The sequence below is a fragment of the Hippocampus bargibanti genome, linkage group LG07 (assembly GCF_051943395.1).
Source record: "Hippocampus bargibanti isolate YZ-2025 linkage group LG07, ASM5194339v1, whole genome shotgun sequence".
NCBI classification, from domain to species: domain Eukaryota; kingdom Metazoa; phylum Chordata; class Actinopteri; order Syngnathiformes; family Syngnathidae; genus Hippocampus; species Hippocampus bargibanti.
In genome coordinates this window covers 23,593,423-23,881,780 of record NC_142740.1, presented here as the reverse complement: position 1 = coordinate 23,881,780, position 288,358 = coordinate 23,593,423, and the positions used below count along the sequence as shown (strand labels likewise).

General features: G+C 40.8%; 12 protein-coding genes, 2 long non-coding RNA genes and 1 pseudogene across 34 annotated transcripts in view; 10 read left to right on the top strand and 5 right to left on the bottom strand.

Moving 5' to 3' along the window:
- The window catches only part of ddx49 (DEAD-box helicase 49), an 8,164-nt gene extending 2,431 nt beyond the window's left edge, over positions 1-5,733 (bottom strand). The window contains exons 1-9 of the mRNA XM_089000459.1: positions 5,491-5,733; positions 4,628-4,751; positions 3,290-3,375; positions 3,095-3,216; positions 2,821-3,008; positions 2,609-2,749; positions 1,027-1,102; positions 864-940; positions 1-42 (exon numbers count right to left, since the gene is read on the bottom strand). The exon at positions 1-42 is cut by the window's left edge and continues 56 nt beyond it. Of these exons, the coding sequence (XP_088856585.1) occupies positions 1-42; positions 864-940; positions 1,027-1,102; positions 2,609-2,749; positions 2,821-3,008; positions 3,095-3,216; positions 3,290-3,375; positions 4,628-4,751; positions 5,491-5,605 (971 nt within the window). The 5' untranslated portion in view covers positions 5,606-5,733. The remainder of the gene's footprint in view (positions 43-863; positions 941-1,026; positions 1,103-2,608; positions 2,750-2,820; positions 3,009-3,094; positions 3,217-3,289; positions 3,376-4,627; positions 4,752-5,490) is intronic.
- Positions 5,734-6,145: 412 nt separating this feature from the next.
- Positions 6,146-30,159, bottom strand: il12rb1 (interleukin 12 receptor subunit beta 1). The gene is made up of 19 exons (XM_088999986.1): positions 30,073-30,159; positions 26,071-26,125; positions 25,407-25,604; positions 16,180-16,217; positions 15,064-16,112; positions 14,850-14,967; positions 12,774-12,925; positions 12,319-12,455; positions 12,206-12,245; positions 11,693-11,815; positions 11,483-11,559; positions 10,501-10,732; positions 9,756-9,884; positions 9,200-9,298; positions 8,107-8,253; positions 7,448-7,603; positions 7,283-7,358; positions 7,064-7,139; positions 6,146-6,567 (listed from the first exon to the last, which is right to left on the bottom strand). Exons 5-19 carry the CDS (start codon positions 15,134-15,136, stop codon positions 6,310-6,312), a joined length of 1,893 nt encoding a protein of 630 aa, XP_088856112.1. The 5' UTR covers positions 15,137-16,112; positions 16,180-16,217; positions 25,407-25,604; positions 26,071-26,125; positions 30,073-30,159; the 3' UTR covers positions 6,146-6,309.
- On the top strand, positions 28,255-69,575 carry LOC148895855 (microtubule-associated serine/threonine-protein kinase 3-like). Of its 3 annotated transcripts, XM_088999982.1 has the most exons (28): positions 28,255-28,625; positions 33,243-33,332; positions 40,193-40,281; positions 45,467-45,539; positions 46,941-46,961; positions 47,373-47,451; positions 48,466-48,623; positions 53,934-54,009; positions 55,274-55,483; positions 56,687-56,788; positions 57,112-57,244; positions 58,142-58,203; positions 58,499-58,590; positions 58,896-59,104; positions 59,515-59,653; positions 60,527-60,659; positions 60,738-60,903; positions 61,298-61,399; positions 61,504-61,626; positions 61,731-61,843; positions 61,984-62,150; positions 62,441-62,562; positions 62,653-62,853; positions 62,937-63,163; positions 63,270-63,392; positions 63,539-63,675; positions 65,173-65,357; positions 65,645-69,575. In XM_088999982.1, exons 1-28 carry the CDS (start codon positions 28,579-28,581, stop codon positions 66,706-66,708), a joined length of 4,443 nt encoding a protein of 1,480 aa, XP_088856108.1. In that variant the 5' UTR covers positions 28,255-28,578; the 3' UTR covers positions 66,709-69,575. The 3 variants fall into 3 exon arrangements, with proteins under 3 accessions (XP_088856108.1, XP_088856110.1, XP_088856111.1); XM_088999984.1 differs by lacking the exon at positions 46,941-46,961 and having other exon boundaries at positions 28,256-28,625; XM_088999985.1 differs by lacking the exons at positions 28,255-28,625; positions 33,243-33,332 and adding an exon at positions 35,840-36,225.
- Positions 69,576-73,090: 3,515 nt separating this feature from the next.
- ndufa7 (NADH:ubiquinone oxidoreductase subunit A7) lies at positions 73,091-74,781 on the top strand. Its single transcript, XM_089000911.1, has 4 exons — positions 73,091-73,200; positions 73,574-73,623; positions 73,933-74,070; positions 74,568-74,781. Exons 1-4 carry the CDS (start codon positions 73,150-73,152, stop codon positions 74,653-74,655), a joined length of 327 nt encoding a protein of 108 aa, XP_088857037.1. The 5' UTR covers positions 73,091-73,149; the 3' UTR covers positions 74,656-74,781.
- A 988-nt stretch (positions 74,782-75,769) lies between these two features.
- LOC148895853 (low-density lipoprotein receptor-related protein 8) lies at positions 75,770-95,000 on the top strand. Of its 3 annotated transcripts, none has more exons than XM_089001405.1 (13): positions 75,770-76,048; positions 77,012-77,146; positions 78,776-79,150; positions 80,936-81,055; positions 81,679-81,804; positions 85,824-85,995; positions 87,285-87,500; positions 89,637-89,755; positions 90,291-90,430; positions 90,567-90,708; positions 90,801-90,992; positions 91,593-91,738; positions 94,604-95,000. In XM_089001405.1, the coding sequence occupies exons 1-13, from the start codon at positions 75,988-75,990 to the stop codon at positions 94,634-94,636; spliced, it is 1,977 nt and encodes a 658-aa protein (XP_088857531.1). In that variant the 5' UTR covers positions 75,770-75,987; the 3' UTR covers positions 94,637-95,000. The 3 variants fall into 3 exon arrangements, with proteins under 3 accessions (XP_088857531.1, XP_088857532.1, XP_088857533.1); XM_089001406.1 differs by having other exon boundaries at positions 75,771-76,048; positions 77,021-77,146; XM_089001407.1 differs by lacking the exon at positions 77,012-77,146 and having other exon boundaries at positions 75,771-76,048.
- A 20,376-nt stretch (positions 95,001-115,376) lies between these two features.
- On the top strand, positions 115,377-117,527 carry LOC148895852 (N-acetyllactosaminide beta-1,3-N-acetylglucosaminyltransferase 3 pseudogene; annotated as a pseudogene). Its single transcript, XR_016115607.1, has 2 exons — positions 115,377-116,524; positions 116,892-117,527. The product of XR_016115607.1 is annotated as an N-acetyllactosaminide beta-1,3-N-acetylglucosaminyltransferase 3 pseudogene (transcript).
- A 3,174-nt stretch (positions 117,528-120,701) lies between these two features.
- jak3 (Janus kinase 3 (a protein tyrosine kinase, leukocyte)) lies at positions 120,702-139,561 on the bottom strand. Of its 5 annotated transcripts, none has more exons than XM_089001137.1 (25): positions 139,490-139,561; positions 139,219-139,323; positions 138,526-138,789; positions 138,315-138,432; positions 137,293-137,410; positions 135,928-136,073; positions 135,472-135,775; positions 134,991-135,107; positions 134,731-134,888; positions 134,541-134,652; positions 134,276-134,456; positions 134,040-134,164; positions 133,695-133,826; positions 133,499-133,586; positions 133,095-133,219; positions 132,888-133,026; positions 132,526-132,677; positions 130,091-130,241; positions 129,840-129,967; positions 128,712-128,901; positions 128,151-128,275; positions 125,681-125,853; positions 123,492-123,609; positions 123,304-123,417; positions 120,702-122,586 (listed from the first exon to the last, which is right to left on the bottom strand). In XM_089001137.1, exons 3-25 carry the CDS (start codon positions 138,722-138,724, stop codon positions 122,413-122,415), a joined length of 3,387 nt encoding a protein of 1,128 aa, XP_088857263.1. In that variant the 5' UTR covers positions 138,725-138,789; positions 139,219-139,323; positions 139,490-139,561; the 3' UTR covers positions 120,702-122,412. The 5 variants fall into 5 exon arrangements, with proteins under 5 accessions (XP_088857263.1, XP_088857261.1, XP_088857260.1 ...); XM_089001135.1 differs by having other exon boundaries at positions 138,526-138,760; XM_089001139.1 differs by having other exon boundaries at positions 120,703-122,586; positions 138,526-138,683; positions 139,490-139,560.
- A 3,567-nt stretch (positions 139,562-143,128) lies between these two features.
- slc5a5 (solute carrier family 5 member 5) lies at positions 143,129-165,512 on the top strand. Of its 2 annotated transcripts, XM_089000287.1 has the most exons (16): positions 143,129-143,598; positions 144,084-144,227; positions 155,622-155,687; positions 156,242-156,293; positions 156,537-156,604; positions 156,733-156,887; positions 158,287-158,427; positions 158,859-158,988; positions 159,247-159,335; positions 160,788-160,900; positions 161,069-161,139; positions 162,330-162,416; positions 163,756-163,940; positions 164,063-164,160; positions 164,407-164,492; positions 164,629-165,512. In XM_089000287.1, the coding sequence occupies exons 1-16, from the start codon at positions 143,233-143,235 to the stop codon at positions 164,740-164,742; spliced, it is 1,965 nt and encodes a 654-aa protein (XP_088856413.1). In that variant the 5' UTR covers positions 143,129-143,232; the 3' UTR covers positions 164,743-165,512. The 2 variants fall into 2 exon arrangements, with proteins under 2 accessions (XP_088856413.1, XP_088856414.1); XM_089000288.1 differs by lacking the exon at positions 144,084-144,227 and having other exon boundaries at positions 143,164-143,598; positions 164,629-165,281.
- A 1,306-nt stretch (positions 165,513-166,818) lies between these two features.
- On the bottom strand, positions 166,819-183,715 carry LOC148895848 (uncharacterized). Of its 2 annotated transcripts, none has more exons than XR_016115500.1 (3): positions 183,164-183,715; positions 181,278-181,360; positions 166,819-166,957 (listed from the first exon to the last, which is right to left on the bottom strand). It is a non-coding gene; the product is annotated as an uncharacterized LOC148895848 (long non-coding RNA). The 2 variants fall into 2 exon arrangements; XR_016115499.1 differs by lacking the exon at positions 166,819-166,957 and adding an exon at positions 176,490-176,628.
- ift38 (intraflagellar transport 38) lies at positions 175,183-182,615 on the top strand. Of its 2 annotated transcripts, XM_089000289.1 has the most exons (14): positions 175,183-175,297; positions 175,698-175,739; positions 175,963-176,074; positions 176,382-176,466; positions 176,571-176,750; positions 178,375-178,470; positions 178,556-178,639; positions 178,716-178,849; positions 180,453-180,594; positions 181,325-181,397; positions 181,503-181,640; positions 181,819-181,868; positions 182,010-182,054; positions 182,348-182,615. In XM_089000289.1, the coding sequence occupies exons 2-14, from the start codon at positions 175,718-175,720 to the stop codon at positions 182,513-182,515; spliced, it is 1,329 nt and encodes a 442-aa protein (XP_088856415.1). In that variant the 5' UTR covers positions 175,183-175,297; positions 175,698-175,717; the 3' UTR covers positions 182,516-182,615. The 2 variants fall into 2 exon arrangements, with proteins under 2 accessions (XP_088856415.1, XP_088856417.1); XM_089000291.1 differs by lacking the exon at positions 182,010-182,054.
- A 349-nt stretch (positions 183,716-184,064) lies between the features above and the next one.
- On the top strand, positions 184,065-188,039 carry ccdc124 (coiled-coil domain containing 124). 2 transcript variants are annotated; one of them, XM_089000938.1, is made up of 5 exons: positions 184,065-184,180; positions 184,571-184,748; positions 184,868-185,057; positions 185,176-185,281; positions 187,244-188,039. In XM_089000938.1, the coding sequence occupies exons 2-5, from the start codon at positions 184,590-184,592 to the stop codon at positions 187,446-187,448; spliced, it is 660 nt and encodes a 219-aa protein (XP_088857064.1). In that variant the 5' UTR covers positions 184,065-184,180; positions 184,571-184,589; the 3' UTR covers positions 187,449-188,039. The 2 variants fall into 2 exon arrangements, with proteins under 2 accessions (XP_088857064.1, XP_088857065.1); XM_089000939.1 differs by having other exon boundaries at positions 184,068-184,180; positions 184,550-184,748.
- Positions 188,040-189,155: 1,116 nt separating this feature from the next.
- kcnn1b (potassium intermediate/small conductance calcium-activated channel, subfamily N, member 1b) lies at positions 189,156-197,395 on the top strand. 4 transcript variants are annotated; one of them, XM_089000501.1, is made up of 10 exons: positions 189,156-189,379; positions 189,932-191,041; positions 191,490-191,909; positions 192,011-192,106; positions 192,568-192,986; positions 193,078-193,219; positions 194,759-194,869; positions 194,938-195,083; positions 195,486-195,555; positions 196,475-197,395. In XM_089000501.1, exons 2-10 carry the CDS (start codon positions 189,953-189,955, stop codon positions 196,733-196,735), a joined length of 2,754 nt encoding a protein of 917 aa, XP_088856627.1. In that variant the 5' UTR covers positions 189,156-189,379; positions 189,932-189,952; the 3' UTR covers positions 196,736-197,395. The 4 variants fall into 4 exon arrangements, with proteins under 4 accessions (XP_088856627.1, XP_088856626.1, XP_088856628.1 ...); XM_089000500.1 differs by having other exon boundaries at positions 189,156-189,392; positions 189,946-191,041; XM_089000502.1 differs by having other exon boundaries at positions 189,159-189,392; positions 189,946-191,041; positions 194,956-195,083.
- Positions 197,396-198,101: 706 nt separating this feature from the next.
- Positions 198,102-208,661, top strand: uhrf1 (ubiquitin-like with PHD and ring finger domains 1). The gene is made up of 17 exons (XM_089000131.1): positions 198,102-198,240; positions 199,505-199,667; positions 199,776-200,042; positions 200,995-201,149; positions 202,002-202,217; positions 202,477-202,592; positions 202,718-202,904; positions 202,979-203,102; positions 205,098-205,205; positions 205,356-205,460; positions 205,588-205,694; positions 205,794-205,956; positions 206,032-206,169; positions 206,437-206,536; positions 207,211-207,359; positions 207,545-207,643; positions 207,781-208,661. Exons 2-17 carry the CDS (start codon positions 199,515-199,517, stop codon positions 207,925-207,927), a joined length of 2,334 nt encoding a protein of 777 aa, XP_088856257.1. The 5' UTR covers positions 198,102-198,240; positions 199,505-199,514; the 3' UTR covers positions 207,928-208,661.
- Positions 208,662-209,014: 353 nt separating this feature from the next.
- Positions 209,015-241,929, top strand: kdm4b (lysine (K)-specific demethylase 4B). Of its 5 annotated transcripts, none has more exons than XM_089000127.1 (23): positions 209,059-209,159; positions 209,265-209,316; positions 215,637-216,047; positions 217,778-217,953; positions 221,271-221,385; positions 222,469-222,662; positions 223,804-223,853; positions 225,336-225,439; positions 225,668-225,805; positions 226,652-226,848; positions 226,942-227,183; positions 227,277-227,437; positions 227,546-227,681; positions 229,873-230,036; positions 230,785-230,989; positions 232,041-232,117; positions 232,213-232,268; positions 232,656-232,764; positions 233,411-233,599; positions 235,046-235,282; positions 235,482-235,601; positions 236,796-236,888; positions 239,466-241,929. In XM_089000127.1, the coding sequence occupies exons 3-23, from the start codon at positions 215,667-215,669 to the stop codon at positions 240,021-240,023; spliced, it is 3,702 nt and encodes a 1,233-aa protein (XP_088856253.1). In that variant the 5' UTR covers positions 209,059-209,159; positions 209,265-209,316; positions 215,637-215,666; the 3' UTR covers positions 240,024-241,929. The 5 variants fall into 5 exon arrangements, with proteins under 5 accessions (XP_088856252.1, XP_088856253.1, XP_088856254.1 ...); XM_089000128.1 differs by having other exon boundaries at positions 209,060-209,159; positions 209,268-209,316; XM_089000129.1 differs by lacking the exon at positions 209,265-209,316 and adding an exon at positions 212,470-212,616 and having other exon boundaries at positions 209,078-209,159.
- A 31,001-nt stretch (positions 241,930-272,930) lies between these two features.
- The window catches only part of LOC148895843 (uncharacterized), a 218,200-nt gene continuing 202,772 nt past the window's right edge, over positions 272,931-288,358 (bottom strand). The window contains exon 4 of the long non-coding RNA XR_016115627.1: positions 272,931-273,836. This is a non-coding gene — a long non-coding RNA (uncharacterized LOC148895843). The remainder of the gene's footprint in view (positions 273,837-288,358) is intronic.

Here is a 288,358-nt window from a genome sequence, read left to right as displayed (position 1 = left end):
TTGTGATTGATTACAACCTGCACCGTTGGAATATCCAAACCCCTGTTGGAAAGGGAAAGGTGAGTCAGTACCGTATTTTCCGGACTATAAACAGTGTCTGAAATAACGTCTACCCGGACGCCCGGGTCGTGCAACTTTTCCCAAATTATAATAAAACTCAATATTCTGTGGTTCTTGGAATTCAAGTGACAATGACAAAAACCCTGGCACTGGAGTGGACACATTTTTGCCCATCTGGCAGTGAATGAAAAAATGAGAAGGGTTGAATTAAAAAAGGCATAGAAAAATATTTCTGCAGCTGACAAGCTGCAATTACAGTAAAGTCTCGTTATATCGATATTCAAGGGAGTCCGAAAAAATATCGATATAACCGGGACTATCGATATATCCGACCCTGTTTGCATGTAATTTTCTCTGTGCGTGCATAGAAATAGTATCGATATAACCGGGACTATCGATATATCCGATATCGATATAACGAGACTTTACTGTATTGACATACAGTAAAGTCTCGTTATATCGATATTCAAGGGAGTCCGAAAAAATATCGATATAACCGGGACTATCGATATATCCGACCCTGTTTGCATGTAATTTTCTCTGTGCGTGCATAGAAACAGTATCGATATAACCGGGACTATCGATATATCCGATATCGATATAACGAAACTTTACTGTATATGAAAATTAAACTTGCTACCTGCCCCTTAGACATACAAACAGTTAATTGGTTTTTGGCACTGTGCTTTAGGACACTCTCTAATCTCATCTCTCAATTTGAACTAAGATATTGCAAAAAAATAAAATAAAATCAGGAACTTTACAAACTGGAATCATCAAGAGACGTTAAGGCAGTTTCCTACCTGGCAGCTATGTCTGTGGCAATCAAGATTTTATAGACGCTGGCCTTGAACATGGAAAGATTGGCAAATCGTTGCTTCTGGAAGAGCAAAGTGGACCATTCACTCCACAAATCACACACTGCAATTTTTAACACTCTAGATTGGGTTGTTCCAATTGGCTTACCTGCTTCATCATCGAGTGGAGGGAGATTGTGGGGAAGTCAAATTGCCGAAGCATCATGGTGAGGATTTGACAGCTCCTGCGGCAAATTAAAAAAAAGTGGACCAACCACAGAGGAAAATCATCCAACCAAAAGTATTATAAGGACAAAAATAAAACGTACTTCAAGGTCAAAAAAATCATCAAATAACAACTCAAAACTTTCAATGAAAAGGTTAACTTCAGCCGTCATCTGTACTTCTTTGAAGGTGTCGGACGTTTCGCTCCTCATCCGAAGAACTTTGTCAGGGAACTAAAGTTGTGCTGGTATCTCTATGGTAACTTAAAATCTACTCATTCCTAATTTTCCTCGTGTTTAGCAATAGCTGTGATTGTTTTTCTGAAAGCAATTTCTGAAATTTGCCATTTTGTCTCTCTTTGGTTTAGTTAATTCACACACTTCCTGATAGATTTTGACTAAGAGCCTACTGACGTAACTCAAAACTTAACCGGACAGGTTCATTCAAGGTGATTTAAATACAGTGATACCTCAGCTTACGAACGCTTTAGCTCACAAACATTTCGCCTCACAAACATTAAATTCGCAAGCATATAGTCTTGGCTAACGAACTAGTTTTCGGTGGACGAAGCAAACCACACAGCGCCACGGTGGCTAGCGGACTAGTGTTCCACACCCCCTTCCTTTGAGTGCAGACGTGGTTTGTTATCGAGTGGAGTACTTTTTCTATTATGGGACCGAAAAAGACCCCACCACAGGCTCGTGTTAAGCCGAAGAGGAAATTACGCTCGAGCAGAAGAAGATCATCGAAAAACACGAACGAGGTCTGCGTTTGTGTGACTTAGCTTCCCAGTACCAGTATGCTAAGTGGATTATTGCTACGTTTGGCTAAGGGTGATTCTGTGTTGTCTAAGGTTAAGCAATGGTCTCAGGTAATAGAAGAAGAATAGAAGAAGGTTGAAAAACTTCTGTTGATTTGGACGGGTTAAAAGGGTTAACGAAAAGCAGCTAGTAGGGGACAGTGTGAGGGGACAGGGTATTATTGCCGAGAAAGCACGGCAACTTCACTCGGATATCATCAAGACGCAGCTACATCAACGACCATCACAAAAGTAAATAAAATGACTTTATTATAGGGTAGTTTATTTCTTTAATTACAATAAAATTGCACATTTATTGTACAAAATACGGTATATTTTGTGTAGTTTTAAGGCTTATTTAGTGGGAACGGATTATTCTCATTTTTAATGGATTCTTATGGGAAATAAATGTTCGGCAGACAAACATTTCACCTTACACACACTTTTTGGGAACCAATTAAGTTCATGAGCTGAGGTATCACTGTATTAATGGGCATTCAAATATTACTGTAGTCTAGAATGTAAAGGTGATTTGTGCTTGTGATTTCAATCTGAAACTTAAATGGGAACAATATTTACTTTGTATTTGATTAAAAAAATTGTAAAAAGAAAATTCACTCATTGGATTTTTGAAAGCATCTAGAATATGCATTTTGGAAGCTTGAGACGCACAGGCCCATAAAATGTTCTTCTGTCTTGGCGAAGTAAATCAGGTTGGGCGTCTTACTTGCACGTGTGGGTGAAGACAATGATGGACCAGTCATCATGCGTATCGGTGAAGGTCTGGATCAGGTGGACTAGGTAGGCATCCTTCACCTTCTCTGGAGTAAGGATGTACCTCTGGTCCAACTCTTCCACTGTACGAGTCCTGTGAAGAATGGCAACTTGTAGATTAGCGGACAACGACGGGTGCGGCGACGTGATCTCCCGGACGCTCACTCGGATGTGCTCTCCCAAAAGAAGGGCTTGTTCATGGCGAGCTTCTTCAAGTCCTGCAGCGTGTCGGTGAGTGTGGCGCTGAACAGAAGAGTCTGCCGTTTGGTTGGCAGCACCCCGAGGATCACCTCCAGGTCTTTGGTGAAATCTGTGCAGCCCTGCTCCAGCAGACGATCTGCCTCATCCAAGATCTGACGGACAAAATGTCACAAAGTGGGACAAACACATCATTGTGAAGCACCCATCAAGAACTGAACTCTCTTTCCGGTGAACTCACCAGGAACTGGATCTTCCTCATGCTAAAGGTATTGGAGCTCCGGATGTGATCCGCGAGCCTGCCTGGTGTGGCGACGACCACGTGAGGCTGGTTGGAAAGCTCCAGGGCCTGACTGACTATTTCTGTTGGTGAACCAAGTGCGCCATGAATTCCATGTTTGGAACTTGTATTGCTGCTTGTGCACGGCGCACGTACCCATTCCACCTACGATGATGCAATCGCGCAGACCCAGCGGCTTCCCGAGGACTCGAAATTGTTCTGCAATCTGGTATGCCAGTTCCCTGCATCATCACATAATGACAATCATGAGATGAGCATACTAATCAGCACAATTATATGGTGTCAGATGGCTTGTGCATGGTGACAACATGCTAACTGTGGTGAATCTCGTGCTGAACATTGTCATATTTCATTTTAAGAAACTTCTTCTTTTCCTTTCGGCGTTTCCCTTCAGGGGTCACCACAGCGAATCAGTGTCCTCCATCTTCAGAGGTTTGATTCGCATGTTTATTTTAGCCAAGCTTTTACGTCGGATGCCCTTCCTGACACAACCCTCTGTATTTATCCGGGCTTGGGACCGGCACAATAAGACATTGGCTTGTGTCCCCTTGTGGCTACAGAACAAGCAAAGCAGTTAATTCATTGCACTCCAATAAACTTATTTACATCAAGGTTTTAGATTCGTATATTTGTCTGAAACTAAAATGAAGGCAAAAGAACTGTGAAGTAAGATAAAAGGCATTTCATCGATTTTGAGACTTGCAGTCTTTTAACTCATTCACTGCTCGACGTGCAAAAATGTGTCCACTCGAGTGCCAGGGTTTTTGTCATTGTCACTCGAATTCCAGGACTCAGAATATTGAGTTTTTGGACTACATGTACATCAACATTCAATACAGTGTAAGAAACCTTACTCTCTTCTTTCATTAGAAAAAAAATCCTAAATGATACGAGTCTGTAGTTATATGAACTTGAAATGAGGGCGGGTCTCCAAAATACAATGCAATACATACATATTGGTTTATATGGCGCTTTAAAAATAGCTAAAGCTGGAACAAAGCGCTAACATGGAAAAAGGGTAAATGATGCCCCTTGTGGGAACGAAAAAACATTGCCGGCGCTTCATCGGCACCCAAACAAGAAAAAAACACCCAAACAAATTTGGGAATGGCAGTGAATGAGTTCACAGATCACTATGACAACCTCCCAAAAAATTCTACCAAAGAAGTTTGCTGAAATATAAGTCAATAATTCATGGAGTGTATCACAATAACAATGAAAAAAAAACACAAGAACTGCACATTGAATTTATCTCCACACTAAAAAGGGTGAATAAATAAGTGGGTGATACATAATTCCTTGGAATGCACCTAAAGCTCACCCACATAAAAAATCCTGTGACTGTAAAGTGTCCTTGACAGTTTCGAAAGGCACTTAGAAATTAAATGTATCATTATTATTATTATTATTATTATTATTATTATTATGATTATTATTAAAGTGCAGCATCAAGTGTGATACAGCAGCACCAACCTGGTGGGCGTCAGCACAAGGCAAAAAATGCCATAGGGGTCAGCCGACAGTTTCTGGAGCACTGGAAGCACAAATGCTGCCGTCTTCCCGCTTCCAGTTTTGGCACAGCCCATACAGTCACGACCTAGGTAGCAGAAGGACAAAATACGTTTCCTCTGTTTACTGCCATGACAACATTCCATAATATCTTGTCAGGCATGACAACAAAAGACCCATAGTTATTGTCATTTGATGATACTTATGTTCTAAGGCCCATGAAAAGTTACTCTTATTAAACTAGTGTGTTAAAAAGCTCATTCCCATCACCATGTTCCTACTTGGATAACTGAAGGCATAAAGTGCGGGGTCCAACAGAGTCATTTCCCCCCCCAAATTCAAGGCCTCCAACTTTGGATTTCATTTGACACCATTATGCAATGTTAGAATAAACATCAGGCAAATTAAAGAGGTGTTACTGGGGAGGTTCTGGGGATTTGTGTGAATTGACACGGAATGAGTAAAGGTTTAACACTTAAGAGCGACTTTTTTGAACCTTCATTGCTGTTTGAAATATATTTAATGACACCAGTTGAGGGATTTTTCTCATGTTAAGGATACAATGCTTAATTATTTTGTCTGAATAACAGTAAATAAATACAGTGTGATCACATTTCCTGTCTTTCTTCTGAACCCATTGTACTATACTGTACTGTTGTTGATGTTTCATAAAGTACTGTATATAGAAAGATATCGTTGCATTTCATAAGCCTTTCACTGAGTGACGTTTCAAAAATATAGTTTATCTTAAGAGTCTAAACATGTAAAATGTTCCCGAAATAAAGGTAGACGTGTATTTGCGAGCCTTTATATACTTGTTGACTTACCTTCCAGAATAGGTGGCATGCAGTTTTCTTGCACCGGTGTCGGTTTGTTGATGCCCAACTGCTTACACTGTTTAATTAGCCAGTCAGAGAGGCCGAGCGACGAAAAGTCACTCATTTTGAAACGATCTTGCGTAAAAATTCGCGTGAGTAACAAATACGAAAGGAAGATAAATTTTGATTGAGAAATGACAGCCTCTCGTGCTTTAAGCACGTTCACAATATGGATGACATTCTTCTTCGTCGTATTAGAAAAACAGACGGTAAAGTGAGAATGGACACCGGTTCCCCTTGTGTCCAAATGAGGTCTTACCGGGTGTGTCGGAAAATGGTACTACAGGAAAAACGATTACATGTACCGGTACGTATGTTTTTATATTACATTAGAGATGCCATGGTATGCAGTATTTTATATTTATTTATTTATTTATTTATTTATTTATTTATTTATTTATTTATTTATTTATTTATTCCTATGGTGTGACACATACATTGAAGGCAAATAACAAAATGATTGCAAAGGTCTGGAGAATAAACATCATCTCAGCGTACTGGGTTTGATCGAACCCTAGGGGTACTTCTGGCGCAGAGGTTCCACCCCTCAGTCTAGTCTGCAGTTCGTGGGCACATTCATTGAAAGTATTTTGAGTTCATGCACTGCATTGGTTTTGTTATTTGAAAAAAAAGTGATGTTAATGCACAATTAATTTCGTGGACCCTTAAAAAAAATTATATATTATTTTTTTATTAAAGAAGGGTTCGGTTAAATGAGTTCGGTGAATGGGTTCGGTGAACTGGTGGAGTTCGATACCGCCAACAACATTAAGAACCACTGTCATCGACCAATCTGTTTCTGTAGAGCAGCAAGGCAAGCATATGTTCTTCCTGATTTGGTATTTCCTCCTCTTTGTAACCCCTTAGTGCTGGCTGAATAGAAGAAGGGCTCAGAGCATCGTCCCTGCTCTTCTCAGACATTCTTGGACTCTGAATATCAATGTTTAACGGCAGGATGGTCTCCAATGCATCCTTTGGGTGTAATTGCTGCAGGATCACCACCTCCTCCTTCTCCACCAGTATTTCCTGTTATTGGTCATGATATTAAAGGATTATACGCTGAGTGCATCAAGTTTAGCGTAAAATGTTCCCCCTTCATAAGAGTTTGTTCTTTGTCCCATGACTAATGTTCTAGGAGATGGTGTTCAGTGTTCAGCTTGCTCAGTCAACATCATAATTGACAGTTGTCTCACATCATCTTTCAGCAATGGAAGGGGCTTTTTTCTATCTTATCTGCTTCCCTGAAATATGTCAAAATGAAAAAAAAATTGTACAGATGACGGCTGAAGAAACCTTCTCATCGTCAACATAAAAACAATTTCTAACTGGCTTCTCCCTTCTCACTTCTGAAATTAGTCTTTCTAAAATGTCACACACAGTCATGTGCACACATGGGGTTTTCAAATTCCCATTCTGTTTTATACATACCATCACTGCAGAGATGATTCAGTTTGTTCAGTTTATAAAATAAATCTATATGAAATAATGCACATAGAATAAAGATAAACAGAAAGATACTTACCAGATTCACTGCTTGCTGAGATGCAAACTCCAAAATAGGAGGCTGTGGTAGTGGAGGAAGTAGCTTCTTTTTCATTCTGAACATAAGGAACCAACATTATGTTCACGGTTTAATGCTCAATATTTTTTCAAGATCCCACGAAATGTTCAAAATTGAATATAATCTATTCACCTACGAAAAGTTTTAAAATGTGTTCTGTGTAAAGCATGGCTCACCCACCTTTTCCAGATACACAAGCACATCAGTAAAAGAAAGGTAAAGAGGAATGCCATACCCAAGCCAAATGTCAACCAATCTATTGGCGAGGGGGAAAAAAAAAATCGAGATTAGAAAACCAACTCCTTTGAGTTGCATATCACCTTATGTCAATACATGGTCCGATACCTGTTTTCCAGTTAATTGGCTGTGTATTGAGGGTTACTGTGGCCTTTGGACCTTCTCCAGCGCCTGTCACACCAGCTACAGTGATGTTGTATTTTGTTAATGGTTTCAGATTTTCTAGACGGTATATGGTCACCGAAGTTGGAACACGGTGACATTCTGAAATTAAAGGAGGTTAGAAAGAGTCGTAAATATAGATGTATGTATGTGTATGTGTATGTGTATGTGTAGGTGTAGGTGTAGGTGTAGGTGTAGGTGTTTGTGTATGTGTATGTGTATGTGTATGTGTATGTGTATGTGTATGTGTATGTGTATGTGCATGTGCATGTGCATGTGCATGTGCGTATGTGTGTATGTGCGTATGTGCGTATGTGCGTATGTGTGTATGTGTGTACGTGTACGTGTACGTGTACGTGTACGTGTATGTGTATGTGTATGTGTATGTGTACGTGTACGTATACGTATACATGTACGTATATGTATATGTATATGTATATGTATATGTATATGTATACGTATATGTATACGTATATGTATATGTATATGTATATGTATATGTATATGTATATGTATATGTATATGTATATGTATATGTATATGTATATGTATATGTATATGCATGTACTGCCATATTTGTGGGGTCATGTCAGTCCAGTACTTACGTTTTTGCTTGCTTAATTGCACACTGCACACATTGTAGTGAGTGAGCACACCTCGCCTGTCCTTTGTGGGAATGGCATTCCAAGACAGTGTGACAGAACTGTGTGTTACATTGAAGCCAAAGAAGTCTTGGGGATATATTTTTGGAACTGAAGGGATGAAGACAGGTTGAGTTTAAAAACAACCCGGAATATTATTGTGAGGATGACAAAAAAGCAATCACAGATGCACCCCAATTTACGAACATTCGAGTTACGTCGTTACGGTACATGCGAACATTGTTGCGGGTACAGCATGTCGAAAAATGTTTTTTTCCTGGCCGATCTTGCTTACAATTCCCTGCGTACTGTGCTTTAAGCATACGCACGCACACAGACACATGATAGATTTCAAGGGCTGGATGTTTACTTGACGGACAACAAGGCCGACCAATCAGCGCCCGGAAGTGTTACCAACGAGATTGGCTACGTATCGTTCATGGAAATTAAAGTAATGAAAGGACCCAGATGAATACAAATACAATATTCTCAAGCATTGGGTTTGCCATAATTGCAGCAATAAAGCTCAAATCAACTGTAAGAGCTATTTGGTCGGACACTGTGGACAAAGGCTCAAACACAGGAAGATTGTCTTTTTCTGCCGGTAGGGGACGCAGCAATTCATGACCAACGCCCAAATTCTGCAGCCCTCTGCCACGCTATTTATTGAGGGTATATGCAAATTTAAGTGATACATCAGTAAACATAGTCTCCTTGATTTGAATACCAAACCCCTGGATGTCCCAAGAACCAACAACTATAAACAACAGAAATTAGACATTTTAATTAGTTGTCTTTTCCTGAACCGATAGATTTGTAACCTGGCTAATGACCTCTTGATGTGAAGGAGTTTTCCAAGTCCTAAATTCCGCCCAAGGCCAGATCGCCTACATGAGGATTATAGTTTAACAGGCTGTGTCTGTTCACCTCAGATTGATCCGATATTTTCTGTGCTTTCATTGTATATTCTAGTCACACATGTTCACTAAGTATATAACAACACGAAACTTTTAAATATGATCACTTCTATTCTGTCTATTCTCTTATCATCACCTACCATTTTCTTTTTTATAATAGAGGCACATTTGAACTGTCTTTGGCCTCTCGTTAATGCACAGGTGCTCAAAGTAAATGTAACCCACATAGTCTTTGATATCTGTGGAACAGAAATAAAAACAGTCAAACAGATGTATTCGACATATTTACCAGGTTATGTAAGTAAGATAATGACACACAGTGGATTGAGTTGACAAAAAGTACACAACAATTTACTTCTTATCTGGTTCAGTTTTTCACCAGTGCTGTTCATGCGATATGTCAGTCATGAACTATAGGATTGTCCTACCAACAGTATCATATATAGGAACGACGTATAGTAAAGTCTCGTTATATCGATATTGGTTATATCGATAGTACCACTTATTACGATACTATTTCTATGACCGCAAGGAGAAAATTACATGCGCGCAGGGTCGGATATATCGATAGTCCCGGTTATATCGATATTTTTCGGACTCCCAAGAATATCGATATAACGAGACTTTATTGTATATCTTGTTTTTAATTCTCAGACCTGAGTGAAACACAATGTTATATCTGTTACCACAGCTTACTTTTTCCTGAGAGGCTGATGTCTCTTTTAGTCTTCATTGCCACTAGCCTCAAGTCTCCATCTTGAAGCCTGTACCATTCCAGGCAGTTGGTCTCATTCAGATTTTCATCCAGTAATGTTTTATTACAGGCTGCAAAATATGGAAAACAACATTTAGACTCTTTTCTGCATACTGTATAGACAAAAGTATTGGGACACATCTATAAATTAATTCAGCAATTATTTAGAGTTGGACTAAGGCCCCTTCTTATTCCCATCAGTGTCCCAGTGCATGATAGAAAAAGTCACAGAACCTTGACCTCAACCTTGATCCAAAGACCTCTGGGATGAACTACAACAGATATGGTGACCTATCGATGAAAAGGTTTCTTCAGCCGTCATCTGTACTTCTTTGAAGGTGTCGGACGTTTCGCTTCTTATCTAAGAAACTTCATCAGCAAACTTTGCTGACGTCAGTTTGCTGACAAAGTTTCTTGGATTGTAAGCGAAACGTCCGACACCTTCAAAGAAGTACAGATGACGGCTGAAGAAACCTTTTCATCCATGGACCACTCCTGTACGACTGAGAGCTTACACAGACATATGGTGACCTATGACATTTTCCACATTGTAAATGTTCTGGATGAATTACAAAATTGTGTTGACTTTCACTCCCTGTAGGTTTCTGCTACATGCCCTAACATGTTAGTTCATACGATATACAGTATATGCAGCACTCAATTCCAAGACAACTTTGTCAATAGTACCTCTTAAATTTCGAACGGGTTCTGCTGGTACATGTATGATGGCTGTGGGTGAGGAGCCTGCTTTGTTTGTGGCAATCACGGAGAAGTTGACCGGAGAGTAGGAAACATAGTCTGTATACTCAGTCCTGTTGGTGGGATGGGTTGTCTTGTTCTTACACGAGCAATCTCCGGAAGATTGTGTGTCCCTCAGGATGTATGTTACTTGGGGGACTGCCGCTGCATGATGAACTGGCTAAGAAAAAGAGTGAGGCTCTGTTGTACTGACTCTGGAAGATTCAACGTTGTAATATTACGACATCACCTTGAGCACATTTTAAATAGTAAATGCACATGTTGTTGATGTTTTAATCAAAACTACATTCACATAATGTAAGTCCCATGTAAATTTGGTTTTGAGAAAAGAAATAGAAATGGGTCCCAATGGGTCCCATCCCCTTACAATGACGTTGATTGCAAGAAGTGTTAGTAAGTTCATTAATAGGTCATCTGGCCATAAAAGTCATGCTCTCTGCACTTCTCAAGAGGTACTCATCTCCTTGATTTAAACAACCAGATTGTTCTAGATTCAAGTGAGTAAAATTTGTTTCACCGGAATGTCCAGATCATGTACACGTGAAGGACATTTTGGGAAACATTCATTAAATTTGAATAAGAGCTTTTTGTGTTTTTGTTGCATGGCTGCAACGTTGGGAGACTGTTGGTAGACAAAAAAGCTTTCGGTCTTAATACGCGAAGGATTTAAGGTATCTCGAAATCTCAAGTGTTGTCTTTCTTCGCATGGTTGAATGGCTCCAGCAGACAGATTGTGTTTTGGTAATTCAAAATCTTGAATGTTTAAATTAATGATTTAATGACAACAAGTATAATATTTTGGAAATCTGTATTTCAAAGCTTTTTTTCTGGGCAACATTGGCCAGATACGACTCCAGCCCATATCCACAGGACTTCGTCCATTTTTGTGTTCATCAAAAGTTTGGCTTACCTTCCACGTCAGCATAACCTTTCTTGCACCTTCTATGTGCCTCAATGTCACATTAACCTCCAGCTTATCTTCAAGAGCTGCAGTGGAAAACCAAATGACGATGAGCGGCCTGTGCCTCTTTGAAATTGACCAAATAATGCTTTAATGTCTAATTTAGTGAACCACACTGAGCAGATCTATTGACAGAATGAAGAGATACGGTTGTGTCACCTGCAGGAACAATCACAAGTGGAGACCATTCGCTCCACAGCGGGTTCCGCGTCACTTTGGTCCGATGTCTGAGCTTAACCTGGTAGGATGTATGCTTCTGCAGGCTCTCAATAGCTAACTGGTCTTCTTAGGGAATGCCATAAAGCCATGGAGAAATCAACTTAAGTCACAGTTAATCATCATTTCATGTCAGTTCTCATTTATGTGACAAACTACCAAAAATCAATGGCCGAGGAGGGACTAAAGAAGAAGCTATTATACTCATCTTCAAGTTGAAGGTCAGGTTCAAGTCAACTTTATTATCAAATGTGCTCTATGTATAACATAGTAGATGTAGAACATAGAGCACAGATGAAATGTATTTCGTCTCAATCACAGTAATACCATCCCAAAGTTGTGATGACAAACGTTGACTTGTGTTTTTGCAAACTGACCAATACTAGTAGTTTTATACAAGAAAGGAAAAAGAAATAACAGTTGATTAAACTATCCAAAATATAGAAGAATACCCACATGCCATCTTATTGTGCCTGAACTCTGTGGTGTTGATTCTCTGTACAGGAAAAAAATAAAATTAAATGACCATTACAATTAGAAAACCTGTACATTTTGTCAAAAACATCAACCTTTTCCCATGGCTTAGTTTCATTGGTTCGAAACCAGATCTCAGCAAAAGCTGGGTATTTTTCTGCAGCTTTCCAGGTCACGTTGAGCTGATTTTGAAACCAGGCCACTGAAATATCTTGAGGTGCTTCAAATTTAACTGTTGATGAGAAGCAAAATTCAGTTAGTTGCTAAGAGAATTGCAATCAAAGCAATTGCTTCACTGCTCCATTTTAAAGCACATGGATGAGTATTTATTTATTTATTTATTTATTTATTTATTTATTTATTTATTTATTTATGTGTTTGTTTGTTTGTTTGTTTTCAAATACAATGTTTGTGTGCTGCTTTCTTTTCAGTCCAGTGACATTTTTTAAAACACACTAGAGTGAATGGAACCCCTGGGGTGCCATGTAGTGTTGTATCACCTGTTTTATCTCATTGGATTTCATACCAACCTGGAATATACTGTTCTCACCAGTTTCATTGAGTAGAACAAGGTTTTTGGTTGACTCGCATACAGAGTCTCCTTTGTATGCATCCACCCAAATGTCAACAGGTCGATATTTGATGAGATCCTCGTCATTGATCTGAAGGTGGGTATCTTGAATGCTCTCAATTGTTATGTCACTATTAATTCAAGTACACACACAAGACAACCAGTCATGTTCTTGGGATACGATGACATGCCCACACAACAACAATAACAAAAATGCTACTGAGTTGACAAGTTCACCGAGGCAACTTGTCTAAGAGAAGCTGACATGAATCTGTGTGTCCAACTAAATAGCTTCACACAGTACATGAATCCATTTGAAAGTAGCTTTTGGTTATGCCCATTCTGAGACCAGAGGAACTCAGGAATTGGCTATTACATAAAAAGTAACATGTCTATCATATCATCATTTCTAGGAGGATTCTTGGCTACAACCAGCATAGGTGCTTGATTCTGCATTGAATATAAATTAACACCTTAATCTAGCCCAAGCAATTTTAGACTTAAAGGACAACCGACATCTCCGGACAAGTTCTATGCATAATTTGTAAAATGGCTTCAAATGACTTCTACTGAGCATATTTTAATAAGATTCCACCGCATATAGCTATATTTTACGTTTTAAGACTGGCGCTGAATATTCAGGAAGTCTTGTTTTTGAGTTGGTGACGAGTCCATACGTGATGTCACTAAAGGAACGCCCTTGACCGAAAAAAGACACATTGTAGCAGTCCTTCCATCACGTCAATGTATTTTGCTGTGCTTGTTTGGTCTGAAAACCGTGTTGCACCCAAAAGCCGCCAGAAGAGGGCATCCAAGTTCCATATAAGGAATTTATCAGCCTGTGGAAATGGAGGTGGCCACAGGAGGTCGTCATTTTGTGCCTCTTTTTTTGGGTGAGACATTTCCCACCAATGTTGCCTCAAAATGGCATGAAATAAATTCTTTAATAGATTGCAAACATGTATGCTTTCCTTTTCAGAACTATTTGAATCATATTCATAATTGGATGTGTAACAAGAAAGCATATTCTCCGAATCTCAGGCCATTGTTTTGATTCTCCAGCAATGCAAGACGTCTGGTTGTCCTTTAAGCGGCAATGATAGTTGAGTTTCTTACCTTGTTTTGCTAGCCAAGATTGAAATTGCAAGTGAGCTTTCGATAAGTGGAAGTGGAAAAAAGTAATAAATTTTTAAATTCACTGCCATTCGCAAATTCATTCGGCAATTGAGAATACGACGTAGAGCGCCATTACTGAATGTGTTCGAGTTTTGGTTTTTCATGCTTGGGTGCCTATAAAGCGTTGGCCATGGCATCCGGCAATGTTTTTTCTTTTCCACAAGGGGCAACATTTTTTTCCCATGCATTGTTCCAGCTTCAGCTGTTGTTAAAGCGTTATATGAATCAATATGTTTGTATTGCATTATATTTGGGACAGCTGCTCACAATTCAAGCGAATATAACTCCAGACCCATATCATTTAGGAATTAACTATTTTTGTTCTGATGAAAGAAGGCAGTCTAAGGTTTCTAACGCTGCATTGAATGTTTATGTATTCTTAAGACTCAATATTTTGTGGGTACTGGAATTCAAGTGACAATGACAAAAACCCTGGCACTGGAGTGGACACATTTTTTGCACGTCTGGCAGTGAATGTGTTAACTGGAAAAAAATAGTGAAACACACAAATAAAAAACATGGCCTCATTTTGAATTCAACACATGGAAAACACATGACAGTATTTCTCAAGTTTATTCAAGTCACAATTTCTTTCCTACTTAACGGCACCCTCTAGTAGTAATATCACATCACACTTTCAGCCGTTTGATTCAGACGTAGCACTACTGAAGGCCTATGAATGACATACATGGCCCGCCACTGGTATTATACAGGATGCAGATCCAAACGACACCGAAAAGAATCATAAGCTCTTACTGTTCCTCTAAATATTTCCAAAAATATAAATTGAGTAATTGATAGCATATTATTTTTAAATATTTTTCATTTAAGTCAGATTCTCATCCTAATATCAGCATTTACTCATAAATAAGTTCTTACCCAAAGTGGAGGACAAATGTCACATCTCTATGTGTCGTTCTCATGCTCCATTCACAGTCGTAAACTGTTGATTCGTTGTTTCTTCTGAAGCACAGAGGACTTGAAGGAGCCTCGCATTCTGACCGTTTTTTGGTTAAGCATGTCAAAAACGATTTCAGGATCAGTCAGAACGTTTCCAGAAGAATAAATGAATAGTGCATTCATGTCCATTTACCTTTGCTGGAACCGATAGTGAACATATACAACGCGGCAATGTATCGGAGGAGTGAAGTCCAATACGTTTCCATTAATTCTACTTAGTTTAAGGGAGCTATTCTCTCTCGTATATGTGTGTTTTCATGAGAGAGGTGTTCCATCAACCCACATAACCCAGATCTATTTCTCAGAAATGTCACAGGTTTCAGTTCTGTGAGTTTCAGCGAGGTGCCGACGAAACCCACACGTGTCAGCAGACCAATACCTTTCTCATAAAGGCGCGTTTTTTGTTTTGTTTTGTTTTTTTTGCTATGCTGGCACCTTCCATATGTACTGTACTGTATTTGTGACACACACTGCTGCTAAGAAAGTCAATACTTCTTTTTCTTGTCTGTTTTCCAGTATTTTGAACAACTCCCTTTGCTCACCATAAAAGCTTTCCCCAACAACCAGAAAAAATTGCTTTGTGTAACTGTCAATGAAGGTTGGTAAATCAGAACTTATTGTGAAGGTGTCCAGGTAGATTTCTGACCCTGGTAACAAATGACGGCTGAAATGTGATTGGCTAAATGCTTAAATCCACAAACACACATCTGGGAGCAGCACAACAGGGGAAAAGTAATGAAAGGAAGCTGAAAAACAATTTCGATTTCTTTAATAAGAACTCATGAACAAAATATAATTAACTGTGATTTAGATATTTTTTGGCCAGCAGAGAAGGCTTTGCAGGCCTTGACGGTGCGCCACGGATAGATTGTGAATTTAAAGAAGGTCAGTTTGCAAACGATCATAGCTTTCTCTAAAGAGAACACAATATTTTGTTATATAAAGATTTTTTAACTGAGCAAAAGATTTATCCATTCACATTTTAAGTGTCCTCTTAAGCAGCTATTGTATTTATACATTTTCCCAACTTTTGTTTACAATCATAGACCTGTTTAGACATGGACAGACATATTCTCTATCATTTGGCTTTTTGTCCCACAGAGTAGCCTCTCTTTTAGGGAAGTCCAGGACACTGTAGGCAAAATCAGCTTCTGGTGTGATATTTGTCGCCACAATTGCGACCTAAGAAAACAAAAGTAAAACTTGATCATTTTCTTTAAATGATTCCGACGACAGACTGTCTTCTCACCTGTGTTGAAGGTGAGGGGGTTTTGTGCGCTTTATTGGCTGAAAAAGAATAAAAGTTGCGCAAATCATTACATTTTCATCACAGAAGTAATTATCGGTCATAAATTCACAGACAAGACTTGTACAAGTTTATCTTCATAAATGAGTGTTAAGGTGAAAAAAATCAATTAGGTTTGTAATGTAGAAATTTTCTTCGACAGATTCATGAAACAGGAAACTACTTTCCGATGGCCAATGCCTGCCTAATTCCTTGATTGAATTTGGTTTGTTTCTTACAGCCAAAATCCATCACATATTAAAAAAAAATAAAAGAAAGAAAGAAAGGATCATCAGAACACAGACAGAAATGCAACTTCGTTATATTGTTGCCACAAACTCCTGACGGTGCTTCCAATTAAGTTGTTTTGATAATTGCTTCTTTTACTCCCCTTTCAAACCATATATGTTATTTCGCTAAGATTCGCTGTCCGATTAAAACTTCGTTTGTCTTTCCTGGTTCGCGCATTGTCTGGAGTTCACTTGATAAAAATATCAGCAAGTACAATAGATGGTGGACAAACATCTACTTTATTCTAATGAGGCAGAGAAAGCACTTCTCGTCTAGGTGGGACGAAGACATGAGCACACGAGCACAAAAAGGCAAGAGTAAGCAAGAAAGCAAAAAGAGAACGAACTCCCGCTCCTACAAGTTTTTAAACTACAGAGTGGCGATCTGTTGTCCAATCAGTTGCGAACAAGTCGACCTTTCCCGTCCAATCGGTTACGAGCAATTCAGTGTTGGGCGGGTCTTAGATTGAAGTTGGAGCCGCTGCTTTTTTCCTTCCACGGCTATTGTACTAATAAGACTGATAGTTTTATTTAACTAAATTAGACTGAAATTAAACGTGCACAATTCATAATATATACTAAGCTAAACATGAAAAAACATATGTTTACTTAATATAAACATGAAATAACGTAATATGTTTACTAATGTGCATAAACACTCTATCATTCCCTCCTGTTGTACATTTAAACATCAGTTCATACATTTCCAAAAGATTTCATGCATGCACGTCATACTAATTGCACAGGGAACCATTCTAATCTCATCTATCCAACGTCTAATATTATTTAACTTACCATGGAGAAGGCGAAAAACCTCTATCACAATTTTGCTGCTGTGATATATAACCTCTCCATTTTTGAGGGTTTTTAATGAGGAAAACTCCTTCTCGGCTCTCCGTTTTCTTTTTTTGCTTTTGTTCTTTGGAGCAACCACTCTCTGGCCATGGTGTACTATCCCTAGCTACAACACTGGGTCCCCTTCACGCATTTGTTGATACAAAACCTTTGCGTAATTCACCTGAGAATTAGTTATCATATTCATTAGCATTGTTCTTAAGCATGGAATAATACAACCAATGACTAAGAAAATAAGTACAATCACAATTGCGAATGGGATAAACAGTCTGAGCAAAGTCTTATACCAAGAGCCCCCAAAGAGCCCGTCAAAGATCCACGGTTGATCAGGCCGGTGATCCTTGGCCATGGCATCTCTGAGATCCCTGACAACAGACAGAGCATCAGTCATGTTTATGGAATTCGCTTCTTCGGGTATGTACGTACAACAAGTATCACCCACCATAGCACAGACGCCCCCTTGTGGCGCGGTCAAAAGGTCCAAAACCATTCTATTTTGCAGCACCATTTGTCTAATTGCTGCAATTTCAGTGTTTTGCATTTCATCTACTTCCAAACTGGCGTTTACAAACACTTGAAACCTGTAGTCAATTGTTTCAATTCGTAGCATGTTTTTAGCTACTCCAATTTGTGGAAAAAGAGCTAACATTACCTTACTCCCCGTGCTATGGTGTTTGAATTGTTCTGGAACATCAGTTCCCCAGATCGAATCGTGGGGCTTAAACGACACTCTTCTTTTCACATGATGGTGTGCTGGACGACTGGTAATGATGAAAGTATTGTCAGTCACAGTAACAGGTGCGCACATACCGTAGGCTTTCGGAGGAATAAAAGAATATACTTTCCAACCACATAACCACCAAAGATGTGAAGATACAGGTAAAATGGTGACATTGGTGTTTAACGGTAGCACGTATAAACATCTACTCTCATCTATAAAACCTAGGTTTTGACCTGTACCGTACATTGCAACGCATACTGGTAATCGCAATCCGCTCTCGGTCATAACCTGATTTTCAGTTTCCAAAATGGTATCCAAACTTGGAACAATCTCTCCTCTCGAAGCATTGCGAAGAACTGGAAAATGTTGATCAGGTTTATGCGAAGATATTAACATATACGCAGCTCGAGCCATTTTATCTCCAAATACCTTTGAATGCACTCTTTGTTGCGTTACAGAATGTGGCATAAAAGAACAAACAAAGCAATTACTTTTCCTATTTTGTTTAGCAATTAATGTAGCATAACGATACCACGTGTTTGATAACAACGGATTCCAGTCATGTTTTTCTCCTGCAAATGGTTGATATAATGCGTCCATGACATCTGAATTTTGGGCTTTTTTGTCAGGTGTTTCCATCCAGGCTGTCGGTTTGATGTGTGGTTTGCGCTGGAAAGGCGATGTCACGACTGGTGTTGTCAAAGATGACAACATGCATATAGTTACAGGAAAACCAGTGTGATGTTCACGAAAATCAGGACAGAGTCTCAAGTCCATGCATCCCGCAACCTTGTGGGTTACGATAACGAGTTGGATATCTGTCATTGTGCCAGTTCCAGTTCCTAACCAGTCCCCTTGAGTTATCTTTCTGACAATTCGTTTTGCTTCTTGGGCACAGCTATTTTGAACCCATTTTGTTTTGGGCTCAGAATGGACCACAACTGAGTCCCAACCAGTGGTCCAAGTCTTCCCTGACTTGATACGAGCGTACCAAGGACCATGAGGGTAATCACTTCCCGTTTGTCGTGCTTCGTTCCTGAGGATGTTAAGAGGAAATGAGATGATTCCTGCATCTTGTAGTGGCAAGCAGGCTACAGGATGTGCCATGCTAGGGCACTTTTCTGTCATCGTTGGTTGCAATGGTGGAGTCTGGCAGGCTGATGGAATGGGAGGCTTTACGTGCGTCATCTGGATTGCCTCCACTAATTCATACAGCAAGATGATGTGGACCAAACCCATGGCTATTGAGTGGTTTGGCTCCGTCTCTCTTCCACCTGCTCCGGATCTGGTTGGTGAACGATTTTGCAGTGGCTTTGATGCACCCAGGTGGACCTCTCGGCGATTTTGATGGCAGTTGGCGTGGTTATCAGCACGGTGAATGGCCCCTCCGACTTTGGTGCAGACCTTGATCAGCGCCTTCGGGGAGCCCAGCAGCCTCTCTGTTCCTGCAAAGGGAACACAGGACTGCGGCAGTACATGTGCTGTGGACCTCTTTGTTGTTGTACAACATTTCACACAACCATTTTGCCAACAAAGCGCCTGGATCTGATTCATTCTTTTAGAATAAAATGCAACTGGTCTCAGCTTTTGTCCATGCTTTTGTAACAGGACTGAAGTCATGTATTTGTCTTTGCAGTCAACTGTTTGAACAAAAGGTTTGTCATAGTCAGGTAAAGCTAAGACGCTAGTGTTTGCTATCAAATTTTTTAATTCTGTAAATGCTTTACTGCCCTCTTCGGTCCACTGAATAGAGTCTTTCAGTGCCATTTCGTCTTGGTATATAAGTGTCAATAATGGTTGGGTAACTTGTGCATAATGCGGAATCCAAGTTCTGCAATAATTGCACAGTCCCAAAAACGTCATCATCTGTTTTTTCGTCTTCGGTCGAGGAACCTGCAAAATTGTCTGTTTTCTCTTAGTTGTCAACTCTCTTCCCTTTCTTGACAAAAGATGTCCTAAGAAAACTACTTCTTGTTGACAGAACTGCAATTTATCCAAAGAAGCTTTGTTACCTGTATTCGCTAAATATTGGAACAAAGCTATTGATACAGTCTTGTTCTCATCTTCAGTCGGTGAAGCAATTAAGATGTCGTCAACATACAAAAGAATCTGAGAAGATTCAGGATGTTTAAAATCAGCAATACACGAAGACATTTCCTGTGAAAAAATTGTAGGACTATCTGTAAACCCTTGTGGTAATCTTGTATATGTATATTTTTTCCCATTAAATGTAAATCCGAACCAATGACGTGAATTTTTGTGTAACGGAATGGAGAAAAAGGCATTGCTCAAATCAATCACTGTAAACCATTTTTTGTCAGGTTTTAAACTGTTCAATAATGTGTGCGGGTCTGGCACACACGGAGCACGTGATTGTATGGATTTATTTACCTGTCGTAAATCATGCACCATTCTCCAAACTCCAGATTCCACTTTTTTAACAGGAAATATCGGTGTATTACATTCACAAGTTGGGTCTTCAATCAAAATACCAGCTTTCACCATATCCCGTATTACAGGGGTGATGCCAATAATAGCGTCCTGTTTTAATGGATATTGTTTAAGTCTTGGTCGATAAGTCGTTTTAGGCAATACTTCAACTGGTTTCGCTGTTTTAAGTAAGCCCACATCAGTTTTTCCCGATGACCAAAGGGTGGCAGGGACGTCTGGAAAGTCCTCCGCCCCTAAAGTGGCCATCAGTCATAATTCTAGTGAATCGACCTTTACTGGGTCCCCCATAGCGTCAACTACGAAGGACTCCAGAAAATTCACTTTTTTGGGTTTATACCCTTCTTCTGTTGGTATTAAAGCTATTTGCAATTTTTGTAACAGGTCTCTCCCCAACAAATTTATAGGACACTCTCCACTCAAGACCATAGTGACCTTGTATGGACTTAGTCCCTCATCTAAAATTTTTATTGGTTTAGAAATCGGTAACAATGTCACTTTCCCATCTGCAGATACCACAGAAATTTGTTGTCGACTCGGAGTGACACCTGGAATGGTGTCTCTTAACACTGATCTGCATGCACCACTATCGCAAAGAAATTTGACATCCTTTTTCCCGATTTTTAGCCAATAATAAGGTTTTTCGTTTTCCGGTAAGGTTAAGGCAAACACATTAGTCAAATCCAAGATTTCAACTGGTTTTATTGATTCCCATTCCTCACTGTTGTGACTGTTGTCATCAGTGTTGAAATGGGGTTCCTCGCGTCAATCTGAATGTTTTGTTTTATGTCCTTCACCATATCGCGTATTATATGGTGGAGGTCTGTAAGATTTCCCATGTTTCCTTTTCGGTATAGGTTTCTTTTTGCAGTGGCGAGCCATATGCCCTACACTGCCACAACTGTAGCATCGATCATTGTGCGGCATCCGTCTCTTCATCCGATCCTGGTATAACACGTTCTCCATTATGTTACCCATGGTAGATGCCATCACATGTTCCATCGGCGAATCTGCACCATTTCCCCACTTTTTTCTCACCACTTCTTGGGCGTGTATTGCCCATTCCATGAGATCAACCAACCTTCCAGTCCGGTGTTGGACATAATGTTTGCGAATGAAATCTCCAATTTCCGGCGTCAAATTCTGCAAAAATGTTTGCTTGAATTGGTTGACATATATAGAATTCTCATCAGCAGATTCAGGAATACAGCAGTGGTTTCGAAAAACATTTTCCAAGCGTCCCCGAAAAATGTTAATATCTTCCCCACGTAACTGTCTACAATTCTGAATCAAGCCAAAGTTTGGTGTTTTCTTCCATAATGTTCGGATGTTTTCACAAACCAATCTTCGTTGGGTTGACGCTTCCTCGTACGTCATATTTGTTCCCATCGATGTTTTCCCAGTAAAGTCACCTTTCACCCGATTCCAATGGTGTCCCAAGCATCTCCTGAAAACCTTAAGTGTTTCTTGTCCATTCAACTGATAAGAAGCACATAATTCCTCAAAATTCTCAGTCCAACTTTCTGCATTTTCAACAACATCACCTAGTCCTTTACACGCTTCTGCAACATCACTGTCGCCCCATGGCCGATAAACCAAGATAGTTTGATCATGTATGCTTGAAGAATTAGGATTTGCTACCTGAATGAGTGGCAAAACGTCACAGTCGCTTCCATTATTCATTTCAATTCCATTCAACTCTTCAAACGGATACAATTGTCCAGAACAATTTGCTTTGCTCCTCGTACGCGAAGAGACACAATCAGCGGCAATCTGATTTTTAATATCAGGTTGCAATCCTCGTATTCCTCCAGTAGGGGTCATAAGCGCTCCATTCTGCTGGTCTGCCCAACAGACATTTGGAGTCATCACCTGGGGGGCCCACGCAGGGGGGCCCACCCGCCCCACAGGGGTTGAACAAATGGCGTCCTCCCCCTTCTTCAGCTCCGCGGAGGAGGAGGGGGGTCGTGGCGCCTCGACGGGGCAGCCCCCCGCCTCTCCCCCTCGCCTCCCTGGGGATTGAAACAATGGCTGCTTCCCATTTTCCACCAACTTTACATTGGGACGTGCAACAGACGAAGCCACAGTTTCATCGTCAGAGCTCACTTTGGAAGACATTGCAACTATCGCTTTCTCCTCTTTTTTCATCCGTTTGGCTTCCATCTCTCTCTCTCTGATTTTTGCTTGCGCAATCCAAGCTTCGCAGGCAATTATCTCGGCACGTATCTTTCCAAGAGATTTTTTCATCGCGGACGCTTCTTGAAGTTTCAATCGAAACAAAACTTCCTTCAGAGGCTGGAGTTGTAAAGAACCAGAGAACGTACTACAGTCCATCCATTTCTTGCAATAAAGTTCGCTACCTGGGAACTTTTTGGACATAAACTCTACGTCCCTATGAATTGGGGTCTTTTTAGAAAAAATAGCACCCATTTTCACGATTGCAACAACAAATTCCTTTTTTTAACTATCACAAGAAAGGAAGCACACCTCGCGATGTTGATTCAAACCCAAGAACAAAGGGCGTGATTCGCGCCAGTCCTCAGCCAGGATGCGCGTTCACGCACACACACAAGGAATGCTCTTACGCACACACGCACACCAACACACACACCAACGGCTCAAATGACTTCGCCCCCACCCTTTTTTCTCTCCGAGACAAAGAACTTTCTCTCTGAGCCACGATGCTAGCATAGACAAACCAAGTTAAAAATGTATTTTTGATCTTATTTCTTTCCTCTCGACTCAGTACAATGGCAGCTGCCCTAAAACACTTCCGCTCTACAGACTAAAAGCGGTCCACCACACAAACTGAATCCCAGCTATCACCACCTTGTGAACAATATTATTTCGCTGGAAAACTTCCGATTCACATTTCGGCGTGTGGATATTGCGTGCACCTTAATATGCACTCCTCCACCGGCACACGTATTCTCATTTGGCCACCTTGCCTAACGAAAATCGCTTCACACCGGTCCGTACGTGAGTCAAGTGGAAAAGAGACTCTCTGGCCAGGAGGTCTCACAATGCATTCAAACAATGGCTGCTAGCTAGCGCGCTACTTACTTAGTGAACTTTTGAATGCTGCCGTGTAGTCCTTCAGCCAGAACGCGAGGAGCCCAACTGCCACCAGAAAGTTGTGATTCCTTCTGTCTCTCGCGTGGAGGATTTTCCGCGAACAGGCTTTAGTGAAGAACGAAAAAAAAAACTTCGTTTCTTCCGTAGGTTGTCCCAATCAAAGCGCAGATTTGACGCGCATCTCAATGCGGGCCTCCCGTCGAAAAAATCATAAACGGGTCAATCGCCAAGAGCTTCTTTAGCTCCCGTCTCGCTTTGACTGGTCACCCAGGTTGTGGTCCTCGAGCAAAGACTGGTCGACGTAGCACGGGTTTTTCGGCACCAATTAATGTCCGATTAAAACTTCGTTTGTCTTTCCTGGTTCGCGCATTGTCTGGAGTTCACTTGATAAAAATATCAGCAAGTACAATAGATGGTGGACAAACATCTACTTTATTCTAATGAGGCAGAGAAAGCACTTCTCGTCTAGGTGGGACGAAGACATGAGCACACGAGCACAAAAAGGCAAGAGTAAGCAAGAAAGCAAAAAGAGAACGAACTCCCGCTCCTACAAGTTTTTAAACTACAGAGTGGCGATCTGTTGTCCAATCAGTTGCGAACAAGTCGACCTTTCCCGTCCAATCGGTTACGAGCAATTCAGTGTTGGGCGGGTCTTAGATTGAAGTTGGAGCCGCTGCTTTTTTCCTTCCACGGCTATTGTACTAATAAGACTGATAGTTTTATTTAACTAAATTAGACTGAAATTAAACGTGCACAATTCATAATATATACTAAGCTAAACATGAAAAAACATATGTTTACTTAATATAAACATGAAATAACGTAATATGTTTACTAATGTGCATAAACACTCTATCATTCGCGATTCTCATAAAACAACTAAATCCTTCATTAAACCGGTCTGGTGGGGTGAGGTTCAATTTGGATCGTTCATACAATAGCCTGTTTGGCAACACAGATTAGGCAACATTCATAATGCTGATGAGGTGATACTGGAGGGAGTGGGGCAAACAGGCCAGTCGTTAGTCTGGAATGTAGGAACAATCAGTCAGTGGGGCCACAGGGAGTGGTCCTCTGCTCCCCCCGACCTGAGAGTAGGGACCTATCATAGCTGTTTCCGGTGCCGCCATGTCTGGACATTAGGGATATATAAATAGGGTAGATACGACCAGTAAGACTTTAGTTCGCTGACGAAGCTTCTTGGATAGGAGGCGAAACGTCCGACACCTTCAAATTTGTACAGATGACGGCTGAAGAAACCTTCTCATCGATGGACCACTCCTGTACGACTGAGAGCTTACACAGACGTATACGAACTGTTGTAATTTATCTACTGTTCAAATGATTCGAATCTACTGTAAATATATCATCATCATCATCATATTCAAGCTGAAAGTCTGCAATTAAAGCAAATATGGTTTGTTTCAATTCAAACCAATTGTGGTGGAAATTGTGCCAATGTTCCAATATTTGTGGTCCTGACAGTAAAACAACCAAATGATGTTGCAGACAGTATAGTTCTCCGATTGACTGACAGATCCAAGTAGATGATTCATAATAATGTCTGACATTAAGGAACAAGTCCTGAAATTGCCAAGCGTCGTGTCATACCGCAAACATGGACTTGCCGTGCCAGATGATGAGAGGAACAGGAAAGCCCTTGTTTCCATGGTAACTAAAACCGACTCTTATAAAGAGCTCTTCTGACAAAGCAATTACCTCGGGGGAATGGGAAACCCCTCACCACCACTCACTAAGCAACACTGGGTTGGATATTTTTATATATTACACATAGGACTTACTTATTACTTCTAAAACTCCTTTTGTCAGCAGTGTTTCAGAAGATTTCCCCAAACCAAGAGAGCTTGAGGCAACCAACATTCATCTCATCAGTAATGAGAGATTTCAGAATAATACGAGTAGCGTGCTGGGGACACCGTCTCCCCCTCTCTCTGCGTTATCATTATTGGAGCAAGGGAATCCTTTTTTCCTGATGAATCCTTGAACACAGCATGACAACAAGCAGCGAATGTAAAAATGCACCACAGTCCAGGATGTGACTACAATGTCACAAACACAGCAAATGATATTTTGTCAATGTTATTTTATGAGTAGGTATGTTATTTGCGTAAACCTGCCAAAAACATGCATATTTTCGACAGTTTAAAGCAATTCCTATAAGGTCTTCAGTTAAAAGGATGAAGTATACACTACACTTAACATATACTAGCTACACTTTGGTATGTGTTAGGGTAGTAAAGCAAGAATAAAAGAAATGGGCTCCTTGAATTAAATGATACAAAGACATTGAGTACCAAACCAACAAAGCGAGAATGAAGTAACATGAGTGACTGTGAGTGTCAGAGAGTGTGAAATATGTTTTCACTCCGGCACATGACCTAACAACCAGGCAAACCATCACCAGCTCCCTAGCAACCACCAAGACACTGCAGTCATCTCTGTCACCTCGGTTGCCGTTGGAGACATTCTCATCCCACCGTCATCAGGATCGAGTTCTGCACTGTAAATATATCACACTTGAAACAAACACCGGCAGTTGACATTTATGCATCAGCACAAGAACAAACACTCATCTCTAAGCAATTGTGGCATGTGAATGTTATCTAACTCATTCACTGCCAGACGATGTGCAAAATGTGTCCACTCCGGTGCCAGGGTTTTTGTCATTGTCACTCAAATTCCAGGACCCACAAAATATTGAGTTTTAGGACTACATAAACATTCAATTCGGTGTAAGAAACCTTAGACTCTCTTCTTTCATCAGAAAAAAGAGTTAATTCCTAAATTATATGGGTCTGGAGTTATATGAGCTTGAAATGAGGGTGGCTGTCCAAAATACAATGCAATGCATACATATTGGTTTATATTGTTCCAGCTTCACTGTTGTTAAACCACTAACATGGAAAAAAGGGAACTTCTGCCCCCTTAGAGAAGGGAAGAAACATTGCTAGAGGTCTGGCCAGCGCTTTATTGGCACCCCAGCAAGAAAAACCAAAATTCAAACAAATTCAGGAATGGCGCTCTACGTCATATTTTTAATTCCTGAATAAATTAGGGAATGGCAGTGAATGAGTTAATTGCATGAAAAAGACTCATTTTGTGTGAGGAAAAGCAACAGTGGGGGCACATCGTAAAGTGGCACTTTCGATCCGGAAGACAGCGCGGATTTTCTTGCTTTCTAATTTTAATTCAAATTTACATCAGAACAACAAATCATGTGTATGAACCTGTCTCAGTCAACAATACAGTAGTGTTGTTTCGGGAATATTTCTTTTGTGTGGGTCCAGACAATCAAAAGCTGTGTCTCCAAAGCAGATATTTGACATGGTTCCAGAATTGACCTCTGAGAGGCAGTATGTTGGTTGCCAAGGGGCATGCAGACTATTGGTGAATACAAAGAAGAACAAATATTGGCAGTAAGAAAAGAAAAATAATAAACTATGGTACAGGTGTACAATTCAAGGCTCAGGGACCACATCTGGCGTGCCACATAATGTTATGTAGCCTGCTGCAGCACATGGGCATGCCAGCATTTTATGTTCCCAGTCTCCCATTTAAAATAATTGCAATAGTTGAACAAAGAGTTTTTACTGGCCTGCGATTGAAAAAAACAAGTATTCATCAATTTGTTGGGTATGTACAAAATGACATAAGACTGAACTGTATAACTGCACAAAAAAGGTCATAAAAAGAATTGTAAATAGTACAAAGTATAAAAATACAGTATATAAGAAAATATATGATATATGTAGCTGTATTTACGATACATAAGGCAGTGGTGGACCGTCAAGTTTGAGAAACCTGCTCTGATCACAAGCCACTCGCGAGCATACTTGCCAGAGCTAGCACACTGTATCGGTAGCGAGCTGCGTAAGCAAATATATTGTGTTGATTTAATAGCAGTTTTGTCAATGCACAATGGTCGAAGGATGAGAATAAATTGATTTGGTTGGAGATTTATTGTTAAAGCCATTTTTAAGACGGACTTTTCAAGAAAAAATGGACATCGTTAAGAAATTTCCTGGCCAATTGTACACTCTAGTGTAGTAAGACATGTAGTAAATCACACCACACTTTTTTTCAGTCTGATTTTATTCAGACATAGCACTACTGAAGGCCTAGTGATGAAATCAATGGTCTGCCACTGACATAAGTAGCTGTGCTATTTACAATGTATGAGTCCGGGTTTTCCCTCTTTTAAAAGAATATTTATTTATGTACTTATATATATATATATTTACCTCTTTATTTATTTATTTATTTGTTTGTTTGTTCATTTATGGATTTATTACTATCAAGTGTGTTTATTAAGAAGTATTTATTAAGAAGACGTATTAATGTGATTTGAGTACGGACTTGGTCGAACAGCAAAATTTCAGTTTAAAATGGCGATGTATTGAGCACGCTTCATGGTTGACGGCGGCTGCGTTGTATTGTAAAAACGTTTTGCATTGTGACATCTCTTTGAATGTCGCTCAGGTCATTCACAGCAAGTGTGGAAGACCACTGAACGTTTGCGGAAACCACGGCCAGCTGCGAATTACATCATTGCGTCCAAGGGCTTCGTTCTCACTTGTGACTGACACCCACCGCCCAAATTGATTTTGTCTCCGCCAATAGACTGCGAAGCTTCCTCCTTCCCTCTGCTGCCCTCCCACCAGTCACATGGAGGTGAACGCTGACCCGTCTTTCTCGCTTCTTCATACCAATCACTCTCAGTTGCTTCCTGAACACGCGCGCACACACGCGCGAGCGGGAGGAATCTCGTTTGAGATTGAACTGCATTTTCGATGGAAACTGTCTGACAAGCGACACTTTTTTCGTCTAAATTACCACCATTAGATTGGCGGATAATGTAGCGATGAATGTTTGGAAACTGAGACCGACAGAGAGCGCGAGTTGTGCCGCACTGCCCTGAGAGAGGAACCGCCTCTTGTGGAGTGTCCGGCTAATATGAAGTCCAGAAGGGATAAACTCAAGATTCCTTCTTTGACTCTGGAGTAAGTAACATTTTCATATCTTTTCCCCACCGCCTTGCAGAAGTTTTTGACACCCACAATAATGTCGTGTTCTTGGCAGATGTTTTCTTTTAACTGTTTGGGGAAGTCAGGCGAAGTAGAACTACGACAACTATCTTAATTAATGAAAGTGATCACATACACAGAAAAATGCACAATATTGTACACTATAGTTGAGGGACAATGCATTAAATCAAGTGAAAGTGGCAAAATGAAACCCGAAAACTGAAGATTAGCAATCACAAATGACGTCATCACACGGAATGCAAACAAAGACTTCCAATGAATGACCACCATTTTAAAGATGTCATGTTTAAAATGCACGAGGATGTTGATTTTTATTTTTAAATTCTTACTCAAACTATTTTAACCTAAATTTCCACAAAGTGTCAAATCTATCAGTGTACCCGTCTGTCGATACAGGCATAAAACTGTTGTGATTGTTGTCTCCACAACAGTGTTATTTGCCCACTCTTTCAGCACATTACAGCTACAGTATTTTGTGGGATGTGAGTGGGGGTTGGGAAGTGGGGTTCCTGCTGCCTACTAGATGCTGATCTATAAGATGTAGGAGCGTAGGAATCAATCTGCCTCCAAATCTCCAGTGGATGATCTCAGCTAAGCATGCACCATTTGTTTTCGTTGTCATTTGAAGGGAGCTTATCTGTGCACGAACAGATATGGGAAAGGTATACAATACATACACTCATCAAATGACGAGGGAGTTGCTGGATGATCACAGATGCCAAATACAATATACTGTACTGTACTACTGTACTGTACTGTACTTGTGTTTCATGTTTTATATGTAACATTGAATGTGAATTGGATTAGACTCGATGTAGTGTATGTTTTATAGCACCTCACAAAGTCAAACCTTTCTTGAGAAATGGCTGGGATAAAACTTGCATGCAATACAATGAGCTTGACATCATGGGTTAAGCTTCCTCAAAGTGATGAAAAAACTGCTATGCTTGTGAATAATATTCCCTACTACTCACTACTTTAAATAATTATGTGAATTTGTGCCATTCTGACAGAACGTCACTTGTGAGTCAGCGAATGATTTTCTCCTCACTTTACACAAGCACAAAAGTGCTGACAAAATAAAAATGACATGATCGTCAGTGAGGAACTTTGAAGGCTTTGCTTTTGGGATCTTCAAGAAAATTGTGCATACATGAATCTGTGTAATTATACAGAGCCTATAGAATGTCAAGTGTGTTTGCAAGTGCCGACATCCCCCCTCCAACCGTGCATTGCTATGACAACATGTTCATTAGTGTTTTGGTGGCTGGTTTAGCGCAGAGAAGCCATTGCAGCTCTGAAACAATAACGGCAGTGCAAAACCCACAAGGCACTGCTTACATCTGAGTAGGCAATACGTTAAAGTAAAACATCGCAGGGTCAGTGTCAGAGTGATGCATACCTTTGGGTGGCTGAGCTGGCACATTTCAAGGCGAGAATGATGCATTCCTGATCGGCAATGTTGCACGCTAAACATGTTGAAAGTACGGTGTGGTGCCAGTTAAATGTCATAAAGTAGATTTTACACAACCAAAGGTTGCATCAGAAGGTTGATTTCGTTTTTGGCCAATAACAGTTAGTGCTGGGTGTGTTGCCATACTGAACACTGGTGATACCCGTGATGTAAATTAAAAAAAAGACAAAGAATAAACGTGGCCTGTAACCTGCACAAAGAATAAAACAAAAGGTAAACAGAGCTAGATTTATTTTTGTTAAATGGGCATGTTGGGTAACAGAGTTAACTGTTAACTGATGAGGTACACATCTTGGTGAGATTCTCGATGTGGTGGAACAGATGTGCGTTTGGCTATATGCCCACTGTACAGTATATGTCTCAACTTGTATGGATCAGCAGACTAATTGACTGAAAATCAAATTCACTGATGAAATGTTGTGTCCAGGAAGGAAACTACAATAGTTTAATTCCTCATATGGATTTTCCTGTATGTCTATTTGGGTACCGGCATGTTTAAACGATGTGAACAGGATTACTTTTACTTTTGTTTGAGACAAAGATTACAACGCCACACATATTTAATTACATCTGTAATTTAAAAACCTTCTGTAGGAAACATTTATCACCATTTGGCTTCTGAGAGAGGAAAAGAGGCTTGTGTGGCTGGTGTAGAGGACGGCTCTAATGTGACTCATCGGCTTTCGGTTTAGTCTGTCTGCAGGAGGCGCTGATGGTGAAGGTGATGTTTTTAACTCATTCACTGCCAGACATGTGCAAAAATGTGTCCACTCCAGTGCCAGGGTTTTTGTCATTGTCACTTGAATTCCAGGACTACATAAACATTCAATACAGCGTTAGAAACCTAAGACTCTTCTTTCATCAGAAAAAAAATAGTTCATTTCTAAATTATATGGGTCTGGAGTTATATGAGCTTGAAATGAGGGCAGCTGTCCAAAATACAATGCAATACATATATATACTTTAACAACAGCTGAAGCTGGAATAAAGTGGTAACATGGACAAAAAAGGGAAATGCTGGGCCTTGTGGAATAGAATGAACCTTTCCAGAGCATGAAAAAACAAAATCTGAAAAATTCGGGAATGGCGCTCTATGTCATATTTCCAATTGCCGAATACATTTGTGAATGGCAGTGAATGAGTTCAATTGGAGAAAAAAACCAGGTGATGTGTACTGCTGTGACATCCAAAGAGTTTCCTTTTTAATCAGACAGTGTTTTTCTATTTTTATTCTTTTGGTGAAGAAAAAAAACATCTACCGTCGCTGACAATTTTGGTTGTCACTTCTGCCTTCATCTGAACTGAAAAACAGCTGATCAGCTCGGAAAATCTCCAAAAGAAGGTTCTGTGATCCGGTTAACATTGCAAATAAGCCCAAACGTCGCCTTTGAAGCAATGTGTCCCTGTTGATGGTGCCATCTCCAGGGGTGCGTTGCTTCAGCAGCAGCAAGGGGTTGTAGCATAGTTTAACTAATTGCAAAAGGTTATTGCAAACACAACACAAACATCAAAGAGACAGGGATTACACATCAGAGCTGACTGCATTTATGGCACTTGTTCCCAGTGCTCGTTAAACTCAAATGAAGATGTTAAATTTCGCTCACATTCGTTCCGAACAGCCCTTCGCTGCTACAGGGCGGACTTGGCAGATTCATTAGTCCACTGTGACATGTTGGGTAATTTAATTGGTCAAATGTGATGAGACTATGGGTGATGTTGGCATGGAGCTTGTCAGTAAAAATGAATAACCTGGGTCACAATAAAAGCAGCAAGAGTCAAAGAGTGGGGGAAAAAGTAATGGCTTGTAGTAGGGAAAATATGATAATATATGCCAGTGGTGACCAAACCTTGGCCCGGGGGACCATTTGTGGCCGCTGTGCATTTTCTTCAGTTTTAATTGTGGAGCTATACGCAGTGCAGGGTCCTTGTTCAAGTGGGATACGGGGCTGCAGACCACCCGGACATGGCTACAAGTATCTATGACCAAGACCAAATTAAGTCTCAAGTCCTTTTATTCAAAGTCTAAATCAGTGGTTCTTAATCTTGTTGGGGGCACTGAACCCCACCATTTTTAAATGCTCAATCACCAAACCCTTCTTTCAATAACTGTGACCAATAACTGCAGACTAGACTGAGGGCTGGACCTCTGTGGGGGAGGATCCACCGAACCCTGAGGGTTTGATCCAACCCAGTTTAAGAACCACTGGTCTGAATGAAGTTTCAAATCCCTGACCACGAGTCCAAGTTAAGTCTAAGTCCTTGACCTTGAGTCCAAGTTAAGGCCTTTAACAAACGTCTCCACTACAACAGCCTGTTGCTACAACCTGTTGCCATGCTGGTAATGATTTTTAATGTGTTGTCGTCGTATTTGTCTACCCCACGTTATTAACATTGAATGTTGCTTGGAGGCATGGGAAATTTGAGGGACCCGTTGTCAAAGAAATTAAATTGTTATTAGTCCAACAATGCGTTACGTAGGTGACTGATCGATCACTTTCATTGAACAAGGGCCAATTTCAGCAAGAAATTGATATGGACTTTAACCGTGTTCTATGGTTATGGATTCTTCGAATATTCATTCTTTCAGGCATCTGGGAACATTTCCAAGTGAAATCAATTTATAATACATCTCATTGTCATTGCATGGTTCATTCTTTTTGGAAGGGATATACTGTAGAACATCAATATTTTAATTGGATTTAGTCCTGGGTTCTCAGTGTGCCATTTGAAGACTGACATTTTTTTCAATGTCACAAAGTGGATCGAATGTTTATGTCTACTTTTTCACCAATTTTTACAAATGAACCCATTAGTGCTGACTACATTTTTAATTAAAAATAAATTAACACTCCACATATTTACAAGAATATTGAGAAAATCGCTTAGAGTCATTCCAATGTTTGTCTTTAAGTGAGCTCATCAGAAGCGTCATCAAATTCTGTGATGGACAACATATACTGCACAGGAACGACTAGTATCACACTACTTACGCATAATGTGAAGTGGCTTCCTTCTACCATTGTATGAAGTTTTGCTGTTCACCGAATTTGATTTGAAAGCAAATACACTAATCTACGCAACCAATTCTTGCCTTTCAGTTTATCACCCACATACCAGAGCCCCACACTCCTAAGTCCATGCAGCCCCTGCAGCCCTTGCAGCCCCTTGCAAACTCTTCATCCTTGGAGGTAAGATGACCAGGTCACTTATGGCCGTTTGTGAGAATGAACTTGGATTCATGACAGGCTGCTTGTACGTGAAGTAGCTTTGTCGAAATGGGTCTTCGCTTCCAGTGATTTGGCAAAAAGTTATTTCTTTCTTGACCTCCACCACAAGAAGCAGCTTGTCAACGTACAAGTTGTTTTTGTTCACCCTCAACCAATTGAGAATCTTTTATCATGAACTCAGAAACACCTAGAATTAATTCCTTCCCATTAGAGTGAATCTTTAATTCTGCCTAATGATTTACAGTATTTGCGAATTACAGTAGCATTTTTATCAGAAAGCAGGAGCACACGAGTAGTAGTGCAGGAATGCGAAATTCAATTTGAAAAAGCATGTTTTATTTCAATACAATGGTACATGTGTAGAACACCTGCAGTTGTTGTGAAAGCGCTGTGCAAATAAAGATGTATTCTATTTGGTATATGTTGTCATAAATAGGCAGACAATAAATGTTATCTTTACACTTCCAAAATTCTAACATTATTTTTTTTTAATAAAACAGCAAAACCCTTCACTAAATCGCAATGGTGGTTTGAGGTTCAATTTGGATGGTGCTTACAACAGACTTCTTCGATCATTACAACATAGGCCTAGTCATGCGAATGAGGTGATACCAGAGCGAATGGGGCAATCAGCGCCAGTCATATAACATAATCAGACCAAACCAAAGAAGTAATCAGATTAGCTTCAGGGAGTTGTTCACTGCTCCCCCCAACCTTAGAGCAGGGACCCATCAAAGCATAGGTCTGGCACCGCCACCTCTGTCCATTAGGGATATATATATAGGGCCTAAGATACCAGCATAATTTATAGTTCGCTGACGAAGCTCTTCGGATGAGGAGTGAAACGTCCGACACCTTCAAAGAAGTACAAATGGCGGCTGAAGAAACCTTTTCATCAATAACATGAATTTTGTGCACTTCATATTTGGTATCCCGAGAGGGGACTAATAAATACATATGCAAGTGAAAAACATTGTTTTTGACAATCAGGTAAAATGATATGATGGATTTATAATACATGCACAGTAGATGACTACATCACTATGTACACTTGTACAGTATTATGAAGACAAATCTTCTTGACCCTCTTCCCTCCACTGTGCAGGAAATAAGGATGCTGGACTGTTGTTCGTTTATTTAGCCTAATTTTTAGCAGCATTCTGTTAGTTAGTACAGGGTTAGGCATCATTACCGTGCTGATGCCACTGTCTGCATGTGCGCCATAAAATAAGAGTGCAACTTTTAAATTAAAAGCACAGCATTTTTAAGGTTTAAACAGTTACTATGGTCGGCCGGATCCAACCCCTGTGCCATACTTTGCGTAGCCCTACTTGAGTGTCATGTTAGTTTGCTGTGATTGCAAGCTCGAAAAACTAAAAGAGCGTAACTAAATGAAATGGGTTTTTTTCATCTGAAGAAAGCTGTTTATACGTACAGTATCACACCTAATAATGTGCTTGTCTTTAGATTTTAAGCGGCCCATGTTTTACCAGTTAAGATCCACCAGTTATTAGTTGTCTAAGTCTGTGGGTTGCTTGGCAACGACAATAGGTGCTCTGGAGGAAGGCAACACTGCAAACAACAGACGTTTGCATTCAGCATGTTTCTGGATGGCTATCACACTCCACTATTTTCTTGTGGGGCATTTCAGAATCAGAATCATCTTTATTGCCAAGTATGTAGAACACACAAGGAATTTGTTTCCGGTAGAACACGCTGCACTAGTATCGTTGTCAAAAAAACTGCTAAGTGGCACTATAAATATGAATGTAGGAAATCCCTTTGTAAGATACATTTTCTATCACATTTCATAAACCAATAGCATAGTGTTTTCATGTTTTACACATCTGTTCACTTAATTGAGAGGTACCGGTTTTGATTCCTGTGTCAGTCCCTCCTGCATAGAATTTTCATCACGTTGTACAAAACATTTGAAGGCAGATTAGCTTACTGTCGCTGTAATAGATAAACTCCATATTAATTCATGCTTGAGTCTTGGATTACCTTTATATTGTCAAAAGGGTAACCTGCAAGAACAAAACATGTACCTGTATAATTGTTAATATAGATTTTTGTATTTATTTTTTCTTTGTTAAAAATATGGGGAGAAGATCTTGAAAAAAACAATTGTATCTTAAACCACAGCTGCAATTTGGTGGGGGTCACAATGAGATTATTTTTTCAAAATTACACATTTTGTACGGTGGTGGGAGTGCGGGGTTTTCTATCACCCAAGATATCCTTACCTGCCATATTAAATACATTTTAGATTGCCATTCCTTTGAAACATGGTCTTGAACTATCAACGGTGCATTCACACTTGTAAACTACGTGCCGTGTCGTTACCTGCAACAACATACTCAACATTTAACGTCAAACTCATTTATTTTGGTGTCGAAACAAAGTAGGTTTGGTGGGAAACAAAGTAACCGAGCAGCACTTGAACGCAGCATTAGACTTGAGGTTTCTCACCCAGACAATACACACTATCAGCAGCGTGTTAGCGACTCGCTGCTCGGTCGTCTGCGTTGTCCAGCAAATACACCGTCATGGGCTTGATGTTTCGGGCACAATACAGCAGTTCGACAGCGAACCAGAACATGTAAGGAGCGTCGAAACCGCTTTGAATCGTACGGCACGCGGCAGACGTAATCGGCGTTGAAGACAAAAGGAGTTTGCGAAAGAGAAAGACGATGGTGGAGAGACCAGAAGAGGACAAGCAGTCCAGTGCAATGAAATTCGCAACAAACTTTTAAGGTTATGAAAGAGAATCGTTTAGCATGTCGGACCCAAGTCAACCGAGTCAGAACAAGTCCCATTTTGTTCCCGAAGCCTTGCTGAAGCGCTCAAAAAGGTTAGTTCAAATGAATTGGAAATTTACTGTCCTCGTTAAACTCAACACATAATACTTATTCACTTTTGGGTCGTTGGATATGATTTGGATTGTTTTTGAGTGTCGTGATGATTTGTGGTCCACACAGGAAACATGCAAATTGTTTGATTTTGTTATCACTCCCCTGCTTCGTTACGAAATAATTGTTAAGCTAAATGCTACAACGAGAGTCCCGCATTTTGGGAAGGAGAGTAGGAGCTTTTTGTCTGGGATGAAGCTGTTGAACAGGAGTACGTGTACTGTATCGTCATTTGACCATATACTGTAGTATCAGTATTACACTGTAATATCCCTTTTGTTTAATGAGGTTTCACTGCTTCTTAGAGCAGCCCAACAACACATCCCTCTAATTCAGGCCAACTACTGTACTAGGATGGATGCCCCGTGGATGTTGTAAAAGAACTAATAATCCGTCGGTCTGTCTATCCATAGCCGTGCTTGTCGGACTTGAGTTTTTGTTTTGTTTGGCTTTAAAAACACAAAACCTCCAGGCAACGATAAAAGGTTTATCGAATGTAGCTTAGTCGTTGTGTGTGCTTTAAATTGTATTACTCTCTTGCCCTTGAAAACAAAAACAAACCTTGAGAGTTGTGAAAGGCACTTATAAATGAAATGTATTATTATTATTATTATTATTATTATTATTATTATTATTATTATTATTATTATTATTATTATATATTAAGGGCATCCGACGTAAAAGCTTGACCAAAACAAACATGCGGATCAATCCTCTAAAGATGGAGGACACTGATTTGCTGTGGCGACCCCTTGAAGGGAAAAGCCGAAAGGAAAAGAAGATTATTATTATTATTGTTATTATTATTATTATTATTATTAGAAAGACACTATAATGTGGAGCATATTTTATAATACATCTGTGTAAGCTCTCAGTCGTACAGGAGTTGTCCATCGATGAGAAGGTTTCTTCAGCCGTCATCTGTACTTTTTGAAGGTGTCGGACGTTTCGCCTCCAATCCAAGAGGATAGCCTCTTGGATAGGAGGCGAAACTATCCAAGAGGATAACCTCTTGGGTAGGAGGCGAAACGTCCGACACCTTCAAAAAGTACAGATGACGGCTGAAGAAACCTTCTCATCATATTTTATAATGACCATAGTTGGCATTGCCATTACTACAAATAAATGTATTGTAAAAGCGGACTGGGAGCCCGGTAGTACCTTTATTGACTGTTCCAGGGCCAAGTTACCAATCTGTTAAAAGTAAAGTGTCTTGATGTATAAATGCAATAAAGAAATTATTCCTGTAAGCATGGTGTAGAAAGAAATGTTCACTCAAGTTTGACATAGCAACACATTGTTTAGTTCTCTTATTTTATGTATATAGGAATGCATTTCATTTAAAGTATTTTTGTTCGGACAAGTGAAACATCTGCTCGTGGTAGTGCTTATGGTCCCAAATTTGGCCCCTTCTTTTTAGGCTTGAGGGATTATATCCTCCCCACCCTGTATGCTCGCACAATTGCACACGCACACACACACACACACACACACACACACACACACACACACACACACACACACACACACACACACACACACACACACACACACACACACACACACACACACACACACACACACACACACACACACACACACACACACACACACACACTCAAAATCAGTCTTGGACATCTGCAACTCAAACTGGGCCTGCTGCTTTCGTTGCACCCACTCCCATCAGACAGTCTGTTGACAGGAGGTTCCGTCTTTCTTTTTGGCTCTCATTAGTTCTCCCACCTACTCTCTGAAGGCCAAAGTAGTTTGTCATGAATTTGCCTGCAGATTAGAGTTGGATTTGTATAAATGTTCCTCCAAGCAGATGTTCTTAGGGCGGAAATAATCTCCCGGGTAGTTTTAAAGGACAACCGACGTTTCCGGACAAGTTGTGTCCATAATTTGTAAAATGGCTTCAAATGACTTCTACTGAGCATATTTTACAAAGATTCCACAGCATATAGCTATATTTTACGTTTTAAGACTCGTGCTGAATATTCCGGAAGTCTTGTTTTTCATTTGGTGACGAGTCCGTACGTGACGTCACTGAAGGAACGCCCCTGACTGAAAAAAAGGACACATTGTAGCAGTCCTTCCATCACATCAATGCTTGTTTGGTCTGAAAACCTCGTGTTGCGCCAGAAGAGGGCGTCCAAGCTCCATGTAAGGAATTTGTCAGCCTGTGGAAACGCAATATACTGTCATGTCTCAGAACTATTTGAATCATATTCATAACTGGATGTGTAACAAGAAAGCATATTCTCCGAATCTGAAGCCATTGTTTTGATTCTCCAGCAATGCAAGACATCTTGCCGTGACATCACGAACTGCGGGCGGGACTTTCTGAAAATGCCCAATTCGCAGCTCAATTTTTTTTGCAGATTTTGGACACTTTAAGTCATTTTTATTGGTGTTTTGCATTTGAATAAAAACATCATACTGCGATGCGTGTTTTGGGTATTTTAGATGCTATAAAACATATTTCTGATGTCAGTTAGGAAACAAAAAAGTGACGTCGGTTGTCCTTTAAATCTCCATGGATTGCACAAAAAAATCCCGTAAATTATTGGAAACTGGACAAAGTTGAAGTGTAACACATTCTTGTGGTATAAACTCAAAAGTGGTACTTCATTATATGGTTCCATTGTGTTCCTTTTAACTGAAAAAGCCATCAATTATTATATGATGGAACAACAAAATGTTTTCCTAGTCATGGTTTACACACACATTTGATGATAAAAATAACACCATTCTACCATCAACATCATCCACTGTTTTGCATTTGGTTAAAATGTTTTTTGATGTCATTACGATTTACCCGGTGTATTGCCAAAGGCCAGAGTTTAGTGGATTGCAGCTACATCCGAGGTCAGATCTCAATAATCCATGTAGTGTCATTACGCTCATTCAGTGTTATACCACAGTTGTATATGCACACAAATACACAGGTTTACACAAGTATTGCATAAGAACCATTTACAGCAGATAACCAAGGTCAAGATGATTACAAAAAGCTTTTGGAAATGCTAAGTTGTTTTTACATGGAGTGTTTTAACAGTCACGTAAATGCTTGGATCGGCATTTAAATGTGTGTTCTGCTAGCGTATTGGCAGATATTATCCAAGGTGTCCACAAAAACACTCCCAGATATTAAACACATGTTATAATGTTTTTGAAATAATCTTTTACTCTTAGAAGCTACAGATGCATGATTTCATCCCGTTTCCTATGGGTTCCTGGTTGCCCTGCAAACAATTGATGCAATAGTCTGTCGTCTCACTACATTTTATCCAGAACAAACTGCTTCATTGGGAGAAAAAATATCATTTCATGTAGGACTACAGGAAATGGGGTACATAATCACTGCTCTCGAAAGAAAGATGTAGTTGTTTGGTCTCATGACACTGCAGGCCACTAGCAGAACACCTGACTCAATTTATCTAGCACGGCCCGTCAATCTGTTTGGCGGGTTCCCATAAAGGGTCTCCTGACAGTGAATTCACTGTCTCGGTCGTGGAAGCAACTAATTGAAGCATATCGTGAGGTGACTTTGAGTACCAACAGGTTAATCCGAGAAGAATGTGCCATTGGGCCATATAATGCGTTATAGTATTAGGGGCTGTAGGACCGAAAGCAAAGTAACACATGCTTGTTATGGAATCTGTGGTTTCCATCCGTCCGTCTGTCCATCCAAAAAACCTATACGTCCAGTGCATCCATATATCCATCCATCTTGCTGTCATTAATTAAAACATAGTAGAGGGGATTTATAGGTAGAGTCCACAGAGATTAAAATGAGACAAACCACAGAGTAGGTTTCTGTTGTAAACCATATTTGTGTCAGCATTGATTGTTGTGAATTAAGAGAAATATCTTGTTAATTTCTGTCATTTTATATTTGTCCACCAGCTGCCGCAGCAACAATAGAAAGAGTCTCTGTGTTGGAACACCATCACCCACTTTGTCCCGACCTCTCTCTCCTCTCTCAGTCCATACAGGTAAGATCCATGCTCTGACTTGCAACAGCAGCCCAAACACAGACATGCTGATGTGTGCGATTTAAACTGTTATTGTAAAAAATAGCATTAGTTAATTCATGCACAAATAGAGGTGTGCTACTTTTTACATCACAAATCTTTCGGTTGGCTTCTTACAACAAGAAGTAATCAGATTAGCTTCAGGGAGCAGTCTACTGCTCCCCCAACCTTAGATCAGGGACCTATCCGAGCAGAGGTCTGGCAGCGCCACCTCTGTCCATTAGTGATAGATACAGGGCCAGAGTTACCAGCACAACTTTACTTCGCTGACGAAGCTCTTCGGATCATGGGCGAAACGTCCTACACCTTCAAAGAAGTGCAGATGACGGCTGAAAAAACCTTCTCAGCGACTTTCGTTTGGCTGTTTTTTCTCCTCACCAGCTCCCCCCAAAAGTTGTAAAGTCGTATTTTTTTTTCAGCAGTTAGCTTTATGCGACCAATCCTTTGGATTTATATAAAAAAAATCTTGTTTTTATATGAATTGATCATAAACAGCAATTTTACCTTTCTCTGTACAAAACTGACAACTCAACATTACAGCGTTTGCTCACCAAGAAGTCCTGTTCCATTGACCACAGTTCAGTTCAGGTCGGTATATTCTTAGCAGGGTTACAGATTTCATCGGGTGGAAGGTGCAAGGCCATTAAGAGTGTGACATCATTATGAGACCGCTTTTGTTACTGCAGTGTACTTATTTCAATCACAGAGCAGTTACATGTGGTTGTTGCACCAGGTGCTTTATTGTCGAACCAGTTCGAGGCCATTTTTTGTCACATGATCTCAGAAGGACTGATCTCTGAGAGAGCATTTTGATGCACATGCTAGAAATGAACGGCGGCTTCAGTTTCACACTGCTAAGATCTTGTTTGCTCTCTTCGGGGTGGGGTGCCATGTTGCCATGGATCCTCATCATGACTCCCCAATAACTTACAGATCACATATCCTCCAAAGAATAAATGCCTGGGAAGCAAATTACGAGCCATGGCTCAAACCCTCATCAGAATTTCCATTTCAACTTTGAATTATAACTTTTAGGTGTCGAGTGATTCCACCAAATCTGTACCCTTTTTTGCAATTATTAAACGACACAAATCATTCACACTGCATCAGCCCATTAATGAATTTATTTAATTGTTCAAATTGCACAGCGCCGCATACCTTGTCTGTGGTAATTTACTCATTAAAAACAGAGCCAGTAGAGAAACAAAATGTTTTCCCTTCTTTTCTTTTTTTCTTTTTCTTTCAAGTGTTCTCCTGTTGAGCATTTAAGACTTGGCGTATCTGCTGCGCAATTTACCCGAGAAAGTATGGCTGGCTGTTTTTAGGCCACACAAGAATATGTCCTCTGGCAGATTTCCGAAACTGGCACTTCACACTTCACTGTAATACTTTGTTTTGTTTACTTTTGTACTTGACAATTCAAATTTCAAATCCCACGTTAACAAGATTGCCTCTTGTATGAACTTGTTTGGTTTTCTCACACTGCCGATTAACACAATTACATTCTGGTACGGCTTAAAACAAAGCAAGAACCTTTTAGCTACATAAAGTCAGATATACAACATTTAGAAAGGGTCACAAATGCAGTATCCCTTTGTATGCAGCATATAAAATCCTTCTGAAGTCACTTTTCTGTGTAAATAACATTGAACTCATTCACTGCCAGATGATGTGCAAAAATGCATCCCCTCGAGTGCCAGGGTTTTCGTCATTTTCACTCAAATTGCAGGACCCACAGAATATTGAGTTTTAGGAATACATAAACATTCAATGCAGCGTAAAAAACTTTGGACTATCTTCTTTCATCAGAAAAAAGAGTTAATTCCTAAGTTATATGGGTCTTGAGTTAGCTGAACTAAAAATGGGGGCAGCTGTCCAAAATACAATTCAATACATACATATTGATTTATATCGCGCTTTAACAACAGCTGAAGCTGTAACAAAGCGCTAACATGGAAGAAAGGGAAATGTTGCCCCCTTGTGGAAGGGGAAAACATGGCCAGAGGTCTGACCAGTACTTTATCAGCACTCCTGACAAGAAAAAACAAAAACTGAATTTTTCAATTCTCGAATATATTTGTGAATGGCAGCGAATGAGTTAAAAGGGATCTGTGCACACTTGTTAGTCTTAAGCTCAACCTTCGGATTCATATTGCATGGTGAAATATGAGTTAAGCTGCAAAATCCACCTATTTCTAGCCATCTCAGAAGGCGGCCATTTTTCTGCTTTCTGAAAGCTAATATGACATCACAGTACCTCAGAGCTCAGGGAAGAACCAATCATGGCTCACCTTTTTTTCTGAAACCGGGCCTCGAGCAACAGTGATGTCATAGTGCTCAAGGACATCTGCATAATTGCACACTTGTTCTACTACAAATAAGGCGAATGCTCACTTCAAAATGGTTCACTGATTTTCTGCACCAACTGTACAACTGTTATCATATTTTATTCTACCACTGAGCACTTTCACTCTTCTTGATACTTTGCACATTGTCTTACAATTGTTCCTGAGAGCCACCACTTACATTTAGTAATGCCCTTCCGTACTTATTTGTCATGTCTTTGTTTATGATGATACTGGTGCAGCTTGTTCTACCAGAGACAAATTCATTGTGCGTTCTCCACACTTGGCCAATGAAGATGATTCTGATTCTAATTTTCATGTTGCCCTGACATGGTTAAAATCTGGCGAGTTTTTCTGCTTAACTCATAATCCACATATCCAATTCGGACTAGAGGGCGGCTGCACGAAACACATTCTTGTAAAAAAAAAAAAAAAAAAAAAAAAAAAAAACGGTGGTGTCTTTTCTTAAAGGTAGATCCAAAGCCAGCTCATTCATTTTCTGCCTTTTGCACAAGGTAGTGAGGCTGTGACGAAAGTGGGATGGTGTGTGTGTGTTTGTGTGTGTTGGAATGCCGAAAGGCATGCCATACAAAGCCCTACTCTTGTACTATTATTTTGAAGACGGCTTTGCCAATCATTTGAAATTTGTTTGGATTCGGAGAATTGGATTGAAACCCACTTTTTTTTCTCTCAACGCATATACAGTGATACCTTGGCTTACGAACTTAATTGGTTCCCAGACAGAGTGTGTAAGGCGAAAAGTGGTTATCCCAAAAATTAATTTCCCATAGGAAACCATTCAAATAAGAATAATTAGTTCCCAGCTCCCCATAGAACATGATTTTCTGCTAAATTGGCTCATGCTGAGCCAATTCAATGTTCATAGCAGCTGTTGTGATGAACTACATATGATATGTGGTATATGTAGATTATCCAAATTAATTTCTCACTTTACAGGAATTTCAAATATTTTATTAAATATGACTGCAGTTCAAAATACATTTCTTACTTCTGATTAAAATTAATTTCCTGCCAAAATACATCAGTTATTCATTTTCCAAGTGTCTTACAGAATGTTTTCATTGTAAAAAATGTACCCAACCTGTACATTGAGTGCTCTATCCTGGATGCAAGATTCAGTCACAGTATGTTCAGTGAAAGTGTTATTCATATGCGGATCAAACCTCGAAAGATGGAGGACACTGATTTGCTGTGGCGACCCCTTGAAAGGAAAAGCCGAAAGGAAAAGAAGAATATATGTACATTTTTATTGTTCATTTATTGATGTCCATTGAAATTTATATATTAAGGGTTGTGTTTAAATGGCACTTCCTCTAAATTTAATGTCATTATCACAAGTGTATTATTATTTTATTATTTTAATTGTGAGGATTTGTGAAGATTTTTTTTTAAGACTGTATTTCGTCTGTGTAAGCTCTCAGTCGTACAGGAGTGGTCCATCGATGAGAAGGTTTCTTCAGCCGTCATCTGTACAAAAGTGAACTTTTGTACAGATGACGGCTGAAGAAACCTTCTTAAGACTGTATTGCACACATTCTATTAATTGTCTGCACTACCTACCCTCGAATCATAGAGGTGCTGCCATATCATCAACACTTGTTACCATCTTTTGCTTGTTTAGTCCTTCTTTATCCATCCAACCTGCTTATCCTCGTGGCATGTTGGGGTCTATCCTCAGGCAGTAGGCAGGATATACCCTGTACGTGTTGCTAGCCATTTGCAGGGCACGCAGACAAACAAGCATTCGCACTCACAATCGTTCCTCCAGACAATTTGGAGTGCACACACAACCTGCAATGCATGTTTTTGGAATGTGGGAGGAAACCGGAGTGCTCGAAGAAAACCCACTCAGCAAGGCTGTCTAATCAAGCCTTTCACCTCTGCTCTGTGAGGGCGACGTTCTCACCAGTTCCCGCCGTGCCGCCTGTCCCTTATTGATTCCTCTCTTAGTTTTCACATAACCAGTGACAACATAATAGTAGCTGGCCTTATAACCCTGGGTAATACTAGCAGATAACATTAGCTGTTGTATTTGCTCATGGAGCTCTGCCGCCACAAAGGAGTTTGGGACATGCTGGAGTGATCCTTTACAAAACAATTGAGGCCTGGCGAAATGCCATGCACAAGGGCCATTTTTTGTGGGCCATGCAGGAAATGTTTTTGTAGATACGTTTTGGGTCAAATTCAAGATTGTCTGACATTAGGGTAAATTCAAAATAAGAACTTTGACCATAGTGATTTGAAAGTGCTAATTATCACATTGCATGTGTTTCCCATCATGGCACAAGAGACTAGGTGATGATAATTTGGAGTGGTTGGTTCCTGAGTCAACAATTTTGTTGACATTCCACTTAATGCTCCGAAGCAGTTGCACTCTGGAAAGTGTTGGTAGACAAGGCTTCTCGTGCCAGCAGTGTGCGGATGTGAAATCTCCCTAGGATTATCCCATGAGAGTGTGCAATCAGTCTCTAATCGCCTCCATCTCTCGGATTCAAAATGATGCTCAACCCTTTTAGTCTGGTCTGTCCGACTCCAGTTTGCAAATGAACAGTTATTCATGAATATATACTGGAATGTTTGGCAAATGGATATCAAGATGATGTATCTTATGTTATTGCTGAAGTGATTCAGGGCCTGTGTATAAACCTGAAGTCAGCTAGTAAATACTGCTGTGTGGTTATTTGCAGTGTCATTCAGTTTCCTTTAAGTACTGTTATTTCCCCTTGTGAGTTAAAGATGTGAATACAACTAATAGTATGTTGAAATCTTTCCTCATTTAGCCGCAAGCAGCCCACTGGACAGCCCACGAAATGTGTCGACCAGTGCCTGCGTCAATTTTCCGTTTGCCCGAAGGTATGTCTGCATTGCTTATATTATGATGTAAATGTCTGTCAAATATTTGTCAGCAAGTAGCCATGAACTGTTAAAAATAAAAATGTTTCCCCCCCACCTAATTGTGTCCATGGTCAATAAGTTGCATGATTTTAACAGCAGCAAATGACATTACTTGACAACCCAAAACTGATCAACTACAGGGCTGCAATGTGTTTTGTGTCTTGTGATTTTACTGTTTGCTATGTTATTTTCAAAAAGATCACCGCGTAAATTGCCTCTTTGAACTCCATAGGCTGCGCTTACAAGCCCTGGAGAGTTTTCGTTTTACAGTTTGAACTCCAGTGGACCAATTAGGATGATTGATTAAGAGTCGATAATTAAAAAGGTAATAAGTGTTATCACACTTCGTGGATCTCCCTGTGAGACTTGGGATCTGCAAAGCGATGGTTGGCCACGTAGCTTGGAGCACGCAATACCTTTCTGTCTGCCAGATCTTCCAGGCGAGGATGAATGTGTTGCCATTTGTTAGATGGTACCCTGAAACCCACTCACAAAGCATTCAATCCAGTTCCTATGGCAACGTGCTTCCCTTCCGAGCACGTGCCGCCTACAAGTGAAGCTAAAAATGGGGTGGCACCTTGAAGACATTTAACAATAACCTAATACAGACACAGAAGGTGCTCAGATTTTTCATTTTGAAACTAGATGAGATGAACAAAGAAAACATTCAAAATGAAGTGCTCGCGTCTATCCAACTGTAATGACACGTCAAAATCTGGCACTTGTACGTGGGAGGAATGGGGCAACAGTTTCAGCCTCAATAATTTAAGGCTATTTCATCTGGCCTCATCTGGCTTGTCTCAATGTGGAGGAGAGGAGCCTCGACACTAAGCCCCTCTCGGATGACAGAGCTTCTCACCATATCTCGCAGGGAGAGCTCGGATACACTATGGTGAAAACTGATTTTTGTTGCAGGTTTCCGCGATCTCCTTCTTTCGTTCACGATTCATAGCCTGTGACCAGAGATGAGGTTTGGACATAGATCAACCGGTTTGATTAAGAGCTTTGCCCTTTGTCTCCGTTCCTTTTTTACCACAACAGATCGTTCGATACCCCATATCCGCAAAGCACGTCCCCATAGATCTCCCCAAGGGACATTGTCAAACGCCTTCTCCAAGTCAAACTTGCAGTGTCATATTCTCTGGATTTAGTGTTTTGCAATGACAATTCGTTCCTGTTATGTAAAATGCTTCCTGAGAAGAATTTTTTGTACGTGGGCTAATGCAAAGTGGCATGGATGGCAACATTGTCAAGATGAATTTGCTCAGATGAATGCCAGAGGTCACAGGATTATTTGCACTAGTCTACACTCAACTTATTGCTTTTTTCCTTCTCTTTTCTCCTCTGCTTTCGTCTCAGTCACTTGGCTCGTGCAGACAGGTACCTTGTTTTTCTAGTGGGATAGCAACTTTCTGTGTACCAAGTAATGTAAATAGATATACATTACATTTTTCCTGGGATGACATTGTAAACATATCGTTACGTGAATTCATCTCTTGACTTTCAATTGAAACCTAGCATTTGCATCTATGCTGCGATCATTATGTTCTTCAGGTGTACCCAATAAAGTACATTTGTTAAAGTACATTTGTTGAAGTACATTTGTTGAGTTCATTGCTTGATTTTTTGTAGGTATAATACAAAAGAAAAGTGGAGCAGTATAACAAACAACCCATTGCATACACTTTGGGACAGGAAATGATAAAAATGTGCTCCCGTCGTAACAGAGCCCGGTGAGTTTTGCAGTGTTTCATCTGAAATGCTTAACAATACTTAATGTGATGTTTATAGAGCTGAGGGCCGTAGATGGTCTCTGGCATCCCTCCCCTCATCAGGCTATGGAACTAACCCACCGAGCTCAACTGTTTCAGTAAGTACCATAGTTCCTCCATGGGAAAAAATGGCACCATCCTTCTCAGTTAATTGCCAACACCTCATTCAAGCCCAATGGCACATTTATTTATGCTGCTAGGAACAACAAATGCCAAGACTGAGTTGACAAACAGTTCATTGTTTTCAAGCATCTTCTGCTTGAATGAGTCATTAGGCTAGTTTGTTGAATCAGAATCAGACAAAAAGAGGTGCAACACAGTATTAGAGGAAATAGGCACAGTTTGGACAGTTGAGAGATTTGACTTATTTTTTCGATAATTGGAGTGATTTTCCACTGATGATTGCTGTTAATTTTTTTTTTAAATAAAAAAAGTGAGACGCAATTTCAAACTAATTTAGACACGACGACTTCTTTTATTGCCACAATTTGAATGACCACAAAAATGATAAGGCCCAAATGATTGGCCCATCATACCTTTATCGGTATGGACCGACAATGTCACAGTCTGTGCATCTGCTAAGACGTACTTCTATTATAAGGAAATTTATTGTCAGACTTGGGCAGAGACTTTAAGGTCATTGTGGACAATAGAGTTGATCAATGTGCCTCAGCTTCTCTTTGTAGCATGGCATTAGAAAGACACTACATAGACACCGCTCTCCTAGGCTTGTCTAGGGTACGTCACCGTATTCTGTGCAGTGTCCAATGAGTTTTACACAAAGATTAATTAAACTGTCCCTGGGGCCTTTGTTTCCATAAGGTGTCTTTTCCTATGCCGTAGTTTGTGTCTTCGACACCATTGGATTATACAATGTTTGGGTGCTTTCCCCGTTTTATTGTTTTGAACTTGATGATGTGTTTGACTTGTCTGAACACATGCTTGTGATTTTCAGCACCTTTGGCATGTTTTAAAATCTAAGAAAGAGAGAGAGAGAATATTTTTTTTTTTAACTACATAGCGTCTTTTACAAAACATTTACAGTTTTCTTTTCATTTCAGAGTCAATATCAGATTCATTTCATGACCACTCGCTCTTTGTTTTTTCTGCAGTCCTCTTCATCCTCCCAGGAGCGTCTTCATCAGCTTCCCTACCAGCCAACCCAAGATGAGCTGCACTTCCTTTTCAAACACTTCCGCAGCACGGACAGCATAACTGACGAGGATGGCAGGTCAACGACCGTCATGCGACCTCGCTCTCGGAGTCTGAGGTAGCTCATTCACGCTATTGTTTCTGTATTTAACATATTCACAAGGGCATTGTATTATTGCACACTAGAATGGTAAAAGGTACAGTGGCATGACTGCGTACTAGTGTATGCTTTTATGAAGGCAACAAGAGCAAAACTGAGTTCAGTTGTACTCTATTGAAGCATTTCACAATTTACTTTTTAAAAATCAATCCTCATCCACAATTCCAAGAAAGTCCTTATTTTTGTATTCGAAAAACAAAGAGCTGGGCACGTTCTTTGTCAAACACACCTGGTAACCCTTGCGTCACTGTCAGTCTCATTGCTGCTTGCTACTTCTCTTTGATTCCGGCTGGAAACCTTTCTTTTGGCTTAGAAATCACCAACACTCGCCATATCTGTCCATTAACATGGAAACAAAGAACAACAGAAAAAAAAGACTTCTCATGGGCAAGTTCTTTGTCAAACACACCTGGTAACCCTCGCATCACTGTCAGTCTCGTTGCCGTGCGGTTCCTCAGAAACAATGCCGGCTTTTGCGAAACTCTTAACAACGTAGCAAACAGTGACATTAGCCCAAGCATCCACAATCAATTCACAAATTGTGGCGTAACTGCCTGGCGCTACCTGTCTATCTTAGTAAAGCCGTGTTCGCCATCACTCCCATGCTGCTTCTCTTTGATTCCGGCTGGAAACCTTTCTTTTGGCTTAGAAATCACCAACACTCGCCATTTCTGTCTATTAACATGGAAACAAAGAACAACAGAAATAAAAGGACTTCTCATCTTGTACCTATCATCATTGTTCTGGATCCCTTCTTCTCAACAGTGTTGTTCACCCCAATATCGAAAGTGAGCTCCATTTCGTACATGTTGCTTATGTGGTTGGGCTGAATGTGTCTATTGTTGAATTTCAAAATGCAAAGTATGCTTGTCCCTCATCACTTGCCATAGCCCATGTTTCTCCACTAGGAATGTGTGGTAATGGAAACCAAGGGAGGCCAGCTAGCGGCAGAATAACTCAAAGCAACTGTATTTATAGAGCACTTTCAAAAAGCCAAAGCTGCATACAAAGTGCTGTACATGGAGGAACTGTCATATAAAACCAATAAATCAGTCACACAGACAGTAGAAAGAGCGAGAGAGTAAAACTAAGACTAAAGTCAAATGCTAAATGAGTCAAATGCCGAAGAGTTTTCAATTGGCTGGATGTTGGTTTGCCCCAGTCGTTTTTACCCGGATGGTTAGTTGCCGCCTTTTTATAAAACAGAACTTCTGGGCGCCATCGATTAGGTGATCTTGAATTCTCTCACATGGTCCTCCATATAACTGATAGCTTGCAGTTAAAACCCTGCTTCGCAAGTGTATGTCTTCATAGGTGCCATTTTGGGGATCAATGTATGTATGGGCACTGTTTACTCCTACTTGAGGTGTGCCTTTGGCGTCCATTATAGCCCATTTGTCCCACTTTAACGTCTGTGTGCTGTCCTCGCTTAGATTCACCTTTCCTCTACACAAGCAACATGTCGGCACAACATTCACCAATTTTTGAACTCGGTGCATTTTTGAACTTGCATTAGGCGCCCCGTCCACTTTAGAGAAGTTTTTTGCATGTTGCATGGTCGTAGAATTATGTTACATTAGAATTGGGCTTTGTGAATGAACTGCAAAAACTCTTGTTAACATCCAAGCTTGCCTTCACACAGAAATGTCCTGTAACATGGTTTTCACACAGATTAAATGTAATTCCAAATCAATTGTTGCATTCAAAGCTGGGGCATTATTAGTATTTTTATTTTTTATTTTTTATTTTTTGAAAAGAATGCCCTGAGAATGATAAGATGATTCTTGACCGAGGGAAAATCAGTATTTACTTGCTGGTTCTCATTAATTATGCATACAGCCAGTCAGATGGAGATCCATCAGTTGTGTGTTTTTGGTAACTTGTGTGTTGGCGCCGCTTTGCACTTTGCATGTTTGTATGCCTGAGTGCTTTGTGTTCTGACACCATGGCGTACAATGCGTGGGCGTACTGGCTTACTGAGTGCCGCAGGGATCCCGCTGCTGAACTGCAGTCGATGGCGGGTGTGGTTTAGGATTGGGATGAGGGATTCAGCGCCACTGTGCACAGTTGCAGCTTTCATGTCAACAAAAAAGGCTTTGTGAGCACGTGCACATGTGATAGGTTTACTTTGCATCTTTTCTGCTGAAATCTTTGACCAGCCTCATTTTTCTGTAAAATTCACTGTGATGTGGCTGTGAATAGATAACTAAGAGCTGCGAGTGATTCACCGTTTGGTTCAAATAAAAATTCATCTTAAATATAAAGACTTAGACAAAAGATGTGTCAAAACCGGACTGTGAAATTGAACAGCTGGAAACAGTTGCCATTTTGTGCAGCCGAATACCAAATGCTGCTTTTCGTCAGTTAATGAATCACTACATCACTGACCTAAAGTCATGTGTCAAAATATAGGATTAGATTAGAATGTTTAGTTTGATAGAATTGGAGAGACTCGAGGCCAGACTAAAGGGAGTTTGGAACTAATGTGCTATTACGTAATCCTTACAGTGATGAAGTCGGTATGAGGTCAGGACGTTGCATCATCAATCTTGTTTTAATTTGCAACTGAGGTGTAAGAACACACACCGGTGGGCATGTTACATGTTAAAAAACATTGTATTACTTCAAGTAATATTTTTTCATTTTAACTCATTTACTGCCAGACGTGCAAAAATACTGTATGTCCACTCGAGTCCCAGGGTGTCATTGTCACTTGAATTCCAGGTCCCACAGAATATTGAGCTGTAGGACTACATCAACATTCAATACAGCGTTACAAAACCTTAGACACTCTTCTTTCATAAGAAAGAGTTAATTCTTAAATGATATGGTTCTGGAGTTATATGAGCTTGAAATGAGTGCGGCTGTCCAAAATACTTACAATACAATACATACGTACATAGTGGTTTATATAGCGCTTTAACAACAGCTGAAGCTGGAATAAAGTGCTGTCATGGAAAAAAGGGAAATGCTGCCCCTTGTGGAAAAGAAAAAAAAAACATTTCCAGGCACCCAAGCATGAAAAAACAAAACCTGAACAAATTTGGTAATTGTGCTTTACGTCATATTTTCAATTCCCGAATAAATTTGTGAATGAGTTAAGGTTCAAGTGATATCAGTTTGTATTTAACAATATAATTTTCAAATTCTCTGTAAAAATCTTGGTATACTGAAATGTGTAAGCATTGAGGCCAGAAGTATTGTTTTTGATTTTTCTGTGTTGGTTGGGTGGACCAGAACTGAATCTCAGCCTTATTGAGTGCTATATGAAGTTAAAATGTACGTTTCCTCTCTTGTCATGGCTATTTAAAGGACAACCGACGCCTCCGGACAAGTTGTGTCCATAATTTGTAAAATCACTTCAAATGACTTCTACTGAGCGTATTTTACGATACCACCGCATTAACATTCAGGAAGTCGTTTTTGAGTTGGTGGCGATACTTACCGTGACGTCACAGTAGGTATCGTCACTGACCGAGAAAGCGACACACAATGCATTTTGGGTACTTTGTTTGGTCTGAAAACTTCGTGTTGATGGCGAAATTAGAAGGAAAAAACATAAATAACGCGATGGTGAATCGTTGTGTGTTGCACCAAGACTGTTATTTGATATGAGCTGACACAAATTCCCAGCAGACAAATCAACCCATTTCCAACAGAGCTTGGGCGCCATGTTGTGCATTTTCTGTGACGCTACATTACATTCCAGACACCTCAAACTGACACAGAAGGACTTCTTTAATCGAACATTTAGAACTATTTTAATCATATTCATAACTGGATGAGTAACAAGAAAGCTTCTCCGAATCTGAAGCCATTGTTTTGATTCTCGAGCAAGGCAAGACGTCTTGGTGTGACGTCACGACCAAGGAGGCGGGACCTTCTGAAACTGAAACTTTCTGAGGTCATTTTGAAGTAGTTTTGGGACACTTTAACTCGTTTTTATTGGTGTTTTGCATTTGACTAAAAATATCAGACTGCGTGTTTTGGGTATTTTCGATGCTATAAAACGTTTTTCTGATGTCAGTTAGGAAACAAAAAAATGGTGTTGATTGTCCTTTAAGGGCATGATTAAAGTACTTCTGACCTTGTTTTTAGCTGACAATGCTGTTGTGAAAGGTAGCTCCCGAATTCATACATTGTATTTAAAACTATATTTTCCCGTCTTTTCCGGATTATAAATTGCACCCTTACCCCAATTTGGGCTGGGTTGGGGTGCGCTTTATACTTTGGAGTGACTTATGTGTTAATTATACTCTGGATCGACTTGTGTCTGAAACGATTAACACATGATATTATAAGTTCACATTATTTTCACATTTAACCGCAAGGGCGTGCTCTTGACACGTTTTGCTACTTTCCAAATGGTTGTGACTTACAATAACAACTGACATGACTCTGGCTGGCTGATGTAAGCGACATCGAAGAGGAAGGACCGCATCTTCTCACTCCGGAATTCCCATAGTTTTGTAAAAGTGACAGTGGATGAAGAGATCATTGGATTTAGTGATTTGGGGTGACATTGATAGTTTGGTAAACTTGTAAGCATGTTCTTTATGCTGTACTTCTCTGAACAACACTTAATGTGCTATCTGAACGTACCAGGCACATTCTTGATTCATTGTTTCTGTGTCATGTTAACATTAGGATTATTAAGCCTATTATTCTCTCTCTGTATTTGCCTTTCAAGATGGCATGTCTGTTCTTGATGTTGGATTTTATCAAATAAATTTCCCTCATAAATGCGACTTAGACTCCAGTGTAACGTACATATATATTTTTTTTTCTTTGTCATATTTTATGGCTGGTGTAACTTATACTTAGGAGCGACTAATCGACCGAAAAAGATGGTACTACAAAGTCTATTTTTTCTTACAATTAACTTACCAACTCAAAGATGGCAGGGGTTATATACGATTTGTTTGCTGTGATACCCGACTGGTCTCTTAGCTCGCACCCGTTAACTTGGTTTTGAAACTATGAGGGCTGAGAGCAAAATATTGTGAACTGGATGTGCTAGTTTTGCCTCTTGTTTGCAAAGTATAGTGACTGATAAATCAATCAACATTCAATCATGGGATGTCCCAAGATCCTAAACTTCATGTTTTAATGGAATGATTTGGATAATGTATCTCTTTACAAACCTCTTTCGTCGACTTTGTTCTTGTCGACATCATCCCCTTTCCCAACCAAGTGTTAAAGTTCAAAACAACTTTATATTTGATTGACGTTAAAATGTAATAACCACGTGTTTGGTTCATGTTGCAGCCCTGGGCGATCAAGCGTCTCCTTTGACAATGAGATAGTCATGATGAACCATGTTTACAGAGAACGCTTCCCAAAGGTGAGCTCGAAAAACCTGTTTACATTTGATCAGAAACGATATGCACATATTTCGAGAAAGTTATGCAGTTAACCAACTAACAAATGTCTGCATTAGAAAGATGAACACTGCTCAGTTATAACCTTCCCAAGGAGTTTTTATTTGCATTCAAATGCCACAAGGCACTTAAAATGGAGAGCATTATAAAACACCAATGCCGTGCATGTATCACTACACAATCATGAACCCACATTAACATAAATAACTATTCAGTCAATCAGTTATTCAACACAAACAAACCCAACATGAGGGTATTACAGCCTAAATGACAAGACAGCACAAACTGACAAAAATTCCAATTTCAGCAAACAATTATGCACACAATTACTTTATACAATATGAGGCCATTGAACATCCATTTTGCATTCAGTAAAAATAATAAACGGTGTGAATGCAGACAAATTTTAACAGCACATTGGGAGGGAAGCAAAAGCATACATTGAGTTTTACACTCAACCTTGCACAAGGTGCAGTTAAAGACTGCCAGTAAAACAAGTGCAAAAATGTGTCCACTCCGGTGCCATTTTCACTCAAATTGCAGGACCCACAGAATATTGAGTTTTAGGACTGCTAAACCTTCAATGCAGTGTAAGAAACGTTCGATTCACTTCTTTCGTCAGAAAAAAAATAATTAATTCCTAAGTCATATGGGTCTGGAGTTATCTGAGCTTGAAAAGGGGGCGGCTGTACAAAAGGCAAATGCGGCCCCTTGTGGGAGGGAAAAACATTGCCAGAGGTTTCATCAGCGCTTTAGCGTCACCCCTCACAAGAAAAACCAAAACCCGAACAAACTTGGGAATGGCACTCCACGTCATGCTTTTCAATACCAGCATAAATTTGGGAATGGCAGTGAATGAGTTAATTGAATAATGGAATTCAATCGAATAACAACTCGCGATTTTTAGGTGAGATTTTCAGCGAATAACAGTTACAAAAATGTGATGTTTGACTTCATGAATGCCAAACCACAAATTGGGGGAGCGGTCACTGTCTTGCTAGTCAGTATTATGTTATCAAAAACCAGAGTTCTGTTGGAGTATATGGCAACCTTAAGTCAGAATCAGAATACCTTTATTCGTCCCACAATGGTATATGTATATGTATATGTATATGTATATGTATATGTATATGTATATGTATATGTATATGTATATGTGGTACAAGTATATGTTGATTTCAAACTGTAGTAAATGAGTATACTATATGTCAATTTTCTTCCTTGTAGGCCACAGCCCAGATGGAGGAGAGATTGTTGGAAATTGTTACCCACTGTTCTCCAGACAGCTCCCTTCCATTGGCTGATGGGGTGTTGGGTTTCATCCAGCACCAGTTGGTCGAGTTGGTCCGTGACTGTTTGGAGAAGTCCCAGAAAGGATTGGTTACATCTCGCTACTTTGCTGAGCTTCAAGAGAAGTTGGAAAAGCTGCTTCATGAGGTGAGGAAGCAGTGAGTGGCATTTGAGCAAGGGCGCACATTGAAAATGACATATTTACCTTTACAAAAATATGGACAATACAGTATATTTGACGCATAACTCTGTGGGGGGGGGGCAAATTCCAAATAGATTTTTATGCAGATGAAAGCTAAAATCGGTACTATGATTCCAAAATTGCATTCACTTTCGTCCTAGCCAGTCAAGTTTTCCCCGCCAAAAAAAATAATAATTAAAAACTACTGTTATAATAATATGTTCTGTTCAAGTAATTATTTTCATTCAGATTTCACCCCTTGGGTTTAATAATTGAGCCAGGTTGTAAGATTTCAACAAACGGAATCTATACAAATACTGCAACTGTAAAATTGAACAAAACAAAGTATTTTTTTTATTTCATTTATTCACAAACTCTGTCTGGTTGAGGACAGACATCTGTTTCAATACAGGCATTATTAACATTGGAAATGAATTCAAACTTTATAATTTTTCGAGTTATATTCATTCATTTATTTGTGTGGTTGTGATATTATGGTGGGAAAAAATATGAATTATGTTTGTTTGTTTGTTTGTTTATTTATTTATTTTTTTATTTTTTATTCTTGTGCCGGTCTTGTGCCGGTCCCAAGCCCGGATAAATACAGAGGGTTGTGTCAGGAAGGGCATCCGACGTAAAAGCTTGGCCAAAACAAACATGCGGATCAAACCTCTAAAGATGGAGGGCACTGATTTGCTGTGGCGACCCCGTCAAGGGAAAAGCCCAAAGGAAAAGAAGAAGAATGGTGTAGTGTTTCACTCGCCCGGCTTCCGGGCAGCATGAGATCCCACTCAGTGAGTGTGAGTTAGCCTGTTAACTTCACGTTCTCTGTGATTGACAGGCTACCAGTCCGGGATATAGTCTGTCTTTCACTTAAAGTCCGATAGAATATCTTTAGCTCCCTAAAGAGTGTTGAAAATGGCTGGACAGATGAATAAATTACCATACCGTAGTAAGGATAGAAGCTGTATGATGATGATGTATTGCATTACAGCTGCCATGATCAATTCACATCAATTGTCGTTTTAAGTAAAATTATAGAAATGATTCAGATAATCCGTGACTGAGTTATTTTTGAAAAATCATATCGGATTTAGATGCAGTGCTTTTCAGTTTGTTTAGTCTGATATAAATAAACTTGACATTTTTCTGTCCCTGCTATTTTCCAGGCCTACGAGCGCTCAGAAAGTGAGGAGGTGACTGTCATCATCCAGCTGGTGAGGAAAATCCTGATCATCATCTCTCGGCCAGCTCGCCTCCTCGAGTGTTTGGTAAGCAGACTGTAAATATTTTTTCATCATTGAAAATAATGCGACTTTGACTGAAACAGTGTGAAGTCAATTCAAACTAAAACTAGTCCCAAAATTAATTATCCTTTGGAACATGCATAGTTATTTTAGTAGAAATAGAAGCTCATCATTCAATATGTGAAATGTTCTAACTTTTTAACCACTAACAACGATTTGTCCATGATATTGTGTACATGTTTTTCAGAAATACTATTTATGCATTTAAAAAACATCCCATATACAGAGAGCACAAACACTACACACATTTATGCTATGAATTAATGACTTATTTATTCTTTGTGCAGGAGTTTGATCCGGAAGAGTTCTACCATTTACTTGAGGCAGCAGAAGGTCACGCCAAAGTCGGTCAGGGGATCAAATCGGACATCCCGCGATACATCATCAGCCAGTTGGGTTTAACACGAAACCCTTTAGAGGGTAAAGAATTTTTCCTTCGCAAATAGTTTAACCCCATTCGTGAGCTGAAAAATGTTTCCCTGGTTTCTTAAATTTATGCTTTGGATCTAAACTTGCTTCACTTTTAATGAAGTTGTGATACAGTAATTTACAAATCATTGTCATCTGTTTATGTTTAAATTGATACATAAAAAACAATATTATTAACAAATAGAATCGCTCGTGTGAGGAACTTTCACATGTCTGAAAGCACCATTCATGCTCAACGCTGCATTCAGCTTTTTGGAGAAACAGGCTGGCATCTAAGCAACATCTTTCTCGTGCACGTCTGTTTAGTTCAGCAAGAAAATGCCGAATAACATTCTGCTCATGTTACAACTGCGTGGCTTCAAAGAAAAAGATAGCAGCTATAAGACTGGCCTCCTCCAATGAAGAATTACTTCTCCAAAGCATCAACAATTCATCTCTTCAGTTTCCAAACATTTGTATGTTATTAAAAGAAAAGGTGATGTTAGACGGTGGTAAACATGACCCTTTCCCACCTGGAATGTGTTGCAGCAGGTTTTGCTCAAAACAATCTTAATCAGTTTTAACCTTAAAGCCTTAAACCTTTAACCTTAAAGACCTCTTCTCTTTGTTGTGTATTCAATGAAATGTAGGTTGGACTTCGATTTGCAAATTATGTATTTGATTTTTACTTGTGGTTATTGTCTCCAGTGGCAATTTTTAATATGTGAATAGTTCTTCGAAAATGTGCCGTGTTACTATGGCAATAAGAAAATCATGGATGTCATTAGATCATTGGTACAACATTGGACAGAAGGACAGAAGTATGGAACATGCATGGAAGGGACATAATATTTCAATGTTTTATTTATTTATATATTTATTTATCTATTTGTTGTTGTTTTTTTATAGACATGGTGCAGCTTCAACAGTGTGACTGCGGTCCCCCGGTGTCAATTGAGCCAAATGGAGAGGTGACATATCATTCCAAGTCTTTCTATAATATATCATGTATTAACATCTATCTGTCAATAATTATTGCTCTGGATTGAAAATTAAGTAATAATATTAAGCAAATCCATTTTCTGGTAAGACGATAACACAAGTTTAAATTATATAGCCTAAATGTTAACATGTTTCCTTCGTAGGTCAAATTTTCATTCCAGTTTGTTTGATGCTGGGGAGTGTATTCCGAAGTTCTTCATCTGTGTGCTTCAACTTACTTCACTTCCTCTTTATTTATTTATTATTTTTTTGCTTTCACTGTAGAGTAAAACGACACAGGCCGTGACCCCAACACGACGGAAACCTCTTGAGAGCGATTTTGAGACCATTAAACTCATCAGTAATGGGGCTTATGGGTAAGCGAAATTTCCCATTGTTTCCTGCTTCCTTTTTATTCTCGGAAAGATCAGTTCCATCTACCGATTCCTTTTTTGGCTCAAAATACTTGGCATTGCCATCATCAAGTGGCATTGGAATGCATCTTTGCATTTATTATATAAATGTCGAGTGTTTCCCAGTTTTTATTGAGCCAAATCTTGAAACAAAAGTATAACTTACACTAAATAAAAAAATAACAAATGCACTAAGTTGGTGTGAAAGAAAACACATGCTCTCAGCATTGTGAAGAAAAGCCTAATGTGGAATATGTGATGTTTTATAGGGCAGTTTATCTGGTCCGCCACAAGGACACTCGTCAACGGTTTGCCATGAAAAAGATCAATCGTCAAAACCTCGTCTTGAGGAACCAGATTCAGCAAGCGTTTGTGGAGAGAGACATCTTGACTTTTGCAGAGAATCCCTTTGTTGTGTCCATGTTTTGTTCTTTCGAGACGAGACGCCACCTCTGCATGGTCATGGAGTATGTGGAGGGTAAGAGGAAAGGAGACAAAATGGGCCTTTGATTCGTAATGTTCAGTGTCATCTTCCAACAGTTCACATCAAGTATTGAAGATTGAAATCTTGTTTTGAAAAGATCCGATTTTGTTTGATTTTATGTGGTCCTATTTCATTTTTTCAGGACACGGTGATTTGTTCCGAGTATTCCCTTTTTTTTCATGAGGTGGAAATGCAAATTAAGTTACCTAAGCAAATTAATACTGATATAGCTTACCTGTCAAAAAGGACCATATAAATTAAGATGTATTGTATATAACTTGTGGGCCATGCATCTATTGATGAAAGTTTAAACCTTTTGAATTGAATTTTGGAAATTGTTTTCCATGATGTTTTTTAAAGGGTCTCTAATTTAGTTTTGATTAGTATTTTCAATTTTGTTGCAGGTGGGGATTGCGCCAACTTGCTAAAGAACATGGGTCCTCTACCTGTAGAAATGACAAGAATGTACTTTGCCGAAACCGTCCTGGCCCTGGAATACCTTCACAATTATGGGATAGTGCACAGAGACCTCAAACCTGACAAGTGAGATCCAAATTCACATTAGCAACACCATGAACATTTTCCCGTAAAATCCCTTAGCTTTTTTTCCAACCTTGACATCAAAAATGAATTTCCTCATAACACATTGAATGCACATTAAAGTGCCTTGCACGCTGGGTCCGAGAGGACATTAATTTCATCTGTGTTATATGTCATGCATATTAGCATATTTGACAATAAAGCTGACTTTGATTTACCTTTTTGTATGAAAAAAGACATTGAAACATCACCCATTGAAAACGAACCTGAGTAATTTTGCCACAAAACAATGATTCGTGCTACTCTGGTCTGTAACGGGGTTGAACAGTGTCATCCCCATGGCAACCAGATCACCTACTTTAGCAGTCAATAATATTGTTGGACCCACTCAGACGTCTCGTCTGTAAAAGTACTCTCTATGGTTCTATGATTTATGTTGGTGTCTGATGATTTGTTTTTTTTGGAATGTTGGCGGATGCTATTTTCTTTCTTTCTTTCTTGCTTTCTTTTTTCATACTTTGTTAAATTTTTACTTTCTTTCTTTGCTCATTTGCTCATGTATTTATTTCTTTATTTAGACTACACTATTTGCTGCTACTGCCACTTTAGCTATAACATGATTACCGGTAGACATTACTAACATTCAACAATTATTGGATCCGTAGCAAATTATTCATGTTTGATGGAACATTAATATGCACCATGGCTGTGGCGTCTGGAGAGTGAGTATTCTGTATTCCAAAAAAGCATTTGAAACTATTGATTGCAGTGTTATTTAGGAGTTTAGAAACCCATAAAAGTGTGTGCAACGACCCCATTAAATACCCTTCTTTGGACCAATTAATTAAACCCGTTGTTTGTATTCTCCCCGAACAGTTTGCTGATCACATCCATGGGTCACATTAAGTTAACAGACTTTGGCCTGTCAAAAATCGGTCTGATGAACATGACCACAAACCTCTACGAGGGTCACATGGAGAAAGATACAAGGGAATTTGTTGATAAACAGGTGAGGCTCTGTCATATTTCAGACACCTTCCAAAAAAATAACACATTCTAAACCTTTGTTGTTGATTTTCTTGTGCAGGTGTGTGGTACTCCAGAGTATATTGCCCCAGAGGTGATCCTCAGGCAAGGGTACGGGAAACCAGTCGACTGGTGGGCGATGGGAATTATCCTTTATGAGTTCCTGGTCGGTTGTGTTCCATTCTTTGGCGATACTCCAGAGGAACTTTTTGGCCAAGTTGTCAGTGGTGAGATCATATTTACCTTCTCCTTTCTTCCGTCACATGCAGCTGTTTTTACAACGGTGATTCCCAACCACTAATGTGCCAAGATCATTCAACTTCACTTTAATTGGTCTCAAAAATGTTTCCATTTCCAATAATTTATCTTCATCAAGCTAGGCAAGCAATTTGAAAGGCGTCTCAGGAAAGTTCCCAGGTTGTAGCGAACCCTACATGTATTGGTAAATTTTCATGTGTATGAGTACAAAAAAATATTTATACGGCCATATTTAGTTGAACACAGTACAGGACATGCATAAAGAAGCACAGTAAATGTTTGTAGTACGGTACAAAACACAATAAAGTAAACAGTCCACTATCAACATACAGTTTACTGTATACTCTGTCCTCAAATTTGCAGATGATATCATTTGGCCTGAAGGAGACGATGCTCTACCAATGGACGCTCAGGACATGATTACCCATCTCTTGAGACAAAGCCCGCTAGAAAGACTGGGAACCGGTACGATTTAGTTTACTGTTCGTCGTTATGTAAAACAACTCCGCCTGAATGTTTTTTCCCCTTCTCAAAACCACTGAAATGTTTATATCACTCCATGGTTGTAGGTGGGGCCTCAGAGGTCAAACAGCACGGCTTCTTCGTGGGTTTGGACTGGAATGGACTATTACGACAAAAAGCAGAATTTATCCCTCAGCTTGATTCTGAAGATGATACAAGCTACTTTGACAGTACACTACATTTGAGATTATATTAAACCATTTTTGAAATGCAAAAAAAAATTCAAATTGAGTGCCAGACGTGATTATAAGGATGTTGTTGCATCTGTTTTCAGCACGATCTGAGCGCTATCATCATATGGCATCCGATGAAGATGAGGAAACCAATGATGAAGAGTCTTCAATGGAAATCAGGCAGTTTTCCTCATGGTCGCATCGATTCAGCAAGGTAATGATGCCAAAGCAGGTGCATTGGAGAGATGGAAAAAGTCCACATGATTACAAAATGTTATTTTGGTTTACTGCTTTGGCAGTCAAGCTTGAGATATATTGATGTGTGTGAGTGTGTGTCTTGACTGTTTTTTTCAGGTGTACAGCAGCTCAGAACATTTGGCTACACCATCCAATTTGAGCTTCTCATCTGATCGCAGTCACAGCGAGGACAAAGAGGACCGTGTCGATGTTGGAGGGCTTAGTCCCTCGATAGGTCCAGCCGACGGCGTTCTAGAGCCCAGACTCCCGGGACGCATGGCCAGGTACTCACACCATCTTCAGATTCAAGTTCACTCTGTTCACTTTCCATCAGTCACTATTGATGATAATGATTTTGCAGTGTTTCCATGGGTGCCTTTTGACATACACGAAACGAGATGAATTTGTTGTATTTTAGACTCAGCCAATCACACCAAATTGTCCAAATTTTGAACTATTGGAATAAATGGATCCCTATTCATGACATTTTAGCAAAATCTAGCCGAAACACAACAGGCCTGGGTTCAACTGTCTTTGTTTTTCGCTAACCTACCTGGTCGTTTGGGTTTTGTAGCCTCTGCTCCTGGGCATCGCCTAGGTCCTCTCACTCTGATAGGAGCACCAGTCCCCTTGTGATGAGTAGCACGCACAGCCTAGAGATGACACCCCGCTTTGCTGTCTCAACCGATGATGAGGGTAATTACAAACAGATACTGTATCTTGAGTACAGGTTGAGTTTTGTCTTTTTCAATCGTTTGTCCGCATAACTTGTTCTCTTCCTCGCAGCTGAAGTCGTTGTTTCCAAACTTCGAAGGATCAGGATCCGCAGCAACAGTACAGGGGCCAAACACTCATCCCCCAAAGAGCCAACGGGCCCACGGCGATTTGGTAACCAACTTGAGACACCAGACAGACAGCGTCTTCCGTGTGGAGGCAAAGTTCCCAAGTCTGCCTCTGTTTCAGCTCTGTCGCTCATCATAACAACAGGTAAAAGCAAAAAGCATCTTAGTCCAGTTGGTGGAGAAAGGACCCTGATTTAACAAGAGTCTGTGATGTTATTTTTATGACAGACGACTCTCCCAGCGGCCTCCAGCCCAGTCCCATCTCCCCAAGGTCACTGTCCTCAAACCCTTCCTCTCGTGACTCCTCCCCCAGCCGAGACCTGTCCCTCAGTCCCGGTAGCATAAAACCGCCAATCATCATTCACACCTCGGGCAAGAAGTATGGCTTCACAATGCAGGCCATCCGCGTCTACATGGGTGACAGCGATGTCTACACGGTCCATCACATGGTGTCGGTGGGTGGTCTCTCATCACGCAAAACCTATCAGCGACCCTTTAGGGGGGCTTGAGATTCCAACCTTTCATCCGTTTTGTCACCCATTCGCCGTACTTGTGTAACAGAGTGTGGATGAGGGCAGTCCCGCCTACCAGGCAGGGTTACGTACTGGAGATCTCGTCACTCACGTAAATGGAGAGTCCGTCCAAGGACTGGTTCACACCGAGATGATTGAACTACTGTTAAAGGTATAAATCCAATTGTATAACTGTATTGTACTGATGTTTAATTCAAACACTTTTGTACAGTTCAAGTTATTGCAAATAGGGGGCGGAGTATTTTTATGATCTATTTAGGCTCATACATTAAATCTGTCATGCAATGATATTTACAGAGTGGCAGTAAGGTGGCAGTCCAGACCATCGCGCTTGAGAACACGTCCATCAAAGTTGGTCCAGCCCGAAAAACCAAATATAAAGGAAAGATGGCACGTCGCAGCAAGAGGAGCAAGAGGAGAGATAACTATGATCGGTGAGATACCTATTCGGGTTCAGTATGGTTGCATATCTGTACTCTTCACTATTTTTTGATACCTTTATTCTACTAGTTATGTTAGATGCCCATTAATGTGAAAAAATACACACCCGTACTTGGATACTTATTTAATTTATACATATACGCCACATATGACATACTTCTGTTAAAATAGCTATAGAAACATACAGTAAAGTCTCGTTATATCGATATTCAAGGGAGTCTGAAAAAATATCGATATAACCGGGACTATCGATATATCCGACCCTGTTTGCATGTAATTTTCTCCGTGCGTGCATAGAAATAGTATCGATATAACCGGGACTATCGATATATCCGATATCGATATAACGAGACTTTACTGTATTTAGTTAAACAGCAGTTGAAAACTGTTCGTATTCCTTCAGAGGTTTTAACTTTTGGCGTCGGCCATCTTGCCTTATCGATATCTCGCCACAAACACCTTGCATTTGTTTCGGTGCATTCCAAAGTCGTGGTCAACGATATCGGGCTTTTCCATGATCTGACGGAACTGCCGAAAGAGATAATCAAATATTAATTTACCTGTGGTGCAATGCATTCTTTACATCAAACATGACGGAGGGTTGCAATATGGACTGTTAGAACATGAGTAAAATTGTAAAAAACATTGAAAACAGGATGCAAAAAAGCATATTATCGTTTTCCAAGAAACAAATGAATAAGTCTGCAGAGGGTAGTGACAATTTGTTGCAGCAAATTGCTGTTAAATATTAAAAAAAGTTATTATCCCGTGAGTGTCCTTGAGAGTTTTGAAAGGTGCCTAGAAATTAAATGTATTATTATTATTATTATTATTATTATTATCATTAGATAGTGGGAATGATTTCTGTTGGAGCACATTGGAAATCTTCAAAGCAAAGAAATTTGTTTAAGTAGACACGAGTAGGAAACATTGTGATAAATCTGTTCCCTTTGTATTCTCTGTAATACCGTACAATATCAAAATAGCACAGGATTGGTTGTGTAGTAACTAAAGAAAATAGAAAATGTTTATTTTATGATATATTTATGATATATATATATTAGAAACAATACATTTGACTCAAATAATGGTTTGTCATCTGCAATTTAGAAATATCATGCTCCAATGAATGTATTTAGGTTTATTTCAATCAGTTTTGTATACTGCATAGTACTATACTTGTATTCTGCAATCTAGTTAAATCTGCCCCATCAATTTTAGAATTTGGCCCCATTTTCAGACCCAAGGGGGCCAACTCGCCCCCTTTTTTAATTTCCCAGATGCACAAACCAGTTTCACAATACACACGGACACATAGAGGCTTGTGGAATTGTCGGGGAAAGTGTTTGCCTTTCTCTTCATTTCATGGAGACGTCTGCTAAAATATATTCAAATATAAAACTGAAAATTGAAAACGCCAACTTGAAGACATTAAACGGCTTAATGTGGTGAACTCTTCTTCCTCTGCTGGATTACTTGTGGTCATGCAGGAGACGCAGCATCTTAAAGAAGTTATCGAAGCAGAGCACTGTGATGCACAGCAGTCGCAGCTTCTCGTCAGGTCTCCACCACTCCGTTTCTTCTAGTGAGAGTCTGCCAGGTTCGCCGACTCACAGCCTTTCTCCAGGCCCCTCCACGCCCTGCCGAAGCCCTGCACCTGACAATCAGGCCTTTGGTATGTCCCGTGCTCATATTCAAGAGATTAAAAATATACTTCAGAAAACAAAGAATGGCATAAGTCATCATGTATGTTTGGGGATATGCCCAAGGAATGAAGGAGAAAATGCAGGAATGGATATTAAGGTCAGATTTGGTGGCTGTATTATCTTTTGTTCTGTTTTATAATCTCAAAAACACCTGTGTGACTAAAAATGGTTGCTGTTTTCAAGCAATTGAAACTGGTTTGTGGATTGGAACAATATTGGGAAGGTTTTTAACTTCAGTTTCTGTCTAACTTTCCAGATAACTCTCCTCAGAGCACTTCTCCATGTTCCAGTTCTCCTAGCTCCCCTGCCACACACATCCGTCCAAGTTCTCTCCACGGTTTGGGCTCCAAGCTCAGCACACAGCGTTACAACAAGGTGGGCCGACGGAAGTCAACCAGCAACATCCCCCCTTCCCCCCTTGCCTGTTCCTCCTCTTCCGCACAGCCGCTTTCTCCGCAGCGCTCTCCTTCACCGTTGCCAAGTTTCGGCAAAACACTTCACCCCTTCCATGGCAAAACCCTGTCGCCGCCCACCATCGTAAGACACGTCGTACGGCCCCGCAGTGCAGAACCACCTCGATCTCCCCTCCTCAAGAGGGTCCAGTCAGCTGAGAAACTATCTGGAATGTATCACACCGATAAAAAGTCTTACACCGCACGCAGGCACACCTTGGAAGTGCCCTTTTACAGTGAAGGGGAGATACTTGTTGACTCAGAAGCGGACGGGAGCTTCTCCGGCTCTCACCAGGGGGTCGACCACTCCAGACTTTGCAGCTACTTGGGCGGCCAGAGGATTTGGGACTCTGGGCCCGAGCGATCAGAGCAACTGGTTGTCATGCGAAAGCTCAACCTCTCGGAGCGCCGCGACTCCTTCAAAAAGCAGGAAGCGGTGCAGGAGGTGAGCTTCGATGAACCCGAGGAGAAGACGAGCGCCACGGCCACCCCCGGGGTTCAACTAACGCAAGCCCAGAAACGGCTGCAACACAGGACCACTTGGCTGGCTAAGACTGGATCGCAAAACAGCCAGGAGGTGGAGCTGCAGGTGCCGACGGTAAAGAGGTTCACCCTCGTACCCCAAATCGCCGTGCAGGGCTCGACAGAAAGCGAGGAGCAGGATGAATGGGAGCCTTGTTCAGACGGGGAGGAGGCCCAGCAGGAGCTCACCGTCACTTCGTCTCAGCCACAGCAGCTGGTGGACCTCCTTCGTGATAAAAGCTGCAGCCAAGAAGACGACACATCCAGTTCCATTCAAGTCGGACAATCGGCCGCAAAATCTGAGTGCAGACATGAGGCGCCACAAAAATTGGGTGTGAACAAGTGACAGATCACCTTGCATTGAGGGTGATGAAAACAGTGGCAGATTTTACTTGAATTTTTTCACTGTACATATTTGCTTTGTGGACCTGCTGGTCGTATTTATTACAGTTGTATGGCACTGTGCGTTAAGTGCAAGGGAGGGAAGGTCTTAATGGTTGAACAGCCAAGGTTCAACTTTTTTTTAATCCATGACATGTGTTTTATTGCCTCTGACTGGATGTCATTCACTTTTATTTTTTATAAATGTCTATATTTTTTAAATAAATTCCTGTGGTACCATGTAAGTTGATAATGCTGGGAATTGTTATTGGACCAAAACGTTGTTTTTAGACAGTGATGATGTTCATGTTACCCCGCTCCCCCTCCCCCTTCACATTGTTTGACCTTCAGCTTCCGTTTGTAACACAAGGCGAAACACCCAGGACCTTTGACCTTGTGTCCACACTGTGACTAACATGGTGGATATGTTTTTTTTTTTGCATGGATCCTTGCATCATATACCCATCCATCTTGCTGCTTGCTTTGGATTCCTTTAGCACAACATAACAACATAACTTGCCCTCATTGGTCTGCACAATCAAGTAAAAAAAGGACTGGAAAACCGATTACAATCTTCCACTTGTTAAAAACACATATTAGTGGAGTGGTAATGAATGTAACGTTGGTTAGTCATCTGAATATTGCAGCTTTGTGTTGGAGTTAAAATACTGACCGTGTTCTCTGCTGCTTGCAATTCATGCTCAGAACATTGTTTTGTGTGTGTGTGTGTGTGTGTGTGCGTGCGTGTGCACGTAAAACTCATCTGGAGCTCAGTCATATCTTTTGAATTGGATCATGTGCGCCAGTTTACTATCCAAAACTGTTTTTTCCTGTTGTTTGACTGTGTTTAATACAAAGCAGTGTGTCAAAAACACAACCTTCAACAGCCAAATTGAAATCCATGTCTTCTTTGCAACCGCCGTGAGTGATGTTTTTTTTTGTATGTTAGCATACAACATGGTATTGTTTTTCCACTTCTGTTCAACAAATAATGCTAAATGTTTTGATTTGTATCTTTATTCACAAATGTGAGATATCTTGCTTTCATGCCTTTATTAACCGTGTTCAAGTTTACAGCATGATTGGGGAGTGCATGAAATTATTCAGACATTCATTTTGTACTTTTGGCTGAATGTGCGAGAAAATCAGAAATCTGAAACCAGGGCTTGTTAAAAACATGTTTTTGTACATGTATTTTGTGTATAAATGTCTATTTTCATAAGGTTGTGAACATGTTAAAAGGACGAGACGCACAAGGACAATGATGACAAGTTCACAAAGTTTGCCGTCAGGAATGTGGCCTGTAATTCAACATAGTTTTCACAATCTGTTCCTATTATTAACCCCCAACCCCTTCCCCACCGCTCAAGTACAGTACTGTACTTCAGTTTGAATATATGGGATTGTTTACAACTAAATTCAATTGTACTGTACAGATCTTTAGTCTTGGCTTCAAGATGGAACTACCCTTTTTCATACCTTAAATGAATCTTACAAAAGTCGTTGTTTTTCATTTGTTTCTCGCATTCTTTTTGAATACACAAAGCTAAATGCAAAACGTCATATATCTAAATGACTTAGAGTGTGTTACAGAAGAGGATTAATGTCATCTGTAACAATGGATTTTTCATCTCATTTCTCCACTGTGTGTATTAGCGTGCGTGCGTGTTTTAAAGTTGCCGTATTTATGAGCAGTGCGTGGATATTGACGACAACAATACAATTCGGTGATCAAGACTTCCAATCAACAGGAAAAGTAATAGACTGCACATGACACCTGTATTTTGCAAAAACACCAGAGCGAATGGTGATGGTTGAGGTCAGGTTACACTAAATTAGCTAATTCACTGCCATTCACGAATTTATTTGGGAATTGAAAATATGACGCAAAGTGCCATTCCCGAATTTTGGGCGTTTTGCTTTTTTATGTATAGCTGCCGATAAAGCGCTGGCCATGGCCTCTGGCCATGTTTTTCTTTTCCACAAGGGGGCAGCATTGCCTTTCTTTGCATGTTAACGCTTTGTTCCAGCTTCAACTGTTGTTCAAGCGTTGTATAAACCAATATGTATGCATTGCATTTTATTTTGGACAGCCACCCCGTCTTTTCAAGCTCATAACACCAGACCCATATAATTTAGAAATTAACTTTTTTTCTGCTGATAGAAGAGAGTCGAAGGTTTCGAACGCTGTATTGAATGTTTATGTAATCCTAAAATTAAATATTCTGTGGTTCCTGGAATTCAAGTGACAATGATAAAAACCCTGGCACTTTTTGCACGTCTGGTAGTAAATTAGTTAAAACTGATTCAAGCAGCCCTCTTTGAACCTGCTTTATGATCATACCTCTGTGATTCGCAAGGTCTTTTTGATATGAAAAAAAAAAAAGGATTGATATTAATTTAGCAGTCCGGCATGAAAAATGACTTCTAAAATCTTTGTTCTCCAATTGTGCCTTCTGATAAAGCGGAAGTCAATTCATAAACCCTATTCTCAATGTAGTATTTTGATTAATTATTGGGTTTTTAGATTATGAATTAAACTGGACAACCACCTACCTTTATACACCTGAAAAATCTGACAACACTTAACGTCCCTCCATTACCCCAACCGAAGTGAGGTCATGAAAGCAAGCGGACAAGGAGCACGTGATGATTTCCTCGAGGAAAGCGGCACACTTGTAAATGTGCACGTTTTTTTCCTGTGGGCGTTTCTGTTCAACGCATGCTGCATGAAACAAGCACACATGTAATACTACTTGATTGCATGGTATATTGGCGGTGTCGCCCAGTACTGTATTATTGTGGAAAAAAATAAATTTGTATTTCTCTTCGACCAAATCGTGTGTTGGGCCTGTTGTTTGAAATCCAAAACTACTGTGGACTCTGCACAGCTTGTTGCTCGTGTTTGGGTCACGTCAACAACAACAATAATAATAATAATAATCTGATCATCCGTACCGCTTATTCCTCATTAGGATCGCGGGGGTTGCTGGAGCCTATCTCAGCTGTCTTCGGGCACGAGGCAGGGGACACCCTGAATTGGTTGCCAGCCAATCGCAGGGCACACAAAGACGTACAACAGTCACTCTCACACTCACACCTATGGACAATTTGGAGTGGTCAATTTGCCTGCCATGAATGTTTTTGGAGTGTGGGAGGAAACCGGAGGACCCGGAGAAAACCCACGCAGGTCCGGGGAGAACATGCAAACTCCACACAGGGAGGCCGGACCGAACCAGCGACCTCTGCACTGTGAAGCCGGTGTGCTAACCACTCGACTACCGGGCCGCAATAATAATAATAATAATAATAATAATTATTATTATTATTATTATTATTATTATTATTAATAATAATAATAATAATAATGTGGCTGCCGCTACTCACCCACAGAAAAACTTTATCCTGTGACTATACAGTGACCTTGAGAATTTTGAAAAGCACTTAGAAATCAGTGACGTGCGGTCAGGTTCATGGCTGGTGAGGCACTGACGTCATCATAGTCAGATTTACAAACATATGAACTCTACAGAGTAGTTTATTTAAAGAGTTTGATGGTTCTCTTTATTTGTAAGTAGGTTCGTTGTCAGATCTTCCAGGCAGATGATGCGCAGAGCTTGATCGTGGCGTAGAGTCGAGCAAGTCGTGCTGTGAAACTCCGTGCGATGCTGAGCAGGTCTCTGCGAGCGGTGCGTCTGTCTGGGTCTGAGTCCGAGATGAGTCTGATATGATTCTGCCCCGTGGTTCGCCCAATCTCTCTGTCCCGCGACAGCTCCTTTTATACAATTTTCAAGTGTGTGCTATGCGTCAGGGTGAGACGCACATCAAGGAGATCAAGGAATTGAAAGACATGGAAGGGTTGAAAAGCGCACTTCAAAATCATACACATGTGTGACGCAACAGGGCTCCCCTCCTGGATCCGAAGTCGGTGAAAGCGATGAAGGAAAAAGAAATAAAAACAAAAGTCATTCTGCGACATGGTGAGGCCAGGCAAGATGACGGTCACCGGGCATGGCAGGCGTCGGTGGGGTGGTTTCCGAGGAGGTTTCGTGGTGCCTGAAGTCGTTGTACGGGAGCACGGCAAGAGTGCTCTACGACTGCCAGTTTGAGTCGATCGATGGAAACTTTCCTCGCGGCCGTCGAGTCGATGCCGGAAGGTCTTCTCACCGTGAGTTGTTCGGCTGGGATCGGTCAAGTCGGAGAATCGATGAGGGATTGTGAGGACGAAGGTGCGTGGGGTTGGCCATGCTGCCGGGCACGGACAGGCCGGTCATCGGCGACGGTGGCGATGATCGCGCTGACGTGGCGCTCTGCAGGACGCTGAGGAAGAACGCTGACGTCGGCGGCCGAGTCGGCCATGAAGCGTCTTCCCGAAGTCCGATCGTGGACATAAGCGATGTCCGACGATGTCCGATCGTGGACATATATGATGTCCGATCGTGGACATAAGCGATGCAGCTAGTTGCAGAGTCGCCAGGCGAATTGGACGATGTTGGCCATCAGGGTGCGGCAGGTTTCACGGTGGGGTCGGGGCGCCCACGGGTGGTGGCGGCCCATCGGGAGCTCGGTTCGAGGGGTCTTGCTGTGAAGATGCCGGGTTCAAGGGCGGCTGGGAAATGTGTTTTTTTTCCATTTGGAGAGTTGATACACACGTGTGACGCAACATATTCACCATTTGATTGGCAACAGTTAACGTATTTTGTTTAAAATTTCATGTCAGCATTTTTTATATATACAAACTGTAGCATAGAAAAAAATAATTTAAAAAAAACGTTTTTATCGTGTTACCTTTAGTCCATGCGCCGCTCCTTCTGAAGAAAGGCATGGATAACTTCTTTGTAGAAGCCTTCCTTATCTTTCTTCAGTTTTAAAAGTCTCTCTGTCTCAACGGAGATCACTGCCAGTGAAGAAAGTCGTCCTTGATCAATCCTGTTCCGACTGTATGTTTTCAGTGCTGAGAATGACAATCTCGTCTACTTCTCCAGCAACAAATGGGGCTGCACCGATCTCCTTTTTAATGTCATTTCTAATGACATCACCAACTGCTTCAATTAAATTGTTCTGTGTTCTGTTTCACAGGCTAGAAACTACAGTGGATGTCCCAAAATGACTCGCGAGCCTGTCATCTTTCTCAGCGAAAGCATGTAATAGTTCAACATAGTTGCCACGATGAGCAGAGCCTTTACTTTCATCATTTCGACGAAATGCCAGCTGTTGTTTGGCAAGGAAGCAGGTGGCATTGATGAGATCTTTTAAAATCTCCCGGTTCTCCTTTACCTTAGCATTGTGGATGCTGATGTTGAGTCTTCGCTCATTTTTGATGAGGCTCCGTTGTAAATTTTTTAGGTCGCAATATCCCATTGGAGTCCAGACATTGTCACAAGTTGAGAACAGAAGGCAGGAAAAGCAGAAAAGGCGCTTTCTTGCTGGACATCCACACAGCCAGCCTTTTCGTGTGTACCAGTCCGTCTGAAAAGAGCGATTATTGTGTCCCGTTGTCTGAAGCAAACCTTTTAGCTCCGGTGTTGGTCTTCCTTTAATTATTACCTCCTGCTTCGATTGAAAGTCCAGTTTAGAAAATTCTTTCAATTTAGATATGTAATCCTCCATTCTGAAAGTGAGGCCAAGCAACACGAAAAAATGACTGCAGGGTTGCACTTTACTTGCTAACTGTTTACTGTAGCTTTCTGTCTCTAATTCTATTATTCTGCAGACGTGGAGTAAGAAGTATCTCTGGAATCACAAGCGCCCCCTGCCTGTCATGAGGCGGGAGAACTGTGTGCCTCACCTACGCACAGCGTTTTGATAAAAATAAAACAAAATAAACACTGGAGTACAATGTTTAAAATGTACAATGACTCTACATTATATACACCAGCTAAACTGTAGAAATTTAGTTCATATATTAACGTGTTTGAACGCTTTAATAGCGATATGCAGAAGGACACCAATGCGGTCTCACTGCAGAGCAAGCCAGCACAGTAAGCATAGTGATTGCGCAATCCATAGTGAGCATCAGCCGGCTGGTGCCTCACTGCTCGTCTCTACTTAGTATTTGAACGGTAAATGTGAAAATTCAGCGATTTAGAAAAAAATCCTAAAACGGTGAAGTTAAATGGACAAGAACTTTAAAGTACAAATCACTAAATACATATAACTGTTTAATTTATTTTTTCATTTGATATTTCCATGACAGCTTTCCATGATGACAGGTGAGGCACTGCCTCCCCTGCCTCCACTGACTGCACGTCACTGGTTTCAACAATTAATATTGTCAGCCCGGATCATTTTCCTTTTCCGACCGAGAAGAAGCAGTGTTCTACCCATGCCGCAGGGGGGCAGTAGTGAGCTGAAAAAATATAGTTACTGAAAGAGAATAAGCTGTGTGTCCTTCATAACAGCAAATATGGCGACTGCTACAAAAATAATTCAAAAGCTTCGAAATTTTCTATCAGGGGTAAGTGACTGAAACACTGTCTTATGATGAATCCAAGACAGGATCTCCCAGAACATCAGATCTTTAAAATGCATCGATCGATGTGTGATACTGGACAGGGTTAATTTTTCTGCAAATGAAGGCAGCAATCGTGAAAGCAAAATTATGACGTGACAACAAAACCAATGTTTTAGACGGTATTAATGTAATGCTTGAATTTATGGATGTTGTCAAAGCGGACATGAAGGTAGCTGGTGTGAGAGAAGAGGATGGACAAAACCGGGTTTAGATGGAGGACATTGATTCGCTGTGGCGACCCCCGAAGGGAAAAGCCGAAAGGAAAAGAAGAAATAAGAAGATGGTGTTAATGTAATGCTGTTTTGTATATTTACAGCGTGACCTTCAAGGTAAACTCCAGCTGCGGTATGAAGAGATAGCAAAGAGGTTAGTTAGTTTTGTAAATCTGTGGAAATTACTAGGTGATGTTGCATGACAACAAACACAATTGTTTTCAGTCTCATGTGACATTTCAAGTTTATGAATTTACGTAATGAACTAATGTTCACTGCGATATAGAATTATTCTACGTCGTCATGGGGCTGCAGCTGTGCTTACTAGTTTACATGTGTTTTATGTTTATGTCCAAGAAGGGCTTTTCATACAAATATTAACTGAAAATGACTTTCTTACTGTGTTGGTTGTAGGTAAGGACATTATTGTCTGTATTATATTGACTTTTTTTCCCTCCTGGAGAACGCAGCCTCCACCCAATTTGGCCCAAGGGCCAAGTCACAAGTTTGCAGACAACTACTATTTCACCAGAGATGGACGCAGAGAATCTATGCCTCCCACTGTTGTTATGTCCTCACAGAAGGCACTCACTGCCGGCAGGTAAACAAAAGTTTACTTTCTAAATGAAAAAATATAAATTGAAATAATTACTCCCAGGGTCAAACGGTTATCACAATGTAAAAATGACATGTAGACAGGAAGTAGTCTCGACTTTTTCCAACGACTAATTCACCTGTTTAATAATATTATTATATAATATATATATATATTTTTGTCCTCAACAGAGTCTGTAGCACTTTCATACATTTCAGTATAATCCGCTTCTGCTTGCTGTCATATCTAGGCATATATTGTTGAATTTAGGACACAAAGATTTGAAAATGAAATGACATGTTCAAATTACCGGTATATGTAGTCGCTATAAACAACGCACATTATTTCGCTAAGTTTTTGTGACGTAAAAAAACGAGACAAAAAACTTTTCTAAACCTTTTCCACCATTAACATGGCTTTTTGGAGAAACTGTACAACTCATGTCAGTGTCTACGGATGGGTTACATTATTTCCAGGTCAAGTAATTTCTTATTGTCTTCCAGCCAAGTTGTTGCATCAGCTAAGACTCCTGTGACTCCCGGTGCAGTGTACAAGCAACCAGAGCTCTCCACAGACCAGCCGTATCTCTGATTTTGAAAATAAAATAAACTTTGACATATTAGTAACTTATCAACCCACAGAACTTGTTCCTGCAGAGATACACTCATTCTTGTGGTTGTATATTGCAAATGTCATAAAACTGATTCTGTATCTTTATTTGTCCCTGTTGGTCATTCATTGTTTTTCTTGCATTTGCAGTTGCCATCCATTATTTCCAATGCACATTTCCGCATACACAAAACACAGGTCATACTGTTATAGGATGACATGTAAGCTGTACCTATACTTTTTCAGCGTCCCCAGCAGGTAGAGTTGGTTTTTCCTGAATATGACGCCATACACTTAAATGTATACAGGATATACAGTATACAGTATTTGAATAAATAGGAGAATGCTAATGCAATCGATCACATATTGTATTGTAATGACCTGAACAAAATTCAGTACATCCATGACACTCAGAGTGAATTATACACAAGGTGAAGAACACAATTTCTGAAAACAGAAAAACCGACTTGGGTTCAGGATATTACCTTATACACAAGAAGCCATAAAGACGAAAAGTAGAAATTGAACATACAGATTTTAAGTCAATTGATTGACTCCGTAATTTGAGAGTATATTGTGTCCGATTGAAAGTTGGGAAGAAACTTATGGCATGTAAACGATTTAACTAAATATAAACAGATGATGCAAGGATGTAGAAATAATTAAAAAAAAAAATACAATTTATTTCGTTCCATTTTGCATATACAAAGAACCAACTCTAGTTTTCACGGTTTACAGTTAAGAGCATTGTAAAGTAAAAAAAATCCCACTGAAGACAAAATTATGATGCAAAATAATTTAACGTTATACAGTGTAGCAGCGGCGTGATATGTATTTTAGATGTAAAAAGTAGGAGTAACTGATCGCGTTATGTGACGGCAGTGCATTATACTCCATGTATCAACACAAAAAGCTGATTCTTGAACGATGTGTTAGTAGCAATTGAGGAAAGAACACACATGAATGACTGTGTACACGTCTTTATTCCAACTGCTAACAAGTGGTTCTGACTAAAACATGGAAATTGCAGTAAAACATTCTTAACTTACACGCCCCCTGGTGTATACCTTCTGGGCCAGATGCATGTTCCTGTGGCCGCCACAGGTTCTCTCTTGATCCATCCACTTTTTATCAGCAATACAGGAAACACGAATAACATTTTGTATTGAGTTAAAGATTGTAACAGAAAAGTTCCATTTTCGTCTGCATGGATGTCTTCAGACAAGTTTATTAAAGAAATTTCCCATAAGAGGTAGAGATTTGCCACCGTCTACGTCATCTTTCAGCGCCATAGACTGTCGGGAATAATCGAGCATGGGACACCTTGTAGGTTTATTTTTCTTGATATTTTGTATCAGCCAGCACCGCACATTAGGTAAGTTCGTTGACTGTTTAGGCACCTCGCGCATTTCCTTGTTCGTGCAATGCGCATTTTTATTTATGTTTTTGCTCATGAAGAATTGAAACTCGGGACATTCCTCACCAAGGTTTGAATGAATATGTCATTTTAACCACCGCAATATGCAAATATATTGTGGACTTAATAGTTTTCTCTGTTTCTGTTATCTACCAAACACATTACCACGCCGCTGCTCACCCGCACAAAAAATCCTGTGACTGTAAAGTGTCCTTGAGAGTTTTGAAAGGCGCTTAGAAATTAAATATATTATTATTATTTCATTTAATGTAGAATAATGACATGGAAACAAGACGCAGACGTCATTTTAGAGTTCACCACTGAAACCACTGGTCATAGATAGATGGAACTATGACTTTGTTAATTTTAGTTAATGTAAGATCGGAGCATTGTGGTAGTCGTAAATGCTTTCTGAAATGACGTTGTTCTGTTCGTGATTAAATGAATGGGAAGAGCAAATGGAAAGAGATGCACATTTCACATTCATAGAGTTGCTTGTTCTGTCGCCACAAGGGGACACGAGCCAGTATCTTATTGTGCCGGTCCCAAGCCCCCCGGATAAATACAGAGGGTTGTGTCAGGAAGAGCATCCGACGTAAAGCTTGGCCGAAACAAACATGCGAATCAAACCTGTAAAAATGGAGGTCACTGATTCACTGTGGCGACCCCTGAAGGGAAATGAAGACTGGCCATGCTGTGTAATTTTCTAAAAATTACAATTCTTTAAAACATATAAATGATCATCACAACTAATTTCTTAAAATTGTATTTTACCCATATGCCAAATGAGCTAATATGAAAAATCTATTTTATAAACCTCATTGCTGTTTGAATATTCTTATCCCGCCACGGCAGTATTCATCGTTGCACTCGATACACGATATACAAACGGACAGGTAATACAAAGTGTGTTTGTTTGAGGTACTGCAGGTCACTTTCCTGCTGCTTGCCATGACCAACTGGAGTTCAGTTGCAATGATGGATTGTGCATTCCAAGCGAGAAGCGTTGTGACCGACACAACGACTGCAACGACGGATCAGATGAACAGCATTGTAGTGAGGATGATACTTCCACATTCACATTTTAGAATTGATATAATATATAATATGTATCTTTATTGAGCACCATGCTAGACTAATCATGTGTGAAACAAAGTCATCATCTTACTTGACATCGGGCGAGATGTAAACAAATCCTATTTTCATACCTGTCAACCTGCGAGACACTGTGACCTTACGTCTCCATTTTTCCTTACTGAGAAAAAAACATATGCGTGTGTAATATTTCATTGTGCAATTTATTCACAAAATTTGACATGTAAACATTCGTACTTTGAACAAGTTACAACATATTTCTAGCAATAATCAAGTATATTCTTTGTTGTAGAGCACAGGTGTCAAAGTCAAGGCCCGCGGGCCAAATCCGGCCCGCCACATCATTTTTTTCGGCCCGCGAAAGTAAATCAAACTTGTTAAATTCCATGATGATTGCTAAAATCTGAGCCAAAATTTCATATTTTTGGATGTCAACCACAATAAAAGTCATTATTCTTGACTTCAGATTTGAAAACGAGTTATTCATTAATTTGCTGTGTGCTCTATATGTAATATTTGAAGGGATTTAAACATTCTAATGGCAAATTCATAACGGCCCTCGAGAGGAAACCATAACTACAATGTGGCCCGCGGCAAAAAATGACTTTGACACCCCTGTTGTAGAGCATTGTGGCTTTTTTTTGCTGTGGACAATTTGAATTTGTCCACAGCAAAAAAAAAAAAAATGAATTTGTGTTCTTGCGATGTATAATGTTTATTAAAAGTATGAATGATATTATGGTGGGAAAAACACGGTAAAATGTTTAATTTGACTGATTTCAAAATAACATTCCACATGACTGGAACTTATCTTCTCTGAACTTTTGTTCCACACGTACTTGTTTTCTCGGTGGTCGACTTCGCTTTTTACGAGTAGCGATATTTGTTATGATTAAAATTACTGCTAATATTTAATAACGAAAACGGAATCGAAAATATCTCACAATTATATTTAACAATTTTTACTTTTCCCATACAAATGTTTTTGTACTATGCCGTACACATCTAAAAATGTGAAAAATCACATCATTAGGGGCAGGTGTGAGCTGGACCCTATTCCAGCTGACTTTAGCGGAGAGATTGAGTACGGGACATCCTGACCTGGTTGCCAGCCAATCTCAGGATATAGACAAACAACCATCACATGTAACTGGAACTATAACAGAAATATTGTAAAATAATCTGTTTGCTTACAAAACTTTTCATTATTTTCCATTTGAAATTTAGAGTTATTAAATTTTAATGAGCAAAGTGACAAGATTTTGGAACATGACCCATCAGGATGGTCTGAAGGGCCATCTTGTCTGGTTTGAAAGGCTGCTTTGACCTTAGCAAAACACACCAAGACATTTAAAAATCAGTCAATGGGGTCTGCAGAATTTGATTTTTAAAATGTTCTTTTTCTTTCTATATTTTTTCATGTTGGGAAAATGTGCCTTTTTGGGAGGATGTTTATGTGATTACTCATTCAGAAAGCGTGGTCCAAAAGCACCTTAAAATTAGAGTAAAATGATATGTTGTCATTTCTCCGCATTTGATTAAAAGATGTAAGCTTTTAGGTTAATAGCTGTTGACTGAGATTTCTTCCAGGTCAGCTAGGGTGTAAGAAGGACGAGTTCTCCTGCCTCAGCAGCAGACGATGCCTACCCTCACGCTTGTCGTGTAACGGCGTGGATGACTGTGGCGATGGCAGCGACGAGCTCTCCTGCCCGAGCTGCAACGGCAACCTCTTCTCCTGTGGTCCATCCGACCGCTGTCTTCACAAACAGCGGTTGTGCGACGGACATATGGACTGCAAAGACGGACGAGATGAGGAGTTATGTAGTTTGAGGCCAGCCGGCCGAATGAGCGCTTCCTCTTGCGAGGTGTCCGAGTTTCATTGTGGTGACGGCCAGTGCGTCCCTCACCCTTGGAGGTGTGACAACAAAGCTGACTGTTCAGATGCCAGCGACGAGGACAACTGTGGTAAGGGAAGACATGTAACTAGCTCTTTTCTTTTAGCCATACAACAATTACTTTAGTACAATATGAGGTACTTTTAGTCAACTCCATCAGCTCCATCAGTAAAATACTGTAGTTTTCCATCTTAAAGAAATTCATTTCCCCTCAGGGAACTGTCAATTCTGCACAGTAATTGTCTTTTTCGATGTAATAGCACAACCAAGTGTCCATAATCTCATCTCAAATCTCTTGTATTTAACACACACAAAAAAACTTGTATAGACATTCAGTGACGTGTGGTGAGGTTCATGGCTGGTGAGGCACTGACGTCATCACAGTCAGATTTACAAACATATGAACTCCACAGAATAGCTTATTAACCATTTGATTGGCAACAGTTAACATGTTTTGCTTAAAATGTCATGTCCGCATTGTTTATATAAACTGTAGCAGAAAAAAAGAATAAAAAAACTGTTATTATTGTGTTACCTTTACTTATAAATGAAGTCCATGCACCGCTCCTTCTGAAGAAAGGCATCTATCTATACCTTCTTTGTAGAAGCCTTTCTCATATTTCTTCAGTTTGAAGTCTCTCTATTTCTTTCAATTTAGATATATAATCCTCCATTCTGTATATAAATAAAGCCAAGCCACACGAAAAAAAATACTGGATGGTTGCACTTAACTTGCTAACTGTTTACTGTTAGCTTGCTCTCATTCTATTATTCTGCAGCCGAGGAGGCGCAAGAAGAATCTCTGTAATCACCAGCGCCCCCTGTCATGAGGCAGGAGAACTGTGTGCCTCACCTGTGCACACAGTTTTGGTAAAAATAAAATAAACACTGTAGTACAGTGTTTAATGTAAAGTGACTCTACATTATATACACCAGCTAAACTGTAGAAATTTAGTTCATATACTAAAAGTGTTTGAACACTTTAATAGCGATATGCAGAGGGACAGCAATGTAGTGTCACTGCAGAGCAAGCCAGCACAGTTCGCATAGTCATTGAGCAATCCATGGTGAGGCTCAGCCGGCTGCTGCCTCACCGCTCGTCTATACTTAGTATTTGAACGGTAAATGTGAAAATTCAGTGATTTAGAAAAAAACAAACAAATGTGAAGTTAATTTCTAAAGTACTTTAAAATACAAGTCACTAAATAAATATAACTGTTTAATTTATTTTTTCATTTGATATTTTCATGACACGAACACTGATAGCTATCTAGGTAGCTATAAAAACATCAGTGTCATCAGCAGAGGGCAGCACTGTCATGCTGTTAGGTCCATTTGTGAGTGACACTTTTGATGAAGGAATTGAACTAAATATCACACGGAGTGCTCTTTCCAATATTTTTATCAATATGTGCTTCATAACTCGGTACACAAAACGGCGTGAAAAGGGCATTTAGTCATAATGTTATTCTTTTAATCACTGGAAGGACCAGCAGTATTGAACACTACCGATAATTTTCCTGTCCATGTTTATTTTCAAGCTCTGTCTTACTCTCTCTTTTTCAGTTTTGTGAAGTAACACTCAATGTAACACATCAATTACTCGTTGTGGCAATGGGTTGACTTCATCACAGTCACAAATTTTACTGATAACCTTGCATTGTTGCCTACTCTTACTAATAGTGTCAAATTTCATGGGCACCTTTTATCACGACAGACACAATTTGAACCGCCCTGTTTGCGCAAGGTGTAAAGTGTCGTTTTATTTGTTTGTTTTTCTTGCCTTATATTTCCTGTCAATACAGTAAATGCTGTAAAATGCAAAGTGTTGATGATGTAACATTTGTTCTTGCAGAGCAGAATGAGTGTCTGGTTAATAATGGAGGCTGTTCCCATCATTGCGTGGACACAGGAATGGGCTTCCACTGTGAATGTCCTGACCACATGAGACTTGTCGGGAATAGTCACTGTGAAGGTATCTTTTTCACTTGTCACTTCCTAGAGGCGCAATTGCCGATGTTCTAATATGTTTGGCAATGCAGCGTGTGATGCCGCATTCCAGAATACTGGGAAGTTAGAAAAGTCCAATCTGGACTGGCAAAGAGCAGACATCAATGGGCCCCAATCAAAATTAACCACAATGTGTTAATTCCATTTCAATTTGTAAAAAAAATACTGGAATAAGATTTCATTGTTTTTCATACATAAATAGTTTTATCCCTCCCACCTGTTACTCATAATCAAAATAAAATGCCTGTTTTCACACTTGCTTTCAGTTCAAATAAAATGCAGACTGTAAATTTGATATGAACTAAGCGTGTTAAGCATTGTGTACTTAAACACTAAAAAGTTTCCCAAATCATATGTATACATTCTTATATGTTGAGAGAAAGTCTGTTAATGCACACCTATAATGTGAAACATCATGGATTGTTTTTCACATAAATTAGCAGAGCTATCACTATGATTCAAAATTGTTACTTTAACACACAGAGCTGCAATACAGAGAACATCTCCAAAGTAGTTTTTGTAAAGTAGTGGGAGTTGAAAGTCCACCTTACGTCTATTCTTAAACAATGTTTCCATTTTGTCGCACAGCGGTGGACACGTGCTTGGAGAACGACCTTTGTGATCAAATGTGCGTTCACACTAATGGCACAGTCTCTTGTGGCTGCTTCGACGGATATCAATTGAGCCCTATGACCGGCGACTGCAAGGCGAAAGGTGAGCAGCGCGTATTGCTAGCACCATTCCGCTGTCGAGTCCTTAGGCATGTTATATCATGTTGACAGCATGCTCAACACATTTTTGGAAACATTATTTTACCATTCCACACTGAATACATGACAAGTTGCTACAATGCAAATTACCTCACAATTTACATTTGGAGTTTCAAATCTGGGTTAGCCCGTTTACTACACGCTTGAATGTGTTTTTGCATCCTGAGACTGATTCACCTAACCCCGAGTGTTCGGTAGAAGCCATGTTAAAAACCACCCATTTAGAGCATTTAATAAGCCTGCCACGCATTTTATTGGAATGCGGGAGGCGCAGGGAAAACAAGCAAACTCCATACAATAAAACTGGAGCTGGAATCAAACCCAACACCTCTGCACTGTAAGACTGACCACTGGACCACACGTTCTCCACCCATATTCCCAAAACATGCATCTTGGGTTCATCCAAGACTTGTTATATGTGGTGACGGTGATTGGTGACGGTTTCAGAATGCAGTCCGCCTCTTACCTAAAATCAACAGGGAAAGACTTCAAATCACCCACGACTTTGGTCAGGGAATCGGTTGAAAAAGGAGGGAGCTGTGTCTTGATGAAGTTAAGTCATCCATAAATTTGTTATGCATCCATATACAGTGATACCTCATCTTACAAACATAATTGGCCTTACACACACAGAAAGTGTATGTAAGGCAAAACGTTTGTCTGCCAAACATTTATTTCCCATAACCATTAAAAATGAGAATAATTCATTCCCAGGTCCCCATAAAACATTATTTACTACTAAATAAGCCTTAAAACTACACAAAATATACCTTTTTTACGTATGATAAATGCGCTGTTATATTGTACCGTTATTAAAGTAATAACTCTCTTGCTGGGGTCGGCAACCCGCGACGCTAGAGCCGCATGCGGCTCTTTAGCCCGCCCTAGTGGCTCCCTGGAGCTTTTTCCAAAATTTTTGAAAATGGAAAAAGATGGGGGAGGGAAATATATTTTTTGTTTTAATATGGTTTCTGTAGGAGGACAAACATGACACAAACGTTCTTAACGTTTTCCAATTCTGTAAAAATGTGTAGAATAAATATTACATTTCAACATTTCTGTCAACGAAGATTTGCGTCGTAGCCTGCGACAGACGTTTCTATCAGCAGGGCGGGATGCCAGGCAGGTGGCCGTTGTAAACAAACCGGCGGCTGTGTGATGGGCCATGGATCCCAAAGGGAAAAAGAGAAAAATAACTGAGGAGGACAGAGGATTCAACAGTTCTTGGACCGAATCATTTGCATTCATTGCCAATGCGGAAGGATTGCCTGAATGTTTGTTCTGTAGCGAGAAGTTGTCAAATAACAAAAAGAGGAATGTGAAAGACATTTCCAGGGAAGGCATGCTACATTAGCAGCCGAGTGCTAGCTAGCGTTTGAACAATAATTTCCTCAGTCCGGCTGAAGGCAGGCTGCTGACACTCCAGTTTGCTTCCACGAGCAGATTTTCTCAAATATGAATTACATCAAATCAAAATATCGCACCCGCCTGCGTCAAGATTAAAGTTACATTTTACATGCTCGATGTTGAGAAGCTGACCAGTGATGTCCGAAAACAAGTCACATTAAACGGGTAAGAACACAATCCTGTCATAGGCACATATTTAGTAACAAAGAGGCTGTTTTTATAAAGTGATTTCTGATTTTCGTCAGTATATATTTGGAATGACACTCAGGGATATTGTATTTTGTCGCTCAATTCCCAGGATAGCTGCGTTGGTTGCGTGTCAAAAGAGAAGAGGATGCTGCTGCGTTTTACCCTTGCACTGACTTGCTTGGCATTTGCACAGAAATCAAACTTAAACTGTATTCATTTGATTTCATATACTTTACCTTTTCAAAAGGCTGCTGTTTTATTTTTATAAATGCAGGCTGCGTTTTATTGCACTCTGTTTGTTGGCCAGATAAGGGGCACGTTATGCACGTTCGATTTTGTTGTCAAAATAAAAATGACATCAAAAATCGGATTTCTTTATTGCATTTCTTTAATTTCATCAAAGCAATGAAACATAATTCATTAATATTGTAATGAAGTTAAACTCGAGGTGGCATCGTACAACAGAGTAGTCACGTGGTGCGTCGTTCTCTACACTACAGGATGCGCTGCAGGGAAAAACATTTAATCATGAAGGCTCATTATGTATTTGTAGCCAACTTAGTCATTTTGGTAGTAGGCTAATATAGCTAATATAGATACATACATCATGTGTTGCCTTCATTATAAGGCTTATATAAGGTTTGTAGTTTTTTGAGGCTCCAGACATATTTGTTTTTTGTTTTTTTGGTCCAATATGGTTCTTTCAACATTTTGGGTTGTCGACCCCTGCTCTGGTATATGATAAAGTCGTTTTATTTACCTTTGTGATGGTAGTTGTCAATGAATGACGGACATCTAGGTTGCCTCTTGATGATATCCGAGTGAAGTTGCCGTGCTTTCTCGGCGATAATACCCTCACTCACAATGTCCCCCACTAAGACTGGCTAAGACTTCTGAGCGCTAAAAACAGAAGTCTTTAGGAAGGCTACGTACACTGACCAATACTTACTTTTCGATTCTAACCACCCTTTACAACATAAACTAGGAATTATTAGAACCCTTCAGCATAGGGCTAAACTAATACCAACAAGCGTTGAAGGTAGAGAAAAGGAGTCAAAACGTATCAGGAGAGCACTCACAAACTGTGGGTACCCTCAGTGGTCATTTAACAAATGTCAGAAAGAAAGAATAGGGAATGAAACCAAAAATTCTGAAGATACAAAAAGGAGAGGAGTAGCAGTACCTTACATTGCAGGAGTTTCTGAAAAATTACAGAGTCCTTTGGCAACACAAAATTCCTACTTATTTCAAACCGATAAACACTTTAATGCTAAAATGTATGCATCCAAAAGATAGGCTGCCAAATGAAAAACAAAGTAATGTAGTTTGTTCAATACATTGTAAGAATGAAAATTGTAAAGAACAGTACATTGGGGTGACTAAACAAATTCTCTAAAAAAGACTTCATCAACATCGCACAGATAATACTAGTGGGCCTCAATCGGCAGTACATATGCACCTAAAAGCTAGCAACCACTCATTTAACGGCAATGAGGTTTAAATCTTAGCGAAAGAACATAGATGGTTTGAAAGGGGAGTAAAAAAAGCGATTTTCATAAAACAACTAAATCCTTCATTAAACCGGTCTGGTGGGGTGAGGTTCAATTTGGATCGTTCATACAATAGCCTGCTTAGGCAACATAGGATTAGTAATACTGATGAGGTGATACCGGTGGAAGTGGGGCAATCAGGCCAGTCGTTAGTCAGGACAATAGGAACAATCAGTGGAGCTGCAGGGAGTAGTCCTCTGCTCCCCCCAACCTGAGAGCAGGGACCTATCATAGGAGAGTCCGGCACCGCCATGTCTGGGCAGTAGGGATATATATATATATATATATATATATATATATATATATATATATATATATATAGGGCCTAAACTACCAGTAAGACTAGTTTGCTGACGAAGTTTCTTGGATAAGAAGCGAAACGTCCAACACCTTCAAAGAAGTACAGATGACGACTGAAGAAACCTTTTCATCGATCACAAAGGTAAATAAAACTACTTTATTATACTGTAACGTTTATTTCTTTACTTATAATACCATGGCACATTTATTATACATAAAATAAGGTATATTTTGTGTAGCTTTAAGGCTTAGAAAATTAGAAAGTAGAAAATTATGTTTTATGGGGACCTTGGAATGGATTATTCTCATTTAAATGGTTTCTTATGGGAAATTAATTTTTGGGATACACACTTTTTGCCTTACACACTCTGTCTGGGAACCAATTAAGTTTGTAAGCCAAGGTATCACTGTACTAATATTCCTTAGTAATATTGAGGCTATTTTTATATTTGGAGAGTTTTTTTATTTTTTTTAATAATAATATCAAGTGTCCATAATGTATTTTATGTCGGTACAGGGGTTGATGCCCAGCTGCTTGTGTCCACATCTGAAGGAGTTATTGAGGTGGGCCTTGGTGGTGCGGCATCCAGGACGTTAGCAGTACATGTTCCCGAACCGGGGCCCGTAGCAGCCTTGGAAATTAAAAACATACTGTACATGGCTCAGCAAGGACACGGGACAATTTACAGGTAAGATAAAGGAGAGTCCGCCTGTACAACGGTCCTAAATATTAACGGATGGTTGTAGCTGAAGTCGGAGCCAATTGTTATCACATCTGGGAGTTCTCTTAATTTGTTTTCGAGTGTCGATCCTGAGTCGCCATAGATGAAACAAAATCTACAAGGACAGCCGTACTTGGAATTTTTATACAACACTTTGTTCTATGTGGTTAATTTGTGCAAGGTGGCTGATTGCAGTTTTCTGAAGTTTTATCCTCCTCACACTCTAAACATCTTTACAGGTATGCACATTTATATACAACAACAAAAAAACAAAAACAAATTTATCGTATTTTCCGGTGTATAATACGCAGAATGGTGCATTTTCTAACTTTTTCCATATATAAGGCGCCACGGGACTGTAAAGTGCACCTTCAATGAATGAAAAAAAAGTTTTCCAAATATAAGGCACACCTCATTATAAGGTGCTACTTCGTCTACAGAGGGAAATGGAGTCGTTGGCTGCTGACAGTAGTTGATGAGACCTGTTGTGCCTCAATATGACTTCACATATAAGGCGCAAAGAGGAATAAGGCACAGGGTCATCTTTTGAAGAAAATCAAGGCTTTTGGGTGCGCCTTATACACCGGAAAATAAGGTTAAAAAGTCTGATGCATTTGAAAAATCAATGACATCAAAATCACAATAATCCACTTGTAGTATTTTCTATGTACAGTTCATTGGTGGTTGCTTTAAGGTGCTGAATGCCAGATCAAAGCCAATTGGTTGCCGACCATGTCATTGATAGTTTGTCACTGCTCAAATAAAAATCATGGGAGGAATGCTGTGCCAACAATCTAAATTTGCCAGCTAGCACGGCAAATTTACGTTGAGCATACATAGTAAAACACAAGAAAGAGCATGGATATGATCGGAGTAGCCGTCGTTCACTGTGGCGCTTCAACTGTGCAAGTCTTGACCTTCACAGAAAACGTGATCGAAAGTGTGATTTCATTTGATTGTTTAATTTAGCTACCATACAAATGTAACTCGCAGCTATAATCCAAATTAACCCATACCTCCATAAATAATGATAAATCTATAAATTTATAAGATGTCCATTGTAGTAGCTGCTGTCCCTGAAAGAGGTATTTATTTATCTATCTATTTATTTGTTTGTTTGTTTATGTATATTTTACGGTAATGTTATTTATTTAAGGATTAGGGGGAAACTATTCAAAGGTACCCGACCCCAATTTGGAAAAATGACTGAGACGTCTTCCTAGAAAGGATTATATTATATTTGATTTGAATTTTAGGGGTCACCTAAGTGGAGAAGCCCAGGATGCTACATTGGCACTGAATGTTCCCAGTGCTGTCTCAGGCCTGGCCCTGGATTGGATCCATCGTCTTCTGTTCTGGACCTCTTTGGAGAGTGATTCCATCCATGTCAGTTGGCTTGATGGCTCTCAGCAACGCCAACTCATCAAAGGACTGTACAAGCCTTGTGCGCTTACGGCGGACCCTCTGCAGGGGTAAGAAAATTAGTTGTTAAAATTTTTGGATTTTATGGGTTAATAAAAAAAAAACTAATTAGTTTTTTATTTTTTCCCTCCGTCTGTTAACTCATTCACTGCCATTCACGAATGTATTCGGGATTTAAAATATGGCGTAGAGCACCATTCCCGAATTTCTTTCTTTTTTTTTTTATGGGTGCCGATAAAGCGCTGGCCATGGCCTCTGGCAATGTTTTTTCCCTTCCACAAGGGGGCAACACTTCCCATTTTTCCATGTTTGTGCGTTGTTCCAGCTTCAGATGTTGTTAAAGCGTTATATAAAATAATATGTAAGTACAGGTAACATCCGATTTACGACCAAGTTCCGTTCCGACCAAATGGTCGAAGTCAAAATGGTCACAAGTCGAAATCCATTCAAAATGTTGAATAGAGACTCGGAGGTTGACTCGCAAACTCCCCCCTCTGGTGCCATCACACGGTCAATTGCTGTGCGAGAGTGAGATGCTGGCTGGCCAAAATTGTTGTACACGTTGCCGGCCTGCTTGCGCGTTGCGGTGGCAATTAAATTTTTTAATATGGGGTCTGAAGGTCGTGGTCGTTAGTACGGGTGGTCATAAGTCAAGCCGGTCGTAAGTCGGATGTTACCTATATTGCATTGTATTTTTGACATCTGCCCTCATTTCGAGCTCATATAACTCCAGACCTATATAATTTAGGAAGTAACTCTTTTTTTCTGATGAAAGAAGCGAGTCTAAGGTTTCCAATGCTGCATTGAATGTTTATGTAGTCCTAAAACTCAATCTTCTGTGGGTCCTGGAATTCGAGTGACAATGATAAAAACCCTTGCACTGCAGCGGACATATTTTTGCACATCTGTCAGTGAATGAGTTAATACTATGTACAGTGGATTTAAATGTACGCAGCCCTGCTGAAATGTCAATAATTTGTGATAATAAAACATTGACGACTAGAAATCATCGTCAAACCTTTTTCACGATTTATGTGACGTTTCACCGTTTATAATTAGGGGTGTGGCTGTGTTCAGAATCGAGTCATCACATTTAATTCCATTCACATACCAGCCACAATTTTGAGTGCGTCTGATTCACTCCAAATAAACTTCAGAGCATCTCGTGAGTTTTTCCCCTGACATTTTCTGTTTTGTTGCTTTTGTGTGCAAGCTTCAACAGCATCAGAAGGATCTCACTCTTCCAAGGTGTCCGTTAGAAGAAGCGTGCAAAATAATTTCAAGAATTGAATTTACATGGAAGCGCAGTGATGACAGTTATCAAGTGTAAAACTATGGCATAGCGGTGGCTTTCTGAAGAAATGGCGTCCCTCCAAAATTGATGAAAATATGAGAAGAAAACTCCTCTGGGATGCTGTTAGTTGGCCGACACATAGATTTCTGGCATGTGTTGTTGGTTTTCCTGTGACAACAATCTCTATCTTAACCGTGAAGGAAGCCTTATCTTGAAAGACTCATGTTCCTTTCTTGAAAAGATTTCTGTTGCTCTGCACAGTTTATATGTTAATGGGGTTGGGGGTTGAAATCATTTACACAGTAGTTTTTTTTAACACATTTTGTTCAAATCTTCCTCTCTGTAAACAATCCTGATCATGTCTGTGTTGGCTCTCAGTCGTACATCGCGGTCCATCGCGGAAAAGGTTTCTTCAGCCGTCATCTGTACTTTTTTGAAGGTGTCGGACCTTTCGCTTCTCATCCGAAGATCATCCATAAATAATGATAGATTTTCTCATTTCAGGAAATCCGATTGGCTAAGAAAGTGAAATCAAAGCCAGGGATAGAACAATAGAAGTAATCAGATTGGCTTCAGAGAATGCTCCACTGCTCCCCCAACCCTTAGAGCAGGGACGAATCAGAGCAGGGCTTTGGCACAGGAACCTATCAGAGCAGAGGTCTGGCACGGCCACCATTAGGGATATAGGGCCAGGGTTACCAGCACAGCTTTAGTTCACTGACGAAGCTCTTCGAATTAAGAGCGAAACGTGGGACACCTTCAAAAAAGTACAGATGACGGCTGAAGAAACGTTCCTCAATCCTGATCATGCTGTTTGCATTTTGACATCATGAGAAATAATCCCCTTTTGTCCCCTTCATCATAATTAATGCTAACCACTCGTGTTTTTCAGACTGCTCTTCTGGAGCCAATGTGGAAGCCCACCCAAAATTCTCAGGGTGAACTTGGATGGTGAGGACAGAATGACTTTGGTGACCTCTCTCCTATACCACCCGGTTGCTCTTACTCTAGGTAAGTTGATAAACATATAGAAGCTACTGTCATCAAGTGAGGGCCAATTGGGCAACGCAATATTGGGTCATTATTCCTTTAGCCCCTTTCTGGGAAAACTGGCTTTGTATCCCCTTATAATAGATATACATTATATTAGGATGTTAACAATTCTCAGTTTTAGCTTGCAACTATCAGAGTGGCAGTAATTGAATTATACAGTAAAGTCTCGTTATATCGATATTCTCGGGAGTCCGAAAAAATATCGATATAACCGGGACTATCGATATATCCGACCCTGCGCGCATGTAATTTTCTCCTTGCGTTCATAGAAATAGTATCGTAATAAGCGGTACTATCGATATACCCGATATCGATATAACGAGACTTTACTGTATTATGAATTCTAATGGGTAGGACTAATTTTGTAGTTTGTGCACTGCATCGTAAAAGAAGCAATTTTGGAAATGTGTAACACTTCATGAAAGGTCCTGTATTTCACTTGCGTGTCCTTGAAGTTCCTCAATTGTTTCCACATGATTTGGTCCTCCCCTAGATATGCCTCGCCAGTTGCTGTACTGGCTTGATAGCGGCATGAGAAGCATTTCCCGAGTGAAACTAGATGGGAGTCACCGCAAAACAGTGGTTGAGTCCAATGGCTATCTGGATCAGCCTTTTGGTCTGGCGGTGTTTGAGGTAAATAAATAATGCTGGAATCATCCATGGAAAGGTAGAAAACAGACAAAAAAGAAAAGATTAGTTGTTTGGATGTAACACAGGCTATCCCGGTGCACTCATGTTTATTGGTCATATCTTATGGCCTCTTCTTTAGGGTTTTGTGTACTGGAGTGACCAAGACACGCACTCCGTCTGCAGAGCCAACAAGCACACCGGCAGTGACTTCCAACGACTTCTGACAAACGTCACCTCCCCATCCGGCATTTCCATCATTCATCCTGCTCTTCAACCTCACAGTATGAGTGATGACTAAAAGCTGTCCTGATGCTGAACGACCTACAGCTGGCACGACTTTCAAAAACAAACCATGTGTTCCACTTGTCCGTAGGCAGAGCTGCATGCGGCAGCCCCAGGAGGGTGTGTGCCCACGGATGCGTTGTTGATCTCTTTTCAGGGCTTCCAAGCTTCCATTGTGTCCGAGTGGACCGCAATGGATCACAAGGCATTCCTGCTATTTCCCGCACCGTTCCAGCCTCACGTTTGTCTGATCCTGTATTCGCTGGAATCCTCTCGCTCATTGGTAAACAAGGCGTATTTATCTTTGGCTTAAATTGTACTCTAGGTAGGACAAAACTTGAAGATTCAGAAGAACAGGAAGGATGCTGACGCGCGTTAGTGTTTCATGTTGACGACAGACCGCAGCAAAGATGACCCGCCCGCCCCCAGAAACACCTCGCGCATCATTTGACAGAAAGCCAGTGGATCTAAGTGACAAACATTAGCGTAGCTTGAAATATTCGCTAATGCAACATGAGGGGTTTCCTGGCTGGTCCACCAATACTGTGCTCCACTACAGCAGTACATTTCTCCTAACAAGTTGGTGTACTATTTTAAAAAGTTATTTTAAGGCAACATATTTTTTACACATTTTCAGCCGTTTACTGCTTCACGATGAGCTTCCCAACATCACTCTAATAATTGGAGATCGATTTAAAGCGAGGCCCAATGCTGTCGCTGTTCGATTGATCTGCTCAGAGTTTGACAGTGTGACAACACTGTTGCTTTGAGAGCCAAGCTGAGTCCGAAACATTCACCAGGCAAATGTAATGGAGCATTCATGTAGCTGTCGCACAACTGATTACATAGCTCTCTGACTAATGTGTGTGCATGTGTTTATCAGTCTTCCTCGGTGTGTTGCTGGTGGGCACGATTCTGTGGTGGTGGAGAGGGGAGTTTCGGCCCGCCAGGAATCCGACAATGCAAAGCTTCTCCCTGGAAGAGTCCCAGGACCTGCTCATCCAGGATCCTCGCGCATGTTTCAGCAAGGCAAGACTCATGCAGACGCAGTTGGGATAGAAACGCATTTCACATAAGCTCACGAGACATTTGAAAGTATGACACAAAAGTGTTGATTGACACCATGTCACGACAGGGGTACTTTGACCTACGAGTTTAATTTGATTTGTAAGCAAGCTCATGACTCAATTTACTCTGGAGACCAGCGCTCCCCTTTCAAATGAATTGAAATGCTGCCGATTTGTTACGGAGCCCTTAAAAAAAGTATGTATAGATGATGTATCTATGTATTTGAAGCTCACACATGATCAAAAGTTTTGCACGCAACACAAAGCTAAAAGTTGATAAAGCACTCGCGCGTAACTCAAACAATGTGCAACCTAAGGTGATCATAAGTCAAAGTAACATTGTATTTTGGTGTGACCAACTAGTTTGATAGCAGCAAAAACGCTACATTACATTGTTATTGCTGGCTGTAGCTTTGACCTTATGATCCGATGCACCCTTTATATGACTCAATATTCAGATTTCTTGGATGTAGTATTTTGTTCTGTAAACCCCTTGAAGGGAAAAGCCCGAAGGAAATGAAGAAAGCCCTTTGTTACAGCTGCAGTTGTTGTGAAAGTGATATGGCACGAATGGCTGCCGCTGCTCACCCTCACAAAAAAAAAATCCCATGACTCTAAAGTGTCCTTGAGTTTTGAAAGGCGCTTAGAAATTAAATGTATTGTTATTATTCTCTTTGCCATTGGGGGGATGCAGAAGCAACTGCATCCACTGGTGCATTATAATGCGGTGCGCCATATACTATATGCAAACTGTTTTACAATAGGCCATTAACTGACGCTGCACATTATACTGCAGAAAATACGATAGTACCTCTCATGACAGGTCAAAACTGAGTATTGTTGTATTTGTGAAGGCCCGATTTTCCAAGAATCTGTTGTAAATATAACCATAGAATAGCCAGAAGTATTCATTGCCATTCAGCAATCCTTGATGCAGCACTGTGTTCCAAATAGCCAGGACAGAAATTAGGAGAAAGGCTTTTGTGTACTCTACACACTCAACAATAGTTAAAAAAAAAGCTCAACGGACGTCTCAAAAGTGTTTTTAAATTGAAGTGTGACATTGATAGACGTGAAAATGGCTTCCATAGCTTGTCAATGTTTTGGCATGGTTGTTTGAGCAAGTTATACTTACTCTGACTTAAACGGTCCGGTGGGATACTTTGTAACTTTATCTTTGTAACTTTGTATTTTTGCTCCTGCCTGCCATGGCTAAGTCTGCCCCATTGTACTGTATAAAATGCAGTGACGTGCGGTGAGGTTCATGGCTGGTGAGGCACTGGCGTCATCGATGACGTCACCGCTCGTCTCTACTTGGACGGTAAATGTGAAAATTCAGCGATTTTGAAAAAAATCCTAAAACGGTGAAGTTAAATGGACAAGAACTTTAAAGTACAAATCACTAAATACATCTAACTGTTTAATTTATTTTTTTCATTTGATATTTCCATGACAGCTTTCCATGATCACAGGTGAGGAACTGCCTTACCTGCCTCCACTGACTGCACGTCACTGATAAAATGCATATCAATCATGCGGGCCGCACTAACATTAATCATTCATATCAAGGCGGGACGCAAAATATTCTTTCAAAAATATTTTGAGACCCCTGCCTTAGAGGGAACTGATAATGACTAAACAAAACATGGGTGAATGAAAAGTCATCAGCCCACGTTTGGGCTGAACAGAAGGGGTGTTTTGGTGGTTCTAAGTTGACTCTCGACATAATTTGAAAGAGACAGATACGGTTGATAACTTCACTACTGTCCAGCCTTCCAACATATTTTGGTAACCTATCCGTTAGCTTTTTCTTACCTCTGTATAACATTAAATTCTTAATCGGGAAAAAAATACAGACGCTCACTACCTTTACGAGCGAGATACGTTCCGAGCGGTCGTTCGTAAGGTGAATTTGTTCGTAAGTTGCTTCAATGCTATATTTTGTATGGAATGTATGTTTAAGTCAAACACTGAACGGGAAAGTATTAAACAGCCACTATAACAGTCGTAAAATAAATTTACACCTACTGTAGTACGACGAAACATATCCTTGGTTCTTCAGTAAGCCATTACTGAAGCTGCTGGCACGTAATTACTGAATTAGCAGCCATTACTTTTTTATTATGCATCGCCATTGGCCCCCCTCCAGGAAGCCTCAACTGGGAAGAGGGATTTTCTCCCCGCCCACACACTCTATGCAGCCAATCGTAAGCAAGCTCGGAGCCTCCTCAGGGCATCAACTGGGAAGAGGGATTTCCTCCCCGCCCACACACTCTACGCAGCCAATCGTAAGCAAGCTCGGTGGATCGGGGTCTGAACTTGCTGGCAACACTTCAGTATAGCCGATTGATTGGTCAGCCTTGGTGTCCGTCGTGTAAACATCCAGCCCTTGAAACCTCTATTTTCTCTGTGTGTGTGCTTGAAGCACTGTACGCAGCCAATCGCAACCGAGCTCGGCCGGTAAAGGCCGTGCGATACAAAATCTAATTTACAGAATCTCAGTCTGAACATTTTTCGACATAATGTACCTTCAAAAATGTTTGTATGTACCGTACCGTCGTAACTCGAATGTTTGTAAGTTGGAAAGCATCTGTAGTTGACCCTGAAATCAAGTTACCTTTTTTAGAATTAGGATTTGCGGTGGGGAAATGCAAACAAAGTCAATGTCAACCATCAGCCAGAAATAAATCTAAATTCACATTTCCACTATATTCTCTGTTGTAAAATAAGTCGGGTGCTTTCTTTAACAAATGCAGCCTGTTTCTCCCGCTTAAAAGGTTTAAAGTGTTTCACTATGCTAACTAAGCCTTGCACTCACTTTCGCCAGGAAACTCTTAAGCTGAACTTGGACTGTGAATGAAGACGCTGGCGATGACGCAGATGGCCGGACGCCTTCACTCCACATTGTTACAATTGTTACAACCCCCTGGCGAGCTACTGGGACTAGCAACCAATCACTCAAATGCAGCCCAGTACTTGTTGCGATTCCCAAAAGAGCTACCTCTCAGTTTCGGTCTTTTTTTGATGAGCCAAAAGGTTAATAATAGCTCATGGCCTTTTTTTTATTTTCACCTCCCGTGACTTGAAATGGTGAGGGTGGTCAACTTTTTCCACTCCTTGCGCAAGTGCTATGCGCAGTGTCCTCATACTTAGAATAGTAGTAGTAATGACCTCAAGACCTCGTCTTCTTTCAGACCTTCATAATAATAATAATAACAATAATACATTTAATCTACAAGCGCCTTTCTGAACACCCAAGGACACTTTACAATAAAAACAACAATACATAAAACAATAAGACCATAAATAAAATGATAAATAATAAAATAGCAGATTAAACTAGACCATGAAAGCAAGTTTAAACAGGTGGGTTTTGAGGTGGGATTTGAAAGTAGGAAGGGAGTCAATATTACGGATGTTGGGTGGAAGTGAGTTCCAGAGTTTGGGAGCAGAGAGGCTGAAAGCTCAGCACCCCATATCATGGTGAGACGGGCTGAGGGCATATAGAGGTGGAGGGAGGATGACCAGCAGTGTTTTAGCTGTCGCTCTGACAAAAACAGCTTGAGTTGGTTTGATAGTTGAAAATGTTAATTTCTGACACTACGAATTCTAGTTCTCACAATATTTGTTTCAATTGTTGCTTTATTTTTGACTATGTAGTGGCAGTTGCAAAACTCGAGCTTGAACTTTGTTGAAAAACTGGAGATGTTTTTATTTTCTTTAATTATTTTTAATAAGTTGTGCAAAATGAGTGCCTTCACTCCAAAATATAGACAATGTCTTTAAACGTTACATTTTCCCCCCCATATTTCCCTTGGCAAAATAGAATAGGACACCTATGTCGAGAAGTTCTAATATGCATCTTCTGACTCCTGAGTTGTCAAAGTCAGCTTTATTGTCAAATATGCTAATATGTATGACATACAGCACAGATGAAATTACTGTCCTCTCGGACCCGGCATGCAAGGCACTTATAATGACTTTAACAAACATAATAAACATGAAAACGCCAATTTGCCGGGAGAGGGGAGCCGCTGCATGTTCATGCGCAACCATCTTGGGGAAAAAAAATACAATAAATAAAATAACAAATATGACAACACAAAGACAAAGAGTCATTCATTCTTCAGGACTTGCTGTACCCTCTTTGTGATGACATGAAGCAGTTGTGATTGTATTTTTCAGTTTATTTGCTCTTAGTGTTGCTTTGTTTCTCGGTATGACCTTTCTTGTTTGAAAGTTGTGTGTTCATTTGTTTTAATTGCATAGAACACAAAAATATCGGTCTGTGCAATAAAAGAAAAAAGTTGATTGGATCAACAACAGCATGGTACTAACTGCTGTGAAAAAAATAAACTGGAGGCTTTTATTTAATATGTCCTGTTGCACTTTTGTATGTACTGTATTTGCCGCATAAATGAAAGAAAGAAATCAATTGAAGGGTATTTTCTTTCGGTATTCCTGTCTCTTCACTCCTTTGTATAAATAGCGCCCGAGCATCACACGACTTCCTGTACCTCATGAAACGAGGCCTCCTGATTCAGATCACAATCTATAATTGCAATACAGTGAGACCTCAACTTACGAACTTAATTGGTTCCCAGACAGAGTGTGTAAGGCGAAAAGTGTGTAACTCAAAAAAATAAATCCCATAGGAAACCATTAAAATGGGAATAATCCGTTCCCGGGTTTCCATAAAATATAATTTTCAACTGAATAAGCCTTAAAATTACACACAACATACCTTATTCTATGTATAATAAATGTGCTATTGTATTGTAATGAAAGAAATACACTGCATTGTATCATAAAGTCACTTGTCATTGGAGGTCGAAGGTCAAAGGGAATTGCTGTTTGGAAAGAGAGGCGCATTACATGACGACTGTAATTAAAGAAATAAACTGTGCTGTAAAATAAAGTTGTATTTACCTTTTTGATGGTCGTTGATGGCTTATGGAAGGAGAGTCACCTTCCATAAGGACTGTTGGTAACTTAACCTCTGGTGCTGTTCGGTCGTGTGCTTCCGCCGAAGATCACTCCGCCAGCCGTGGTGGGTGTGTATTATGAAAATAGTGCTTATTATAAGGTTTAATTTTCATAAATTTGACGTTTGTAAGACAAAAAGTTTGTAAGTTGAGGTCTCACTGTATTTGCAAAATTTTTGTTTTTGCTGCTGTGAAATGTGAATTTATCCACTGTAAGACAAATAAAGGCTCATCTAATTTAAGATACCCACACGTTAGTTGTGTCTACATTTCTGTTGTTTGTTTATCTGGGCCCTTTCCCTCTTGGTGTGTCACAGGGTTCCGTTTTGGGATCACTCCGAATGCTATATTCCTCATGTTAAATTATTATTTAACATGCCGTCCACTTTGGAATTGTCTGCTAGTCAGGCAGCATCACCACCCGAGACAGGAAAAGACTGGAGCGCCTTGTCAAGAGGGCCAGTTCTGTCCTGGGCTGCTCGCTGGACACTCTGGAGGAGGTGGGCAACAGACGGACTCTAGCTAAACTAAAAGCTATGGTGGACAGCCCCTCCCACCACCTCCTGCCCACCCTGACAGCACTGGGTCGCTCCTTCAGCCAGAGACTATTACACCCGCGCTGCAAGAAGGAGAGGTACCACCGCTCGTTCCTACCGACTGCTGTCAGGCTTTGCAATTCTCAATGATCACATGTGAAAAAAACACTGGACACTTGTAGATATGGGTTGATGCAATATATCAATATGCCTTTCTTGATACTTGCACTATGTACAGTCTTTATGAAACAGTTTTGCACATTTACAGTATACTGTTGACATTTGTATTTTGCTATGCTTAGAATATCTTGTTTCTATCCTTTCACACACCCCCACCACATCCGCTTTCAAATTGCTGCTGTGGACTGCAAATTTCCCCATTGTCGGACGAATAAAGGTTTTCTGATTCTGATGACAACTCTGTGCTAAAATTAATATTGCAAACTTAAAGTGCACATCTTAACATTAAAATATTGTTTTTATTAACACTAAGAAGCAGCCTTTTTTTCCTCATCAGTTCCAAAATTCTGTCCATGTTACAAGTAATCAAGCTTTTATCAGTACCGTTTAGTAAAAAGTTACACAGACTGTATAATAAATGATTATTGGAAATAGACTGTTTATATCATAAACTCTAAAGTGAGCCCGTGAGCTCTTATTTTTGTGAACATTTTATGTCTTCATTGGACAACACTGAAGAAAAAAAGGTAGAGTCGGTGTGAAATACTGTAGTTCCTTGTAGATTTTATTGTATAATATTTTGGTTCTGCACAAAAACGGGAACGTCTGATGTGGAAGAGGAAACACAGGCCCCTAACTGACTGAGTTTATGTCAGAGATATGACAGACAGACACCGTGGATAGAGACTCAGAACCAGAAAGATTGTCCCCACTGCCGGCAGGAGACGCAGTCATCAGATGACATATGTGACAGGTTGTAAATTATCGTATTTCCTATTTTGGTTACATTCGCGTAGTTCTATTGGTTTACAAATGATATATATCGAAAATGTTTATTTAAACATGGAACGCCTGCTTCGGTTCATGTTTCGTGTCGGACCGATTTAGATCGTTGGACCGGAAATTGTTGTGCGCGTACGTTTGCATTAGATCGGGGCATTCGAAGTAAACCACTGTTGAGTCAAGACGTATCACATTGCTTGTCTTGTGGTTTTTTCCTGGATCCCACAACACCGTATCTCCCTTACTATAGTGGAGAGCGCAACATTTTGGAGGCACCGCTGGGATATTTGCGTTCGAGTGTTGTCTACTCGCCGTGGGTAGAAGCTCGCGCCGAATATCCCCAATCAACCCAGTCGGAGTGGCGTCGCCGTTTACTGGTTTGTTTCTACATGTGCTCTAGTTGCATCTCTGTGCGTACAGCCACCACTAGAGGGCACTGGAAGACTTTGAAGTGAATCCGGCCAGCTGAACTGCGTCTACCCTCTCGAAAATGGCGTTGGAGGAATTACAGTTGGACATCAAAGGCAAGTTATTTGGACTGAATTTTCGACAGTTGTCAGAGTTATGTGCTGAAATCCAAATATCTGGACTGGAAAGAGAGCAACTTACAGGAAAGACTCGAGGCCAACTAATTAATATTGTGTCAACCTACATTGAAAGAGCTGAATTAGAGCTAGAAGATGGAGGAATGTCAGATTTGCTACGTGTAAAGGACTTGATTGAAAGTATAAAAGATTTTGAACCAGGAATAGCCAAACCAAGTGAAAAAGGTCGGGATGCAGTGCGAAAGAGAAGCATAGTGCCCCCAGACACTGCCCCCTGGCGCAAAGATTTCAAAATATCTGGACAAATAGGTGAACTCGGACAAAAAGATAAACTCACATTTCCTAATTTGGTCAGACAGATAGAAAGTGGGCTCAGTAAAGGCTACCAGGGGGATGAGATCATCGATGCAGTGGTTCGTGCCATAACACCAGGTCTGCAGTTGAGAAGCTACCTCGAAGGGAAAGAAAATCTTACCCTAACTTCTTTACGAAGGATTCTCCGATCTCACTATCAAGAGAGAGGAGCCACTGAGTTGTACAAGCAGCTCTCATCGGAAGTGCAGACTAATAAAGAGTCCCCACAGAAATTTCTACTGCGTGCAATGGATCTTCGTCAAAGGATTCTTTTTGCATCTCAAGAAGCTGAATCAGAGGTGAAGTATGATCCCACGTTGGTCCAGAGTTTATTCCTGCACACAGTTCTGACGGGGTTACAGAGTGACAATGTAAAGAGTGACATGCAACCTTTCCTCCTGCTAACCACCACATCAGATGAAGTACTGTTAGAAAAATTAAACATGGCATGTGCAAATGAAAAAGAGCGACAGGAAAAAAAGAAAAATGCTGCTGCACGGGTGACAACGCTGAACACTGTCCAGGTAGATGACACACCAGTCCCGATTGGGAAGAAGACAGTCTTAAAGCAGAATACTGTTACTGTGCCGAATGAACTCCTTTCAGAGATCAAAGAGATGAGGTCAGAGATGATGCTGTTAAAAGAGCTGCGTGCAGAAGTGTCCCAGATCAAAGAGACTATTCAGAAACCAACAGCCACTTCTCAGCCCACCAGCGGAGGACCTGAACGCCTGCCTGACCACTACCCTGAACAGGTCGCCTTCACTCCACCTTCACAATATCAGGTAGATCCACCAGCCAGGCACTACTACACCCAGCACTCCCCATCAGCTCTTCAGCAGTACCACCCAGCACCAGGGCCCAGGCCGATGAGGGGGGCAGCACAGTTCCAGCAGCGGTTCGCCCCTCCGCAGTACTACATGCCCCGTCGCCCTCAGCCCAGGTGTTATTCTTGTATTCAGACAGGTGAAGAATATTGTCAGCACTGTTTTAAATGTGGAAGTAGTGAACATTTCAGAGCAGGCTGCAAAGCACAGAACTCAGCTAGGAACCATGCTTTAAACTAGAAAGGGTTACTCCAGTGGGACATGGTGTGACCACAGAGACAGATAGGTCCCAGTGTTACAGTGGTGCTATGAAAATGGAATGTAAGCCCCACACACGTGGCCCCGTTCAGAAGAGACATAAGCAGTCATTTGTCGAGCGTACAGATAAGAAACAGTGTGGCAAATTACCTTCGGTCAGGGAGTTAGTGGGAAAGAAATGTCTTATTCGGTGCTTTTTGGGTAACAAAAGGGTTGAAGCACTCTGGGACTCGGGGTCCCAGGTGTGTGCTGTAGATGAGTTATGGAAACAAACAAACTTACCTGACGTGTCATTGAAAAATGTGAATGAACTTATTGACCCTGATAACACTCTCAATATTGTGGCAGCTTTATTGCGCTTAAGGTGGGGAAAAGCTAGTCTAACCGATTTCAAGAGCTTTTCTGTATCCCCTGTTTGTGACTCATTAGAGAGGCTATCTAACACAAGACGCTCAATGACATTAAACCCTATGATAGGACACTGTTGCTGGTCACCTTTTAGTACTAATACTGGTACAAGTAGCCCTGGATCATTAGCACCAAGTTTAAATGGTATCTCAAGCCATCCTACATAAGGCATATCTGTTCCATTAGCTGCCACAATATTTCTCACCTTTTTACTTACTTTATGGACGTTCACCACGTTTGCCAGTTGATATGTTGTTTAGTTTGAATCCAGACTCGAACCAGGGTGAAACCAACCAGAAGGACTATGTGAAGAAGTGGAAACAGGGCATGGAGGAAGCGTATGCGATCACGCAAGAAAATAACAACAAAGCTGCTGCCAGGAGTAAGAGACTATATGACAGTAAACTAAAGTATTCTACCCTGTTGCCCGGTGATCGTGTTCTGGTTCGAAACTTAACCCCACGTGGAGGTTCAGGCAAACTGAGAAACCACTGGGAGGATGTTGTTCATACAGTGGTTCGTCAAGTCAGCCAAGACATTCCAGTTTATGAGCTGAAACCTGAGAGGGGGAAGGGCAGATCTAGGATACTCCACCGCAATCTCTTGCTGCCATGTGATCATTTGCCATTAGAGACTTCACTACAGTCCCAGTCCAAGGAAAAGTCCACTCGGCAACGACCGAACAAGATGCCGGAAATGGATCCGGAAGAGGATGATGAGGAGGATGAGTATTATCCAGTGTTGCATCGCCAGAGCACCCGACCAGACTCACCAGAACCGCGGGACGTGAGCTTTGTGGAGACAACCCACCATGATGACAATCAACTGGGGAATGAACTGCCGGGGACGGAGCCGGGAGCTGCGGAAGTTGACCAATCTCAGGAGGGCAACATTGGTCCGGAAAATGATCCACCTGTGACAGTGTGTCCCCCTTTTCCCCAGCCACCCCCCAGTAATCCTGATATTGGGGGAAATCAACGGCCACGACGAGAACACAGGAGACCCAAGGTATTCACGTATGATCGCCTTGGTTCGCCATCTTGCTACAATGTAGGGACAGTACCATATCATGGTGAACAGACAATGCCTTGGATGTATGGCGCACACCCCTATTATGCCACGAAATACTACAGAAATGGTTAATCGACACTTCGGTTTAATAGAACAGTGAGATGGAAACAAGAAGACCCCGATGAGCCCTGTATAAGTAAAACGGAATGTATGAAAAGAGTTCCAGTCTGTGAATTGTTGATTGTTATAATGTAAACAGAATGTATGAAAAGAGTTCCAGTCTGTAAACTGTTCATTATTATAGTTCATATTTGGATGCAGTTCATAATACCGTGCGTCATTGTTTTGGGCACGTCGTCCAGCGTATTTATGTATTTACTAGTACATATGTTGGGGACAACATCTATTTTGAGGGGGAGTATGTGACAGGTTGTAAATTATCGTATTTCCTATTTTGGTTACATTCGCGTAGTTCTATTGGTTTACAAATGATATATATCGAAAATGTTTATTTAAACATGGAACGCCTGCTTCGGTTCATGTTTCGTGTCGGACCGATTTAGATCGTTGGACCGGAAATTGTTGTGCGCGTACGTTTGCATTAGATCGGGGCATTCGAAGTAAACCACTGTTGAGTCAAGACGTATCACATTGCTTGTCTTGTGGTTTTTTCCTGGATCCCACAACACCGTATCTCCCTTACTATAGTGGAGAGCGCAACACATACGTATGAATTCTGCGCCCCTCTGCCAAGCTATTTATTGAGAGTATATGTAAATTACAGTGATATATTAGTAAACATAGTTTTCTTGATTATAATGCCACGCCTCTGGGCGTTCTGAGCACCAACAGCTGCAAGCAGTAAAACATAAGACATTTTAATTGGTTGTCTTTTCCAAAAACTGATAAGTTTGTAATCTGGCGCTTGTGCAGGATATTGGATATGCCTTTATTAGTCTCACAGTGGAGAAATTTACATTTCACAGCAGCAAAGTGATGAAAGGAATGAAAGTAGAAAAACAAAATACATGAGCTGCTGGAAAGGCAGCCACTCTCGCGGCGCCGTCTTGAAGTCAAAAGAACAAAAAAAACTTAAATAACAAATAATATGACAACATAGAGACAATATGACAAAACAAAAACACAGAGAGACATTCATTCTTCAGGACTTGCTGTACCCTCTTTGTGATGACATGAAGAAGTTCTAGATGAAAGAGGAGAGGATCAAAGCGTTTAAGCCGTAAATAACTTTGGTGAAAAAGGAGTATCTAAAGCCCTAAATTCTGTGCAAGAATCAGAATCAGAATCAGAATACCTTTATTCGCAAGCAAGGCCGGACCTTCTAGAATCTAGATGGAGACAACAGTTCACCTTGCCGTGTCTGTTTCACTCAGATTTACTGTGGCCATCTGCGCTTTGACTGTAGGCCCATTGTTTAGTTGGTCAGCAAAGCACGGCACTTTTAAACATGCTAAATTATTATTCTCCATCATTTTATTATCCCTTAAAAATCCTGCAATCAACTTCGTTGGATAATCCTCGCCACACCCACTTTGTATAGTTCTTAAGGAAACTTGGAGACTCACCAAGAAGATTAAGTGGTTCGAACATTTACTCCAAGTGACTGTTCTTACCAACACTTTCTGTCCTCAGCAAAGTGACTGCTCTGGAGGATCCTCACCAGTTAACAAGAAACCCCCTTTGACTGGAATACCAAAGCAACCAACCGGGCCCACGTGGATTTGTTTTGGACAATTCAGCAAGTTTGCATGTGCCCGGACACTCACTTTCCTGTCAAGTGTCCTGTGGTGCTTTTGTCCCTTTTTTGTCTCGAGTGTCGTCAAGCTGACTTCCTGATTTTAACTGCAGGTGTGATGTCTGTAGACCAGGGGTCAGGAACGTTTTTGACGAAAAGAGCCGTGTTTGTATTATTTTCTTAAATCTGTTCTGGTTTCAGTATTTAAGCAAAAAAATGTAATACACCTGTATATAGTTTACAGTATCTTAAAGATAATAAAAACAAACACAATCGATGAAAAGGTTTCTTCAGCCGTCATCTGTACTTCTTTGAAGGTGTCGGACGTTTCACTTCTTACACGTCTGACACCTTCAAAGAAGTACAGATGACGGCTGAAGAAACGACTGAGACCTTACACAGACAAACACATTAATAAAACAAATTGGTCTGGCCCTCGACAATGTTCTTTTTTTGTAATTTAGGCCCTCTGTGAATTTGAGTTTGACATTCCTGCCATAGCACAACCAACTGCCTGTCAAAAGGTGCAGGAGACAAGAAGGCAGTGAAACCGTGGAGCTCTCTGGAGAACCTGGACTCTCCCGGGTGTCCGGCTGGGGAAGAGAAACGCAACCAGCATCAAAACATCAAGGTTTATGTTGGCCGCAAAGTTTTACACGTCCCCAAAAAGAGCGCCATGCAATATCGTCACACTCGGGTCAGCTCCCTCGTCGCCAGCACAGACAGAGCCCGAGTCATCACCACCCGAGTGGGACTATACGTGGGGATTACTCTGTGACAAACAGCGAATTATATATATATATATATATATATATATATATATATATATATATATATATATATATATATATATATATATATATATGTAACGGAGTTGTGCGCTTAGATTATTAAATTATGAAGGAAGTGACGCAACGGCGCACAGTGTGGCACTTTGTCCCGCCCATAGTTTGCAGAACAATCTCGAGGAGATTCAGGTTAATCACAAGACGAAACCCATGCGACTTCACCCATCCCTTCTGCCATACTGTGTTGCAGAAATAAAAGAAATAAAAAGACACATCCACGCGTCTCGTCTTCATTAATACGGCAGCATCGTGGAGATGAAGACAGTCACTGTTGTGACGCTCGTCACATTGGTGCCGTGACCCGGATCACAAGTGACTCTCCACTTCGGACCGGGACCGCGATGCTGCACAATGAAGACGCTGTGCAGTCCCATCACTCGGTGGACGGTGTGTCGACCCCCGTTTTGGAAATACATGTAGTGTGTTAATTGTCTGACCTGCTGTTTTGCAATTAGTGTGTTTTTTTTCATGTACGTGTTTTCGTGTGTTAAGTCTAAGAATGAGCTCCTTACATTTAACCAGTAGCACACCTTTGAATGAGTGTGTTGCTAGAAGTAGAGGCTTCCCAACCGTGTAACAGTTGTGTAGTGTAATCCAGAGTGGTGTAGGTTGTACAGAGGGGAATGGGCAGGTTCAAGCTGAGGCCACTTATGTTAGTGGGGACAGAGTTCCTTCCCAGACCCAGTGCAGTGCATCTACGACGAGCGCACAGACAACTGATACACCAGCAACAGATACCTTTCTCCAGTCTGTCACAGTTATGTAGTGCTATGCAGGGTGATGTAGTTTGTACAGAGGGGAATGGGCAGGTGCGAGCTGAGGCCACTTATGTTAGTGGGGACAGAGTCCCTTCCCAGACCCAGTACAGTGCATCTCCGACGAGCACACAGACCCTGACACACCGGCGACAGATCCCTTACTCCAGTCACCTGACGTAGTTGGTCAGATGAGTGACATAATTAGACAGCATTTTTGTACATCCTTGCCCGATAACCTTGTCTATTGTGCCTGTTGGTCTTTCTGTTGTCTTCCGTGTGTATGTTGCCTCACTTCTGCATAATTTAAAGGGGGTGTATGTAACGGAGTTGTGCGCTTAGATTATTAAATTATGAAGGAAGTGACGCAACGGCGCACAGTGTGGCACTATGTCCCGCCCATAGTTTGCAGAACAATCTCGAGGAGATTCAGGTTAATCACAAGACGAAACCCATGCGACTTCACCCATCCCTTCTGCCATACTGTGTTGCAGAAATAAAAGAAATAAAAAGACACATCCACGCGTCTCGTCTTCATTAATACGGCAGAATCGTGGAGATGAAGACAGTCACTGTTGTGACGCCCGTCACACATATATTCACCTTTTTACTTACTTTATGGACGTTCACCACGTTTGCCAGTTGATATGTTGTTTAGTTTGAATCCAGACTCGAACCAGGGTGAAACCAACCAGAAGGACTATGTGAAGAAGTGGAAACAGGGCATGGAGGAAGCGTATGCGATCACGCAAGAAAATAACAACAAAGCTGCTGCCAGGAGTAAGAGACTATATGACAGTAAACTAAAGTATTCTACCCTGTTGCCCGGTGATCGTGTTCTGGTTCGAAACTTAACCCCACGTGGAGGTTCAGGCAAACTGAGAAACCACTGGGAGGATGTTGTTCATACAGTGGTTCGTCAAGTCAGCCAAGACATTCCAGTTTATGAGCTGAAACCTGAGAGGGGGAAGGGCAGATCTAGGATACTCCACCGCAATCTCTTGCTGCCATGTGATCATTTGCCATTAGAGACTTCACTACAGTCCCAGTCCAAGGAAAAGTCCACTCGGCAACGACCGAACAAGATGCCGGAAATGGATCCGGAAGAGGATGATGAGGAGGATGAGTATTATCCAGTGTTGCATCGCCAGAGCACCCGACCAGACTCACCAGAACCGCGGGACGTGAGCTTTGTGGAGACAACCCACCATGATGACAATCAACTGGGGAATGAACTGCCGGGGACGGAGCCGGGAGCTGCGGAAGTTGACCAATCTCAGGAGGGCAACATTGGTCCGGAAAATGATCCACCTGTGACAGTGTGTCCCCCTTTTCCCCAGCCACCCCCCAGTAATCCTGATATTGGGGGAAATCAACGGCCACGACGAGAACACAGGAGACCCAAGGTATTCACGTATGATCGCCTTGGTTCGCCATCTTGCTACAATGTAGGGACAGTACCATATCATGGTGAACAGACAATGCCTTGGATGTATGGCGCACACCCCTATTATGCCACGAAATACTACAGAAATGGTTAATCGACACTTCGGTTTAATAGAACAGTGAGATGGAAACAAGAAGACCCCGATGAGCCCTGTATAAGTAAAACGGAATGTATGAAAAGAGTTCCAGTCTGTGAATTGTTGATTGTTATAATGTAAACAGAATGTATGAAAAGAGTTCCAGTCTGTAAACTGTTCATTATTATAGTTCATATTTGGATGCAGTTCATAATACCGTGCGTCATTGTTTTGGGCACGTCGTCCAGCGTATTTATGTATTTACTAGTACATATGTTGGGGACAACATCTATTTTGAGGGGGAGTATGTGACAGGTTGTAAATTATCGTATTTCCTATTTTGGTTACATTCGCGTAGTTCTATTGGTTTACAAATGATATATATCGAAAATGTTTATTTAAACATGGAACGCCTGCTTCGGTTCATGTTTCGTGTCGGACCGATTTAGATCGTTGGACCGGAAATTGTTGTGCGCGTACGTTTGCATTAGATCGGGGCATTCGAAGTAAACCACTGTTGAGTCAAGACGTATCACATTGCTTGTCTTGTGGTTTTTTCCTGGATCCCACAACACCGTATCTCCCTTACTATAGTGGAGAGCGCAACACATACGTATGAATTCTGCGCCCCTCTGCCAAGCTATTTATTGAGAGTATATGTAAATTACAGTGATATATTAGTAAACATAGTTTTCTTGATTATAATGCCACGCCTCTGGGCGTTCTGAGCACCAACAGCTGCAAGCAGTAAAACATAAGACATTTTAATTGGTTGTCTTTTCCAAAAACTGATAAGTTTGTAATCTGGCGCTTGTGCAGGATATTGGATATGCCTTTATTAGTCTCACAGTGGAGAAATTTACATTTCACAGCAGCAAAGTGATGAAAGGAATGAAAGTAGAAAAACAAAATACATGAGCTGCTGGAAAGGCAGCCACTCTCGCGGCGCCGTCTTGAAGTCAAAAGAACAAAAAAAACTTAAATAACAAATAATATGACAACATAGAGACAATATGACAAAACAAAAACACAGAGAGACATTCATTCTTCAGGACTTGCTGTACCCTCTTTGTGATGACATGAAGAAGTTCTAGATGAAAGAGGAGAGGATCAAAGCGTTTAAGCCGTAAATAACTTTGGTGAAAAAGGAGTATCTAAAGCCCTAAATTCTGTGCAAGAATCAGAATCAGAATCAGAATACCTTTATTCGCAAGCAAGGCCGGACCTTCTAGAATCTAGATGGAGACAACAGTTCACCTTGCCGTGTCTGTTTCACTCAGATTTACTGTGGCCATCTGCGCTTTGACTGTAGGCCCATTGTTTAGTTGGTCAGCAAAGCACGGCACTTTTAAACATGCTAAATTATTATTCTCCATCATTTTATTATCCCTTAAAAATCCTGCAATCAACTTCGTTGGATAATCCTCGCCACACCCACTTTGTATAGTTCTTAAGGAAACTTGGAGACTCACCAAGAAGATTAAGTGGTTCGAACATTTACTCCAAGTGACTGTTCTTACCAACACTTTCTGTCCTCAGCAAAGTGACTGCTCTGGAGGATCCTCACCAGTTAACAAGAAACCCCCTTTGACTGGAATACCAAAGCAACCAACCGGGCCCACGTGGATTTGTTTTGGACAATTCAGCAAGTTTGCATGTGCCCGGACACTCACTTTCCTGTCAAGTGTCCTGTGGTGCTTTTGTCCCTTTTTTGTCTCGAGTGTCGTCAAGCTGACTTCCTGATTTTAACTGCAGGTGTGATGTCTGTAGACCAGGGGTCAGGAACGTTTTTGACGAAAAGAGCCGTGTTTGTATTATTTTCTTAAATCTGTTCTGGTTTCAGTATTTAAGCAAAAAAATGTAATACACCTGTATATAGTTTACAGTATCTTAAAGATAATAAAAACAAACACAATCGATGAAAAGGTTTCTTCAGCCCGTCACATTGGTGCCGTGACCCGGATCACAAGTGACTCTCCACTTCGGACCGGGACCGCGATGCTGCACAATGAAGACGCTGTGCAGTCCCATCACTCGGTGGACGGTGTGTCGACCCCCGTTTTGGAAATACATGTAGTGTGTTAATTGTCTGACCTGCTGTTTTGCAATTAGTGTGTTTTTTTTCATGTACGTGTTTTCGTGTGTTAAGTCTAAGAATGAGCTCCTTACATTTAACCAGTAGCACACCTTTGAATGAGTGTGTTGCTAGAAGTAGAGGCTTCCCAACCGTGTAACAGTTGTGTAGTGTAATCCAGAGTGGTGTAGGTTGTACAGAGGGGAATGGGCAGGTTCAAGCTGAGGCCACTTATGTTAGTGGGGACAGAGTTCCTTCCCAGACCCAGTGCAGTGCATCTACGACGAGCGCACAGACAACTGATACACCAGCAACAGATACCTTTCTCCAGTCTGTCACAGTTATGTAGTGCTATGCAGGGTGATGTAGTTTGTACAGAGGGGAATGGGCAGGTGCGAGCTGAGGCCACTTATGTTAGTGGGGACAGAGTCCCTTCCCAGACCCAGTACAGTGCATCTCCGACGAGCACACAGACCCTGACACACCGGCGACAGATCCCTTACTCCAGTCACCTGACGTAGTTGGTCAGATGAGTGACATAATTAGACAGCATTTTTGTACATCCTTGCCCGATAACCTTGTCTATTGTGCCTGTTGGTCTTTCTGTTGTCTTCCGTGTGTATGTTGCCTCACTTCTGCATAATTTAAAGGGGGTGTATGTAACGGAGTTGTGCGCTTAGATTATTAAATTATGAAGGAAGTGACGCAACGGCGCACAGTGTGGCACTATGTCCCGCCCATAGTTTGCAGAACAATCTCGAGGAGATTCAGGTTAATCACAAGACGAAACCCATGCGACTTCACCCATCCCTTCTGCCATACTGTGTTGCAGAAATAAAAGAAATAAAAAGACACATCCACGCGTCTCGTCTTCATTAATACGGCAGAATCGTGGAGATGAAGACAGTCACTGTTGTGACGCCCGTCACACATATATATATATATATATATAAAGAGAGAGAGAGAGAGATCTCATCTCATTTTCCGTACCGCTTATTCCTCATTATATAGGGTCGCAGGGGTTGCTGGAGCCTATCTCAGCTGTTTTTGGGCACGAGGCGGGGGACACCGGTGCGCACCGCAACTTTGTTGTCTTTCAAGCCCTTGATCTTCTTGATATGCGTCTCAGCCTGACGCATACCACACGCTTGAAAATTATATAAAAGTAGCCATCGCGGGACAGAGAGAATCAGAAACATCTCGGACTCAGACCCGGACAGACACAGTTCGCAGAGACCTGCTCAGCATCGCACGGAGTTCACCGCACGACTTTCTCGACTCCACGCCACGATCAAGCTCTGCGTGACACCTTTCTTGGGAGATCTGACAACGAAGGCCAGAAGAATAAACAGGCTGTTCGCAACACAACCTGCGAAAGTGTACGCTCAGTGGCAGGGTTCTAACAGCAGAGCAGACCCTCCAAGGCTGGAAACTGAAAGATACTGGAAAGGCATATGGGAGAAGGAGGTCGCACATAACAGCAGTGCACAATGGCTGGTGACTCTGAAAGAGGAGCACAGCAACCTCCCTGAGCAGAACCCAGTTACCATCACAGCGGCAGATATACAGGGAAGAGTCTCAGGTATGAAAAACTGGACGGCACCAGGCCCGGATATGGTCCACACCTACTGGCTAAAGAAACTCACAGCTCTCCACGAGCGCCTAGCAGCACAAATGAACCAGCTGCTGATGGATGGGACTCACCCAGGATGGCTAACCGAAGGGCGAACAATCCTGATCATGAAGGATTCCTCAAAGGGTGCAGTTCCTTCCAACTATCGGCCAATAACCTGTCTCTCCACAACATGGAAGCTCATGTCAGGCATCATTGCGGCTAAGATAAGTGGACACATGGATCAATACATGAGCAAAGCACAGAAAGGCATTAGTAGAGATACTAGAGGTGCCAAACATCAGCTGCTGGTTGACAGAACAGTCGCTCAAGACTGCAGGTCCCGACATACCAACCTGTGCACAGCCTGGATTGATTACAAGAAAGCATATGACTCGATGCCACACACATGGATCAATGAATGCTTGGAGTTGTATAAGGTCAACAGGACCCTGAGAGCCTTCGTTGCAAACTCGATGAGGATGTGGAAAACCACACTTGAAGCCAATGGCAAGCCACTAACGCAAGTGTCCATCAAATGTGGCATATACCAAGGTGATGCACTTGTTGTGCGCGTACGTTTGCATTAGATCGGGGCATTCGAAGTAAACCACTGTTGAGTCAAGACGTATCACATTGCTTGTCTTGTGGTTTTTTCCTGGATCCCACAACACCGTATCTCCCTTACTATAGTGGAGAGCGCAACACATACGTATGAATTCTGCGCCCCTCTGCCAAGCTATTTATTGAGAGTATATGTAAATTACAGTGATATATTAGTAAACATAGTTTTCTTGATTATAATGCCACGCCTCTGGGCGTTCTGAGCACCAACAGCTGCAAGCAGTAAAACATAAGACATTTTAATTGGTTGTCTTTTCCAAAAACTGATAAGTTTGTAATCTGGCGCTTGTGCAGGATATTGGATATGCCTTTATTAGTCTCACAGTGGAGAAATTTACATTTCACAGCAGCAAAGTGATGAAAGGAATGAAAGTAGAAAAACAAAATACATGAGCTGCTGGAAAGGCAGCCACTCTCGCGGCGCCGTCTTGAAGTCAAAAGAACAAAAAAAACTTAAATAACAAATAATATGACAACATAGAGACAATATGACAAAACAAAAACACAGAGAGACATTCATTCTTCAGGACTTGCTGTACCCTCTTTGTGATGACATGAAGAAGTTCTAGATGAAAGAGGAGAGGATCAAAGCGTTTAAGCCGTAAATAACTTTGGTGAAAAAGGAGTATCTAAAGCCCTAAATTCTGTGCAAGAATCAGAATCAGAATCAGAATACCTTTATTCGCAAGCAAGGCCGGACCTTCTAGAATCTAGATGGAGACAACAGTTCACCTTGCCGTGTCTGTTTCACTCAGATTTACTGTGGCCATCTGCGCTTTGACTGTAGGCCCATTGTTTAGTTGGTCAGCAAAGCACGGCACTTTTAAACATGCTAAATTATTATTCTCCATCATTTTATTATCCCTTAAAAATCCTGCAATCAACTTCGTTGGATAATCCTCGCCACACCCACTTTGTATAGTTCTTAAGGAAACTTGGAGACTCACCAAGAAGATTAAGTGGTTCGAACATTTACTCCAAGTGACTGTTCTTACCAACACTTTCTGTCCTCAGCAAAGTGACTGCTCTGGAGGATCCTCACCAGTTAACAAGAAACCCCCTTTGACTGGAATACCAAAGCAACCAACCGGGCCCACACCTACTTACAAATAAAGAGAAACATCAAACTCTTTATGCGACCCCGCCCACCCGTTTACTGCGTGACAGTTTTACTCGGCTGTGCTTCAATACGCGCACTCGCTCAAACAAAAGCCGAAGGTCTCTGACAAAGTAAGTCTGCTCATTCATCTCTTTCAACTTTATTACAATGAGTATAGACCCTCGTTATAATTATATGAATAGGAAAAGGTAATGAGCCCACTTCCGTTTTTTTTAACAAAATCTGTGAGTCAATTGACGGAGACCCAGAGAGGTTTGAATAAAAGGCCAATACCCAAGAGGTACATGCAGATAACCATACCTGAAGCACTCGAAACTGCCAAACAAAGGCTCCAGGCCTTGGCCAGTCGCCTAAAGAGGTACACGAAAGAGAATGAGGCCAGAAGAATAAACAGGCTGTTCGCAACACAACCTGCGAAAGTGTACGCTCAGTGGCAGGGTTCTAACAGCAGAGCAGACCCTCCAAGGCTGGAAACTGAAAGATACTGGAAAGGCATATGGGAGAAGGAGGTCGCACATAACAGCAGTGCACAATGGCTGGTGACTCTGAAAGAGGAGCACAGCAACCTCCCTGAGCAGAACCCAGTTACCATCACAGCGGCAGATATACAGGGAAGAGTCTCAGGTATGAAAAACTGGACGGCACCAGGCCCGGATATGGTCCACACCTACTGGCTAAAGAAACTCACAGCTCTCCACGAGCGCCTAGCAGCACAAATGAACCAGCTGCTGATGGATGGGACTCACCCAGGATGGCTAACCGAAGGGCGAACAATCCTGATCATGAAGGATTCCTCAAAGGGTGCAGTTCCTTCCAACTATCGGCCAATAACCTGTCTCTCCACAACATGGAAGCTCATGTCAGGCATCATTGCGGCTAAGATAAGTGGACACATGGATCAATACATGAGCAAAGCACAGAAAGGCATTAGTAGAGATACTAGAGGTGCCAAACATCAGCTGCTGGTTGACAGAACAGTCGCTCAAGACTGCAGGTCCCGACATACCAACCTGTGCACAGCCTGGATTGATTACAAGAAAGCATATGACTCGATGCCACACACATGGATCAATGAATGCTTGGAGTTGTATAAGGTCAACAGGACCCTGAGAGCCTTCGTTGCAAACTCGATGAGGATGTGGAAAACCACACTTGAAGCCAATGGCAAGCCACTAACGCAAGTGTCCATCAAATGTGGCATATACCAAGGTGATGCACTCTCCCCACTGCTGTTCTGCATAGGACTGAACCCCCTCAGCCAGATAATCGCCAAGACAGGCTATGGATACCGCCTCAGAAATGGAGCTACGATCAGTCACCTCCTCTACATGGATGACATCAAGCTGTATGCTAAGAGCGAAAGGGACATAGACTCCCTGATCCACACAACCAGGATCTACAGCAGTGATATCGGAATGTCATTCGGGCTGGAGAAATGTAGTCGGATGGTGACTAAGAGGGGCAAGGTAGTTCACACTGAAGGGGTCTCACTCCCTGAAGGAACAATAGCAGACATTGAAAACAGCTACAAGTACCTCGGTATACCACAGGCCAATGGCAACCTCGAATTAGCAACAAGGAAAGCGGCTACGACCAAATACCTCCAGCGGGTGAGGCAAGTCCTCAGAAGCCAGCTCAATGGCAAGAACAAGACCCGGGCAATAAACAGCTATGCCCTGCCAGTGATCAGATACCCTGCAGGAATAATAAGGTGGCCAAAGGAAGAGATTCAGACCACGGATATTAAGACCCGAAAACTCCTCACCATGCACGGAGGGTTCCATCCCAAGTCCAGCACCCTGAGACTGTACACAAGCCGTAAGGAAGGAGGCCGGGGACTAGTGAGTGTGAGAGCCACTGTCCTGGATGAAACATCCAAGCTCCATGAATACATCAAAGAGAAGGCTCCAACGGATGATGTACTCAGAGAATGTCTCAGTCAATGGGGAACAGAGGATGAGGTGCTGGAAGAGGGACAATCATGGGAGGAAAAGCCCCTACACGGGATGTACCACCGAACCATAGCAGAAGTGGCTGATCTCAAGAAGTCCCATCAGTGGCTAGAGAGGGCTGGCCTAAAGGACAGCACAGAGGCACTCATCCTGGCTGCCCAAGAGCAGGCCCTGAACACCAGAGCCATAGAGGCAGGGATATACCACACCAGACAAGACCCAAGGTGTAGGTTGTGCAAAGAGGCACCTGAGACAATCCAACACGTAACTGCAGGGTGTAAGATGCTGGCAGGGAAAGCCTACATGGAGCGCCATAACCAGGTGGCTGGCATAGTCTACCGAAACATCTGTGCGGAGTATGGACTGGAAACCCCAAGGTCAAAATGGGAAACACCTCCCAAGGTGGTGGAGAATGACCGAGCAAAAATCCTGTGGGACTTCCAGATACAGACTGACAAGATGGTAATGGCCAACCAACCAGATATCGTGGTCATAGATAAAGGGGAAAGGAAAGCCGTTGTCGTGGATGTAGCGGTCCCGAGTGATGGGAACATCAGAAAGAAGGAACATGAGAAAATCGAGAAATACCAAGGGCTCAGAGAGGAGCTGGAGAGAGCCTGGAAGGTAAAGGTGACAGTCGTGCCTGTGGTGGTCGGAGCACTCGGGGCAGTGACCCCCAAACTCGACGAGTGGTTGCAACAGATCCCGGGAACAGTGCTGGGAACAGCACGGATACTGCGCAGAACCCTCAAGCTTCCTGGCCTCTGGTAGAGGACCCGAGCTGAAATGGGGACAGACACCACCCATGGTGGGTGAGACGAGGATTTATATATATATATATATATATATATATATATATATATATATATAAAAGCCTTATTTTCTTCAAAAGATTACCCTCCGCTTTATACGCAGGTGCGCCTTATATGTGAAGTAATATTGTGCCGCAACAGGTCTGGCAACTACTGTCAGCAGCCACTGACTCCAGTTTCCCCACGTAGAAGTGGTGCGTAACCATAGCCTCTATTGTAGCACCTTATAATGTGGCGTGCCTTATATTTGGAAAACTTTCATTTATTCATGTATTATACGTATTTGAAAACTTTTTTCATTCATTGAAGTTGCGTCTCATAGTCTTATAGTTGCGTCATATATAAGGCACACCGGCCTTATATATGGACAATTTTTAAAATACACCATTCATTGGGGGTGTGCCTTATACACCAGAAAATACTGCGTATATGGACAGTGGTACAAAAATAAAAGCTAGTGGGACGACAGAGACTGATTTGACTGCATGACTGCAATCTTTACGGGTAAACATTGTTTCATGAATTCCTCGTGTCAAAACTATCATGTACTAAATTGCACATTTGCAAAAAGTATGATGTTTAAAAATAAATCATGTCTTGTTCTTGTATTTTTTTTTCTTTCAGCAGAGTTCCGAGGATGTGCCACTTGAAATGTAAGGCACGTTTGCTACTTGGAGTCATCTGTGTGGTGATCATACTTCTCCTCATGCATTTTATTGCTCAAAAGAAAGCAGGCATGACAACGGATCTCATTCAAGTTATGGAGCCAAATAACCAGACCAATATCTTCGTTTGGTCAAGCCCAGTTTGTCATCAAAACATGTCTGTAGCCAACATGGCAGGCTTTGCCGCTCTTCCTGCTCATATTCAAGATTTTCTGTACCATCGCCACTGTCGCCGCTTCCCTCTGCTCCTGGACCTGCCTGATAAATGTGGCGGAGTTGATCAATCGGGTGACGTTTTCCTCCTATTGGTCATTAAAACCTCTCCTGGGAATTACGAGCGCCGAGAGGTGCTGCGCAAGACCTGGACGAAGGAGCGATTGCACAATGGGGTTTGGATCCGAAGGCTCTTCCTCTTAGGTACAACAAGTCAAGGCTCTGAGAAGGTAAGGCTGAACAAGCTCCTGCAAGCAGAGCAACGCAAGTACAAGGACATTATCCAGTGGGACTTTACTGACTCCTTCTACAACCTCACCTTGAAGCAAGTGCTTTTCCTGGAATGGATGCAAAGAAACTGTCCGAACGCTCGCTTTTTATTCAATGGTGACGATGACGTGTTTGCCAACACGGACAATATGGTGGTGTTCCTTCAGAACCTTAAAGACAACGATGGGCGCAAACACCTCTTCACCGGGCATCTGATGAAGAACACCAAGCCCATTCGGTCACCGGAGAGCAAATATTACATCCCAGTTCAGGTGCAGGAGTCAAACTCTTATCCGCCCTACTGTTCGGGTGCGGGCATCTTGCTGTCTGGCTACACAGCTTTAGTCATACACAAAATGTCCCCTTCCATCACCGTTCTTCCCGTCGATGACGTTTACTTGGGGATGTGTTTGGCGAAGGCTCGTCTTGCGCCGAGCTTGCACATTGGGGTGAAGATAGCAGGACTGAACATCCCCGCCAGCAATGTCGACAAATACGACCCTTGCTACTACAAAGATATACTGCTGGTTCACCAATTCCTCCGAGCTCAGACGTACCTCATGTGGCAAAGAATACACGACCCTGCTCTCAAATGTGGTTCTTCTGGGTAGAGATGAAAGTCAACTGCGATTCTCAGGTGAAAGCAAATTGCTCTTTGACTGACACTTTTCTCCAGCCATACTAACCTACCTGTACACACTTCACCTCTTTTCCACACTCCGCTGCTCTGGAAAGTTGACCCCAAGTACTTAAAATCCTGTACCTTCTTTATCTGTTCTCTGTGTAACTTCACTCTTGTACGTGGGTCCCTCTAATTCATTCTAATTCATTCATTCTAATACATGTACTCCGTCTTACTTCCACTGACTTTCATTCCTCTCCTTTCCCAGGCTAACCTCGAAACACAATTTTGAATCATTACTCAATTAAAAACTTAACATAAAAAAAGTCCCACAGTTGAAACAAAACAGACTTTAGAATTTATCTTCTTCTTTTCCTTTCAGCTTTCCCCTTGAGGTGTTGCCACAGCGAATCAATGTCCTCCATGTTCAGAAGTTTGGTTTGTATGTTTGTTTCGGCCAAGCTTTTTGGTCGGATCCCTTCCTGACACAACCCTCTGTATTTATCTGGGCTTGGGACCGGCACAATAAGACACCTTTAGGCTGGAAGCCCGTTGGTCTTTTTAATACAACCCGCTGAAGGTTGGTGGTACACAACTGAGGTTCGATGTGAATGATTGCATTTATTTCAGTTGGACTTGTAATGACAGACATTTTAACGGCTGGTGGCGCAGTTACTGAAATTTGGAGAGCACGAGGAACGAGGGAAAAGAAGAGAGAAAAAGAAATTGAGGAAGAAATCTTTTCGACCATTTGCGAACCTCTGTCAAAACGAACTTCCTGAACCCGGTTAAAAAATGCTGGCATTACCCTTTCTACTATTACATTACAGTAACGATTGATTTCTAATAACAGAACTTGTGGAAGCCACATGGATATGACAGATTAAGTGTGTCCGTGCCCCTATTTTCTATCAATGGATTCAAAACACTGAGATGCAAGTGATTCTACTTTTTTTTCTACTTTCATTTCTTTCATAACTTTGCTGCTGTGAAATGTAAATTTCTCCACTGCGAGACTAATAAAGGCAAATCCAATCCAATCCAATCCAATTCTTGATTGCAGTGAGTTTTACTGGAATTGCGAAAGCTTTTAATTTCATTCATTACATTTACGTCATGTAGACTATAGAGCAGGGATCGGGAACCTTTTTGACTAAGAGAGCCATAAAAGTAAAATATTTAGAAATGATTTTCAGTGAGAGCCACACGCACGCGCGCGCGCGCGCGCGCACATACAAACGGTCGCGTGCGCGCACACATACACGCGTGCGCACGCGCGGCCACTTTTCAACTAAATATCAGAATGTATTATTTAAAATAACTTTGTGATAGTACTCACCGTTAACATGAATGGTTTTCCATTCCTCGTGATTGGTAAAATTCCAGGCAAACGATCGGAATGAAACTCAATTTGCCGGTCCAGAGGCGAAGTTACTGCTAGCTAGCCTGCACACGGCTCATAAGCTTCCACACTTGCTATCTGAAATCTACTTCTCGCAGAAGTATGTTGATGCTAACGTTAACATGGGGCTTGTTAAAATGTCACTGAAATTCGACTGTTTCATCGATGGTATTGTTTCATTGCAAATTAGAATCAGAACATTTTCTCTCCTCTAATGCTCCGGTGCATTCACGCTGAAGTGCATTAGTTGGGCGTGAAGTGCACTAGTTGGGCGTTTACCTGTTTCAACATGACGGCCACTATCATCCAATCAAAATGGCGCTTTCGGCCATTCTAGGTCAGTGTCATCCAATCAAAATTGCGCTTTCCGCCAACTGCAGCCCCAACGGGAAATGAACGTCGAAAAAAAACGACAATATGTATTTAGTTTTATCGGCGAGCCATATGCAATCATCAAAAGAGGCATATATGGCTCGCGCGCCATAGGTTCCCGACCCCTGCTACAGAGCATGGCATCCAAACCAAGAGGAACAAAAAGTGATATGCATCTGATTAAATGAAGCACGTTACAAAGTACAAAACATCCAGGAGACACAAAATCGGAGACTTTGTCAAACAAGGAAGCGTTTCTTTGTCACGGTTTGCGAGGTGGTGATGGCGGGTTCGGATCCCAAAAAGCAGGCAGGAGGCAGCAGGAGGTTGTTTGACAAATTGTATTAAAATAAAGTCAGCAGGAACAAAATGTAAAACATCAAAATGATCTGAATGGAAAAAATACAAAGTAGCAAAAGAAGACCAAAAGTAAAAGCCCGCCAAGGTTAAACAAACACGTACACGATGCATGCCGCAACCAAGCAGCAAACAAACAATGAATCGGCACCGGATGATCGTGCCAGGTGTCCTTTTAAGTGTCATTGATTTTAACGACCAGCACCTGCGAGGCTGCCGGCAGGGCTGACGTCGCTACCCGCTGGTCGCCAATCTGATCGGGACGACCAGCACCTGTGCAGGTGCAGGCGGGGCCGACAGCGTCCCCCATTGGTCGCCAACCAGATCATGACAGTACCCCCCCCCCCCCCTTCAAGGGGCCGCTTCCAGAAGTCCCAACAGTCTCCCAAAAGGTCCACTCGCCAGGGAACGGTCGGTGGAGAGGGCAACCGCCGCCTCTCCAACACACGACGGGCGGCGGCCTGATGGGAACGGGACTCGGCCTGGGGTGGACGAAGACGCGGCACGGATCGTCGTGGGCGTGAGTGCGATCCCTCTCGCACGGTCACGCGACGGCGCATGGCTCTGCGTGGACGTCGAACTGCCAGGCGCAGAATGGCACCCCGTACGGCCGTATGGGACCAGGTCTCGGCCGGACGCCGACGTGGGCGTGAACTGCCCGGCTCCGGGGGAACGAGACCAGTCCAGAGCCGCTCCGGGATCCAGCGGTGAGTGGGGTCTCGGACTGACGTTGACGCGGACGTTGCACGGCTCGTCGTCGATGAGACTCAATTCGTCATGCACGACGCCAGCGTGGCTGGACGTGGGCGTGCAATGCCAGTCACCCAGTTTCACCCTGGACGACCACCTGGAAGGAGGTCTCGGCCGGGCGTTTACGTGGACGTTGCGGCTCGTCGAGTGACGCGATTCAAACGCGACGAGGCTTGAGCTAACGTGGACGTAGCATAGCCAGGCACAGGGTGGAAATGAGACGGGTCCGATGTACCTGCGGGATCCGATAGTTGGCCGATTCATTCTGTCACGTTTTGCGAGGTGGTGATGGCGGGTTCGGATCCCAAAAAGCAGGCAGGAGAGAGCAGGTTGTTGTTTGATAAATTGTATTAAAATAAAGTCAGCAGGAACAAAATGTAAAACATCAAAAAGATCTGAATGGAAAAAATACAAAGTAGCAAAAGAAAACCAAGTGTAAAAGTCCGCCAAGGTTAAACAAACACGTACACAATGCATGCTGCAACCAAGCAGCAAACAAACAATGAATCGGCACCGGATGAACGTGCCAGGTGTCCTTTTAAGTGTTATTGATTATAACGACCAGCACCTGCGAGGCTGCCGGCAGGGCTGACGTCGCTACCCGCTGGTCGCCAATCTGATCGGGACGACCAGCACCTGTGCAGGTGCAGGCGGGGCCAACAGCGCCCCCCGTTGGTCGCCAACCAGATCATGACAGTACCCCCCCCTTCAAGGGGCTGCTTCCAGAAGTCCCAACAGTCTCCCATCAGGCCGCCGCCCGTCGTATGCTGGAGAGGCAGCGGTTGCCCTCTCCATCGACCGTTCCCTGGCGAGTGGACCTTTTGGCGGACTTTTACACTTGGTTTTCTTTTGCTACTTTGTATTTTTTTCCATTCAGATCATTTTGATGTTTTACATTTTGTTCCTGCTGACTTTATTTTAATACAATTTGTCAAACAACCCCCTGCTCCCTCCTGCCTGCTTTTTGGGATCCGAACCCGCCATCACCACCTCGCAAAACGTGACATTCTTGTTCAGTTCAATTATGGCCATTTCCATGTGGATTGCTTATGGCTCGACAAAGTATTATGCACATTTCCTGGAAGGGTTTGACTGTCGCCTTGAAAACTTTTAGCAAACTAATAAGAGAGGAGGCAAGCTCCATAGTGCTAACAATGAGCATTAAAAACTCCAAAGCGTCTGGTGGGTAGGGTCAAAAGTTCATTGCAAGAAATCAGCTGAGCAATGTGTGGTGATCGAAGGGATGTAAAGTTAAGGACAGTGAATGAGTGGAAAGAAAAGCCACCACGTCTCTTACTTTGTCTCAGTTTGTAGCAAATAGTGCGAATTTTCTTCTATTTTTGTATATTTTATATCTTTTATACACCTGTACTTACGCTGCAGTTTTTGGGCAATATAGCACTTTGTTGCTTGTGTTGTCTCAAATGGAAGTTGTTAACATACTTGGACGTCCATACAGCACATAAACTGTACCTTAGTTGTTTCACTGTTCTCAATGTTGACATTCATAAAAAAATGTATTTTAATGATTTGATTCTGTTGATGTTTGCTATGGACTTGTCAACATAGGCTATTTTTTTCACTTTTTATTTCAAATCCAAAAGATCACCATCATTTTGTCAGAAGTGATCAAAAAGAAAAAAAAGCACAAGATCCAACAAACTCCTCAGATGGATCTTCATTGCTGTTCATTTCGTGCAGCTTTGTGACATGTATTTCTGGTACGGGTTTCAGTGCCTTTCTTCACTGCTTCTCATAGTAAAAAAATAATAAGTTGGGCTCTAGTTTGCTTTACATTTTATACCTGCATCAAATCTTATTTGCTGTTCTTTGTTTCTAGCTGAAACTGTGAAATTAAGCATTCAACAACTTCTCTACATTTCCATACAGTTAAACTGCAACGATTTTGTAAAAATGTGTGCAACAAAAAGCAAAGAAAACCAAATCTCAATTTCCTTGTTTCACATGACAAGTAGAGGACTATGACACTATGAAAACAAGTTTCCTAAAATAACAACGTTTTAATATTTTGACTGATCAGATAATAAAAACATGGGTTGATATTACAATGGGGTGTGGTCCAAAAATCAGAAGCTGCAGTTCTGCTGTGTTCTATGATGTTTGGATGAGAGCACGTATAAACTGACAATACATCATTTGGTTTTGCAATGTTATATTTAAATGAACATTTGGGATCTATGTATATTTTGAAAATATGTACTGTACTGGTACCGATGTGTTATTTAAAATTTATTTTAAATGATGTAAAATGTTGGTTTTAATATTGTCTCAGTGTTTTAAGGTTGTGTGAGCTACTGTGACTGAAGAAGGTGTGGTTCGTAAAGTTCTCCATTGCTATTTACAATGGAAACAGAACCCTTTGGGTAGATTTTTCCCTTTTTTCTGTTTGCTCTGATAAGGACTCTGCAGGCAGAAGTCACAATTGCACTTCTTTCGCCATTGCTTTTGTTCTGCAGAGTTGGATGTACTGTATACGTATATCTATTGAAGTCTGCTGATTAATAAATAGATGTTGTAGTCATGGCTTTGTTCTGTGTGTTTTTTTTTCTTTCCGCACTGGCTGTATTGGAGGGCGTGGCTCTTCAGGGGTGCACATGCGTCTGATTTCCAATCAAGCATTGGCCAATTTAAAGCATTCAAATTGCCATTATTATTTAATGAAGCCGTGTCAATGGCTCAAGAAAAATGCTGTTTTTGGAATGTCGAGAACATAGAATGAAATTTACTTTTTGCCAGCTTTATGTCAATAAAATAACAAGGATCAACATTTGTATGATTTCCCAAACGTAATGGCCCTCTTTGGGAAACTAACTATAAAATGGATTGTGACAAAAAAATGTATTTGATACTCCAAAGTTTAGAGCCTCCAATTGGCTGGTTAGGGGGTACCCCGTGTACTGCCCAAAGACAGCTGGCATAGGCTCTACCATGCCCCGTGACCCTTGTCAGGATAAGGAGATTAGAACATTCTTTAGTTCCTGCTGCAAACCACATCTGCAGATTATTTTAACGTGAGTTCCAGCGGCTGCAAACATGTTGTGATGCTATTTTTGGGTCTCCCAGGCAGCCTCTCCGCCTCTTCTTGCATGATGATTTCAATTTGATCCTCAAGGCTGGAGAAACACGGTCTCCCCTCAAAGTGGTAAAGCCAACACTGCCTCATCATATTGTACACCTGGTGTGAAAGTGACACAGTTTTCAGTGACGCTGTATGCGGATACGTTACTTAGAAATCATCAAATGATTATCGAGTAAACAGTTTGGTCAATTGCATGGAATTGATTTGTGCATTAATGAATATTGAAAATGACGTTCATCAGAGAAAATTAGCTCTATTATTGTAGAGCGGCATTTCATTGGCCAGAAATAAGTTTCCTTTGGTCACTTCCAAAATAGTGCATAAAAATCCAAAGAGAAAACTGCACCCACGCACGCAGTTAAATCAGACTTCGAAGTTGACTTTGGCAAAGCACAAAAATAGGGCATATTTAGTGAATGCTCTGATCTCGGTTAGCACATCATTGTGATTTTTATGATGAAATATGATTCATGATGATTAATTAAGGTTTGAAGAAGTACATATTTCTGCGGAGTAGTTTTGCAAATCAGTGATTTCATTTCAGGGGCAACTTTCTAATTTTGCGCAGTTTATTAATTCATTTATTTTGGAGTTGTAATTTTTTTTCATCTAAATCCTTCTCAAAGAGCAAAATTATAACTCCTCCAAAATAAATGTACCTGCATATATAAAACAAAACGTGGGTGGAAAATCAAGGTACAAATTGTGTAGTTGATTATTAGAATTTTTTTCCTGGCTAAAAATAAGGTGTTGTGACAGAATGAGGATAATGATTTTTTTTACATAACGATTTAAATTTGTAGCAGCAGTTACCATGGGAGGGCAGTTTGGAGGGGGAGGCAACCTCCAGTTGTCCTTCAGGATATTGAGCAGATGCATTGAAATGGATAATCCGTGGGCATTGTCTCCTATTTCCTGCATACATAGCTGATACATGCACAAATCAATAAATCATACATGGTTCGATATTAATTAGGCCAGCAATGACGATTGTGTCCTACCTTTTTGGGGCTGGAATTTATATCGCAGTAAGAAAAGAGCTCATGAAGAACAATTCCAAAACTCCACACATCTGACTTTTGAGAGAATCTTAACTCATTGATGGATTCTGGCGCATACCTGCATTGAACACAGATACAGAACACTGGTTCAAGTAAATAAGTAAATAAATAAATAAATAAATAAATAAATAAATAAAAAAATACGAAAAATGTAACTACGTCACAAAACTTTTGAGCTCAGAAAAAAAGGCATTTTTGAAGACAGGGTGAAGAATATGTTAGGGACATTTTGTAAGTACAACTTTCCTTAAAAGTATTGTAAGATTGAGGCAAATGATTTTATTTTATTGTATACGGACATCAAATTGTAAATACTAGGGATGAGATGATCATTTGAAGTATCTGGTTCTTAGACACAATGATTTGTAACTCTGAGCAAAAGTATGGAAACAGATTTGTCATACTGTAGGACCTATATGGCTCTTTTGATTATTGCATATGGCTCGCCGATAAAACAAAATACATATTGTCGTTTTTTTCGCCGTTCATTTCCCGTCGGGGCTGCAGTTGGCCGAAAGCGCAATTTTGAATGGATGGCACTGACCTAGAATGGCCGAAAGCGCCATTTTGATTGGATGATAGTGGCCGTCTTTTTGAAAGAGGTAAACGCCCCTTTAAATGAGCCCAACTAGTGCACTTCGGCGTGAATGCACCGGAGCATTAGAGGAGAGAAAATGTTCTGATTCTAATTTGCAACGAAACAATACCATCGATGAAACAGTCGAATGTCAGTGACATTTTAACAAGCCCCATGTTAACGTTAGCATCAACAAACTTCTGCGAGAAGTAGATTGCAGATAGCAAGTGTGGAAGTTTATGAGCCGTGTGAAGGCTAGCTAGCAGTAACTTCGCCTGTGGACTGGCAAATTGAATTTCATTCTGATCGTTTTCCTGGATTTTTATCAAACACGAGGAACGGAAAACCATCCATGTTAACGGTGAGTACTATCACAAAGTTATTTTAAATAATACATTCTGATATTTTGTTGAAAAGTGTCCGCGCGAGCGTTTGTATGTGCTCTCGCTGAAGAACATTTCTAAATATTTTACTTTTATGGCTCTCTTAGTCAAAAAGGTTCCCGACCCCTGCTGTAGGTGAACGTAAATAACTCTTGATCTTTATTTTGAAAGTGATTTGCAAATGTACGTAAATAAGACTTGGTGAAGGGGTGCACGTGCATGTGAAACAAGTCATACGAAAAATTTCACCAAGCATTCACCCAAACTTGTATTTTTGAAGGTAAGTGGCTGGGCATGGTTTGATCTGCAATACTGCACGCCATACAAGGAGCGGGGCAATTTCCTAGCCTGATGAATCGTTAGGAAGTTCAGAGCTGTCTGCACCAGTTGGGCCTCTCCAGCCATGTCCAATTATTGTTTGTATTCATTCCATCCCTTGATACGTGGCATACCTGACCCTTATACAAAGTCTACGCATACAGTGGAAAGTGGGATAAAACCCAACTTCAGCAAAGAGGAGATTTATTTTCTCGTTTTGACGGTCGAAAGACGTAAGGTACGGATTTACGGAACTGCAAGCAGACTGCAACAGATTATGTTAAATGAGACAATGTTGCAACTACTGTGAATGAATGCTCCAAATTAGTTTTGTTTGACGTGGCTCACATTTTATTTTTAGTCTCTTCACAGGTGAAAATTCACATCTGGAACTGAACATAGACATTAGGCGCCAAATTATTGTTTGTATCACCAATATGATTGATAATTTGTATGTACATGGGTGACAAAGCATGTCTGACTCATATTTTCCAATGCTTTTGCTCACATGAAAAAAAGATGGATTTGAACAAAAGGTGCTTTCTTCTAAGGGTAAAAATGTCGCTGTGAGTAAATTGCAGTAAACTCTATGTCAGAATCAGAATCAGAATCAGAATCATCTTTATTGCCAAGTATGTAGAACACACAAGGAATTTGTTTCTGGTAGAACACGCTGCACTAGCATCGTCGTCAAAAAAAACTGCTAAGTGGCACTATACAGTTCCATTTTGGCTACTGTTAAGCTCTTATCTCATATTCAGTTTTGAATGTGAAACGCAAAAATTTTCCGTATTCAGCAATGAATAAGGAACATATCCTCACTTCATATTTCCCAAAATGAAGAGACCTACCAGAAAATGGGGCTCTCTCCTGGCTGTTTGACTCTGTAATACTCTTTGTCCAATGGAACTATCTTTGTCAGTCCAAAATCAGCAATTTTCACGAGTGACTCACTAGCCACAAGTATATTTCTGGCAGCTAGGTCTCGGTGCACATAACGTAATGTCTGCAGGTATGCCATGCCCTAGAAGAAAAAAAAATCCTTGGTCCATTATGTAATCCCAACATTTAGCTCGGTTACCACTTAAAGACTCACTGCGCGTGCTTACGTTCGTGCCCAAAAATGCTGCAAAACACAGTGGAACCAATTCGTCTTTTTTAAGCAAAAAATTATTTACTCATATTTGTTAATAGTAAACAAATGAATCATAATCACACTGCGTCACACTGCCAGGATGTCATACTATTTACACAGCTGACATATCTATCACCATCCTGCCTACACATCCTGCATAAAAAAAACTAAAGCAAGGTGAGGTTTACTATCACAAACTGTAGGCATTCCTGTTGCATTGGTCCTCAGTGAAAGAAGTTTGATGTATTTAATACAGGAAAAATAAAATTAATTGAATAATCAAGTAGTGGGACCGATGTGTAAAGTCTTGAAGCGATTGGGTCACAATTTGGCTCTAACTAGCAGACATGCTGTTAATTTTGTCTTAACCAGTGGCGGGCCATAGCATATCACTCCTAGGCCTTCAGTAGTGCTATGTCTGAATCACTCCAGTTCCGCGCGTGGTGTGATTTACTACATGTCCACTAGAGGATGTTGTTGGCCAGAAAATAACTTGAAGAAACTTAAGAAATACTGTCATTAAACTGTTCGAATTTTTCCTGTGAACGAGTGGATTTATGACACCCTCTTGAAATTGCAAAATTAGTTGCTATTTTTGCTAGCTTCGGAGCTGTTCAACCTTAATGATGTACATCTATTCTTGAAAAGTCGGCCTTGAAAATGGCTTTTTAATAATAATAATAATAATAATAATAATAATAATAATAATACATTTCATTTATAAGCGCCTTTCAAAACTCTCAAGGTCACTTTACAGTCACAGGATAGGTTTTTTTCTGTGGGTGACCAACGGCAGCCACACTGTGCTGCAGGTGAGATGGAGCATAGCAGGTGGTTTGGACAAGAGGTCTGGATAGACCCCGGACTGATCATCAGTCAATCGTCATGCACGTGTAAACAGATAACCATTCACAACCACAGTCACACCTATGACAAATTTCAAATTCAAAAACATTTTCAAAAAATCCACACAAGCACAAGAACATGCAAGCGCCACGTTGTATGGTGGTAACGAAGATTCGAACTATCAGATTTTAGAGTATTTCTACAACTAAATCCATTTCTTCTCCTCCTCTAGCCATTGTGGGTTGACAAAACCGCTATTAAATCAACACAACAATATATTTGCTGAAGCAGTTCGCTAAAGATATAATGTGCCATCTCCGGCCAGTATGCTCTTATCAACTTACGGCTAGTGATACTATGATTGGCTAGTGACTAGCCAATCATAGTTTGCGAAACCTTTGACGTTTTCAGCGCCTTCCAGCAGGCCTTGGGTTGCCAACTCGAACTCTGATTGGTTAAAGCAACAGTTTCATCCACATTGATTTTTATGCTCCAGGGCATCTAGAACTGATTGTGAATGCGTCCAGGTAGATTTCTGACCCTGGTAACAAATGATGTCTGAAATGTGATTGGTTGAATGCTTAAATATGAAAACACACATCTGGAACCTGTGCAATAGGGGAAAAGTAATGAAAGGAAGCTGAAAGACAATTTAAATTGAATTAATAAGAATTCATGAACAAAATATATTTCACATTAGTCTGTGATTCAGATATTTATAGGACAGCAGACAAGGCCTTGCAGGCCTCGACGCCCCACCACTGGTCTTAACTAGTCCTGGGATAGCGACTAAGTGTCGAGTGGTTAACCGTTAACGCACTGACCTCACGGTGCAGATGTTTATTTCCAGTTATGGCTTTCCTGTGTGGAGTTTGCATAATCTCCCTGTGCCCGTGTGGGTTTTCTCTGGGTCCTCCGGTTTCCTTCCGTATTCCAAAAACATGAATGGCAGGCTGATTGAACGAACACTCCAAATTGTCCCTACGTGTGAGTGTAAGCACGGATAACTGTTTGTCTATGTGTGCCCTGCGATTGGTTGGAAACCAGTTCAGGGTGTCCCCCGTCTGCTGCCCGAAGACATCTGGCAGAGGCTCCAGCACACAAAAGACCCCCGTGAAGTAGAACATGCATCAATTCTGCAAAATTTAGCAACATCCCCAGTCATCTGCTATGGCACAACACCCTCTGGAGGTAATAGCAGGAATTATTTTCTCATTGCTTAGCCTTAGTTTATGGAAGGCGAGGACCACATTTGCTTATCAATGCCCGACAGTTGAGATTTTTAATTTATACAATGATCGGCCTCAAATTATAATCACATAAATATATTCATATCTTACTTTACAGATCTGTGAAGCAAAGAGCAGCATGCGCCTGGTATTCATGTTGTGTCTGTTGGTTTCTGTGTACACAATAAGGCTTCCGTGTGGCAAATACTCCATCACCAAACTCATGTTGAGACGACCTAAAAATAAACAAACAAAACAAAGAAAGAAAGACATATGTACATGCGAACGTACATACATACGTACCTACACACGCACGCGCGCGCACACACACACACACACACACACACACACACACACACACACACACGCACACGCACACACACACACACACGCGCACACACACACACGCACACACACACACACACACACACACACACGCACACACGCACACACACACACGCACGCACACACACACACACACACACACGCACGCACACACACACACACACACACACACACACACACACACACACACACACACACACACACACACACACACACACATACATCGCAATCCAGCGATTTATTTAATGGCCCAGCAAATAACAGGAACAGTCACATTTTGCGAGCTCAGAATAAACCGAACTAAAACATGATCGACATTTGGGTTACCCATGCTGTAGCAGACCCCTCTGTACTTGACGATGTAGTCGCAGCTCATCATGCTGAGGGTTTTGATCTCCTTACGAAAGTCCTCCAAGGTTGATTGCTTATAGGGCTGAAGTTTCTTCACAGCAACCATCTCGCCTGTATCATCTCCCAGTGGGTCGTAACGACACAGTTCGACGCTTCCAAAATTTCCCTGTGGCAGGGAAAGACATCGGATTTACCACTTGAGTTATTAGGACTAAAAAACAAGCCGAGTTAAGCCCATCAAAATATTTATACAATCACATTTTCTTTTCTTTAAAAAAATGCATTCATATTTGCTAAATGAGTATTTGGGGGGGGCTGAAAATGAACCAAAAAATATTGAAATGGTTCTGATTAACATTTTTAATAAATATTTCCCCACTTTGTAAATTATTCATATTGATGACAAATTTGTGAAAATGAAGCATTTTCCCACAATGCTAAAGCATCCTGGTAATTTTGGAACATAATTTTGCAAATCCTTATCTATTAATTCTACTTCTAAACCCTAAAATCTTCTCGGCAGCACGAATATGCCAGTACTGGTTTTGATTGGGAGGGTGGTCGGTGCCATTTGACTGTCATCGCTGGATAGCTCTGGCGAGTAATGGGCAGCATTTTCACAGCCCCAATTTGTTCAGCGGAAAGGTCGGTGCTGTTGGACCTTTTGCGGCTGGATGGATTCATGGCTTGAGGAGCCCGCGATGAGAAGTTAGGAGCGTCAGCGCAGAGCGCCGAAGCGTATGTGGAACTGTCGCGGTTTGGAATTGAAGCGGATTTATGTGGTACAGGAGATGTGAAACAATCTGTTTTTGTCAATGGATGCTACATTACGTGCACATTCCATCATGACGTCTGCTGAAAAGGAGGCTTTGATCTTCTATTTCATCTAGAACTACTACATGTCACATAGAGGATGCAGGAAGTGGGAGGAAACCAAAGGACCCGGAGAAAACCCTCATAGAATATGCAAACTCCACACATGCTTGAAAATTTACATTGAGGGGCCAGTGGCCACTTCGGTCAGAGTGAACCCGATTCATCTGCCTTAAACTGATATACAGCATTTCTGTGGTTTACTTAAGTTTTTTTCATGTGTACTAATACCGTTCCCAGCAAGGAGATGTATCGTAGGTGTCTCTCCTCAAACAATGTCTGGTCCTGTAGAGTGGGATTAGGTGCATGAGACTCTGATTTGAGTGTGACCGGCTCAGTTGTATGAAGTATAACATAGTCTGTCAACAAAACAGAAAAAAAACCTGAGTCATGGCAGTTTATGGTTATAAGAGTTTTGTTTCAGCAACGGCATCAGAATGTGTGTAGGAGCCCACACCCAAAATAGAATAAATACGACACACCTGACATGATGAGGCTGTTGAGTTCTCGGATGAGGCTGCGGCATGAAGGTCTAAAGGTCGCCTTGTAGTTCATACACTGGCTGATCAGCTCTGCTAGCTCTGTCCACTGAGACGGCGGCAGTTGCTGGATACTCTCGTAAAATTGCTGCTTCTACAAATAATGGTGGTTTCAAACATTTACTCAAGTCTCCTCCACTAAACTCATATCATATTTTATAGTCAAACATGTTCATTCTAATGTCATTTTTCCCCCGAGGCGTTGCAATACTTACTTTACCATGCATACCTAATGCCAAACACACTAAAAAAACATATTAAAAAGATAAATAATAAAGTTACGACTATCTGTAATTTTCCATAAAGACAAAATAGGCTCATTTTTTTCAGTTGCAACAGGACCAGAGAGGTGAGACCACCTTTCATTGTGGAGACTTCACACTTCAAATATAAAGCCTCACTTTTAAATATTAACACTATGAAATCTTGCAAATGTGTTTTGTGTTTCATGTCTAAGTACGATTATTTGGCTTGAGTTTTGTATAATAATAATAATAATAATAATAATAATAATAATAATAATAATAATAATAATAATAATAATCCAATAATACATTACATTTTAAGCGCCTTTCAAAGCTCTCAAGGACACTTTACAGTCACAGACAAACGTTGGATTGGATTGGATTTGCCTTTATGAGTCTCGCAGTGGAGAAATATAAATTTCACAGCCGCAAAGTTATGAAAGGAATGAAAGTAGAAAAACAAAATACAGGAGCTGCTGAAAAGGCAGCCACTCTCGCGGCATAGGTACTACAATAAATAAAATACAATCCCAAATAGAATGCAATAAATAAAATACAATTACAAATAGAAACAAGAGAGAAAGAGCTACACAGAAAATGCAATTTTAAAGACGTGGGTTTTGAGATGGGACTTGAAGGTGGGAGGTTGTAGATTAATGTTTGTGCGTAGAAGAGACACAACTTTGAGTTCCATGTGGTTTTCCTTCAGACTCATTTGTGGTTGGGCAGAATGAATATTTGTTGGTTTTCAAAGATTGACTCCATGCAAATTTCAATATTTATGACCAAAGCTGGGTCACTTGTGGTAAACTTCACATTGTTTCTTTTTTTCTTTAGCTGGAAAGTTTTGTCTTTTTTTCTTCTATCCCCTTCCTCTTCGCACCCCACATGTAAGCAGGGCACACAACCTCGACGACCACTCCACTCTTTCATGCTTTTCAGTGAGACTGGAGTTCGGACGAACTCCCCACAGATCATCACAACATGAGACAATTTGTGAGTGGGACATTTGAGGACAAGATTGGATACAGATCAATTTAGATTGCGTTGAAGGATTGAATTAAGACTAATTGAGTCCCGCATTTAGTTTGGCATATGAGATGATCATTCACGTTTATTTTATCCTTTCATTTCTGCTGAAACCAACATTTTGTTGATTTTACTTTCAACCACTAAGGGACAGTGTTTCAAATGTTTACTGACTTAAGAAGAATGGCTGTGGGTGGCCAGATCTTTAATCATCTTTGGGTTTCCTCAAGTGGATGGATGTCCGTGATTAGAGGAAGCAAAAAATTTTAAGAAAGCATTTTTTTGGTTTTGATTTCGCCTATGAATAAATAAGAAATTACATGTCAATTGTTATTTCAACCAAAAAAAATATACATCTTTTTTTATTTTTTTTTCACAATTTGTTTTAATGGTGAGTGCAAGAAGTCAAAATTAAACAATCTGGAAGCAAGAATTGAACATGCAAAGTCCACCCAAGAAGGCCCGGGCCTGGAATTAAGTCCCACACCTATAGACTGTGATGTGGACGTGCTTGCCAGCTGAACACTGTACCACCATACTTTACTGTACTACCACATTTTTTTATACTTTTAATTATTCCTCCAATTCTTTTTATTCTCTCTGATGATTTTGTTCAAGGACCTAGTGACACCCTGAATTGGTCGCCATGTAATCACACTGTTCCTCTTCTTCTTCTTCCAATAAGTTCTTCTTCTTCTTCTTATTATTATTATTATTTTATTATTATTATTATTATTATTATTATTATTATTATTATTATTATTATTATTATTATTATTTGTAGTATTAGGATTATTGTTGTCATTATAACTCATTATTATTATTATTATTATTATTATTATTATTATTATTATTATTATTATTTGTAGTATTATTAGTATTATTATTGTCATTATCATAGCGGTGGTAGTAGTAGTAATAGTAGTAGTAGTAGTAGTGGTAATAGTAATCGTGGTGCGAGTAGTAGTAGTATTAATAGTGGTAATAGTAGTAATAGTAATAGTGGTGGTAGTAGTAGTAGCAATAGTAATAGTGGTAGTAGTAGTAGTAGGAGGAGGAGGAGGAATGTTCATTTATATTGGACATGAAGTGTACCGTATGTACCTGTTGAAGGTCCCAGTCTTGCAACGGAGGATTGCCATTGTTAAAGATCTCCCACACGGTAGCACCAAAGCTCCATTTGTCACACTCCAAGGTCAGCTTGTCTGGAGCCTCCAACACCTCTGGAGCCACCCAAGGAATTCTGTCCAGGATAACTAAAATGATCATACATAGTACCGCATGTCTCAATAAAAAAAGGTCAAACATGTAGGCAACTATTGAAAAATAAGAAGAGTAGTTCATATGTAAAATAAATTACTTCCTGAATCATAATTTGGGTATCGAAAATGATGTCTCATACCATTGATTGCATTTGACATAAAATTCTACTTTTTCGTAACAAGGAGCTAATGACAGTATCTCACCATTTCTGCCAATCATTGTGATGCTGATACCGGGGTCACTTAGCTTGATAAAAGGAGAAGTGCCCTGAGACCTGTCACCTTCTCTGGCCAGTAGAAGATTTTTTGCACAAATATTTCCGTGGACAATATTCTTTTCTTCCTGTAGGGCCGGAGTTTTTCATGAAATTTGTCATCTTTTTAAAAGTGTCACATTGAAAATCGTATCACCAGAAAGTTGAGGGCCCATGCAAGCTGTTTGACAATATCAAGTTTCCAGCTCACTGACATGGACTGTCCCCTCTTCAGGTAAAGGTCGAGGGCCCCATACTTTACCAACTCTTGGACCATTATGTCTGCAAAAAGCAGGAAACTTTGTTTTAACAGCTGAAAGAAGTCAGAAATGCTCATCCAAAGCAACAGGACTCAACAGCTTCAGTCATGTGCAGTGAAGCTCTCAGAGCCAAACTCTGTGTGTATATTTTCAGCTAAAAGGCAACGCGAACCAAGAACCACACATTGTGAATCCTTTCTAAAGACATTTTGAAACATCTTGCTTGCACAAGTCACATATTTGTGATAGCATGTAGTAAATGTAACGACTGACGTAAATCTGCATTTAGGTTACAACTTACTTTTTGTTCCATGAACACTGATGCCATAAACCAAGACGAGATGTTTGTGTGAGATTTGACTCATTACGCTGGCTGCTTCAAAAAATGACTGAATAACAGAAATAATGAACATGTTTAAGAACGATGCAACAGGATCAAGAAATCAACTATGTCTTTTTTGGTGTATTTTGGTGTATTTTGGTCATGTTAAACTCACTTCCCAGCAGTTCTTGTGACCGCCATCAAGTTCTTTCAGGAGAACATCCGTCACATGTTTCTCACCATCACGAATGGCAGTTTTGGTGCCTTTAAAAACTCGTGTGAAGGATCCTTGTCCAAGGCTTTCCCCCTAGTAAGAATAGCATCAAGAAACTACAGTCAAGTGATTGGAGTATAGAAACACAGAACCTGAAAATCTGGCGTCTGTAAGGAAAACTGTTTAGATCTCCAAAATGTTGGATATCGAGTTGTCTAGTTGTCAAGTTATCAAAAAATCGATAATCCCAGCATGCTATTTTCCTGGAAGACAGTTTAGCAGCCATGAACTTCTATAATAGGATACCCATTTTAGATCTTCGTATCTGATCATATGGAACTGGATATGACCAAACTTTTTCCTCTCAGGTGTTTGGGACCCTTCAGCTTCAACAGAGATGCCGTTTCGTACGATGATGAGATTTGTGAGTTCTACAGAGGAACCAGGGAAAATATCTATTGTTACATCACATGGAAAAGGTGAACGTTTCTGTTCTTCATATCCTTAGCATAGCATATTATTTATGTTCAGAAGGAGGCAACCTTTGGGTTGGGGTGGACAACAATGGCCGAGCTTGGCAGGCACGTTATCCAGCAGAAGTTTGTGTTGCTGGTAAAAGCTGGTGAGCTCGATCAAAGTGGAAAAGGACTTCTGGACACCAGGAAAACGATACTGCTTATTCTTAATGATGAGACAATCTTTGTAATCAAGTCCAAGCGGAGTCTTTACAAGAATAAACACAAAACAATCAACAGTCATGTAGTTAAGTTAGTTGGTTCATAAGTATGCCACCGAAGCACAAGTTACCTGAATACAAACAGTCAGGAAAAAGTTGTCAAAATCTTTGGGACTCTGCCGAAGTAGGAATTTTCCACCTTTTAACCCGGACCTTTTCAACTTGTTGACTGCAAACTCCGACCTGATTGGAGACATCAAAAAAATTCTTCATTATTGTTGTAGGGAGGGGTACAGTTGGTCATCTGTCAAAATGACTTACGTGATCGGGCCATGAAAATGGTTTTTGATACCCTCCAAAATACTTTCAGGCACAGTGTCACGACAAAAGTAATTGCTGGAGTCGGTGGTCAGTCTGTAGTAGCCGTCAACAAGCGACACAAATGAGAGCGCGTCTCTCAGGCTCTGGAAATTTATTTCCTTTGATATACATCAAAGGTAAATGTATAGAAACGTTACCATTGCTTCTTTTTTTGTTTTGTTTTCATGTTTGGGCACATTCTACATGAAACATGGACTTACCATGGATCTATCATCGTGGCGAAACACGGTCACCAACCGGTTGTTTTCTTGCTCGTGAGATACTCGATTCATACAAATGGCAATGATGTCCTGGAAATCACAGAATGTGTGCCACACCTACAGAGGATTATAGATTATTTTTGTTAATCATCTGATTTTATTCCATACCTGCTCAATACATTTCTTCTAACTCTTATGCTCAAGGGCTTGTGAATTATCTTGAGTGTAGACGATCTGACTTTGGGCAAGATCCGGAGCAAATAATAATAATAATAATAATAATAATAATAATAATAATAATAATAATAATAATAATAATAATACATTTCATTTTTAAGCGCCTTTCAAAATTCTCAAGGACACTTTACAGTCACAGGATATTTTTTCTGCGGGTGAGCAGCGGCAGCCACATGCGACAACGTTCACTCAACCCAAAAGTGACATGACACATGACAAGAAAACTAACGTCTCTTGAGCTCACCAAAGAACCATCGGGATAATGACTTCCACTCGATTGAATTCCAATTTCCCCAGTAACCTTCACATGGGTGAACGTTCCATTGGATTGGGAAGAACCAGCGCCGATGTGGTACACTTCACTTCCTAAGGCGGGTACGATACTAGCCATTTCAACCAAATACTTCAGTTTCAAGCTGTACTCATCCACAGAGCTGTTTCCAAGCTTCTTCAGGAAACGCTTGAGACTATTTCTGATTCGATAGCGATCCAGGCGATTGCGTTTCTGGATATCATGGCGGTGTGACACAGGAAGGCAAGATTTGTAGCTGCGGGTAAAGAGTACATGGAATTTTTGCTTACTTGGAATGAAACCAGTAAGGTTTTTGACCAGTGATATATTTTGTTCAAATCTTCGTCATCCAGTTGCAAGACCACACCCTCAAATGAAGGAAATAAACTGTGTAAATTCTGCAAATACCTGAGGACCTTGCAGAGCTCCCTTATGCTCAGGTGCTGCTCCTTTGCGATTCTCCACAAATCCAGCACTGCCAGGCCAAGGCATTCTTCTTGAACGCTCAAAGGGGGCGATACTCCGGCTTCGCCTGTGATGAAGTCACTTCGTACCTGCAGTACATAAGATTCATTGATTCATTGATTCATTGATTGATTCATTCATTCATTCATATCAGAACAGCTTTATAAAAACTACGGTTGCGGAGGGGATGCTAGACCCTATCCCAGCTGTCTTCATACTGACACCTTGGGACAATTTGGAGTGTTGAATCAGCCTGTCATGCATGTTTTTAGAATGTGGGAGGAAACCGGAGGACCTGGAGAAAATCCAAGTCACCTTGGGGAGAACATGTGAACTCCACACATGGTGATCCAAAGCCTTGTGGAACTTTTAAATTTAGGTGCCAGTGGCCACGTGAACTGAATCATTTTTGTCTGGAGAGCTGCCTTGAAGTGACATATTTCTGTGGTTTACTTTAAGTTATTTCATGTCTACTAATAATAATCTACCTTTCCCAGCAAGGTGATGTATCATAGGTATCTCTCATCAGGTGTCTGGTCCTGTAGAGTGGGATTAGAGGCTCGAGACTCTATTTTGAGTGTGAGTGGCTCAGTTGTGTGAAGTATAAAATAGTTGTACGAAGAGAACATGCAAACTCCACACAGGACGTGAACCCGGTGCCTCTGCACTGAACTTGACGTGCTAAACACTTGACTATATGCCCAATACAGTATACGCACCCTTATAGAGGGTTTAGAAACACTACATTTCATATAATAACAACCAATAATGTTCTACCAGCATTAAGCCCATGGACTGGTCCCAAATCAATTGCCAGAGGTGTCGATGGAAATGTGTAATGTGTATAAATGCCTGTGCATGTGTGTATGAATGTGTGTGTATTTGTAATGGGTTAATCGTGGTAGGTTGGTGGCTTGAAAATGTGATCTTTGGTAAACACATCTTGGGCACCTCTGGTGTCGTGCGACTTGTATGCCATTAATAGTGCACAGCGATGTCAGCCACGGGCCTCCTCAACATGTTGGTTTAATCATTAAGCTACTTACTAATGGCTACTGGGCATGGTTCTAATAGATAAACCCACACACATGATGATACTCATCAAGGCGCAACACAAGGAAAAACAACGTGTACACACACTCCTGAGGGAAAATGCAAACAGTTTCTGAAAATTACAAATGATGAGTGCATGTACAAACATGAGACTGTGGGGTTAAGTTAGGACTGGAACTAAGCTCAAGCATTGTCATTTTCAGGAAAAGATGAAATAACGTATCTCAAACATGCTGTTGACATGCTTTCCTTTACCTGGGCGAAGAGATAGTCAATAACAGAGTAGTCAAGCACAGGACAAATTCTGTCTCTGGTCAGACTGTAGCGGTATGACATTCTTGGTCCCTGTCCATACCAATTTCCAAAGAAAAACCTGCACAAGAATCACTAATTACCACAGATTGCCAGAAAAAAAACAACTAAAGAGTTCAACTGAGTTACTATACATGGAAATGTGATTAAATCATGTCACTGTGATTATACCGTCATTATATATGTAAACGAGCTGAGCAGAGAGGTGCACAGTATGCACACACAACCAAGCGGCATTCGAAATGGCTGCGACTGGCTTTTTTCTCTACCCTGAATCAGTATTTTTGATGCACTATGCTGGAAGTTGAACTTTCTCAGTCAAACATATGTGAAAAATACATTTATTTAGAGAGGGGCTTGCACATGTCTAATCGTATCACACGATCACATTGCATGTTGGTGTTTTAACAGTGCCCTAAGTGCATGGTAAGATTTTGTGGAAAATAGGTGGCATTCTGGTTCATCTTAACTCAGAAATGTCCTTTCTGAAATCCCAGAGAAGCCAACTAATATTTACAAGTAGAAGAAAGTATCAGAAAATAAACCATTGAATAGTTGGTGGTTCAGAGTTGACTCACAATTGAGGTTCTGAGATCAAGACCTCTATAATTTTGCACACATGCACAGTTGATAGCCGGCGGTTTATGCTATTTTGGGTGTGAAGCCAAACAAAAAACCCTAACTGCAAAGCCAGCCGGATCCTCTCATTCCCTTTAAATTTGGTGCATAACAAGCGACAGCTGTTGACATGGAGGACACAGAAAATGATTTTCTGGAGTCCATGGATGAGGTTCAAGGACACAAACTACATTTAAAAACACATTTGCATGCAGACCTCCATGGGGTGTATGTTGTGAATCTGCCAGGGCAATCACAACTGTGAAGTGAGCCCTTGGACAACATCTTCCAAAAATCAGTTTGTATAGGCAGATAAGGACAAGCACATAAATGAAATGAATGCAAACCTGACTCTGAAGTGGACTTGTGTGTTTTCTTCTGTGTTGAACATGTGTGATGGAGGGTACCAGAATGAGACATCGCCAGATGCCAAACCAAAAAGACTTTGGTAAACTGGTAAGATTCCTTGAGAAATGAAGCACATGCATCCTCATACACTGCAGCATGGCTATAAGAGGGGAATATACAACTTTCAACCTGAAAATATTATACTCTTACCACATGTTTTTGCCGCTTGAATGCAAACATTTTCAGCAGAGACTTTGCCAGATGATATGTGTATTGTCATTGCATCTTTAGTGGGAGGGAAGAAGTACAGGTGTACTTGTAGACTGAAACCAGTGCTTGACCTGGATCTCTGGCTGCCTCCACGGTCTCTGATCATTAGAGGAGTAAATTCTTCTTCGCTGACATCCATGGATAGTTGTAAGGTTGAAATCAAGTCACTAAAGAGCTACAAGGGGACATTTTGTGGATAGGGGACTGGATACACAAAGACCTCAATACATTTTAAAAGCTCCTTCATAAATAGCACACACTGCCTTCTTTTCCCTTGAATGTATGTACAGTAAAGTCTATCGATATTCTCGGGAATCGGAAAAAATATCGATATAACCGGACTATCGATATATCCGATCCTGCGGCATGTAAATTTTCTCCTTGCGTTCATAGAAACAGCATCGTAATAAGCAGTACTATCGATATAACCGATATCGATATAACGAGACTTTACTGTACTTAATTTCACAGTTATCTTTCATGTCTGCATTGCCTCATTTCAAAAATTCTGGAAGGCAAAATCCAAAAAGCATTGATAAAAATGTCAAATCAGTACACTTTCCCTGTTTTTAATAAAATTAAATCAAAACTCAAATACACTTTAAGGATCAAATATCAACAAAGCCTTTTTACCTTTACATTCGTATGGAAGAAGTCCCAAGGTTGATTAATTTGTTTGAGGATTTCTTGTCTTTATTTGCCCTTGGATGTCTGCAGCAAGTCGTTTGACAGGTTTTCCTGTTTTAGATGTGCCGATGCCACATGGTCAGTTGCTATTTTTCCTTTCTCTGACTGTGAACTGAATTGTAACATTCTTCAAAATATCATGTATGTGAATTGTATCGTAATCGGTTAAAAAAACGATTATGAGATTATTCATGTTTGTGTGAGTAAATTCACTTACATGCAGAAATGAACTTACTGTAGCTGATCTTACAGGAAACCAGAAGCAACCCACCAATGTGGTTTCCCTGTTCAGTGCAGAGGTTGTCAGCAGTTTCCTGTCATAGCCAACAAATACATGGTTTGAACTGCCAACATTTCAGCGGTTGCATCTACAATGTCATTTCTGGAGATGTTTCTTCTCGGTTTTGTACCTGTTTGTTTGAGAAAAGTGTGTATCTCAAAAATTAATTTCCCATAGGAAACCATTAAATCGAGAATAATCCGTTCCCAGGTCTCCATAAAATATAACTTTCAACTAAATAAGCCTTAAAACCACACACACCATACCTTATTCTATGTATAATACATTTACTATTGTATTTTAATGAAGGCAATACACTGCACTATATAATAAAGTCACTTTATTTACAGTTGTGATGGTCATTGATGGCTTGACGGAATGGCGTTGGAGGTCAGAGGGAATTGCTGTTTGGAAAGAGAGTCACATTCCATAAGGTCTGTAATTAAATAAATAAACTGTACTGTAAAATAAAGTCCTTTTATTTACCTTTGTGATGGTAGAATTATTGGGCCTGGATTCTGTATTTCAAGTAAATCATCGGTGTCCAGAATATTCTGCAAACAACCCCTTCGAAGGTACTGTTGATCGATTCCAGCCTGTATTTAGATAACGAAATCCTCATCTTCCGATATTAACAAACACATGGAGTAAAGAATGCCACTCTCCTCCAACAATATCTACCTATTTATCTTACTATCTACCAATTTATCTACCTATTTACCTACCTAGTACCTATTTATCAACCTACCTACCAATGTATCTAGCTATTTATCACTTTATCTACCTATTTACCAATTTATCTACTTATCTACATAAATATCTACTTATTTCCGTACTTATTTATCTACCTAACTACCTACCAACCAATCTACTTACCTACCCACCGACCTATCTACTGACATATCTACTGACCAATCTACCGACCGATCAACCGACCGACCTACCTAACTACGGTACCGAGCTACCGTCATTACGACTAATTGCAGTACAGGTACTTGTATTTCAAATCTGAAAAATGCATTCACTACCATTTCATCTCAGGAGGGCCAGACCACCATATAAGAAATCTTGACCTTAATGACACATCACAACAAAAAAATGAAAGCGAGAACTTCTGAATTAGTATGCCTTTTCTTTCAATGGGTTTGCGTGTCATCTACTTTTTCAAGATTGCGCCCGAGGAGGCAACCGTCAGCAAGTGCTCTTCAACGGCCTTGCTTATTTGATGTTTTTGTCTTTTGTTCTGTCACATGTTGTTTGTTGTTCGACATGTAGACCTGATGTAGACAGCTTTTATTTGCCACAACACTCGTTAAAGGATAAGAATCTGTGCTTGGTGTCACATCTCGTCGCCGTCCTGGGCGCGCCCCGCCCCTCCTGTCACCTCCTCTGCTGCTCCCTGGAGACGGCCCCTCCCATCACCCTCTTCGTGAAGGCCTGCCCGACCTGCGCCCGTGGGAAAGCCCCCCGCCAGCCCCCGGCAGGACTCCTCCAGCCTCTACCGGTGCCGTCCAGACCCTGGTCCCACATCTCCGTCGACTTCGTGACAGGCCTCCCCCCCTCCCGTGGCAAGACGGTCGTCCTCACCGTAGTGGACCGATTCTCCAAGTCGGCCTACTTCGTCCCGTTAACCAGGTTGCCGTCCGCCATCGAGACGGCTCAACTCCTGGTTAACCACGTCGTCCGTCTCCACGGGATTCCGACGAACATCGTGTCGGACCAGGGACCGCAGTTCGTGTCCAAGGTATGGAAACGTTTCTGTCGGTTCCTAGGGGCGTCGGCGAGCCTGTCGTCAGGATACCATCCCCAGACCAACGGACAGACGGAGAGGAAGAACCAGGACTTGGAGGCGGCCCTCCGGTGTGTGTGCCTCCACAACCCGGCGTCGTGGGCCCTACATCTACCCTGGGTGGAGTACGCCCACAACTCCCTGGTCTCCGCAGCCACAGGTCGGTCCCCATTCATGTCCGTCTGTGGGTATCAGCCGCCCTTGTTTCCCACCCGGGAGGGCCAGGTGGAGGTACCGTCTATTGAACATCACCTCAGACCGGCCCACCGAGTCTGGAAGGAGACCAGGGACGCCCTGACACGCACCGCATCCCGGAACCAGCGGGTGCCGGACCGTCATCGGCGACAGGCACCCAGCTACCAGGTCGGGGCAGGAAGTGTGGCTGTCCACGAGGGATCGTCGGCTGGCAGGGTCTTCAGCCAAGCTGGGCCCACGCTTCACGGGTCCCTTCCCCATCGAGGCCATCCTCAGCCCGGTCTCGGTGAGGCTCCGGCTGCCACCCACCATGAGGATCCACCCCGTATTCCACGTTTCCCTCCTCAAGCCAGTGGAAACCAGCTCCTTAGCCCCCACGCCCACCCCCCCGGATGTTGGCCGACGGACCGGTCTACACTGTGCGGGAGATACTGGACTCCAGGCGCATGGGCAGAGGAGTGCAGTACCTGGTCGACTGGGAGGGCTATGGACCGGAGGAACGACAGTGGGTCCCACGTGCCTGGATCCTCGACCCGTCTCTCATCCGGGCGTTCCATGCGGCTCACCCATCCAAACCTGGTGGGCCGCCAAGAGGCGTCCGTTGAGGGGGGGGCACTGTCACATCTCGTCGCCGTCCTGGGCACGCCCCGCCCCTCCTGTCACCTCCTCTGCTGGTCCCTGGAGACGGCCCCTCCCATCATCACGCACCTGGGTTCCCACAGCTGTTTGTCATTCCCTTGATTGTGCCTTCTGACTATAATTGCCGATCGAACTAGACCGTCTTCGTCTGAGTATTCAGAAAGCTACCCTCGCGACTTCCCTTCCGTCAGGTCTGCATTATTCTTTTGTCCTCACTCATCGCCATTGGTATTGTTTTTGCACATGTGTCTCAGTAAAGACTTTTCTTGGTTCACGAGTATCTGTCTCGCCGTGTACTTTGGACCCGAACTCCCCGCTTTCCCTCGTCACTTGAGTCCTGCCTCCAAGCCTCAAGAGACATAACACTTGGTAGCTGTACCTTTTCTGTAATACGTGTGTATGAACAATGATTTTCATTGAGAGGAATGCTGGCGCCATTTGGGTGTCAATGCTGGACGGCCCCGGGGCTCTTGTCTTTTTTGCGCCTGTAATGGGCCACATTTTTAGAAATATCCAATCACCAAAAATATTTCTACAGAAGTATTTTGAAGAGTAATATTTGCCGGAAAATGTGTTACATCACGGTCTGTCTGGTTCTTTCGATGACATTCGTGTAAAGTCTAGGCCGCAGTTGCAATGACAAACGATCCAAGACCTCATAGTTGCAGCTTTAATGAAGTCTTGACATAGGTAGATTGGAAGTGTGAATGGCAAAAAATGAAAGCAAACACACCTATTATCGATGTTTCATAAATATACATGACATGTTCACAGTTAAGTGCAACATTAAAACATTAAAATAATAGTTACCCGCGAGGAACTTGCTATTAAAAGATTACATATTTTGAACTCACTTGTTTGAAAGGGAGAAAAATCCACCGCAGTTTTGGCCCGCGGGCCATGTGTTTGATATCCCTGCTCTGGGGGGTGGATCTTATGTAAATGCTGATCATAAATATCGCTGATGGACCGTTAAAAGGTCGGAGCAAAAGCGGACAGAGACATCTCCACACATCACTTTGGGTTCGAAGGTGAGAGTCCTTTGTCCCACAGAACAATGGAGGATCAATCGGCCAGCCAGCCAACCACACAGACCTTCGCCGTAGCCGACTATGCAGTCTTTGCTGTCATGCTCCTGCTCTCAATGGCCATCGGACTATATCAGGCCCTGAAGAAGCAGCCACAAGATGCCAGCACAGATGATTTCTTCACAGGCGGTCGCGGAATGTCAGCGGTACCCGTCGGGCTCTCCCTCTGTGCCAGCTTCATGTCAGCTGTCCAAGTTTTGGGAGTTCCGTCTGAAGCTTATCGCTTTGGATTCAAATTTCTCTACATGTGCCTTGGACAAAGCATCAACTCTGTGCTGACTGCTTACTTGTTCCTGCCGGTTTTCTTTCGGCTTGACATCACAAGCATCAATCAGGTTGGAATTTACATTTCTGGGAATTCAATTGCATTGAATTCAGTATACCTGGCATAGCATGCAAAGTGAAGTGTAATTTTATTCATGAATTAAATGTGTCTTTTCATACCTTTTAAAATCCTACTTCTGTACCATAAACCTTTTTTCTTTATGTACTTTGAAAAGTGCAATGCAAATTAAATGTAAACTGGTCAAAAAAAAAAAGAACGGAAGACTTGGAATATCGTTGTGGTGTTTAAGTATTCTCTATCATGTATGGCAGGTTGATGGCACATGCTAAATTGACGCAAGTCATAATTGTGAGAGTGAAAAGTTGTTTTTTGTTGTGTGGGCTTTACGATTGGCTGCTAACCAGTTTAGTGTGTAGCCTGCCCAGTGCTCCTAGAGATAGGAGCACTATAAGCAAATTTAAAAACGGATGGATCGATATACATGTACATGTATAACTATTATTGTTATTATTGTTATTGTTGTTATAAACACAGTTTAGACTGAGATGGTTTGGACATGTCCAGAGGAGAGAGAGTGACTATATCGGGAGAAGGATGCTGAGCCTTGAACTGCCAGGCAGGAGACCGAGAGGAAGACCGAAGAGGAGGTTTTTGGATGTGGTCAAAGAGGACATGAAGGTAGCTGGTGTGAGAGAAGAGGATGCACAAAACCGGGATAGATGGAGGACATTGATTCGCTGTGGCGACCCCTGAAGGGTTAAAGCCGAAAGGAAAAGTTCATATTACATTACACAACAACAATAATATCGTTTAAAATGTAAAGAAAAAAAAAATATTTCTATGCAACAGACATATGAAGAAATGAGAATCAAAAAGATACCTCTCAACATCGTACTTTTTCTCTTGCCAGAGGTAATAACACATCATGCTTGACTTTCGCATGTGTGACATCATGCACATAAGTACTTTTGAGGTCAAGGAGCCATATCAGGGCGCTTGAGCAAGTGTTCCACAATAAATCCCGTAAGGATCCATCAAGACACACCTGTCGGTCAGGTGGAGGCAACGCCGTTCCCACAAAGCTGCTGTCGGGCCTGTTTTGAGTTTCTCTATCCATGACAACCTTGTAAATATTGTGATAAGCCTGGCTGGCACATCTCAGAGTGACTCTTCAGCTCTAAGCGTTTGCTTGAGGTTGAGAACGACAAACTGCAAAGCCTTTTGGAATAAAACTTGGTTTTTCACATGGTCCTCATTGGATGGAGTAAAAAGAAAATCTCAAAGACCAAACCCGAATCTTTGCGATTGCATTGACCTTTCTGGGTATATTATCTCAATATCGTTAATCGGAAATTAACGAAATTAGGTTTTGTTGGAGGAGAGTGGCCTTCTTTCCTTCGCATGTTCGTTAATATCGGATGATGACGATTTTGGTTATCCAAATACAGGCTGGAGTCGATGAATATAACATTCGAAGGGTTTATTTGCTGAATATTCCAGACACACATGATTTCCAGGCAATTGCTGCTTGATCACGAGTGTGTCCACACCATGGACACACAACATGTTTATTTAATCAGAAGAGCGCTATTAAGACTATGGCGTGACATCAAGGCGGCATTCTTCCAAAACAATTCTTAGCTTTTAGCAGTCTGTCTCCAGTAAGCAGTGTATCGAGGTTAAAAGATGGCTCCAAGAATGAAATTGGTTCACTCTGCGTATCAGAAGGTAATACAGCAGGGGTCGGGAACATTTTTGACTAAGAGAGCCATAAAACTAAAATATTAAGAAATGTTTTTCAGTGAGAGCCACACACATACACACACACACACACACACACACACACACACACACACACACACACACACACACACACACACGCACACGCACACACGCACGCACGCGCGCACACACACACACACACACACACACACAAAGACACACACGCAAACATGCATGCACGTGATTTCAACAAAATGTCAGAATATATTATTTAAAATAACTTTGTGATACAACTCACCATTAATATGAAGTTTTTCGTTCCTCATGATTGGTAAAAAAAAATCCAGCCAAACGATTGGAATGAAAGTCAACTTGCCGGGTCCATAGGCAAAGTTCGTGCTAGCTAGCCTGCACACTGCTCATTAGCTTGCACGCTTGCTTTCTGCTGTCTCTCTGCTGTGTTGATGCTAACGTTAGCCTGGAGCTTGTCAAAGTGTCACTGATATTCAACTGTTTCTTTCATTGTATTGTTTCATTGCAAATTCGAATCATGGCAGAACATTGTCTCTCCACAAAGGCGAATCCTTCAACCTGAAGTGTACGAGACTCTTTATTTTTTTTACTCGTTAGCTTGTTTAAAAGGGGGTGTTTACCTGTTTCGACATCAACAACCATAGGTCAGTATCTTCCAATCAAAATAGCGCTTTCTACCAACTGCCGCCCAAACCAGAAATGAACAGCGAAAAAGCAAGAAAATGTACAGGGATAGCTCGGCTGAACAAACTTTTCGCCTTACAAACATTAAATTCGCGAGACTTTAATCCTGGTATAGAAATTAGTTTTCGGGAAACACACGGAGCACCACAATGGCTGGCGGTCTAGTTTTTGGCGGAAGAACACCAAACCACATGGCCGAACAGCACCACCGTGGCTCCCGGACTACTTTTCCACAAACCCTTTCTCTGAGTTCATACGTGGCATACGTGGTTTGTTACCAAGGATAGATTTGCTATTATGGGACCAAAAAAGACCCCACCACAGGATAGTGTTCAGCCAAAGAGGAAACAAAACAAAATTATAGTCGAGCAGAAAAAGGAGATAATCGAAAAACACAAACGAGGTGTGCGTGTGACTTAGTGTCCCACTGCCAGTATGCTAAATTGACCATTGTTACGTGTGGCTAAGGGTGTTTCTGTGTTATCTAAGCAAGGGTCTCAGGCAACAGAAGAGGTTGAAAAACCTCCGTTGATTTGGATTAACGAACAACAGCTAGCAGGGGACAGTGTGTGAGGGTATTATCACCGAGAAAGCAGAGCAACTTCACTCGGATATCGTATACAGTACTGTTTATTTCTTTAATTACAATACAATAGCACATTTATTATACATAAAAAAATGTATATTTTCTGTAGTTTTAAGGCTTATTTAGTAGAAAATTATGTTTTATGGGCAACTGGAAATGGATTATTCTCATTTTGAATGGTTTCCCATGTGCAATTAATGTTGGGAAGACACACTTTTCGCCTTACACTCACTTTCTGGGAACCAATTAAGCTAGTAAACTGAGGTATCACTGTATTTAGTTTCATCGGCACGCCAAAGGCAATCATCAAAAGAGGCATATATGGCTCGCTAGCTATAAATTTCTGACCCCTGTTATACAGGCTAGAGTAGATATGGCGGAAGACGCACATCATGACGTTATTGTCATGACATATCATTAGAAAAGCAAAATACTATGGCAGCGGCTTTACTCAACAAAATCTCATCAGAAATAATCCTTCATTTTCCATTTCTAAACAAATTTTATCCTGATGGTATTTGCTTTCATATCATTGCTGAGGGTTGATGACAACATGATGCAGTAGAATATTTGAGTATCACTTAGTGATACCTAATGAATGGACATTTATAATCACATTTTTATCGATTAAATGTGCATTTCACGTTTTCCCCACACTTTTTTTGAACAGCTGTACAAAGTATCCAAGTTAGGTGTGTTTAGCCCTAAGTGGAAACGTATAATGATGGCAGCCAGTGGCTTCACTTCTTGCTAGCAAGCAACATTGTTATTTTATTCACGTCTGTGTGGCTCTCAATCGAACAGGAGTGGTCCGTCGAAGAAAATGTTTCTTCATGGTTTGAAAGAGGAGTGATACAAGCAATTTTTATGAAACAGCAAAATCCTTCACTAAATCACCATTGTGGTTTAAGGTTTAATTGAGACCGTAATTACAACAGACTTCTTAGGTAATTGCCACGTAGGCGTAGTCATGCTAATGAGGTGATACCAGAGGTAATGAGGTAATCAGAGCCAGGGATAGAACATTAGAGGTAATCGGACAGAATTAAAGAGGTAATCACATTGGCTTCTGGGATTGGTCTTCTGCTCCCCCAACCTTTGAGCTGGTACCTATCAAAGCAGAGGTCTGGCACAGTCACCTATGTCCATTAGGGATATATATAAGACCAGAGTTACCAGCACAACTTTACTTCGCTGACGAAGCTCTTCGGATGAGGAGCTAAATATCCGACACCTTCAAATAAGTAGAGAAGACGGCTGAAGAAACCTTTTCCTCGATATTTCATCCATATGTAATTCCATGGCCATAACCTCACAGCTGCCAGACTGATACCTGTGTGGACATTTTGCTGTGCCCCTTAAAGGACAACTGATACCAATTTTTTGTTTCCTAACTGACATCAGAAAAACGTCTTATAGCATCTAAAATACCCAAAACACGCAGGCTGATATTTTTAGTCAAATGCAAAACACCAATAAAAATGACTTAAAGTGTGCTAAAACTGCAACAAATTGAGCTGCGAATTGGGGATTTTCCGAAAGTCCCGCCCCCAGTTTGTGACGTCACGCCAAGACGTCTTGCCTTGCTCGAGAATCAAAACAATGGCTTCAGATTCGGAGAAGATGCTTTCTTGTTTCTTATCCAGTTATGAAGATGATTCAAATAGTTCTGAAGAGGAAAGCATAAATGTTTCCAATCGATTAAAGGAGACTTCCCATATCAATTCGAGCCATCAATGACAGCAATGTAGCACCCAGAAAACACAGAAGATGGTGCCCAAGCTCCGTTGGAAATGGGCTGATTTGTGTTCTGGGAATTTGGGTCAGCGAATATCAAGTAGTTGTCTTGGTGCAACACAACGATTCACCATCGCTTTATTTATGTGTTTTCTTTCTAATTTCGCCATCAACACGAAGTTTTCAGACCAAACAAAGTACCGCAAACTGCATTGTGTGTCGCTTTCTCTGTCAGGAGCATTCCAAGCTTGATGTCACGTGGGGATCGTCATCAACTCGAAAACAAGACTTCCTGAATATTCAGCGCGGGTCTAAAAACGTAAAATATAGTTATATGCCATGGAATCTTTGTAAAATACGCTCAGTAGAAGTCATTTGAAGTGATTTTACAAATTATGGACACAACTTGTCCGGAGACGTCGGTTGTCCTTTAAAACCCAGAAACGTATTTGCAGTGCGTGTGAAAGATTTGGTTGTATCCCACATAACATATATCGAATAAGAAAATTATTTGCTGCTGAATTATAACAGGGTAAACACAATGAAGAAAGGGCGCCATAGAATGCCCTCGAATCGAAAGTAATAGATCAGAGGAAAGCTGTTGTTGATATTAATATAATAATTTAATAAGATATTGTTTTCGTCATAAAGAAATCTTCAACACAGATGGCTCTATGTTGGGGAACTCCAACTTCGGTCCTCAAAAAGGCCCCTTACCAACTCTTTCAGGAGAAACACACCTGGTTCAAATCATCAGGATCATTGTAATGCTACTTTACAGCTGAATGGTGAGTTGATCATCTGAATCTGGTGTGTTGCAGCTGGCAGAGATAGAAAACAACTGGGACAGTAGCCCTCCAGACCCGGAGTTGGAAATGCCTGCTCTGTGTATAGAAACACATATTCGCCACCAATTTCAAAATTGTTTTTGGGAGCTCATCAGGTTTTTGTAATTTTCAATTTTTTTTTTTTAAAAAGGCACTGCGGATGTTATCTTACTGTTACGCTACTCGAGGCAAGGACGCCGGGCTCGAGTGGCGAGGGAAGGAGGGAAGGCTTGGATCCGAAATGCAACGGCGAGACAGAGATCAGGGTAAAGTCTTTTACTGAAACACGCATGCAAAAACAACAAACTCATAAAGTGGGGAATGTGCGTAAAGGCAATGGAAGAAATAGCGAACCTGACAGCAAGGTAGTAATGGGGGTGACTTCCGAAATATTCCGACGGAGACTGGATAGCGCAATCGGTAGATATAGTCAGAAGGCACAATCACGGGAATGACAAACAGCTGTGGGAACCCAGGTGCGTGATGATGGGAGGGGCCGTCTCCAGGGAGCAGCGGAGGAGATGACAGGAGGGGCGGGGCGCGCCCAGGACGGCGACGAGATGTGACAGTGCCCCCCCCTCAACGGACGCCTCTTGGCGGCCCACCAGGTTTGGAAGGGTGAGCCGCATGGAACGCCCGGATGAGAGATGGGTCGAGGATCCAGGCCCGTGGGACCCACTGTCGTTCCTCCGGTCCATAGCCCTCCCAGTCGACCAGGTACTGCACTCCTCTGCCCATGCGCCTGGAGTCCAGTATCTCCCGCACGGTGTAGACCGGTCCGTCGGCCAACATCCGGGGGGGAGGTGGGGGGGTGGGCGTGGGGGCTAAGGAGCTGGTTTCCACTGGCTTGAGGAGGGAAACGTGAAAGACGGGGTGGATCCTCATGGTGGGTGGCAGCCGGAGCCTCACCGAGACCGGGCTGAGGATGGCCTCGATGGGGAAGGGACCCGTAAAGCGTGGGCCCAGCTTGGCTGAAGACCCTGCCAGCCGAAGGTCCCTCGTGGACAGCCACACCTCCTGCCCGACCTGGTAGTTGGGTGCCTGTCTCCGATGACGGTCCGCCAACCGCTGGTTCCGGGATGCGGTGCGTGTCAGGGCGTCCCTGGTCTCCTTCCAGACTCGGTGGGCCCGTCTGAGGTGATGTTCAATAGACGGGACCTCCACCTGGCCCTCCTGTGTGGGGAACAAGGGCGGCTGATAGCCACAGGCGGACATGAATGGGGACCGACCTGTGGCTGCGGAGACCAGGGAGTTGTGGGCGTACTCCACCCAAGGTAGGTGCAGGGCCCACGACGCCGGGTTGTGGAGGCACACGCACCGGAGGGCCGCCTCCAGGTCCTGGTTCTTCCTCTCCGTCTGTCCGTTGGTCTGGGGATGGTATCCAGATGACAGGCTCGCCGACGCCCCTAGGGACCGACAGAAACGCTTCCATACCTTGGACACGAACTGCGGTCCCCGGTCCGACACGATGTCCGTCGGAATCCCGTGGAGACGGACGACGTGGTTAACCAGGAGTTGAGCCGTCTCGATGGCGGACGGCAACCTGGTTAACGGGACGAAGTGGGCCGACTTGGAGAATCGGTCCACAACGGTGAGGACGACCGTCTTGCCACGGGAGGGGGGGAGGCCTGTCACGAAGTCGACCGAGATGTGAGACCAGGGTCTGGACGGCACCGGTAGCGGTTGGAGGAGTCCTGCCGGGGGCTGGTGGGAAGCTTTCCCACAAGCACAGGTCGGGCAGGCTTTCACGAAGCTGGTGATGTCCCTTCGGAACCCCGGCCACCAGAACCGTTGGGCGATGAGTTGGATCGTCCTGTTGACCCCCGGGTGACAGGCAATCTTGGAGGTGTGCCCCCAGACGAGCACCTCCGTGCGAAGAGGGGCGGGGACGAACAGGCGATCCTTAGGACAGCCCCTGGGGATGGGGGTCGTCCCCAGGGCTTGCTGAACTTTTCTCTCAACCTCCCACCTCAGGGCACCCAGGATGCGTTGGGCCGGCAGGATGTTGGTGGTGGTCTCCTCCCTTTCTGCCGGCTCATGGATGCGGGATAGGGCATCGGGCTTGGTGTTCTGTGACCCTGGGCAGTAGGTGAGAGAAAAGTTAAACCGGGTGAGGAAGAGTGACCATCGGGCCTGTCGCGAGTTAAGTCTCTTGGCAGACCGGATGGCCGCCAGGTTCTTGTGATCCGTGTAGACGGTGAAGGGGTGTTTAGCTCCCTCAAGCCAGTGTCTCCATTCCTGCAGGGCCAGGACGACCGCCAGCAGTTCCCGATTGCCGACGTCATAATTGGCCTCGGCGGGGCTGAGCCGGCGGGAGAAGAAGGCGCATGGGCGTAGCTTCTGGTCGGTGGGAGAGCGCTGGGAAAGGACGGCCCCTACTCCGGACTCGGATGCGTCAACCTCGACCGTGAACGGAAGCTCGGGGTCGGGATGACGCAGGACAGGGGGGTTGGTGAAGGCACGACGGAGGCGGTTGAATGCCCCCTCAGCATCGGGAGTCCACCTGAAAGGGAGCTTGGTGGACGTGAGGTTAGTGAGGGGAAGTGCCTTCTGACTATACCCGCGAATGAAGCGGCGGTAGAAGTTGGCAAACCCCAAAAACCGCTGAAGCTGCTTGCGCGTCTTAGGGGTCGGCCATTCCACCACCGCTTTGGTTTTGGCGGGGTCGGCCCTGAGCTGCCCCTGCTCCACGACAAACCCCAGGAACGACAGAGAGCGGACATGGAAGTCGCACTTCTCTGCCTTCACGTAGAGCCGGTTTTGCAGGAGCCGCGCCAGGACCCGTCGGACGTGTTGCCGATGTTCTTCTGCAGAGCGGGAAAAAATAAGAATGTCATCTAGGTAAACAAAAACGAAAACATTGAGGAAGTCCCTGAGCACATCATTTATCAGATTTTGGAAAACGGCGGGCGCGTTCGTGAGCCCGAACGGCATCACCAGGTATTCGAAGTGCCCTAAAGGTGTCTTGAATGCTGTTTTCCATTCATCCCCCTCACGGATACGGACCAAATGGTAGGCGCTGCGAAGGTCTAATTTAGAAAACATGGTGGCGGACTGAAGGGGCGCGAAGGCCGAATCCATGAGGGGGAGAGGGTATCTGTTACGGATGGTGATGTCGTTCAGGCCCCGGTAGTCAACGCATGGGCGCAGGGATCCGTCCTTCTTCTCGATAAAGAAAAACCCTGCGCCCAGCGGGGAACGCGACGGGCGAATGAGTCCCGCCGCTAGAGAGGAGTCTATGTAAGTGCTCAGGGCTTCCCGTTCCGGTTGTGAAATGTGGTAAAGTCTGGAGTCCGGTAATGGAGCCCCTGGCTGCAAGTCAATGGCACAGTCATACGGTCGGTGGGGTGGCAGGGATTGGGCTCTGTCCTTGCTGAACACCTCCCGCAGGTCATGGTAACATTGTGGCACACCCTTGAGGCAGATGGCCTCGGGCGGGCCAACGCGGGAGGGATCTTGCCCTGCCGTAGCCGACCGTAGGCAGTTGGCGTAGCAGTAGGGGCTCCAGCCCTGAATGGTGGGACCCTCCCAGGAGATGGATGGGTCGTGGGTATTGAGCCAGGGAAGACCCAATACCAATGGAGCATTCCGGGAGGGCATGACTAAAAATTGGCGGTGCTCCACATGGTTCCCCGCTACCCGAAGTTTGAGCGGGGCCGTGATGTGCGTGACTCGCGCTAATAGTCCTCCGTCTAGGTCCACGAACTCCTTGGGGGGCAGGAGGTCGATAAGTTGGCAGCCCAATGAGTCTGCCAACTCGGGATCGATAATGCACCCGTCGGCCCCCGAGTCCACTAATGCCCGCACTGTTTGGGAGCTGGAAGGCCCAGTCAATTCACTTTCCAGCTCCAATCGCGTTACGGGGGTAGGGGGTTTTGCCTCCCGCGGTCGCCTATGTCGTTTCTTCGACAGGGACTTGCATGTGCCGGAGGTCTTTGGTTGGGGGCCTTGGGTGCGGCGAGCCCCGGGTTCGATGCGGTCGTTCCCCCCACCAATAAGCATGGGTTCGGGGGAAATCTCCCGACGTCGCACGCGCTCGCTGTCGGCGTTGGTTCTCAACGACCGGGTTCGTGGCTCGTCGGGCCGCCGACCGCTCTGCTCCCTCCGTCGCTCCTGAAGGCGGTGATCAAGGCCGATGACTATGTTGACCAAGTCGTCGAAGGTGGTGCCAGCGTCGCGTGTAGCCAGTTCGTCCTTGAGATCGGAGTTAAGCCCGCGACGAAACACCCCCCTCAACGCTCGGTCGTCGTAGCCGCTGCCAGCGGCCTGAATCCGGAAGGCGACGGAGTACTCTGCAGCCGAGCGGGACCCCTGGACGCAGTCGAGGAGTCTTCCTTCTACCTCAACTTCCGTGACTGGATGGTGGAATACCCGGCGAATCTCTGCCACGAAGTCCGGGTAGGAGGTGCACAGCTCCGGTCGAGACTCCCGGATGGCCAGCACCCACGTCTCGGCGTCTCCCCTGAGCAGGCTGGTGATAAAAGCTACCTTAGCCTCATCGCTAGCGTAGGCTTGCGGCAGTTGTTCAAACACGAGCGCGCATTGCATGAGAAATTGCGCGCAACGCCCGGTTTCGCCTGCGTAGCGAGAGGGGTTGGGTAGCGGGAGCGGGTGCCCACCCGCGGACGGGGAGGACCGAATTGTGAGGGCTGCCAGACGTTCCTCGACCGTCTCGAATCGTTGAGCCAGCGAGGTGGTGATCTGGCGGAGTTCCGTGATGACTTGCGCCATCTGGCTCGAACGCTCCGCTTGCATGGAGAGGGCGGTGAGGAATCTGTCTTCGCCGGCGGGATCCATGGGTGGTCGGAATATTATGTTACGCTACTCGAGGCAAGGACGCCGGGCTCGAGTGGCGAGGGAAGGAGGGAAGGCTTGGATCCGAAATGCAACGGCGAGACAGAGATCAGGGTAAAGTCTTTTACTGAAACACGCATGCAAAAACAACAAACTCATAAAGTGGGGAATGTGCGTAAAGGCAATGGAAGAAATAGCGAACCTGACAGCAAGGTAGTAATGGGGGTGACTTCCGAAATATTCCGACGGAGACTGGATAGCGCAATCGGTAGATATAGTCAGAAGGCACAATCACGGGAATGACAAACAGCTGTGGGAACCCAGGTGCGTGATGATGGGAGGGGCCGTCTCCAGGGAGCAGCGGAGGAGATGACAGGAGGGGCGGGGCGCGCCCAGGACGGCGACGAGATGTGACACTTACGTTGTAAATTAATGCTTTGATGGTTAAAAAATAATTACGTAAAATGATCACTTGTTGCTGAATCTAATCCTTAAAGGACAACCGACGCCTCCCGACAAGTTGTGTCCATAATTTGTAAAATCACTTCAAATGACTTCTACTGAGCGTATTTTATAAAGATTCCACCGCATATAGCAATATTTTACGTTTTAAGAATATTCATTCTTGTTTTCGAGTTGATGATGATGCCCTACTTGACGTCACAGAGGGAACTCCCGTGATCGAGAAAGCGACACACAATGCATTTTGGGTACTTTTTTTAGTCTGAAAATACTGTGTTGATCGCGAAATTAGAAGGAAAATTACATAAATAACGTGATGGTGAATCGTTGTGTCGCAGCCAATTGCGGTAAGACACATAAAGAAGGTGTAAGCTTACATAAATTCCCAACGGACAAATCAGCTCATTTCCAACAGAGCTTGTGCGCCATCTTTTGCATTTTCTGGGCGCTACATTGGAGTCCGACGGCTCGAATTGATACGGAAGGACTTCTTTAATCGATTGCAAACATTTATGCTTTCCTCTTCAGAACTATTTGAATCATATTCATAACTGGATGAGTAACAAGAAAGCATCTTATCCGAATCTGAACTCTCTGAAGCCATTGTTTTGATTCTGGAGCAAGGCAGTGTGTGACCAATAGTGACGTCACGAACAAGGGGCCGGGACTTTCTCAATCTGCCCAATTCCGAGCTCATGTTGTGGCAGTTTTGGGATACTTTAAGTCATTTTAAGTGGTGTTTTGCACTTGACTAAAAATATCAGCCTGCGGGTTTTGGGTATTTTAAATGCTATAAACGTTTTTCTGATGTCAGTTAGGAAACAAAAAAAAATGGTCGGTTGTCATTTAATGAATACACTTTGGAAAATGTACTGCTCTATTGCATATTAGGTGTTATTGCATAATTTTAATTATTGTTATTAAAAAATAAGGGCAGATTTGGAATCAGTGAAAACAATGACTTGGGAAAGTTTACTTCTCGATTAAAAAAAAAAAACACTGCCATTAAAACCATTTATTGACCAGCGTTATTATCTTGTGGCAAATTTGAATTACAAAATGCATCACAGGAGACAAATTTTAGTGTACCGGGTATTTGTGTGTCTTCTATTTATACGGCAATATGTTGGAAAAACTATTGGTGATGATCAAACTAAATACATATGAAGTGATATGAAGTGAAAATGTATCAGGAATGTTATAGTGTGGCCTGTCTGCCCGTCACAGTATCTGAAGATGAGATTTGGCAGAGGGATGCAGCTGCTGGGGAGCATCCAGTTTCTTGTGGCTACAGTAAGACAAGCACACGACTTCAAGGATGTTCACAACTTGTGTTTACCTGTTTCAGTAATTTACATTTTCACATCATCTCATGCAGACGTATTGACAGGAGCATATTTGTGATGTGTTGCGATTAGTGCAACATAGAAAAGTACAAATTGTCTTGAACTAGCTTTTATGGTTAGTGTTTTTATTCACAAAATTGCTCACAAGCACATTTTTTAAGTCAACATAGCTGTATCTCATGGTTGAAGCCATAAAGTAAATCCATTCAATGATATAAAAAATGATGAAATAAAAACGAATATCCTCAGAAGTTATCACAAGAACAGGTAATATCTGATTCTGAGTGGAGTACTTTATTTCAGTACTGGGGCATGTTAAAGACCGGAGGGAAGGATGTCTTCGTCGCGCAACATTAATATTCACTGAAGTCATATCAGCACTAAAGTTTTAACTTTCACTGAAGAAAGGTAGAAAATAATCATGCCAAAAATACAGTCAAATACATCAAACAATAATATAACAAAATGTGTTTCTGTGTTGTTTACTTGCTTTGCCTATAGCTGCTGTACACAGGGGTTGTTATTTATGCACCAGCATTGATCCTGAACCAAGGTTGGTGCGATTACCTCTTGACATGACTCCAAACCGTTTTGTGGAATTTTGTTCTTTGTACTTTAGACAAATCTGGTTAACTTCAAAGAACTTCCCTTTCGGGGGGGGGGGGGGGGGGGGGGGGGTGTCAGAAGATACGAGCAACTTAAAATAACACGTGACTGTTTAAAAGTAATGAATATGAGTTTCATCGGTCCAAGTGGCCCTAATGATTTTTATGTGCCATATATTGCCATTTCACAGCAACTGGACTCAATATGTGGATGTCTCTGTTCTCTTCCGGAATCATCTGCACACTGTACACAACTCTGGTAAAGTCATGAAGCATGTCCATTAATCTAATCATTCCCATTGATGTCCACTATAGGTTGGGAAATATGTGTATAGTCAGGCTATCCCAGTGTGTCTAAATATCTTCTTTTTTATTGGTCTATTCTAGGGGGGCATAAAAGCCGTGATCTGGACAGATGTTTTCCAGATTGTTGTCATGTTTTCAGGCTTTATGGCAATTTATATCCACGGCACAGTTCTGGTGGGTGGTCCCACGGCAGTGCTGGAAATTGCCACCAATGGATCGCGGGTTAATTTTGACGAGTATGTGAAAACAACCCCTTTTGTCATTTTTATCCAAATGAATGTTTTCTTTAGATGAAAATAGAGCCACCTGATCTTTTGCTCAGATCCAAACAAACTACTGCTGTGAAAAATAATTTGGATGGGTGATAGAACCTGTTTCTTCATTTCTACTTATTTTTATATGTTACTTTAGTCTATATGTGTATGTAGTTTATTTTATAACCTTGCATATCTGTAGTGTGTACCGTTACTCAACCATTCTTAGTTCAGTCTGAAATCATATTTCACCCTTCTATCTCGTAGCTGATAGGACCCTATGAAAGGATGTCATTCCCGCCCTCTGTATTAATAAACATCTCAGGTGAGGGGAGAGCAGAAGATTCTCACTCAATGGCCCTCCTACTTCGACCTCACAATGTCTCTGCTGTCCAAGATTAAAATAATCTATTTGTTCGTCACCTTGATTCCTGCTGATTTTACTACCATCTTCTAACACTGTGAAGAGCCACGAACCAAACATAAAGAGCTATCATTTTGGTGGAGGATGCGGACAGAGACATTGTGAGGTCGAAGTAGGAGGGCCATTGAGAGAGAACAAGAGAGAAAGATCTATTAATGGGCATGTGCAGCATAGTTATTTTATGGCATGGCATCATCGCTTTTTCTGGCGTCATTTCAGATTTTGGGAATAGAACACGTATCTGATACACAATTTATCGTTTTAAAGCACTAATAATTGAATAATTGAAAACTGCAAAAAAAATCTACACCTCACAGGTGTAAATATTTATCGATTAATTGACATCTAATCGATTACAAAATCAATCAAAAAGTATGTGAATGATTGACAATTATTTTGGAGTCATTGTTTTACCTTCAAATTGTCCAAATATTTTGATTTCAGCCTCTTGAGCATACATTCTGTTATTTCTGTAGTTCTTTACAAAAATGAGGCATTTGCAAACATCTGCTTTGGCTTTACTGAACCAGGAACTGAATCCATTTCAAAGAGGTCACTGACTAGAACATCACTTCTTGTTGTGTGATATTGCTTAATTGTTGTTTAGGTGTTAGTTAACCGCCCAGGACCACGTGAATGTCGTTGATGTGATCATTTGAAAATGTAAAGACTAGCAAAGATTCAAGAAAATAATGTGGTGCATCTGACATTTGCCTTGTTTGCCAATGATTGAGGAATCATGAACATGATTGTTGCCTAAAATAGTAATATTAATAATAACAGCTAACATTTATTTGAGCAAACTTGTTAAGTTAGTATCAACCTGCTGACCTTTTACATTAATCATTACAAAGCAAAAGATCAGTTGGGTGATGGTAGATGGTATTTTACACAGGGCTGTGCAATTTAAAATGAAATCATTGTGGTTGATGGCACTATCCTTGGATATTTGTACAGTTTTGACTTTGACCCTCGACGACGTTACACCTTCTGGAGCTTAACTTTTGGAGCTTCAGTTTTGTGGCTATCCATGTATGGAATAAACCAAGCTCAAGTCCAACGCTACATCTCCTGCAGAACCGAGAGGGAAGCCCAGTGGTGAGTCCTTGCGTTAATGATCATGTTAACCGTTTGTGAATTCCATGTACTCCTTATGTAAACCAAAGTTACAGAAGCATACACAAGTGTATGAAGTATCTAAGATCTTAAGTATCGTATTTTCCGGTGTGGAAGGCGCACCGGAGTATAAGCTAAATTGGTCAACAAAAACATCACTCCTGCCAAAACAGTCCATTTGCTAATTTGAGAATGTTTCAATTGTATGTTTAGATGGGGAAATTTTATTTTAAATTGTATTGCCCCTGTGAGTCTGAATAGAATTCCATTTGTTTTAGGCCGATTTATTTAGATTGTGGTGTTTATACAGTCTGAAGACCTTTCAATGTGTATTCTAACCAGCTTCAAATCAGAATACAAGGGGCTCTGTGTCAACTCAATGTGAACGTTGCCATCATTACTTTTTCTTGCAGGGCGATATTTGTCAACCAAGTAGGTTTATGCCTCATTGTGATAAGTGCGGGTGTCTGCGGCATCGTCATGTTTGCTTATTATATCAAGTGTGATCCACTGAAGTCTGGCAAAGTGTCTTCCCCCGATCTTGTAAGTTGAATATCTTGTTGTCGGTATAGCATTGTTTTTTTAATCTGTCCCGGTTAAATTGCCAGTAAAGTATGAGGGAAAGACAAATAGACATATCATTAAGTGGTTCATTGGTGGTTACCAAGTGCTTCAGGTTGTTTGAATTTACTGTTTACACAGCAATTTTCGGAAAGAACTGAAAGGTATATCCACTGTGAAAATACAGCAAAAGTACCATGACACAAACACTTTTTCTCTCTCCTTGTTTTTATGATGCAGTATATGCCCTACTTTGTGCTGGATATATTCGTGAGCTATACTGGCTTTCCAGGTCTTTTTCTGGCATGTGCCTACAGCGGCACACTGAGGTATTGAAAATAATCGTTCATGAAAGAAATTGACGCAAAAGGAAATTTTGCATTGTTTTTCATTATTTGAACCATAATTTTTGTCATCATACCCCAATACACCCAGATTGCAAATAGTAAATAGAATGCACTACTGAAGGTATCATCAAATGATAGACAGCAAGCAAAACACATACACAACTACTAGCTGCAGAGAAAAACAAACATTACAGCAGCGAATCACCTGGCCAACGAAGTCAAGTAGGGGGATAATTGTCTTTGTGTTGTCATATTATTTTTGTTGTTGTTGTTCTTTTGACTTCAAGATGGCACCGCGAGAGTGGCTGCCTTTCCAGCAGATCATGTATTTTGTTTTTCTACTTATTGCATTCCTTTCATAACTGCTGCTGTGAAATGTAAATGTCTCCACTGCGAGACTAATAAAGGTAAACCCTATCCAATCCAATCCAACAACTCTAATTTGGAGACCACATTTTGACAAGGTGACAACTGAAAATGTCAGCTCATTAAGAGATTTTATGTTCACCCCAAAAAAAAATAATAATAATATTGTATTATGAAGTAAACATCAGTGCCTCTGATGGATCAAACATGTCCTCAGAATAGGCAAGAATTGCACTCTAAAGTAACTTTCAAATGGACCTCAGCTTGGAGAGAGGAAACTAGTGAGAACACAAACATCCTGGTTGAGAGCAGTGAGCCCAACACTGAAGACAACACAATTTACTTGGTGCTAGGCACAACATACTATAGGACTAGGCGAAAGCAAACAAATATAGTCTTATGTATGAGGAAAAGGAGGATTAAGTCATAAGTAAACACAAAAAATGATTAATGATAGAACACATAATGAGCAACAAGTATTTAAAAATGTGGGTAAACTGTTTGATTTTAGCTTCTGACATCTGTTGGAAGAGCATGACATTGTACTGCTTGAAACTGTTGGTAATTGGCTTTCACAGAGGAGCAAAAAGGGGCGGCTCGGTTGTTGAGTGGTTAGCATGCCGGCTTCACAGTCAGCGGTTACGTTTGAGTCCTGCTGTGGCCTCCCTGTGTGGAGTTTGCATGTTCTCCCCGGGCCCACGTGGGCTTTTTTCGGGTCCTCCGGTTTCCTCCCACATTCCAAAAACATGCATGGAAGGGTAATTGAACATTCTAAATTGTCCCTGTGTGCCCTGCGATTGGCTGGCAACCGATTCAGGGTGTCCCCCGCCTTGTGCCCGAAGACGGCTGGGATAGGCTCCAGCACCCCCCTCAACCCGAATGATGATGAAGCAGACTGGATGGATAGAGGAGCAAAGATATGCAGTGTATAAACGGGTTGGGATTGACTGGTTGAACACAGCAGTCCACCTTAACTGGATCGGAGTAATTCTCTAAGAAACAGCTTTCAATTTATGATTAAAAAAAAGAATGACATGAAAAAAAACTTGCAATGTTCCTCCTATGCAGCACAGTTTCCACGAGTATCAACGCAATGGCAGCAGTAACGATGGAGGACCTCTTTCAAAAGTATCTGCACCACCTGAGCCAGAAGAAACAGATCTTGATTTCTAAAGGACTGTGTAAGTTTGAATACTATGCATCATTCATTCATTTGCTATTCATTAAGTCACATATTTGTTTTAAATATACAAGGCTGATGATGTAGAAGTCGCGTGAGCCTTGCAGACTGCTAGAAGTGTGACATATAGTAAGGCCAAAATAATGAGGCTTTTTTTTTCCTGTTCAAGCCTTCCTGTATGGAGTTGCTTGTATAATCATGGCCGTTTTAGCCTCATTCCTGGACTGGGGAGTTCTTCAGGTAAAAAAAAAAAATAAGTAAACAATTTTGGGAATGGTATCTTCACCATCCAAATTAGACACACTCTGTTCTGTGGTGCTGGTTGACTTCCTGCTCATTCTAATATCATTTTTCTCATTTTGTTCCAGACCATGTTTAACTTTTTTTTTGACCTTGCTTAACTGTACGGGTAATGTTTTATGTCAGCGGTCCGGGCGCTCAAAGAGAGGCAGACAAGCATTTTTTTAACTTATTTTTCACAGAGCATCAACAACTCCCCGCCCCATTGACTACTTCACAAAGTCCAAATAAGTAGGACTCCTTGTGGAAATCGAATCTAGGCTACCAGGTCGATGGTTCTCGACTTTAATTCTTCTGACGAAAGTTACTTCTTCTTCTTCTTCTGCTTAAGAAGTTAAACTTTCAAACTTTACTAGTTGCATTAATACGACAAGATTGTACTTTTGTCCAAAAGGATGATTTCTGATGACAGCAATTTTTAGATAAAATGAAAAGGTTTAACTTCATCATCAAGCGGATGTTATGGAAGCAGAATTTCTGAATGTATCGCAGAATCGACAGCTCAGTATTTATTCTTTATTTTGCACCTGTTAAAATCTGTGTAATGCGTGTTTTGGAGTGGGAAATGTGTGTGTGTGTGTGTGTGTGTGTGTGTGTGTGTGTGTGTGTGTGTGTGTGTGTGTGTGTGTGTGTGTGTGTGTGTGTGTGTGTGTGTGTGTGTGTGTGTGTGTGTGTGTGTGTGTGTGTGTGTGTGTGTGTGTGTGTGTGCGCGTGTGCGTGTGTGTGTGTGGATTAATGTAAGCGTAAATCCCCTAAATGATCATGAAAAAAGTCCACCTCTGCGTTGTGGAAATTCACCGATCATAGTGGGGTTGGAACATATTATCCGTTAAAACTAAAGCAACACTCAGGTGATTTTCACTGTATTTGATAAAGAATTAGCTCATGAGCAATAATTTATTTTTCTTTTTTTGTACTTTTGTTCTTTTATTTGAATTGAAATGTATACATTCGTCCATATCGCAAATTTGAGTCGCTCTTTCAAGATGTAATATTATTTTATGATCATTTTCAATAATTGAAATGCAATTTTATGAGAGATTACAAGCGCAAACCTGAACCTGAACCTGAACCAAATTTCAAATGTTCACTTCAACTTTTTGTCCACATTGATTGTGCTCTCTCCTCAGGGGTCCTTCACAGTCATGGCTGTGGTCAGTGGTCCATTACTCGGTGTATTCATTTTGGGGATGTTTTTTCCTGCCTCAAATAACTTGGTGAGGTTTTGTTTTAAGATAACATCTTTTTTTGTCTCATAATGAGGAAATTCCCGATTTACAGCATCAAAATTATGAAAAGGAGAAAGTAGAAGACAACAAGTACAGAAATGAATATGAATATACAATATAAACATAAGAATATTCAAAATGACCGAGTGAGGGTTTTCAACTGTGTTTATTCAGTAGCCTGACAGCAGTCGGCAGAAACGGGTGGCGGTACCTCTCCTTGCGCGGGTGTACCAGTCTCTGGCTGAAGAAGCTGACAAGTGCTGTCAGCCCTGTAGGACATGAGAGGGTCTGTCCTTCATAACGCTTACCTGAGCAAGCATCCCCCTGTTGCCCAACTGCTCCAGTGTCCAGGGAGCAGCCCAGGACAGAGCTGGTCCATCTCTTTGTCCCGGGCTGAGATTCTGCCCAACGCGCAGCCAATGCCATCACGAAAGGCTGTGACTCCAAATAGCCTTGTTAATTCTGAAAGAAAGAGTCCACTCTATTATGTCATTACGGTGGCTTGACTATATAAGTACAATGAGTTGATTGAATAAAATAAGGATAGCACAGAATATTGGACAATATTGACAATATTGGACAATTGACAATATTGGACATTGCACAATATTGGACAGTGAAGCAAAGCAGTCATTCAAAAAAGTGAGGTTACCCAACTCCATTTTCTCTCTCCTCATGACGAATTTGTGCACCTATTTAAATTATCCGCTATTCACCTTTTTGATCATGTGACCCAAGTATCAATGTATTAGCACAGCAAACATAAATCAAACTTGCGTGAAGAATGCATTCGGTGTAAGCGTAGCATGAGTCAGCAAGAAGAAAATTTAAGGAGAGGCTGGGTAGGTAAGCAGACTGAAAAGTGTCCTCCTTTGTTAGACTCCAAAAATAATTGATGATATTTGTCACGATCTGGTGTGTGACCAACGGGTGGGGCTGACTTTATTTTAATACAATTTGTATTAAAATAAAGTCAGCAGAAACAAAATCTAAAACATCAAAATTATCTGAATATAATAATACAAAGTATCAAAGAAAACCAAGAGTAAAAATCTGCCAAGATGAAACAAACCTGACAAGCTGCACTAAACACATACACACGACAATGACCCAACACCAAATGGTCGTGCCGGGAGTCCTTTTAACTGCCACTGACGAAGACGACCAGCACCTGTGCAACTGCGGGCCGGGCCGACAGCGCCACCCATTGGTTGCCAACCAGATAGTGACAATATTTAACAGTCATACTTTCCACCAAATGTTTTGGTTGAATTTCAAATTAGACAGACAGAATCGAAAGATTTAACAGCACATTTTGACATTTCAGGGGGCACTCATAGGAATAGCAGCTGGCTACTGTGTCTCTCTGTGGCTGGCTGTTGGTTCCACTCTTTATCCGCCCAGTCCAAGGACAATGGGCGTGCTGCCTTATTATGCAACCGAGTGTGAACTTGGAAACATCACTCAGCCTCAGCACAATACCTCAACCCCACCTCAACCTGATTACCCACGGTCAGTGATAGTAATTAATTATGTATTTTTTTTATAATCAATTAAGTGTTTTATTGTAGTGTCAGTATGTCTAAGACATCCTGAAAGCAAAAATATTTATGACTATCTTTTGCAAAATCTAGGGGCCTGCATAACTTCTACGCCATCTCTTACCTCTACTTTGGTGCCCTGGCAACAAGCACAGTTGTAATAGTTGGGCTCCTCATGAGCTATGCTACAGGTAGGAGACTAAGCAATGTGATTATTCATAACATTTGCTTGGACATACACACACGCACATACACACGCACACACACACACACACATGCGCACATACACATCAGCCTTTCTTCACTCGTGTCTCATGTCGAGACAGGTGTAAATAAGGTGTAAATAAGGTACCCGTTTATGACGGCTAAATCCAGTCTCACTGTGAATTTTTAAATTACATTATTTTGGAAGTGAGTATCTTTCTCCTAACTTGCAGGACCAATGAAGAGAGCTGATCTTCATGAGGGTGTGTTATGGTGGGACTTGGGTCAGAAGAAAACAGTCTTCCATTCACAGTGTGGGGTAAGTGATGATGTTCGAAAGATAGTTGTAACTACTGCCGCAATCATGGATGGATGGGTGGATGGATGGCTGATGGTTGGAAGGAGGGTAGATAAGAAGACAGATAGGTTTTAAAGTATATTTTTTCCCTTTTCAGGGCTTGTTTACAGAACGGCAGTGCGTCCCGATGATGGCGCTGCCACAAAATGATGAAAACCTGGGACAAGAAATAGAAAACATTCACACTATCAAGTCGATTGTGCAAGCGTAAACACAACGTTTTATCAAAAAAATATGCTGTATAGGTGGTCACTGGACGAAAGTTGTTTCTCCTTCAGATCTTAATCTCCCTCAAGAGATTAATTATGTACAGTATCTATTGACCAAATTCTTGTTCAGTGAATTTCTGCAATGGTTGGTGAATGGCTGGCTGACAGAGGAGACTCCACAAACAAGGAGCAATCAAATATTTATTTCACCAAGTTACCACGAATGTTAAATGAAATTAAAAATCACAGAGAACCAAAAAGACGAAAGGTGAAACACCATCCACCCGGCGGTTCCAAACACAAAGAGGACCTTAGCCCTAGAAGAAGGAAGGCAAGTGTCATATTATAAAAAACAAAAAAAGGATAAAATAAATTACAAAATGAATTCATGCAACATAATTTATTTGTATTTTGTACCATCCATGAAAGTGGATGTTGTCGCTATGAGATCTTTTTTTTTGTAGAAATTGTATATAGCGAGTACAATTCTCCACTGTGAGACTAATAAAGGCATATCCAATCCAATCCAATCCAATCCAAAATGGGCAGGTGGCCAACTTGAACAATGAGTGTCTAATCTGTGTCTCAACTAATTCATATATGTTGATTTTGCAGGCCTTTGCCTTTCAAAGGGTATTGCTTGCAAAGGACAAACCGCGTAGACTCTTTTTGAGTGGTTATTCATAAATCAGTGGAAATTTGATTTTGACATCTTAGAACCTGTATGTAAATATGTATGGGAAATAAAACAGTTGGGCATTGGTTAACACGTCGACCTCCCAGTGAAGAGGCTTACGAACGCTATAGCAAAAGAAATTTTTCGCCTTACAAATATTAAATTTGCGAGAATATAATCTTGGCATATGAACTAGTTTTGGGCGGACGAACCAAATCACAGAGCGCCACAGTGGATGGCGTTCTAGTTTTCGGCGGATGAACACCAAACCACACAGTCAAACAGCACCACACTGGCTGGTGGACTAGTTTTCCAGACCCCCTCTGTTTGAGTGCAGACGTGGTTTGTTATCGTGTGGAGTACTTTTGCTATTATGGGACCGAAAAATACCCCACACAGGCTAGTGCTGAGCCTAAGAAGATATTAAGGAAAATTACAGTCCAGCAGAAAATAATCAAAAAACACGAACGAGGGGTGCGTTTGTGTGACTGTGTTTCTGTGTTATCTAAGTCAGTGATTTTCAACCACTGTGCCGCGGCACACAAGTGTGCCGTGAGAAACTATCCAATGCCCCTTTTTCAAATTTAAAATTTTACAAACATTTATTAATCATTTTCAGCCAATGTTATGTCATTGTCCTGTGTCCGTGCTGAAAAGACTGGGAGGGTAATTTAATATTCGTCCGTGGCAACACGTCACTGATTGCCTCTTTCCTGCGAGATGGTTCGTGGTGTGCCGCAAACAAATTCAAATGTAAAAAAACATGCCCTGGTACAAAAAAGGTTGAAAAACACTGGTCTAAGTAACGGTCTCAGATAATAGAAGAGGATGAAAAACTTCTGTTAATTTGGATTAACGAAAAGCAGCTAGCAGGGACCAGTGAGTGAGGGTATTATCGCTGAGAAAGCACGGCAACTTCACTCAGATATCATCAAGAGGCAACGACCATCACAAAGGTAAATGAAACAACTTTATTATACTGTACAGTTTATTTCTTTAATTACAATACAATAGCACATTTATTATACACAAAATAAGGTATAATTTGTGTACTTTTAAGGCTCATTTAGTAGAAAATTATGTTTTATGGTGATCTAGGAATGGATTATTCAAACTTTTAATGGTTTCTTGTGGGAAATAAATGTTCGGCAGACAAACTTTTTGCCTTACACACACTTTCTGGGAACCAATTAAGTTTGTAAGCTGAGGTATCATTGTACCAGGATTCAATTGCAGCTCCAGACTCTGGGTTTACTCAGTTCCGAGGATGTGGGTTCGATTCCTGGTCCAGTCTCCCTGTGTGGAGTTTGCATGTTCTCCCAGTCCTTCCGTGGGTTTTCTTTTGATCCTCCAGTTTCCTCCCACATTCCAAAAACAATAATGGTAGGCTGAATGAACACTCAAAATTGTCCCGAGGTGTGAGTGTGAGCGCAAATGGTTGTCCGTTTCTGTGTGCCCAACCATTGGATGGCAACTGCTTCAGGTGTCCCCCGCCTACTGCCCGAAGAAAGCTGGGAAAGGCTCCAGAACCACCCGTGACCCTGGTGAGAATAAGGCGGTTCGGAAAATAAATAAATGAATGTTGACAGTGGTGGTTCTTTTAAAATACTCTGTAAATACAGTTGAGTTGAGTCATGAATTTTACCGACACAAAGTCTTGGAAAATACCAAAGGAAATACAACTCCACCCAGATGTACACATGTCATGTACTCGTGTCTTGGGGAAATGCAGTACAGTAGTGTAAACATAGAATCTATTTATTTAAGCCGAGATAAATGTATGGGGAATTGGTTTTTGACATTGTTGAAATTAGCACATTTGTACCAACGCTTCGGTAAATATATGGTAGACATTTGTAGTTCAAAAATAATGATGAATATTGACACAATCATTATTGAGTGCCCCAATTTATTATTTAGATTCCATAATACTTCTACACCCGGAAACGTGACTTCAATGTTGTTTTTCACTAGCCACCATCCATTTTATATAATGCTTGACACTTGTTCCCAATTAAGTCCAGCTAATTTGGACAAGAGGCAGAGTCCACCCTGGGCTGGATGGCAGTCAATCACAGCCCACATCAAGACAAAAACCATTACTACTTTCATTCCTTTCATCACTTTGCTGCTGTGAAATGTAAATTTCTCCACTGTGAGACTAATAAAGGCAAATCCAATCAAATCCAACCCAATTAACACTCGCATTCATACCTATAAAGTCTTCAATTAACAATCATGTATTGGAAATATGGGAGACAGCTCGAGTAACTGGGAAAAGAATGTGGGAAGAACTCCACATAAGAGAAGAGAATTTTGAAACATTGGATTGGATTTGCCTTTATTCGTCTCGCAGTGGAGACATTTACATTTCACAGCAGCAAAGTTATGAAAGGAATGAAAGTAGAAAAACAAAACACAGGAGCTGCTGGAAAGGCAGCCACTGTCGCGGTGCCGTCTTGAAGTCAAAAGAACAAAAAAACAAGTAATAACAAATAACATGACAACACAAACACAGAGTCATTCATTCTGAAGCACTTTCTGTACCCTCTTTGTTACACGAAGCAGTTCCAGATGAAAGAGGAGCGTCAAAGCGTCACTTCACCAGTGGATCAGGGATATCATGGTGGAATATGCACGTCGACTACAAGCTAAATGTTGAATGCAAACGCGCAGCTGTAGAATCCATTGATGAAAAAGATTGTCTCACATCTCCTGTACCACGTGAATCAACTTCAATTCCAAGCCGCGATAGTCCCACATACGCATCGGCGCTCTGCGCTGACGCTCCTTCTTATCGCGGGCTCCTTAAGCCATGAATCCATCCAGCCGCAGACAGTCCAACAGCACCGACCTTTCCGCTGAACAAAGCGGGGCTGTGAAGATCCTGCCCATTACAGGTGCAAAAAAGCATAATGGCCCCAAAGCTGTCCAGCAATGATAGTCAAATGGCACCGACAAGAAAATTAAGATCTGGTCTCACATGACTGGTCCGGGGGTGCCCCCTTTTGTCCTCGTAAACACCATGGTTGGTGTGAACTTACAATATTTGTATTTATTTTTTGATTCTATTTTTTAGGGTGGTCTTCCATTTGTGTTGTTCTTTGTAACGTTTGCCTCTTCTTTCTTGCATTAGTGTGTTTTCCGCATGTGTCTGTTCTTTGTTTGCATCAATCCTGTGATTGCGGTGGTTGGTTGTTTGCAGTTTTCTTCCTTTCAGCATTTTTTTGTTCGGGTTTTGCTGTGTATTTGGTATTTGATTAGAATCTTTTCCCCAGCATTTTGATTTTCTACCATTGGGCCCTGAGAAGCATGTTTGCCCTTGTCGGCCACCATTAAGGACAGATTGTAATTAAACAATTTTATCGGTAGCCCCAGTGGAGAAATGCAATCATAATTCTGTCTTCCCCTCACAGAAAAGCTCTAGTAAATATCCTCCATTTATATAGACAGTGGCAGGTTAAATGGCGTGGTCATCCTGATGACAGGACAAAACATGTATACACGTTTTTAATTTCCCAGATGCATCCCTGCTGGTGCTTTCTACCATCTTTGTGGCTGCTTTATAGTGTATGTGGAAAACAGTGGAAACTGTATAGTGCCACTTAGCAGTTTTTTTGACGACGATACTAGTGCAGCGTGTTCTACCGGAAACAAATTCCTTGTGTGTTCTACATACTTGGCAATAAAGATGATTCTGATTCTGATTCTGGTATAGTTGTCCTTGTTAAGCATTTAGTTACAGCTTCATCCGATCGATGAGAAGGTTTCTTCAGCCGTCATCTGTACAAAAGTGAAGGTTTCGGACGTTTCGCCTCCTATCCAAGAGGCTTCGTCAGCGAACTAAAGTCTGACTGGTCGTATCGGCCCCATTTATATATCCCTAATGTCCAGACATGGTGGCGCCGGACACAGCTATGATAGGTCCCTGCTCTCAGGTTGGGGGGGGGGACCACTCCCTGTGGCCCCACTGATTGTTCCTACATTCCTGACTAACGACTGGCCTATTACCCCCACTCCCCCCGGTATCACCTCATCAGCATAACGACCCTCATCAGCATGGCGAAAGTTGCCTAACCTGTTTTGCCTAAGCAGGCTATTGTATGAACGATCCATATTCATACAATAGCCTGCTTAGGCAAAACAGGTTAGGCAACTTTCGCCATACAATAGCCTGCTTAGGCAAAACAGGTTAGGCAACTTTCGCCATGCTGATGAGGGTCGTTATGCTGATGAGGTGATACCGGGGGGAGTGGGGGTAATAGGCCAGATGTTAGTCAGGAATGTAGGAACAATCAGTGGGGCCACAGGGAGGGGTCCCCTGCCCCCCCAACCTGAGAGTAGGGACCTATCATAGCTGTGTCCGGCGCCACCATGTCTGGACATTAGGGATATATAAATGGGTCCGATACGACCAGTAAGACTTTAGTTCGCTGACGAAGCCTCTTGGATAGGAGGCGAAACGTCCGAAACCTTCACTTTTGTACAGATGACGGCTGAAGAAACCTTCTCATCGATGGACCACTCCTGTACGACTGAGAGCTTACACAGACGTATAGCTTCATCTGATGTTAAAGCGCTATATAAATCAATGTATATTGTATTGTAATGCATTGTTTAAGAATTCAATTGTTCAAAATTGGTACATGTAATTCCCAACATGTAGAAAAATCCATACAGCAGTTTAAATTATTATCTGGTCACATTGTGCTGCTGCACTTTGACTCCTGCAGTTTTCCTCCTAAAACAATATTCAAATACAAACAGTTCAATATCAGAATCAGAATCAGAATCATCTTTATTGCCAAGTATGTAGAACACACAAGGAATTTGTTTCCGGTAGAACACGCTGCACTAGTATCGTTGTCAAAAAAAACTGCTAAGTGGCACTATACAGTTCCATTTTGGCTACTGTATGGTACTACAATTGTTTATTTTGAATATTGCTCAAAACTTTTAACTCAAGTTATTTAAACCATATATTGCTCAATGGCTGAAAACCCACACAGCAACGATATTAAATGGGGAAACTGAAGCAAATGAGAATTTACAACCGCCCTGGTTAAACTTTCAAGTGACCACTCAACTTTTGTCAGTGTACAAAGTCAAACATATAATGCAATGGTTGCCGATGTAGCTGAATTATGTGGCATGAGCTTTGAAGTATAGCACATCGTTCTTGGTGAACCGAGAGGCCACTTGTGCGTAGACATGCGTCCCAGTGAGTCACCACTCTTCTGCGGCCCTGTTCGAGTCTTCGTCAGCTACTGCGCAGTCGAGGCGTTCCACAGCGGGAAGCGCGAGGTCATTTTTGTTTAGCTTCTCCAAGAAAGACGACAGCAGTCGTTTGTTCAAATGGTCAGTCAGAGTCCTCTCCTGTTCGACGCGTGCCGTCTCCACATTTCTAGCCGACAGCGTTTCTTCCACATCGGCGTCTGAGCCGAGCGTGCAGTGGCTCAAACGCAAGCCGTTCAGCTGCTCTTCCTCGGCGGGCAGACGCCCAGTCGGCCTCACGGCGTCCGTCCTCGACTCCGATTCTGTTCGTGAGGTTAATGTGGTCTGCAAAGCGGCGTTCTCGATCTCCTTCAGTCGCTTACTGTCAAAGCCACGTACAGGGGATTGGTTTTCTGTAGCAGAGCCGTTTTTAGGAGGTTCGCCTCCTTGCTCCATGGTGCTTTGCCGTCGGAATACTGCTCGATGAAAGAACACTCTGTTCTGGTAAACAAATGAAGGTATCGCCCCACTGTGGCCGATAAGACACCTGAACAACTTTTCTATCCAGTCGTACAGAAGAGATTAGAACTCAAATTTTCACATCGACATTCGGGGCTCTGTGATGGGTTACCCCCCCCCCCCCCGCCCCCTCCACATGTAAACCATGTTAGATGTGTTACTGTAAATGTATACTCCCCAGGGGCGTGGAGCTCGTTAGGCAATTTCAGTTTACGTTACCGTTTCATTAAATTTCATACATTGCACTTTCATATGAATGTCGCCAATATTATTTTTAAATTGGTATAGACTTTGTGAACCATAGAGAACGTTGTCTAAAATATACTTTAAAACGTGCTTCTGACATTACATTTTCACCATAGTTTTGGAAACAATATGTATGTAGCCCATACATACAAAGATAACAAAAGAATGTTAAAAAATAACTTGCTGATAATCAATTTCAACTCAACTTCACACAGTTCTATCAACCATAATTGTAGATAAAGTGCTGTACACATTTTAGCAATCACCTAAACAAACTATAACACACTGTGAAAATAATAATAATAATAATAATAATAATAATAATAATACATTTCATTTCTAAGCGCAAATCAACAACATATTTTTTACCAGCAAATAATTCAATCCAATTAATACCAGCTCAAAAACAGGCAATTTCTCCATTGTGAGGCTAATAATGGTTTTCTTATTCTTATATACCAGACACAATAAACAACAGAACAATGTCAACTTAACCTTGAATTGAAATCTAAAGAATTAAAAAAAGGTACGATTTAAAAACAGTGGACTTACCCAACATTTAAAAGGGTGAATTGTGATATCATACTGGTGAAAATGATTGGACACACCAAATGGTATTCATTTAATAATATGTATAAAAACTTGTTTTTAATTAAAAAAAACAGCTCCAAGATACTACCTCTATGGAGAAATAAGTTCCATGCGCTGCTTTTGGCCAATCGAAACAGTCTCAATCATACATACTCTTGATGGTTCAATTGGGCTCTTTCAGCTGCAGTTTGTTGTTTCGCTAAATTACACAAAAAAAGATTGATATGAAGATAGGTGATTAGCTGGGGTAGGCAGTCAATTGCATGAATTGTTGTGTCAGTCATGAAGAAACAAGCTCTATTCTTAAACTCTTTTTAAGAGCCTACACGATAGTCAAATAATCTGACTGCACTGAGCTTAAGATCACTCAGAAGAGGGAGTAACAGAACGAGGACAATCGAAACATGCTTCTAATAAATATGTAAGAAAATAAGGGAGAGTGGGAGAATTGGTTAAATATGGATAACTCTAAACTTTGACAAATTCAGTACAAAGGCAGAATGAAATATTAATGAAAGTGCCACTCATTCACTGCTAGACGTGCAAAAATGTGTCCACTCCAGTGCCAGGGTTTTTGTCATTGTCACTTGAATTCCAGAACCCACAGAATATTGAGTTTTAGGACCACATAAACATTCAATACAGCGTAGGAAAGCTTAGACTCTCTTCGTTCATTCTAATTATATGGGTCTGGAGTTATATAAGCTTGAAATGATGGCGGCTGTTCAAAATACAATACATATGTATTGGTTTATATAACGCTTTAACAACAGCTGAAGCTGGAACAAAGCGATAACATGGAAAAAGGAAAATGCTGTCCCCTTGTGGTCGGAAAAACTTTGCAAGATGCCACGGCCAGTGCCTTATCAGCAAGAAAAAATAAAACCCGAACAAATTTGGGAATGGCGCTCTACGTCATATTTTCAATTCCGAATAATTTTGTCTCCTGGTGTGCCCCAAGGGTCTGTTCTGGGGCCCCTTCTCTTTATTACATACATTCTTCCCCTTGGTGATATCTTCTGCAATTTTGGCATGCACTTTCACTGCTTCGCGGATGACACCCAACTCTACCTCTCCAGTAAACCCGACACCTCTCTTCCACCTGCATCCCTTACACTTTATCTCTCAGAAATTAAATCCTGGTTTTCTCATAACTTTCTCAAACTAAACTGCGAAAAAACTGAACTTCTCCTTGTCGGTACTAAATCCACCCTTCACAAAGCAAACGGTTTCTCTCTCACCATTGACAGTTCTACCGTGGCCCCCGCCTTTCAGGTCAAGAGCCTGGGTGTCATCCTCGATAGCACACTATCTTTTCACTCCCATATGAATAACATAACTCGGTTTGCATATTTCCACCTCTGTAATATCAATCGTCTCCGTCCCTCTCTCCCCCTCACACCATTGCTATCCTTATCCACAGTCTCGTCATCTCCCGTATCGATTATTGTAACTCACTTCTTTTCGGGGTCAATCAAAAATTTCTCCATAAACTCCAACTAGTCCAAAATTCCTCAGCCCGGATCATCACTAAAACCCACTCCTTTCACTACAGCACTCCTGTCCTCCAGCAGCTCCACTGGCTCCCTGTTAAACTTTGTATTGATTTCAAGATATTCTGTTTTGCATTTAAAGCCATCCATAACCTTGCCCCCACTATCTGTCTGACCTACTTCAATTCTCTGTGACCTCTCGGGCCCTCAGATCCTCTTCCTCCCCCTACCTCTGTATGCCCTCTGCCCATCTCACCACGATGGGGTGCAGAGCTTTCAGCCGCTCTGCTCCCAAACTCTGGAACTCACTTCCACCCAACATCCGTAACATTGACTCCCTTCCTACTTTCAAATCTCGCCTCAAAACCCACCTGTTTACACGTGCTTTTATGGTCTAGTTTAATCTGTTTATTATTTATTGTTTTAGTCATGATTGGTTTATGTATTGTTTTTACTGTAAAGTGTCCTTGGGTGTTCAGAAAGGCGCTTGTAAATTAAATGTATTATTGATGAAAAGGTTTCTTCAGCCGTCATCTGTACTTTTTTTGAAGGTGTCGGACGGTTCGCTTCTTATCCAAGATGCTTGTTCAGCGAACTAAAGTCTTACTGGTAGTATCGGCCCTATATATATATCCCTAATGTCCAGACATAGCGGCGCCGGACACTGCTATGATGATAGCTCCCTACTCTCAGGTTGGGGGGAGCAGAGGACCACTCCCTGCGACCCCACAACCTGTTCCTACATTCCTGATTAACGACTGGCCCGATTGCCCCACTCCCTCCGGTATCCCCTAGTCAGCATTACGAATGTTGCCTAACCTATGTTGCCTAAGTAGGCTATTGTATGAACGATCCAAATTGAACCTCACCCCACCAAACCGGTTTAATGAAGGATTTTGTTGTTTTATGAAAATCGCTTCTTTTACTCCCGTTTCAAACCATCTATGTTCTTTCGCCAAGATTTTAACCTCATTGTCGTCAAATGAGTGGTTGCTAGCTTTTAGGTGCATATGTACTGCCGATTGAGGCCCACTAGTATTATCCCTGCGATGTTGATAGTCTTTTTTTTGAGAATTTGTTTAGTTTCCCCAATGTACTGCTCTTTACAATTATCATTCTTACGATGTATTGAATAAACTATATCACTTTGTTTTTCATTTGGAAGCCTATCTTTTGGATGTACTAATTTTTGCCTTAAAGTGTTTATCGGTTTGAAATAAGTAGGAATTCTGTGTTGCCAAAGGACCCTTTTTTAGTTTTTCAGAAACTCCTGCTATGTAAGGTACTGCTACTCCTCTCCTTTTTGTATCTTCAGAATTTTTGGTTTCATTCCCCATTCTTTCTTTCTGACATTTGTTAAACGACCACTAATAATAATGTATTATTATTATTATTATTATTATTATTATTATAAATCAGTTTTGGTTTGTGCCAATTTCTTAACACTTATTAATATTCATATCAATAATAATAACATTGGGATAGAATGAAAGATTAAACTCTCACCACGAATGTAAAGGGAGTTGATGACAGTTCCTATCTTCTGAGCATGGCTCCAAATTGAAATTATGGCCACCCAAATGTATATGTGTGTGTGGAGGTGGGGTCTGCTTGGTCATTTGTAATCACTGTGATGCAATGAAAAATACATTCAAATGTATTTATTGTATCGCAGACAGTATACGGCGGCCTATCCAACATTCTCGGCTTCTATTGGATTGGATCAGAGTAAAGCTCTTCATGATTGGACAGGCAGCCTTGGCTCTTCCGTGTTGAAGAACATCTCCGAGGGCGACTGTCCGCATTGCAAATCAACAGGTAACCATTGGCGACTTTCCATAAACACATAAAAAATGTGGCTATTATCTTTTTTAACAATGTCGCTTACTAAATGATACCCCATGGGCTGTGCCAGATGCAGAGACTCCGCGTTCGTTTCGATTTTTCCACCAACATCGTTTACTGAAAGGCAAAAGCTTCCAATTTCAGGCACAAATGTGCATTAAATAAAAAGAATAGCCACAAAACGGTCTAAATTATTGATATGTAGTTATTGGGGGTCGAGAATTAAAGCGGTAACGAGCAATGTTAACCAATTATCTTATCAAATGTTCTTTACTTAGCATGTTTGTTCTGTATATTAAATCTGCAGTCTGCTTGAATTAACAACGAAATCCATTCTTCGTTACTTACACTTTTGTTTTTCTTTCCAAACCAGTGAGGACAACACGAATCACAATGTCTTTCAGAGATTTAAGAAGTAAGCTGTTCTCATCATCTGCTACTTACACACACACGCGCACGCACGCACGCACACACACACACACACACACACACACACACACACACACACACACACACACACACACACACACACACACACACACACACACACACACGACTCAAGAAAAATGTATGTGGTGTTTTTGCACTCGTGAATGGCTTGTCACGTTTGTTCATTTTCAACACCTTTACAATGACAGATTTCACAGAAATGATGAGAGCTTTGGGCTATCCTCGCTTGATCTCGTTGGAGAATTTCAGAACACCTAACTTCAATCTGGTGGCAGAAATCATGATATGGCTTGTTAAAAGGTACGTTATTGTCTATCAGTTCCGTCAGGCCTATCCAAGTACCCTTCCACCGATATATGCATTCCCATCCGATTTAGATACACCGTAAATGGTGTGTGGAGGGAGTCATTGTTCAGATAAGACGAAGACACAGGACATGTAATTTAAAGCAGTCATTTTTGCAGTGCTTGGTTGTTTGCTTTCATATTTGACGTGTGGACTGGCAATAGTGAATATTTTGTTAACAATTAGGCAGTAACGTTTTTGTCATAATATATGCCTCCTTCAAGAAACAGTCTGTCATTTCCCCCCTATCCCGATTGTGTAGATATGAACCTCAAATGGATATACCTACAGACGTGGACACAGAGTCAGACCGAGTATTCTTCATAAAAGCTGTGGCTCAGTTCATGGTAAAGTGTTGTCTTAAGCAAATAAATCAATGAAGTTGTACTCTTTGTTTCAACCCAAAGCAAGGTAGAACCTGGTGCTCAGCTCAGATCTGTCCTTGATGTAGGCAACCAAAGCGCATGTCAAGTTGAACACCAAGCGCCTCTACCAGGCTGACGGCTACGCTGTGAAAGAGATGTTAAAGATCACGTCAGTGTTGTACAGTGCAATGAAGACCAAGCAGATGGGCCTGGAAGATGGGGTCGAGGAGGACAGCATCAAATTTAAGTTTGACATTAGTTCACGGGTAAGATGATAATTTACATATATGAGGTCAATGTATATATTGGATCCATTGTGAGGAAAACAAACAGCACACAGCTCTGTGCACTCTTTAAAGCTTGTGAGGTATTTTTCTATCCAAATTCTGCTTTTAACTTATCCACGGCACGGCATCTGGAACCCCACTGGTGTTCTACTTTGTCTTCATGTGTTATTTACAGTTTAAACAGATCGGTAAGAATATCACAGAGAAGATACACAGGTGGATTCTCTCACCGTGTAATTTAAGTCAATAATGGATCATTTTGAAATTCTGGAATGAGTTGGCGGCACTGCGGTAAAGGGGCTGAATAATATTGACTGCTTCACTTTTCAGTTTATTCATTCTAAAAGATGTTTTAAGGACAAACGACAGCACTTTTTTGTTTCCTCACTGACATCAGAAAAACGTTTTATAGCATCTAAAATACCCAAAACACGCAGTATGATATTTTTAGTCAAATGGAAAAACACCAATAAAAATGACTTAAAGTGTCCAAAAACTAATTCAAATTGAACCCGGAAGTGGCCAGTTTCAGAAGGTCCCGCCCCCTTGTTTATGGTGTAACGCCAAGACGTCTTGCCTTGCTCGAGAATCAAAACAATGGCTTCAGATTCGGAAAAGATGCTTTCTTGTTACTCATCCAGTTATGAATGTGATTCAAATAGTTCTGAAGAGGAAAGCATACATGTTTGCAATCGATTAAATAATTTATTCCGGTCATTTTGATGCATCTGGAAAGAAATGTAGTGACAAACTCTTTAGTACTCACAGTACCCAAAAAAGGCAGAAGATGGCGACAAATATCTGTGGAAATTGTCTCCTGGGACGTTTTGTAAGCGAACATCAAATCCACTGTACAAGTCTTGGTGCAACACACAACGATTCACCATTGCGTTATTTATGTGTTTTCCTTCTAATTTCGCCATCAACACTGATCAACACGAAGTTATCATACCAAACAAAGTACTGCAAAATGCATTGAGGTGATGCAAGGTATGTCCTTTCTCGGTCAGGGGCGTTCCTTCAGTGACGTGACGACTCGTCACCAACTCAAAAACAAAACTTCCTGAATATTCAGCACGAGTCTTAAAACGTAAAATATAGCTATATGCGGTGGAATCTTTGTGAAATACGCTCAGTAGAAGTCATTTGAAGTGATTTTACAAATTATGGACACAACATGTCCGGAGACGTCGGTTGTCCTTTAAAATATTGCATGAATTTGGTTCCACTTCACGATTGTGTCCCATTTGGTGTACATTCTTCCTTGCTAAAAATAAAATTTCATATCTTTGAACTGTGTGTGTGTGTATATATATATATATATATATATATATATATACAGTAAAGTCTCGTTATATCGATATTCAAGGGAGTCCGAAAAAATATCGATATAACCGGGACTATCGATATATCCGACCCTGTTTGCATGTAATTTTCTCCGTGCGTGCATAGAAATAGTATCGATATATCCGATATCGATATAACGAGACTTTACTGTATATATATAAAATTTTCAAAAAATGAATACATTTGGATACAGCACTGATGTGCAGGCTCTTCAGTTGTTATTGTTTTACTCAGTCTCCTTGTGTTTCCCTGTTAGATTCCTGACCTCAGAGCAGCTCGGCAACTAGCATCGGAAGTCACATCAAAAGGAGCATCTTTGTTTGAATTACTGGGCAAGGAACTGGAACTTAGGGTGAATAGAATCCTACAGTCATTGAATGATTTTTGGTCCTTATTATCTTGAATGAAGTTTGTGAATGTATACGCATTTTGTTTAGGAAAAGAGAACTGCAGCCATTGCAAGACCTCTGGAGATCGATGGCACTGAAAAGGCCCTGAGAGTCGCCATCAGGGAGGCCTTAGTTAGTATAACTTTTCTGTTATACTGTACTATACTTTTAGATTCATCAATTGACCTTAATTGTATGTGTTCTGAAGGAAACAGTGGAGAAAACCAAAGAGATGTTGAATAGCATTGCTTCTGATGAAGCCAGCCTGGATGCCAAGATAGAAAAGAAGAAACAGGACCTGGAGAGGAGTCGGAAGAGACTTCAGACACTGCAAAGTGTACGGTCAGTTAAAATGGTGGCCACAAATTAATCAGACTGTTGACAAGTCTTGTGACAGAGCAGAATGTTGGCAATGTTTTTCATTGGTGTTTGACACACGTGTGACCAGAGTCCGCTTATAGTGGCCTCACACATTTGAGATGACCAACAGAAACATACCAAGCAAATCTGCTGAAAATAGTATGTTGATGAACCCATCAGCTAAAATGCTCTTTTCATTGTGTGGTTTTATTGTGAATGATGTTTGTATATGATTTCTAAAATGTGTCCTGTGCATGAGAGTTGTCACTGTAAGAGATCAATCGATGAGAAGGTTTCTTCAGCCGTCATCTGTACAAAAGTGAAGGTTTCGGACGTTTCGCCTCCTATCCAAGAGGCTTCGTCAGCGAACTAAAGTCTGACTGGTCGTATCGGCCCCATTTATATATCCCTAATGTCCAGACATGGTGGCGCCGGACACAGCTATGATAGGTCCCTACTCTCAGGTTGGGGGGCAGAGGACCCCTCCCTGTGGCCCCACTGATTGTTCCTACATTCCTGACTAACGACTGGCCTATTACCCCCACTCCCACCGGTATCACCTCATCAGCATAACGACCCTCATCAGCATTACGAAAGTTGCCTAACCTGTTTTGCCTAAGCAGGCTATTGTATGAACGATCCAAATTGAACCTCACCCCACCAGACCTGTTTAATGAAGGATTTTGTTGTTCTATAAGAATCGCTTCTTTTACCCCCCTTTCAAACCATCTATGTTCTTTCGCTAAGATTTTAACCTCATTGTCGTCAAATGAGTGGTTGCTAGCTTTTAGGTGCAGATGTACTGCCGATTGAGGTCCACTTGTATTATCCCTGCGATGTTGATAAAGTCTTTTTTTTTGAGAATTTGTTGAGTCTCCCCAATGTACTACTCTTTACAATTTTCATTCTTACAATGTATGGAATAAACTACATTACTTTGTTTTTTCATTTGGTAGCCTATCTTTTGGATGCACTAATTTTTGCCTTAACGTGTTTATCGGTTTGAAATAAGTAGGAATTTTTATGTTGCCAAAGGACTCTTTGTAATTTTTCAGAAACTCCTGCAATGTACGGTACTGCTACTCCTCTCCTTTTTGTATCTTGAGAATTATTGGTTTCATTCCCTATTCTTTCTTTCTGACATTTGTTGAATGACCACTGAGGGTACCCACAGTTAGTGAGTGCTCTCCTGATATGTTTTGGAGAGCACTCTCCTGATATGTTTTGGAGAGCCCCCCCAACCTGAGAGTAGGGACCTATTATAGCTGTGTCCGGCGCCACCATGTCTGGACATTAGGGATATATAAATGGGGCCAATACGACCAGTCAGACTTTAGTTCGCTGACGAAGCCTCTTGGATAGGAGGCGAAACGTCCGAAACCTTCACTTTTGTACAGATGACGGCTGAAGAAACCTTCTCATCGATGGACCACTCCTGTACGACTGAGAGCTTACACAGATGTAAGAGATCAAATTAAAGATGACACGTTTTGTTCTGAATTTTGAAATTCTTTGTTAAACCAAAGTTTGAAGGCTATTGGGAACAGAAGATATGCTTAAATATTTCTCATTTGTTTTGTGTTAGACCAGCATTCATGGACGAATATGAAAAGATTGAAGAAGACCTACAGAAGCAGTATGAGACCTATGTGGCAAAGTTCAAAAACCTTTGTTTTCTGGAGTCTCAGCTAGAGGATTACCATAAGATGGAGCAAGAGCGGTTTGAGGTGGGTGATTGTTAGTTGCTTGTGTGATAACCTTGAGCAAAATATGGCAGAATCATGGTTTAAAAAAATACAGCGCAAAAAAAACTCAAAAATGGTTGGACAAAAATGTAGAATGTTTAGTACATTATGAAACATTTAACATTTTAACGTGAAATAAATAATACAATTACACGCCGGACTGTTACAGCACACAGAAAAACAACCACTTACAATCACACCAAAGTACTATTTCAAGTGATCGATCAACTTAATGCGCATGTTTTTTGAACTTGAGAGGAAACCAGCGTACACAAAGAAAACTGCCACCCATATGGGAAGAACATTCAAATTCCATAAATGAAGTCTAGGGCGTGGACTCTAGACTGTGAGGAGCCTTTTATTTCATGGCTTACCATGGCTTCCTCCAACATTCTAAAACCATGCACATTGGGTTTGGGTTCATTAGAAACTCAAATCTGTCCATAGATGTGAATTAGGATGAGTTGTAAGAATGGTTGACTATGTGCCCCGCCATTGACATGCAACCAACCTCAGGTGTAGCCTACCTCTTCACGCAAAGTTAGCTGTAAAAGGCTCATTTGTTAGCTTAATGATGACAACGGTTCCAGAAAATGGATGGAAGGATTTAGTTTAAAAGTACACATACTCGCCTGGTTAAAAAAAAAAAAAAATCTGTGCCTCACCTTTCTTACTCGCTCCCTGTGTGTTATCCATTTTTTTCCCCTCGCAGGAGACCGAAAACACGCTGAGGATGATGCAGCAAAACCTGAAAGAGGAGGACAAGGATCTAGTGAGGAGCTCACGTGAGAACTGAAAATAATGATAAAATGAATGGCATCCAAAATGTAGCTTGGAGCTGACAGCCACTCAAGTATCATGTTGCGTTTGTACTCTGAAATTTGTTGCAGTGAAAGATGTGGACTCTGACATGGATGTTCTTGAGGATGAAGCTGACATGGACAGTGAATTGGAAGAGCCACGGCCCTCCAATCCACGACTCACGCGTAATGGCTTGATGGCTACTAAACCGATGGGGGATTTATTCAGTATGTCAATTTGAGCTATTTATTTGTTGAGCATTGATTTAACTCTCGCTATTGTGTGGGTCGGTATCTGATGTTTGTTATTTTATCATCCCAGATTCTAGTTGCAACAATTAGAGCATACATACACTCCAAACTATAACTGATACTATGTGCACCGGTACACTTTTTTTTCTTTTAGGAAGAGGAACAAGATTTGTTGGGAACATGCAAGGTGGTGACACTGATGAGGTAAATGTTTTGACAAAGACATATCCAGTACATACAGCTCCTATCTGTCTTCAAAGTGCAGTCTTTTTTTTTTTCTTTTTAATATTTTGTTCTGTTTTAGTTATCTCACCCATCTCTTTGCACTCACCTTTGTATTTAAAGCCAACAATAGCCGTTTCCAGAAGGCCAAAACAACCGAAAAGACAGGTTTGTGCTTTATACAGGGTTATTGCCTAGTTGATTTAGATTTATATGTCCTAAAAATTAGATCAACCTCCCTGATATTTTCATTTGACCATCCAGCTTTTGTCGCCTAATATTGCCCTTTAAGATTTTACCTTATAAATAGTGTACATCTTATTTTCCACTTTTAAATATTAGAAAGAAACGTAATATTTAATATTACATTCATTTGTGATTTTGCGTATTTCCTGTCAAGATACAATTATGAATACTAAGTGGAGCTTTTGAAATGTGTTTTTGTCTTTTCTTAATTTTAGTCAGAAGACAGCGAGATCGAAGTGGATGAAGATGATGAAGAGGAAGATGGCGAGGAAGAGAGCAAATTAGATGATGACAGCTTGGAAGACCGAGTGGCTACAGCAACCCACATGTCGAGGGGACGTACGAGACCCCCGCTTTTCGATGAAAGCGACAACGACTTCTGAATTACAGACACATTTGTTGGGGGTGAAACAGCACGAATGTACAATCGTTCTTGATATTTGTTCTTCGTCTTAATACATTGTATGGTGCTCTCTCCCCAAACTCCAATTTTGCTGCTCATTATTATCAACAGGTTTAACAAAAACAAACCTACTTTCATCCATTTTGTTGTCCACTAATCCAGATTTGGATAGCTGTGAATGAGAAACATGTTGACCTAAGTGATCACGACTTCTTGATTATTCAGGTTTCTTACTTAAGTATAACTTTCAAATTCAGTTTTCTCTGTAGGCCAGATCAGGTTTGATTGCAAATACACCTCACTAAAAACTCCAGGAATATCTAACTGGGTATGTTTGCATCGATATTTTCTGGGGGTTGTTCCTACTTACGTATGAACAATCGCCTACCATAAGGTTTATAAAGCGAGTGTTTGTGACGTTTTTGTAATGGCGTAGACGCGATCGGGTGTGTTGTCTCGTTGAAACTTTATTGTGCTTGCATTATATGAATTGGTATTGGTTGTTCGTTTCATTTAGCGTTACAGTTAAATTATAGAGGAGGGATTCCGGCAGCATCGCATGTTAAGAAATTACGCCCCTCATTTTTTTTGTGAGATTGATGCAGCCTGCTGCGAGCACAACTCTCACCTGTTATACAAAGCAGCACAAGTAAACACAGTAGTGTATTTGGTTCGCCTTAACCCGTTGTGGAAATATTAACACATCTTTGGGTTAGCTGAAAGGAAAAATAAATGCGTTTTTCCATTTCCGGGTTGAGTGAACGCTGGCGCGTCTTGCTACCGCTCTTCACCCGCAGAAAAACTTGACCAGTGTCCCAGAGAGTTTTGAAACGCTCTTATAAATTATTATTATTATTATTATTATTATTATTATTATTATTATTATTATTGTTACAGCTGTGTAATTTGGTGACAGGAAATGACGAACGAAGTGGTCTCGTTGGATGTATATACGTCATCAGAGTGCGTCGACAGTAGTGATGGGAATTCCGGCCCTTTTCAGAGCGCCGGTTCTTTTGGCTCGACTGACTAAAAAGATCCCAAATGGCTCCTCAGTTTTTTTGTTGCTTAAATTAATTAACGACCAAAAATCATGTATAATTATATTAAAAACGAATTACTCGTGTAAAAAATACACTTTATCAAATATTTTCATTTCTATGGCTTGATTTATATGTGCACCGAGAGCATCCACTAACTTTCACTTTCCCTGTGGTTACTCTGGTCTGATGATCAGCTGTCACGAATTTGCTTTTCATATTAATAATGCTATCATACCAAGTAGTAAAAATATCATAATTGAATAATAATAACAGCATAATGTGATAATGTTTGTCCACCTGCCTACCTTCTCCTCACTGCTGCATGTGTCTGTAATTCTCCCCTCCATACTCTACCAATGATCTTGACCAATCACGTGCGGCTTTAACCGAAGACTGAGAGCGAGGAATAGACGACAAAAAAAGTCGGCTCCCATTTTCGGCTCCTTGTTAGGACCGGCTCTCTTCGTTCACTTCTGAGATCCGGCTCTAAGAACCGGCTCGTTCGCGAACGACACATCACTCGTCGACAGGATATAGCACATACTGATACGAAAACAAGATATTGAGGGGTCTAGTTACAACTTGAATTTCGTCGGATATTGGTATGATACACTCAGTATTTGTACATTTTTATTGTTGTAGAAAACACGAAAAAAGTGCCAACAATAACCTGGATATGGTTGTTTTTCAATTTCTATACGCTAGCAGTAGCTCCCCATCAACACTTATGAAAACTGTTATCTCAATTTCTAAGAACATAAAAGCATATATTATTGATCTGTCCCACTGTTTCGCGGGCTATGCCATGAGAAAAAAAATGACACTGCCCATTCCTCTCTTTCACTTTTTAACCTGTAACGTTGATAGACTTTATTTAAAAGGAATGCTACTACACGATGAAATACATAAACAACTATATGATATAAACGCCTCATTTAATATAATTGTAACCATACTTTTCTAAATTATAGCGTGGTCTTATTTCATCTCAGCTGTACGCCGGCTGCTGGGATGCCGAAGAAATTCCTGGGTGAAAACTCCAAGGCGGCCACAGCTAGGGCCCGCAAGGCTGAGGCTAAGGCAGTGGCGGATGCGCGCAAGAAGCAAGAAGAGGATGATGCCCTATGGCAGGAAACTGACAAACATGTACTAAAAAAAGAGCAGAGAAAGGTAGGCAGCGAACCTAATCTAACGTGTAAACCATCCTGTCCACGCTTTTTGATATCTTTTCAATAGTTCTGCAAGAATTAGATGGTGTGTAACTGTCAAATTATTTACTTTATTTGCAGGATGATAAGGAGAAAAAGAGGATTGAGGGATTGGAGAGGAAAAAGGAATCACAGCGCCTCCTTGATGAGGAAAACGCCACGATAAAAGGCAAAACCCAGAAAGAGGGTGGAAGTACTGGAAAGGTGACCCGTGCCCAGATAGAGGAGGCCATTCAGAATGTTCCGCAGCCTCAGCAACTTAAACCAAAAGGTTAACATCAATACGATGTGCAAGTTCACGGAAAGACAACTTTTTTTGCCCCTGGCAAAAAAAATAATCTAACATAACCTAACATCTTGAAATGATGTATCCCATTTTGAATCCACAGACAAGAGCCATCTGGACGTTCCACTGGAAGAAAATGTCAACAGAATTATTCAGGAGGAAGGAACTGTAGAAGCGAGAACAGTAGACGATGCCATTGCTGTCCTAAGGTACCAATCATTTGATATATTTACACATTTATTTATTTTGTACAGAAAAAATAATATTGACATAATCCGTTTATGCTGCTTATTTTCCCCATTCGTTAATTTTTTTCTGGTTCAAAGAGTGAATGGTTTTGTTGCGGTACCTCTTTTCTCTTACTGGTCTCTTGTGGGAGGGAGCAAGACTATAAAAAGGAGGAATTGTTTCAATAGTGAAGGTAACATGGACATACTAATTACAATCTCATGCACGACTCATGAGGCTACCGTACTAATCGAGGTAGATGTTGTCTTAAACAATTCCTATGATTTTAAGATGTGCTGCAAACAATTGAAATCGTATAGGGATACAGTAGAGGTTGAACACAACTTGTGTTGCCTTCCAGCTTTGCATTACACATGAAGGCAATTATTTAGATCCAGGTTTAAATTATATTGCATTAAACTACTGGTATATAACATTAATACACGTTATTGTCAAAGTTCCATGTCATCCACGTAATACTTTAAATAAATAAATAAATAAATGTTTTGTTGGTATTATTGAAATTGTGTTCTCTGAAACCTCAAATATGTTTTGAGTGTTCAACCTATTTTTTTTAACCATTGAGTCTTATTGTTCCCAAAATATAGGTGTCTGCGGTTTACTTTTTCACAGTAGGCTTGCACTGTCCTCTAGAATTATTACAATACCTTGTTAAGATGTGTTGTTTACAATACAATACAATACAATACAATACAATACAATACAATACAATACAATACAATCAGAATCATCTTTATTGCCAAGTATGGAGAACACACAAGGAATTTGTTTCCGGTTGAACACGCTGCACGAGTATCATCATCAAAAAAATTGCAAAGAGGCACTATACAGTTCAATTTGGGCTACTGTTCCAAGAGTTAATGGCTTGGGGGAAGAAGCTGTTTAAATGTCTGCTGGATTTGGTGCGCATGGATCGGTAGCGCCTGCCTGAGGGGAGTAGCTGGAAAAGGTGGTGGGCAGGGTGAGGAGGGTCCAGTATGATTTTTCCGCACCCTAGTTTGTATTCTTGCAGTGTGCAAGTCCTCGAGAGTGGGTAGGGCGGTACCAATGATTTTTTTCCGCCGTTCGAACTGTCCGTTCAATACAATACAATACAATACAATACATATTAATTTATATAGCGCTTTAACAACAGCTGAAGCTGCAACAAAGCACGTAACATGGTTTCGGTTCTAGTGAATTATTGTTGTCCTAAATAAAATAAGCAACCTTTATTTTCCAAGTATTTATTCATTGGGCGGTTTCTACTTTCAGAAATATTATACATCAAATCATGTATGTTACAATTAGCAAAAGTGATGTAAAGTAAATAGTTTGTATAATCCCATTTTGCCGACGAAACGGAAACAAATACTCTTATTTTTCAAAAGATTTGGAGACTACAGAAAGACATGAGGGTTGTTTGATCATTACTCTGACCGCAATACGTAAATGTCCAACGACCTCAGTCTTTTCCTCTGCATTCTCTTCTTTCGATCACTCCACAGGTTTAAACTTTGGTTGAGCTGCCTTTCCAGCAGCTCATGTATTTCGTTTTTCTACTTTCATTCCTTTCATCACTTTGCTGCTGTGAAATGTAAATTTCTCCACTGTGAGACTAATAAAGGCATATCCAATCCAATCCAATCCAATCCAAGTCTGCTTCCTGAGATGGCTTGAGAGTTTAGAGGGAGCTTGATTCTGTTTCCTGTCAACCATTTCTGTAATTTTCAGGATGAGAAAATGCCACAGAAATAAAATTTGAATTTATGGCTCTAGATCTTCAGGTTTCCAAATAATCATGGAGGGGTATTATACGTACTAAACTGTAGATGCATTCCATCAGTCAAAGCGTGAATGTATGTTTGCAAAATGCTGATGATGTGGGGCATTACCGACCTGCAGTAAAAGCAAGTTTCACGTTGCCAACCCTCCTGTTTCAGCATTGCGCCAGAGGACCTGGACCGCCACCCGGAACGCCGGGTGAAAGCCGCTTTCACGTCGTTCGAAGAGGTCAACCTCCCTCGCTTGAAGATGGAAAACCCCAACATGAGATTGTCTCAGCTGAAGCAGCTCTTGAAGAAAGAGTGGATGAAGTCTCCCGAGAACCCTCTCAATCAAAAGTTTGCTGCATACAACTCAAAGTGAAGGCAATGACTGTGCCCCTTTCCCATCGGTGCTCATCTCCCATTGGGAAGTGTGTTATGCACGTTGGAGACTTTTAGCGCAAGATCATATTTACTATTAAAAATTGAGTTTTACTTTCAAGAACGTCATTGGTTTGAAAGATTTGGAAGATAAGACATAGCTGAAGTTGATGAGCAGTGCGAAAGGTGCATGTTAGTCAAGCAGAATTCAGTTACCTACTGTGTCTTTGGAAGACTGACCATGAAATGACTTTCCCATTGCGTTTTTTTTAACACACTTAGAGAATTTGAGGCTGGGCTCCATATGCTTCCAAACTAACGTGTTAAAGCTGAACATCAGATGACAATTATCTCTTCCTACAGTGTAAAGGTGAGGGAATGTTAATATTATGTGTGATTCTTACTTCCAAAAGAATATTACAATTCACAGTTCAGTCATCAGATTTTGTTGTTTATCTTTGATGACACCTTGTGCTTGATTGACTGAATTGAGTGTCCCTTATCTGCTCCACCAAATTGTGGCCATTAGTTTGCTGTGATTTTGAAGTCTCATTTTCTCTGAGATTAAAGTGGATGATGATATCTGAGCTAATTCTGCTGTATAAATCTCTTACTTAGAAAAGCTGCAAAGGAACATCTTGGTTTAAAAGACTGCACACTCCCATCTTATGCCACCAAATTTGCCTGGAAAAATATTTTGCGTGTATCTATGTATTGAAATGTTGAAGAAAGCTATGTTTTGCTGAAGAACAAAACAACTCTGATTTTTTTAGTCAGCTACACTACGTCTGTGTAAGCTCTCAGTCGTACAGGAGTGGTCCATCTATGAAAAGGTTTCTTCAGCCGTCATCTGTACTTCTTTGAAAGTGTCGGATGTTTCCCTTCTCATCCAAGAGGCTTCGTCAGCGAACTAAAATTTTGCTGGTAGCTCTGGACCTATATATTGGTTTGCTGACGAAGCCTCTTGGATGAGAAGCAAAACGACACCTTCAAAGAAGTACAGATGACGGCTGAAGAAACCTTTTCATCGAAAAGTCAGCTACACTGTTACTGTCACTGACAAAAGATGTTTTTGTTGTTTTTACAACAAGCCAACATTCACACCTGATGAGGTAGCAGGCTTTGTAGCTCTGCCTCATGTCTAACAATGATGATCAATTTTTCAGTTGAAGGTTGTTTTTGATGGTTTAATTTTGGTGATAAGAAACATGACATTTAAGTTGTTTCAGAAAAAAAACAACTGAAATTGTTGTATTAATTGGAAGAGAACAAAGATAAACATTTAGGTTTCTAAAAGTATCATTTTGGGTGAAGAAACCCAACCAAACTTCAACAAAATGAAAAGATTTCATACACCTGTATATCTGGTGTTATAGTTTCGGATTTATCGCTCAGTGCAAATAGCTGCGTTTGTGGTAACATTTGCTCTTAGCGAGCCCGCCTTTCTCTCACACATCTGATGCATTCACAAGGTGATTTAATAATAGGACACTTTTGTCCAGCCATACGCTTGTACCGGACCAGATAAGAGAATCTGGCAAAGGCCTTTGAACCGCTGAGAAGCACAACTGATCTTTTATTTGCCGCTTCCCTTTGAAAGCAAGGTGCTTCTCCTGATCAGTGGAAATGCTGACGTCTTTGAGCTTGGACTTGTGATCTTACACTTTCATCGTCTATCCACTCTGATGGACGCTGTAGTTTGCATCATAACCGCCCACTCCCATGCATTTGCATGTACAACCCTTTACCAGGCCAGCTGCCCCTTACCTTTCTTCACACTGAATTCTAATCATTACTTTCAAAGGAGACCGATTCCAAAGTACCATCCACAAGTGTGCACATAGGAGGAAGGGCTCTCTACCTCGCTTCCACTTCACACTTTGGTTCTGGAGCATTTCCAAGCAGGACACTCTGCACTACTCTTAAGAACAGGTAAAACGAAGCGGTAAGGATTTTTCTTTTCTTCTTGAAGACAATATTAGTGTAGTACATGGCAAAGTTGATTTCAACATTTTACTGAAACTAAGGTAGATACCTCTTTGAGTGGATATTATTGACATATATGACATACCACCGCTAGTGTCTATTTGTGCCAATGTTCATACAGACAATGCATGTGTATGTATATAGTAAAAGGAAATGTGGGATTTCTAATATATATATATATATATATATACACACACAGTAAAGTCTCGTTATATCGATATTCAAGGGAGTCCGAAAAAATATCGATATAACCGGGACTATCGATATATCCGACCCTGTTTGCATGTAATTTTCTCCGTGCGTGCATAGAAATAGTATCGATATAACCGGGACTATCGATATATCCGATATCGATATAACGAGACTTTACTGTATATATATATATATATATATATATATATATATTAAAAACACTTTTTTGCATAATGTGATAGTTAAAAGTAGAAATAAGTGCGTATAATAAATGTAATGGGTCCTTTATTTCCACTGTGTTTATAGTATCTGCTGTGCAGGGATAGCATGAGGCTGATTCTGGTTAAACCAAACAATGCCACCCGACGCCTCGACACGACAGGTCAAGCGTTCCGTGATGACCGCGAAGGTTCCACCTCAAGGGGACAGTCACACCTGACCAATAATCCTGAGAGGATGCCTGAACAATACTCTGAAGCACTTATGGAGGTGACTTCACCAACACAGGAGACAAATCTCTGTTGTGCTGCTTCAGTGGCCCATGAAACTAACAATGGAGTCATTCCATCCCCAAAAGTTTCCGCTCAGATGTCACCGCTGCAAACGGAAAGCCTGACCATTTCTCAGATAAAGAATCAGGAGTGGCTGCTGCTTTGTGGCCAGGTCAGTGGTGAAGGAGCTGATTCCTCCTCAGTCCAGAGACCAGGCACGGGTATGGATCATCCAAAGAATGACACAAGTGTTTGTTCCTGTCCTAGTGCAGATCAGCATCATTCAGACACGTCTATCTTCCAACCTCAATCAAATCACATTTCACTTCAAGGTTGTCTCTTGCACAAAATAAGCCATCCACCCTCACCCCACTCACAGGTTTTCTCTCCGAGCACCCATTTTTCTGACGATCACCAGGTTCTTCCACAGGAAAAAAACCAAAAGGATCTCCTGAAACCTGCAAATAAGAATTCACGGGGTAGTTTCATGCCTCGTGGCAGCAACCAACAAGCACAAAAGTCTCTTTTGCAACATCAAATTTGCAGTCATTTCAAAGATGCCAATTCAAACTTCAACATCCCTTTGTACGCCAATGATTGTGCTGAAAAAAACAAGATACTTGTCCAACATTCTCCCCCTGCTGGGAGTGGTGAGCCCAATCGGAGGGCGATGTTTCAGGATTGTGAAAAGCAACACGCACGTTTCTCAGTCGGCGCTGGCGAAACCTGGAAGCCTCACAAAGATCCTCCCATCATTCTCCAGTGTCACCATCTCTCATCCAACCCCATGACCAGGACAGCTCGCCTCAAGAGGTCCTCTATGCCAGCCATGAACCGCAGCGTGCAGTCCTTCTCCACCAGTCTGTATAGCTCACTTGACCATCAAGACTTATCGGAGGAGGCAACAACAACAATATATAGTCAGGTGCACAATTATTTTCCATCGTATGAACTCATTGCATTTTGAAGCTTTGAATTAGTGGAGTAGGCCCCTCGTTTTTGTATAACTGAGAGCCACTTCTTGATTCTGATTAATGCAAAGGCCTACCAATTTCATGCACACATCAATTTGCATCCATTTCCTTGAAATTTCTCCTCAAAGACAACATCCCTAACTTTTTGTGAATTGGGCATGTCATGAAATATTGTTTAATGACTCGCACATAAATGACCAGAGAAGCTTGCCAACATAATATTTACTGGTTCTTCTCAGTTATGTCTGCCTTTTTTCGTGATGGGTTCTTCCACATTAAGTTCTATTTTCATATTACAGGAGAACTTCTCAGCCAAAATGGGTCTTCCCGACAGTCAATGTTAGACTATGCAAAATATTCCCACCCCCCGTTCTGTACTGGTTGTCCTTTCTTTTGCAGAAAAATACAAAGCATCTCAGTGGATCCCAAATTTTGCCACTAAAGCATGCGATTCCCCCTGAAGTCGTGCGAAGCGGCGTCCTTGGCAATGGAAATGCTGTGGGTTCACTGGCCTGCCATGAAACTGTGAGATCCAGTTTGAATGAAATCCAATCAGGCCAGCAGCTTTCTCACAGCACCCTCTTGGAGGAAGCCTTCTCCAAAGTCATCAGAGAGGATTCGAGTAAGGCCATTTGTGACAATGCCACCAGAGAAGAAGTTAGCGTACCCCAGAGGAAGGATATCAGCTTTAGACTAGGTCAGCGCAGAGCTCTTTTTGGCAAGCGCAAACAGCTGAGTGACTACTCTCTGGTCTGTGGGATGTTTGGGATTCTTGTCATGGTGATTGAGACTGAGCTGTCTCGAGGATTTTACAACAAGGTATTTCAATCCCCCACCCCAAAATAAATATCAAATTTAATTTGTGAAACATTTGGTGTGAACTACCCTAACTTTGTTGATGCATTTGTCATCTTTCACAGGAGTCCATCTATTCATATGTACTGAAAGGTCTGATCAGCATTTCGACTGCTATTTTACTTGGACTTATTCTCATGTACCATGCAAGGGAAATCCAGGTAATTAGATGAACATATTGTGAGTTATTGTGGGCTATTTTTCTAACTGTTGCTGATTTCATTTAATTCTATTTTTATTTCTATTGGGAATCTGTCTGTCTGTGTGTCTGTATAATTTTCCGAACCTCTTTATGCTCAATTGGGTGGTGGGGGCTGCTGGAGCCTATCCCAGCTGTCTTCAGACATAAGCACCAAAGCGGGGGACACCCTGAAGCGGTTGCCAGCCAATTGCAGGGCATGCAGAAATGAAATAACAATCCGCGCTCACAATCTCACAACAATCTTAGTTTTGCAATAAATTGTGTTGTATTAAATGCTAAAATTCATCTCGGCGACATGAACTCAACAAAAATGACTCACAAATGTTTTTACAGTGCAGAAAAAAAGACTTATTGCTACTGTTGGAACCTTAGAAATGCCAGTACTGTATATGAGTAAAAACAGTCACCTCTTTCCTTCAGCTTTTCATGGTGGACAATGGTGCAGATGACTGGAGGATCGCCATGACCTTTGAGCGAGTTCTCTTCATTGTGTTGGAGCTTCTTGTATGTGCCATCCATCCGATCCCAGGTCAATACGTGTTCAGCTGGACTACTCGACTGGCATTCAACTACACCACATTAGTGGCGGACGCCGATGTCGACATTATCCTGTCTGTACCCATGTTTTTGCGCCTCTACCTGATTGGCCGGGTCATGCTCCTTCATAGCAAGCTCTTCACAGACGCTTCTTCACGAAGCATCGGGGCGCTAAACAAGATCAGCTTTGACACTCGTTTTGTCATGAAGACTCTGATGACAATCTGCCCTGGTACTGTTCTACTCGTATTCAGTGTATCCTGTTGGATCATTGCAGCATGGACTGTGCGCATCTGTGAGAGGTAAACCTTTACTCCCTGCTTTCTTTCCCACGCAGTGTACATGGCGCTAAATACGGTGGTATACTTAAAAGGTGGTACTATGTTCCAAAAGGTATCACGACACACAGGAAGTGACCAGCACCTTTCTAGGAGCAATGTGGCTGATCTCCATCACCTTTTTGTCCATCGGCTATGGTGATATGGTGCCTCACACTTACTGCGGAAAAGGAGTCTGTCTGATGACAGGCATCATGGTAGGATTCGTGACCATCATTCACCAGAAGCAGCAATTGTTGTTACCCTTCCATTAAAGACAGAAAAGGCCACAAAGGTCACTGAAAACTGTCAAAAAAGCACCAAATCATGACACGCACACTGGATGAAAATTAAGAAATGGAAATTCAAGCTTTCTGACCAAAGGCAGCACATTTCTGCCTAAACAATCTTGATGGTTTTGAGCGTTCATTGTATCAACAACGAATGTAAGACACCACCCCGTGTTTCATGATACGTTGGATTAGCTTTGTCTTTATTAGTCTCGCAGTGGAGAAATTTGCATTTCACAGCAGCAAAGTTATGAAACAAATGAAAGTAGAAGAAGCAAAACAGAGGAGCTGCTGGAAAGGCAGCCACTCTCGCGGCGCCGTCTTGAAGTCAAAAGAACAAAAAAAAACTAAATAACAAATAACATGACAACACAAAAACACAGAGTCATTCGTTCTTAAGCACTTTCTGTACCCTCTTTGTTACATAAAGCAGTTCCAGATGAAAGAGGAGAGGATCAAAGCGTCTATTCACCAGTGGATCAGGGACATCATGGTGGAATGTGCACGTCGACTACAAACTAAATGTTGAAAGCAAACACGCAGCTGAAGCATCCATTGACGAAAAGAGATTGTCTCACATCTCTTGTCCCACATAAATCAGCTTCAATTCCATCCCGCGACAGTTCCATATACGCATCGGCGCTCTGCGCTGACGCTCCTTCCTTCTTATTGCGGGCTCCTCAAGCCATGTATCCATCCAGCCGCAGACTGTCCAACAGCACCGACCTTCCACTGAACACAGCGGGGCTGTGAAGATGCTGCCCATTACAGGCGCAAAAAAGCACAATGGCCCCTTTGGTGTCCAGCGATAGCAGTCGAATGGCACCGACATTCCTCCCATTCAAAAACAGTACTGGCATATTCATGCTGCCGAAAAGGTGCAACCGCTCAGCAGTCTCCTCCTTGATGAATGTCGTGGTCAAAAATGCTGAAAAACAATCCGTATCCGTTCCACACGACGCACAACAACACAAAGTGACAAAAGAAAACACAAAAACAAGACAAAAACAACAAAAAAAGCAAGGCTCATCAGAGCACTTGCTGACAGCTGCCTACTCGGGCGCCATAACTTCACGTTGAATACAGAGATGGTGTGTGCAGAGGACCCATTGTTGGGTGGGCTACACAATGAAGTGTTGTCACTTTTATTTAGCAAATCCGCACACATTCATAATTCTGAAAATATATGGTGTAATTGCCCTTCAAAATGCAGCCCACTCACGAAAATGGCTGGGAAAGATTCAAACTTAAGTTTATTTTAAATCTTTTCCTTTCGGCTTTTCCCCTCAGGGGTCGCCACAGCGAATCAATGTCCTCCATCTATCCCGGTTTTGTGCATCCTCAAGTTTATTTTAAATGAAATCTTTATTTTTTTTATCCCTGTCAGTCAATTATGTATTCACGGATCTACTCATGCTGTGAACAATAAGTCACAGCTCCTAAGTAAGTGTACTGCTCCTTTTACAGGGAGCGGGATGCACAGCTTTGGTGGTCGCTGTGGTTGCAAGGAAATCAGAACTCACCAGAGCAGAGAAACACGTCCACAACTTCATGATGGATACTCAGCTATATAAAAAGGTCTGGAGTGTTTTAATTTCCAATGCAAATATCACCTATAATTATCTAAAAAAAACAATACATTTTAGTCCTGCTTTTGCCCTCAGGTAAAAAACACTGCGGCCAATGTGTTGCGAGAGACCTGGCTGATTTACAAACACACCAAGCTGGTGAAGACAGTTGATCGAGCGAGGGTACGCTACCACCAGCGTAAATTCCTGCAAGCTATCCACCAGTGAGTAAACATGTCGCACCACAGATTCTAAGGTTCAGTCCTTCTACATCAGCGGTGCCCAAACGTTTTGGACCGAAGATCAACTTTTCGATCAAACAATGTCCTGCGATTGACCCGTTACCGCGCAACCACATACACATACAACAAAATAACTTTTTTTTTTGTTTTATCCCTATACTCCGCATGATCAACTTGGGACGATTCCGCAATCTACCGGTTGATTGCGATCGATGTAATGGACACCCCTGGTGTAAATTGGTTGTCACTGAATTGATCAAATGTTCATTTTACCAATTATAAGTCTCGATAAATTTGTTATGAACTTCGAGATGTACAAGTGTTCACACTATAAATGACAGGAAGTGTCAACTATGACAACAATATTTATTTTTCATGTTTAAGACTGCGAAAAGTGAAAATGGAGCAAAGGAAACTAACTGACCAGGCCAACACCATCGCTGATCTTGCAAAGGTACTCATACCAACAACACATTTCACTTTTCTCAAAATATTTTAAGGGGACATGTGAAGTATTTTGATTACAATTGAAAGCAGTATTGTAGCCATGCATTTTAATTTGATTAAACTACGTACACCAAGGATCAAGAAACAATAGTCTGTCAACTGACCATTGGCAAGCTGCACAGTGATGAGACATGTAAAGTGTTGATGTTAATCCCTTAGCCAATCAGGATGCAGAACACAATGCACTGTAAAAAAATAATACAAGAAAAACAAATACATTAAACAGCAAAGCCATGAAAGATGATTACAGTATGTAATAGGGTTTCAGACGTCTGTGAAGAAGGTGGAGTGAGCAGTAGTGCATTACGTCACTGGAGTCCTCATCTAACTGCGTGTTGTCAAGCATGGTAGATTGCAATTATCAACCAAGCGTTTTGTTTTTTTTCAACGTGTTTGAGCAATCTGATGCACAATTTATTTATTTTGTTTAAATATCATCACAGACAACATATTGGAAGTTACAATGGAGAGTTGAGTGATTTCCGAAATAAAATAGGGACAATCTCTACCAGTTGCCAGCTGTGCTGACCACATCGACAACTTCACTGGGTAATCAATGAAGTGATGCTTATTATCAGAAGCTAGCTGTAGCTAACGTTACTCTGCATCCAACTAAACTCAGTGCAGTCATGCTTACATTTTAGTTGCGATGTCGTTTTCACCCTCTGCTTCAGGCTGCACATGAATGTCACATGCACTTTGCCACATCTGGCTAATTTATCAGTTTAACAACTAAATGCTTAAACACAAACGATATACAAATGTACTTTCCCATCACAAGGCCGCTTTTAATGCTGCTGTAAGTTTGCTTGTATGGCTTCATGATCAGTAAAGGGTTACATGTCCACATTTTCCACTCTCTCCAGACTCAGAACATGATGTACGATCTGGTGTCTGACCTGCAGCATCGAAGTGAGGAGTTGGACAGGAGAATTGTGGCCTTGGAGGGCAAACTGGACTTAATGCTTCTCAACATGCACTCATTGCCCGATGTGCTCTCTCAAGCAATAACAAAGATGCAAAAAGATTTTCTTGATGACTTGGCCTGCCGTGTCCATTTTCTGTCATCCTCCCTAAGCTCAGAGTGCTGCTCTGTTCCAGCTAGGCCGCTCTGTCAAGGCCTTTGATCAATCGGAATGAATTCTTAATTTAAACTACAGAATACATATTCTGACCTCTTTGAGTTCCAGTATCGCCTTTACGCTTCACAATCATCCTAAATTCAGAACTGCAGAACCTGTAAATAGACAAACATATATTTACCAGTATGTCCATTGATTATTTTTGAACCAAAAGTTTAAGATGATAAGCCATTTTACTTCATGTCACCTCCATTTGCTAACGATGTGAACAAATGAACATACAGCGCTCAACACCGATGAGTAAAAACAGTTTATATATTTCTCAATATTTAAGAACAATCTTGATCATTTTGGTAAAACTCACATGGAATTTTATAATCTAAATTAAAGGGGCAGTTTTGCAACATTAATTTTAGTTCAAAACTCCACATTTGTCGATGTGTGTTATCGAAATGTTATATCGGAAATATGGATTCTGAGGAGAAATTAAAGGCTTCCTGCCACAGTATACTCAGTTACTTTGATGATTGTGTACTGTATTATATTTACCATAACAATAAGCTTCAGAACTACATTATTTTGATTGAAAAATTGCCTTACCATCAGGGATTTATGAATGGAAGGTACATAAAAGCATAAAAAAATAGGTAAACAATTGTATTTACATTTGTTTTTTTCGGCTTCATTTTTTTTTTGAATTTGCAACCTGAGTTTTATGTTACGTAAATTCGAATAAAGTGTGACTTTATTTGACATGTTGTATTTTCGAATGCTGAATCATCTCTGTGTATACCATTTTAATGCGTTAAACTCGGTGTAGGGGCTGGACTTGGTGCTTATGTTACCATACGCTCCGTGTACAGTAACTGAACACTGGTCATTCACTTCAGGACATTGTCTATTTGTGGTCACTGTTTGACGTTATCATTTGGTGACTCAAATTAAAGTTGCTCTCGTGAGATTCGACATCACACAAAAATAAGGAACGATTTATGTTAAATAAAACAGTCAGGCATCCGACCGCTTGACATAAATGTTATAGTGCAGAAATGTCCCTCTGGGTTGACTGATCAGTACAATCTTGCGAATTCTTATTTTTTTATTTTTTGCTTAACGGTGAAGCGACACCGCAATAACGCGGAATGTAGGCTTAGCGTAGGCTTTGAACACCTCAATAAGCAGGCCGCCATGATGTTCATCACAAGCAGAGCAAACCATTTCCTATGGAAGATTGAGGGCACGACATCATCTCGCGATAAATGCTTGGAAGCCAGCTGCACCCACGAGAATGTAGTTTCGCGCGCTGAAACTGAGCGCCGTTTACTATGATGATTGACGTTGCTTTTAACCAATGAAATGGAGAAAATGTGAGCCAAGAGGCCAATAATGACCAACGTGTGTGAAATCAGGCGGGATATCAAAGTCTTGAAGAATTACTCATTGAAAGGAAGCCAACAATCTTAAGAGTTAGACTTGTTGGAGCTGTTAAGAAGTTACGGAACTTAAACAAACAAGTTCACCTGTTTACCTTTTTTTACGTCGACAAACAGGTATGCTCTTGTTACCTATAGATTACTACTTTTGAATTTGTTGTCGATAACGAAGTCTGTGCCGTGCGTACAAACGTTAGCTAACTTGTCATACCTCGTTACTTTTAGCGTTTTTTTTTAATCACAATCACTTTCTCCGGCGGATCAGTCTGACAATTCGGACTAGTTTTCACTCGCGTGCTTCGGCTTTTTGTCTAACCGTAAAACTAAAGCAACTGTTTATTGGTTGCAACATTCCCTCAAATCGTGGTGCTCTTAATTTTGTTGTAAAGTTAAGCCTAAGAATGAGTGTGGGCGAATATCCTTTTGCTATGGCAATTTGCTTTCTTGTGGTGCTTAAGGTTACACACGATTAAAACTTGTCATGCAATTTACTGGATCACCGCATCTATGATTATAGCTAAAACGAAACAAATAAGTCACTTTAACAGGCAATAATGGTGCCAAGTGCACCACAAACATCTTGCGATGTGTTTTACATAAACAGCGCTCACTTGATTATTGTACTAAATAGTTTTTATCGGCATAGATGGGAATCGTTCGGTACGTTTCATTGTCAAGGCGACGCCACATTGTTTGCGAGCACTCCCTCGCGTCCGGATGTGCTAATTTTTAAAAGAACCAGGCGTGGTCTCAGCAGTTTCCCGCACTGTATTCAAATTAGGTTGTTCCCTCCTTTGTTATGTGCACGAATGGCACTTCATTTTTTTATCACATCACCGCCATGTACTGTATGTTGTTCAATTTAGTAAAGTGGTCCAGGACAGCGCGTGTCTTGATTGGAGACAACATTCCGATGGCTGGCTCCAATGGAAATCTTTTCTCCCCCGCAAGACCCATGTCCGAAAGAGCTGAAATAAAAGGACTAAATGGTGTTCACATCTCTTCACGATGTTAAGGATTAAGAAAGTTGTGACATTTTATGACTTCAAAAGTCATGTGAACAATCATGTTGTTACAAATTTAAAACAAGGATCATCAGTAATTTTTTTTGTTTTTCTGAAAAAAAAAAAGAATGAAACAGATGTTGGGGAGATGAAGCGGATATTCACCGTGTGCTATTCTTGCCGTAGTGCGAAACTTCAAAAAATCCACGTTACAGCAACTGATGTAATCAAATGTTGCAGTGCTTCACTGTTGTGGATGCTGTAGATTTGTTGAAGCTAATTCAATATGTATTATCTTAACTTGTGTTTCGATAAATGTTGAGGTGTTTTGGGGGAAATTCTATTTCTGAGCTCATCTACAGTCAATCTCAATGCAGGGCAGCTGCAATGTGGATTCAAGTGCGAACGATGGATGGCAAAGTGACCCACAGGGTCGATTCACTCTCCAAACTTACCAAAGTGGACGAGCTGCGCCTGAAGATTTCTGAGCTATTTAAGGTGGAGCCGGAGAGACAGAGGCTGTTCTACCGTGGCAAGCAGGTAAGGTGGAAATGAAGGAATGTTTTCGACGCCTGCATACATTGCGAGTCTGTACTGGATTAGCATTTGTGAACAATGTGCCACCATGTCCTGAATTCTCTTCATTAGATGGTGGATGGACACACAATATTTGACTACAACGTGGGCCTTAATGACATTGTGCAGTTACTTATTAGACAGAAGATGCCATGTGTTGAAATGACCAAAAACAAAGACAAAGAAGCAGAGCTTTCTGACTCCGATTCTGGCTGCGGGTCATCCCAGAGTGAGTCTGACAAGAGCTCGACACATGGTGAGATGGAGGTTCAGACCGCTGGTACCTCTGTACAAGTAAACCCCTCACAGGTCTTGGAACCCGGATTTGGATTTTACAAGGTAAGTTTTAAGTTTCAAATGAAAATGTTATTGTTGTGTTACTTGGAACAAGGCCCATATTAATTGCTATCTTGACATATGGTTTGATTTGGAAAAAAAGTGGCTTTTTTCAGACAGCAAATATTTGTGTCTGTTTGCTTAATTACTTAATCAACATCAACTTCCTCCGTTTCTTCCCTCAATTTGCTTGCTGTCGTTGCACGCATGTGTGGTTGGACCACACATGCGTGGATGGCTTAAAAAAAATGGTTTAGCTTGATTGTTTTGGTTCGTTTTGGTATGTGCAACTACATAGTTTTTTTTTCATGAGGCACAGCAGGGCAATGGAGCCAAAAAGCAGAAATGCTAACCATGGTTTGGCTGTACGTTAATACACTCGCCAGTCTATTTGCAGCACACACAATATACAGCTCCGGTCTCCCTGTGTGAAGTTTGCACGTTCTTTCGGAGCCTGCGTGGGCTTTCGCGTCCTCCAGTTTCCTCCCACATTCAAAAAACATGCATGGCGGGCTGATTGAACACTCTAAATTTGTCCCGAGGCACGAATGGTTGTTCGTTTCTGTGTGCCCTGCGATTGGCTGGTAACCAGTTCAGGGTAAACCCTGCCTAGTGCACGAAGATAGCTGGGATAGGCTACAGCACGCCCAGCGACCCAAGTCAGGATTAAGCGGTTTGGATCATGGACGGATGGATCTGGGTGGATGGCTATAGGTAGATAGATGAGGAAAAGACATCTGCAACTTCCTGACTCTGTGCCTCTGAATCTTACTTGCATTGCTTCAAGACACTAATTGATTTTTTTACAACTCCCACCTGCAATGTAATACAATACATTTGTTTTTGTATCATAGCTGTGACAATGTGCTTTACCCCTACAGATCATTGCAATCCTAAATCTTGGTTTGGACTTCATTACTAAACCTCTTTATTTGTTTTGTGCATATTTATTCAGGTCAATGAAATGGTGGATGCAAGGGACTTGAATATGGGGGCTTGGTTTGAGGCCCAGATTGTGAATGTCACCAGGAGTCCCAAGACTCCCAAAGTGGATGTAGTTGATCTTGAGCATGAACAAGAGGATATATTGTACCACGTGAAATATGATGAGTAAGTTTAAACATGAAAAGTGAAACCGATTGCTTGAAATTTGATCTTGAGCACTTGGTTGGATAAAATCAAAATTAGGGGTGTTCACATGGCACGCAGTTGCATCTGTGCTGCACTGATGTATATTGTTTAGATATATATTACATCAGTGTACATTTTGTAAAGTGTTCAAACGTATAAAGCTGCTCAAGAGAAGCGTGTTAGCCCTGGTGCAACCCCGCTTGTGTTCACACAACAGTGAATGCAACTGTGCAATACGATAGGAATATACGGAAACAACAAAATAAAGCATACTTCACTTTCTCTGCCATGTCTGTGACATATTGAAAATATGAAGAAAAATGAGAGAGAGAACAGAAAGATGGTTGACGTACAACAGAGCCCGAAATAACACATGCATACAACTTCTTGTGCATATCGAGTCTCCAGCTGTTGCGTTCAAACATCCCATTTTATATTGGTGCTACGCCGCAAATGAGTCTTTACTCCAGAGTAAATTTTTAAACGACCGACTGAGCAGGGTTAAATTTGCTCCGGTTTAAGCTGTTTTCAGGGGCTACACTGGTATAACTTTGTACATGTGTACGCTCTCAGGGGGCAGCCCTGGTGCGATGCTGGAGTAAAAGTTGCCATGTCAACACTCAAATAGAAACTAATTTCCCTTACCTAAAATACTTATGGCCACCTTTTGTATTTCATTACATAAACTCTGACATATTGTATCTTGCAATAAACCCCACATCCCCTTCTCTGAACCATCGTATGTGAATGACTTTAAAATGTGTTTATCTGAAAGGAACATCCATGAGTGTTGATGAACTGTTAGGATGACAAGTGAATATTTTCTATCAGTTATCCAGAGAACGGTGTGATCCCTCTTCTGGCGAAGGATGTTCGCCCGAGGGCCCGGACTGTTTACCAGTGGCACCAGTTGGAGCCTGGTATGATTGTTATGCTCAACTACAACCCAGATGATCCCAAGGAGCGGGGCTACTGGTATGATGCTGAGATCCAGAGGAAAAGGGAGACACGTACCCTGCGAGAGATTTATGCAAAGATTATTCTTGGGTAAGTTCATTGTTGTGAAATGTGAGCTTCTATAGCCGAGTTTTTCAATCACACATTGTTGTTACTGTTTGATATGATCAATGGTGAATAGATACATTTGGTAAATGTACTTCATTCCTCCCAGGGAAAATACCAGAGTGGATTTAGGGATAACCTACATTTTATTGCTTGTCTTTCTACTAGTTACTAAGTTTATTTGTTGCACTGCTTCGTTGCAGAAAAACGGAGACCATTATTGTTTTTTACCTTTTTTTTTTAGAGATGCAGGGGACTCTCTCAATGATTGCAGAGTTATGTTTGTCACTGAAATTTACAAAATTGAGGAGCCTGGTTCACAAAGTGACATGCCGACTCAATCTGAAAGCCCACTAAAAAGTAAGGCTTGGTTTTGGTTTAATTTGCAGCATGTAACTCATTAATCATCAGTATTATGACATGATAAATTATTTTCTATTCGGTAATGGAGACTGCCGCGTAAGATTTGTCATTTGGGTATACAGGATCAAATGGACCTGAGTGCAAGCAATGCAAGGATGACCCGGATAAAATCTGCCGCTGGTGTAACTGTAACATTTGCGGCATCAAGCAGGATCCTGACAAACAGCTTCTGTGTGATGAATGTGACCTGGCCTATCACACGTACTGCCTGAACCCACCGCTCACCGCCATCCCAGAGGATGAAGATTGGTCAGTATGCTTCGATGTTCAGTCATTTCTTGAATTTGAATCATATTTTAACATTTGTTATTTGGCTCAAACAGGTATTGCCCCAATTGCCGCAATGACTCCAATGAGGTTGTCCGTGCTGGAGAGAAGCTGAAAGCGAGTAAGAAGAAAGCTAAAATGGCTTCAGCCAGCTCTTCCAGCCAGAGGGATTGGGGCAAGGTGAGTCAGTAATTTCAATCTGTTTCTAATTCTTGAAACATAAACATTTGCTACTCGGGTTTAAAGCAATTACATAATAATAATAATAATAATAATAATAATAATAATAATAATAATACATTTCATTTATAAGCACCTTTCAAAACTCTCAAGAACACTTCACAGTCACAGGATATTTTTTCTGCGGGTGAGCGGCTCAGAATCAGAATACCTTTATTCGTCCCGCAATGGGGAAATTTGCAGTCCACAGCAGCAATTGAAGAGGGATGGGGTTGGGGTGGGAGTGAAAGGATAGAAAACAAGATATTCTAAGCATAACAAAATAAAAATTCAATAAAAATAAAAATACACTTAGCAATGGCAGTTTGTTGATTAATTGCCAGACCTGTTGTAACCGAAACATTTGAAAGTAACCAGTGGTTAAGACAAACTTGTGGAAATATGTAACTAACAATGAGTCCGGTAGCATGGTCACTTGCAAAAATATGGATGTCCATCCTTCAACGTAATCAACCAAACCAAAAGACATGCTCAGCAACTTGATCTGGAAATTCTTAACATGACTAACAGTCTCAATCCTCATGTCATCTGTCAACTCGTTGTTCCAGGAATACAAAATACAGCAGATTATACTCTAGCATCTGCTTAGACAATAAACAGGATGAGTGGTGCTTGATTAGTTTAAAAAAGGTTGGTGAGGACAGTATACAATATTTATTGTGTGATGTTGAATTGTTATTCAATTGTTTTTATTCTCTAAACCAGTGTTTATTAAACAGTGTGAGATATTGTCAGGTGTGCCATGAAAAATTATCCAATTTGGATTCCTGTACACCAGGGGTGCTCACACTTTTTCAGCATACGAGCTACTTATAAAAACAACCAAGTCAAAATGATCTACCCACGACAAAAATGCAAAACATAATTATTTTCAAATGTTTTAAGGATTCTTTGTATGTACAATGTATGTTGATGTACCTTGCATAACTGAATAAGCCAATATTGCACAACACACATAATAACTACATATACATAACATCATAAATAACTATTAACATTTTTTGTAATTACCTGAGTTTACTTTGATGACTTGCACTGAATTGAATCAGCCAGGGATGCATAGTCCGGACAGTAGCTGCTGACAGCCTCAAGCACATTTCCAAATAAATGTTCATCATTCATGGTGGCGCGGTATTTGGACTTAATGATCTTCATGTAGGAAAAGGCTGACTCACATAAATAAGCGGAGCCGAATAATGCAGTCAAGAAGGTAGCATGTGGCGTCACCGGTGCGCACCGCAGCTTTAATGTCTTTCAATTCCTTGAATCTCCTTGATGTGCGTCTCACCCTGACGCATATCACACGCTTAAAAATGGTATAAAAGCAGCTGTCGTGGGACAGAGAGGATCAGACTCATCTCGGACTCACAGACTCAAAGAGACTTGCAAAGACCCGGACGGACATCACAACACGTCTTGCTCGACTCCACGCCACGATCAAGCTCTGCGCGTCACCTACCTGGGAGATCTGACAATGAACCTACTTACAAATAAAGAGAAACATCAAACTCTTTATTGGCGAGCCAGCCAGGAGCATTTTTTCCCCACAAAAAAAAAACACGTTACCATGTCGCTGAATGTGTGGCTAATTTAAAAGAAAAGTCCTCATACTTCACGCCTGCAAAGTCATTGTAAATGAGATGTTTGGATCCGAAGCGGCGAAGGAAATTGCCTGATTGCCGTAAAAATTAAAAATAGAGACTGAGAGGAAGGGCGTTGTGGGTCTTTTGTCGATTGCTGCCAGGATATCAGATCTATGTTGATCCAAACCATTTATCACAGAGTAAGAATACTTATAAAAATTTCTCTCTCACTCTGTTGTAGCTAATGTGGAAAATGGCCTTTTAGGTATTTCAAGTTTCAGACTCCAAGACAATTAGTGTAAATTGGAATACAAAGATTCGTGTGATAGATTGTTAATTGTATCCTCCATAGGGAATGGCCTGTGTCGGGCGAACCAAGCAGTGTACCATTGTCCCATCAAACCACTATGGCCCTATCCCCGGTGTTCCCGTTGGCTCATTGTGGAAGTTTAGAGTCCAGGTAAGTCCATCAAGCCTGCATCCTTTGGTGTGCTTGGGCAATAAAAAATACTGAATAAAATCGGCCCTGGTATTATTCGTCAGACACTTTCACCGTTGAGTGTTTTTGCCGTTTTTGCAGTGGTTGTCAGTGTAGTTTTGTTGATTCCAGGTGAGTGAGTCTGGCGTACACAGGCCACACGTAGCTGGGATCCACGGCAGAAACAATGATGGGGCCTACTCTCTGGTCTTGGCAGGAGGCTATGAAGATGATGTGGTATGTTATTTTCTTTTGACAGATGTGATTCCAAATTAGCAGTAATATTGAACCATTTTACAAGGCTGGCAGCAAATTGAGTTGTCAAGTGGGCAATCACTCTGTATATTTTGTTATTGTATTGTAGGATGATGGGAATGAGTTTACTTACACCGGTTCTGGGGGTCGAGATCTGTCAGGGAATAAGAGGACTGCTGAGCAATCATGTGATCAGACACTGACTAACATGAACCGGTACGTTTGATTTATGCTCAACCATATATCAGCGAAATCTCAGTCTGTTGAATTTCTAATTTTATTCCGCAAATTGTCATTCGCTATGGTCCTCTCCAGTGCACTTGCTCTCAACTGCAATGTTCCAGTGAATGCCAAAAATGGTGCACAGGCAAAGAACTGGAAGGATGGCAAGCCAGTTCGAGTGGTACGCAGCTGGAAAGGTCGAAAGCACAGTAAATACTGCCCAGAGGAGGGAAACAGATATGATGGGATATACAAAGTAAAGTTGGAATTTATAAACCATCTCGCAGTTATTTCACAAACTTCCATTGTAGTGATTTGTCATTCACTTTAGATAGTGAAGTACTGGCCCGCTAAAGGCAAATCTGGCTTCTTGGTTTGGCGCTATCTCCTGAAGCGGGATGATGATGAGCCAGCACCATGGACCAGAGATGGCAAAGAACGCATCAAGAAACTTGGTCTTGCATTGCAGGTAATGTTCCTCGCATTAAAATATATTTTCAGACGTGTGTGTGTGTGTGTGTGTGTGTGTGTGTGTGTGTGTGTGTGTGTGTGTGTGTGTGTGTGTGTGTGTGTGTGTGTGTGTGTGTGTGTGTGTGTGTGTGTGTGTGTGTGTGTGTGTGTGTGTGTGTGTGTGTGTGTGTATACGATGAGTTTTAAAAAATTGTCTGCAATTTTTGAGTTTGTGAGACTGCTATCTTCCTTGCATCAATGTTGAATTCACTTGATCTTCTGACAGTATCCAGCGGGTTATCAGAAGGAAAAAGAGAACAAAGACGAAGTGGAAGAGGAGGAGACACCCAGCAAGGCAAAGAGAAAGAGAGAGTCCCAGAGCATTGGTATAAATTCTTCTTTTTCTTCTTATTTTATTAATCAGTGATGTATGGTGCCAAGCGAAAACTGCAGGCAAAACTTTGGAACATTTCTGTATTTTACGGTATAATAATAAACAATAATACATCTCATTTATAAGTGGCTTTCAAAACTCTCAAGGACATTTTACAGTCACAGAATATGTAAAAAAAACCCATGCTTTTTTCCACACCGAACCCTGTCGCCTTTATTGTGATCCGGTTTATTTGAGTTTTTTACTGACGAGCTACAAGCGGTCAGTAGATTTACACACAGTCTCATCAGAGATAACCAATGAAAGTACCAAACCTGTCACAGTGGACCACTAAACTGTCTCACCTCCTATTGTCTGTACGAATATTTTTTATGGGTCAATTTAGTTGTTGCAGCTTTTAATCAGGTGCATTTAACTGTCCTGAAATTATGATACACAAAGTTGGGTCGACGATGTAAATGTTATTCAATGACAACTGGCTAAAGCACAATTTTATACAAAAGCATCAATTTGAAAAAAAAAAAAAAAAAGATTTTACAAATCAGGGAAATAATTCTTTTCTTTCTTTCTTTGATAACAGTTTTGAAGAAAATTCCAGTATCTTCTGTGCCATTTCATTTATTAGTTATTTAATAATATTTAGCACTGTTCTATTCACCATGACAGAATCCACCAAGAATTCACCAGCCAAGAGTCCCAAGAAGGTGAAAGTTGAGGTTTACAAGCTGTCTGGAGAGCAGAAGGATCTCATTAAGAATGACACACAAAACAAGAAAGTGTGGGATGAAGCCATGGAGTCACTGTCACTCGGCCCGGTGAGCAATGCTGTCCGTTCCTGCTAAAATCACGTCTGGATAAAAAAATAATAATAATCTATTAATATTAAGGCAAAAGTGACTGACTGGTCAAGATTTGTGAAGATTCAGGTGTTTCTTTGACAATAGGAGCAAGAAATGCAAAATAAAAAAGTTTTTACACATCTAATATTTTGCCTTTGCAGAAATTTCTGAGCAAAGTTGAAGAGGTTTTCCTCTGCATTTGCTGCCAAGAAGTAGTGTATCGGCCCATCACTACTGAGTGCCATCACAATGTCTGCAAGGTAAAATACAATGTCAATGTGTGTGTGTGTGTGTGTGTGTGTGTGTGTGTGTGTGTGTGAGTGTGCATGCGTCCGTGTATGTGTGTGTGTTATGAACGAATAGCTAACCTGATAATGGATTCTTTTTTAACATTCAGGAATGCCTTCAGCGTTCCTTCAGGGCAGATGTTTACACCTGCCCAGCATGTAGACATGACTTGGGCAAAAACTACTCCATGGCTGTCAACAAGTCTCTGCAAGACGTCCTTAATCAATTTTTCCCAGGTTATAGCAATGGCCGATGATTTTGAGCTTCTATGAGTCAGCCATGGTAGAAACAATGCAAAGTGTATGGGCAATTGTCATTTGGGGGTAACAAAGAATTCGCTTTTCCTAATATATTATGATGTATGAATCTATCATTCTTTTGGACTTCAGTGCTCCTGTCTTCCATGATGGTTATTCAGTGATGTGCTTGTCATGCTGATTTTTTTTTTTTTGTTTCTTGCTACCTGTATCCTTTATGACCTTGCAACCATGAAATGTGACTTACAGTTTTTGGTCTTTTTACTAATATTTGATAACTCCACTGAGAAAGAAGTGTCAGACATTTGTTTTGTGTGTTTTTTGTTCTTGAAGAGCATGTGTGACATCTTAAAGCGATCTCCTGAAAATTTGCTTTTATTGTTTCAATTACAAGAACGGTAATTTTATGACATTCATTTTGATGTACACATTAAACTATCAGACGTTGTTTGACTTGGCAATTTTAAATTTGTGCTTTATCTGTTATTTTTATTTTTTGGGCCCAGTTTTTTGTCAGCCTGTTTAACAGGGTGTTTTGCCCTGATACGATCATACATTTAACATTATTTCTACAGAAACATTCTGAGTTATGTGTAAAACCTAAATTTACTTGTGATTTTGTCCAGTCTCTTGTCCTTTTTTCTCTTTCTGCATGTTATCGATTATATTACTGTCCGATCATTTGTCCCTTTTGTGGACATGGCCTTTTTTTAAACTACGAACAATAATCATGGCACAGTAGCATCTTAAATATATTTGTGTAATTCTTGACTTGCCTTCTTTCTGTAATTTAACATGAATTACAGACGTTTGAATATCCACCACCTGGCAGCTGATCTTTGTTGAGGTTAACATTTTCAAAATTGTATAATGTCAGTCCATCGAAATTTAACATGAACGTGTATTCGTTGTCGTTAACTTTTGCACGTATCGGCTGTGTACGTGCTTGCCCTTAAAGGCAAGCGAGCTACGTTTCGTAGTAAAGGGAAGGCGGTTTTCATTGGCTTCTTAACCTGTCTGTGACCCAACAAGCCAATCGTATCATCGCGTTTCTGATGAACCTGCAATTCTTAACTGTCATCGGCCAATTGTACGGTGTAATATCTGAGGTGGGCAGACCTAAATAGCTTTAGCTTGCTTAATGCTAGAAGAAGCTCGGGCCATGAAATTTGTAGAAAACGACACATAGCAGACTGAAAAATACAAAAGAGGCAACACTCCGCTGCAGGAGGTAACGATTCATTTGCACCGCCGTGTTCACATGCATAGATGTCTTTTTGATTCAATCGACGTATGGTCGTGTGATGTTTTATTCCCCCTTTAATTTCCCGGACAGCAGAGCCAAATGGGAGCTTACCTCTGTTGAAGTCGTATACAGCAATACTACGGTACTGTGAAACGTAATCCACATATAACCACACCAGTTCGGATATAAAATGCAGGATACACTTTTAAAGCGGAAACTTCAGCGGGATTGTTTTCTGTTTTCCCGGACTATGTTGTCGCTCGTAGTCGATCCTCAATGCTAATATCTTCGTTAGCAACTGCTTTTTAGTAACGTGACAAGTGTGATCAAAAGCTAGCTCAGATATTTCGATTCGTTCTTCCACTGTAAAATGGCTCACTGCTGACAAGTGAGTTGCCCTCTGGAATGGTCGTGAACCAGATCGCATTGAAAGAATCGGCGTAGGCCTTGACTTGTTTTGGTTTTGAAGAACGGGTATCACCATTCCTTTACACAGCAGTTGAGTCAAGGGGTCCAGCTGCCGCCCTATGTGTGATAAAGGGTTCAAAATCTAAAATAGATGGGGGTAGGTTTAAGTAGATTGCCGAAGTATATAAAACTGTTTGAAATAAATCAAAATACATTCATTGGAGAAGGATATTTCTAAATTGCAAATGAAAAAACATTATTTGAGTAAGGAGTGTTTATCTAACCCCCACGACCCTAATGAGGAATAAGCGGTACGGAAAATGAGATGAGATGAAACAATTTTAATTCAAGCTAAATAATTTCTACATGTATAATATAAACATTTTACATTTTCTTTAGTTACTACACAATAATGTGCTATTTTGATATTGTGTGGTATTACAGAGAAGACAGAACACACTTGGAACAATATTTCTTACTAATGTCTACTTAAAGCAAGCTTTCTATCTATTGGAGTTACTTCCGGGTCGAGTGAACACTGGCACGTGTGGCTGCCACTGCTCACCCACTGCAAAACTTATCCCGTGACTGTAAAGTGACCCTGAGAGTTGAAAGGCGCTTATAAATGAAATGTATTATTATAAACATTTCTTTGCTCTGAAGATTTCCAATGTGCTGCAACAGCTCTGAAATCATTCGCAGGCACCACTAAATTAGGATCATTAACAGCAGTTTGCTGCGACGAATTGTCACTACCCTCCACAGACTTATTCGTTTGTTCCTTAAAAACAAGAATATGTTTGCTGCCTCTTTTTAATGTCTTTTAGAGTTTTACTCATGTTCTCATGCTCCATATTGCAACCATCCTCTATGTTCATTAACAGAAGTTTGCTGCAACGAATTGTCACTATCCTCCACAAACTTATTCGATTGTTCCTTAGAAACAAGAATGTTTGTTTGCTGCCTCTTTTTGAATGTCTTTTAGAGTTTTACTCATGTTCTTACGCTCCATATTGAAACCATCCTCCATGTTCGATGTAAATAATGCAATGCGCCACGGGTAGATTAGCCCTTTTTTCGATTTCTGGCGAATCACAAAAAAGAGAGATATCCTCTATACAGGGGTGCTCACACTTATTTCAGCAAGGGAGCTACTTTTGAAATGACCAAGTCAAAATGATCTACTCATAATATTTATTGAGAAATATTGTGAAGATTATTGTAATTTATGTTGATGTATATTCGCATATGTGGCACAACACAACATAATTATGTCAATTGTTTGCCATTACCTGAGTTCACTCTGATAACTGGCAGACGAGACAACCGCACTTGAAAATGTCATCTTTAAAAAAAAAGTCATCCTCTCATTCCGTATGAAAGTGATACGTTTTTTTTCTTCTTACTTGGTCCAGCTCTTCCACTTTCTTATACTGTATCTTACGTTTAAGGGGAAAAACCGAGTGAAAAATTAGGATGTAACTAACGACATCCTTGTTCACTTTGCAACGAAGGGGCGTTGTTTAAGCTCGCAGTGAGTCTCTCAATGAGATGTCATTTGATTGGTTCTCCGGTGTATCAATCAAATAAAGGGATGGCTGATTGGCAAACCGAGTTTTTTCAAAAGAACTCCACTCGATTTGTTAAGCGTCAGTTCTTGACAATGTCACATCACCTTGTCTTGCGATCTCCCAATACTGCCATGGAGATCGATTGGTCGATCACGATCGACGTATTGAGCACCCCTGCTCTATGATGATGCTTTGGAAAGCACTGAAACAAATGTGAGGTGATTATGGCTCGATATCGGTAAGGCAAGATAGCAGACAACGAAAGTTAAAACCTCAAAAGGAAAACAAACAGTTTTCAATTATTTGTTTCTTCCGCCATTGTAACAGAAGTATATCATATGTGGCGCAGATCAAAGTCAAGTCAAAGTCAGCTTTATTGTCAAATATGCTAATATGCATGACATACAGCACAGATGAAATTAATGATTAATTAATGAGATCATGTCGCAATATGCGCTAATTGTATTAGACTTGCGCCGGTGCTGGCGTAGTGCAATTACAAAGTTTCACCAGTGGCTGTCAAAATGTGTAAATGGCCCAAGGGCCCAGCCCAGATGCATCCATGTTGAGTTGCCATAATGCTCCTGTCTGATCCTGACACTATGGATGGCAAAAAGACACCATTGTATATCACACATACAAGGAAATGAGAAGCACACCCAAATACTTGAATATATATTCTGAAAGTATATACAGTTTGCTCATTGTATGTTTCTTTTATTATTGAATGAAACTAACCCAGACTTGTGATAACTTGGCTGAAGTGAAATCTCAGCAAAAACATGCACCGCATCATAATGCTAGCATGAATGTTGGCCTGTGTGGCTTTAAATATTCGCTTAGTTGACCTGATACGCAGTGGTGGGCCGTGCATATCACCCCTGGGCCTTCAGTAGTCCTACATTTGAATCAGTCCACAGCTGCGACTGTAAATAAAAAGTGTGATGATTTAGTAGCGGGTCCCGTTAGCCAGGAAATAACTTGTGAAGAAAGAAATACTCTCATTAAACTGTTCGAGTTTTTACCATGAACGTGTGGATTCATGATATAGGGTCAGAAGTCATTCTTTCACACCGCAGATAAGATTGGACATCAGGGTGGAGAAGCATTAATAACAACTACATTATAGTTGATCCCGTGCTCGGGAGTTTCTCAAGCTCAAAACATATGCAATAAGCATCAAGGAGTTTAGCTGATGTTACTGCCGCGATGGAAGGTGGTCCTCGGTCATATTCAATTGCTGGTAACCCTTTACTGCGCAACCATATGAAACTTGTATACCATAAATTTTGCATGCGCCTGCAATGTCTTTTTAGGATGAAAAATAATGCCACGCAACCAACAGGTTGGTGGTGTGTAGGATGACGCTGGCAGTGAGGAAGATGAAGAAACCAAAGGCTGAAGTGAGGACAAAATGGTGGAAGTTGAAAAAGGAAGAGTGTTGCATGACATTTAGGAAGGAGGTAAGACAAGCACTGGGTGGGCAAGAGGTCCTTCCAGATGACTGGCAAACTACAGCGAACATAATCAGAGACACAGGTCGGAAAGTACTTGGTGTATCGAGTGGAAGAAAGGTAGATAAGGAGACTTGGTGGTGGGGAGGTGCAGGAGTGTATACAGAGAAAGAGGTAAGCAAAGAAGAAGTGGGACACTGAGAGGACGGACGAGAGTAGACAACAGTACAAGGAGATGCAGCGCACGGTTAAAGTAAAGGTGGCAAAGGCCAAACAAGAGGCCTATGATGACTTGTATGCTCGACTGGACAGCAAGGAAGGTGGGACTGATCTTTACAGGCTGGCAGACAGAGAGACAAAGATGGTAAGGACCTGCAGCAGGTTCGGGTGATTAAGGATAGAGATGGCAATGTATTAACAGGTGCCAGTAGTGTGATGGCAAGATCGAAAGAATACTTTGAAGAATTGATGAATGAGGAAAATGAGAAGGAACAAAGAGTAGAAGATGTGACTGTTGTGGACCAAGACGTAGCAAGCATTAGCAAGGATGAAGTGAGGAGGGCGCTGAAAGGATGAAGGGGGGAAAGGCACTCGGCCTGATGATTTACCAATCGGTGGTGTTCCTGACTGGGTTATTCAACAAGATCTTAAATGTTGCCTGAAGAATGGAGACGAAGTGTACTCGTGCCCATTTTTAAGAACAAAGGAGATGTGCAGAGTTGTACTAACTACAGAGGAATAAAGTTGATGAGCCATACAATGAAACTCTGGGAAAGAGTAGTTGAAGCTAGACTAAGTGCAGAAGTGAACCTTTGTGAGCAGCAGTATGGCTTCATGCCAAAAAAAGAGTACAACAGATTCAGTGTTTGCTTTAAGAATGCTGATAGAGAAGTACAGAGAAGGTCAGAAGGAATTGCATTGTGTCTTTGTAGATCTGGAGAAAGCGTATGACAGGGTGCCCAGAGAAGAGCTGTGGCATTGCATGAGGAAGTCTGGAGTGACGGAAAAGTATGTCAGAGCGGTGCAAGACATGTATCATGACTGTAAGACGTTGTGAGGTGTGCTGTCGGTGTGACCGAGGAATTCAAAGTGGAGGTGGGACTGCACCAGGGGTCAGCTCTGAGCCCCTTCTTGTTTGCTATGGTGATGGACAGGCTGACAGACGATGTTAGACAAGAATCTCTTTGGACCATGATGTTTGCAGATGACATTGTGATCTGTAGCGAGAACAGGTGGCGGAGAAACTAGAGATGTGGAGAAATGCCCTGGAAAGGAGAGGAATGAAGATCAGTCGCAGCAAGACGGAATATATGTGTGTGAATGAGAGGGATCCAAGTGCAAGTGTGATGCTACAGGGAGAAGAGATAAAGAAGGTGGAGGATTTTAAGTACTTGGGGTCAACTGTCCAGAGCAATGGAGAGTTGAAAAGAGGTGAAAAAAGCGTGTCCAGGCAGGCTGGAGCGGCTGGAGAAGAATGTCAGGTGTGATGTGTGATAGAAGGGTTTCAGCTAGGATGAATGGAAAAGTGTATAAAACAGTGGTGAGACCAGCCATGATGTTTGGACTGGAGACAGTGCCACCAAAGAAAAGACAGGAAGCAGAGCTAGAGGTAGCAGAGCTGAAGATGTTGAGGTTTTCTTTGGGAGTGACCAAGTTGGATAGGATCAGGAATGAGTACATTAGAGGGACAACTCATATTAGAGGCTTTGCAGAGAAAGTCAGAGAGGCCAGACTGAGATGGTTTGGACATGTACAGAAGAGAGAGAGAAACTATATCGGGAGAAGGATGCTGAGCCGTGAACTGCCAGGCAGGAGACTGAGAGGAAGACCGAAGAGGAGGTTTATGGATGTGGTCAAAGAGGACATGAAGGTAGCTGGTGTGAGGGAAGAGGATGCACAAAACCGGGATAGATGGAGGACATTCATTCGCTCTGGCGACCCCTGAGGGGAAAAGCCGAAAGGAAAAGAAGATTCTCCAATCATGAGACCCCTGGTTCCTAATTGCATTAAATTGCTCCGATGTGATTGTTTATATAGAAATTTGCTTTAGTGGTTAATTTGTACAGCAAATGGTATCACAAAAGTTTGTTTCACTGTTTAGCTATGTTGGCTAACACTCAGATGCCACAAATGTAGCCTGATTTTGACCCGACAGGTGCTTCACAGGCAAACGTTTGCCGCTGTGATCTTTAGTCACTTCATGCCAATTTAACAGCGGGAAAAGTGACAATTTTAGCGCTAAATGTTTCCAAGACTGGATTTTTACCTGCAGTGTGTTACTTTTATGCTCATTTCCCTATCACTACTGTAAGTAACCTTCGTTCATGCCTTTCCAGGGCCATATGGTTTACAGCGCCAATTAGCTCCCAATTCCCACACGGGGGACCGGTTAACTTTAGCCTCTAGACAAGGCAGCTTATTGCAGTGAGCCGTTTATGACATTCGTGGGCTCAAAGTAATCTTACAAAGCAGATGTCAGTTAAACACGATTCTGATTTATTACAATTTCGCTGAAGTCTGTCACCTTACCCCCCTCATGTATACAACTCTTTAGAAGCAAAGAACATGCAGTTGCCGGTTGTTACGAAGTGCACAAGCAACCAAGCAGATGGTGCCAAAACAGAGAAGTGCACTCCAACCATCAGACCCTATGTAACCGAGTTGGAATTTATCTTCTGTCCACCCCCCCCCACCCCCCCCCCCAAAAAAAAAGGTGGGGGCGCTGATAGTCGACCTGGCCAATAATATCTATCATTAATTTATACTATTAGTATAATTAATCTGTGCTGTGTTGATGGCTACTTCTATCACTTTTTGCGCTAAAGCCTGTTTTAGATGGGGCCACGTTTGGCTTGTAATCTCCCAGTATTGCACTTTTCATAAAGAAAATGAATGAAACTACCGTGACCTGGTCATTGAGATATTCATTTAAAAAATGACATTCAATCTCGACTTTCTTTCAGCAAAGATGTTTTTGGCAAGTTGAATGAAGACTGACAAATACTAAATGTCCACGTTTTCCTCTCCAGGTTTACCTGCACCCCTGAAAGGTATCCCCAATGGCGACCAATATAGTTATGGAAACAATGGTGCCTCATCTTTTTTCAGCATCTTTGGCCCCAGCTCAAAATGGGACTTCCATCCATGAGCCAGTGCTGGCTGAAATACCTGAGACAGTGGTGACCACGCAGCCCATTCCTGCCCTAGCAGAAACTCAGTCTCAGCCTTCAGAGCCATATATCACAAGTGGCCTTGTGCCTCATTCTGAGCTGCCTCTGCCTCCTCTGCCTCCTCCACCACCACCACCACCACCGTCCTGCACTAAGAACCCCAACTGCAAGATCATGACCTTTCGTCCAACTATGGAGGAATTTAAAGACTTTGCCAAATACATTGTCTACATGGAGAGTGAAGGAGCTCATCGTGCTGGGCTAGCCAAGGTGAGCACAACACATTAACACATAGTATTTAATTGTTCAATTTCTAGATATTTGAGTTCGACGAAACCATCAGATTTTGAATTCAAATTACAAAAAAACTGACTTATTTTACTATACCATAAAATTATTAAATGTAAGCTATTTTGAGATACAATATATATATATATATATACAGTAAAGTCTCGTTATATCGATATTCAAGGGAGTCCGAAAAAATATCGATATAACCGGGATTATCGATATATCCGATCCTGCGCCGAACTGCATTAAACAAAAGCCGCCAAAAGAGGGCAGCCAAGCGCCAGAGATGTTCCCCCAATGTTGCCTCAAAATGGCACATATAATTCTTCAATGATTGTAAACATATATGCTTTAATCTTCAGAACTACAGTGTATTTGAAACATATTCATAACTGGATGTGTAACAAGAAAGCATATTATCCGAATCTGAAGCCATTGTTTGGATTCACAAGCAATGCAAGACGTCTTGGCGTGAAGTCATTTTTATTTGCATTTGAATAAAAAGTGACATCGGCTGTCCTTTAATACACAGTATGGAATGTTAATAATTTTCAAAATCATCGCGCTTCAGCAGACAAAACAAGAAACATTGTTGCAAAAAACGATTGCATTCATATACAGTACAGTGGGCATGTACATAACACAACAGGGAAACTGCAACGCTTACATCTTACTGTATTATGTATACAATTTAAAAAAGTCATCAATCTTCTTCTGCTTCCCATTTTTACCTTTTAACACAAACACTTCAATCTCGTCTGCTACACACGAGCTAGCGTCTGAAAATGAAAATGGCTCTGCTACACGGGTGCTGGGCACGTAACCAAGTCACCTGACCAAGTCGACCAATGGCGCGACTGATGGCGTGACACGTGACCAAGTTGACCAATGGCGCGACCGATGGCGTGTCACGTGACAAAGTCACACGGCCAAGTCGACCAATAGCGCGACCGATGGCGGCTCATGTGACCACGTCGACCAATGGCGCGACCGATGGCGGCTCACGTAACAAGACACGTGACCAAGTTGACCAATGGCGCGACGGATATATCGATATAAACAACAAAAATGGCCGACGGGGGATGAAAAGGAGCACCGTAATAACCGGATTATCGTAATAACCGGGTATCGTACTAGACGGTACTAATTATACATAAAAAGACTAGAAATGTGCAAGGGAAATGAAAATAGTATCGTAATAAGCGGTACTATCGATATAACCGATATCGATATAACGAGACTTTACTGTGTATATATATATATATATACAGTAAAGTCTCGTTATATCGATATTCAAGGGAGTCCGAAAAAATATCGATATAACCGCGACTATTGATCTATCCGACCCTGTTTGCATGTAATTTTCTCCGTGCGTGCATAGAAATAGTATTGATCTAACCGGGACTATCGATATATCCGATATCGATATAACGAGACTTTACTGTATATAAGTGACTTCTGGTGACATACCACTCCACCATTTTTTTATATTCTTTAATATATTTTATTTGGATTGCTAAGATACTCTTGTTGGGAACTGATATGGGTGGTTTTTTTTTAACACTATTTCTATTGGTCACAAAGGTCAGATGTTGAATGAATTATTTTTTCATGAATAATTTTTCAAATAAAATGCTTTTCTGTTACTGTTGTTCTTGTTTCTATGAAAAGAAACTCCTGAACGTGCTAAACATCATGTCTCCGACTAGGTGATTCCACCAGAAGGTTGGAAACCGCGCAAATCCTATGAAGCCATTGAGGATATGGTGATCCCAGCTCCCATCATGCAAGTGGTGACTGGTCAGTCTGGGCTGTTTACTCAGTACAACATCCAGAAGAAGTCCATGACGGTGCGGGAGTACCGGAAACTGGCCAACAGTAAAAAGTAAGTCAACATTCTCACAACAGGGATACAAAGCCACACAATCTTATGTACCTCTTCAGATGGTTGAATGTTGATTCGTGCAGATTGGGGTTTTAGTTTAAAGGACAACCAACACCATTTTTTGTTTCCTAACTGACATCAGAAAAACGTTTTATAGCATCTAAAATACCCAAAACACGCAGGCTGATATTTTTAGTCAAATGCAAAACACCAATAAAAATGACTTAGTGTCCACAAACTGCCACAAATCAGCTCGGGATTTTAAGAAAGTCCCACCCCCAGTTCGTAACGTCACGCCAGGTCATCTTAACTTGCTCTAGAATCAAAACATATGCTTTCTTGTTACTCGTCCAGTTATGAATATGATTGAAATAGGACAGCATAAATGTTTGCAATCGATTTCAAAGAGTCCTACCATGTATTATTATTATTATTATTATTATTATTATTATTATTATTATTATATCAATTCGAGCCGTCAATGACAGCAATGTAGCATCCCAGAAAATGCACAAGATGGCGCCCAAGCTCCGTTGGAAATGGGCGGATTTTTCTGCTGGGAACTTGTGTCAGCGAGTATCAAATAGTAGTCTTGGTGCAACACACAATGATTCACCATCGCGTTATTTATGTTTTCCTTCTAATTTCGGCATCAACACGGATTAACACGAAGTTTTCAGACCAAACAAAGTACCACAAAATGTATTGTGTGTCACTTTCTCAGTCAGTGATGATACCTCCCGTGACGTTACGGGAGGTATCGTCACCAACTCAAAAACAAGACTTCCAGGAATATTCTTTGCCATTTGTTTAGATGGGACATAGACTGCATTGTTGCATTGTCCTGGCTTTGCTTATTTAAAGGACAACCGACGCCTCTGGACAATTTGTGTCCATAATTTGTATAATCACTTTAAATGACTTCTACTGAGCGTATTTTAAAGACTCCACCGCATATAGCTATATTTTACGTTTTAAGACTTGCGCTGAATATTCAGGAAGTCTTGTTTTTGAGTTGGTGACGAGTCCTCAAGTCACGTCAATGAAGGAACGCCCCTGACCGAGAAAGGACATACCTTGCATCACCTCAATGCATTTTGCGGTACTGTGTTTGGTCTGAAAACTTCGTGTTGGATTGGATTGGATATGCCTTTATTAGTCTCACAGTGGAGAAATTTACATTCCACAGCAGCAAAGTGTTGATGGCGAAATTAGAAGGAAAACATAAATAACGCAATGGTGAATCATTGTATGTTACACCGAAACAACTTTGACTTTCGTTGACAAAAATTCCTAGCTGAAAAATAAACCCACTTCCAACGGAGCTCTGGCGCCATTTTCTGCATTTTCTGTGACGCTACACATCAGTCTTGATCCCTCAAAATGACCGGGAAGACCTTCTTTAATCGATTGCAAACATTTATACTTTCCTCTTCAGAACTATTTGAATCATATTCATAACTGGATGCGTAACAAGAAACCATATTCTCTGAATCTGAAGCCATTGTTTTGATTCTCGAGCAAGGCAAGACGCCTTGGTGTGACGTCACGAACTGGGGGCGGGACTTTCTGAAAATGCCCAATTCGCAGCTCAATTTTTTCGCAGATTTTGGACACTTTAAGTCATTTTTATTGGTGTTTTGCATCTGACTAAAAATATCAGCCTGCGTGTTTTGGCTATTTTAGATGCTATCAAACATTTTTCTGATGTAGGTTAGGAAATTCAAAAGTGATGTCGGTTGTCCTTTAAGGGTAGTTGCATCCAAATCAGTTTAACTCATTATTGCCAGGTGCGGATAGCCAAGAGGTTATTTCAAGTGTGGTATCTCAAAATGAAGCCCGAAAAACCAACACTATCAGTCAAACAAGCCATCATTGGGCTGAAAAAAATAGAAATTTTGTTGTGGCCAAATCAACTGTTTGGTCCAGTCTTAGAAAGAGAGAGGGACATACAAGTTCAGCAACACCAAAACACGGAGAAAAAGCATCGTGAATGACAAATAAATCATTTTCCTGCTTCAAAGTGCATTGGTCAGTGCTTCACATTACAGATAGACAATGACCCAAATACTGCGAAAGCAACCAAAGACTGAGAAGTGAGGTAATGTTCTACAATGAAAATGTTTTGGCCAACTGACTTCAAAGCCTTCCCGGCCTACCTTGAGCTTTTGGCTATGCAAGTCCACATGACTAGCCCCCCCCGGAGCGGGCAGCACTGCAAAAGGTGATCCCGTGCACCCCGATCACCTGACGCAAACGCTGTGTTGAATCCCTTGAGTGGACTGCACACACCTGCCCACTTACCCACTCAATTAAATCACCACCTGTTGTGAGTCTCGCAAGATTTCATGAGATTTTTCAAGAATTACAAGATCTCGCAAGACACAATGTTTCGAGAATTAGACTTCAAAAGCCAACCACTATTCATTATTATTTTAGAAAGCAAGCTAGGCAGCCAGCTGGATAGCCAGCTAATAATTAGTAAATAGCTAGCTAGCTGTTAGTCCTTTTCATCCCAACGTCAAATAGACTCTGTGACCTGGCAGGCTATAAAGCTATCTAGCTATATAGCTAATAGATAAACGGATAGATAGCTTGCTATCCAGCTAGAAAGCTAGCTAGCCAGCTAGATAGCTAGCGAGCCGGCTATCTAGCTGGCTAGCCAGATTATGCTACGATTTATTGTGTTATGTTATGTTTTTAATTTCTCTCTTTGTTTCAAAACAGGATATTTTTTTCAAAATTACTGCTGAAAATACACAATTATGATTCAGTTAAATAAATGTCAAAACAATTATGACTTTGTTTTTATCTTTTCACACCCTCCACCCTCACCTCTTTCAATTTTGCTGCTGTAGATTGCAAATTTCCCCATTGTGTGACGATTAAAGTCTTTCTGATTATTGGTTTTGTCCGTTGCAAGATTTATAATAGGCCTAAAGATTGAGTTTCATTTTGATTCAACACATGTTTCATTTTGATTCAACACAAAAATAAGAATGCAATCATGAAGGAGGAGCATTTATTGTAGAGAATCTAAAATTCCAGCATTTAAATTCTGCACAATCTCTAAATGATGAGTCAAATATATACCGTACAGTTGTAGTTCACTTCACAATAATTCCCCCAAATTATCAATTATTCACAAGAGCTCCTGGCCACATTCTGCTAAGGCAATGAAAGTGTCAGAATTGCAGATTATATATTAAAACACAAATGCTTGCCATTGTTGGTTTGACTGTAATTTGTCATTACAGATTCATTGTCAACTCTGTACCTTTTCACTCAACTCCACTTGTGTATTTGTCCTGTTTCAGGTACTGCACACCACGGCATAAAGACTTTGATGACCTTGAGAGGAAATACTGGAAAAACCTAACTTTTGTGTCACCCATCTACGGGGCAGATGTTAGTGGCTCTATCTATGATGAGGTATGTGTTGGAGTGGTGTTGTCATTTATTTCTGCACAATTTCAAAGAAATTACCAATAAAATAGAACACCAGCTCATCTGGGATTCTTCATAGCAAGATTTAAGAAGTAGACAAACAGGTTCATCATGCCCTTTCAGCTTGTGAACATGACCAAACTTGGAAATAGGTAAACTACGATTGGTCTTTACCTGAGCCCAAAGGGACTGTGATGTCATTTCCAGTCGATAGCGAGTGGCAAACGTCATGCATGTCAGTTTTCCTGTTTTGAATAACACAGGAGGTTAACCATAACTTTGCTTGATCATGAACTGAATCAGATATCAGTGACAGAGCTGGTACATGGGTTTAGAGAGCGGATTTTTCAAGCTCAAAATATACAGTAAAGTCTCGTTATATCGATACTATTTTTATGCACGCACGGAGAAAACTACATGCAAACAGGGTCGGATATATCGATAGTCCCGGTTATATCGATATTTTTGCGGACTCCCTTGAATATCGATATAACGAGACTTTACTGTATTTCAGTAAGTAGACTTGAGCATTTCAACGGTTTTGTCACATGCTTTTCATTGGCTTACAAAGATGCAGTTTGCTGCACTAAGGGCACACGTCATCTGGAAGGCCTGCAAAAAAGAGTGATTTTCAAAGCTGTTGCACCATCTGGTGGTGTAACCACAAATGTACGACGTGGGCCATAAAATTCCATACAAAGTGCTTGGGAACCAATGACATAAAGCAGGGGGTGCCCACCTCTGGTTCTTGAGAGCCCATATCCAGCCTTTTATTCATGTTTCCCTCCTCCAACACAACTGATTAATTCTATCAGCAAGATGTTCAGATGACTGATAACAACCTTGATTATTCAAATCAAATGTGTTGAGGTAGGGAGACATATAAAACATGTTTTTGAGGACAGGACTAGGGCACCACTCTCCGAGGGTAATTGAAACATAAACAAAATATCAGCTCTACATGTTCCACATCAATGGAAAATTGTGGCCCACTCTATAGACTACAAAGTTATTAGTTCAAACTTGTGGTGCTTGACTCTGTCTAAAGCGCATTCTGTTCCTAATCAGGAAATTCAAGAATGGAACATTGGCCACCTGAATACGCTGCTTGATATGGTGGAGCAAGAATGTGGAATCGTCATCGACGGTGTGAACACTCCTTACCTGTACTTCGGCATGTGGAAGACCACCTTTGCTTGGCACACTGAGGACATGGATCTTTACAGCATCAACTACTTGCATTTTGGCCAGTCCAAGTCTTGGTCAGTCTCCCATTCTTCTGTGTAATTTTTTTAATCACGTTAGCTATTTAACTATTATTTTTTTTCTCTAACAAGGGACATGTGTATAGCATAACATAGCAACAATGGCCCAAAGTATTACCAATAGTTTAGGGGGTGTTCATGACCTTTGGCCTTATAAGCACAAATCTAAAGGACACTGCAAAAAAACATTTTTTTTCCCTAGGTAACAAGGGGTGATTGCGCCGAGATTTTTTTACACAACTGCGTAAATTGGGCGAGATCCTACAAATTCATGTACTGTATTCATTTTAGTTGTGACAAAGGAGACCCGTTTTCCTGAGGAACACAACCTACACAGGAATAAATGGACGGGTCATGTAAACAGAGATATATTATTATTATTATTATTAGGGCGGCCCGGTAGTTGAGTGGTTAGCACAACGGCTTCACAGTGCAGAGGTCGCCGGTTCGCGTCCCGGTCCGGCCTCCCTGTGTGGAGTTTGCATGTTCTCCCCGGACCCGCGTGGGTTTTCTCCGGGTCCTCCGGTTTCCTCCCACACTCCAAAAACATGCATGGCAGGCAGATTGACAACTCCAAATTGTCCCTAGGTGTGAGTGTGAGAGTGACTGTTGTTTGTCTTTGTGTGCCCTGCGATTGGCTGGCAACCAATTCAGGGTGTCCCCCGCCTTGTGCCCGAAGACAGCTGAGATAGGCTCCAGCACCCCCCGCGACCCTAATGAGGAATAAGCGGTACGGAAAATGGAAATATTATTATTATTATTATTATTATTATTATTATTATTAATTGTTAATTGTTAGCCAGCATTTCATTTTCTGAATTATTACTTTTGTGTCAACGTAGTTGTGTCTCACTTTTTTTGTCTGCCTTTTTTTAAATCATGTAACTTGCCGGTTAATATACCAAAAAGGCATTGTGTTTATTCTTGACCCAAATTGTCTTATTATATACAGGAAACATTTTTTCTCACTCTTGCTGTTAAAAAGATGCATAATAATAACAAAAGTATGTCTGATTTTCTTCAAATTATGATTACAGGATATTGTGTCACTTGGCTTTAAATATGACCGAAAATGCCTAAAATGTTCATGTTGTCCTCTGCTTGACCAGCTGATAATTTTTATTGCTTTTCTCTGCAGGTATTGTATCCCACCAGAGCATGGCAAAAGGCTGGAGAGATTGGCTCAAGGTGATACACCATTTGTACAGTTTGTTTTTATTAAATTGTATTATTTTAAGTTGCTCGGGTGTTCTAAGATGATCTGGGAGAAACAGCACAATATAACACAGAATACCAACAATTTAAGAGCTCAAGTCACATATTACTAGTGCGCACCGAAGTTCATTGTTGAATGCGTTAGCTCTTTTCTCAATACTTTTAGCAAACCTCACGATCAGTCCACATTTCCTAAGCCCCTGTTCACCATTTCAAGACATCAAGGTCAAGTTAAACCAGATGGATACAATAGTTTGCCAATCTAAAATAAAACAGATGCATTGCACTTAATATAACCCCAGTAATTATGTACACAACAACTTTCTATTGAGTTTTAGTTTTTGGAAGTGAGCTATGAGGTAGATGCCAATTCCAGCCATCATCTTTATTTTAAAGCAGCTGACAACATGTGTAAAGTGGGAGGAAAGGAACATGAATGTCATTTAACAAGCACCTATTGACCTATTAAACCCCGCATCCGCTCTGGCTGTCTCAACATTTTATGAGGTCCTAAAAAAGACAGTTATGAGTGTCATCGGATTGCCTAATGGGTCTCTGACAATTGTCTTGTTACTTTAGTTTCAACCCCTTTCTCACATTAGCCAATACGACAGTTGATGTCTTATCTTTTCTTCTTTACATCTGGTCTTTGTTCGTATACATTTTATCAGTCGACAGAAATGGCAAATTGGTACATTGGATTGGATGTACCGTAATTCGTCTCGCCGTGGAGAAATTTACATTTCACAGCAGCAAAGTTATGAAAGGAAAGAAAGAAGTATAAAACAAATTACAGGTGCTGCTGTAAAGGCAGCCACTCTTGCGGCACTTGAAGTAAAAAAAAACCCCAAAACAAATAAAATAACATGACAACACAAAGACAGTCATTCATTCTTCAGCACTTGCTCTACCCTCTTTGTGACATGAAGCAGTTCTAGATGAAAGAGGAGAGGATCAAAGCGTTCTTTTCAGCAGTGCATGTTATAGATTTTTTATTTTCAAACTCTAAAATACAATGTTCTAAGTTAATATTGTTATACAGGTGGCTCTAATACTATTTTAATTGGGTTCAATAGTCTGGCTTTGAAAACACATATTTTACCTTTACCATCTCAAACAAGTCATGAGATAATTATTGGCCCTTTTCTGTCTTCTCTTATATCCAAACACCTCCATTTATGTTACATGCTATTTCTGTGTGGTATGATTCCTTGTTGAACACATTTCTGTGACTTGTTCATATCAACCGCTTAGGACACAAAACACCTTGTCTTTCCAAACTTGATCATTTAAGCAAAAAATGAAAACATTGATTATTACGTGCCAAAAGCCTGACAGCAGAAAACTTAGATTTCACTTTTTAAGTGCAACATTTTTTTCTTGATACCATTGAGAGTCATGGGTTTTTGTAGTCACATATAATTATGAATCATCATTATTTGTACTCCCCTGCAGGTTTCTTCCCTGGTAGTTCTCAAGGGTGCGATGCTTTCCTTCGTCACAAAATGACTTTGATATCTCCTTCCATCCTGAAGAAATACGGCATTCCCTTTGACAGGGTAAGCAGCAACTTTCAAAATTGAAAACGGACATTTTTCATATTTATCCCATTTTTTGTTGATGTCCTTAAATTAAAGCTCAGAGTCTGTACTTAAAGCGCACCATGGTTCTTTCATGTTAAATCTGGCATGATTTTAAATCGAGTACTTTTTAAAAATGTGACTTGGGGTAAATATATCTATATAAATATATTTTTGTGTCTTCTGAATACATATTTGTGTGAACAGGTAACTCAGAATGAAGGAGAATTTATGATAACCTTTCCGTATGGCTATCACGCTGGCTTCAATCATGGCTTCAACTGTGCTGAATCCACAAACTTTGCCACTTTGCGTTGGGTTGACTATGGCAAAACGGCTACTCAGGTAAGAATGTACACATGAAATTTTATTATTTAGATATTTGGGTGTGGGGCGTGACCCTTATTAGAATAAGTAGTTCGGTGAATGGACGGAAATACCACCTGTGAACATATATACACAAACGCGTGTGTCTCTCTGTCATTGGAAATTACAATAGAACAAAATCTATGACTGAACAGTATTTGTCCAATAAAGTTTTCACAGTTTAGAAGTTCTCATGACACCCAGATCGTCATCAAACTTGTGACTTTTTTTTCACTCCCATTATTGGAAAGGTGGAAATGGAAATTAGTAATTAGTAATCAGAATTGCACTGCGGAGGCTTGTAAACCGTGTTACAGGCCAAAGGCCGCCATTGTCACATAAAACTCAGTATATTGCAAATCAGGCTTGAAGCTATTATAATTTACAATTTGCATAATTTTGCAGTTTCCCTAGATCATCTCATTTGAACCATATCATCTTGAGGGAAAGATGCCCTTGCTGACTTTTGCACCCTTTTCACTTATTGTCTCCTTCGGCTTGTGATATAAATTTCACTGACTCTGGCGTTGGTCTGTACATTTATCATGTTTATCCCAAATGGAAACTAAATAATTTGGGTCAAATAATTTAAAATCTAGTATCAATCCAGACTGATATAAACCAAACTCACACATGTGCATGTGTCACACACACTCAGGTGCATGTTACTCAATGAAACATTGATGATTAACAGTAATTGTTGTTCAAATTTGTATTTATTTTTTTTTACTTACAGGGACTTGGACTCATTGAGTACAAATGGTGTGATGTAACATAACCCCTTTCTAAAATGGTTAATGTGTTTGGTTTATTTTTTCCCTTTAGTGCTCCTGCCGTAAGGACATGGTCAAGATCTCCATGGATGTTTTTGTGCGCTGCCTCCAACCTGATCGTTATGACTTGTGGAAGCAGGGAAAAGAAATCATTGCGTTGGATCACAGTCAGATCACAGAGCTTAGCAGCCCAGAATTGGAGCGCTGGAGACAGAATCGTGTCACCTATAGAGCAAATCTTCTGCGCAGGTGAGACATAAGTCTCCGTTTTGAAAGGGCATTGTGACATGAACAAGTCAAGTTGTCTGCATATGTGGTTTGACTTTCTTCTTGCATTCCCAGGGCCATGCATAAAATGAAACTGTTCCGCCGTCTTAAGTTGGAGGAGGTAAAGGTGCTGGCAGAAGAGGGCATTGAGTTAAATGCAGTTGAATACCAGCGTCACGTAGAAGAGCGGGAAGCCCGACGGAAGCAGGAGAAAGAGGAGCGTCTTGCCAGAGAGGCCATGATGACCCTCAAAGCCATGGAGGACCTTGAGGCTGCAGAAGCTTCCTCAAAAGCAACTGAAAATTCCGCTCTAGCGGGTAAGGAGTTGAAGAGCTATTCTGACATTTTGATTTTTTTTTTCTCTGCAAAGATTTAAATCAGACATGTCCCCCCATGTTAATCTTGGCCAGATCTAGAGGCCCAACAGCAGAGAATGACTGACAGTATGACAGAGGATGTTCAAATAAAGCCGAAAAATACTGCCATCACTGGATTTCAAGAAGCATTTGAACAGTTTGCTGCGTCACGGTCTGTCTTTGAAGATGACACAGAGGAAATAAGTTGCAACCAGGTACTTTACACCTGGAAAATCTATTGATCTTTTAACTTATCATATAGTTTGTAATACACAAGCAAGTTTTAAAAAGTCATAGTTTATGGTTTGTGACATTTGAAACAGAAAACAGTTTGTCAGGCGAGCTACTCCAAGATGAAGGTGACAACAGCGGTTAAGAAGAGCCGCCGCCACCCCCTCACCAAACCACCTGTGCGATCTCCTTTGTCAGTTGTCAAGCAAGAGCCGACTTGTTCCACAGGTAACATCATAATATTTTTGTTTATTTTACTGTCACTCCTCTGCGGTGTCCAAAAGCAGTTTTGCCTGATAGTTGATTACCGATGACATCAATCCATTGAGTTGTTCATCTTTGATTTTTCCACGTGGCCATTATTTGAAATTAATAGTACAGAATTTGAAATTAACTGGGTGCTTTTCTCCCGTGATGAATCGAGAGCCAGGAAGCAAACTAAAGGGAGCTTCATCCTTTTAGTGATAACAACGTCAAGACCAGAGCAAAGTTTAGGCCCTTGACTACATCTGGTCCACCCACAGTTTCACTGTCAATAAACTTCCTCTTCATACAATACAATCTATTTGGAATTCCTGACGGGGAAAGACTCATATGAGTTGACAGTTCATACATTTTATTTAATGTATGTTGAATGAATGTTTACCTTTTTAGTACAGTATTTTATACATTATTTTATGCATGAAATTGCACATTAAAATGCTGACCAACACATAAAAAGCAATGTATATATACAGAAAATCTTAAGCAAAATGGCAGACACAAATAACAAACATAAATGTAACCCAGGCTAATTGTACGTTCGTAAAGAAAAGGATTATGAATAGGATTTTTTACCTTTGTCGTGGTCAGCAGAAGGCGCAGGTGGACGGAGGAAGGAAATTTATTGTTTGGAAGGAGTCCCCTTCCATAAAAACTTTGGGGAGCTCTTCTGTCAGAGGGGTGTTCACACGTTCAAATCTCACGTGCGAGTTGACAGCGGGGGGCGGGGCTGCCTCTCCCGGCCTCCTTCCACCTGCTGTCAATTCACTAATTACGGACACGGGGCATTTATATGGTTCGCGATCACCTCGCCAATGCCGGATGATTGACTCACCTCGCCTCTCTACCGTATCTGGACTCTTCCTTCGATTCGAGTATATCCGGTCCGAGGTATTTTCCCCGCATCCCGTAAATTTATGTCATCTTCCGGGATTGTGTAATTTTGCACCCTCGTGTGCCATTTGCTTTTTGGCGTAGTAAGCGGGTCGAATCACCCCTGCCTTTTTACTTGCTGTGTTTTCTTTGTGAATAAACATCCTGCTTGGTTAGTACTGCTTTGGGATCCCAAACATTCCACTACGTTCCGACGAGTCAGCTGCCGTCACTCTCGCTCGGAACGTGACAGCTACGGATGACTCGGCTACAGGATGTTCTTTTCTCTTCAAATATCTATCCAATGACACTTGCTCTCACTCCCATAGCCACATCACGAGATGTCACAGCCTCCTTATTCTTTAATATCGTACTGATCGTAGATTTCGCCATGCTGTATTTCCTAGCCAGGTCAGACACTCGCACACATCCTTCATATTTTGCAATTATATCTTTCTTAAATGCAATAGTTGTACGCACTGCTTTTCTTTTTTCACTCGTAGCAGCACTTACTTTCTTTGGAGGCATGATTAGGGGCTAAAACTCTTCGTACATCCGAAATTAAACACGAGCAAAACGCAGCACGTCTGCAAGCGACAACTGTTGGTCACGGAGAGAGCGATACACCCGTACGCCGCTCAGCACCCCACCCTCGCGTACGCACTCACGCGTCGTACCGGCGTTCAAACTCCGATTGTGGTTCGAACTACGAAGCAAGAATATCTGGAATATTTTGTTCGAACTCCGATTTGTTCGAACTGTGAGGCGTTCGAAAACCGAGGTACCACTGTACATAGAAATAATACAGACAAAGTTGAGTTTGTCATGTTTGCATTGCCTGTGACAATGTTCCTGTCTTTCATGTGGTCTCTGCAAAATGAATTATCCACCTTTGTTCAATGCACTAAGGACTTGCCTTATCATTTTTTGTTTCTTTTGGCATCCAGATAAAGAGAAAATGACAGGTGGAAACCTGAGAGATCTTCCTGTGTCCTGTTTTCTGTATCAGTCGCTTCAGGGGGTTCACCTAAAAATTGATTCTCAATTTATGGGAGCATGTTGGTTAATCTATTTGTGTCAATCAGCCAATTGCCAGTATACATGTATTTCAATTGCTGTCCCATACACTCAAACAGAATGCTATTCTTTCTCAATGCTCACTCTTACACTAATTTTGGGCATCTGAAAAATGCTTAGAAACGTTCTATGAAATGAAAATGCAATTATTTTTTGGTTGATTAACAAATTTAAAATTTAAAACTTTCTCACGTTCTTTTGTCGTCAGAACCTTCCTCATGCGTGCCACAGAAAAGCAGCACGGAGCAAGAGGAGGAGGACTCCCGGGAGAAGAACTTTCGCAACTTCTTGGCTGAGAAAACTTTCAATTCTGCTGTGTCAGTACTCCTACCACACTGTGCGGTCTGCTCACTCTTCTGTCCATATACAAAGGTACCTACACACAAACCTTTGTACTGGCCTTTACTGTGGTTATGGAAGTTATTGGAGCATAGAAAATTGTGATTTTTATTTAACTAGGTATGTAGCTGCGGGTGATCTAATAACTAAACTAGTCATTTTAGTAACTGCTCTTAAAAATAATGCTAAAGTATCAGAAATTAGTTAGTTAAAATATTGATACGTAAAATTGCATTCATGGATCTACAAATTGTCTGTCTTTATTGTTCCAATTCTTTTTCACACTTTGGGAGGATAATGATCCTGGACTATCTGGTGCATTATACTTGCTCTTTGTGCTCCTATCAATCACTCTTAATCCAAGAGGACTGTACTGTGTTGCCATAGTAATAGTGTTTTAGTGGGAAATGAGACCTGGAGATAGGAAGACAAAGTGGTCGGTCACATTTTTGTGTCAACCTTAAGTAGTCACATGACAAGTGCAGTGCATCTTTGATCTTTGTGTAATTTTCGCAAAAACTGGAAGCGACCACTTCAAATGCCCTGACTATAAGAACAAATCAATGTAGGAAGACTCTCTGCATTGTCACACAAATTCTCCAGAAATTGCATTCTCCCGAAAAATTACCGTATTCATTATTAGACGATAAAATGACCCTAGCATTTCTACAAATGTTAGTCTTTCAGTGAAGTCAGAGATTGAAAAAGTGTGATATTGGAGTAAGTTACAGCATCACAGTGATAAATCAACTTTATATTATCTTTCCGTTTGTCGATTTAGCCAAACCAGGAGCGCAGCAAGATGTCTAAATCCCAGCGGCCTCAAATCCCACGCCATGGAAGTCGAACTCGCCCAATTGTCCCCGAGATGTGCTTTAGTGTTGGGACAGGCAGCACTGAGCCTCCCCCCACTAGCAAATACATCGAGGAGGATGGAACCAGCGTCTTGATATGTTGCTCCTCATGCAAAATGCTGGTTCATGCAAGTAAGTATTAATGAATTCCATGCAACCCAAAGTGATTTATCCTCATCCGTACAGAGATTTTGATTTTGTTCCTAGATATAGTTTTAGTTCTTACTGTCACTGCCACATAGTTGTTTATTTGGATTGGATAGAACTTACCTTTATTCGTCTCACAGTGGAGAAATTTACATTTCACAGCAGCAAAGTTATGAAAGGAAGATGAATGGAAAGAAACAAGTAGGAAAACAAAATAGCCACTATATAAAATAAATAACAATTAATAACTAACAAATAAATAAATAATAGGACAACACAAAGACATTGAGAGTCATTCATTCTTAACCACTTTCTGTACCCTTTTTGTTACATGAAGCAGTTCTAGATGAAAGAGGAGAGGATAATAGCATCATTTTCACCAGTGGACCAGGGAATTCATGGTGGAATGTGCACCTCTCCTACAAGCTAAAAGTTGAAAGCAAACACATAGCTGTAGCATCCGAAAAGAGATTGTCTCACATCTTCTGTCCCATGTAAATCCGCTTCAATTCCAAGCTGCAAAATTTCCACATAAGCATCGGCCCTCTGCGCTGACGCTCCTTTCTTCTCACCGCGGGCTCCTCAAGCCCTTTCTCATGTTTGCAAGAGATTTTGCCAAACACATGATGTCAGCTAGACTTGTACCTTGGTACACAGCCAAAAAGCATGTACGTATGACCAAACATACCCAGACTCGGGCAGTATCACAAATACACAACAATGCACTCTGAAGGTGCAGCAAGGCTTTCAAAAAGGCAAGTGCATCACGTGAACCCTCGTGGGCCAAGCTGGACTTTAAAGTCAGTCTGGAAAGTATTCAGAACGCTTCACTTTTCCCGCATTTTCTTAAGTATTTTTTCAATAGGGCTGTAACATAAGAAAATGCGGGGAAAATGAAGCGTTCTGAATACTTTCTGGACTGACTAGCTGGAGGGAGGCAGGACTTCTTTTGTTATGAGAACAAGAAATCAGAATAACTGTTGAAAACATTACTAAAGTGGATATTCTGGAAAATCACAAATATTTTCTTTTACAGGTTGTTTTGGTGTTAACCCGGACATCGTCCAAGATAAGTGGACATGTCCTAGATGTGCGGCAGGCGCCTGGGAAAAGGTATGTGCTACAATAATTCTTAATTCCTGAAACAAATTTCCACAAACCCGGGATTGTGTATTAATCCATATTTCTGGTTGCATTATATTTTTCAGGATTGTTGTCTCTGCAACTTGCGGGGAGGAGCTTTAAAAGTTACCGTAGATAACAGGTATGTTGTGGTCGTCCCCTGTGGCAAAACACATATCACCTAAAACAAAACAAAAAAACACTTTCCCACACAAAACACTTACATACTTACATACAAATGAAAGCCCAAGGTCAAAGAAATTAGTCCAGTAATCAAAGTCCAATTATGTTTGCATTTTATAGAAAATCGTGGAAATGGTAATACACAATTACAAGGTCAAACTCAAAAACCTTTCAAAATTTAACATATCATTCGTCAGCCATTTCAGCTTTTAGATTTAAATGTGTAATCTAATGCAAACAATATAAAATTACTAGCACATCTTAGCATCAGTTCCCGGAGAGTCTCAACATTGTATGACTCGAGATAGCTGTTAAAGCTTTATTGGTGTGTCTCCTCTTGAAACAGGTGGGTCCACATCATCTGTGCCATTGGTGTGGCCGAAGCTCGTTTTATCAATGTCATTGAGAGGGAGCCAGTAGACGTTAGTGCGGTTCCAGAAACACGAAAAAATCTGGTAAGTTAATGCACAAACATTGAAAATGTGATTGAGCAAGATGATATCAAACAGGCAAGGGAGAGTAGTATATCTCTATATATTGTAAACATGTTCCTGACACTTAACGTCAACGCGGCTGTCTTAATTTCCTTTTTTCACTGTTCTGTGATCGCTTTTCTTATTCAGGTTAAGGTTTGTGCACTATTGTATTGACGCTTGACCTGGTTACAGCTGGTATTTAGTCTTTTGCTTTGCTTTCCGGTTAAATTTGGATAAAGGTACAAGCTCTATGTATGTCCTGCTAAAGTGAAGCAGGTTAAGAGGATTGAAAACGCCGAAGGACTTTTGCAGATTGGAAAATGTTTTTGCCTGGATAAGAACTCATTAGACACGAATTGCTGCTAAAGCCAGAATTATAGCAGACTTGGGGTGAGTTTAACACTCACAAAGTTGGGAGGAAATGAAGCAATTTGTAGAATGGATGCTCCCCAATGGTTGTTTGCTAACTTGTGCAAGACCTCTGACGAGGAAAGTGTTGCGAATTTGAAAGGACTTTGAGATGGGAAAACTTCCCCCTACTTTGAATACACATTGTGGTGGTTTTAAGATTCTCTCAAAACGTTTAATAGATATTGTTCCTCTTTGTCTTTTATCCTCATCACAGGTATGCATGTTCTGCAATGGCAAGAATGACCATAAGAACCGTGGTGCATGCATCCAGTGTTCAGAGGAAAACTGTGCAACATCTTTCCACGTTACATGCGCCCAAATTGCTGGAATTGTCATGAAACCAGCCGACTGGCCCTACATTGTGTCTGTCACCTGTCGCATGCATCGAAAAATGGCTCTGAAGGTGAGCGTTATCAACAGCAGCAATTTACCTTTTCATTCCGTGTAAATGGTGACCTTTGTGGAGCTAGCGGGAATCTACTGTGTGGTCCAACAAAGTCTACACCTGCCTCCTACTCAAATGGCAGGTTTTTATGATGGAAACATTAACCAAGATGAATCATTTCAACTGTTTCCACTACTAATGGGACATAACCTGTACAACTCATTGAAAAAAACATGCACGGTTACACAATTGAGATAACGGGGTTGTGTAAGTGTGCAAACTATGTACCCTTTTATAACTTTATTTATTATATGTGGCTGTGTTCAAAATTAACCAGTCATATTCAAACTGGGAGCCAGCACAAAGCTGGGGCCTTTTAAAATGCCTTTGATAACCCCACTTTTTTTGTGATGACGACTTGCACAATGCACATACTATATTCTACAGGGGTATGCTTTTTGGATCCTCTTTTGAACCCACCCTACCCACGTTAATGTCCGCAGTCTGTTCTCAGCCTTTCCTCTATATATGCAGAGGATCAGAACAACATTAATCAGTCTGGTAGAACCCACCATCAAAGTACCACAACAGCATTCACAAATTTTGGAATTCGGTGCATACATACACAAGGCAACCCATATGATTAGGTTCCCTGTCAATTTTGGGGAAAAAATGTAAGGCCAAATTTAAACTTTTGGTGTGAAACGGCAACATTTTCAACTGAATCAAATTTCCAGAGCTGTCATTTTACAGAAATTGGCTCTATGAACAATTTATCTGATTGTTCATATTTTAGTTTTGTAGTATCTATATAAACTATAGTATATCATAGTTTTGTCAAGACCATTACAACTGCAGGGCACGTTGGAGAGTGCTTAATATGTATTTGTGTATATTGTTTACCCACTAATGGGGAATGTTAGACCGTAATGAAACTGGATTAGTCTGAGACTAAACTACTGAGAGTCACCATCGAGAAGGAGAAGGTAGTCATCCAGATTGCTAATGATTGCCGCCAGATCCCTGTTGTTCACAATGGGGAGAAGCTAAGTCTACACACACCAAGGGATAATTAAGAGTGCCATGCAGGTTTTTGGAATGTGGGATGAAACCAGAGGAACCGGAGAAAACCCGCTCATCCTTGGGGAGAACATGCAAACCCCACACGGCGAGGCCGGCCGGCACTGGGATCGAACCCAAGACCTGCACTGTGAGGTTGATGTGTCACATATCCGTACGATTAAAAATATAAAGTGTATTCCATGTCCCTGCTCTAACCTTGATATGATAAAATCATTTGGCTCATTCAGAAATGCATACAAACCAAAATAACACAAACACAGTTTAGTTCAATGTCACAGCAGCCCTTCTGTATCATCAAATCATTGAAGAAATACCTCGAAGACAACGAATGAAATAATGGTGTATTTTGATTGTATTGTATGGTTTTGTTTTGTTTTCTAGCCATGGACACCAGCTGAAACACCAGCTGAAACACCAGCCAAAACACCAGTCAAAACACCAGTCAAAACACCAGCCAAAATCCCCCAGCGTCCCACCCTGGGTCAGAGGGTAATTGGCCGCAAGACTGATAGCTGGTATTATCACTGTACCATCATCGGCATGGCAACGCAAACCTTCTATGAGGTCAACTTCGTTGATGGCTCATATTGTGACAACATATTCCCGGAAAATATAACAGTGAGTGCCTGAGAGACAGACCATAGATCTTAGGGACCGTCTGAAGTTTCCTAAAATAATAAATGTGTTGTCAATGTCGCCCACAAACAAAATAAAATGGTATGCATTGGACCTAAAAAGCAGAACACTGCGCTACACTGATCTTGCAAATAAATCAAGGTCCTCTGGAAGATTACCCCTAATCTATTTTCTTCCTCAGAGTCATGACTGCCTGCGGAGTGGTCCTCCTAATGCGAGGGAGTCGATTGTGGTCAGCATGGCTGACGGTCAAGAGCGCAATGCTTCCTTTGTCAAACAACACACCCACAAGCTCTACCAGGTGATTATAAATACACATACTATCTTGAAGATGCTGATTTTGTCATTGAAAATGTAAATGTGGCTGCAGCACAAAGTGGAAGGTACTCAATGAAATAGTCTTTCATTCAAAAGCAGAAGATACAATCCACCTGTTAGTATTCATACAAAAATAGGCTCAAATGTGTGCCATAACATTTTTTTTATGTTAGATTGTAAAGATAAACATAATCCATGCGCACCAAATCCAGCAGACATTTAAACAGCTTCTTCCCCCAAGCCATTAACTCTTTGAACTCTTTCAACAGTAGCCAAAATGGAACTGTATAGTGCCACTTAGCAGTTTTTTTGACAACGATACTAGTGCAGCGTGTTCTACCGGAAACAAATTCCTTGTGTGTCCTACATACTTGGCAATAAAGATGATTCTGATTTTGATTCTGATTCTGATAATGAATGGTATGAACTTGTATAATCTGTTTTATTGTTGATCATTGAAATATTAGTGGGAAGCACTTTTCCTCACAGTTCTGAGATTTGCGGTTCAAATCACAACATACTGCATGCAAGGGTTCCTCCGTCTAGTCAAGCTTCCTTCCGTGTCCCTAAATCATACTTCCTATAAACCTAGTTCTTATAGGTATCAAGAAAAGGCTCCAATCTTTAATATTTTGGTCAGTTTCCTAATTGTACCATGGAAGTCATTTGAATGTTTCGACTCTGTTGTTGCTTTGAATGTTGCTAACTGAACAGACCCATTTCACAGTCTTGTCTAGGTTGGTATACAGAGTGACCCAAAAAGATGTGTTCCCATGAAAATTTCAATTGTGGCTTTCATTAAAAAGCTATTTATTTCAGATTACAACCACCCATTATTCAGTTTATGGAAGACCATTCACCAGAGTTTCAGCTATTCGGATTTGTTTGTTCCAAATGTCCACCATTTCGTTGCGAGCAAACCTGTACTCGTCTGACAAAGTTGTCCATCATTTTACACACTGTTCTTTCGGGAGGGTGACCCAAAAAGATGCATCCTACTCAGTCCCTCATTGCAGCAATGTTTTCTCCCGATACTTCTTTGTTTTCGCTGACCAAACTTCATTTTTATCCAGCTCACCTTATGTAACGATAATTTGGGGCCTAGTTTTTGAGTGAACCCTGAAGTGTTTTTTTTTTCCAGATGCGATGACTAACTCCCTTTAACTATGGTCTACAGGTTGAGTTCCAGGACAAAAGTCAGCTCTTGCTAAAGCAATCAGAGATCCATATGCTGGACCAGGAACTGCCAAAGAGGGTCCGGACTCACCTTGTGAGTATTCTCTGAGGGCAGTTGTTGCCTTTGATTTAGAGAGGAAAAGTTAGGTCCTTCCACACTGCTCACTCATCAACTCTGAACAGGGATCCCAGACGTCTGCTATTTAGCGGAATTCCACTTTTTTTCCCGCCAAAGTGATATTTTCTATTTTCATATAAAAGTTCTTTTATTTTCATATACACCCGCTAAAACATTTGTTTTAAAGGGTGATAGGATGTTCAGAATGTGTAGTGCTTGAGTCGGCATGCTTTCGTGTGTTTTGGTCGATGTCGGTTGCTTCCGTTGACATCGGGATCGCTCGGAGTAATATACCAGACTGTGTGCGATGAAATGAGAAAACAAATATGGCAGCTCCCTTACTGCGCTATTTGCCAGTAAACTTGCGCTAAACATTGTCGCATTTTTGGTACTTGTATCTTTAATGTGTTAATGGAATCGACGGTGTAGGTTAGATTTATATAGATTTTGTTTTGATGTAAAGCGCACGTGTTCCGTATGATTGCTCACTCGGGAGAGCACGCAACTTTTCACATTGCAAAGATGTCATGGAAGAGAGATATCATACACAAGAGTGATAGTGGAACGCTGACGGATGGAGGGATAAAGAATTTGTGGAATTGGGCATGGTTAGAAAAACAAGTAGACGGATGCCCGCTGTCAGATTTCGTATTCAAACATAAAAATCCGGGGAAAGCCGTTTGCAGTCTTTGCGATGGAAAAGTGATCTACTATGGTGGCATCGGTTGGCTGTCACTCAAACAGCATCGTGAGTGAAGCAAACATGCAGAGAAAAAAACTTGAAAAAGCAGAATTACAAACTACCTGGTGAGTCATTTTGAATTCATAAATTATTCTAACGAAGGAAATTATGATAGGGCATGTTTATTACTGTTGACCTGTAGTATACCATAATTTTCATTATTATTTATAATACTAACTTGAATAAAACCTGATGGGGGATGACCAACGTTGGTGAAAAACCTCTATAAACATAATAAATGGTATTTGTATAATTAATAATAATAATAATACAGTTCATTGATAAGCGCCGTTCGAAACTCTCAAGGATGTTTAATATGCAGTCTTGCATTCATAAATTTACAGCCCCCTTGACCCCCGGCTGATCTGATTAAATTTCCTCTATTTTAATTTCCCTTGGCTGGGATCCCTGTATGAAAGAGGGGAGCTATCATTGTTCGGTAGTGGTGGCTTAAAATGAGCGATTAATTATGCTGTATATTTTTATCCATCATGCACTATGAGGGCAAAATGTTGGAGAGCTTTTATGATGTCACCTTCCAATTGTGGGAAAAACAGAACGAATACAGTATGTCTCCATTATTCAGCAAATTGTAGGAACCTTTGAAAATATGTATTAGTTATTCTTACTCGGATTCTGATTTTGTAGTTATTTTGACAGCAGGCTAATTGAACATCTAAATCAGGGGTGCTCAATATGTCGATCGCGATCGACCAGTCTCTCCAAGGTACTATTGGTAGATTGCATGACAAGGTGATGTGACATTGTCATGAACTACGCTATACAAATCAAGTAAAAAAACAACTAGACGTCACCCTATCAGCCATCCTTTCACTTGATTGGTAGAACGGACAACCAATCAGGTGACATTTCATTATTAGGTATGCTGCGCGTACTCAAACAACACTTCTGAACATTGCAAAGTTAACATTTTTTGCTCTTTTTTTTCCCCGTCTTAAACATAAGACAGGGTATAAAAATGAGTGGGGGAGCTTGACCAGGTAAAAAAAAAAATCACTTTCATACGGAATGGCAGTAGGACATTTTCAAAATGCGTTTGTCTCGTCTGCCAGTTATCAGAGTGAAATCAGGAAATGGCAAAAAATGTACATTATTATATTGTGTTGTGCAACATATGCGGTTATACATCAACATAAGTGGCAAGAATCTAAATATAATGGGTAGATCATTTTGACTTGGTCATTTCAAAAGTAACTGAAAAACCTTGAGCACTCCTGCTCTAAATTTTCCCTTGGTGTCAGTGTGAGCATAGATGGTTGTCCATCTCTGTGTGCCCTGCGATTGGCTGGCAACCGGTTTAGAGTGAGCATAAGTCGGCTCGGACACTTGTAAATATGGGTTGATGCAATAGAGCTACATATATCAATATGCCTTTATTGATACTTTTACTACAGTTTTTTATGAAATGGTTTTGCACATATACAGTTGACATTTTTATTTTGCTATGCTTAGAATATCTTGTTTTCTATCCTTTCACCCCCCCACCCCATCTCCTTTCAAATTGCTGCCGTGGACTGCAAATTTCACTATTGTGGGACGAATAAAGGTTTTCTGATTCTGAAAAGGAATGAATATTATTTCTCATAGTGTAACTCTTCGGCCACATATCGTCACCCACCTTCGTTAATCAGAGCGGGTGACAATATGTGGCCACTGGACATAATTTGCTGACCATATGTTGCCCCTCCCCACTGCTCTAATTTCTTCTTGAGCTTAACATAAACACAAGGGATAGATGATGCTAAAATGGATGCCATGTATCATGCATTTTTTGTGGGCGTGTGTTTTAGGCCATACCCACATCCCAGGAGGAGACTCCCTTGGCCGACGGAGCCGGAGCGGCCAAGCGTCGTTGTCTGCCTTCCACGTCAAGCCCGCTTAAGAATGCCCCGCCCCCCGCATGTACCCCAAGCACCATTGCCCCCATCGAAACCATATCCTCACCCCAGCCGACCACCTCAGTCGTAGCACCGGCGTCAATGCAATTTAGCAGCACAAATAAACTTCCAGCTTCACAAATTCTCTCCTCCATGAGTATGAGATTATCAATGGCGTCCCCGTCCCCCAGTGCTACTCCAATGCTCCCGGAAACTCCGATGGACACAGGCGGTGCCCTGTCCCATGTTTTGACAGAGTTGAACTTGGCCTCGGACCCAACACTCATGCCCCGGTCCGCCCCGTTCCAGTGCCAGTTGAACTCTGATCCCCTTTTGTCGGCGCAATCTCCTGCGCCATCCTCCCAGAACATGTCAGACAGTTACATGCCGAGCAGCGGCTACGTCTCCTACATGGAGACTCTCCTGCATTCACATTTTCCTGAGGACGAGGGGCCGGCAACTCTGTTTTAGACAATGGCTCTATTGCACCACAACTCGGCACCAAATGGGATGGATGCTAATAGGGGGAAAGTGTGGAGAGTGCTGCAATTACAGTTGGACACAAATGTGTACCACCAGCGCTCAAAGACATGAAAGGAATCTTGATGCACAGTACCTTTTTCACATGAACTCATTGCAATGGCGCTTATGCAACAGCCAGACTGGACGTTGAATTTCTTTCGCTCATTTTATTTCAGCGATTATTATTATTATAGCTGTTATGTTTGTTGTTGTGGTGGCAATTTTTTTCTCAGTTATTTTTTGTTATTGTTTTGGATTCTTTCCTTTGCTTTGTCTCTGGGTGGTATCAACTCAGTACCTCTTTTCAAGGTTCACTATTGGAAGGCTCACATTATTGGTGTCCGGAAGCCAATACATTTTCATACCTGTCAATCTTATCTAATACCTGATCATAAATCGCTAATAAATTATTACAATTCCCCTACAAAAGTGGTAGTACGTCATACATTTGAAAATAAATAAATAATAAATAAAAAATAAATAAAAAAAATGCTAACACAAGCGGAAATGCAAACAGCTTACCGCGCATGTTCACATTATGCTCTTGTCAATCTGACCGTATGCAGCGATTAAAAATAATATTCGATTGAGGATTACTTTTGCTGGTTTGCCGTGACAATATTAGCGATCAGCGGCAGCATTGTCGTTGTCTACCAGCAGTTGAGACGAACCGGATTTGAGCCAAAATGGTCTTTGTAAGTTCAGGTCAAAAATGTTTTTCCCGTATAAAAGTTGTAGTACACAGTACATTATTTGAAATGATTAAAAAAAAAATAAATAAAATACAGGGAAAACCTATAAGTTGACAGGTGTGCATTTCCTTTTCTACACATTAAAGTAACCAGCAACAAATGGATCTATTTTTCCTTTGAACCAAGTATGGCTTGCACATAAGATGCACATATTGGATTGATTGGATTGGATTGGATAGGCCTTTATTAGTCTTGCAGTGGATACATTTACATTTCACAGCAGCAAAGTGATGAAAGGAATGAAAGTAGAAAAACAAAATACATGAGCTGCTGGAAAGATACAATATGGAATGGAATATACAATGCTCTTCAACAGAAGATTATCACTTAAGTGTTTTTTTCCCCTACACGTAAATGCAATCAATGGGTTTAAAATGTATCATTGGTAAAGTCAGTATTTAAATGTCTTATTGAATGAAGTGTAATAGGAAAACATTCAGTCCACAAAATACGTTGTGAACATATAATAGTAGTTAACAAAAATACCTTGTATGTATTACCATTGTTCAATAGTGATTGACTTGCCATTTTTTACTTGCAAAACATGTCTCAGGGTTCCTACATTCACAAAGTAAATACAGTTGAGGGCTTTGTACTGCTAAATAAAAAGAATTGGGGTGAATACTCTTGTGTTGCGGAGCGATCTACTCACTAAAATGTCATTAAAATTATCCACTTTTAGTAGCCGTAAATTTGTTGTATCAACATAGGAACCCGAAGGTATAAGGCAATGTATAAACTGTATGTTGTAATATCATAGTATGCGTCTTTTCTAGTTCATCTTTTGGATTGACATTGAAAATCTGGCAGAAATTTATAGGCTTTCCAGAGCAGATTACACTGAGGTAGCACCTGACTTCGTTTTCCCCAGCCGTTTTTGCTCCAGACATCTTAAAACTACTGATACTAATTTTTATTTTCACTTTCACCTTGTACATAGCAAAGGTCTTGCATATTGTGAATGAAATATGTAAAGGTCAAACATCAACACCCCCTACCCACCCATCCATCATAACTGAGAAAATGTTTGGATTTGTGTTCAAAATAATTCAAACCATGAAAAAAAAAAGTTTTTCTTAGGGATTAAAGTGGCTTGCTCGTCACCAGATTGTCTTGGTCTGTCTATGCAGTGGAACCTTGGCTGTTGAATTTGTTGTCCTTGTGTAGCATTTGAGGGCTGTGGGAAATGTGAATAATTCAATGTGGATTTGGCCTGACTGCATTATTTTGAATAACCAAATGAATATAACGACATTATAAACTGTATTGCAATTCTCACCACCCCTTTTGTTTTCAAGACAATTTGTAATAATGTTATGAAGACCAATACTTCCCCTCTGAGATGAGTTATCAGTCAATGATGGTACAAATAGTCATACTACTTTTTATCCCTCACCATACTCCCTTCCTTGTTGACTTTTACAATTGAAGCACCCAATGGGACAAGTTTGCCTTTGACAGCTTGGTACTTTATTCGTATAACTACTGAAGTACACAGCCCTGTTCGACTTAGAAAATGGATGGATCCTACATTTTCTATCTGCTTATCCTCACAAGGGCCGCGGGCCTGCTGGAGCCTATCCCAGCCATCTTCGGGCACTGGGTGGGGGACACTGAATGCATAGGTAGTCGCACACAGTGACACACAGGAATCCATGCTCACATTCACAGCTAGGAGCAATTCAGACTGTTCTATTGCCATGCCACACGTGATTTGCGTGTTGGAGGAAGCCGGAGTACCTTGAGAAAACCCACACAGGCATGATGACAACATGCACGCTCTACACAGGAAATCCATAGCCAGAATCAACCACCCTCCACGCACACACATACATACGCTCTCATTTCAAACTGCATACTTATAGCAAACATCCATGTATAATTGCCCCCAGATGTAGGTGGGCCACGGCAACTGGACTGCCAATTGCCCTTTTAATGGAACTTGATAACTTGTGTTACTTTTGCTGGTTTTACTACCATATAAAAAAAAATTCACTGCCATTCACAAATTTATTCGAGGAGTGAAAATATGACACAGCGCCATTCCCGAATTAGTTTGGTTTTTTTTCTTGCTTTGGTGCCGATAAAGCGCTGGCCAGACCTCTGGCAATGTTTTTTTTTTCCCCTTCCACAAGGGGCAGCATTTCCCTTGTTTTCATGTTAGCGCTTTGTTCCTGATTCCGCTGTTGTTAAAGCACTATATAAACCATTTATGTATGCATTGAATTGAGTTTTGGACAGCCGCCCTCATTTCAAGCTCATATAAGTTAGGAATTAACTGTTTTTTTTCTGATGAAAGAAGAGAGTCAAAGGTTTATTACGCTGCATTGAATGTTGTAGTATCAATGACAAAAACCCTGGCATTGTAGTGGCCATGTTTTTGCACATTGTCTGAACAAAAAGTATTCATTTTGCCAGACACCCCCCCCCCCAAAAAAAAAAAAAAATACAGTGCTGTAGTTCACTGAGAAAATGTAGATTTTGCCTCTTTTCCAACTTAAATGTTGAGATTTCACTTTGACTAGTTGGTGCTTATACATTTGAAAACCAACAATGACAACATGGAAATGGAGAGAGAGAGAGAGGAGGAGAGGAGCAGAAGGTCATGGATCCAACAAGCACACATTTCCTCTTCCTGCTTTTCTGTGCATATGCCAAGACAGCTTTGCCCTCCCGGCTCAGGGTGGCCATTAACATTCTGAGGGGCCTGCAGCGTCTATCCTGAGTAGCTGGGGATGTGCCAGCCTGGCCATTACTTTAATCGCTCCCACAGTTTGATTTCTCTATCAGCTGCACCCGGCCTTGGGCAACACTAAAGAGATGCACATGCAAAAGGAGGACATAAAGGAAAAAAAGGTTTACGTTGATCCAGCTGGACCTTTTGAGCAACTGCAATAAGAACATCAATTACCTGCAGAAAATATGTATAAAACCACATTTCCACTTCAACATTCTGATTGAGTTGGCTTTGCCCTTCACCTCAATACCCTTCTTCCAAAAAGTCAAAACAAAGTCATTGATGTATTCTTACCACTTGTAGTCATTCTGGTCTTGGATGAAAAGAATCCTATCACCATCACTGTTGACTTAACATACTACTACTACTAATAATAATAATAATGGTAATAATAATAATAAATTTCATTTATAAGCGGTTTTCAAAACTCTCAAGGACATTTTACAGTGACAGGATACGTTTTTCTGCGGGTGAACAGCTTTGAGAGATGCTTATATAGACCCTCTAGATCAGAGATCCCCAACCCCTGGGCCGCGGACCGGTACCGGTCCGTGGGTCATTTGGTACCGTGCCGCGCAATCTGCTTGTTGATCTTTCGTTCTATTCTTCTCTCATTTATGAATAAACACCACCATGGTGGTCATACTCCTCCTTTTTCAGGCCGGTTTTCATCCCTGATGGGTAGAGGGCCATAAACTCAGATTTGAACGCACTATTTCACAACCCAGCTGCTTCACACTCGGTTGCAAATTGCCCCATGGAGAGATGAAGATTGTGGCTTGATGATACCAACACATCTACATCATTTAGAAGAAACTTATGAGAGATGGAGTTCCACACCTCAACGTAGAGCTCATTCCAAAAAGTTGCAACTGACATATTTCAACTCCCTCCATGAATACTTATATGCTCATATTTACGTCTCCAAATATGTCAACCTTTATGCCATTCCAGACCAATGCTACACACCATTTCCAAAATGTCTGTTTGATAAGTTGGCCTGTGCATATGGCATTCTGGAAATGCACTGATCAGGGTCACCAATTTTATTGCGACTTAGTAAAATAACTCCGCGAGTTCCTTGGCATCCAGAAAACCGGAAGCATTCCATATCACCTCATCCACACTATGATGGCATCATTAACTCATTCACTGCCAGCCATGTGCAAAAAATGTGTCCACTCCAGTGCCACGGTTTTTATCATTGTCACTTGAATTCCAGGACCCACAGAATATTGAGTTTTAGGACTACATAAACATTGTGTACAGTGTTAGAAACCTTAGACTGTCATCTTTGATTAGGAAAAAAAAAAAGAGTTAATTCCTAAATTATATGGGTCTCGAGTTATATGAGCTTGAAATGAGGCCGGCTGTCCAAAGTACAATGCAATACATACATATTGGTTTATATAGCGCTTAAACAACAGCTGAAGCTGGAACAATGCGCTAAGATAGAAAAAAGGGAAATGCTGCCCCCTTGTGGAAAAAAAACATTGCGAGAGGCCATGGCCAGAACTTTATCGGCACCCAAACAACAAAAAATAGAACCCAAACAAATTCGGGAATGGCGGTGAATGAGTTACTGGCAGTTTATTCCTCCTTAACATGAAAGTCCAGCAACTTACTTTTGTAACTAACAGTCACAATGTCCCAATTCAGTGACGCAGCTTTTTTCTCAGTTGCTGTGCCTCATCACTTTCCTCTCTTCATTAATTTATCAGAAAGAGGAGAGACTTTATAGGGAGCAAAAGATGAGGAAAAAGCCATGCTGGAAAGTGCCAGGCCTTATTAATGAAGTGATCCTCTTTTCAGTCACGCATGACAAATAAACAACATCCTCCTTGAAGCTCTTAATCGGCCCATTAGTCTTTGAGCGACCGCAGCCTGTTTCTTTTTAATCTCCCAAGCGCCTTCTTTCAAAAGAGTCCACTTTCATCCATCTCCTCGTGTTTGCATGGTGTCCACACCTGCTGACAGCACAGTCAGAGATAGAACATCATAATCACTACTTGGACATTCATGCATTTATCATTTGAGTCACACGCATGCGCCTCCAAATGAAAGGCAACCACATTGATATTCAATCTGTATCTTAGCCAAGTTATGTACAGTATTTATTGCGATGTACCGCAGGTTATTTCTTTGGTGCCATATTGGTTAAAGTGTAGAAGTAGTGCTTTATTACCACATTGTTTCATCTATAGGCAATTCCAAACGTTTTTGGGGAGAGGAGGTTCATTGTAGTGGGTGATAATTACATGGTGATTTTTGTTACTGGAGGGTATTGGTCCCCGTGCCACCCCCCCGTGTGCAATGTATTGATTATTAAACAATCACTAAATTGCCATCCTATGACACTTATTGGAAAAATAATGGACCACGAGTTACTATACTAATGCAAAGTCCATTTTAATGGGCTCCAAGTCAACACAAGCAGTGTCTCATTTGTAATCTGGATGTGACCTGTGCTTATTTCCACCGGTTTCTGCCATTCCCTCGCTCGGCATGTGGTTTGCTGCAGCCTCTGCTAATTCAGAGGCTCCAAATCTCATTTCAGACGCAATTAGCCTTTAGCTCATCCGAGTGCGGTCGCCTGTGGCGTTTCCCCCGCCTTTTCAGCCTTTAGTGAACATTATCTTTTATTCTGTGATAAAGATCATTATTGAGGTCGCAGAAAAGGAGTTTTGATCATTTACAGGAGAAAACAAATTAAGGAGGCTTTTAGCAAAGCCATCAGGAGACCGTTAAAATATTTGCTTGTTGCTATGCCAGGGTTACCAATGTTACTGCACTGGGCACCTTTTCTTCATTCTGTTGCCAGAAGTTTTTTTAATTATATAAGCAGAAAGCTCACTTCTGCTAGCTTTGCCCAATTTCTATGTTTTAGTTATGTATGAAAATCTGTTATGAAAATGTATGAAACTTGTGCATACGATGCAAAGGGAACATAATGCAGGGATGTCTACTACATTGATGCAACAGCAATGTACCACTTTTCCTCTTCGGCTGTATATTAAGTTTTCAAATGTATATTTTTAAAATCCTCACATAGTATTACCCTCGGTCTTTATTTTCTGATTTTTAGGGTTAAGTATAGGGTGCATAGATGGGCTAAGAGATTAGGATAGTTGTGATGGGAATGGGGAAAAGTAACCTTTTAAAAACTGCATCAAGGAGGTTGAAGTATTCCTTGGACAATTGCATTAACTTTCTATGCACCATAGAATGCAGCATTTTTGGGCAGATCAGAGTGCCAGGCAGAAGCCGCAAATTAAAAAATGTCCCATTTGACTGCAACATGGCAATGATGTCAGATGAGCAGCTCCAGTCAGAGATGGGCGAGCACAGCAATTTTAGACAATTTTTGGCAGAATTATTTACAGGTAATGGAATGAGAACATTGAAGAAAGCCTGATTAAATACAATGTCCCAGCATCTCAAGCTCCGGGACATACAAGAGAAGACAAACTATGACATGACTGAGCAAAGAGCACATTTCTAAAACACATAATTAAGCATAATTAATTACGTTTCAATACAATCTGTATAGACATAGTCCACTCATAATAGTAAATATGAAGTTCAAACAATACCAACACTTCTAGACACCTTAATATTGAAATGCACGAAAAATCATCACATTAGCAGCTATGCCCATTGATAGAGTGTGTGTGTGTGTGTGTATGTGCGTGTGCGTGCGTGCGTGCGCGTGTGTGTGTGTGTGTGTGTGTGTGTGTGTGTGTGTGTGTGTGTGTGTGTGTGTGTGTGTGTGTGTCCATATATGGCTCAAACTATTGTGGAATAACTGAGTAAACACCCACCATAGCAGTACTGAACCTGTAGTGGCAGTGGAAGTGTTGTCCTGTTTGTAGATTAAACCGGGGTGGAAATGATGATTGGAGAAATGTGTGTCAGTGTGTTCACTGGGAAGGTGAGAGTAGTGCGAGATTGCTCACCCGTGCAGTTTTAGGGGAACATTGCCTAGATGCCATCTTGGTGGAACTGTACACTAATAAGAATAAGAATAAACTGCTCCTGCTGAAAGGACAACCGGCATCATTTTTTGTTTCCTGACATCAGAAATAGGTTTTATAGCATCTAAAATACCCAAAACACGGAGGTTGATATTTGTAGTCAAATGCAAAACACCAATAAAAATGACAAAGTGTGCTAAAACTGCAACAAATTGAGCTGCGAATTGTGGATTTTCAGAATGTCCCGCCCCCTTCGTCGTGACGTCACGGCAAGACGTCTTGCCTTGCTCGAGAATTAACCAAGATCAAGTCGGAATTCACAAATTGTCTTTCACATTCTGGAAATAGAGCGACTCACATCACATCAGGAATGGACAGAAACCTTTGGAAAACATTTGTAACTACATCATAACAAAATTTAATGTTACAATTTATTGTGTCAGTAAGGATGCTCAGTGGATCGGAAAACGACTGCAAACTCACAGACACACAGTTGGAAATTTTATCTTACAGGTGTGAAAGTCAAGGCTCACCACATCTGGCCCACCACATCATTTTATTCAGCCCGAGAAAGCAAATCAAACTTCAACACTGAAATTTCATAATGCTTGTTAAAATCTGAAGCAACATTTAAAAATGTTCCATGTAAACTACAATAACAATTGTTTTTTTTTTTTACTTCAAATTTAAAAAAGAGTTATTCATTATTTGTTGTGCGTTCTATATGTAATATGCGGAGGCGGTTAAACATTCTAATGGCTTTCCCAAATTCATAACAGCCCCCGAGAACAAACTGTAATCACAACCTGGCCTGTGCCAAAAAGTGAGTTTGACACTTTTGCTTCATCTCAATACTGTGTCATACAGAGCAATTCCAAAATCCAATGGTTTTAAGTGCACATGACAGTGACTGCTCAACCTTTAAAGAAGAACCAACACCATTTTTTGTTTCCTAACTGACATCAGAAAAAAATGTTTTATAGCATCTAAAACACCCAAAAGACGCAGGCTGATATTTTAGTCAAATGAAAAACACCATTAAGAATGACTTAAAGTGTCCAAAAACGACTTCAAAATGAAACCGGAAATGACCAGTTTCAGAATGTCCCGCCCCCTTGTTCGTGACATCACGCCAAGATGTCTTGCCTTGCTTGGGAATCAAAACATTGGCTTCAGATTCGGAGAAGAGGCTTTCTTGTTACTCTTCCAGTTATGAATATGATTCAAATAGTTCTGAAGAGGAAAGCATAAATGTTTGCAATCGATTAAAGGAGTCCTCCCATATCAATTCGAGCCGTCAATGACAGCAATGTAGCATGCAGAAAATGCAGAAGATGGCGCCTAAGCTCAGTTGGAAATGGGCTGATTTGTCTGCTAGAAATTTGTGTCAGCGAATATCAAATACAGTAAAGTCTCGTTATATCGATATTCAAGGGAGTCCGAAAAAATATCGATATAACCGGGACTATCGATATATCCGATCCTGTTTGCATGTAATTTTCTCCGTGCGTGCATAGAAATAGTATCGATATAACCGGGACTATCGATATATCTGATATCGATATAACGAGACTTTACTGTAGTTGTCTTGGTGCAACACACAATGATTCACCATCGCATTATTTATGTGATTGCCTTCTAATTTCGCCATCAACACGGATCAACACGAAGTTTTCAGACCAAATACAGTACCGCAAAATGCATTGTGTGTCACTTTCTCGGTCAGGGGCGTTCCAAACGTGACGTCACATGGGGATCGTCATCAACTCGAAAAGAAGACTTCCTGAATATTCAGCGCGAGTCTTAAAACGTAAAATATAGCTATAGGCGGTGGAATCTTTAAAATACGCTCAGTAGAAGTCATTTGAAGTGATTTTACAAATTATGGACACATCTTGTGCGAAGGCGTCAGTTGTCCTTTAAATAAGCAAAGCCAGCACTTTTTTTGCAACAGTGCAGTCTATGTCCCATCTAAACACGTGGCAACGCTATCTGTGTGTACTTCCTGCTATGCTCAGAATGTCCAAATATGAGCACATTGGCAAACGGGGTGCCATCTCCTTTCTGCACTCTGGAATGATCCTTTCACACTGAGCGAGTGCTGTGCAAGAAGGGCTTAAACCTTGAAAATGCTACTTTCACACACACTGAACCAGTCAATGGCCAGCAGCATGTCGTAGGTCCAGTCATACACAAGTCCCTGTACAGCCGAAGACCACAAACAACCAAACAGACAGACCGACAAATACCTTCATTCAAATAAACAAAGGTTTGCCGTTTCGTAAACCACTCCCCATGCATGGCTGCCAACTGAGGATTTAAGGTACTTTCCCTGTTCAATAATGTTGCGTGGGTTTAAAGTGTCAATACTGTATACAATCACACAAACCATTAACACTATCAAATGTAAATATATAGCTCCCACATCACACCAGCTCACAGTAAAGAGGGATGAAGGCAAAGGCAAATGTGTCTTCATGTTGGTTTTCATGTGTGCAGACGCTTGTAAGAAATGATAGACGATTTTTGTTGTAAATAATATTCACATCTGTTGGTGCATGTTTGTGTCTTTTCTCTCATTTACTATGCACATACTAAATGTGCTTTTTATTTGTTTTCACTGTGATTGTGCCTCCATGGCTGTATGCTTCAGTTTGCCACTGACTATTGAAAGAAGACATTTGGTTACATAATACAAACGAGAGGAAAGAGTAATACTTGTCATTAATCTTCACACCAGCAGCGCCACTGAATAGATTTAATCTGAGTAAACTGGAATTAAAGCAGACTTCATTGCCTTTTATCTTTTCCTTTTCAGGGGTTGCCACAGCGAATCAGTGTCCTCCATCTCACCCTGTTTTGTGCATCCTCTTCTCTCACATCAGCTACCTTCATGTTCTCTTTCACAACATCCATAAACTTCATCTTTGGTCTTGCTTTCGCTCTCCTGATTAGTAGTTCAAGGTTCAGCATCCTTCTCCCGATACAGTGATACCTCAGTTTATGAACTTAATCGGTTCCCAGAAAGTGTGTGTTCAGCGTAAATTTTGTCTTGCAAACATTTATTTCCCATAGGAATGCATAAAATGAGAATAATCAGTTCCCAGGTCCCCATAAAACATAATTTTATACGAAATAAGCCTTAAGACTACACAAAATAGAACTTATTTTATGTATAATAAATGTGCTATTGTATTGTAATTAAAGAAATAAACTGTACTGTATAAAGTATGTATTTACCTTTGTGATGTTAGTTGTCAATGGATGGCAAACTTTGATTTTCCCTCTTTGATGATATCTGAGTGAAGTTGTCATGCTTTCTCTATGATAATAATAATAATAATAATACATTTTATTTCAAGCGCCTTTCAAAACACCCAAGGACACTTTACAATAAAAACAATAAAACCATAAGTAAAATGATACATAATAAAATAACAGATAGAACTATACATTGAAAGCAATTTTAAACAAGTGGGTTTTGAGGTGAGCCTTGAAAATAGGGAGGGAGTCAATATTGCGGATGTTGGGTGGAAGAGAATTCCAGAGTTTGGGAGCAGAGCGGCTGAAAGCTCTGCATCCCATCGTGGTGAGACGGGCAGAGGGCACATAGAGGTGAAGGGAGGATGAAGATCTGAGGGACTGAGAGGGAACAGAGATTTGAAGCAGGTCAGAAAGATAGGGAGGGGCAAGGTTATGGATGACTTTGAATGTAAACAGGAGTATTTTGAATTCGATACGATGTTTAACAGGTAGCCAGTGGAGTTGCTGGAGGACAGGGGTGATGTGGTGAAAGGAGGGGGTTCTAGTGATGATCCGGGCTGAAGAATTTTGGACGAGTTGGAGTTTATGGAAAAATTTCTGATTGATACCGAAGAGAAGTGCGTTGCAATAATCGATGCGGGAGACTGTGACGAGACTGTGGATAAGGATAGCAGTGGTGTGAGGGGTGAGCGAGGGACGGAGACGGTTAATATTATTATTATTATTATATGCTCATTCACTGAACCCTTCTTCCAATGACTGTGCCTACGAACTGCAGTCTAGACTGAGGGATGGACCTCTGTGGCGGCGGATCCACCGAACCCCTAAGACGACTCACCGAACCCCTAAGGTTCGATCGAACCCAGGTTAAGAACCACTGATCTAAACTAAATGACACTCTTCTATCACACGTCAAACCTGACATTTTTCTCTAGTCAACATCACAGTACACACTTATTCACCTCTTTTCCTCACTCTCCAAAGCTACTTTCACACACATGTACTCCATCTATTAAACAAGTGCCATGTTAAGATGGATAAAATGAGGTAAATAATAAGAAAGATTGTATTTGTACCCATTGATTGAACATTGCTCATTGTACCTTTTCAATATGATTTTGCTACATATCTGGAAAATGTCTTTACAATTGCTGTTTCTGTAATCTAACATTCATTTGGCTCAATAAAAATTGCACTATTATACTTCAAAGAATCATCTTTTTACTTCATGCTTCCTTATTTTCGTGGTGGCTGTGTGGTCTATACTTTTTGGGAATGAGCCCAGGCACTGCTGCTTGTTTTTGCTTTATAATGCTACAGCTCTGAGTTACAGTTACAGTATATGCATACATGGACTTCATACAAAAGACATTTTTGTCACATGCCAAAAAGGCAGACCATGTTGATTTTAAGACATAATGAGAATTTATTTTCTGTGGGACATGGCCATAATGTAATTTCTCAATATTTTTGCCAGATATCTCAATACTGTATGTTAATGACTCTTCATCGCAATGCATTCAGTGAAAGCAAAGTATTTCAAATATATAGTGTATTCTGTATATAGATTTATATTTATTTAATAAAGAAATAAAAAATAAAGAAATAAAATGGACTCCCAGCCTGGTTCATATTTTGGGGCCATTTTATCCAATGGTCACATAATTTTCTGAAACACAATATATGTACTGTACAATATACTGGCAGAGACTTGAGCATGGCTCATAAAGGTTATAGTCATTATAATGCATTGAAAATATCAAAACGTTTCCCATTTTCCACTTGCCAATTCATTACTTACACATAGAAACAACTTCATACTCATTCCATCATTCATTCAGTTTTTTCCTGTTAACTGGGGCACGAGGCGAAGTCCGCCCCCTTCAATCACTGTAACATAATTATTTTGTCATCTCATTTACATCTTCAGCATTTTCTGGTTGGGTTGATGTAACTGCCACCCGACCTTATTACTCTTATGGATGTTAGACCTGCAGGGAAAAAAGTCTTGGAACATTCACAGTAAGTCAAGATGTCTGAGTGCCTTTGACAAATGTTAAATCACACCTTTGCCCCAAGGTTACACCCACAAGAGTGTAAAGCGCTTAATCAATAAATCCTAACTACATTACTTTGGAATATGGATTTCATGAATGAAATATTTCTGCAAAAATAGTGCCTCATGCCTGATGACATAATTGAACTGTAGATGAATGTCGAGACAGAAAAAGCAACTTGATTTAGAGGTCAGTGTCCACATTAGCCTCTTGATTTGCGGCATTTTTGAAATGCCAAACCTGTCTGGATGATTGTGGAGGGGAAAAAAACAGAGAAACATGAGAAGCAAGGAAGCAAGGATGTGCTAACCAGTCAGCCACTATGTCGCTCCATAAAACATATAGTTCAATATCTATTGTTGTACACAGGGTTGGTGGTCGGGAAGGTGGGGTTATGGGAACTCAAAATTTCAGGGCACTTGAGGTAACTCAACAAAATATACAATGACACTCATTTTGTCAAAGGCAATATTCAGCACTGTGTTGCCAAAAATGTCATTCAGTTATATTTTAAATTTGTTTTTAAGTTGTTCCAACTTAACTCATTCACTTCCATTCACAAATTTATTTGGCAATTGGAAATATCATGTAGAGCGCCATTCCCGAATTAGTCCGGTTTTGTTTTTTCTTGCTTGGATGCTGATAAAACGCTGGCCAGACCTCTGCCGATGTTTTTTCCCTTCCACAAGGGGGCAGCATTTCCTTTTTTTCCCCATGTTAGCGCTTTGTTCCAGCTTCAGTTGTTGTTAAAGCTTGATATGAACCAATATGTATATATTGCATTGTATTTTGGACAGCCACCCTCATTTCAAGCTCATATAACTCCAGGCCCATATAATTCAGGAATTAACTTGTTTTTTTTCTGATGAAGGAAGATCATTCAAAGGTTTCTTACGCTGCATTGAATGATTATGTAGTCCTAAAACTCAATATTGTGTGAGTCCTGGAATTTGAGTGACATTTACCAAAACCCTGACACTGGAGTGGGCACATTTTTGTGTGTGACTGGCAGTGAATGAGTTAAATGGCTGTTTTAGCCACAAAATATACACGTTGCGTTCTCACAGTGAGAGAGGTCTCCCTTTTATATTTCAAAAATTTTTGCTCGTGATTTGTAAAGACACATTGGTGAAGATGAGACGTAATGAGAACATTTTAACAAACGCTTCATGAAAGAACCAGTGTTGAATTCAAGATGTAGTTTGCATCCAACAAGCTTTGGTCCTCTAGTGCTATTATAGTGTTCTTTTTGTTTGGTTACAAACAAAAAAACAAAACAAAAATGTCTTGATTAAATGTTGTGCCTTTCTACATATTTTTTTTCAGTGGACACGAGTGGAACCAAGTTGGTGGATGCCCCCATATCATCTTCTTGATGTGAATATTCCATTCTATTTTTGTAGACTTTCCCCTCCTCAGGGTTGCAGTGAGAGGTGAGCTGGAACTAATTTTGAGTCAAAGGCCAAATGCAGGACACAGCTAATTATTATACTCACATTTGTATTAATTGATAATTTACACCAGAGTCTTTTCGAAATGTATGAAGATTACCCAGAGAAAACCCAGGCAAGCAGAGGGAAATATGTATCTTGCTTGTCATTGCAAACGTTTGTAAATTTGGAAGCTGTCAACTTTCCTCTTACCAGGTTCATTGTGAATGCTTTATTTTTGTTGTGACTCCAGACACCTTACTGTGGTTTGTGATGCTACTCAGCTCCTTTTTTAAAAGTGTCAAGTAGGTGTGTATATCACAACACTTTATTCGAGTAATGTGACATGTGCCTCACATTTCACACCTACTTCTTGCGTTTTGAAGTGACTTCCCAATGAGGCGCTCTTGCCTAGAAGCTCTTGCTTCCATTCCATCATTATTAAGCTAAATTCATTACTTCCACAAAAGGCCACAGTCTGTTTTCACTTAGTGTTCTCCCTGCAGTGCATGTCACCACAAAGCTGCTTCACAAATTAGCCGGGCATTCAGATAATTCAAATGGAAATTCTGGGACATATTTCTTAATTAAGCACTAATCTAATGAAGTGTGATAGCAAGACAGAAGTTTCCTTGAAGCGAAGGGAGGCCTTTTGTCTTGAGGTGATTAATGGACTCTGGAGGGCAAAAAATATAATTGGCTGCCCGTCCCTCAAAGCTGTTGAACATCACAGGTTGTTTGCCCATCTGAGCCATAGTGTTGATGTGTGACTGAAAGACGCGTCTTGTTCACTGTTCAGTCACATTTACATTAGGGCAATACTCTCAGGCTATCATGTTTTATTACATGCAAGCACTTTGCTTTAAGATGGATGCTTACTTGATGCACCAATCTCATTTGCAGTGATTTAGTAGATGAAATTCAACTACGTACGCTCCTCTTGGTTTTGTTTAGTTTACTGACAATTAAATCAATAGTGCACAGGATAGATGGGAAAATGACAAACAATAACAACAAACAGTGAGAGATAACAGAGAAAGCGAGAGACAGAAAGGTTTCAAAAAAGTTTGGCTCGAGTCCTTATTGCATGAGCGCATATATCCATGTACCACGCAGATCTTTCCAACTAATCGTCAGTCAAATAGGTATATTTAAGTGCTTTGTAAATAATGAAACCACTATCTTCAATAGGATGAAAGCTATATGAGATGTTCCATCTTATAAAATATCCACGCACATTTTAAATTCGATCATTCTAAACTATCGATGCAACTTTGCAATATACTGCTCATATAACAAGACTTGAAAAATAACACTGCATCTCTTTACCAGTCCTTCTTGCTTACTTGCTTGGAATGGTCCGGAAAAATAAACACTGACTCTGGTGTGAGACATACTGTTAGGTATGTTGGCCTTTTGGTAGATCTGCCATGTACATTTTTTTTTACCAGTGACACATTTGGAAAGAAACTTTCTCATGTCTGCAACAAGCCCTGGGATCCCAAATCTTTGACTAAGATTGGCCATCATGTGATTCCCTCCGGCATGTACTGGAATGTCATGAACGTATCTCAGTACAAGCTTTGTGATGTGTGAGTCCTTAGGCTAGCTGTCTGGAATTCTCAGGCACGGCTGCACGACTCAACCTTCCGCCAACCCCCTCACAAAACCACCACAAAGTCCTCGATTCAACTTATTTGATGACCTACTTTACTCTGCTTTTTGATGTTCCTCTGATGTCTGTTTTTTTGCCAAGTCGTCACAAGTTAGATACTTTCCCTTGACTGGTTTATTGAATAGAAACATCTTGCCTTCTTCACCTTAAGTGATTCATTCCCTTCTTTTTCCCTTCAGGTTGTTCAGCAACTCTGAGTTTAAGAAAATGAGCTCCAGCCTGAATCAATAGAATGTTTGGGCTCTTGGGCCTGAATTACATAAACTTGAGTCACTCGTTTGACTTCCAGGTCATCTATTATCCACCAGTCCAAGATCTGGATTTTTTTGCCCAGTGTGATCTCAGTCCTGAAAGCCAAGCCTCATTTTTCAAAAATGTTTCCTCTTGAGACGAGATCAGTGAGATTTAGAGGAGTGTCCACTGATATGTCTGGGAATTGATACAAACCAGTTTGCAATGAACCACTTGAATTTAGCACTGTCACTGTTTAAGGACTTAAGCACAGTTTAACTTGGAGTGTCCCCTGTCCAAACTCATCAGGAAAAGTCTGGTGCACATTTTTGGAGTGCAACGGGACAATGCTGCATCCAATATGAGGACAATCATTTCAGGTTTGACGAGATCGTGTTTGTGATGTCCAGCAGCCCACCAAAAACATGTGAGGAGACCTGTGTTCACTCTAACTTGATGGAACAGACGAGACACATTTGCCATGACAACCAGACTCCTGTCGGAACCTTAATCGAACTTCCAATAATGAGCTTGTGAGCTCAAGCCCCTGCAGCTGTTTGTCCAAAGAAGTACGGTAACTGGAATGCTTGTGCCACACTCAGAGACGATGCACAACCTATGTTTGGTTGAATGGATGACTCCATTGAGTGGCAGATACTGTTTGTCTCTCAGTGGATTTTTGTTCAGTGCTATCAAACTGTACTTTGTACCCTTTCCTTCACAACCTTCCTTTTCCACACAATTTGGAGTGTTCAATCAGCCTGCTATGCATGTTTTTTGAATGTGCGTACTAAACACTCGACTACTGGGCCACGACCCCTTTTGCGCCATACGCTGGAATTATTGAATTAAAGTAAGTAATCAATAACAAAACAAAAACCTTAAATTTTATGAAAATTAGATAACATTTTATATCCTATAATTTATGCAAATACATATTTAATGTGATCTATTGACCAATAAAACATGAACTATAATTTACAGATAAACTACGTATCAGCATTTCAACTTGCAAATATGGAAAGTCTCCTTTGGTGAATGCGAACAAAAAAATCACCTTCAATAATAAATTTAAAACACATTTAGGTCCCAACAAGGTGTTATCAATAAACTGTAGTCAACCTAATTATTTATTAGTGAATTTACTCCTGATGGAGGAAAAATACAATCGGCTTTAATTTTGATTCTGATTTTGATTCTGAATTTTGACAGTCATGAGTCCTCAGTTTTTGCCACAGTGAAGTGAACATGCATAGTAAATCGATGAAAAGGTTTCTTCAGGTGTCATCTGTACTTCTTTGAAGGTGTCTGACGTTTGGCTTCATATCCAAGAAACTTTGTCAGCAAACTAAAGTCTTGCTGGTAGTTTAGGCCCTATATATATCCCTACTGTCCAGACATGGCGGTGTCGGACTCTGCTATATGTCCCTGGTCTCAGGTTGGGGGGAGCAGAAGACAACTCCCTGCAGCTGCTCCACTGATAGTTCCTATCATTCTGACTAACGAGTGGCCTGATTGCCCCACTTTGACCGGTATCACCTCATCAGTATTCCTAATCCTATGTTGCCTAAACAGGCTATTGTATGAACGATCCAAATTGAACCTCACCCCATCAAACCGGTTTAATGAAGGATTTAGTTGTTTTATGAAAATCGCTTCTTTTACTCCCCTTTCAAACCATCTATGTTCTTTCGCTAAGATTTTAACCTCATTGTCATCAAATGAGTGGTTGCTAGCTTTAAGGTGCATATGTACTGCCGATTGAGGCCCACTAGTATTATCCCTGCGATGTTGATAAAGTCTTTTTTTTTTTAGAATTTGTTGAGTCTCCCCAATGTACTACTCTTTACAATTTTCATTCTTACAATGTATTGAATAAACTACATTACTTTCTTTTTCATTTGGCAGCCTAGCTTTTTGATGCACAAATTTTAACCAGTAAGACTTTAGTTTCCTGATGAAGTTTCTTGGATAAGAAGCGAAACGTCGGACACCTTCAAAGAAGTACAGATGACGCCTGAAGAAACCTTTTCATCGATGGACCACTCCTGTACGACTGAGAGCTTACACAGATGTATTGCAGAGTAAAAATAACCATTTGTCAGTAAATCGTCAACTACAACGTATTATGTTTGATGATCCCATCCTACAGTGTTCGTGTATGCCAAGTATCCTTATAAACTACTTGTCTGTCTGCAAATCCTGTGTCCTTTTACAAACACCAATAATACCTGTTCATAAGCCCACAATATCCCTGTGTACCGCATCGCAAAGCTCACAGTATCGAGCTTGTATTTACTGTGAGCCCACAGTACGACCATAAAAACATCTGAGCCACACTGTCCCCTTATAACTTGTATTTAAAATCCATGTGCCCATATACAACATCCATAATCTTGCCATGAACGCTATCCTTGTTTGTAGGTCCACAGTTATCCATCATTTTAGAAGAACTATAAATTATTTTGAGTGCTCATTAAAAACGAACACACAGAGACAGCTTGAATTTCACAGCTGGCGATCTGACTTAACCTTGAAGAACCACGTTGGCTGATTCTGATTTGGTGTCCTTGAATTTTAACATGGATGCCTCGGAGCACGAGCAGGTTTGTCACTTGGGGAGGATTTTTTTTTTGTGTTGTGCTGCACCGTGGCCTGTCAACATGGACACACGATGAGGTTGAGTCGCAGCAGTGTAGGGTTGCCGTTGCAACATGCAGACCACCAATGAACTGTATTCAAAATCACTCCCCATCCAGTTTATAGAGCCCTATGCAGTTGTGTTGGAGATATATTGCGCCTCTGAAATGTCTTCTGAGTAGAGTGAAAGTTAAATCCCGTAGAGTTCTTAATGTATCCCCCGAAAAGTAGCAAATGGCCGATTTATGCTCGAAAAGCAGCAAATGGTCAATTTACGCTCGCAAAGCAAACTATCCCATTACAGTGTGTGATTAATTACAATACATATTGATTTATATCGCACTTTAACAACAATTGAAGCTGTAACAAAGCACTGAACATTGACAACTGTCATCGACAGGAAATGAAGCACTCACTAAGATAGTAAAAAGCACCAGGGAGTAAAACCAAGATGAAGTCGGAATTCACGAATTGTGCTGTGAACCTTCTTCCAGAATCTTTCACATTCTGGAAAAAGAGCGTCACACATCACAACAGGAATGGACAGAAACCTTTGTAAAACATTTGTAACTACATCATAACAAAATTTAATGTTACAATTAATTTATTGTGTCAGTAAGGATGCTCAGTGGATCGGAAAATGCCTGTAAACTCACAGACACACAGTTGGACATTTTATCTCACAGGTGTCAAGGCTCTGGGCCAAATCTGGCCCGCCATATCATTTTATTCGGTCCGAGAAAGCAAATCAAACTTGTGAAATTTCATAATGCTTATTAAAGTCTGAAGCAAAATTTAAAAATGTTCCATGTAAACTACAATAACAGTTATTTTTTTAACTTCAAATTTAAAAACGAAATGAAACTGCCGCTGCTCACCCACATAAAAACCTATCCTGTTATTGTAAAGTGACCTTGAGAGTTTTGAAAGGCGCTTCTAAATAAAATGCATTATTATTATTATTATTATTATTATTATTATTATTATTATTATTATTATTATTATTATTATTATTATTATAGAATTTCAAGACATTAGCAGCTCGAGGCTAAATGTACTTTGCGTGGTTGAATCTTTGATGCATATCAGCCCACCTCACACTCGTTTCTTTTAAATGATTTCTTCCCACAGACACCCATCCTCTCTCCCCCTCCACCTCCTGCTCGCACAATTGTACAATTTCAACTAAGCTTGAGGCTAACACCTGAGGGCAGTATGATTCCACTTGTCCATGCAAGCCGGCGCATTTACAATTTCACCTCCTGCATTGTATTTTCTGTGAAAAAATGTCCTGCGTTAGAACATTCTTCTTAAACGTCTGTACTCTAAGGAATAGCCCAGTAAGACATCGCAAAAGGGATCCGATCATCTACAAATTTATAAGGCACACATAAAGATAAAAACAACCAGAACACACTAACTTGGACATCTCTACTGTTCCCATGGAAACCTGCGATCACATCATTAAATTGACACCAACACTTCTGTTGTGTGAGCAGGTGTTTAACCAGGAGTCACTGACCTTTTTTAATTGTCAGCTAATTGTTTGATAGATGCTTTTGAAAACAAAAAATTTGCTCAAACTAAATGAGGGTAAATCATATGATTGTTTGGCACAACAATACAGATGTTTAACTCATTCAGTGCCACTCACGAATTTATTCGGGAATTGAAAATATGACGCAGACCCCCATTCCCAAATTTGTTCGGGCTTTATTTTGTCATGCTTGGTTGCTGATAAAGCGCTAGCCATGGCCACTGGCAACGTTTTTTTCATCTCCACAAGGGGGGAGCATTTCCCTTCTTCCTATGTTAGTGCTTTGTTCCAGCTTCAGCTGTTATTCAAACCAAATATAAACTAATATGTATTGCATTGTGTTTTGGTCAGCCGCCCTTATTTCAAGCTCATATAACTCCAGACTCATATAATTTAGGAATTAACTTCATTTTTTTCGGATGAAAGAAGAGAGGCTAAGGTTTCTAACGCTGTATTGAATGTTTATGTAGTCCTAAAACTCAATATTCTGTGGGTCCTGGAATTCAAGTGACAATGACAGAAACACTGGCACTGGAGTGGACTAAATTTTTTGCATGTCAGTGAATGAGTTAAACTACATTTCTTGGTTTAATACTAATTTTTCAGCCCCCAAGCAATATTAATTTGCCCCCGTGGGCACCATGTTGGTAAAGTCTGCCTTATATCTATGTTACTTGAAGGCAGTGATTTTATACATTTGAATGATCTCGGAATGCTGAAGTGGTTGATTTCAACATGATATAAACATTTTTTTTCTTTTTTTTTTTACAAAGATGATACATGTGAGTGTTTGCGTGTGCTAGGAGCTCGAGGAGACATTGCTTTGGCGGCATCATGGCTGTCATCACATGAGTTGGAATTAAAGCCGGCTGAAACGTAATCCCCAAGTAATACCCTATCGTCTCCTTGCTCCATTTTATGAGGCTGGGAAAGGTAGTGGAGGAGTTTGAGCGAAATTAGAAAAACTGGAGTTGATGGAGGGGTGAGAAGGTGTTATGGCTGAGAAACAACAAGGAGAGAGATGAGGAAAAGGGAACTGATGTAAGATATATGTGGTTTCGACAGGATTTGTCAAGTACTGTCGTTTTATTGGAGGCCAATACTTATTTGTGGTACAGGTGGAACAAACCATTTTTGAAGCAAGGGGGGGTCTGTTTTCGTATTATTTTATAATTACCAAAAGGTTTATTCAGCCGTCATCTGTACTTCTTTGAAGGTGTCGGGCGTTTCGCTTCCTATCCAAAATGCTTCTTCAGCGAACTAAAGTCTTACTGGTAGTTTCAGCCCTATATATACAGTAAAGTCTCGTTATATCGATATTCAAGGGAGTCCGAAAAAATATCGATATAACCGGGACTATCGATATATCCGACCCTGTTTGCATGTAATTTTCTCCGTGCGTGCATAGAAATAGTATCGATTTAACCGGGACTATCGATATATCTGATATCGATATAACGAGACTTTACTGTATATATATCCCTACTGTCCAGACATGGCGGTGCCGGACTCTGCAATGATAGGTAAGACTTTAGTTCGCTGAAGAAGCATCTTAGATAAGAAGCGAAAACGTCTGACACCTTCAAAGAAGTACAGATGTCGGCTAAAGAAACCTTTTCATCAATGGACCACTCCTGTACGACTGAGAGCTTACTCAGACATTTTGTAATTACATTTCAGCCAAATGCAGTTTGATTTTATAATCTTCGGCATGTTTTAAAAATCTAACTGTCATCTATTTTATGGCCGCCGGGATTCAATTTTTGATGGTGTAACCCCCAAAAAGGGCTTACAAACAAATGTAATTTGGTCTCTTCTTATTTGGCTTTTTGAGGTGAAATCAAATCAAATCGAGAGCTCCATATCAGTTTCCCTCAAATGGTTATTGCATGATGTCCCACCATAATATAAGTTGAATTACAGCAGCTCTCCAACTAGCCTTAATCATTTTAGCTGAGCCCAACTGTAAATATGCAAATAGTATTTGATGATTAATTGACCCCAATTGGACAGAGAGGAAGTTTGACGGATGAAGAAGATGTAAAATGTGAGGAAGGGAATGTCAGAGGAAGAGACTGGAGTTAATTGGGTGTATTGAACTTGTGTGTGCGTGTGTGTGTCAGAATGTCTTCAAAGTAAGATTCTCTTTTTTTCAACAGAAACCATTGTCTGGTTCTTGGCTGATTACAATTAATTTCGAACCTTTAACAGCATTACTGATATAGTTAAGGATGATTTTCTTTGCTATATTAATAGAGTGCTGAGTGATAATCGCTACTTCTTTGTAATATACAGACGTGTGGTCATTTGTGTCTCTTTCCATCAAAAAATCCTAATCAATCAGTCACGGCTGACATTTACCTGCGTGCAAGTCACAACGAAGCTATCTATTTTTTTCAGATACGTAAAGTGGAGAACACTTTGACTCATCTGCAATTAGTCTGCTCTCACGAGAAACTCGATTCCTTCCTGACAGCAACCGATAATATGTCACATTCACGCACTTCAGTGCCGAGGGCAACTGTGTACTTTCGGCGCTTCTCATTGAAGTACCTTCTTGATTATAAACAATTCATCCCCCCCAAAAAAACAAAACATTTAGAAGACGTTTGTTGTAAAGTTTTGGATTGATGATGCTGATTATTTATGTTGTGTTTACCAAACATGGCTTCCAGCTATAATTGAAGTTGTGTCACTCGGAGCGCAAGTGCTGCCTCTCCAACTCTCTAATTTGTTGTTTTAGTCGCCTTGATTCTCATTCGGTCAATAAATTGCATATTCAGAGAGAACGAAAGCAAGTGAACGAGACGAGGGAGTGGTTATTCAATATTAACATGCTGGTGCCGTCTGAGATGTTGCCGTGGATGATTGTATTCATAATGTAGTTCACTGTGTGTATGACTTAGAGTGTGCAGGCTGCCTTAGATGAGAATGAAGGAAAGCAAATCGATTGGGCGTCTCTACAAGCCTCTGAAATTGTTTGGGTGCTGTTTGTGTGTTTGTTTGATTGTCCAATTTTCCATCCTCTCATTTTCTCTTGTATTTCTATACATCCAATGCTCCAGCTTACCCAGAGTACATGATCAATTCTCTCTGTTATTCCTCCCTCCTCCACCTCCTCCCTTCAGTTTCTCGTTCTTTGCCTTCCGCCTCGCTCCTTGAGTCTCTAGAGAATCAGTATATCACGAAGAACTTGGAAGCTTTTTGCTCGGTAGAGAGCCAAAATTGGTTTGCAAAAATAACTTGAAATTGCTGTTTCTCCAGCCTCTGAAATAATAAGAAACACACAGCCAGATTTTGTCTAGATTGCAATAATGTATAATTTCATGCAATTTTAATGACCGGTGATTTGTAAAACTTTTATTATGAACATAGTTTTAAAAAGTTTGGAAAATCGAATGCTGGGCTTCAAGTTCAGGCTAACAAGACTCTGGGAAGTTAAAAAGTCATACGGTGACCTTTTGCCTCACAAACATTAAATTAGTGAGCATTTAGTCTCATCTGACGAGCTAGTTTTCGACGGACGAACCAAACCACGCGGCGCCACGGTGGCTGGCGGACTAGTTTTTGCCACCCCCTTGCTTTGAGTGCGGACGTGGTTTGTTATCGAGTGTTGTACTTTTGCTATTATGGGACCAAAAAAGACCCCACCACAGGCGAGTGTTAAGCCGAATAAGACACAAAAGAAAATTATGGTTGAGCAGAAGAAGGATATCATTGAAAAACACGAACGAGGTGTGCATTTGTGTGAATTAGCGTCCCAGTACCAGTCGACCATTAATACTACTACTACTACTACTACTACTACTACTACTACTACTACTACTACTACTAATAATAATAATACATTTAATTTCTAAGCGCCTTTCAAAACTCTCAAGGTCACTTTACATTCACAGGATGAAGTTTTTCTGTGGATGAGCAGCGGCAGCCACATGTGCCAGCGTTCACTCAACCTGGAATTGCTACCATCCTTAAGAGCCTTAAGAACAAGGAAGCTATTAAGTGTGTGGCTAAGCGTATTTCTGTGTTGTCTGAGCAACGGTCTCAGGCAATAGAAGAGGATGAAAAAAAAAAAAAAAAAATCTAATCTAATCTGATCTGATCTGATCCAATCTCAAAATACAATATCCATGCATCCACCTCATTAAGGATGTGGGTTAGCTGGACCCTACCCCATCCCAGCTGATTTTGAGTGAGATCATAAACTTTCGACTATTAGCCAGCAAAAAAAACAATAAAATAAATCGCTGAGAAAAATCCAATAAATGGGAAAGAAAGAAGATCTTGCTATTCGATGTTGCAACTGTCTGCTCCAACTGTGCCGCACATTGTGCATCATCTGGCGCGGTTCAGAATCAATATTTATCGGATAACATGACAAAAACATTAAATTCAAAATAAAATCGCATCCCTGGCTAAAATGATGCAATTATTGAAAGTGTGCAGATCATTCCAGACGTGCTTTGCCTGTCGAACTTGGTTTGCTTTGACCAAGAAATCTGAGGACGATGCTGACATCAATGGTGGCCGGCTAGCTTTCTGAGTTCAAATCACACCCGAGATCACAGCGGTTGAAGGCCCCGAGCAGATTACATTGCGATGGAGGCGAATAGAAGCTGAAATTCAATATTACGTATTGAGATGAGAATAAATTTGTCATCTAAATCCATGCGTTATGTAGTAATCCACATGATTTAGATTTGAAACTGGGCTTTACATAATCAATGATTATTGTATTATTCCCTTGTATGATTTAAATGAATTGAATAAAAGCCTGATACTGCGAGACCACACAAACACACCCCATCTCTCACCACACACCCACCCCATCTCTCACCACACACACACTTGACATCCTGCTCTCTCCTCCCAGATAGTAACAGGGTCGAATTTGAAGCTAAAACATTATCTTTCTGCTCATTAACCTTGGACAGGGTTTCCATTCCGCCCGGCTGAGTCCCTCCTCAGCCACCTCTAACTTTCACCTCTATCTTCCTTCCCCTGTCGTCCCTATCCGCCCTATTTGTCGAGGCGCTGACCCAGATAAGACAAGACCCCTTTAAAATGTCTGCTGATGCTTCACGGTGCCTCTGCTCGGCATTGGGGGAATCGACTTATCTGGACAATTTGTTCCACAAAGTTGTTGCGACACTAATACACAACTGTTTGGGTGTGGGTTGAAGTTGACCATTGAACTGAGTGGGAGTGGGAAGCATATTTAATATCTTATCCATCCGTGACCCCGACTGTCTGTCTGTCCGTTCGTCCGTCCGTCCGCCCGCCCGCCCGCCCGCCATCCATCCATCCATCCATCCATCCATCCATCCATCCATCCATCCATCCATCCATCCATCCATCCATCCATCCATCCATCCATCCATCCATATTACATATAGATGTTTTAATCTTACATTCTCGTTTTCTTTTCTCTTTGTGGTAATTGTTTTGCTGTAATGTTAATTTATGTGACCATGCATCTAAATTCATCTTTGCAAACCACGATTGTTGTGTTAACACAATTACAGGAACAAATACCCAAGACCAGATTGACATTCAATAACTTCTATTAACACAATTTGATGTTTAATGTTGTCACTGATTAGAATTTCTAATATGTATGAACATATAATCCATATTCACACAGTGATATACAATATCAGCATCACTTCCCATTTGCATGGTGTAACATCACCACTGTGGTTTCTTCGTTTTGTCTACCATGGCGAGTATTTACGCTGCTGCACCAAGAGTATCTTTTACGTTTCTCTGTTGCTGGAAAACCAGCATGATCTTATGCTATCCGCAACTCACAGGATTCAGTTTAGTCAGGGATGATGTTCATGTTTTTATTTTATATACAAATATTAATTTGACATAATTTAATATTTTGGATATATGACAGCTTTTTCTGTACAAATGGCACTTGACACAATCTCACACCTTTAATCAAATGATCTCAAATTTGGATGCAATTAAAAGTCAAATATTCATGTTTAGCTCGGCATGACCAATCCTACCACTAGTTTTTTTCAGGCTCCCAAAATTGAAACGCCATCATTTTTGGCATAACAAATGAATGAATGAATCTTTTCCTTAATCGCTTAGGCGCAGGCTATTGACATTCGGGAGAATGCAGTATTAGTACGATCGTTCTTTCTAATTACGGTGAACCAGTGGAGTGACACGAGGAATAATCAGTACCACTGCCAGGCAAATACTACACTCCAAAATTTTCCATCAGAAGGATTTCTGTACAGCCTATGAGAGATGTAACCACTGAGCACAGAAGTTGAAGGTATTCATCAATCAAATTTAAGATTGTGGCAGGGAAATTGGAAAATGGTTTAAATTGACATGGTGCTGTAGGTTTTGAATACAAAAGAAGGAATACCGTGGTTTGTCATTTGTTTGACTTGCAGAAAACCGCATTTCACAAAAATTCAGATTTTTTTTGTGAATGAACTGAACTGAATGAACTCACAATGATTAAAATAGCGTATAAAGTGCTAATCATTCAAGGATCTACAATTTTCTTCAAATTCATTCATTAAAGTTGTCCTGACCAGGAAAATTCAGCCACATTTATTGAGTTGTTGTATTGCAAAAACCACTATGCAAACAGCAATTCTGGTCCAAAGAGGTAAAAAAAATCATTACAATGATTGAGTACTTTATTGAACAAGTTATATGAAAAAAGTGAAGTTATATGAAAAAAAGCAATGCAAAGCGCTGCACCAATTGAGAGCAAGGTGAGTAGTTTGTCTATTCATGACAGGTTTGGAAATTGCACATTTGCAAAATCTATTTGTGACAAAATCCTATTATGTCACTTGACAACCGAGGTTTTAACTGGGTTGGCAACAAAGGGTTTCTCCAAAGGATTAGCGAATTTGGAAGCGAGTTGTAACCATGCAAACTTGGCACTACTTTGCTGATATTTCCCACTCTGCTGAGCATGATGTCCTGGCTGCATACATTTATCATATGATTGACTGAAACTTTATCATGGATGTAAGGACAGACTTTTGTTTTCCACCTGACTTGCCTTGATTATTGCTTCAACATGAAATATATCCTTACTGTATGCATTCTCACTCTGGGGAAAGGCTATTCAGGTGTCTTAAATTCATTGATGCAATTGATTTGTGCTATCCTGATCCGCCATATTTTGTTTTGCAGTACTTGCTTTTCCATTTTGCAATAATTGCATTGTTTGGTCATTCATATTTATCACATATTAGCTGATGAAAGTTCTTAAATAAAATATTACCTATTATAAATAACGTTGTATGTGTCAGTAAATGGTTAGCCATTGCGCACCCTCCAGGTCCATTATCATTAATCGTAAATGATTTCCGGCTGTCAGTCATTAGTCTGTCATACCTTATTTCAACCGTGGTTTCATTGTCACTGAATTAACGTTCGTCACCGCGATTATAGGACCGTCAGTAAAATATTGGGATACAAAAGTCACAGAACATATTTATTTTCATTCATTATGCACTCGCACGTGGCATTATTGGAGAAAATCCTAAATGGACATCATGCTCTACAAACATAAACTAAACAAAAAATAAAAAGATAGAATGTTGCCCTAAACAATATTTTGTTGAACTCTAGGCGAAATGCTACAAAAAAAAAAAAATTTTCTTACTGATGCATTTGCAAGTAAATAGCACGCGGAATTATGGGAAAAATGTACAATTGAAGATATTTTCAACACCTTCAAATGTGTTGGCCTTTAAAAAAAATGATTTGCAGTTTCTCGTTTCCATACAAGTGCGTCATTATTTGCCATAAAATTTGCCACAAAGTGATTTTTCTGTGGTGCTCTTTGGATTAGTGACAGTTTGGTGATGGTTGAAAATGATCATGAAAACGTATTCTGTCAGTGTTTCAAAATTTTTGTCAGAAGTCAATGCGCCCGCGAATTGGAAATCTCTCAGTAGTGGACCTTACTGGATGATGGCCTGCCCAGCATTGGTTGTCACCATCCGCTACAAAACAGGAAGAAGTGAATTTTGAAAGAAATAATCACCCATCACTACACTGATGTGCTATTATCAGAATCAGAATCAGAATCATCTTTATTGCCAAGTATGTAGAACACACAAGGAATTTGTTTCCGGTAGAACACGCTGCACTAGTATCGTTGTCAAAAAAACTGCTAAGTGGCACTATACAGTTCCATTTTGGCTACTGTTGAAAGAGTTCAAAGAGTTAATGGCTTGGGGGAAGAAGCTGTTTAAATGTCTGCTGGATTTGGTGCGCATGGATTATGCAATATATTTTACCGCACTTATTAATGATAACTTTTACCGGTAAGCAAATTGCAACAAAAAACAAACAAGCACTGTGCCTATCATCAATCAGTTAAGAGTGGCACAATTCATTACTTCTCTGTATTTAATTTTAATTGTTCTTTCTATTTAATTTTAATTGTTTCGTTGTGACCTTGACGTTTAATTTGACGGCTGAAAATGAATGTGTAAAATATGCCCTGGCAAAGAACTTGATCAGTGGATTTTTATGCCTGTGACAATTGTTGAGAATCAAAACGGCGGTCATAAATCTTGCCTGTCAAAATACGCATGCTGCCTTGTATATACCACATCACGTATGATTGAAATGTCCCATTTTTTCTATGAAACCATTTTACTTTTTTTTGTTTTTGTCTACTTATGTCATATTTCTTGGAAGCAACCCGAGTGATGGATGCCAAGCAGCGCTGCTCATCTGCTCTAATGTGTTCGCTCACTCATGCACACAAATGAGGGCTTCTTCAAACGACATGTTTAGATAATCTGAGACTCTTTCGCTTGAGCAAAATACAGTTTTAATTTCAAAACGAGAATCATGAAACACTGGACATCTTTCCCTCTTTCCTCATTTCTAGACTTGGAAATTGATTTTTTGAAATTTCGAGGCAGTCATTAAGTTTCATGTACAGTGAGACCTCAATTTACAAAAACACCTTAATTTACAAACCTTTGGTCTTACAAACGTCAAATTTATGAAAATTAAACCTTATAATAAGCACTATTTTCATAATACACACCCACCACGGCTGGCGGAGTGATCTTCGGCGGAAGTACACGACCGAACAGCACAAACAGTCCTTATGGAAGGTGACTCTCCTTCCATAAGCCATTAACGACCATCAAAAAGGTAAATAAAAGTTTATTTTACAGCACAGTTTATTTCTTTAATTACAGTCCTCGTGTAATGCGCCTCTCTTTCCAAACAGCAATTCCCTTTGACCTTCGACCTCCAACGCCATTCCATCAATCATCATCATAAATGACCATCACAAATGTAAATAAAGTGACTTTATGATACAATGCAGTGTATTTCTTTCATTGCAATACAATAGCACATTTATTATACATAGAATAAGGTATGTTGTGTGTAGTTTTAAGGTTTATTTAGTTGAAAAGTATATTTTATGGAAACCCGGGAACGGATTATTCCCATTTTAATGGTTTCCTATGGGACATTTTCTTTTGAGATGCACACTTTTTGCCTTACACACTCTGTCTGGGAACCGATTAAGTTCGTAAATTGAGGTCTCACTGTATTTCTCCACTGTGAGACTAATAAAGGCAAATCCAATCCAATCCAATCCAATATATGAAGTCTTCTTTTTCACCTACTATATTTTTGAGATAAAACATGTCTGTTGTGCCACTATTACAATTCTTTTATTTTTAGAAATGGACAGTATATGTCAAGATTAATAAATATGGATGCACTTCAGTTAGAAAGGGTAATTTTCATCAGCATTCCCTTGACACAATGATACCAGTCCTGCGAGATTGTAAATAATATAGAAAGTATCGTGTCTTTTGCACTGTAAGGCACACCTCGAAGCCTTCAATTTTTTCAAAAGCTAACCACGCGCCAGTGTGCCTTATATCTGGAAACCATTTTAAAATATGTCATGGATTCATTGAAGTGAAGGTGCGCCTTATAATCCGGTGCATTTTATAGACTGGAAAATACAGTATAAATACCGATAGTTTAAACCTCATTTCTTTGTTGGATGAGCAGAAATGATCGTGATGGCATTTATAAATGTATGTGAGACTGGAGTATGGGAATATGCTTCCATGCTTGGCCTGCATTGATTCACAATTTACAATAATATACTCTCTTGGTCCAATAATCTAATTTATTCGTTTCTACTCCTTGAATAACCAGACCAAATTAAGCTCTTTCACTGATATTCGTGTAATCTGCTGATTCCTTTCTTCTCTCAATATACCAGGAGGAGGACTTTGGTGGAAAAGCTTTCAGAGCCCTTGCCTGCTACTTTTGGAACTTTATCTTTGACGAAATCTGCAACGTTCATGAGTTGGACTGTTCGGTAAAATAAATAAATCTCAAAAGACCATTCACCAACCAAGGTCAAGCAACAATAAGCAATAGGGAACAGTTCCTAAATATTTCTTCTTTGGCAAACATGTTTTAAGAAATGTTAAGAAACTATTTAAGCATGAATATTATTATTATTATTTAGCCACTCAATTAATAAGAGACAAAGTAGTAGTTCAGTCAGTGTTTGGCTTCTTTAAGTTTGGAGCAGAATAACTGAGGGGACCAAAACCTCCCAAAAAGACATATCTTTATTTTAACATCTATTCTCTAGCCAGTGCTGCTCAGAGTATTAGTCAGTCAGCAGAAAGCAAGCCGAGGGTTTGCTTGTGGCATTGCTCTCTGTGATATGGGAAAAGGAGGGGTGTATGGGCATTTTGTCTGATAGCTTGCCTTTCCTTCATTTTGGTGAGAGATAGCAGCAAGACACAGAACAAATGCCTCTCCTATCTGTAAAATACTAGAAATGCCCCACTATCATCATACTGTACATAGTTGACAAAACATTCAGGATAGGACACACATGTTTTGTTCTTGAGGCCCCTTTGCTTTTTCGGATGAGTATTAGTCTGTATAGTCGTCCGATCCACTTAGAGGTAGGAAACAAATGCCAGCAATATATTTAATACTGCTGCTGGCCGGAGGCGGCTAATCGTTCATGGGGACTTACGGGCTGCCGTGAAAATAAATAAATAATGCAATATCAAAGGGGAGTGGAACATTATGCTTTAGTGGGCAATAAAACATGTGGCGTGTCAGACATGGCGCCTACCCGAGAGAAAAAAAGAGCAATACTCCCAATGCTCTATGATCGCCGGAGAAGAATAGAGAACACCAACCAACAGGAGAAAAGGGAAGACGGTGTGCAGATGTTGAGAAGCTCCAGCTCTCATCATGATTAAGACGCACCTGTAAATAGCATTGCAAACAGAAACAAGAATGCTCATGACATGGAAGTTAAATACGACAAAAATGATTCCAAAGACAGCCTGTAGCAGGCTGTTTTGGTCAATGCTTTTGTTTCTTCTTGTGTGAGCTGACCGAGTGCGTTTATTTTTACAGCTCATTAGGAACGCTATAGATGGTGACGCGTTTAAGGAAGAGCGAAGCTCCAGTGAGATCCAAAGGCGTCACAATGCACTTGGCATATTCTGTGATGTAAAGCCGCTTTCATGCTAGAAAGGGGGAAATCTAAAGGCATCCAATAATAGAACACAACAGCTTGACCTCGGGAAAGATTGAACATTTTCTTGGAAGCACCAGCCAAGGTAAATGGTTACTATGCCCGGAGCCAGTCGGGCTGCAGAAAGGACAACATTGACTTTGAAGGGCCACGGCTGCTTCTAAAATAACATTGAACACAATTTTGTTGCATGGTGCTACTTTTTAGCATTTTGGTTAGGGGTGTTTTTTGACGGTTTTCCCACTGAACCTTGTGGTACATGGGTTACAACCCTAACTTGTGAAATATCTTCTACATTACAATTAGACTAGTCGGCTGAGACAAATGCATGAGTGAAAACAGATTTTTTTAATGAGGAAAGCGAAAAAGTTGAAAATAACAAGAAACTGACTTTCTATTTTGACAGAGGACGATGTTCTCGAGATGACCACTGAACTCCAAACACAACTGACAACTTATACTTGAACATGAAGAGGCGAAGGAGCGTCTCCTGCTGCTCCACGGTAAATTTCTAACTGCAAAAAAATTCTAATTTTAATGTTGCAGAACAGAAGGTGGTGTCAACACAACATGAAATATTTACATATGTCTAAATGCTTTCTAGATTTCATATTCCTTACTCAACATCAAATGACCCCAGGGCCTAGAGGCTAATATGAAAAATTAAACCATACCTGTGCTTTCTATTATCTTTGCGACTTCTCTATTTCATTTATATGATGGTTATCCATGTTAAGCGCTTTGTTAAAGCTTCAGCTGTTGTTAAAGCGTTATATAAATCAATATGTATTGTATGTATTTTATTTTTTTCAATTTCAAGGTTTTGGGGAGACAAATATCGTTCGCCTTAATGGCTTTCCCATGATATCGTAAGGCGTGTTCCTTATATCCATGTATGAAAGGTGTCTCTAAATCTGCGTGTAAAACAAACAAAACAGAATTTCAATGCAATGTTCAATGTTGTTTTTCTTGTAGTTGCAGTCCATAGGTAATGGCACTACTATCATTGAATCACTATTCTTTTAAGCACATCTTGCTTAGGGTGAACTGTGTGAGCCGTACAAAATATAATGACTTGTGAAATGTTGATTAATGTATTGTGGATGTCTGTTGAGGTTGCTATTCTACTGTATTTACGGCTGTGTGGGCAAAAAGTAATTTTGCCTTGATATTGCCGGAGTACAATTAGTGTATTTTTGTAAATATAATAGTGTCTTGTAACTCGTTAATGTCCTGTATATTTGTGCAATGACATAAACTACGATATCCACCAACAGGTGTCCATAAGGATTTTTTTTGAAACAAGCATTCCACAAGTGTATACAGTGACAGAAGCTTTGAACAATAATGTATTTTTAATAAAGGTGAAAGACCGACAAAGCACAGCAAAAACGCTGGTAAACAAAGAGAGCAGAAATAGGCGAGAACAAACCAACAGCGCTTGCCAAAGGCTAAGAGCAAGGAAAACATGAAATGCTTGTTTTACTCCCTGGTGCTTTCTATTATCTTTGTGACTGCCTTATTTCCTGTGTATGATAGTTGTACATGTTAAGCGCTTAGTTACAGCTCCAGCTGGTGTTAAAGGACTATATCAATCAATACTGGATTGAATTGTGTTGTATTAACTAACAGGATAAGGTGTGTTGCATCTGGAAGGGACAGAAAAGAGATGGGACAGGACTTTCAAAGTAAAAATATTCTGAATTACCTGGTAGAGTGTGAGGCAAAATAAAATTGAGCACAAGCATAATGAATGAAGCAAAAGCATAAATAATGAATTGCGAGCACGGTTGAATAATCCGACAGCCAGTTGTCGCCTAAGCATTCCTTTAAGAAGTCAGTATGGAACGAGGTCAAACGAGGGACAGGTGCGATTCGTCATCACGCCAACTCAGCAGCTGGAGACTGAAAGAAAAAAAACCCAAAACAAACAAGACAAGATCATTACATCCACTAAACGCATGAGATACATCATTATTTGTGAAAGGAACATACCACTGCCAAAATTATAGCAGCAGGGGTGGAAAGGAGTGAATCTATTCGTTCATTTCCCATTCATTTTATTTCATTTCAGTTCTACTTTGTGACTGCTTTATTTCCTGTATATGATACCTGTCCATGTTAAGCGCTTTGTTCCAGCTTCAGCTGTTGTTAAAGCGCTATTTAAATCAATATGTATTGTATTGTATTGTATTGTATTGTATTGTATTGTATTCCATCAGTACAAAGATGACCAATGACCACAATGTCCTGTGCGTCTTGCAAATGCCAAAATACTCTTAAATGGCTTGCTGTGAATACGTTTCATTTGCCAAATCTTAATATCAAATTAAAAATAAAATAAATGTGACCTTGAAAGAAACATTTTAAAAATCTTTTTATGTTGGAGAACGTAGCAGCATTTGTGGTGCTTCAGATCAACACCTGTTTTTCTCTAGCAGTGTAATTAGAATTGGCGCCTCGCTTCTGTGCCCTGGATGTTCTCAATGTCCAGATGAGGACCCCCGTTGAGCAAATGTGCTGTTTTTAGCACTAATCTTCCACCAATTGCTGGGGTGAAACACAGTATAGCTCATCGCAGCTGTCTTTGGGTATGAGGTGGCCCTTACGTACGCTGAATCGGTTACCAGACAATCAAAAGGGCACATATTGAGAAAAAAACATACATGGTCCCAATCACACCTAGAGTGTCGAATTAACCCACCATCCATGTTTTTGGAATGGTTGAGGAATTCGGAGTACCCGGAGAAAACCCACACAAGCTCAGGAAGAACATGCAAACTCCATACAGGAAGAGCGCAGCCCAAGTACAGTACGACCTCCTAAACCTTTGTCTGTACTTGGAAGCGAGTGTACTAGCCAGTTGACCATTTAAAATAACTCTACATTTTATAGGATATTATTGAAACAGGAAAGAAGAAAATAGGAGGCAATCACTTAAAAAGGTGAACAAATCTTTCAAGTGTTGATTTTTTAACATAGTAGTTGTAGTGTATGTTAAACTAGCATACCATGAAGAGAACATTTTTGTTCAACCACATAACTCATCACTAAGCGTGATATCAGAACTACACGGTATTTGTTTTTTTTTTCCTCCTACCACGCGTACAGTTTACTCTCCATTTCCTTTTTGTGCAAACCGTTTTCTTCGTGTTGCATCAGTGCATTATGTCACATTCACTTTTGTCATTCCGCTGAAGTCGTTCCTTTCCATGAGTCAAGTTGCGCTGAAGAGAGGAAACAGATGCTTGTGAAGTCCTCCAGGACTCCTCGTTTAACATAATAAAGATGCCATCTGACAGCTCCTGCTGTCAAACTGAGGTTGTACGCAACTCTGTCTCCTTCGTGTTGTCTTTGGCTACTCATCGACATGGCTCATTCTCAGGAGAGAAATGACCGAGTCACGGTGGGGAGAGTGAGACGTTTAAAACCTTTTGGCTTTTGTGTATGTGCAATGGAAGGATTTTTCCCTCTCTACCAATGCTCCAGGTGTGCCACAGCAGCCGTTGAAGGTTGCTGCTACGAACAGCAGGGAACAAATAGAGTCGCAGCATTGAGATCGTGCATCTGCAGCCGTTACACCTTACACCTTGAAGAATACTCCGGGGTTTCACACTAATGAGGTGATAAAGTAAAGGAATGGAAGTGGGTGCCAGGGCAGATGAAAAATCACCAGTGTTTCTATGTGTTATTTTCCTGTAAATCTGTGTCAAAGACAAGGTTGCACCCCAGGGTACCTCTCACTGAAATAAATAAAATAAAATAAAGGTGGCAGAAGGCTCATCAAACCCCACATTTATCCATCTTTCATCCAGAGATCCCTTTAAAGTATAACTTGTCACACCATAAGAGTGTCTTGTTCATTTTAGAAGGTGCTCAAGCATTCCTAAAATAGAATCCAAGGAACCCAATGACCTTTGCGAGATCATCAGAATTTATTTTGCCCTTAATCCCAGAGCTAAAAAATTGTTAAAATCATACACTTGGTTAAAATGTAACATTTGAACGGAAAAAATGCAGAACTGCCTCCCTGTCCGCTCTGGTTCTGAGCAACAGGCACAATCTGAGCAGAAGTGCTGCATACCCTCCAGTCATATGGATTGGTGGTCTCGGTACTGTACGGGAAAAGCCGAAAGTAAAAGAAGAAGAAGAAGCATATGTTGCAAATGTCGACTCCTGCTAATCCCAACTGCACATCATGTTCATGACCAGGTCTCGTTTTGCAGGGAATGGCAGTGAATACGTTAAAGCACACGTTATTCGTTTTCATCTCTGGTAATTAATTTCATATCTGAGCATTCACTGTATGTTTGAAATGTATTCATTTTTGTATTACTGTTTGACAGTAAAGAAGAAAGAAGGTCAAACAATCTTTAGGAATTGTATTTTACTTCACTTTCACTTTCTTACACAATACTAAGTGACCTTTTTTAACTACAAATTCTAAAAAAAAGAAAACACTCAAGTACTTATATAAATTGATACAACAAAAATTAAAATGAAGAACAACGTACCACTTATACCTCATTAGGGTCGCGGGGGGTGCTGGAGCCTATCTCATCTGTCTTCGGGCACGAGGCAGGGGAAACCCTGAATTGGTTGCCAGCCAATCACAGGGCACACAAAGATGTACAACAGTCACTCCCCACTCACACCTGGGGACAATTTGGAGTGGTTAATCTACCTGCCATGGATGTTGTTGGAGTGTGGGAGGAAACCGTAGGACCCGGAGACTATTTGATATTCGCTGACACAAATTCCCAGCAGACAAATCAGCCCATTTCCAACAGAGCTCGGGTGCCATGTTCTGCATTTTTTGGGTGCTACATTGCTGTCATTGACGGCTCGAATTGATGTGGGAGGACTCCTTTCATCGATTGCAAACATTGATGCTTTCCTCTTCAGAACTATTTGAATCATATTCATAACTGGATGAGTAACAAGAAAGCATCGTCTCCGAATCTGAAGCCATTATTTTCATTCTCGAGAAAGGCAAGACGTTTTGGCGTGACATCATGAACTGGGGGCGGGACTTTCTGAAAATCCACAATTCACAGCTCAATTTGTTGCAGATTTAGCACACTTTAAGTCATTTTTATTGGTGTTTTGCATTTAATTAAAAATATCAGCTTGCGTGTTTTGGGTATTTTAGATGCTATAAAATGTTTTTCTGATGTCAGTTAGGAAACAAAAAAATGGTGTCGGTTGTCCTTTAATTACTGACCGTAAAATCACCCTCGTTTGACACTACGATTGACAGGTTAAAATAAAAATCTGAAACATTTCATGCAGTTCTTTGTGATGAACAACTTTTGAAATGAAAACACTGACCGTTTTTTTTCCAGAAATGCAAAGTAATTCCCTCGTCTCAGTTGCTGTAGTAAGAGTTCTTCCCTCCTTCCTTCTCTTCACTTCATTTTGTGCTCCATGGCTTAGCTGAAGCAGTGAGGTCTTTATCTCTTTAGATTTCTCAATTAATCAAGTGTGCTTCATGGCTCATTGGCCAGCTGCACAGCATTTGTCTGAGCTGAAGGGAAGGGAAGACAACCCAAAAGCAACAAACGATAAGATATAATCAGCGGAGAAGCACCATGATCAGTGTTATGCTACAATGGCTCTATTATGATCGGCTGCCAAGACATTACAAACAATGAGTTGGTATTAACAAGTGCACATGTGTACATGAGCGTTTGACGACTTTAGTCTTGATGATTTTGTTCATGTGACATCATGTATTATTCACATTTAGTTGACCCACAAAGCAATCAAAACACATTTGTGGCAGACTCAAATGGTTGCATAAGAGGCAAGAGGATGGAATGTACAAATTAAAACAGCCCACAATGTTTGTCAATTTGGAGTCGCACTTAAATGGAAACGATTTATCAGAGCGCCTTTTTTGTTCCACGGTTCTGCCCATCGACCTTTTTGTATTGATGCTTTCCGAAGTAGGCCTTCAATGCAGCCGAAAGAGACATTTAGAGAGTCACCGGACTGGACAATTAATGGAAATGAAGTCAGTAAAAAATCAGGTTTCTCTATGGAACTGGCGTGTCCCACCTTACTTCTCGTTGAGACAATTGGATGTGAATTTAAAGATGAAACTTAATTTTCTGTCCAGTCCTTCATGACAGCCAGGATGACAGCACAGCGGGTTGGTTGCGATGTCACTTCATGTGTTTACTGTCACACTCTGATTTGGACTGCAATGCCACAAAAAGATGCAGTTGAAGCGTTCATTCGTTGACTACCAGTCATGTTTGATGTTGTTCTTCAGCGTAAACATTTTGAATAGAAGGTTATAACAGAAAAGCCCACTAAAGGAAAAAGGAAAGCACAGATCTCTTTAAAATGTCATCCTTGTATATGTGTGTGTGTGTGTGTGTGTGTGTGTGTGTGTGTGTGTGTGTGTGTGTGTGTGTGTGTGTGTGTGTGTGTGTGTGTGCGTGCGCGTGTCTTGTTCACTCCAGGGACATTCTGTGCTGCCATCGTTGATAGTACAAAAAACCTATGCAATCAGATTTTAGATTAGATTACATTAGATGAAACTTTACTCTCACAGTGGAGCAATTCAAAATTCAAAGCACCAAAGTTCTGCAAGCAAGAAAAAAAGGAAAAACAATAAGTCGAGAGAAAAAAAAAAACATACGGTAAAGGCAACCAATTTCCTACCTTTTTAGAATAAAAAAAACATGTTTATTTACCATATTTTCCTGTGTATAAGGCACACCCAAAAGCCTTAATTTTATTCAAAAAATGAACTTGCGCTCTATACGCTGGTGAGCCGTACATGTGAAGTAATATTAAGCCTCAATAGGTCTCGCAACTACTGTCAGCAGCCACAGACTCCATTTCCCCCCTTTAGAAGATGCAATGTGTGGTCCATACTGGGATATATAAAACGTAACCCCAGCTTTTACTGTAGCACCTTATAATGCAATGCACCTTATATATTGAAAAAAGTTTGAAAATATACAATTAATTGGAAGTGCACCGTCACATACTGTGATCCTTAAACAAATACGGAAATACGGTATGTATGTATGTATGTATGTATGTATGTATGTATGTATGTATGTATGTAGGTAGGTAGGTAGGTAGGTAGGTAGGTAGGTAGGTAGGTATGCATTTATGCATAGTGGATGTTGAATAGTTTAACAGTTTTGGTTATCTGCAAGCCAGGCCCGTACCAATCCCCTGTAAACTATAGGGTAAAGAAACAAGTTGTTGAAATAAATTGATACATTATTTTTGGAACTCGTTAGAAATATAAGACAAAGGTGTTGTGTCATCAAGCAAATGGTAGAGGGGACTTGGAGTTGGGGGGTGTCAATCTCGAGGTGAACAAACCACGATACGAGCAGTTGGCTGCAATTATTATCTTAATCCTGCAATTCTAATGCCAGCATTCTTATGGATGTCCCCACAATATTCTTGATTGTATTATAGAACAAAGAACATATAAAGCAAGAAAAAATATAGCTTCTCAACCGATGGGTCATTGAAGGTACAACTCAAGGACAAACTTCTATAATAGACCTTCTGGAAACCTGATTTGTGTTAAGTGTTAACACTGTCAATGACAGCATGAGGGTTTCAATGGAATCATGTCAGAAGGATGTTGTAGGAAAAAAACTGACAAACAAAAATAACCTGTCTTAATTGGGTCTTAACACAAGAACTCAACCGCTCTAATTTGAATCAATGCATTCTCCTCTGAGGGGATTGATCAAAGGAAGGGAAATACTGCTCAGTGAAGCAGAAAGAATGACGTCTCGCTGCCTTTTCCTTTGAGGGCAGACTCAATCCACGACTTGCCCGAAGAACAAGACGGAGAGTGACACCATCTGTGTATATTATAAGAACCGTTTCAAGTGCAACATTTCACTCAACACGTTCAAGTGACTCATCAAGTGCATACCACCAATATCCTGCACACTTGACAGACACCCTCACAAGATGATACCCTTGATTTTTTATTTAGAACCTTGCAAATGCGCGCCATCTCTGCGGCAGGGAAAACTTTTTACTAAGTGCCGGCATGTCATCCCTCAACGGATGGAGGTGAACAATAAAGCGCGAAAGAATTGCTGTGCGTGAGCAAAAGAGCCGATCTAGCGCAGACTAAGAATAGACACTAACGACCAACCTTCACCTCAACCTTCAGGAAAGAATGAGATCAAGAGAAAATAGCTCATTTGATCATATTAGATTTTCCGAAACTGCCAATAAAACAGAGAATATGAATGAAATATTGCACGGCAGTGCTACCGTGGAACATATGCCTATGGCTGAGAAATAAATTGCTCAATTATGCTCGTCCACAAAATGAGGCAGAAATGTAAGAAATGTGTAATGATCGTGTTTTAAAGACTTCTTAACCACTAGTGCTACTATTTATTGACGCATTAAATTTAACATCTAATAAAATATTTAATCATTTAAATCAGAAAAAAGACATTTCCGACTGCAAGAGCAAGATTTTGTGTGGTGAAAAATAGTTACTCATTTTAGCAAATATCATTGACAGTAAAAAAAATTGGATCTCATGATCATGTATTCCAAATAAAAAAACGAGGAAACATTGTCTTGCAAACTTGAGTTCATAAATTTATCCCGGCATAAGGTAGTGTGAAATAAATAAAACATGAGGGACATTTAAACTTTTCACCTTTTAAATTTGAAAAAAAAAAAAAGCTTTCATTGTGGTGAACCAGTGGTCCACAGTACAGAGGTAAAGGGTTCAAATAAAACTCTATTGCTTTTGGATGTCACGATTTGCAAGGTGGTGGTCCCAAAAAACGCAAGCAGGAGCGAGGAGCAGAGTGTATTTTACAAATTGTATTAAATAAAGTCAGCAGGAAAAAAATCCCAAACAACAAAGTCATCAGAACAAAAAGGTCCAAAGTAGCAAACAAAGCCATGAGTAAAACATGACAAGATGAAACAAACCTGACAAAGTGAAACAAACACAATGACCCGACACTGAAAGGGTATGCCGGGAGTCCTTTTAACTGCCACTGATTATAATGACCAACAAATGTGCAGCTGCAGACGATCCGTCCATTCATTGGTTCGTCAAATACCTACCAGTGCACAAAATAAAAGCAAACTGACAAGAGGTATACTTGGACAAAAGAAAGTGGCTCAAGGAACTGATGGGTAGACAGAAGAAGAAACACAATTTATTACCTGGAATACAATTAAATAAAACTAAATAGAATGTGCACAATAGAAACAGATCATGACACATGCAGTACATTTGCCAAACATGATGAAAATGTTGACTTCACTTGAGATATCTACACCCCATAATGATTGAGTGATTGAATAAAAAGACAAATACGTCTCAAATGCAGCAGCAATATGTCAGGTACGGACCACCTTGTTGAACTTCTTTGTGACTTGAGTGATGAGGACGACGAGTCACATTTGTCAAACTGACAAAAAAGGGTTAGGAGGCCAAATAAAGAGTTTGAATGGCAGTAGCTCATTGGCAGGGTTGCGCTGTCACAACAAAAACACACTGCAACTCTCAAGCTTGTTATCGCCCAAAAGTGGAAGTCTGATGTTTTACTTATGGCACATCAAATTCCTTTAAAAGGAATTTCCAATATCTCTTTGATACTGTGACAAATGCGAGTGTGCCCTTGACGATGCACTGACACCTCCATGGCAATTCCTTGTGTTTTACATAAAACATTGCCGGCGTTACAGAAAGAAAAACAAAATATGAAGACATTTGAAAAATGGTGAAATGCTGTACAGTATTTGGAACAGACTCTTTGGAATGTCATAATTTCATGGAGTCAACAATTAATGATGACGCGATGTAATTTCCACATAAAAAAATGATTGCCTGAAATAACACCATCACAACATGTTTCCAATGGCAGAAAAATTAACAAGAACACCATTAACACTCTTACTCTTCAAAACCAGTACCGAACATGAAATATTCATCACATCTTTTTTTGTTTTTTTTTAACGTGAAAAAAGATGGACATCATGATGAGTTCAAATGCATTTGTCAAATTCACATCCTAATTATTATAGACTTTATCGTGACCAACCACGAGAGAGTGTATGCAATTAAGTACTGTAGTTAAATACTGTCACAAACAAACATGCGGATCAAACCTCTGAAGATGGAGGACACTGATTCGCTGTGGCGACCCCTTGAAGGGAAAAGCCGAAAGAAAAATAAGAAGACACAAATAACATAAACATAAATGTAACCCAGGCTAATCGTACGTTCATGTTATCGTAATCTTCCGTACGAAAGATTACGCTAACATGACCGCGTAAAAAAAAGAAGGATAAAGAAAAGAATTATAAATAGGATTTCACAGCATCCTAATTCTTTAGTATCGTACTGATCTATATGATAGATTTCGGCATGCTCTAGTCAATAGCCAGATCAGACACTCACACACTCCTTCATATTTTGCTATTATTTCTTTCTTAAATGCAATAGTTGTACGCACTACTTTTCTTTTTTCACTTGTAGCAGCTTTGTTGCTTGCACTGACTTTCTTTGGAGGCATGATTAGGGGCTAAAACACTTCGTACACCTATATTGAACGCGAGAGCAAAACGCAGCACGTCTGCACGCGACAACAGTTGGCCACGAAGAGAGCGATCTACACCCGTACGCCGCTCAGCATCCCACCCTCGCGTACGCACTCACGCGTCGTACCGGCGTTCGAACTCTGATTTTTGTTCGAACTACGAAGCAAGAATTTCTCAAATTTTTTGTTCGGACTCCGATTTGTTCGAACTGTGAGTCGTTCGAAAACCGAGGTTCCACTGTATTTAATTCCTGCTGTGTTTACAATACATATATTACAATACATACACGTACCTACAAAAATACAATATATAATATTTTTTTAGCATTTATTATTATCGTGTACCCAACTTTCAGGAAGACATTCTACAAAGGGTATTATCTGAACCGCTTATCCTCTCGAGGGTCGCGGGCATATGGGAGTCTATCCCAGTTGTCTTCAGGTGTCATTTAGAGTTATCAATTAACCATGCGTTTTTTTGGGATGTGGGAGTAAACAGCAGTACTGGAAAAAAGTGCAAAAAATGGAACACGTGGGCATGGTACAAAGGACAAACAACAGGATGAGCGCAATGCAAGGCAAGGGCAAGATGGCAACAAAGATAGGAGGTGTACAACAAGGCTCAAAGCCAGACAAAATCTCGGTGTTCATCAAAACTTTAAAAAAAGTCTATATAGGACATATATTTGAATTAAAAAAGGGGAATTTGACTGTTTATTTTGATACTATTGATCATCATATCATCATATATGAAGTAGGCTAAGGGGATGGGGAGACAATTCCTTTTGATTCACATCCTTCACATGGGAGAGGTTTGTGTTTTGTCATTAATTTATGATGTTGTGCCTGTTCTATTTTGGACAGTAACGAAACTAGGAAAATGGCCTGGAGTTGTTGTTTCAAAGTTATTTAACATGAATTTAATGATCATATGTATATTAAGTATCATTTGAAAAGTTCACCAATAAAGCTTTAAGTGTATTTAGGATCATCTTCAAATTTCAACCTAAATCCAAATTTGACTTGACTAAACTTTTCGTACGAAGTGCCTTATCAAGTCTTCTTTTTCTCTTTTTTTTGCAAGTGAGGTAAACAATACTTGCTCCCTGTTGATTCTCAGAAAATGAAACGTTAACATGTGCTATTGACTTGTGTGGTTTATGTACTTTTGTATCTTTCGACAAATATGAAGAAGTTTTGTTCCAATCAGAAGAAAAAACATTCCAGGAAATACTTTCCCTGAAGTACACATTTGCCTTTCACTTTAAAGTTTCATGTGTGCAATGTGCAAATTTAAAGCTGATACCGCATGGTCTTTTGAGCACCTTTTGAGCACCGAAAAAAAAAAAAAAATCTGAGAAATGCTGGACCTTTTCACTTTGATTAAATGAGTTCAGAACACCATGCGCGTTAGGTAATTGGCTATTAGTTTAACTTTATACATTTGAATTAAGTAGAAATTAACCTTGCAAGCTCCAAAGGGAGTTGCAGCACTAGATCCGCCATCACGGAAATAGAAACTAAATAGCATTGGTGCTTCTTTCTGTCAGCTTTTATGACAATACTTGAAGAATACCGAGCCTTATTATTCTCCATGCTATCTTTGTGTTTTTATAGTCACAGCTATTTAGGTGATTAACGAAAGAAGTGTGACAGGAGAGAGCAAGATCCAGTTCATCAATGCGGAACCCTGCAAAAGCAAATGACATAAATTCATGAATCTTTCTAGAATGCCCTAAGCACTTTTTAAAAGAGCAGGCTTCTCATTTGTCATTCGAGGGTATCAGCAGTCTGAGCATGGATATTCTCTGCATTAAATCATAATGTCACTGACCTCCAGGCCACCAACTTTACTGCTTTATCAACAATACAACATGCAACACAGCACAGTTATTCTTTGAAGAAAAAGGTAATGGCATTGTGTTTGTTTTTAGTTGTTGTGACAAAGGCCTTCCAAATATGATAACAATGTCTGTAGAACAGTGTTTTTCTGCTTATTGGCAGACAATGACTTATTTTAAGCAAGGAAATACCTTTAAAATTACAGAATCAAGAGTCATAGTAAACAAGGATTTTCGTGTTTTATGTCCTAAAAAGGCTATTATCACTTAGAATATCAAAAATGACAGAGGAAAACGTTTCTTTGATTGTTTTCTGCTTCCCCAGCATTCCACCCGCAGCAGAATTGAAAATATTTCAGTCATGGTGGTATTCATTCTTCAGGTCTCCATCATCTTTAACAATACTTTGGAATGTGACAAGTGAATTTGATCATCAGCTACCGCAAAAATAATTGTGAAAAATGAGAAACTTCCAACGCCCGTAAATTCTAGCATCAGTAAATTGGTATACAGGAGAATTTTGTTCATTTTATTTGGGCCATAGAACCATTATGATGGAGCGATGTTGATGGATGCCTTGTCAAACAAACCCGACTGCTAATTGCTGCTGAAGTCATGTATCACTGCAGAAAGAAGTAGAGCCACTTCCTGACAAACATCTCTGCCTTAATTGAGTCTTGCTTGAAGAAAGAACCAGATGATTCATTTTGTTTATTTGATGTGAAGCCTGAATTATGTAAAACAGTTCCATATTTTATTTATAGTTAAATACACCCCCAGCGATGAACAAGAAATGGACACACACAATTGAGAGTTACTTACAAGATGGTCAGAGAAACAACATATACAGTAAAGTCTCGTTATATCGATATTCAAGGGAGTCCGAAAAAATATCGATATAACCGGGACTATCGATATATCCGATCCTGCGCCAAACTGCATTAAACAAAAGCCGCCAAAAGAGGGTAGCCAAGCGCCATATAAGAAACGGAGCTGGCCATTAGCTCCCCTTTTTTTGGGTGAGATGTTCCCCCAATGTTGCCTCAAAATGGCACATATAATTCTTTAATGATTGTAAACATGTATGCTTTAATCTTCAGAACTACAGTATATTTGAAACATATTCATAACTGGATGTGTAACAAGAAAGCATATTATCCAAATCTGAAGCCATTGTTTGGATTCACAAGCAATGCAAGACGTCTTGGCGTGAAGTCATTTTTATTTGCATTTGAATAAAAAGTGACACCGGCTGTCCTTTAATACACAGTATGGAATGTTAATAATTTTCTAAATCATCGCGCTTCAGCAGACAAAACAAGAAACATTGTTGCAAAAAACGATTGCATTCATATACAGTACAGTGGGCATGTACATAACACAACAGGGAAACTGCAACGCTTACATCTTACTGTATTATGTATACAATTTAAAAAAGTCATCAATCTTCTTCTGCTTCCCATTTTTACCTTTTAACACAAACACTTCAATCTCGTCTGCTACACACGAGCTAGCGTCTGAAAATGAAAATGGCTCTGCTACACGGGTGCTGGGCACGTAACCAAGTTACCTGACCAAGTCGACCAATGGCGCGACTGATGGCGTGACACGTAACCAAGACACGTGACCAAGTTGACCAATGGCGCGACCGATGGCGTGTCACGTGACAAAGTCACACGGCCAAGTCGACCAATAGCGCGACCGATGGCGGCTCATGTGACCAAGTCGACCAATGGCGCGACCGATGGCGGCTCACGTAACAAGACACGTGACCAAGTTGACCAATGGCGCGACGGATATATCGATATAAACAACAAAAATGGCCGGCGGGGGATGAAAAGGAGCACCGTAATAACCGGATTATCGTAATAACCGGGTAGCGTACTAAACGGTACTAATTATACATAAAAAGACTAGAAATGTGCAAGGGAAATGAAAATAATATCGTAATAAGCGGTACTATCGATATAACTGATATCGATATAACGAGACTTTACTGTATATAGTATATATATACAGAGTTCGCCCCCCCCCCCCATACCTATCTGACCTTCTAATTTCTATTCCCTCTCATTCCCTCAGATCCTCTATCTCACCCTGCCTCTGTGTGCCCGAGCCTTCAGCTGCTCTGTCCCCAAACTTTGGAACTCACTTCCTCCCAACATTCGTAACATCGATTCTCTTCCCACCTTCCAGTCCCATCTCAAAACCCACCTATTTAAAATTGCATTTTCTGTGTAGCTCTCTCTCTTGTTTCTATTCATAATTGTATTTTATTTATTGCATTCTATTTGTGATTGTATTTTATTTATTATAGTACCTATGCTTGTCTGTGACTGTAAAGTGACCATGAGAGCTTTGAAAAGTGCTTAAAATGTAATGTATTATTACTATTATTATTTTCTATTGAACAACAGAATCAATATACTATTGAAATACAATAAAGTGCATATTAACTATCAACAATTGTAGTCTTCTGTGCCATTTTTACACAAGGATAAACTTACTGAGATCATACACATTTTGCCTAGTTGATTTTCTGATTGGCTGTAACATTGGAACGTAACCAGTATTACGACCTGAATTCCAGCATTGTGTATGTGGGGAATATAGAATACAATACAATACAATACAATACAATACAATACAATACAATACACATTGATTTCTTTAGCGCTTTAACAACAGCTGAAGCTTATTTTGTTGGTCTTTCTTGAGTTTCAAGGCTGATTTTATAGCATTTTTTGTCCTTGAGTGAGGTGGTTAGGGATTAGTTTGTTTACCTGTGGAGCGCAGTAGGTGGAGGTATTAAAAGATATAATCCCACCAGACTGTGGTGTAAATACGTAATTGATTTGAAGATGTTTACCTGAAGATGGGGCACTCTGATGTGTCATGTAGTTAGTGAGCGACATATTTGTGGCTAAAGCAATGAAGCACAAATTCTAAAAGGAGACGCGGGAGGCAAAGTTCAAGTGTGTGGAGTAGACCAAGATGACTGGCAGCAAAATAAATAAAAAAATAAACAAATAAAAAGATCCCTTGTATATGGATCTGTTTCATGCCAGGAGTATTCACAGATTTTCAGGATGCAGATGCAAAACAGAGATTTTGGAGTGTACATTGTTTGACATCAAACTCATAATTTGAATTTAGTGTGATATGCCGGGAAGAATGAAAGTACATGTCAATGAAATCCACACATATTCTTACACCACTGATGTCTTTGTTGTACAGCAGCACATGCGGTATCATGGCCCAGTTCAATGGAAAATGAACCCCAAAATACACAGCAACATTAATTTGGCCCTGACCTCCAAGGTAAAAGCGACATAATCTCGCGATCATTCAAGGTGATGACCAGACCTTTGCTGTGGCTTTGTAAGGCTCTGTGAGAGGAGGAAATATCTTTGAGTTTCCAGCGGTGATACGTATACTTGTGGGCTTTCACAGTGAGGATAATAGGACCCATTTTGTCCTGTTGTGTGAAGTGTGACGACTTCAGTGAAATCCTTCTCAACTGTCCTCAACACACACACTAGACGCACACCCTCAGACATTTGAGCACAAACAATCCATGCAATTGTTATCTACATCGGCTCCTGTTTGAATTGATGACTAAAATTGTGACAGAATGGACTATTTGTTGAACCACGGGAGCAACGATGTATTTTAACTTATTGGTTACAAAACAGAATACCATATGCAGTTTTTGAGAAGCATTATATATATATATATATATATATATATATATATATGTTATATATATATATATATATATATATATATATATATATATATATATATATATATATATATATATATATATATATATATATATATATATATATCTGTGGGTGGGGCGATTATTATTATTATTATTATTATTATTATTATTATTATTATTATTATTATTATTATACAACTAACGACCTGAAATATTTGCTTATTTTGTTGTTTATTTTAAACCTGTTTTTGTGGGGGTAGGGTAGTGTATTTTCTTCAATACATGCTT

Bases quoted from the DNA above. Each gene is read 5' to 3' on its own strand.
- il12rb1 (XM_088999986.1), bottom strand. From the start codon at position 15,136: ATGGAAACGTATTGGACTTCACTCCTCCGATACATTGCCGCGTTGTAT. The intron at 14,968-15,063 runs GTAAATGGACAT...AAAAACGGTCAG, and splicing joins CACTATCGGTTCCAGCAAAG to AATGCGAGGCTCCTTCAAGT. The intron at 6,568-7,063 runs GTAAGTATCTTT...GACCAATAACAG, and splicing joins CTCAGCAAGCAGTGAATCTG to GAAATACTGGTGGAGAAGGA.
- LOC148895855 (XM_088999982.1), top strand. From the start codon at position 28,579: ATGAAGTCCAGAAGGGATAAACTCAAGATTCCTTCTTTGACTCTGGA. The intron at 60,660-60,737 runs GTGAGGCTCTGT...TTTCTTGTGCAG, and splicing joins GGGAATTTGTTGATAAACAG to GTGTGTGGTACTCCAGAGTA. The intron at 61,844-61,983 runs GTAATGATGCCA...TGTTTTTTTCAG, and splicing joins GGTCGCATCGATTCAGCAAG to GTGTACAGCAGCTCAGAACA.
- ndufa7 (XM_089000911.1), top strand. From the start codon at position 73,150: ATGGCGACTGCTACAAAAATAATTCAAAAGCTTCGAAATTTTCTATCA. The intron at 73,201-73,573 runs GTAAGTGACTGA...GTATATTTACAG, and splicing joins TTCGAAATTTTCTATCAGGG to CGTGACCTTCAAGGTAAACT. The intron at 73,624-73,932 runs GTTAGTTAGTTT...TCCCTCCTGGAG, and splicing joins TATGAAGAGATAGCAAAGAG to AACGCAGCCTCCACCCAATT.
- LOC148895853 (XM_089001405.1), top strand. From the start codon at position 75,988: ATGGGACACCTTGTAGGTTTATTTTTCTTGATATTTTGTATCAGCCAG. The intron at 90,431-90,566 runs GTAAATAAATAA...CCTCTTCTTTAG, and splicing joins TTGGTCTGGCGGTGTTTGAG to GGTTTTGTGTACTGGAGTGA. The intron at 90,709-90,800 runs GTATGAGTGATG...ACTTGTCCGTAG, and splicing joins TCCTGCTCTTCAACCTCACA to GCAGAGCTGCATGCGGCAGC.
- jak3 (XM_089001137.1), bottom strand. From the start codon at position 138,724: ATGGATGTCAGCGAAGAAGAATTTACTCCTCTAATGATCAGAGACCGT. The intron at 129,968-130,090 runs GTGTGTCGTATT...TTTTGTTGACAG, and splicing joins CAACAGCCTCATCATGTCAG to ACTATGTTATACTTCATACA. The intron at 123,418-123,491 runs GTAGGACACAAT...TGCATGTATCAG, and splicing joins TAAATTCCAGCCCCAAAAAG to CTATGTATGCAGGAAATAGG.
- slc5a5 (XM_089000287.1), top strand. From the start codon at position 143,233: ATGGAGGATCAATCGGCCAGCCAGCCAACCACACAGACCTTCGCCGTA. The intron at 160,901-161,068 runs GTAAGTTTGAAT...TTCCTGTTCAAG, and splicing joins CTTGATTTCTAAAGGACTGT to CCTTCCTGTATGGAGTTGCT. The intron at 164,161-164,406 runs GTAGGAGACTAA...CCTAACTTGCAG, and splicing joins CCTCATGAGCTATGCTACAG to GACCAATGAAGAGAGCTGAT.
- ift38 (XM_089000289.1), top strand. From the start codon at position 175,718: ATGTCTTTCAGAGATTTAAGAA. The intron at 176,467-176,570 runs GTAAAGTGTTGT...TCCTTGATGTAG, and splicing joins AAGCTGTGGCTCAGTTCATG to GCAACCAAAGCGCATGTCAA. The intron at 178,471-178,555 runs GTGAATAGAATC...CATTTTGTTTAG, and splicing joins GCAAGGAACTGGAACTTAGG to GAAAAGAGAACTGCAGCCAT.
- ccdc124 (XM_089000938.1), top strand. From the start codon at position 184,590: ATGCCGAAGAAATTCCTGGGTGAAAACTCCAAGGCGGCCACAGCTAGG. The intron at 184,749-184,867 runs GTAGGCAGCGAA...CTTTATTTGCAG, and splicing joins TAAAAAAAGAGCAGAGAAAG to GATGATAAGGAGAAAAAGAG. The intron at 185,058-185,175 runs GTTAACATCAAT...TTGAATCCACAG, and splicing joins TCAGCAACTTAAACCAAAAG to ACAAGAGCCATCTGGACGTT.
- kcnn1b (XM_089000501.1), top strand. From the start codon at position 189,953: ATGAGGCTGATTCTGGTTAAACCAAACAATGCCACCCGACGCCTCGAC. The intron at 192,107-192,567 runs GTAATTAGATGA...TCTTTCCTTCAG, and splicing joins ACCATGCAAGGGAAATCCAG to CTTTTCATGGTGGACAATGG. The intron at 194,870-194,937 runs GTCTGGAGTGTT...AATACATTTTAG, and splicing joins ATACTCAGCTATATAAAAAG to TCCTGCTTTTGCCCTCAGGT.
- uhrf1 (XM_089000131.1), top strand. From the start codon at position 199,515: ATGTGGATTCAAGTGCGAACGATGGATGGCAAAGTGACCCACAGGGTC. The intron at 201,150-202,001 runs GTAAGTTTAAAC...ATTTTCTATCAG, and splicing joins TACCACGTGAAATATGATGA to TTATCCAGAGAACGGTGTGA. The intron at 206,537-207,210 runs GTATAAATTCTT...TCACCATGACAG, and splicing joins GAGAGAGTCCCAGAGCATTG to AATCCACCAAGAATTCACCA.
- kdm4b (XM_089000126.1), top strand. From the start codon at position 215,667: ATGGCGACCAATATAGTTATGGAAACAATGGTGCCTCATCTTTTTTCA. The intron at 227,682-229,872 runs GTAACATCATAA...TTTTGTCGTCAG, and splicing joins AGAGCCGACTTGTTCCACAG to AACCTTCCTCATGCGTGCCA. The intron at 232,765-233,410 runs GTAAGTTAATGC...TCCTCATCACAG, and splicing joins CAGAAACACGAAAAAATCTG to GTATGCATGTTCTGCAATGG.